Below are 263,188 nucleotides of genomic sequence, written 5' to 3'. Positions count from 1 at the left end.
AACAACAGAGTGCATTGGGATGAAAATTATGCTAGAGGCGTGCGGGGAAATTATAATTAGAAACAACGGAGTGACAGCTGAATGATATATATGTAGAACTTATTTGGCACCGTACGTAGCCAACCGCGCTAATCGGCGTGCGGGGTGCTCGGGGCATCCACTGCAGAGATAGAGCCGTGAAATCAGCTCATTGTGCAGGAGTGAGATTGTGTAATACACGCAGCTGTGGATAGAGCAAGGCTGTTGATGTTACATTTAATGTTTCGGATACTGGATGTACAAACGAGGTAGAAAAAAGGCGATAAATAACAAGACGATAACGAGATGGAAATAATATAGATTCTTAAATATCCAGCGACAGACGTATGCACGTAAGTGCTCATTAATACATACAAATTAATACATTTCAACGATATCCAATGTAGACTTGAACAAACCGTTGGAGAAAGTGCGAAACATTGTAACCGACATGACAGTAGTTTTACACGTGGCCGACATAACAAGGCGATAACCGATTGAGAGAAAGAGCGGCCTCATGCAAGGGAGACCCACACAGGATACGCAAGTTCGCTTTCAAGATCTGGTAGGGTGGAGCCGAGCACTGGTGGTGATTCAACATCATCCAACCATCACACGAGCATAACTATCGTATGCTCATCAACAATCACATACGACGACAGTGTTTATCATTGGAAGTTATTAATTACATACAATTATCCTAATTGGTGCTGGCTACGGAGCCGAGGGCTGGTGAATCGCACAAAGTTTGTGAAACTCCCTTCCCGTGGGCGACGAGGTGTCATACCCTGGCTCGCCAGAAGGAGGCAGATGAAACAGTGGACTAATAGCCATCTCATCTTCTTGGTTCTTTCGGTAAAGTCACGTAGAAGGGAAATAATAAAAGAATAAAAATAAACCAATAAAATAATAAAAATAAACCAATAAAATAATTCTCACGACGTTTCGGCCACAACGCAAGCGTCTTCAGACGCTGTCTTTCCGACAGACCTATTCTTCACCTGAGGACGACTGCTTGCGTTGTGGCCGAAACGTCGTGAGAATGATTTTATTATGTTTTATTTTTATTATTTTATTATTTCCCTTCTACGTGACTTTACCGAAAGAACCAAGAAGATGAATCCCTGCAGTCACGAAAGCTTTAAATAGAAATGTAATAGCCATCTGTTTCCATCCGCACCGGAATGAAGTGTTGCCCCCCTAATGCACGTGGGTTTTCTCCAGGTGTTCCTGTTTCCTTCCACTTGTATAACAAACAACTCATCATTCATTGTCTAACACATAACAAAAAATTAACAAACCCAATGCAGGACTGCTCCTGGAAAAGAGTAATATGACCCAGTGTGGCTTTCCTGGATAAATGTTATAAAGAACCATCATGTGATCGTCAAACTCATGTGATTATAACCATCATTTGATCATCATTTCATCATCAGACTGTGACTTGACGTTACAATTACCAATACCATCAGGTGCACGTGGCACCAGAAACTGGAAACCCCTAGGTGGAATTTGTAGCCTCTTCAACCTGGAACCACAAGCTGCCAATTGGAGCACCCACCGAATTTCGCCAGGCTTAGTGGTGAGCGTCTCTGATCCTGTGCTTTGGAAGTAAGGGTTGAAGTCATGCAGAGATTGTGGAACTCCCACACCCGCTGGGCAGCGAGGTAGTGGCCCGTAGATTACAGGAACGCAAGTGGGTTTGAGAGATGCCATCCACGAGTATTCACTGTAGGTTTTCTCCGGATTCCTTTCACATTAAAATTGACCAAATATGCCAAAGTAACATGACCCTCCTGAAAAGTTATTGAGATTCACTGAGGCTTTCTTGGATGAATTTAGAACGAACACGCATTGTCAGCGTATCGATCCTTCCTCCAATTACCCATCACGCACACTTCAAAATTCAGGCAGGCTCAACACTTCCATTACAACCCACAGCACTTCCATTGCGTTTTATTTCCTCCCACATTCCAATTGCGTTGCTAACGACGCCCGGGTCACACGACGAAGAACGTCTCTTCGGAACCAACGCAGTGAGCAATGCACCAAATTGTGCAATCCAATCAGCCAATACCCCCAACAACAACAACAAGCGCCATTCGCCAATAAGTGGCGGTGACGTCACCACGACGCTTGTGCCAGGCCATGTGCACCTTGAGGCCACGTGAAGTGTCGAACGCCCGCTGGCAGGAGGTCACGGGGCAGACCCAGTAGGTGCCACGGGTCGACTGACTGAGATGACCGAGATGACTGGCTGATGCACCACCTGTGCCCCCTACTGTGCCGACTTGCTGTGCTTTAGCCACCCGGCTAAACTTGCTGTGCTTGAGCCACCCCCAAGAACATGACATCACACACACATTACGTATCAGGTCCCTTCGGTTGCGTTTGCATCAATTGGACGTGGCGCAGCCTTCCGTATGCGCCCTGCAGAGTGTTCGCTCCATGCCGCTCAATCAGAAATGTTCAGTCATCAGAGCCGGAATAAGCCCAGTTGCGTAACCGTCCGTGTTGAACGCGACAGGATTCAGTTCAAGAACGACAGTTAATTGAATCGGGGAGGATTAAACCGGCGTTGTAACCCAGTAGCCTGCATTATATCTACGTTAGCGCCACACTCCACAAGAAGCGAATGACTTGGATAGTGTGCGTTTCTGTTTCAGCAAGAGGACTGAAATTACTCTTTTCACTCCTGTCCTTGGAGTGAAAAGAAAAACAAGCAACCCGTGGGCCATGATTTTGGGAGCCAAATTCAGACATTTACTTTTCGTATTTTTCAAATCATTTGTACAAAATCGACCACGTATATTCGTGGCACATCTAATGTTTGTAGCCCTTACATAATATCATGATAATTTAAATCACCACAGTCTATATGCAAGACCGGATTAACCCATAGGCCTATAAGGCCCTCATATATTGCAGGTCCTCCATCACACATTGAAGTAACAAGCTGAGTGACGCTTATAACGGCCAGCGAAACGCACGCAGCTAAAGCTAGGGCGGGGGAAAAAAACATTGAAGAAATGAGTGTAGTAAGCGATTTATGTCTGATTAATGTAGAGTGAGTCAAATACATGTTAATTTTGCATAAGCAAATATTTAAATGTTAAATGACTTCATCATTTTTTTGCGATATGTAATGCATACTTAAGAGGTCCTTCCATCATTCTAACCTTAGGCCCCCTCATAGCCTCAACCCGGCCCTGTCTATATGTATAAGGTACAGACAGTCTTTCAAGAGTACCAGTTTATACTATTCTTTGGGTCTTTCGGTAAAGCCACGTAGATAGAAAAATATTTTTTTTAATCGCGACGTTTCGATCGCAACACAAGCAATCGTCATCAGGTGAAAACATAGCGGAAGAGAGCTGCGGAGGCAGGAATAAAAATGAGTTTATACTCTTCGAAACTATTTGAGATGAAGACGTTCCCACCGACACCCCAGTCTATGCTATTCCATGGAGAACAAAAGCGATTTCGCCGGTGACCCAATCCAGACCGTCGACCCGGGGAACCCCTCGAGAAATCCGGGATCAGCCGCGTGCGCGACTCGAGCCCCGGACCCGAACTCTCGCTCACTCACAGCGGCGGGGAGGGCTCTGGACGGAGAGCGGCGTTCTTCATCACAAGGTCCGCGAGCCACCGGTGACCCCTGGGGTGGCCTTGAGTGTGGCGCCTGACGTGCGGCTCCCGACAATAGACAACGCGTGGAAACAACCCCCATCACATCATTTCAGTTTTTTCAGTTTTCAGTTTCATTTCTTTGGAATAACCCTGTGAGCCATTCGGCTCTTGATTCGGGCGCAACCGCAACAAACAATAAAATTACATTTTAAATTGACTGTACGCAAATTGAAACATCCCCTACAAAAACAATACAATCTTCTAGAAAAAGCACCGTTTGTTTATGCTGCGTACAAAAAATGTGCAATTTTTTTTCTTCCCATTTTGATGTTAGATCACAATAACAATCATCATACAATATAGATTCAAATTTTAAGTATAACTCTATACTACATCAAAAAAATCGGGCTAAACTAAACCCAACAGTGCTTTTAGAATGTGTGACGGCATCTCACACTGATGCTGTCGTATCGGCGGCAGTGACCCCCCGCCGCTTGTGAAAATAAGTGAAGTAACATTGGAGTTGACCATGATGCATGCAATGCCATGGGAGTCGCCCTCCCCCACGCTGCTATCCAACTTATCCTCTCTTCGCAGCCTGCGCCTGGACCCCTCCCGCACAGCGACACCGCCTCCACACTCGACAGCGACGCCGCGTGTCTCGGACTCTCCCCACTTATTTTACCCCCCCCCATCCGACGAACTCTCCGCTCTTTGAATCGCCACGCAAATGGATTTTTACCCTTTTGGGATTGGCCTCCCGGATCGAGGGAAAAGGGCGTCTGTAATAACAATCGACTCGATCGATGTAGCAAGAGCCACATGCCCCGCCCGCTGCCCCTGCAACGTCAAATAACCCAGCGTGTCACCGGATCCATCCTGGATGCCTCCTCCTGCGGGGTCCCTCCCGGTTCATTTGACGCGTCTGTCTCATTCGGTGAAGGCTATTGGACGCATCTGTGTTATATATAACGGGGCTGATGAGCTGCGAATGCTTTGGGCCGCAGGGAGCGACGTGACACCCGTGTTATGCGGGGTCCCCGTGTGGGCTTCTCTATCTTTCTCCAACCCTCCCGCATTCACATCGCCACCTCTGTCCGTCGCTCTACGAATCCTCGCTCCGTCGCTGGGTAGAGATTCAGGGACGCCAGGGAGAGGCTTCTTCAAGACCTGTGAACTCACCACCAACACCACCAACTAGAACAGCAACCCACACAACAACAATCACCAACAACATTCTCAAGTTCCAGCGTGGAACAAGCCTCCAACCCACCACCCTTATAACCACCACCAGCAACAACCACCACAACACCAACAGCCAACGATCATATTCTATTCTTTGGGTCTTTCGGTAAAGCCACGTAGATCATCGTCAACAACAGCATTCTTCATTTCTACCGAACAAGCCTCCATCAAACCACGACCACAACAAATACCTCATTCACACCACCACCAACAATAACGAAACAACGACCACACAATTCTGCAATTCCCAGCGTGGAGAACGCGCGCACCCACCGCGCCACCATGAACCTCTCCGAGGCGCTGTTCCCGAACCCGTTTGTCGGGACCTCGGGTCCAGACGACAACGGGACCGCGTCGGCCTCCGCGAACCGCACCCGCTTCAGCCCGTGCCACAACTTCTCCATCCCCACCGAGGTGTTCCTCGCGCTCGGCATCGTGAGCCTCGTCGAGAACGCGCTCGTCATCGCGGCCATCGCGCGCAACCGCAACATGCACTCGCCCATGTACTGCTTCATCTGCAGCCTGGCCGTGGCCGACCTCCTCGTGTGCCTCTCCAACGCGTGGGAGACAATCGCCATCGCGCTCGTGCACGGCCGCCACGTGCACATCCCCGCGCGCATCCTGCAGCACGTGGACAACGTCTTCGACTCGTTCATCTGCATCTCGGTGGTGGCCTCCATGTGCAACCTGCTCGCCATCGCCGTCGACCGCTACGTGACCATCTTCTACGCGCTGCAGTACCACTCGATCGTGACGATGCGACGCGCCGCCGTGGTCATCGCGTGCGTGTGGGCGGCGTGCGTCGTGAGCGGCACGCTCTTCATCACCTACTGGGACCACCGGACGGTCATCGTGTGTCTCATCGCGCTCTTCGTCACCATGCTCGTGCTCATGGCGTCGCTCTACGCTCACATGTTCGCGCTGGCGCGCTCGCACGCCCAGCGCATCTCCGCCCAGCCGCGCAGCTCCCGGCAAGGACAACAGAACGGCGCCGCCAGCCTCAAAGGCGCCGTGACGCTCAGCATCCTGCTCGGAGTGTTCGTCTTCTGCTGGGCGCCCTTCTTCCTGCACCTCACCTTCATCATCAGCTGTCCCGCCAACCCCTACTGCTGCGCGTACATCGCCTACTTCCCGCTCTACCTGCTGCTCATCATGATCAACTCCGTCATCGACCCGCTCATCTACGCCTTCCGGAGTCCCGAGTTGAGAGTCATCATCCGCGACACGCTGCGTAAATGCGGCCGTGGCCGCGGCCGCGGCGCCAATGGCACCAGGGGCTCCAGCTGCTGCTGCGTCCAAGTCCGCTGAGGGCGCGACCCGGGCGCGAACCCCACATTTGGTCCGCCTACGGGATGTAAGCTGAGTGAACTTACCCCGGGCATGGCAGTGGTGTTGGCGGCGGCGGCGGCGCGAACTTCGCGAGCCAGCGCCGTGGAGCCAAGGGGCTGGTGGATTACATGAAGAGATTTGGGCTCCGAGGTGGACGGCAGATGGCGGTACAGCATGTGTGGTTCGTGAACCCGTTTGTGCGGACCTTTGGGTGTTATCCCCTCGCATGCGAGGTGGGTTTTCTTGGGGTACTCCGGTTTATTCCTACGTGAAGCAAACCCACCCTTTATTTACAAAGTGGTCAAAAATCTCATGAAGCAGGCCCTCTTTAAAGCATACTGAGCCTCGGCCAGGCTTTGTTCGATAAATGTTGTAGTTATTGTGTGTGGAACCGGCTCATGCACGTGGAAACAGATCGGGGCTGGGAGGCAATTCCGATCTCTTTCCCTTCAAGTTTGGGACACGAGATAAAAGATCATCATTCCTCAATCATGGGCTTCTATTGCTAATGGCCCCAACCACTTTCGAGTTCCACGCACCTGGTCCAGTCATCGCCATCCTCTTCAACCCCCCCATTATACAGGGGATGATCATCATCAATCATTTTTAATTCGGATATATAAATGTATTATGAGGCAAAACGCCCCCAACGCGTTCTAGAACATTGTTAGGCAGAGGTGGGGAAATTCCACGGTCTTTTGGCGGGTCCAAGTCTGTCCGTGTTAACGTTACAATGATAAGACGTGTTTTGCATCTACACGTGTAAATTATTTCGGTAAAGTCACGTAGATGAAAATAAAAAGTAACTAAATTAAATCACGACATTTCGGAGGCAACACAAGCTTCCGTCATCAGGTGGGACAACCACAGCAAACAAAAAGAACAGAATGACTGTAGCAAACAAAAATAACTGAATTACTGTAGCAAAATAACCTATAATTACTGTAGCAAAAAACCCAGAATTACTGTAGTTTGCTGTGGTTGTCCCACCTGATGATGGAAGCTTGTGTTGCCTCCGAAACGTCGTGAGTTAATTTAGTTATTTTTTTGTATTTTCACCTACGTGACTTTACCGAAAGAACCAAAGAGTATGGATCATTGCAGTCACGTAAATTTCAAATCTAGAACATGTAAATTCGTTCGCATTTTTGTCACCGGGCGCAGGTGAACAGACCTCGTGTTATGTTGCATGCAGAGTCAAAAAAATGTTTTGAAAGGATACTCGTGTTTTGCTGTTTATACAAATTCTGTTTACAAAACGTCGCGCAACTTCACGATGAGAACGATGTCAACCCTTTCGTGAATATATTGCTGGACAAAGGCCTCCCTGTACCGTGTCACTCTTGGGGAGTATTTGACCATACTTCACCAACGCTGGCCAGTGCGGGTAAGCGGTGGCCCAGGAGCAGATCTGAAATCAATCGCCACTGATTTTGGCCCTCGGGAGGAATGGACTTCAAGTGGCAGTTTTCATAACGCAGTGCGCGGCTGACACAGGACATTATATAAATTGTATTGAGTCTGAACATGGTAACGAATATAATTCGCATTAAATATAAACGAGATACGGATCTAGAAATGTACGTAGGTATATACACACACATATTGCTCAAGGCTTGTTACCATCAAATCGCATCCTAATAGGAATCTGCGTGACCTCTCCACGTTATCCAATCAGCCGGTGCGGGTGGTCAGCTTAATAAAACTACAGCCGGGATTGATCGAAATTAAATTTTGATGGTGTCAAAATCGCTTCAACTTAAATTTGACCCATGTATTTTAAAATAATTTAGGTATTTTTTTTACTTGCGTGAAATTTCGTCTAATCATTGGATGAAAACTCAAGAGGCCAGGATGAATTTTGATTTAAAGCTTTCGTGACTGCAGGGATTAATATTCTTGGTTCTGTCGGTAAAGTCACGTAGAAGGGAAATAATAAAATAATAAAAATATAAAACAATAAAATTATTACGACGTTTCGACTGCAACACAAGCAATCATCATCAGGTGTGAAATCAAATTTTTTTAAATTTTCTTGCTGTTGATTTCACACCTGATGATGATTGCTTGTGTTGCAGTCGACACGTCGTAAGAATTGTATTGTTTTATATTTTTATTATTTTATTATTTCCCTTCTACGTGACTTTACCGAAAGAACCAAGAATATGAAGGTCAGGATGAGTCCCATGTTTGCACAAGTCACCTGGGTTCACCAAAGCGACAATAGTCGAAACAAACAAAACCAATACATTAACAATCAAACAAATATAATCGAGGGAAATAGTAATAGCCTTATAAATAAATTCAGCAGCTGTAATAAATACATTTCAATATCTAAATCAGCACAACCTCCCGAAAAATCTCGTGACTTGTGCGACCACCCAAACTCGAATTCCCTTCCCTCTTTCTCCCCGTCCTCATTTCTCCCGACTCATTTGCTCCCGTTTCTCCAATACTTTCCCACCCGTTGCCCCTTTATTTCTCATTCTCTTCTCTTCCATTTACAGCTCCTTTTTCCTTTGACTCTAGTTACCCCTGACCGCGGTATGTCACGGGAAGAAAAAAAACCGTTGATTGTAAAATAGAATTTGATTGCACTAAATGGATAAAACAAACTTCTAAATATTCAACACCAATTGTAAGTGATACCCATTGCAATGAGCAGTCGACACAAAGGCAGAGGAGCATTGTTCCCTTTTCTGAACGCAGAACAACAAACTCGCACGCAGCCTTGCGTGCGGTCATTCCCAATCCCCCAATGGACGATCGCCTCCCTGTACCATGGGAGTCTATTCTCCAAACTTAGCCACGCTGGTCAGTGCAGGTTGAAGGACCCGCGGACTGGTTCTGACAGCACTTGCCACTGATGTTAGCCGTGCCGATTAATTGCCAATTGTCACGAGTCAACAATCGGTTATTTACTATTTCGTCAGTGCAGGTGAGGTGGAGGAGCAGGACGGATTCTGGCAGCACTTGCCACTGATGTTAGCCGTGCCGATTAATTGCCAATTGTCTAGACTCAACAATGGATTATTTAATATTTCTGCCTTGATCTCGTTCGTTCGATTCGCCCACAACTGTAACATCGTAACTTAATTTGCATACATAGTTAATAATCACGATTTGATCCATGCATGCAGGCAAGTCGTTAGCGCATGCAATAATGGAATACAATCAAAGATTAGGGGCGAATATAAAAATGTTGTACATAACACGGTGTGCGGGGGTGGAGGTGGGAGCTCTGGCCCGTACAGCTACCGGCTGCAATTAATCCGTGACGGTGTGAAACAGTTTAAAATGTTAATCAACGTTCGATGTAGATATTACTATATATGTATAAAGCATGTATTCCGAGGTCGTTAACTTAAATGCCATATTAACGCTGTAAGCCCGTTCGTGTTGATATACGAGACACAGTCCGTTTAAATAACAGCTTCTACACACGACCCTCTCCCCTTACGGGGGTTCACTCTTCCTCCCGTTCCGCATCTTTATCGCCCCCCCCCCCAGCTGTAGCCCTCTGTTGTGCGTGGCTGCTGAAATTGAGGGCAGCAGTACAGGGACTCCTCTTACGAACGAGTTCGGTTCCAGAGGTCTGTTCGTAAGTCGATTAATTTGCAAGTCCAACTTTACGGCATGTACACGAAACACCGGAAATGGCTTTAAACGTTGTATAATCTCATGTCGATGTAGATGCCGCTGGTTCTTCATGTTCTGCAGATGTAGATGCCACCACCGCCATCTGTTGCTCGAACTTACGACTCTCGGTCCGAAAAGGCGACTGGACACACGGACATGTTTGTTCGTATCTCTAAAAGTTCCTAAGTAGAATGTTCGTAAGTAGAGGAGCGCCTTGTTTGGTTAAACATATTGCACACAATTTTCTCTGCTAGAATGCAGCACCTGTCGATGTCTGTATATGCTGCATGTAAAACAAAAAGTGTGCATATAGTACACCGTTGTTTATTCTCCTCTGCTGCCGAACTCTCTCCAGACGTCCGTGCTGTCTACTCCCTTGAGCAAGTAAATGCGAAAAACCTTCCTGCCATATTCTCCAATGAACACATTCCTGCGGAGGGAGCTGGTAGGAACGTTTGGTTGCTCGGTCAATGGCCAGGGTCAACGGCGACGTGGTGTATTCCGCAAATATGGTCGACTGTGAGGGCGGGCACAAGCCGGCGTGAGTAGGTTAAACGTTGAGTTTTATAAGGGCACCACGGGGTGACCAGCCCCTCCCCACCCAGCCCCACCCCCCACCTAGCCCCTCCCCACCCCTCCCACCCCCCACCCAGCCCCACCATCCCCACCCAGACCTCCCCACCATCCCCACCCTCCGCTCTCCACCCAGCCCCACCCCTCCCATTTTTGGATGCACGACGGACGGACACAATAATCCCCTGTGGGCTGGTGGAACCATGTGCTTCCTACAAGTATAACTGAGCGTTTCTTCTATAAACACGGTTATCTCTGCGCGGCGTCTGGAAGTGCGGTCGCATCTCCACGTAATGCTCTTTAAATCCACATTATATCGTATCATGCACAACTGTTTTATCGGCTTACTACTTACCTCAAGCTCACGTGTTTACCGTCCGTATAACACAGCATTTGTATATGTGCTGCACAGTGTTAAGAAATGTTATGTATAAAATAAAAGCAAGGCATAACATCAACGTGTGGTTATTTATTACGAATCTGCAATGCATGCTCCCCTTCCAAGTCATGCATTTTCATGTTTAAAAAATAACCCGTAAAAATGTGGTTTCGACTCTGCAAAAAAACGAACGCAGTCAAACTAATAAAAAATGACAACACACATTTAAAATTGATTTTAAATAACCCTGAGATTTTACGAAGCACCAAAATATATCAGGAGTTACTCTCAGCAGTTACGCACTGCGACGTGTTTTCCAAAAACTGGATTGTAGAAGCAAATGCGTCAACATAAATGGAGAAATCCGTCACCATTTTACATTTGCTGATGTGGTCATTGCAGTATAAGACACCGTGGAAACGAATTACACAACAAATGATTAGTTGGGCGACATGGGACTTACGACGTCACGTACAGCAAGTTTACGAAACATTCACATATCTGTTGGAGGTTCTCGTTTAAGATTTCCGTATAATCAGTCTCCCGTTTAGGAATGCGTTATTACAAAAGGGTGGCAACACAAGAGGTCGCGCGACACCACGCACCAACGACCCATCTACGCACTAATGAGCCATCCAAACAAGATTTAAAAGCACAGAGCTCCAATGGCTTCCTAATATCAGAAGGAAGAGCATACGGCGGCCGTCTGAAACGCGTTTCCGATATTATGAAGCCACTGGGGTGATGCACTTTGAAATCTCGATTGAAAACCAATTTCTTTAGAACTGCTTTTTGCATTTAGTCGTTGTATTTTCCCCGGCAACTCCGAGTGGCACGGTTGGCTACGTACTGTGGGAGAAACGTTCAACATACATCCGTACATAGAGCCAAGATATCACAAACTACTCATTGGCAGTCAGATAAAACGACAGCCACCACAACCTCCACATCTGTCATGAGCACCCCCCCCCCACCACGCAACCCAACCTGTCACCAATTAACATATCTGTCGGAGGTTCTTGTATCCCGATCTTTATTGTCGGTTATCAACTTTGGAATCAAGAGATTATTTTTCCAGCAAGGTAGTGAATGAACGTGACTCATTTCGTCAGTGTTTTAATACAGGTCTGCATTCAAATCTGGACTGATCTGTGAATAAAAGGGTATATACATACATTTTCAAGTGTTTCTTTCAGCTATAAGTTACTGTGTACGTGTATACATCCATGTCAATCCACTGCTGCATCAGGGCATCCCCACAGTGTGTCAATGGGGTCATTTGGCCAGACTTCACACCACACGGCCCCACAGTCCTATGACAACCGGTTTGTGCATGGAATGTGCAACCATTCAAGCATGATCCAGGCTCAAAACCAGCTGAGCTTCTGAGATCAGACACATTCAAGGGGGATTTGGTCATTCCTATATTTACAAGACCTCTTATGGACTGACTAGTCCCAAACAGTAGTTGTGTGGAATATCCACAAATGGCTTAAGACTGCCAAAAGAGTACTGCATCTCCCAAAGCCTAAAAAAGAGTGTGCAATCGAACAATATGGATGGACATACCGTGGCCCACATAACAGGGTGTTTCTGTGGGACCTAAACAGTGAATATTTTACTCCCGAAGGGCGAAAATTTAATGGCGTTGAAAGCAAACTTTATTTCCACGCTTTGCAGAAAAATCAGTCACAGTCTGAACTGCTATGAACTTTACTGCATTTTTGGATTGTTGCAGAATTGTGCAGCGATGCTGTGGTGCCATTTTCATAAGCTGCATAGGGGAGAAAATAGTAATAATGGGGGCTTTCCAGGAAAATATGGACACCCCACTCGTGAATGAACCCAATATTTCAAGAGCACACTGATAATTAAGCTTCTGTGAAGTCTTCTTAAGAGCAATTCATGACATTTAAAACAAAACAAAATCAAATGCACATTAACGCGTGTACGACAAAGCATCTAGAGTTTATTTACAGCCAGACTGCACTGTTTTCGTGTCCATTACCAGAAACAGTACAACGTGAAGGTTCATGTAAAAAGGTCACAATCTTCTGTAAGAAAAAAAAACGAAAATCGTACATAAACATCACCAGCTCACTTTAAAATACGTATAAAACACGACTGCTGGAGTTGTATAAAACATAAAAACATCGTCCACGCCTCGAAATTAACTGTAATAAAAAGAACAGCCACTGTAAAAATTATAGACAGCTTGGAAAGAAAAAACATCAGAGAACAAACTGCTTGGCTTATGAAAGGGGGTACATTTAAGGGCGAGGTTCACGGAAATGTATGCGGATTGGGCACAGGATCGCAGCGTGTGGACAATGCCACGATACTTGTGTACAAGTGGTGGTGGTGGCGAGTGGCAGCAACACCAAAGCAAAGACGCTTCAGTGACAAGATAAATCCGCACAAGTAGTTTTTTTCTTTTACCGTCGCCAGACCTGGAAATTATTTTAAAGTCAATTATTGGGCAGCAGGGGCTGGGAGGTCATATTTGCAACATTTTATGGACGACTTCAAACACAGAAACCGTAATGAAGGACATGGGGCAGTGCACTCACTTTGTAATTTTAAACCTTTAACAGGTGCAGATGGTTCACAAATCCTATCCCGTGATTAATGTTTCCAATAGATGAAGCTCCGTGGTGTGGATGTGGGCTTTGGAGAGTTTTTACTGCCAAAGCATTTCCACTCCTGAGGTTACAGACACCAAAGAAAATTCCAGCACCTGCCATGTATGATTTTCAAAACTAAATGCATCTACGTGGATCATTAACATTTCCTTACCCAATGCATTTTATAGCACAAAAACATTTGCAGGACACAGCACCTCAGTTGTAGATGAAGTTGAACCTGTAAATAAAGATAACACAATCAGTGGATACTTTTTGTTATCCATATGTTACGGATAATTAAAAACTTTGAGTGAAAATAAAGCATTCAGTTTTAACAATGGTTATTTTTCATATCCTGTACATGTGTAATGACAATACAGCCTGCATGCAGTGTGAGTGGACTAGTGGCCACGGGAGGTAATGACAGTTGTGAGTGCGAAGGGACTGGTGGCTACGGGAATGATCGAGAAGGGGGGCGTGGCCTCGGTTGGTAAAAATTAACCCGTAAAAACAAAGTTTTTCACTATAAATCCTTTATATGCGTGGCGGCTAGAGTTCTCTCGTCCGCTGGCTTGAGATGGCTGCCACCTATGGGTCAGATGATTGCCTGCCACCATTAAGCAATTGGTAATTAAATATAATTTATTTTTTCCTAAAAAGTGTAAAATTTTGGAAAAATTTTTCACGAAAATAAATTGTCACGCACAACGAGTCTGTGTGCAAAATGTCAGCTCGATTGGATCACGGGAAGTGGGTTAAAAAACGACCGAAAGATTTGCACGGTCGTAAGCGCGCAAGCAAGCAAGCGAACTTAATATAAAGGATTTAATAAAAGGGAGATGCGCGGAAGACTCGGGGCTGTCGCAGTGGGGGGTCTCCGCCTGATGTCAAGTGAACGTGCCTTCAATAAAGTGCCATCTCAAGAGAAGTGTGTCAAGTCGTCATTACACCTGTAGAGCCCTTTTGCCAATATACTTTCTAGGCGAGGGCCTCTCCGCACCATGTGGGTTGTGAGGTTTATTCTGAGGATACTTGACCGTGTTCTCGTCTGTGTGGGTTGAAGGCAGGTAGCATAGCAGCACAGCACAACAATGGATTTTGCTGTTTTGTACTCTGGTGCTCAGCACATGGCCCAGCCCCATCAAATTCCACCCAATATGAATTCATAACAAATTTATATTTCAAACCTGCTGAGTAGCTGAGGGAGACTTGAGATGATGGGTCCGTAACCGGGCGCATTGTCGTAAAGTTCAAACAGGGGTGCAGCAACCAGCTTGTAGTTCTTGGGGACGGCGAACAGAGCTTCAGAGGTCGAACACAACACACGCAACGTCTGGTCAGCGCTGGAGGGACAACAGACAAGGCCTGGCGTGGTGTCGGCCACGCAACCACACCTCGGTAACAACCGCACCCGAGTACAAACCGCTCACCTTTCTCCGATAACTGTACGAGGAACAGTTTCTTGTGCTCCTTCGGCTTGGTGATGTGCGCAGGTATGTATGGGTACTGCACACAAACGCACGCAGAGAGCAAGAATTTAGCATCGCCTTGATTCTCGTTGATCAAAATCCCAATATACCCCTGCTAGGCTGTTCGATAAAGTGCTTTAAAGCGAGCACCTATGAAGGTTAGGCACACGAGGGGGTGGGGTTTGACCAGGCACCGTGCCCCGCCACGTTTGTCTCCCCAGTGCTTATATATTTACATTCTGCACCAGGAACCCATGAGGACGAGTCAGCCCAGGGGAGGCCCAGGAATGGTTCAGATATCGCTCACCACTGATAATAGGTGTGACCGGGATTGGAATCCAACAGATTTGAAGTGGAGTGTACTAACCACTATACACCATCGCTCCCCACATGACTGCAATAATTACCACCACCAAATGATAATTGCCCATTAGAGCATGAAAACAACACTGACTTTTGACATTAAAGTAGTGTCATTAATGTGGGTTTTTAAGCATTATAGACCATCGAGTGAAAAAATATGTATTATTCGTGTGCAGCACATACTAAAATCCCTTATAAATGGCTGCCTCTGGGCAATCACATAAGACGCGCCATGCGGTTTGAATATTGAACTGGATTCGACTGACGATTTCATGACTTTTTGAATGGATAACAGACTCTGAAAACAATAATCATCAATCCACTGATAAACGAATTACAACGCTGCTTAGAAGCGGGTGTTGGAACATTTTAACAATTAAACGGGCTGTGCGTTCTCACCTGTGCCTGCTCAAAGTTTGGCCTCCACCAGTTGCTGATGCAGTCCTCAATCACCCAGTCCTGCTGCACCCCATCTTGCCGGCCGAGGATCTGTCAAGCGCATGCAGCGGACATCAAGTCATGCCTAACTTACCTGTAGTAATACCTTGCCGAACGTGGGGGTTGCATTCCTGGAAAATGCAATGTTGGCAAAACTGCGTTCTGAAATAATATACTTTGTCTAGATTTGAAGTTATATACTTTATGGGGAAAAAGGGTGGCATTCCTGGGTCCATAAAAATCACCCCCTACCTTTGCTGAACAAATTCTACATTATTTATTATTGTACAAAGGGATGCAGTCGCTCTCCATTTCTTGTGTGTGTATACACACTCTTTATTTTTCAATTTCACCTCAACACAAAACTCCCGTCTACATTACTCTTTGCCCGACTCCGAATTGACAGCCCCGACCCTCGCCCCTAACACTGCATCTCCAAACATCACTCCCCATTCGTCCATATCTTCATGAACCAATAAACGCCCGAGTTTGGCGTAATGGGTGTGTTCGGTCTGTGTACATCACGTTCACTTGAATGTTAATGATATGCCATCTAGGTGTCCGTACGAGTTGATGGCTAGATGCATGTGGTAATTTGTGAACTTTTGCGTTGTGCGTGAGCGTGTTGAGTATGTGCTACATTATCACACGCAAAAAATATATATATACATGGTAAATAAATCGTTCTCAGTGAAATTATTCACACCACTGTACCTTCCAAAAAATGCAGCACTCTCACCTCTTGCAAGCCTATCTAACTGCACTTTTTGCACTAAAGTGATCACCTTCCTCCGCTTTCTCTCACTCGAATCACCACCACTCAACTTACACTTAGGGGCCATCATTAAAAAGGAAGACCACATGAGAGTGTTGAGGAGGGAAAGTGGGGACGAGATATTCATCCGCATCATCTACTGTAAAAGCAGACCACGTGCTACTTGTCAAAGTGGACATGAGAATCTAAGCAGCGTCAAACCGCGCATAGCTTATGGTACTGACGGTAAACGCGCGATTCAAGGCATTCAATAGATAACAGGAAGTCGGTCAAAGGTAGTGGAGAAGACAATGGTGTTGAGCCTGGAATTGAATATGGGGAGGTAGTTGGCCGTGCAGGCATTGCAATGGCTGCATCCTCTGGTCTTACGTCATGGGTAGGAACCAGAGGTCGCAAACGGGTTTTGATTCCTTACCCGTACCCGGCCGCGCCAGGGTCGCAAATGAATACCCGTACCCGGCCGGGTACAGGTACCCATTCCTACCTACCCGTACCCTACCCGAAATGAGTGACAAACAGCTACTCACCAGTGACTCACGGCCTACCCGTACCCGTACCCAGCCGCACCAGGGTCGCAAACGGCTACCCGTACCCGTACCCGGCCGGGTACGGGTAGCCGGGTACCGGTTGCGACCTCTGGTAGGAACCCACCTCAGCCAGCAACCGCTTCAGCCCCTCCACTTCGTCCTCCCCTGGGTTCAGCTCACCGCCAGGCCTATGACACACACACACAACACCAGTCCCGTATTGGTCAATTCCCGTCTCACTTCTTCGGGATCATGATACATTATTTTGGGGGGTTTTTCCTGAACGTTTATTCAAATTTTAAGGTCTGCATCATATCATGAGATGACATAACCATTCGGAACTCCTGCAGACTAGTCCATCACCCAGTTCATGTACGTGCACGACCCTCACAGTTTGAAGAAGGTGGTGCCAAGCTGCAGCAGCAGCACGTGCGGCAGGCGGTGCTCGTGCACGATGAGAACGCCCTCCACCGAGCGCCGCATGCCGATGCGGTCAAACTCTTCACGCATGCGCTGGAAGCGAGCCGCCACCGAGCTGTCCTTCTCGTACAGCGGCTCCTTGGTGCCGAACGTGTAGTTAGTGAGTGGGTACCTGGGCACGCGCCGCACACAGCCAACGCCAGAGATCAAGACCTGTCTCTGACGTTAGGCACTTGGAAGATTTGGTGCCTGATGTACAGCCTCATTTGTCAATTCACTGCTGGATCATGGGTGTCTCCTTGGCGTGCGGGTCAATGGGGTTATTCGCACATGCATATGTATACTCAGAATCATACACTGGGTTGGTTTTTACTTTTTTTTACAAATAAGTTTTATTATTGGTATTATATGTTTTGCAGGCGAAACCAATAACGGAGGACCCGGGGGTATAAAACCCACGAATAACCCGGGATAACAGTTGAAGGTCCACCGATGTCGGGCTCATCAACCCACTTGCTTCACTGCCATCTGCGGGCCACCTTGCAGCCCAGTGGATTTGGGAGTTTCACAAGATCTGCGTGATCCACATACCCTTGTCTCCAAAGTGTGGGAAAACAGTTGGGCACGACCACGGCTATCTCCAAAATCCATTAAGACCAGAAATTTACTTTTCAAGGGAGTCGAAGCATAAAGGAACGTGTATAATACATAAGCCCCCAAAAAAAACTATATTTGAAAAAGTAACGTTTTACAGTTGTTAGGCATTCATAGAGTATTTCCTTACAGAAGGTGATCAGGGAAATTGTACACAAGGACTGAGAATAGATCCATATATTGTGACATCTTGGATACACATTGAGGCAACATTGCACTTGTGATATAGACTATCTTTGTTATGATCACTGGAAGCTTACACGTATTCACAAGGTCAATGACACTATAATTGTATGTGTGTAGGGGACTGTACAGGGAATTGATCAAATAAACACGTTGTAAGAACTGGTGGCGGATGAAAAACAACACGTTGAGAACATTAAGGACACGTGACACACGCGGGGCAAGGTTCACTGTCCAATTAAGGGTTGGGCTGAGAAAGTAGAAAAAGGAGGACGAGGCATTTGGTCGAGGCGCTGGCTGTGGACGATGACGACGGTGAAGAAGTGGGGCTGACAACATCTTGGACGAGTTTGACCTTCAACTACGAAAATAAAGATTTACCCTTTTTATAAAATGGACGTCTCCAAAGAGTTTCTTTACACTGGTGGCAGCGGTGAGATACTGTCTACGGCATCACGAAGAAGGACCCGAAAAGGAGTTAAAATGGAAGAGAAGACACCATCCCTACGCACCCCGGGTCCACGAGACCCGGACACAAGAGCCGAACTCCGCTGGCGGCCACGTTCCCCAAAGAGACGGAGAACCTGCTGCGAACCAGGGGGCCCGAGATGCCACAGCTGGAGAGCTTACTGGACAGCTGGAGTCAAATTGATGAAAAGCTGGACCGCCTTACATCGTTAATGGAATGGCTGCTGGCGATGATCATCGAAGATCACAGCGTGGCGAGCCGGGGCCAATCAGCCTGCGCGCCTGGAGGTTTCGGCTGCATTGCTCGAGCCACTGCCTTCAGAGAAGACACAAGCCATCGCTGCACCGCCCGAGCCACTGCCACGGCTACTCACTACTAAGCCAACCTGTGGCCCGACGGAGAGGATACGAAGACTGGGACCCCTTAAGGAATTCCCCGCCAGCAGAGGCGACTGGACAGCCTTCGTGAAATGCTTCGAAGCGGCGGCGAGAATCATTGGATGGAACGAAGTGGAGGCACTCCTAGCGCTACCCATGGTGCTCAACGACAGAGCGCCGACAGCCTTCTACACCATCCCAGAGACCCAATGCGAAACACTACAGCACGCATACGAGAATATGGCAGAGATCTTCGGGCACATGAGGAAGCAGGAGCGCCGACCCAGATGGCGGCGCAGGTGACGGAGACGTGGGAGAGCGGAGGAGCTTGAGAATCAACAGAGCCACTGGGGACAACAACAGCCATCACCAGCCCCAACATAGCCGGCGATCTACAAGCAATCTTGGGAGAAATGGTGGCAGCCATCCGCGAGCTCGCCAACCCAAGACGCGATCGACAGCAGCGGTGACCATGGCAGATCAGCGGAAGGACCCGGGAGCGACCGGAGATCAATTGCTATCGTTGCGGGAAACCGGGCCACATCACAAGAGGATGCTCGGGTCAAGTCGACCCGGCAAAAGGAAGCCATCTCTGACCACCAATGCGGAACTTCACAAGAAAAAATTAGGGCAAGTCGCGGCACAACGGGCAGCCGGCCAGACCATGCACACACCTCATCGTCAAACCCCCATCACCATCACCACCTGCATACCACTCCATCCCGGCGACCCGATGCGACAAGGCAGGACAAAATTGGACAACTAAAAAGTTTTTTTTCATTTATTTATTTTTTACTACGTGACTTTACCTAAAAAACCAAAGAGTATGAATCCTTGCAGTCACAAAAACTTCAAATCTAGAACTAAAAATAAGTGGACAACTAGCGAGGCGGGTTGTAGCGGCAGTCACAGGGACATCAGTGCGAGCAGGGGCAGTAAGGGGAATGCCCTTACGGCAGGGGTGGGGAACGTCCGGCCCGCGTGCCGTACAAGGCCCGCGAAATCATTTGGTGTGGCCCTGCCAAGGCAACCGCAGGCGGGACTCGAAATTAAATAAATCTAGGAGCAAACCTGGAAAGCAGTTGCGAGTAGTAACATCATCAATACCAGCTGACATCACACGCCTCGCCAAAGAGAAGCAGTTCAAGCCATCACATTAGGGGTGAGTTCATTAAATGTTTGACCAAATATAACAGGCAAATTTTTAAGTTGATAATTTTGTATGGCCCGCGAATGATGTTATAAATATCCAAATGGCCCTTGGCAGAAAAAAGGTTCCCCACCCCTGCCTTAAGGTGTTGGTGGACACGGGGGCATCAGTCACCATCATATCCGCGCTCGTGTTTGACATGCCACCTACGAAGAGACGTCACCGAGAACACAGCAAATTTATCGCGGCAAACGACAGGAGCTTGGGAATATTCGGCAAAGTTGAAATGGAAATCAGATTAAGTGAACTGCATATAGCAGGGCCGTTATTAGTCTCCTCCTCGTTAGCAGTGCCCTGTTTATTGGGAACCGATTATCTAGGTCTGTTACCTATTCAAATCCTAACGGACCAGGGCTGTAGTATCCCAAGGAAGTGGCCTTGGGAAATCAGGGAGACAGCACTTCTCCCCTGTGATATTTCATGGTTAAGCGGTGACTGTCCAACGCTGTTACGGTTAAACAGGATATAAACGTTGTGAGTCCCCTAGTATTAAAAGAGATTATTATAGCCGGGAAAGCTATTTTTTTCACCGGGGGAAGGGAGGTAGGGGACTGTTCAGGGGAATTTATCATATAAAAACACATTGTAAGAACTGGTGGCGGGTCAGATAAAAAAAACACGTTGAGATAATTCAGGACATGTGACACACGCGGGGCGATGTGCAGTCTCCAATGACGGGTGGGGCCGAGAATCTTTGTAAAGGAGGACGAGGCATTGGGTCGGGGCACTGGTTGTGGACGACGGTGAAGAATTGGGGCTGATTACAATCGCGACGAGTTCGACCTTAAACTACGAAAATAAATTACCCACCTTTTTTTAAAATAAAAATGCACGTCTCCAAGGAGTTTCTCTACATACGTATACTAGTTATAATTGTGTTGTTTTCAACGCAAGAGTCTGCACTCAAAAGGCCATCCGCCCTTATGACAGCTAAACAAATCATTTGATGCTGCAACGTTTGCAGCGGTGCACACACATTTGTCAATACCACTGCCTTAAAATAACAACATATATAACAAGACAATGGTCATTCATCTTCCTGCGATCACTGGAGACTCGTGAAGTGTGGCCACTGCAGGCGTGCACGCGTTCACCGTGTCTCTACACGAGAAAACGTGTTGCAAATATAAAACTCGCTGCTTGTGGTCCTCGTCAATGCCTCACGTCCACCACCACCACCGCTGCTGTGTGTGGAGTCGACCACTTGGCAGGCGGACCCGCCTGAAAGTGCGGCCCGGTTTGCCTTACACTTTGGTGACCATCGCAAGGCTCTCTACGCTCGTTCAGCGCGTCCGCTGTGGCACTATTAGCGTGCAGTAGAGGCACAATAGATGGGGGCTGTGTGCCGTGGTGATGTGACGACGACGACGACGGTGCGTGCGTCTGTGCGCGTGTGGCGGGGTCTCTTCAGCACTCACAGGTTGATGATTCTGTCCAGCGTCACGGAGCGCGAGTCCAAGTACTTCTGACCGTGCTGGCTCGTGGTGCGCGGCCACCCGGCCTGAGAGCGCAGCGGCACGTAGCTCATTGTCGCCGCAAAGGGTCGCCGACGGCTACAATGTTACAGGCGCGTAAATCGCCACGCAGGAGGAGGGAGCGCTGGACAATAGCGGCAAATGCGGGGCCCACAGAAGCCTTCGCTAGGCCAAGACAAGGAAACTGGCGCGCGGCGCATTGTGGGAACCGACCCCCTCCAACCCCCCCCCCTACCCCCCATCCCCCCCCTACCCCCATTCCCCCCCCTACCCCCCCCTACCCCCCCTACCCCCCATTTCCCCCCCACCCCATAACCTCACCACGCCCCCCTACTTCCACCCCGCCCACCTACCCCCACCCCACCCCAAACCGCCACCCCCCTCCAACCGCTACCCCCACCCCGCCCCCTCCCCTACGACTACGGAAGCTCGGCTGAGGCGGCCGATTGGGGAAAAACGCGTTTCATTATTAGGGGAGCCATCGGTACGCTCTGCAAAGCGGTGGTTCTTCACCTTTACTCAATAGTTTTTATTATTATTATGTTAAACACATTGGGTTTGGTGAAACTGGGTAGTTGTTACTCACGTGCCCGTGCTTAATTTGTGTTTCGATTATTTATCTCCTAAAACAAACTCCGCCAATGTCTCGCTACCCCCAGGGGTGAAGAAGACCCACTGCTCTCTACAGCACTGCGTGTCGAACTTCTTTCGCACCGTACGTAGCCAACCGCGCTACTAATCGGAGGTGCGATGGAACTTGATGCGATGTTCAAACTGCATGGGCATGGCGGTCGGCACGGCATGACACCGCACGTCGGCTTTCGCGAACAATTGTATCCAGAATGGAGGTGTTTTAATGTACATTGATTACCATATGAATACCCCAACATTATCCATTGTAATTTATATGCATTCATTAACCCCTACTCTTAGGTTTTTTTCCGGTAAAGTCACGTAGGTAAAAATAAAAATAAATAAATGAAAATGTTTTTTTTGCTATTGTCAAAGAAAAATAAATAAAATGTTTATAATTTTTATTATTTTTTTGTTTTTTTACCTACGTGACTTTACCGAAAAAACCTAAGAGTATGAATCCTTGCAGTCACGAAAGCTTCAAATCTAGAATCAAATCTAGAATTCATTAACCCCCCCCAACCCCGCCTTCGCATAGGAGGATTTATTCTAGATTTGAAGCTTTCGTGACTGCATGTATTCATACTCTTTGATTTTTTCGGTAAAGCCACTTAGGTAAAAAATAAAATAAATGAAAACAACTAAATTAAATCACAAATTAAATAATTAAAATAAAAATGAGAACAACTAAATTTAATCACGACGTTTTGGAAGCAACACAAGCCTCCGTCTTCTGGTGGAACCGTTACAGCCAAAATCACTGTAGTAATTTAGTTGTTTTCATTTATTTTATTTTTACCTACGTGACTTTACCGAAAAAACAAAGAATAGGAGGATTTATCTCAAGCCCCCCCCCCCCCCAATATACTGTATATTAAAATTACGGCCTTGATTTATCCACAAATCTGGCTGTCGCCTGATGATGAAGGTTGTAATTAATGGCGAAACGTCGGACTCAAATTGTAATTGTGGGTTTACTCTTCAACACAGCCATGTGCTATACTAGTGTAGCGTCTAGATTTGAAGCTTTCGTGACTGCAAGGATTCATACTCTTAGGTTTTTTCGGTAAAGTCACGTAGGTAAAAAGAAAAAAGAAAAATAATAGAAATAAAAAATCACGACGTTTCGGAGGCAACACAAGCTTCCTTCATCAGGTGTAAAAAGGCCTTGATTTATTATTTTATTTATATTATTTCTATTATTTTTATTATTATTTTACCTACGTGACTTTACCGAAAAAACCTAAGAGTAGTGTAGCGTCAATGATTCGGAGACGAGGTTTGTCGGAGGTACCTTCTTTTATTTAGAACAGGGGTCCTCAAACTTTTTTAACAGGGGGCCAGTTCACTGTCCCTCAGACCGTTGGAGGGCTGGACTATAGTTAAAAAAAACTATGAACAAATTCCTATGCACACTGCATATATCTTATTTTGAAGTGAAGAAACAAAACGGGAACAAATACAATATTTAAAATGAAGAACAAGTAAAGTTAAATCAACAAACTTACCAGTATTTCAATGGGAACTATGGGCCTGCAATTTGGCTAATGAGATGGTCAATGTCCAGTTCCATATTTGTCACTGCTAGTCGTAACAAGTGATGCAAGTGTGCATCCGTTAGTCTAGATCTGGTTGGAGATTTCAAATGTTTCATTCTGGAAAAAGTCTGTTCACAGACATAAGTGCTGCCAAAGATGGTTGCCATTTTGAGTGCATGGTTCCTGAGATGAGGATATGTCTCAGAGGGGAGAGATGCATATCAATTATGAAGGCTGCTTGACTTGAATGCGTCTTTCAGAGAGTCACAATTCTGCAGTTCAGCCAGTTCCATTTGGTAAATTGTATCCACATTTTCAATGTCAATAGAAAATGGGTTACGGAAAAGCTGTATGTCCTGTGCATGGAGATGAAGCTCTTTAAATCCAAATTGGAACTCCTTTTGCAATTTTTCCAGTGAATCCACACATGTTTTGTTTGGGAATGCAACCAATGGTTTTTCCGCTAACAGATTTTGAGTTGTGGGGAGATGGCAGAAGTTTTCCTCCTTCACTTGTTTGATGAGGAGGCCTAATTTTACTTCAAATGCTTTGACATGTGATTGCATATCACAGATGAGCTTGCCCTTTCCTTGAAGTTGCACATTGAAACTGTTGAGTAGCTCTGTTACATCTGTCAGAAAGGCAAGGTGTCATTTCCATTCTGCATCATTGAGCTCTGGTACTTCTTTGTTTTTTTAAAGCAGAAAAGCTGTAATCTGTGGAAGTAAGTCATAGAAACATTTCAAAACTCTCCCTCGACTCAGCCAACGGACTTCTGTGTGATACAGAACATCTTCATAGTCAACATTTAGCTCAGACAGAAATTCCTGAAATTGTCTGTGGTTTAGTGCATGAGCTCTAATGAAGTTAACACAAGATACCACACATTTCATAACAGAGTCCCACTTCAGTGATTTACTACACAGCGCTTGTTGGTGGATGAGGCAGTGTATGGCTATTGGATGAGAATGGTTGTTTGGTTAATGCGAGCAATTACTCCTTTCTTAGACCCCACCATGCTAGGAGCACCATCAGTTGTCACACTGGCTAGTTTAGCCGAGTTCAGCTCCAAACCATTCATAGTTTGGCAAACCTTTTCATAGATATCCTCTATGCCCGTGCTGCATATATAGTACTAATAACATTCCTGCATTTCCCATAAATATGCTAAATTCCTCTGGATATGCAAATTCTTTTGTCAAGGCGCTCTTTCCCCCGTTTCCAACCCAGCTTATATATGCTTCAAGCTCGTGTGCTGTTTCATTCAGACGCTGTCTCCCCAACAGACCTGGTTTTCACCTGAGGACGGCTGCTTGCGTTGTGGCCGAAACGTCGTGAGAATTATTTTATTATGTTTTACTTTTATTATTTTATTACTTCCCTTCTATGTGACTTTACCAAAAGAACCAAGAAGATGAATCCCTGCAGTCACGAAAGCTTTAAATCGAAAGATATCCTCTTCTGTAGTTGTTCCTTTGATGCTTTGCAGTGCAGCAAGCTCTTCTGTGACTTTGAAATAGTCATTCGTCCCACGAATAAAAATTAGAAGTTGTGCAGAATCACGAACATCATTGCTTTCGTCGAGTGCCAAGGAAAAATAGGAAAGTTTTTTTGTGGAGTTTTGCAAATGCTGATGCAAATTGTCTCCCATTTCTTCAATCCTCCGTGTAATTGTAGGTCCTGAAAGACTCACTGTACTAAATAAATCGGCCTTCTCTGGACACATCTCTTTGGCAACAGAAAGAAGGCATTCTTTAACAAATTCTCCCTCCACGAATGGTCTGCCAGTGCACGCTATTAGCTTGGCAACTTGAAAACTTGCTCGTAGTGATTAAATATTTAGCTGCTTCTGCTTCACAAAAGTATTTTGCTGAGTTGTTAATGTATTTTTCAGTTTTAATATTTTATCTTTTCTCACTTCTCCGACCAAACAATCATATTTATCTTTATGTTGAGTTTCATAGTGTCGACGTAAATTGTATTATTTGAACACAGACACTATATTCTGGCATATCAGACACACAGCTCTTTCCTTGTACTGCATGAAAAAGTAATCATAAGTCCACTGTTCTTTGAATATCCTACACTCCGAGTCAATTTTTTTTCTTTCTTGACATCATTGTTTCCTAGGGAGTCAAAATTGCTATTAATAAAATACCAATATATACACAGCGCTACAAAAACAATATACCAGCAATAACTTTGCCCACACAGAGACATACAGACTGCACTGCCCATCAATGCAGTCTGATTGGGGGGAACTCCGCCCCCTCTCCCTCTTCCACCAATGACCGTCCTTCTCATGTAGAAAAAAAGTAACAGACAGGCAGCGGCGGCAAAAACACCCGGCGGGCCGGATAAATGTCCTCGGCGGGCCGCATGTGGCCCGCGGGCCGTAGTTTGAGGACCCCTGATCTAGAACAATCACGGTCTCGCCAGCACACTCTGTTTCATTGCTTTTATGGCTTTATTTTGGTGGTTTCAAAAACATTTTTTGGTTTGGCCATGTTTGTTGTAGTACGGAGTAAGACTGATGGCCTTAATCTAAGTTGTCTTGTGGTTGTTGTTGTTTGACTTGCATCCCACTGGGATTTTTGCGCACAGCGTTGGTGTACGGTGCTTTTTCTGCAATATTTTGCTGTCTTTTCCTGGATTTTATGTTTGCACTTAGTCACATATTCACTTTAAGATGTTTTCTTGTTCATGTTTTTGTTTATTGCGGTTGTACCCGATTCAAGAGCCGAATGGCTCACAGGGCTACACCAAATAAATGAACTTGAATAATCTCTACAGTCGTTTAGCCTGTACACAACACGAGCCGTCTAACACTGACAGCGCTGACCGAGACAGCCAACAACTCTCTGGGCGAAGACGGCGGCGGCGACGAGACGATAGAGACGACGAGACGACAGAGACGACGAGACGAATCCAATCCCAGAAACCGGCAGCCTCGAGCTCCTGCCCTCGGCTCCTTTTATGCTCCCAGCGCGGCCTGGCCCCGCCCTGACCACGCCTCCCTTCTCGAACCCACGCGCAGGTTCGGGGGCTTCCAGACGGGCTCCTCCGTGACCCTTGCCCCAGTTCCTCCGCCCTGCCAACACACACCGTGCTCACACGCCCTCAACGGCGTGTGCGCTGTCTGTCCACCAGTTACTACTGCTGTCCACCAGCCGGCGCTATTAAACTACACTAGGAACGAATTGGCATGTTCCGTTTACGTGACAAGCCTTACTAATTGGCTGTGTCGGGTGGTGGCGGGTTTTAACGATATATTTATATTTACGCGAACCCAAAAACGTCTTTTATACATTTTCAAAGCATATGTGTGTGCATTTTTTTCCACAAGTACGTATACTTAATGCAGATGTCATGCCTTGTAAAAGGTGTCAATTTGGTATTTTAACATCTTAACACCTGTATTCTTACCCATTTCTTTTTTCATCTTCAATGAATCTGATTGTTTTATGTGGTCAAGAAGGGTCATTGCCCGACACGTTTCCCGTTACGTTTTCATTCTAAAGCCAGTGTTCTTCACGAAAGTGTTGATGTTTGTGTACGTGCATCATTGCCAACGCAGGAGCGTCATCAAATCATTCATCAATCTAAGTTGATGAATTTAGTCGGGCATAATAACGGGGTGGCAACCCAGGAATCGGATGCATTCGAGAACGACCACCAAGGAGATGGAGCGATTAAATGTGTTCGTGTGCAGGTGTTCGATGGATTTTCCTCATCTCAGGATTGAGAAATGGCAATGGCCTGGGAAGGCCTTCATCCAGCAGTGGATTGTTCATGACTGGTGATTATAATGCAATGGATCCCGCAGTGGAGCATGAATTTCCCAGTTGAATGGCGTGGCGTGGCTCGGAATGGTGATGTTGGTGAAGGGGCAGAGTAAGACAGGAAGGGTTTCACGTTGATTTTGTCTAAGCAGGGGAGAACAAGAGACCAGTTCGAGTCTCATTCGCAAGAGTGGCTCGGATCACCAAAAAGACTAAAGTGAAATAAATTATCTTCTTGGTTCTTTCGGTAAAGTCACGTAGAAGGGAAGTAATCAAATAATAAAAATAAAACATAATAAAATAATTCTCACGACGTTTCGGCCACAGAGTCTGTCGCCTCGACGGACCTGGTTTTCACCTGAGGACGGCTGCTTGCGTTGTGGCCGAAACGTCGTGAGAATAATTTTATTATGTTTTATTTTTATTATTGTATTACTTCCCTTCTACGTGACTTTACCGAAAGAACCAAGAAGATGAATCCCTGCAGTCACGAAAGCTTTAAATCAAAATGAAATAAATTAACAGCAATGAAGCGAATAGAAATCAGAGGAAAGGCAACGGTGTGGCGTTATAATGCTAAAATATTGCAAACATAGATTACATCAGGGGTGTCCAAACTTTTTGCAAAGAGGGCCAAATTTGAATAAGTGAAGATGCCCGGGGGCCAATAGTTCTTTCCGACATTTTTACCACGAAAGTTACGTGAAAACACACCGTTATAAAACAATTATCATTGTCACAATTACCTTTATTTTTCAAATGACAATGTAACCAAATATAAGCCACTCAGGCAGACGTGAACAACTCTAAATACACAATTCTGACTTTCATTCAGTCAGATGACATTGAACAAACTGTATAGAATACCTTAAATTTCCATGAGTTAAATGAATTTGCCTCATGAACATTTTAAACAGGAGTTATAAGTAATGCAAAGTGGTCTGTTATCATTAAACTTTAAAACAAGTGAATTTTGTCTTTTACAAGATCTTTCAGAAAGCAAGAGTTTGTGTCACATCTACAGGTACATAACATCAACAGTTATAACTAAATCTTATTCAAGAGTTTAATAAAAACAAGTGCCATAAGTCCAAGTGCATTAGTGTGCTTTAGGCTTTTCACTGTTAATAGTGACAGATGTTACCGTTCAAAACACTCAATTTCAGATTGATCAAGGAACAGATAACTTGCTGACACTAATGAGAAGGGTGATACTGAGATCTAGATTTCAGTAAAGAGACCAGTCCAGGCTTGAGGGCAGTGGTTGAGATGCATAAAATGCCACGCAATTTGGAGTCACTCATCCTTGACCTAAATCGGTTCTTATTTAAGTTCATGACTGAGAATGTTTGCTCACACAAATATGTAGAGCCGAATATCAGCATTTTCTTAGCAAATGACCGCATTTCGGGAAACCTGCTTTTTGTCCAGCTGCCGGTAAAAGTCAACAAGGGAACACTGCTGGTGTTTCCCGCAGCACTCATCGTCAAACTGGAGCTCAATGAGCTCCAGATGCAGCTGTAGAGGAGCATCATCAGGGTCCACGGAGATGGGAGAAGAGAAAAGCAACATGTCCTTTTCAATAACTGCAAAGTCCCGAAAGCGTTTGTTAAATTCCACAGAAAGAGATGCGATAGCTGTTGCATAACTCTTCATTTGCGCACCGATGTTGTCCTGTGAGAAACTGTCAATGACCTCTTTTAAAGCTGGGAAGTGCGCGGTGCTGGGCTCTGTTTGGGACAAGTGTCTTTGGAAAAGTTGCAGTTTGGTTCCAAAGGCCTTGGTGTGAGCATATAGCTGGCTCACCACTGCATCTTTCCCTTGAAGATTAACATTCAGCGCATTCAGCCAGAGAGCATTAGAATGGTGCTGCCACCGTGTGGCAGAAAGAGGAATAACATCTTTAAAGTTTAATGATTTATTCTGACAGAGCTAGCGAGCCATAAATAACACATTATAAGACCGAAGCTGCGGGCCGTATGAACTCTGACCGCGGGCCGTAATTGGCCGCGGGCCGGTCTTTGGACATGCCTGGATTACATGTTCAATAATGCATTTCCTGTAGCATGAATTGGGGCGGCCAAATTGTACGATTAAGTTAAGACACGTTGACCAAATATATATGGCGACTATTGAACGATTATGTAAACCGACAAGTATACACGACCCCTTAATACTGGTAGGAACCTCCTGGTTACACCAGCCCACAGGGGATTGTGTCCGTCCATCCTGCATCCAAAAATGGGAGGGGTGGGGCTGGGTGGCGAGGGGAGGGGCTGGTGGGGCTGGGTGGGAAGGGGCTGGTCACCCCGTGGTGCCCTTATAAAACTCAACGTTCGACCTACTCACACCGGCTTGTGCCCGCCCTCAGTCGGGCATATTTGCGGAATACCCCACGCTGCCGTTGACCCTGGCCATTGACCAAGCAACCCAACGTTCCTACCAGCTCCCTCCGCAGGAATGTGCTCTTCCCCCTCAACCACCACTTATCGTTCCGTGTTCAAATTCTCATACGGCTATCACTCATTAACCCAATTCATCAATATTTACTGTCATCAGTTTCGCTTTTACGGAATTCACGCTTTACAGATTTGCCCCCATTACTCAACTTTCATTCATCTCCATTACATTCATATGTACCGTTAATTCTTTGTAACGGTTAATGTGCTGTACAAATCCCTTTTAGACAAGATCATAAAGGATCGACAGTTCAGCATCAAATCGTGATTTATAAGAGTACCCAGACATTTTTTAAACTATGGAATTTAGCGTGGTTAAAGCATTAACAAAGGGTTTGTAGGATCCACATGGTTTTTATTTTAGGTGCAAACGCACTTTGTTGAGCTTGGCAGGCTGCTTGCAGATATCAACCTGGCAGTTCACGAGCATCGGAGAGTTCAAGCCGGACGCCACTAACGAGATACTAGGTAAAAAGCTAAAGTCGGTCGCTTGCGTAAATTGTATCGAGCGCAGAAATAAAGCAATCCCGCAAGGTTGATGGGTTGTGTAAGATCGCATGACAATCTCATCTATTTTACCATTGTTAGCCCACTCACGTAAACTACTGTTCATCCTTAATGACAGCAATATAACATTAATAGAAATCAGACAATAGCTTAAAAGCCATCTTGGCTCAAGTATTCATTAAGAGATCTTTATCGACCCATCTCTCGTCGCATCAAATGGGTTTCTAGATTGACAAAGCACCAACAGAATCAATAACCGAGAAGCAAAAAAAATTCTGGCACAACCTGCTTCCCAAAAGCGGTAAACTCCCTTCACACCGCGACGCAGCAATACCAGTCACAGCGCTGTCCATTACCTCCCAAACAGCTGCGCATGCGACGGAACTTACTAGATTGGTAATCGAAGCGTCGAATAACTCGCGATGCACCTCAACATTACATCAGCTCGCTAACTCGTCCTGATGACCTTATTTCAACAAGCTTGTCTTGTAGTCGAGTTGCTCCGGTATTGAATGTTGGGTTACGGGCAAGACACGTTGTTGATAATGGTCGTGACAAACGGCAGATGGTTGGGCAGGGGAAAAGCACAAATGGGTATGCCCAGATTGAATGCATAGGCTCTTGGTCTGTAGATTGAAAGCTGGGTTTGGCAGGGGGGGGAATTCATCTCTTGGGGCAGGAGTTCAGCATGTCGCCCATTGTCCAACTTGGCATACATGTAGGTGCCCCCCCCCCCGCTTCATGTGTGCAAGTGATATGCAACAATTTGACAGCAACCACAAGCAAAGAAATGAATTAAAATGTAAAAGTTTTATTTACTTTCAAATGTGCAAAAACACACGTTTATGCATAATTACCACCGACTGACAATTTAGAAAACCCATCAGGAATTTACAATACACAATGAAACGATGTCAACATCTCGAACATATTTTCTTCCTGGAGCAAACTTGACCACGTGCTTTCTGCAACAACAAATCACAAGCATTATTACAGCTGCTTCAGCTGTTCGACCCTATACAATGGTCGGTTATATCACGAATTCGGACTTCGTCAGAAAGTAACCAGTCAGTCATGGTTCATCAGACTGGGGCGGTATATACCTCATCATACAAAGCTCCAAACATCTAAAACGAAACAAAGATTGAGCATCAAGTACAATGAGTTCACTCACTATTGTATAAGAACTTGGGTGTAGGAAGCGAGACTTCAGTTTCAATGCAGTCATGCCTCCTCCTGGACTTGTTGAATCCTGTAGAAAGAAGCCAGTGTTTAAACAAGCATGTTAACGGAAGCCTCAAGCTCATAACAGCAGGGTGCATGTCTGTACATGCAATGCCAAGTGGAGGGTATTCAGCCGAGTGACACAAGCATCAGCTGCCCCCAAACTGATTTTGTCATGCACCATTGATGCACTTTTAGAATGTCAAAAACTTTGATCAGCACTTCGTGGTCTACTTTTTAACTTGCCCTCAATAGAGAATGTTATACCACATGCCACACTACAAATGCTGAATTGAAAACAGATATTTCTCATGAAATTAAATCACGGGAGGAATTGTCTTTTCATCCAGATCAAACTTGTACATCACCAAAGAGGCTAAGAGTCCTTAATTAAAGACAAAATTACCGCGTGGAGCAAAGATGTTTTCTAACACAAATCCTATGTTTTGGGCACTTAAAATCAGTGCAGGCAATAGGATTGACTCCCCCTCAGACTGTTCAAAGAACGAGTGTCCTCTTGTAGGGTTGCCGGCTGCAGTGGGTTCACCTTTTCAGGTTCTGCAGCCAGTGCAACCCCTCCGCTAAGAGAGTTCATCATATGGGGAAGGTTAATCCCAAATGCGCCACACAACAGACTAATAATTAATGCATATATGAAGTGTAATACGACTGCTTACCGTGCACGCATCTCCATTGCTTTGCACCTCAAATTAGAAGTCTGAAAAAGATAATATTACAATTATGGAAATGAGCATATTAAATCTCCACTGCCATGTAAGCTGCTGACAGCACATTTTTTTCAGAATAGCGACGATTTTATTTTCAGAGTCCATGGGACTCAAAAAATGCGTAGAGTTTCATCCTCAAAACATGCTGGAGTAGCACGATGCATTACCAGGTTTAATACCCAGTTCGCACCTCCATACAAAGCAACATGCAAAACACTAAAGTCCGACAACAAAGGTCAACTTAAAATTTCAGTCTCTCAATGCAAAAATCCATGCCTCTAAATCAGCCGTTGTTAATAATCTGCTATTGTATTTACCCTTTCATTTCAAGTGCTCCGTCCATCTTCAACTGCTTGCAAGCGCATGGATTCTGCAAAATGACACGCTTATTAGCCTATCTGCATTCAAAAACATAAGAGCAATGGGGACACTTGTGGGCCATGTTTGATCAGTTTTGGTGACTCTGTTAATTTTTTGAAACATCAGAAATCAGAAAAGGAACAATCATCATTTCAAACAAAGCCAGAAATAACAAATATTATTTGCAGTGTTTCGTGTAATATACCTTCAAGGAACTCCATCCAATTCAGATTTTCTCAACTCCTGAAACACCAAAAGGCAATGTTGGTTAGATTTGCCAGTCAGGGTGCAAATCAGGCGATTCGTAGCCACTTTAATCCATGGCATTGCGAATTATCAGTGTGGAAAAAAAATGCTTGTGCACGCACATGAATCTGTGTCAGAACTCCGACATGAACGTCTCATCATATATATTCAGTCGAACGAGACTTCACTTTGGTCATCATCAACAGACGAGTGAGTGAACTTAAACCTCTCCGCATCACACTATGCCTCACCTCCGTTAGGTAGGGGACAGCACGAGCATGGCACCTCATGAAGGGAGGCAAGGCAGCAACCTGGAATATATTCAGAAGGAAAAGTCAGTTTAGAGTTGAATTAAACGAACAGGTGCAATGTAATTTAAACTCCACTCAGGCCAATGCGTTGGAACACGGGTGATGTTTGTTTTCATTACTGTCAAAGTGAGCTAGTTTGAGTCATCATTGTGGAGGCAGGACTTCAAGCAGTGATTTACCAAATTTTTACTCACCATGGCCATCAGCAGTGGGGGCTCTTCTGTTCGACAAATCGAAGGGACCTGCAATGGTAGAACATCGTACTTGGATATAGCATCATGCCACAGCAAAATTAAACTTGATACATTGTGAGCACGTATTGTAATCTTAGTCTTAAGTGTATTTATCCGACTTCAAATCAGGGCAGTCAAATATTACTCAACGGTGAAGAGGTCAGATAAGTGTCTCATCACTACGGATCAGGCATATGCTTGTCTAATGTATGAATCATCATTCATCTTCACCACCTCACAATGGATAATTTTAATAGGCACCTAACTTAACGCCCCCCCTGGTGGCGATATTATTTGCCACGAGGTAAATTGAAAAAAAATCCCCTGAACATTAACAGTGCCTCTAGTGGCAGCAAGGGTCATGCGCAGCAGATGCACACTGCAACAAAGTTAAATGCACGAAGAAAAAGATTAATGTATAATATAATCAGCTTCTACACGCTTACAAATTGAAAATAATTACGTACCTTCATTCGCCAGGCGCAACGTGAAGTTCGCGAGGTTGCCGTGCAGCCTGTGTGACAAAGGCACCAAAGGTTAGAGTGAACAACTCCCCATCATGAACGTGCAAAAATGGCACGTAGAGTGTTGCTCAGCAAAATCCTAGTCGTCTTCATGCGGATCAGGAAGAGAGAGTTCATTTATCTCATCACAGCAACAGTCACCATGCGATCAATATCCAGTTAAAATATTTAGTCAACACTAATTACCCAAAGAACATTCAAGAGGCGACGAGGTGTAGAGGCCTGTGTTTGAAGGACCGTTGCCTAATATTTAAGGCAGCGGAATACGTTTTTGATAACTGTGCACCACTGCCAATGCAGAAGCACACAAATAAGTTGGAGCGCATTGATCAACACGGTAGCCATACGTTGTTTAACCGAGGCAAATGAATAAAGCAGGATGAACCCCCATATCTCACCTGGAGCCAAGGAGTCTCTGTTCGTCTCATAGTGGCGTCCATCACCCGGGTTAGCCCTGCGGAATTCGAAAGAACCTCCTGTTAAACAGCAAATACTTATAATGGGGCCCATGTCAATCCATGGCGCCTCATCTCCAGATCAAGCTTAGATTTCATTGTTAAGAAATTGTTACATTAACTTTCTGAACGCATTTCCCACCGGAATATGGATGGGTTACCCAGATATACTCTTGTACATTTATTTTACCTAGGTGCCCAACTAACAGTTACACGTTACATTATTTCAGCAACCTTCAAGGGCACCCTGTATATATACACACGCCTCCAAGTGAAAGTGGAATATCAAACAGACTTGTGGTCGCCAATGTAGGCAAGCACAGCCTCCATTACTAAAGGGAACGTAAAGGTTCCGTGACCGGATTTGCCCTCGTTCTCTCATCAGTCACGTTTCATCCACACAATAGTTCGGAACAGGTCTGTGGATATCATCACGCGAGAGGGGCCCCCCAGCGGTCGAGTGGAACATGAATCTTGAGACAAGACATTTTAATTAAGCGTGCGTGCACTACAGGGATGGCAAATTGGCCACGTTTTTCCTTCTTTCAATAACAGTGCGCTAATGGCCATACAACCTATACTCGGAATCATAGGAAGTTACTACACAAGGCGGCTACAATGTTCCTTTGCATGAAACAACATGTACCTCTATTTAAACAGCTCCGTGTTGTGCTCTCCATTCCCAGCGCAGTTCTCCACGACAGATTTAACTTTGCCGATCGACACGTTCGGGCTTAAAATGATGGTCTCCAACCTCAAGTCCCTCTTCGTAAATTTTCTGCAGCGCCGAACGTGCAGCGTTTAATTCTGGGATAAAGTCTGCGGCGAACATGGAAAGGGGCATGCATGACGCAGAGCTTTGCATAGAGCACATTTCCTGTCCCGAATGCCTTCTAGCACTCCCGTAACGTTCGACTCGCTACTAGCCTTTTCCCTTCAATAGTAAACTCGCCATGTTGACCCACTACCTGGAAACACTAAGAGCTAACATGAATATTTCATGCAAAGGGACCGTGGCTACCCTCCTGTAGTCTAGGCTCATCGGCAAATAAAGCGACACGAATTCTGGCTAGCAGCCTTCAAGATTGGCATTTGGGCTACTTGGCATATAGCCATAATCTAAGTGCACACTAAATGCATATATGGGAGACATTGGATGGTAATGCAATGAAAAGCGTGCAGTGTTAAGGCTTCATCAAAAGATTTAGCTAGCCAATGTAATAGAGGTTGCAACTCTATAAACGATTGCAAATCGACTCCGAATGAATCGGGACACATCTAATGATCTCAAAACATGCAATTCACGGCCGCATTGATGCGAATTAACAAGTTAAAAAAATGTCCTTTCCGCAAAATTAGCACGAGATTAAAAATGCACGCGTGGGTTTTTTTTCCCCCCATCCGAGATTGGACTTTATTCCACGCGCACTTATATAATTACACATTCTATTGCCAAATCAACATAGTTGGAAAACAGCACGTAATGGCGATCGCAGCTAGACCTCCACCATAAAGCGAAACCCTCCCCCATCCTACCACCGAGGTATTCACTTTTATTTCACAAGCCACGTGGCCATCACATGCCATCTCGGCGAAGTGGCCCATCATTTGGGCGCTTATAGCACCAACAAAATCAATGCACGTTCCTAAACGTGGCAGGGAAAACCAGAGGGCCCAGAAAAAAATCCACGCGACTATGGGAACAAAGGAGATGTATAAACTCCAAATGTACAAGTCAGGGGTCAGGATAAAACTACCGACCTGTCTACCAGGAGAGGAATATAACAGCGCTTTAATAAATGACCATGGGAATTGCTAACCTTACGTAAAGAAACGTCATGTTATAAACAAGTCTATGCAGTAATCGAATCAAACTCTAAGTCAAATGAGACCTGGCGCCACTAGGCCGCGCTTGCCTACAGCGTGGCCGGTTCCGAACGGCCTTTTAATTCAAAGGCGGCTTCTTAACACGGTCAACGCTATCGGTACGCAAGGGTAGCAACCAATTGCTACTTAAACCAGTGGCAATTAAAACAATTATGTTTTAATCGCAATTCTAAAACGACTGGAGCAGAGAAAAAATCCCCACACAAACCTCTCGAGGTGAGACGCGGCTGGCAAGAGAGAGAGCAGTGGCTCCGCGCACGGTATTTATAGGCAGGGTGAGTGGTGTCGTCATCAAAATCGCGGCATCCGATTGGACGGCGCCTGTGGCTCGCGGCCGATTCGAATCCGTGGGGCGGAATCGAGTCACAATATAAGTCGCCGATTCCATGTGTCGGAATCGATAATTGTATCAAATCGTAGGGGTCATGTTATGATTATAGGTTCGTATGAACGCGTGGTGTGTTATGTGAGCGGTCTGCAGAAACGTTAAAACCGCGATAGATGCTGTACGCACCGGTGTGGCAGAAATAATCGATTTAGGAATCGACTAGGGTTGAAGTCTCTGCGGTTGAATCGTCGAGTGCGGTTCATAGTTTTTTGATGTTGTTGCTGCATTGGCAGTGATGTACAAACACACGACAAACTCAACGCATTCGCCAATACCAGTGGCCTGAATGGGAACATATACTTTATTACAACAGGCGACGTTTCGGGCAAGGGCCCTTTTTCATCGTACACGTGGTACATTTTTTTGGGGTAATGGCCTATTAATGCAGCGTTATTGACGAATGGCCTTGTCACAGCGCACGTGCTATGAAGAAGTGTTATTGCCCGAAACGTCGTCAATTTTTTCCTCTTTTAATGCAGCGTTATTGACGATTGTGTGAATTATCCGTTACAATATAGGCAATAGAGCAGCAGGTGACCATCTACCACCTGGTGGCGTGGATGGTAATTACAGATATCTCAAACTCGCAATTAAAGGATGTACTTGTGCACAAATTATGTAACCAGCCCTGTTGTCCATCTATCACGAGATGCGGGACCCCACACGCTGTGTGGGTCGTGAGTTATTTGACCATACTTCATCACACTGACCAGTGCACTGCCGTAGAATTCCCACAACGGAGCCCTGATTGTTCATGCTACATAGGAATGCTTATCTTGAAATCCAACGAAGTGGATAATATAATTTGGTCAGTCATATTAAAACATTGCTTAAAATCAGAATGCTCTGTATACTTTTTAACCACAAGCCCAAAATGCCAACAGATAGCAACACAGCACTATCAAAGTTGTGATAAGAATTACATTTCTTCAATTGAGTTAATACTTTTGGTGATTTTCGAAAAGTTTTTTGGTTTGGCCATGTTTGTTGTAGTACAGAGTTAGACTGATGGACTTAATCTAAGTTGTCTTGTGGTTGTTGTTTGACTTGCATCCCACTGGGATTTTTGCAGTGTTGGTGTACGGTGCTTTTTCTGCAATATTTTTCTGTCTTTTCTTGGATTTTGTTTGCATATAGTCACTTTAAGATGTTTTCTTGTTCATGTTTTTGTTTTTTGTTTGTTGGGGTTGCACCCGATTCAAGAGCCGAATGGCTCACAGGGCTACACCTAATAAATGAACTTTAACTATGAACTTGGGTTTTTCGGTAAAGTCACGTAGGTAAAAAATTATAGAAATGAAAACAACTAAATAAAATCACAAATTAAAGAAATAAAAAATTACAACTAAATAAAATCACGTTTTGGAAGCAACACAAGCCTCTGTCTTCTGGTGGAACAGCCACAGCAAAATGTCTTCAGGTTCCACCTAAAAAGGCTTGTGTTGCTTCCAAAACGTCGTGATTTAATTTAGTTCTCATTTTTTTAATTTAATTTGTGATTTAATTTAGTTTTCATTTCTATTATTTTTTACCTACGTGATTTTACCTAAAAAACCAAAGAGTATGGATCCTTGCAGTCACGAAAACTTCAAATCTAGAATGAGTTATTAATATGCAACACCTTCTTGGTTCTTTCGGTAAAGTCACATAGAAGGGAAATAATAAAAATAAAACATTATAATTTTATTATGTTTTATTTTATTACTTTATTATTTCCCTTCTATGTGACTTTACCGAAAGAACCAAGAAGATGAATCCCTGCAGTCACGAAAGCTTTACATCGAAATATGCAACACGTTTAAGGAACTCTATACGAAAGCGTGATACTTGCTAAACACTGTTAAGCTGCTGTGCCTCTTGCAAACCACTAGGTAATTTCACAATGCCGTTTAGTTTTCAAAAACTGACTACATCACGAATATGCATAATATAAATCTCATAACATATGGCTGCTGATGTATTTGTATAAATTTACAATATTGTTCGAGACTACATTTGGAATTTGTATAATCACCAAACATTAGCTACCCATAGTACTGTACTTAAGTACATCACTCGGTTAAAATAGCTTAAAGGGTAAAAAGTTATCCCCTTTTGAAGTTTTTATAGTAGAAAAAACTGTGCATGTGTTCATTAAACCAAAAAATGTGGAGTTAAATCGACAATAGTGTTTATTTCTGTAGACAAAAACGGCTAGTCAGCCATTTATGTCGATCGGTGGAGTAACACATAAATCAGAGCACTTGTCACATTAAGCTTACAAAATACTGTGAAGTTACCATTTGATGTGTATGACAGCAGCATTCAATGTACACTAAATCAAATTGTGTGAAAATCGTCACTTTCTTAAACAGAGCTAATAAATACATTTTACTTCAGCTAAGAAAAGGAATTACTGTATTCAAGTATAAAATTCTTTATTTAATTTACGAGCGTACCATACAAATGCAAGGGATGAACACTGCCTGGTTACGTTAGTAATGAATAATTAGTAGTGATAAGGTGAGGCCTGAGTGGCCGCAAGGGTGACGTGGTAACCGATGTGTGTGATGGGGTGGCAACACCGATGGGAATGATCGCAGATTCACATGTAAACAAGGTAGCGTTAGCTATGCTATATCACATTCCATTTCAAACACTGCCATCGTTAATGTATATTGCCAGCCAAGCAGTTGCTGCTATGGTGTGTGGGTTCGGCGTTGTCTTATTCTGTCTGCTTCTTTAAGAGTTGTCCTGCTTGGGGAAGAGGGGACCCGTTAAACCTGGAAGAAGAAAAATACCTGTTAAACCGAGCTTTATAAATTGTGGTATTCTATAAACAAGCACATTATTTCACATGTTTTTTGTAAATGAACAATGGTTCGGAGTGGCAATGTACACACATATTTGCAGGACACTTTGATATTATAAATGCACCATATATTTTTTGAAACAAATATAAACTCACGACAATTTGTTTTTCTTTTTAATGTTCATAATAATGATAATGTCCTTTACGTCTCCAGACCGCTTTTCAGGATCTTGCAATGGATAAAAAATATATATTTGAATGTAATGTAGCATTCTATGTAGGGTATAACATAACCAGATGGCTAAGCAGATGCAGCATCAGCTTAAAGGGTGGCCATCAGGTGAGTTGATGTTCGTCAATTTTCATCGGACTTATGGACTCTTGCGATTATATATATTTATTTCACCGACTCATCATCACACGTTGTATGACATCGTTTGAAATGATTGCTGCTGACGCGAAACTACATTCACTTGAGAACCTGTCCGAGTGGACATTTATATGTTATGGGTTGGGCGGGAACAACACAGCATACGGTGTCCACTGATAATAAAAACAGTAATTGTGTGTAATTACCAGTTTGCATAACAATTGTGTTGTGGGTGGGTCTGCATAACGGTCCTGTGTAAAAGGGCACATGTGTAACTGCAGTAACACCTTTGTTTTGTTCTGCACGGGCAGGTAGAGTTTAAACTCTGCCGGGAGCTCGTCTTCTGAGTAGAGGCGGTCCGAGAAGTAGACTCTTCGAACGCGGCAGTTGGCGTGAATCTTCCCAGACACAAAAACAACCGCAAACTTAGTACAACGATAGGACAAACTCACGTGATATTTGCCGTACAAAGGCGACTGAAATAAATGTATGTATTTTTTGTTGTTTATAAAAATTGTTATTACTGGACACTGTGGAATCAACAAAGGTAACAATGCACCCCTATACACCCATCCACCCTTCCTTAGCCTCCCTACCTAGCAATTTGATTAATTTCATGGTCATAATTCGACTAAAGAATTGATTGTTTTTTAAATCATATTTTTCTTGTATAAGTTATATTTTCTGTCTTGCACATTTTGTCTTATATTTTGGATTTGTTACATTATACTAAGAGTAGAATTTGTATTCATTTTAATAGATTCTTCCATGCATAATTTGACACATGAGTGTAAGAATTGGTTTTAATCGTTGAATCAATTAACCATTACACACCCTCTCAGCTGCTACACACCTATGAGCGGTAATATTCACAATGAAAGGCATGATTCTCGGGGATGATTTTCCCATGCAGTGCAGCTTTCCACTGTGAACGTGGTGGAGGGGGTTGTCGGGGGGAAGGGGTACCTGCACGCGCAGAGTCTCGATGTAGTTGGTCCCGTACGCTCTGCGTGTGAAGTCCGAGAGGTTGAACTGAATCTGGTTCCAGCCATCGTCGAGGCGCATGGGCATGGTGCAGATGAAGGGCTTCACGCGCGTTGTGCTCTGGTAGTTGCTGGCTCGGAATCGCCGGCGCACGTTTTTGTCGTCCAGAACCTGTCCCAGGTGAGAGGTCAATTGCGACGATTGGAGGGAATTATTTTGTAATTGTGATGATAAACATTTAATAAATTACATTTTAGAAAAATACAATTTGTTAATATATGAACACTTGAATATTAATTTTCAACATAACAGCAAAAAAATAATTATTTTGTAATTGAGTGTTTTTAAATTACCTGCACTTCGAAGGTGAAATACTTCTTTAGATTCTTGATGATCATAACTAGAAAGGGAAGCTTAATGCCCAGGGTTTTTTTCGGATCAGCAGGGCATGTGATGTACGTGGTACTGCAGTCAGACAAAGGCATGACATGTATATCACTACATAAAGAAAGCCACACACACACCTCCGATTATCACGGTTGGCTACGTATGGTGCAAAAGAAGTTCAACATACTGTACTGAAAAATAAAACAGAACACACTTCACTTTAATCTTAGGCACTATATCAAAAATAATGCCTTTTTGGTCAGAGAGGGTTTACTGAGTACATTTTTCAGGAGGAGTCTATATTGAGATGTTGGTCAATTTCAGAAACGAATGTTTAGCTTTGTGGGGGAGGAAACTGAAGCGCCCCAAAAAAAGACTCTCTCGCATACGAGGGTGATAACATAAGGGAAATAACACAAACATCCACACAGTATAACTTGAGTGTTATACTGTACAATATCCTGCCCACCCCATGTGTGTGGTCCTTAGTTAATCATGTACCTTTACAACGGTCCTGAGACTATTCACTGAACGTTTTATGAAGATAAATTCAGCTCAATTTTCCTTGACATCTTTTTTACCATTTATGTACAACCAAATCAGCTATCAACCAGTGTCCCCAGAAAAACCTATATTATGGACAACCAATGTACACAAGTGTGTAATATTTCATCTCTCAGTTCTTGTAAAATGCATTGCAACCCTTTGTTTTTAGTAAAGTGAAATGCAGCAGTTATTTCGTTTAAAATGTAAATATGATGAGGTAGTATTCAGATGAAATTGCTGTGATCCTGGGTTCAAATCCAGGCAACCGCCTGTAATTAAACTCGGTTTTGAAGTGCAGTGAGTTTATGGTCGTAGCCAGGCAACCAACAACACAAAAAATGACAAAAAAAAACATTTCATTAAATGTGTTTCTTTACATTTGGCTAATAATAATCCCTTGAGAATTTAAAATATATATTTTGACTTGTCATTTGAAAAACATTGCTTTCTATGTCAGGGTGGGAAGGATAGTGCCGCCCTCTACTGTGTACACCAGAAGTTACTTGCAAGGATCATTTGCCGTAGTTTTATGACATCTGACTGTGGCCCATTCTCTAAGACAGAGGATGTTAATGCTCTGCGATGCATCCAAATAGAATCTTCATTTCATGAGAGGGTGCTGATAGCACAGTCGAAATAAAATTGGGGGAAAAAACCCAATTATTGGTATTTTTAAATCCTTTATATTAAGTTCACTTGCTTGCTTGCGCGCTTACGACCGTGCAAATCTTTCAGTCGTTTTTTTACCCACTTCCCGTGATCCAATCGAGCTGACATTTTGCACACAGACTCGTTGTGCGTGACAATGAATTTTCGTGAATTTTTTTTCCAAAATGTTACACTTTTTAGGGAAAAAAAATTATATGTAATTACCAATTGCTTAATGGTGGAAAGCAATCATCTGACCCATAGGTGGCAGCCATCTCAAGCCAGAGGACGAGAGGACTCTAGCCACCACGCATATAAAGAATTTATAGTGAAAAACTTTGTTTTTACGGGTTAATTTTTTCTTTATCTGCACTGGTGATTGTTACCTGACGTTGGTTCCCTCCACCTCCAGCACCAGGGACTGGATGTCGTTGTCTGTGATTCGCTTGATGTGCCCGTTCCGCACCTGCTCGCACGTACACACCAATCACCATCACAGCCAACACCGTCATTAATTGCACCGTGCTTTTCTTTCACAAAGGGCCTGAGAACCCAGCTGACCTGCCAGAATTGAGCTGCACAGCGCATTTTTTTTATCTACAGCAAAAGACGAAAACTGAAGTCACGTCTTCTGCTATTAAAAAAAAGTTTGTAATTAGCTTTTTAAATAATAGTTGTTTATTAAAGTAACGATTGGAAAACTGATTGCACAGCAAAAAATATCACACCTTCATGAGAAAAACTTATCCAGCTTAAGGTCAGTAGCTGGTTGCATTAAATCCCTGAAAGGCAATTTTCCATGAGTGTAGGTGCAATTATTAAAAAGGAAAACCACTTTAAGGTGCTTTATGCAATCAGCAACGACGTGTATTTACTAATCCTTATTTTGAGGCAATTTAGGAGGCATGCCGATTGCATAATCCCACTTCTATGGTCTCCAACTTCACCAATTTGCGTTGACCAAAGTGGTGAAGTATGGTCAAATAACCCCCCAGGAAGCAGACAGCATGGGAGACAGCATCATCCAGCAATGGACTGACAAAATATCTGTATATGAATAGGCAACATACATAATGTGTATTTGTGCAAAAGGAGTAATTTCTACAGTACAGGACTCCTAATTACAAATCAATAATTCTCATAAACCTCACAGATACAGTGATTATGAGGCCTTATGGAAAACCAAGGACCACTGCCATAATCATGATTTGGGAAACAACAATTCAACGTATACAGGGGCAGTGCTGGAAATTAAAGCCGCATAACATTTCACGCCCCCCCTTGTCTGTGTTTTCTCCTCGCACCTGCAACGTAAATTGTTCTTACACTGCAGTAGTGCCACAATCTAATCACGTTACAATCTCAACACGCACAGAATCCCAAGCATGACACTTTTGATACGTTGCATCCCTTAGCAACGACAGCTGCTGCTATTGAGATTGCCATTATTAAGAGCAACCCACGTGGAAGGCAGCAGAGGCAACGGGACGACATTGAAAAGAAGAAGGGAGTGATGGAGGAGGAATGACAAACACCAGCAACAGATGGGAATGCAGAACCACGCCGCATATCCGATGATCGCATATCCGATGATCGCATATCCGACTCGCATGGTGCGGTGCAGTGTAGGCGAGCATGTGTAGGTTTGATGAGAAGTTGTCCTTTATATGATCGACAACAGTGGAGAACTGTAAGTAATCGTGTAGAGAAGAATAAATAATTGTTATGATGCTGATGATGATGTTTCTCACCTTCTTGTCCCATATCTGAAGGGGCTTGCTGCCGATGCTGTACAGGATGGACAGGAATCCGCTCTGGAAGGTGTTTTTAAACATCGTCGCTCGAATGCTGTAACTGCAAGCTGCTTATTCGCGATAGTTATAATTTAAGAACGTTTTGTTTTTAATGTTTTAAACAAAATATGACTTCAAGTGACTTGAAAGACGCCGCTCGATGTCTCCTCGCTGCCACTGCCGCGGGCCGCGTTCGGCCTCCTCTGCGTGGAGCCCCGAGGTCCCCGTCACCCCTAGCAACCAAGATCCCTCCGCGCGGCCTCCGCAACGGACAACCCCCAAAGCCGCACGGATTATTTTAATCGCCCGCTCGCCTTTTGCCAAACGAAGCTTGCCCCGGAGGTCTCGCCCCACCGCACGCGATGCAACGGTGGCGTTAAACCCGCCCGTCGGATTAAACACAGCCGTGAGCCTGGGAACTTGGGCGCGCTCACTCGCGTCTTGCTGCTGCTGCTACTACTACTGCTGCTACTACTACTGCTGCTACTGCTGCCGCTGCGGAGGTTTCTGCACGCGGAGAGGCCGAGCGGTGGGGAGGGGTGGTGAAGCGGCCGCCCCCGCGTGTGTTTACCCCCTCGGGCTCGCGCGCGTTGCCATGGCGAGGGCTGGACGGCGCGATCTCATTGGTCGAAGACTCGCCCCTCCCCCCCACTGCCGTTGCCCTAATAAGGCGAGGCGGTGGGAGGAGCCGTGGGATTTGGCGCCAAAAGAGGGCAGGAGGGCGACCCGCACGTGTTGTGGAAACGCGGGAAAGCGACGTGGTCGCCAGGCGCAGTGCAACACGTGGATACCTGGCAGAGTGGGGAGGAGGAGGAGGCACTTGAGATTGTGTTTATGAGCGCTGTGGTAACAGCCCCCCCACCACTTACCCCTCTGGACAAAGACACGAAGCTTGTATTCAGGTTTCCATTGGGACTGTCTGAATTGAAATAATGGGGCCGTTACACACAATATTGCTGATACGTCACTGGTTGTGTTTGTTTAATTTATGGGTTGAGTAGATTGTTTCCTTCAATGTCTACTCGTAATAAAAACAATAATTAAGTCGTGGAAATTAGATTCAGATATTTCAAAGTAATTATAAATGACACTTCTGATTTATTGAAATACGAGTCATAAAGTACTGTAGCAAATTATAAAAACAGCTTTGCATTGTATGTTGAACTTCTTTTGCACCCTACGTTGCCAACCGTGATAATTGGAGGTGCACAACTTATATCTCGGTTGCATTGTCCGGTTTGTCGCCCTATTATCACTTCTCTGTAAAGTCATCTGTATCATTTCGTTTGTACCAATTTGTTCTGTATTGCTATGGCCATTCATCTAAATCAAGTATGTTTACCTTCTTGATTTAAAGCTTTCGTGACTGCAGGAACCCATACTCTTTGGTTCTTTCGGTAAAGTCACGTAGGTAGAAAAATAAATGAAATAAAACAAAAAATAATATATCACGTTTCGATCGCAACACAAGCGGATAAAACAATCCATCGAAACGTGGCGATAGATTATTTTTTGTTTGATTTTATTTATTTTTCTACCTATGTGACTTCACCGAAAGAACCAAAGAGTATGTTTACGTTTTCAAGCATTTAATATCGACTCTTACACCCAGTATTCGATATCTCATATAAGCATAAAGGCATAATTTAATTTTTTTGCACGTTACTGTTGAATCATCCGTATATTGCGCAACATCCTGTGTTAAACACTGCGGCTTCGTCGACCTTGTTTTGCAACACAGTTAACACGCAAACCATTTCATTCTACTCGAGGCACAATTTCCTCCCCATCTCGCCCCCTTTGTCGAGAAACTACACTTTTGCAGACCATTTCCATAACTAGGGCGATATAGACGGATAACAAGGGAGTGTCATTTACCCTGATAAAGGCAGATTAATCACAGGTTCTCTTATCGTTACAGCCCGTCTCAGGCAACACACACACACACACAAAAAGACAACCCGTATTGAACAAGTCCTTTGCGTTACCATGACCCCCGTCCACCCAATCAAAGCACACCGCAGCCGATGCAACAGCAACACATTTCAAAATCGGGTTCGAACATTTTGTCACAAGTCGCAGACCCGAACACATTATACTCTTTAACTTCCACTTCGACTTAAACGACGGCGTATTCGTGTTACACGCAGAGCATTATCGCACGCAACATTTGCGGTCAATTGCCGGCAGCACGCATAAAGCCAGTGCCATACTCCGTTATCGCCGTTCCAGTGAACTTTTCAAAATGTATACATTGTACTTCTTGTTCTAAGTGTACAGTATTCGTATCGCAGGGGTGTTCCTTGCAATAAACGTAGACAAATGGCGATCTTAAATAAAACTGAAATGAAGGCTCACTGTGACTGGTAAGGGATAACTGGTCAACCGTAGGTACGCAGAAACATGTTTTATTGTGAAATGTGGGTTTCAAACATTGGACAAAAATGTTATCCGGGTAAAATGGCCTAAAAAAATCAACTACGCGTGAAAGAAAACCCACCATGCTCGAAATTAGACAAAAAAAATAAGGAATTGCGTTGGCAGTGATGTGCAGGCACCACACAAAACGTACCACATTCGTTATTAACACTGCCCTATAACAGGCTAACGTGTCGGGCAACAGCCCTTCTTCAGAGAAGAGGGCAAAGCGAATGACTTAGTTAATTTCCTACCCACTCGCTGATTACCCAGCACAGCAAAACACAAAACATCTCTTTAGAAATTTCAATCCTTTGATCCGTGCAACACCGCAAGTTGCCAGGACGCACGGTGGCCGCGCATTTGAAATGCAGCAACGGCTATGGCAACGCGACACCCAACGAGCGCACAATGGGGGGGGCAAAGCTTTATCACGTTTATTAAAGAACAGCGTTTACACCCCGGACCGTCTCCTCTCGTCAAACATCCACGCACACACACGCACACAGTCGCTGTTAAGGCGCATCCTGCACGGGGGGAGGAGGGGAGGGGGACACAGACAGCACCAGTGGGCACATTGCAGGGCGGCGTCAACATTCAAATCAAGTCAGACCATCGCAACAGTTGTTATTACTACTGCAACTAAGAATTTCTTCTCTTCTTTTTTCAGTATTACAAAATGTGTGTACTGTATTGTAAGCAGCCACTGCGACGAACGTGGGCGCACCGCCGACCATTCTCTGCGGCCGTGCGGCTATAGACTTCCCATTTAAAAAAAAAATACTGAATTAACAGGATTCGAGTGGAGGCCCCATTTCGATGTCTTCAAGGTCCTGGTTATTTATCAAGATATCAGGAGCCGCCCCCTCTTCCCACCCCCCTCCTAAACAAAAAACACTAAAACGCGTGCATGTTCAACGACAAAACCTATCATGAGGACTCGTGGGCCAGACGGTTTGCGGTGGTCAGCACTGGGTAAGAGACGTTTGGCAATTCTCGTGACCCAAGCACCTTGTGTTCGTCAATAAATGTCATCCATTGTACCGTTTGGGTGCCTCTGTCCTGAAAATGTTCGGTGTCAACTGGTGGCGAACTTGGGGGCAACTTAACTATCGGGTTATGCCTGCATGGGCCGTTCTTTGGGAGCAACACATAAGCAAGCCGAACTGAACAGGCATGTCTGAGCACCAGGTTGGCCGAAGGCTGCCTCTGCACTCCACCACTGTCACCCACAGTTTGACCATCAAAATGGCAGACGCTTCACGCATAGCAGGGCCCAAGGTGAAGTTGGTGGCAAGAAAAGCTCCCATCAACTAAACGCTGCAAACACCGCTGCCTTGCACGCTGCAACGCATTAGTATTGGGGGGGGGGGGGGGAGGTGTTTAATAGCGCGGTCACGCACAGACCACTCACGGACGTGTCGTTATGTTGGTGCCACTGGCCGCTAAACATGAGCGCTGACCACCAACCTGGTGGGCAGCGACGCCACGCACCCACACCCAACAGAAAATAGAAGTGGTAAAAGGACTGTTGCATTTTCGGTACGGAACTCGAGATACAATACGCACCGTGTACTTTTACACTATTTGGTCAGAATTGCTTAGTCGCGGTCACATGTGCAAATCACACAAGCGCTGTTTTTACCAGGGTTCTCTCTTTTTAATGTGGTTCTTAAACATTTGGCGATCCCCTCCGGTCAATGCACGGGCGACAGGGAAATTCGAGGCGATGTTTGCAGCAGCAGCAGAACGTGAACGGCACAGATTCAAAAATAACAGTACTGTAATTTATATAAAAAAGATAATCGAAATGTGACCGCTGGCCACTCCGATATTCCACACCCTGCCAGCCAGTGGAAGCAAACGGTGTACGCGACCACTACTCAACAGCACAAACGCATTTTCAGCCAAAGACCGGCAAGGTAACACACACACACAGCAGAGGGCCAGGCCTATTTTCAGCAGATGCTTCCATAAACAGTTTGACAAGTTGATTGATCCCCGTTTCTTTATAATTCATTCTCGTTATTTAGTTTTCACCAAGTAGGCTGTTGTTGCAATAACCCATCCACAAAACTATGTGAACAGGTCATACTATGGCTATGGCGGTCTGCCCAAAGGTAGACCTTGATGCGTTTTAAGTTATTTTTTTACTGGCATTAAACCTTTCCAATACATAAACAGCACAGCACAGATCACAACGGGGGGGCCTTTTCTTCCCACGACAATCTAATTTCCACATTGATCAAGGTCCATTTCAGCCTGCTGCACATCGAGTAAGAGCGAATGAAGGCGTCTTTCAAAGGGACATTGGCTTGCATGTCCGCTTGTACAATTGTCCATGTAACAAAATAAAAATAATCCAAAACAATAAATAAACATCAGCGTTCGCAGGTTTCCAGCAGTTGGGAGGATATTCCATTCCATATTGAATTATTCATGTACACAACATAATTAGAAAAAATGATTTCCTTTAATGAAAATATTAGGTTTCACCCTTTTAAAAATTAAGCAATGTTCTCAACGCATTATTTCCACAAGTTGGACGAATTGATATCCACATTTTTCAAGTGCTCTTTCTGAGTATGATATCTATTAAATTCTGGAGTAAGGCTATTGCTAAGCACAATTAACCGTAAAATTAGTACATAAGCATTTAAAAACTGGTTTAAGTTGACATCATAATAGCCCAAAGGCCAATATCAAAATAAATTATCACCTCAGCACTTGCACAGCCTAGCATGTTCTTTGCTTTTGCGAAATCAATCGCCATTAATTTCTCATGATGCCTTTTGCACAGGAATGCAAACCTTCATTTCCGTACCCTATGTCATTACCATACACATCCTGTGGACTGCAGTACTGCTATTTTTACAAAGCCATGAAAAACGGAAATGTTAAGCACCAAAATGCAGAAAACTTTTTTTCTTATTGTAGTCACAAAAGATGCTACATGAATGCATACTTTTTCCTTGAAAACATGGGATAAAATAAATTTGGGGGAAAGAAAAAGGCCCCTAAATAAGGGATTTCAAACACTGGAAAAAAACAACCTCACTGCCTTTAAACACGTGCTTTAGTAAAGAACTCCTTCCCGCCTTATGCATGTTTGAATAACCTTGGGCTCCTCTCAAAGAATAGTCAGGAATCATTTGGTGAACATGGAAAGGGTACAAAATTGTACAGCTCCACCTTTATGTCCAAATGGCAACGCTGGATGCAGGTCAAATCTACAGAAAACTGCCCAACCTTGATTAGATGCCTTTTCAGCCGATACTGAACATGTGAACATCAGCAGTCCCTCCACAAAAGTCCGTCTGCAATAACATATTTGTGTTGTACCCGTGAGGTCTTGTACGAATGTTTAGTATATATTGCAGTATATTAATAAAAAAAATAAGAAAAAAATTTAACAATAATAATTAAACAAGACCCTTAGAAAATTCTAAACCTTTGTACGGCCTGTGCATCACGACAAACTGTAAATCGGATTTCCAACCAAACCTGAGGAAGCCAGCTCACCCGTTCCGGACAACGCCAAAACCTGACCCATCCCCCGCTTGCTTAATGACATTAGTGGCAGGTTGGGAGATTTCTGTTTTACAGTGGCTGCCCCAACCGATTGCTCGGTCTCGGCCGCACACACGTGTGGCCACAGCGGCCCATCGCGACATCCACGGGGCCACACGGCACCCCCCCAGGGGCTACTGCTGTGACCCGCCGACCGCTGCTGCCGTTTGCAGGGGAGGGGTGGCGGGAGCCCCGGCGGGGGACAGCATGGCCCCCCCTGACGTCAGGCTCCCACGTGGTGAGCTCAGGCCTGCTGGAGAAAGAGATGTATGAGGGGGGAGGAAGTGACTAAAGGGCATGGCAGAGACAGCATTACAAACTGCCCAAAATATGCCTGATCTCACAGTATAAGTTGAGTCTGGACAGTGCTTGGATGGAGGGCCATGCTCACCAGTTGTCATAGGCACCTGTGAGGCTACAGGTGGGACAGTAGAGGGGAGTGAACCAAAATCCATTGCTATCTTGTATTTCTTTGCTCCACACCTTCACCAACCCACACTGACCAGAGAAATATGGACAAATAACCCCCACGACCTGCACAATATGGGAAGGCCATTGCAGTCAGTGGACAAAGGGCTGTGAATGTCTGTTAACAGTGCTGATTTAGAGGCCCTCTGATCACTCAATTTCAGCACTCTTCCGCTGTGTTTTTTCTGTGTCCTTCCCCCCAATATTATCCCGATTGTATTATTGGTGTTATTTTATTCGGAATGGCCCGAGGAAGTCTATATCACGTAACTATTTCCGAGATGCCTTTAAGTGACCTCTGATCAACACACTTGGGGGGCAGAACTTTCCCACCCACCCTGCTTCAAGGTAATGCTGTCCAGCGACATTCCTGATGCTATTACAAATATTGTAGCTGGAATTAATCAAAATTCAGTGAATTTTTTGTTGTTGCCGAGTTCATCACACTAAACTTAACCTGGTACAATAACAGCGGCTGCCTGGATTCGAATACAGGACCTCAGCAAGTGCAAGCTCAGCGCTCTGACTTCTGCCCCACACGGCCACCTCCATTTACACTATTTCTATTAAACTATCAATTCAACTATACGTGATGTGCACCAGTGGGCCATCACATGCTTTATACACATTCTGCCACAAGTATTGCATAAACAATTACTAATGCAACACTTATTTGCTTGGCCAAAATTTATTGAAAACACTCTCCCTTTGAACCTTATGGGCAGGTCCCCGGGGGCCCCATAAGCCCCCGGCTCTCGCGTAAACTGCGTTGCGACGTCATTTTATGTCTGTTGAAGGCGAACGATACGGCAATCTATTCCTCTCGACGAGCTCTACACGATGCGCTAATAAAAGTTGTTTCTTCTGCGCATTCGTCCTCGCTGCGCTTGGACATGACAACAGAATGATCCACGCCAGGTGGGTCACGGTGTTTATGTGCGCGGTGGGACGGAGTCGCTAAATTACGATTTTGACTGGTTTATTTGGGACCCCGGGGTCCCGCCATAAGGTGAATTTATCGCAACACTGCACTGCTGTGTATAAATGCGATATATTGAAAATGTTACACTACGGGTTACAAAACAAGCAAGTCTGCAAATATCATTCAGTATCTATCCTGTGTACACTGTGGTAGCCAACATTGAACTGCATATTCAATATCTTTATACCGTATTAAACAGATACAAACCATTTACCACTAAGTTATTGACCAAAATAGGCATTTCAAATCATGCTGTCACTCTCTCGTACATTTTTCTGGCTAAAATAAGAAAATGTCACCCACGACTTGACAACAATGGCAATGATTTGCTAAGTCACGGAGCGATACAGACCTGGGGTGGAGCTTGGGGTCGTGGAGTTGCCAAACAAACCACTCATCGAGCCCTTCCTGCCATGCTCCTTCACCACGGGGTCTGCCAAACACAACACAAACCATTCAAACGACCGCAACTTCACCTTCAAATACATATCAATGATTTGTTTATGCATTATGCTGAATCATTAAAATATGATAAACATCAAATATTTTTTTAGGCAAAATTACGAGGGTCAGACTGAAAATGTCCATGATGTTTAACATGCTCTCAGTGTGAAAATAGTGTTAAATGGTAAAAAAAATCGGTAACCGTGGAAGGAAATTTGTTTCACGTAGAACATGGTTAATATTTTATTATTCCAAGTATGCCTGTGTATGGTCACATCACTTTATTTTCAACACACTTTACAAGCTCTGAATGCCAAGGTCCCAAAGACTAATGAGTAAGTATTATTTGCCACATTGGTGTAATAATATAACAGGCATGCATCATATCAGAGGGACATTAGGAGAAGCAGCAAGATGCATCACACCGTGTGTGTGTGTATATATAAACAACTTGGCAAGGGCAATATGCACGCTGCGCTGGCACCGTGTCAGACGTACAGAAGTATGGATGCTCCATGGCCTCGCGTGGCGTGAGCCGGGTCTGATGGTCGTATCGCAGCAGCTTGTCCAGAAAGTCGAGCGCCTCGGGGCTCACTAGGTGCTGGTTCTCGCTGTGCACAAATCTCTCCCAGCGTTTACGCGAATGCCTGTGGGCACATTGCAACACAAATCAGTTGGCTCGCGTTTGTGTGGTTCACAAGCTGCAAGTGAATCTTTCAGCATCAGTGGTGGGGAACATTTTCTTGATGACCATAAATTACTTTCAAATACCTTTTGTAGGCCAAACATTACATACGTAGCGTTATCCAATAAGAGTTCACCTTTACAGGGTGATTGATGTACTAAAATTACAAATGATTTTGCCTGGTCTAGCCAATTAATGTGGCCAAGATTCTTGCGGTGCTCCAAAACTATCGTTTGCAAGCTATTTCGAAGTGGTAGGCCTCGTGTGGAAAATGGTGGCATGAAATAAAGTAATGGGCTGATTGCAGTTTGTGGGCCATAGATTCCTCACTCCCTTTAGTTGTGAACACACCATAAAATTCCCATAAGAAATGCAGCACAAACCATGCAATGACTATTGTTTCACAAGCCTAGTTGCTAATGAAGGTTTGGTTGATAAAGAAACCGTAACTTAACTACAGCTGAAATGAAGACCTGTGGAACCCACCTGCCCAGTATGTCATTGAAGCGTGGATCAAGATCGATATTGTACTTGTCGATGTATGTGTAGAGCTCTTCTGTGCCCAGCACGCGTGCGATACGCACGAGCTGTAGACATAAACATACATTCACAAAGAGTTCCACTGATGTTTTCAACACACACTTGAGGTGTATAAAACACGTGCAGTGAGGAAGTGTCCAATTTAAAGCTCTTACCTGGTCGTAGTTGTCGTGCCCATGAAAGAATGGCTCCTTGCGGAAGATCATGCTTGCCAGCATGCATCCAAGACTCCACATGTCAAGGCTGTAGTCGTACATCTGACATCACAAAATCAACATTTTAATATCATGGCCTCGCCAATAGCCCTTCTGGGAAAAAAGTTTGACTATGAATGGTGCAAAAGAAGTTCACCATACATACAAAGGCCAAACTGGTAAGTAGCAACATAATTTGCTCATGACAAAATTACACAGAATGCACCTGATCTCATTACAATATCATAATCTAAGTGGTGTGGAGCCAGGACAGTGGTTGGATCGGCGGAGCTACATGATGAACATCAGAGGGCAGTGCCGCACAATCCATTGTTGCACTCTACTTTGATGCTCCTCACCAATACCAACCGCACTGAACATCTTTAAGTATGGTCAAATAACCCCTACAACCCGCACGGCATGGAGGTTTTCATCCAGTAGTGGATTGACATAAGTGCTGTATGTGTACAATGTTATTTGCAGGAAAGTAGTTTGCCTATAAGAACTTATCCCACTTGCCCAATATCCACCAACCTGATAGTCAACCAGCAGCTCGGGGCCTTTGAAGTATCGGGATGCCACTCTTACATTGTACTCTTGCCCAGGGTGGTAAAACTCAGCCAGGCCCCAGTCTATTAGCCGAAGCTGTAGAAAGACATCGGACGTACAGCACATCAGCATGGCTAAGCTGCATTTGCACAAGGCTGTAATAAAAGCTGTAGTGTAAAGACCCACAAATAATTGAGTTGACAGATGTCTATGAAACATAAGAATAAAGACAACTCTCATTAGGGGCCTTAGTACCAAGAGCTGAGAACCTAAGCCTTGTAGCAGGAGTGAAAATAGCACATGAATGTTAGCTGTGAGCAGTACATTAATAAGTAGTTGATCAGCATTCTAACCATCTGCAAAACGAATGCGTTGTTACCTTCCGGTTCTCGTGATCAATCATGACGTTGTGCGGTTTTACATCCCGGTGCATTATGCCCATGCTGTGACAGAAGTCGAGGGCCTTCGGAAAAATGGCAGCAGCAGAATACACATCAGACTTTCTCAAGCACAAAATAATTTTATCACAAAACTATAGGTCAAGTGAGACGTTTCAACACTGCAAATTGCATCATAAAAGAGCCTGCACTTTGAAAACTGAACTATGGTCTTTCCCCCTGACATCATATCCAAAGGTACACAGCTTTTTAAACTGTAAAAATCTACTGTCTCTTCCATAACTGTATTACATCATGCAGAGCATTGTGGATGGGAGATGTTGACAGTTGCACCTCAAGTATTCTTGCCAAGTTCTGTCAGCTCATGAAATACGAATGAAATTACAACTGGACTACACACATTACAAGTATAAGTCAAAGAGAATGTATTCATATTCAGATGCAGGCATTTGTATGCCTTCAGTCTAGTGCTAAGCAACACAAGATAAGGTGTGGGATAGATGGATGGCATTAGTGCCTCACCTTCAGGATTTCATACATGTAGAAGCGAATGTCCTGATCTGTTAGCGTCTGGTAGAGTTGCTGTAACAAAAGAAAAATGTGGCCATGGAGGAGGAAAAACCTTTCAACAGTTTTATGGACATTTTGTACAATGAAATACTTAATATGCAAGCCAGGCTTTTTAAGCCTAAAAAAATTATCAAGTTGAACAGTGTACAGAAATTAATAGCTTACATAATTGTGTATATAGTGAGAACATGCAAAAGCAACAACTGTACACTACACAAAAAAGCTACAAAAAAACAGGTTGCCAAGCTAAATGAGCATGTGGGAGGTAAATGCATTACCTTGTAGTCTGTGTTGTTAACGTATTCAAATACCAGGGCCGGTGTCCGGGACTACAGAACAACACACCACATGCCCATCAGACCATGGCAGCAGGGTAAACAAAGCAATGCAAACTTTCCATGCCATACCATTTCAACTACACAACAAAAAAATGTTAGCTTAATTATTAGCCAAAGCATGATTACATTATTTGTTTCACTTGTGTCCTTTTAAATGTTGAAAGGTTCTCGTAACTGAACAAAAATGTATTGATTTACAAGGTTTCCTGAAGGTCCTTCTGAGTGATGGGGAAAAAAATAGCCTCACAGGAAAAACCCACAGACATCACCTCTGCTAAATATCAGGGTGGATATTCAAATAATTGTATTGCTTAAATTGACGACCATCCTTCTCCTTGCAGCACCATTTGAAGCAAACGATTGGGTTTTCGCCCTCAAGGACACCCTGCAGGCGCTTCTATGCATATTGCTCAGTGTGCCCTGCATCATTGAGTGAAGGCAGCAGTCCTGCTCTGTGCAACAGCGGTCGTACGATTTAACACACACCACGGGGTCCTTGACGATGTCCAGTAGAGTAATTATGTTGGGACCTCCGCGCAAGTTCTGCAAGATCTTGATTTCTCGCTTTATCTTCTTCTTTTTGACTGGCTGCGCACACAAGGGGATTTGCATCAGCCACTGCCAACACTAAAATAGCACGAACATCCAACACCGAAGCTTCAGCGAGCAAGTGTGACTGCAAGCAGTAATGCTTACCCACCTTGAGAATTTTTACCACGACCTTCTCGTTGTTGGTGATGTTTATGGCCTCGAACACCTCACTGTACTTGCCCCGACCCAGCTTCCTCACCAGCTGATAGTCGTCCTGGTTCCTGGAAAGTGTGAACAAAGCTATATTCACAATTCAAGCATGCACCAACATATGGTTTCAACCGCACCACCACACTGAGAAGCACAATGCACTGCACCGTCGTTTCCCAATCGAGCCCTCCCACACTACATGAACCAGGGCATTGTTTATTTATGCCGTACTCCCATACTCAAGGACAGTGGTTCACAGTGTGTCACATGCTCCTGGGATTTTGGACCAATGGTAATTTGACTATAAAGCCAGGAGTCATAAAACAAGGAAATGCTTGACTGTGTGACAGCTATTTGCTTTTAAGCAATAAGGAACTATGGAGCAAAAAAACTCAACACCCGCCTACTGGACTAATGGAGCTACAACAGCCTGGTTTCAAAACAAGTTACTAACGATCTGCATGGTTCTCGCCAACGTCTAGCCTGAGACACAAGCCTAAAATCTAGACAAAAGACAAGCAGCCATAAGGCACGCCACAAAAGGCCGGTCAAGCAGACAGTGGGTGGGTCGAGATAGGGGGATTGTTCTGTTATATGGTAATTTGCTAGTAACAAAAGCAACATGTCAGTGTGCCTGAACAAGAAAGTTAACATTATCATCAATTGCACACACATATACATCAGAAATGTGAACAATGACGAGCAAGATTAGACGCCGATGATTGTGTGCGCGCTTCTTACCCCCACTCTACGACGTGCGCCTCATAGTCCCAGTAGTCTCTCGCTCGGTGCGAGTTTGCCTCCGCGTACAACTTGGGTCGGCTAGCCACGGGGCCCGACATGGCGACCACAAGCGGCGGCACCCTGTCCGTGCCTCAGGGGAACGTGGCTGAGGGACGAGAGAGAGACAGAGACGGGAAAGCCCGTGAGCGAGAGTGACGGTGGAATGAGGAAGAGCTGCTGGCACAGTGTGCTTTGCGCGACTAAGTAGCCCGTGCTTGGGGTGGGGATATTAATGCCGATTGTATGGGGCTCCTTTCATCCTGGAGGGTCGTACTTAAAAGAAGCTTGCCTCACACGTTCCCGGGATCTGATTACGGGGAGCGATGGGATGCCCGCGTGATCTGGGTCTGACCAGGTATTGGTGATATGTTAAATTGGGGACTGGCCAGGTAGCTGCGTGGGGTAATAATACCTGATGCAAGGTTCACGTTGGGTTTTATAATCAGGACGGGTGTAAGGGTCGGGTCAGATACAGGACATAGGTCGAGTATAGACGGACACATAGCTTAATTACAATCGCCAGGCTGGTTACGTGGAACTTACTTATGCAAGGACTGCTTGTATAATAAAGGACAAGCCCAGTACAAAGGCCAGTCCGGGAGTAGGGGCCCACGACAAGGTACGGTTGGATACAGGGATACGGATATTCGAACTCTTTAGAGGATGCGGTGAACAATTATGCCCTGCGATTGGATTCAACCACGGATAAAAAGAGACGTGGCACAGGATAAACGGCCCTGCTACTGGGTATAGCGACCCAGCTTAGAGTATAGCGATTTGGTAAAATAATCTGTTGTAGAGTACAACAGGCCGTACCCACAGAATCCAGATACGAGATAGAATGTGCTATAAGAACCGGCTGTAAGATATACAGCCCCGCTATGGGAAACAGGACCACGCTAGCGCTATTGTGGTACAGTCATACTAAGACTTTACTTTCAGGGGGGGTCCATGCTGATAATGGATCATTTGGATGTTCAGGCCAAACAGGGCCCTGCCGTCAGGATGTACCGGGCCCTGCTAGGGGGCTTAAGGCCCCCCCAAAACACACAACGCCATTAGGGGGTAGAAGGCCTTACTAGGCGGTATAGGACCCGGTCAGGGTAATGGGACCTCGCTATTTAATACAGGATTCTTCCAGGGGATACAGAAACCCGCTGGGGGGTATAGGGCACATTTAAGAGGCAGAGCCCCCTCCGCTAGGGGGTACAGCACCCCTAGAGGACCCAGCTAGGGGGGTATAGACCCCGATTAGGGGGCACAGGAGCCTCAAAAGGACGCTGCTCTCAGGGCCCGGCTCGGGCCGGCACACGTGACCGCTAGGCCGAGGCCTCGTGCTCGCCTGACGGGGAGGTCTCAAACCTCGCCGCGCCCGCGTTTCACGGAGGAGGGCGCCTCGAACCGCGGCGAATTCGCGACACACGACAGCAACAAAAAACCGAGCGGAGGCGAAACCGTCGCGATTCTTTTCTTTCTCCATCGAGTATTATTTCATTCGTTTTAAAAAAAAAGTGGAATGGGGGGTTAAAGAAGCAGCCGCTTACGGTCGCGACGCGCGGCCTCGCTTGCGCTGCCCGGGCCGCCGTGGAGCCGCAATATGGCGGCCGCTCCCTCCCCGAGCCCCTCCCCTCGACTCCCCCAACAGCCCCTCCCCTTCCCTGTTAGCCCCTCCCCTTTCCCATTAGCTCCTCCCACTTTCCCACTAGCCCCTCCCCCTTTCCCACGGCCCCTCCCCTTTTCCCACTAGCCCCTCCCCCTTTTCCACTAGCTCCTCCCACTTTCCCACGGCCCCTCCCCCTTTCCCACTAGCCCCTCCCCCTTTCCCACGGCCCCTCCCCCTTTCCCACGGCCCCTCCCCTCCAACTACTCTCCCTTTCCCTTAACCACCCCCCCCTCCTCCCCTCTTCCTCAACTCACGGCCCCTCCCCCTTTCCCCCCCACCCCCCGTCGGCCCCTCCCCTCCGCTCGAGCCCGGTCACGTGACCGCGCGCGCCGATCGCGGGAAAGCGCGCGCGCGCGCGTGCGCGTCAGTGGGGGAGGGGAGGGGGGGGCAGTGGGGGCGGGAGAATCGATGTGTTCATAGATTACAAGCGACTAAATAATCGATTAAATTGATTGCAATCGATATTTCATCGATCAATTAAATCGCGAGGAAATAATTAAATACAGATTCATCTGAATCGATTCATACACGTTGCTCGCATGGTGTGCTCAACAATCGATATTTCATCGATTATCGCTCGCATGCTGCGCTCAACAATCGATATTTAATCGATTATTGAGCGCACCATGCGAGCAACGTGTATGAATCGATTCAGATGAATCTGTATTGAATGATTTCCTCGCGATGTAATTGATTGTGGCGTTCGACTCGCGATATTCTCGACAATTGATTTTGTTTCGATTTGAAGCTTTCGTGACTGCAGGAATCCATAACTCTTTGGTTCTTTCGGTAAATTCTAGATTTGATTCATATTCTTAGGTTTTATTGGTAAAGTCACGTAGGTAAAAAATAAAAATTAATAGAAGTAAAATAAAACAAAATAAAAAATCACGACGTTTCGGAGGTTTGTGTTGCTTCCGAAACGTCGTGATTTTTTATTTTGTTTCATTTTACTTTTATTAATTTAAATTTTTTACCTACGTGACTTTACCGAAAAAACCTAAGAATATCTTTCGGTAAAGTCACGTCGGTAGAAATTATTTTGTTTCTACACAGTGCTGAGTGTAGCGGCCTCTAGTGGCTGTAGGGAGTCACGCGAACGCATTTTACGAAAAGCATACGTTTTGAAAATTCTAGATTTGAAGCTTTCGTGACTGCAAGTATTTATACTCTTAGGTTTTTTCGGTAATGTCACGTAGGTAAAAAATAAAAAATAATAACAAATAATAGAAATAATAATAGAAATCAAATAATAAATGGTGATTTATTATTTTATTTCTATTATTTTTTCTATTATTTATATTATTTATTTTTATTATTTATTTTTCCCTACGTGACTTTACCGAAAAAATCTAAGAGTACGTTTTGAAAATAAGTAACATTTTAAATAAATTCAAAGCACGCTTTCATGATATGTACCGTACTAATAATGTGTTGTATACTAACCCTTCTTCCAAAATTGAGATTAATAATATTTGATGATATTTTTATATATTATCTTTTTACTTGTTTTTTTAATGAATGAAACACACCAAAGCGCAGCAAACTGCAAAACACCAGGTGTTGTTAAGTAATGAACTGGAGGAGGGCTAGGATGGCAGAATTTGCAACCTTGCTTCAAGGAAAGATAAGGCCTGATGAACGGGCACATGTCACCCGTGCAGGCGGCAGAGACAGTGGGAGTGTCAGCCAGACATAGTTAAGGCAAAAAGCCCAACCATCCTGCATGGTTTTAAAGTAACGTCAAAATTCGAAATTCAACAACAGAGTAGGCTAAATTATCGATCCTCGCGCTCGCTCAAATTGGAGACCAGGCTGCGAGCTACATCAATGAACCATTGCCCATTTGCTAATCCAATACTGAATGTTAATATTACTGAAGTCAAAACGAATTCTATGACCTCAGCACATGGGCAAATAATAGGGCAGTGTCGACTCAAAGGCAATGGAAGAAAACAGAGGCGCCTTTGTCTAAATCACAACCACAGAAAGCCAGGAATCATCACTGATTGTGTGTTAGGGATTCCGAGCTAGTTGGAACACGTGCACACAGGGGGGAGGTAGAAGTACGCCTTGTCCTCCTGCAGCTGAGGGAGCAAAGATAAACCCAAAAAGGCCAGGGAATTAAATTAAGTGGGTCAGCTCAAGGCTGTGTGCACAGGGGAGGGAGCTGATTTAAACAACCCTGCACGTCTGAACGTGAGGGGGCCCTTGACCTGAAATTATGCAGACCCAGCTGAACAACAACGGCGAGCAGAGATAGGGTGGGGCAAAGACTGCGGGGCTATGGAATGCAACTTCGTGTCAGTAAAGCCCTGACAAACAAGTTAAGTTAAAGACATCAAAATACATAATATCGTACATAACATCAATGTTAACGCTATTCACCGTAAACTATATTCCGCTTATATAACCATGCAGACACCAAGGAATACGAATTCCTAGGATCAAGAAACTTACCCCTTAACCTAAGATATCGGAAATAAATTAATAATAATAAGCATATGCATGAAAAGACAAAAGTAAAACTTATGGAAAAGCCAGGATAACGGGATGAATCACCACTAGGTCGAATATAAATACATAATAAAAAAAACGATGTTAAACCCAGGGTCGGAGAGAAAGGGAGATCCCGGCCGTCTTTGTATCCCCGCAGCGCGGGATAGGAGTGTGTATACGCTCGGGGAAACACCTCCACTTGAGTCAAGCACCACGATGGGAAACGACAGACCTTAGGTTACATACAGAATCATAACTGTGAAATAGTAAGGGACAAATGTTAACTTAAAACTTTTTAACCATTTCTTTGTGCGCCGGGTCGGAGAGAGTGTTGCCCCTCCCTCCAGGTTGTGCAACACGAACAAAGACGCCTATGAGACGATTTGTAACGTCTGTGTTTTGGGTTCATGAAGAAGGCCAGACAAGAGATAATATTGCACCCAGACAGAGAGACGACTTCGAGGCAATTTGTAACATCTGATTGTTTGCTCGTGGGTTTTATGGAGGGAGTGTGACAACGGAATATACCGTGAGTGATGCACACAAGGACATACGGACGTACGGACACACACATGGACACACCTGCCTACGGACAGATCCTGACACAGCAAAAATCGAAAGAAGCCCCGCCTTGTGGGCGGGATCCAGGGGGATTTTTCGGCATAAAGGAAAGGATCCTGAGCATTGGAAACTAGTGCGACCAGCGGGTCGGCTCACGTGGGGAGTGCGACCAGCGGGTCGACTCAGGAGCGAGGGCGACCAGCGGGTCGACCCAGGAGCGAGTGCGACCAGCGGGTCGACTCAGGAGCGAGCTCGACCGGGAGGGTCGGCTCAGGAGCGAGTGCGACCAGCGGGTCGACTCAGGAGCGAGCTCGACCGGGAGGGTCGGCTCAGGAGCGAGCTGCGACCAGCGGGTCGGCTCGACTCATCTTCAGCTCGTCTGGGACTCAGCCGAGTTCGATCGGCTTACCAAAGCCGGCTCTCGGGGCTCGACTCAAGCGGCTCCCCATCTCCTCTGCAGGCGGGCAAGACCCGCTTGACAGCTCAACTCGGCCTGCGTGGGTCAACCTCTGCCGAGTCGGAGGTCTCTGCTGCCGCCGGAGTGGTGAGGGTCGCGGTTTGGCGACGAGGCTCCGTGCACACGACGACCCAACACTGCACGCTGCGAGCGAGTTGTGGGCGCCACCTACCGACCGGGTTCCGAACTGCGACAGCGTATCAACGGGCATCCGAACCAGTTCACCACGGTGACAGGGGAGCGACTGATACGTATGACGCGCACCGCCCCCTCACCACACGACCACCAGGCGTCTGTTTGACATAAAGAATCGACTCCGAACACTGACTATTCAAGACAACTCTTACCACTCAAACACACTCGAACCCATAAGCCATCCGTGGCTGGGAAGGCATCACAACGAGACCGAGTGATGGCCATCCGTCGTTTATAAGAGTATTCGTAATTTTTATCTTTAATATTTAGTGGGCTGTACTCTTAATCGCATAAATTCCCAACAGATCCATCAATACGAACTGATTCTTGGCACCTCCTTCCGCCGAGCCACGCTCACGTGGGGAGTGGTGGCCCACCGGATCCTTATCAGGTGATCTGGTCCCCAATTAGTAAACTTGGTATAAAATAACGATCTTCGGAAAAGGAGCACCGTCGCAGGCCCTTACTCCGAGCCGTTCTGTTGTCAGATAACCTGCCGATGTATCTGTTGAGATTGGTGCCTTTAAGAATAATAACTGTTTTTGATTGTGTTTTTTTTTATCGCCGTATAATCTTTCAAGTATCTTTCAGTCATAATCGCCGCACGTACTCGCATCCTCTACAGAATATTCAACTGTCCCGTGACCCAAGGTGCTAACAACGTGATAAGGGTTGCTTATGATCAATAAGGAGTGCGGTACTGCGTGAACAATGTTGAGTATGATCACTCATTAACGTTAAGGTTTTCTTAGCATAGTATTTGCATATTTTAACGACCCTCTCTCTCACTAACAACCATCGCGTTATGCGGGATCCATGTGCCGTTGTCAAAGTGAAATCAAGCAATCGTTGATGATACTGTATTGATGCCGTGTTGACGTTCCGGGATTGAGAGTTCGCATACTATATCATAGTTAAGGTTGAATTAGTAATAAATTGATCAATACAGAAGTGGTTGTGTGATTCTTTCCTGAAATCTATGCATAAGATCTGCTTCTGCGTTGAGATCTGAACTTGGTGACCTTAATAAACACACTAATACATACTCAGTAAATGTTAAAGCGATAACGGGGTGAACCGGGGACCTAAAATATAACCACGAATACACACTCTGGGAATGTTAAAGCGAGAATGAGACGAACCTAGACAACGATGCCGAGTTAATCTAAGTTAATCTTGCATACTTACACCACACCTGCATAACTGCATACGATTAATTGCCTTATTCCGATCGATAACCCACCCTCATCACCGAGGCGGGGTCTGGTTATCATAACGACTTGCATTATCATAATTACACCCACTCGCATAATTAATACGATTACCTCTCGAATTGGCATAATTAAAATGTGCGTAATTACATAAATTAACATATTTCCGGATAATTACACATTTGGCCAAATTTCATTTAATTATTATTATTTTCACTGAATATTCATAACCCACATATACAACATAATAATTTCACCCACGCACGCATACAACATAACAAATTTTGATAACCAACATATACAACATAATGGGTGGCGTCGTCCGGGATCTCTCGCAGACAGTTTATGCATGAATTCAGGAACGAATCACTGTTGTGTTAATCAAAAAGTTGTGAACTAACGTTGCCTTGTGATTGTAAACGGGGGTATACAAACAAAACGCGCTCTGAAGGGAAATACCAGAGTAGCAGAGTATAACAAAGACAGCTGGGCTGAGATTATTTGCTCGAGTTGAACTGACGCATCCTGTGATACAATTGTTTATATGTGCTCTGAAGGGGAATTTTAGAGTAACTCACGACGCACATGAGATGTTAGAATTAAGATACACTCTTAAGTCTATTAACCACACTACATAATAGAGATGGCACAGGATCCACAACATTCTGAGTTTGACACACCAACGCATAACACTGATACAGAGTGGACCTCTGAGGAGGAGATGGAATCTATGGAAAAACAATATCGGGAATTTGTGTTAAAACGTACTGGACGGACTGCTAGCCAGCAGACGGAGCAGAGAGATATATGGGAGGGGAGCCATACAGAAGATGTTAAGGCCCATAGAAGGAAACTACTTAAGGACGTGATGAAATGTGGCAAAGCCAAACGTGACGTAAAAATTGCAGAAATAGCGAGGGTAGACTCGTATCTCCTCGCACAGACAGACAGAGAAAGATTATGGAGTGAGGAAAAATTTGAAAGGGAGAGACAAGAGAAACTGTCCTTAATGGTGCAGGTAGAGCGTCTGCACGCCCTCGTGAGAGAGAAAGAATCCGCACTAAATGCACCAGTGAAACACCCAGACGTTGATACACAGAACACATACGGGAGTAACAATTTACCACACTCCGAGCCACGTGGACGTAGCCCAGGGCCAGATCTCACAATGAGTATGGCTACTATGCAAAGCAATTTTGATAAAGTAACACCCTCGCAAATCGAGGAGAGAGAAGAGGAAATAATAATACAAACGGGAAAACATGAGGCCGACCACCCCAACGTTAGAGAGAGACAAATAATTAACCCTAAGTCATCAGGATACACTGCAATGATAGAGCGGAAAAGGGCGGAGCTGGTGCAAGACGGGAAACATGACATAAACAGCACACCAGGCAGACGCACGCTACGCAAGTATGGCCGACATGATGCAGATGACAAAGACAGCTCACCAGAGAAACGCACCTCGCACAAACACGACCAACACGACACGGGTAACAGGAGCTCACCAGAGAGACGCACATCACACAAGCATGAGCCTTGGGATAAGCAGAAATCACCGAGCCAAGTTGACCCACGTAACAGGTGCAAAGGCACTACAAAAGTTATGTTAAGCAGAGCCACCGTGATGGTGACGGCTCATCTGACACTGACTCCTCTGACGATGACCAACACGACATGGGTAACAGAGAGAGCTCACCAGAGGGACGCATGACATGTAAAAGTCACCCACGCAAAACCACCCGCACCACAGATGACAGAGACAGGAATCCCGATAACCATGAAGCACGAGACAAACATAAATACAACACCTCACCTAGCAGGCACCACACACGTAGTAGGCAGCATGAAGGTCAAGGACAAAAACACTCACCACATAGACACCGCTCAAGGAGATCACGCACACCAACCCACAAGCACGAATCACAAGACCCACATAAGGAAAACAAGAGACACAAGCAACGGGACAGATACGAATCCTCGGACAGAGGGAGATCACGACACAGACACGGGACACATGACAACAGTGATAGTGGAGACAAGGGTAGCTCAAGGGAGCACTCCTCAGGAACCGACACCACTGATGACGAACAACACACTTTTAACAGTAAGACACTAAAACTAATGGACAAAGCACTCGTGAGAATTCCCTATTTCGATCCACATAACAAGAACAGGGATATACACACTCACATAGCTACAGTAGAACAGGAGGCTAAGATCCGGGGTCTGGGTAAATCAGCAGAAAAGGCATGTTTATTATCAAGGAGCGTACATGAACCCGCCAGACCATGGGTAGCCTCCCTGCCAAATAGGGTGAAGAGTGACTTTAAACAATTGAGCCGAGCAGTAGTTAAGAGATTTGGGGAATACTCCACACTATCCGAAGGATTGAACGCGGCAAAGTTGATGACCCAGCGTGTAGACGAAGACCCACGAGATTATCTCCTACGCCTTAAGAAAGCATATTACGCAGGGGACGTGGACAATGCCCAGGGAGATAAGACAGTCTTAAAAGTGATGTTCTTCCAATCATTGAGACCTGAAATAGTGAGAATAGTAGGAATGATGTTGGACCCCGAGACTGCCTCCCTACGCCAGATTGAAAGCAAGGCCCACACGGCCTGGGTGAACGGACGGAAAACCACTGGCATAGCCAAAACCCACATCGTCACCAGAGATAAAGAATGCCTCGATCTGGAGGGAAGCGAATCTCCAAGGAATAATATTAGCGCCACACGGGGTGGACATGAATTCCCCCAGGAGAGGGCGCCTAACCCAATAGAATCAACACCCGTCCACAACACGCTGAATAACGTTCCACGTGGGGGGAGGAACGAGGCCAGAGGAACCTGGCACCCACAGCCGCCACCACCATGGAATGCAGAAGAGGGCGGAGGCTGGAATATTGGAGGAGGAAGAGCGAGTGACGGGCCATACCTACCCCGCGGAGGCCGACGCCCACCAAACCAGTTACCATATCGTCCCCCACTGCCGCCTCCACTAGCAATAGAGCATAGACCACCGTTAGCTAACAGGAATCGATATGCTCACCACATTAGGATGGAAAAAGAGCTCCTAGGGAGTATGAAGACTCCCATGCAAGTAGCGAAGGGAAGAATACCAACTATACCCACACAGGAGGAGGACACACCCAGCGCAAAGGTAGCCCAAGTGAACGTAGGGAAGACAAGAAGCCTCGAAGCAATCACCGAAGTGGTACCAGAGGGAAAAGGGTACCATCTGGGGGAATTGATTCCCGTAGGACCAGTCGGACGAGTCCACGTGGAAGTAATACTGCAAGACACCCTGACCAGCCAGGGCCTTTGTGATACTGGAGCAGAAATATCCATGATATCCAGAGAATTATTTGACGAACTCCAGACTGCCCTCCAGAGGAAGAATGAAACACTACAAATGATGCCAAGTAAACTTACCTACTCAGGATGTGAAGGGACCCACATGCGACCATTGGGCAAAGTTATGACGAAGTTGACGTTCAACAAAATCAACATGAACCATCCCCTATATGTCGTACGGAACCCCGAAAAAGAGCTGATCATTGAGATAGAACTACTGAATCGCCTGAAACCCATTATGAACCTTGAATCCCGACAAATTTGGGCACAGTCAATGCCGGAGCAACAAAGGGACTCAGAAGATGAAGACGTTATGAGAGACTCCACGGGAATCCAAGTGATAACACAAAAGCTCGACGACCTATCAACGACAATCAGGAACGAAGACGAGCTCCCAGCAGGAATTCGAATCACTCAGCTAATGACTAACAGACTGAGAGAAGACCGAAAGGAAGCCGACTTAGAGTCAGTATCACCAAATGACCGTCCCCTCATGGAGTATATACCGCCCCCTGGAGGCCAAACCGACGAACTGCAAACTGATGAAGGAGAACACAAGGGCAAGAGCGTATTACCCTCGGATGAAGCCAAGGCAACTCAACCGATAGTAACGCAAAAGGAACTTTCAACCGAGCCGCCCGAAACCACGAAGGCCTTGGACCCAGACCCAGGACAAGGAGTCTCCCTAATAGAAGAACAAATCGAACAACAAATTGAAGCAGCAGACGCCCTCGAGAACGACACTCAACGAAATGAGCTTCGTCAACTGCTCCACAAATACCACTTCCTGTTCTCAGAAGACCCCTATGATTGCGGCAAAACCGGCCTACACGTGGTATCTATTCCCACACTGGAAGGAGCGCCAGCGGTATATGTGAAACAATACAAGATTCCACTGGCTGCCTACGAATCAATCCAAGAAACCTTGGAGAACCTACTCAAGAAGAATATAATTCGAGAATGCAACTCAACCTACAACTCACCGATTTGGCCTGTATTGAAACCCACAGGCAAGTGGCGACTCACCATCGACTATAGGCAACTCAACAAAACGGTTCCCCTATCTCGATGGCCAATGGCAGAAATCGACCAGAATCTCAACCAAATAAAAGGCGCAAAAATTCTCACCACCATGGATCTATCAAATGGCTTCTGGACCATGCCCGTGAAAGAAGCGGATCAATACAAGTTGGCATTTACATTCAATGGAATACAGTATACTTGGAACCGATGTCCATTTGGATACTCAAATTCACCTGCGGACTTTAACATATTCCTACACAAGGCAATGGACGACGCAAAAGAGCGAGGTACCATCGTCTATGTCGACGATATACTGGTCAAGGACTCCTCATGGGAAGAACACCTCGAGAGCCTCCAGCATACCCTCGAGCAGTTAAAGGAAGCAGGCGCAAAGATTTCAATACAAAAAGGACAGTGGGCACGCAAAAGGGTGGACTACCTCGGGCTCCAGGTCGGCACTGAGGGAATGTTACCCCAAACCAAAAGACTTGAAGCCCTCCTCGCACTCAAATCGCCCACCACAGTCACGACCCTTCGGAGCTTCTTAGGGATTTGCAACTACCTTCGACAGTTCGTGGACGACTACGCAGGAATCGTTCGACCCTTAGTCAAACTACTGCAAAAAGACGAACCATGGGAGTGGGGACAGGAACAGGAAGCCGCAGAAAAAGAATTAAAACGACAGATCACAGAGGCATCCTGCCTAGCATACCCAGAGAAAGGGAAAGAATACTACCTGGAGACCGCATACTCAGATCATAGTATCAGCTCGGTACTGTACCAGAGACAGGAAGCAGAGAAACGAGTTATTGCCTATGCCAGCAAAGCCCTCCGGGGAGTGGAGATGAAGTTCTCCGAGTGTGAGAAGGCGATATTTGGAAACATCTGGGCCATACAACATTTTCGGAACTTGTTGAACGGAGAGAAGATCATCCTGGAAACGAATCATGAATCCTTGGCATACCTCAACAGTAAGAAGATTCGAGAGGGCCGCGTAACCAGCAGCCGAATAGCCAGCTGGGCACTGACACTCCAAGGCCTACCAATCACAGTGAAATACGCAAAAAACAAGAAAAGTCCAATGGCCCAAGGTCTTGCCGATTTACATGATTGTACCTTTGACAGCATAGAAGCAGAGGACGGAAAGATACCTCCGGAGGACAACAGGTACCTGCCCTTCAGGAAGGAGACATGTGCCGACCTACCAGTGGTATACATCGATGGATGCTCCAAGATGAAGGAGAACAAGCTTCACGCTGGGTCAGGAGTCATTTGGGAAACTGGCCCACTCACAGGGATTCAAGAGGGATTTCAGCTGGGACCAAAGTCAAACCAGTATGCAGAGTTGGTCGGGGTACACATCGCTGTCCAAATGGCATCCGATAACCAAATACGGACCATGGTGGTGTGCACTGATTCCAACTACGTACAGCACAGCTTCCTGCACCACCTACCCATATGGAAAAAAAACGAGATGAAGAACCATAGGAATAAACCAATTCACCATCGAGAACTATTCGAGGCCATAGATAAGATGGTTCAGAACAAGGATATGAAGATATTTTGGAAGAAAGTCAAAGGGCACTCCAAGATACCTGGTCAAGAGAAAACTGGGAACGACCAAGCAGATGCCATAGCGAAAGTGGGAAGCCTGGAAGGCACCCCGTGGAAGCTAGAAGACCAAACCGACAGAGACGGACAACAAGAGTCGACGAACCAAGACATCGCCGTGATAAGACTGGTCACAAGAAGTGGGAAGAACCCGGCAGAAGCTGGAACCAGAGCCCAATTGAACAGTGCCCAGCCTTCCGAAGACCTGATCAGAATGCAACAAGAGGACGAAACACTAAAGACACTCGCCGATCATATCCAAGATCCAGCAGGAAAACCAATCACTACTGACAACTTGAATGACAACAAAGAGCTCGAGATCATGCATAGCCAAATCAAAAGGTTCTCAATGCGAAAAGGGCTACTGGTATACACAAACGAAAAAGACGGTCGACCTAGATGGGTAGTCCCCTCTCAATATCGAGAAATAATGTTACAACACGCCCACAATGAACCGTGCAGCGGCCACCGATGCGAGGTGAATACGGGACAGATGCTGCGACAGGTGGCCTACTGGCCAAAAATGGGGGAAGACATACACAAACATGTGTCCAACTGTCTCGTGTGTTGGAATGGCAGCCCTCCTGCTCACGCTCCTGCTAACGTACCTTGCCAAGCTAGAAGGGAGCCAAGAGCTGATCAAGCCCAGGAACAGGGATAGAGCCAAGGCCTGATGATGCCACCCAAGAATAACCGTAGAAACTATCTTTTTAACGATATCTCCTATAACACGTAGTCAATAGAATAATTTTTCCCTCCCTTATCGTTTTACCTTCCTTTAGAATATTTTTTTTCTTTTTCTTTTTTCCTCTCTCTTGTCGCATATAACCATGTTAAGTTGTGACACGTACGCGCGCGTTGTAAGGAATAGCAGCAAAACTTGAGGACAATCGATGGTTCATGATGGAAGAAGGGTATACATTTTTTTTAAAAAATAACCCGTGGCCATTTGACCACTGGTCATTTTTAAAAGGGCGGAATGTTGTATACTAACCCTTCTTCCAAAATTGAGATTAATAATATTTGATGATATTTTTATATATTATCTTTTTACTTGTTTTTTTAATGAATGAAACACACCAAAGCGCAGCAAACTGCAAAACACCAGGTGTTGTTAAGTAATGAACTGGAGGAGGGCTAGGATGGCAGAATTTGCAACCTTGCTTCAAGGAAAGATAAGGCCTGATGAACGGGCACATGTCACCCGTGCAGGCGGCAGAGACAGTGGGAGTGTCAGCCAGACATAGTTAAGGCAAAAAGCCCAACCATCCTGCATGGTTTTAAAGTAACGTCAAAATTCGAAATTCAACAACAGAGTAGGCTAAATTATCGATCCTCGCGCTCGCTCAAATTGGAGACCAGGCTGCGAGCTACATCAATGAACCATTGCCCATTTGCTAATCCAATACTGAATGTTAATATTACTGAAGTCAAAACGAATTCTATGACCTCAGCACATGGGCAAATAATAGGGCAGTGTCGACTCAAAGGCAATGGAAGAAAACAGAGGCGCCTTTGTCTAAATCACAACCACAGAAAGCCAGGAATCATCACTGATTGTGTGTTAGGGATTCCGAGCTAGTTGGAACACGTGCACACAGGGGGGAGGTAGAAGTACGCCTTGTCCTCCTGCAGCTGAGGGAGCAAAGATAAACCCAAAAAGGCCAGGGAATTAAATTAAGTGGGTCAGCTCAAGGCTGTGTGCACAGGGGAGGGAGCTGATTTAAACAACCCTGCACGTCTGAACGTGAGGGGGCCCTTGACCTGAAATTATGCAGACCCAGCTGAACAACAACGGCGAGCAGAGATAGGGTGGGGCAAAGACTGCGGGGCTATGGAATGCAACTTCGTGTCAGTAAAGCCCTGACAAACAAGTTAAGTTAAAGACATCAAAATACATAATATCGTACATAACATCAATGTTAACGCTATTCACCGTAAACTATATTCCGCTTATATAACCATGCAGACACCAAGGAATACGAATTCCTAGGATCAAGAAACTTACCCCTTAACCTAAGATATCGGAAATAAATTAATAATAATAAGCATATGCATGAAAAGACAAAAGTAAAACTTATGGAAAAGCCAGGATAACGGGATGAATCACCACTAGGTCGAATATAAATACATAATAAAAAAAACGATGTTAAACCCAGGGTCGGAGAGAAAGGGAGATCCCGGCCGTCTTTGTATCCCCGCAGCGCGGGATAGGAGTGTGTATACGCTCGGGGAAACACCTCCACTTGAGTCAAGCACCACGATGGGAAACGACAGACCTTAGGTTACATACAGAATCATAACTGTGAAATAGTAAGGGACAAATGTTAACTTAAAACTTTTTAACCATTTCTTTGTGCGCCGGGTCGGAGAGAGTGTTGCCCCTCCCTCCAGGTTGTGCAACACGAACAAAGACGCCTATGAGACGATTTGTAACGTCTGTGTTTTGGGTTCATGAAGAAGGCCAGACAAGAGATAATATTGCACCCAGACAGAGAGACGACTTCGAGGCAATTTGTAACATCTGATTGTTTGCTCGTGGGTTTTATGGAGGGAGTGTGACAACGGAATATACCGTGAGTGATGCACACAAGGACATACGGATGTACGGACACACACATGGACACACCTGCCTACGGACAGATCCTGACACAGCAAAAATCGAAAGAAGCCCCGCCTTGTGGGCGGGATCCAGGGGGATTTTTCGGCATAAAGGAAAGGATCCTGAGCATTGGAAACTAGTGCGACCAGCGGGTCGGCTCACGTGGGGAGTGCGACCAGCGGGTCGACTCAGGAGCGAGGGCGACCAGCGGGTCGACCCAGGAGCGAGTGCGACCAGCGGGTCGACTCAGGAGCGAGCTCGACCGGGAGGGTCGGCTCAGGAGCGAGTGCGACCAGCGGGTCGACTCAGGAGCGAGCTCGACCGGGAGGGTCGGCTCAGGAGCGAGCTGCGACCAGCGGGTCGGCTCGACTCATCTTCAGCTCGTCTGGGACTCAGCCGAGTTCGATCGGCTTACCAAAGCCGGCTCTCGGGGCTCGACTCAAGCGGCTCCCCATCTCCTCTGCAGGCGGGCAAGACCCGCTTGACAGCTCAACTCGGCCTGCGTGGGTCAACCTCTGCCGAGTCGGAGGTCTCTGCTGCCGCCGGAGTGGTGAGGGTCGCGGTTTGGCGACGAGGCTCCGTGCACACGACGACCCAACACTGCACGCTGCGAGCGAGTTGTGGGCGCCACCTACCGACCGGGTTCCGAACTGCGACAGCGTATCAACGGGCATCCGAACCAGTTCACCACGGTGACAGGGGAGCGACTGATACGTATGACGCGCACCGCCCCCTCACCACACGACCACCAGGCGTCTGTTTGACATTAAGAATCGACTCCGAACACTGACTATTCAAGACAACTCTTACCACTCAAACACACTCGAACCCATAAGCCATCCGTGGCTGGGAAGGCATCACAACGAGACCGAGTGATGGCCATCCGTCGTTTATAAGAGTATTCGTAATTTTTATCTTTAATATTTAGTGGGCTGTACTCTTAATCGCATAAATTCCCAACAGATCCATCAATACGAACTGATTCTTGGCACCTCCTTCCGCCGAGCCACGCTCACGTGGGGAGTGGTGGCCCACCGGATCCTTATCAGGTGATCTGGTCCCCAATTAGTAAACTTGGTATAAAATAACGATCTTCGGAAAAGGAGCACCGTCGCAGGCCCTTACTCCGAGCCGTTCTGTTGTCAGATAACCTGCCGATGTATCTGTTGAGATTGGTGCCTTTAAGAATAATAACTGTTTTTGATTGTGTTTTTTTTTATCGCCGTATAATCTTTCAAGTATCTTTCAGTCATAATCGCCGCACGTACTCGCATCCTCTACAGAATATTCAACTGTCCCGTGACCCAAGGTGCTAACAACGTGATAAGGGTTGCTTATGATCAATAAGGAGTGCGGTACTGCGTGAACAATGTTGAGTATGATCACTCATTAACGTTAAGGTTTTCTTAGCATAGTATTTGCATATTTTAACGACCCTCTCTCTCACTAACAACCATCGCGTTATGCGGGATCCATGTGCCGTTGTCAAAGTGAAATCAGACAATCGTTGATGATACTGTATTGATGCCGTGTTGACGTTCCGGGATTGAGAGTTCGCATACTATATCATAGTTAAGGTTGAATTAGTAATAAATTGATCAATACAGAAGTGGTTGTGTGATTCTTTCCTGAAATCTATGCATAAGATCTGCTTCTGCGTTGAGATCTGAACTTGGTGACCTTAATAAACACACTAATACATACTCAGTAAATGTTAAAGCGATAACGGGGTGAACCGGGGACCTAAAATATAACCACGAATACACACTCTGGGAATGTTAAAGTGAGAATGAGACGAACCTAGACAACGATGCCGAGTTAATCTAAGTTAATCTTGCATACTTACACCACACTTGCATAACTGCATACGATTAATTGCCTTATTCCGATCGATAACCCACCCTCATCACCGAGGCGGGGTCTGGTTATCATAACGACTTGCATTATCATAATTACACCCACTCGCATAATTAATACGATTACCTCTCGAATTGGCATAATTAAAATGTGCGTAATTACATAAATTAACATATTTCCGGATAATTACACATTTGGCCAAATTTCATTTAATTATTATTATTTTCACTGAATATTCATAACCCACATATACAACATAATAATTTCACCCACGCACGCATACAACATAACAAATTTTGATAACCAACATATACAACAAATGGCAGAACTCCACGACTCCAGGAAGTGGCCCCGAGGCTTGCCATAACGTAATGAACCGTGGACAATTAGACCCAAGCCGAAACAAAATATAAAAAAAGATTGTTTATAAATATATATTAAAATTTTTAATGATAAAATATAGTATTGTCATCAGTATGACATAAGTATACCAAGTTTGCAGTCGATACCACATTGGGAAGTTGGTTAAAATTAAGTTACAAATTTTGAGGATACAACAACAGTGAGTTAAATGAAAGCGTGTAAAAAAAATCGATGTTTACACGCTTGATATAATCGACATTAATCGATAATTGTATGAATCAGTACACCCGGACTGAGCAATATGCGAATTCTTTAACCAGACCTATTTGCCCAGCCTAAGCAGGAGTTGAGCACGGATAGTGCTTAAATCGCCAAAAAGCACGCATATAATCACGCGTTCTAAGGCTGCTGAGAAGCTGCATTGCAATAATAATCATTAACAATTGTAAGCCGTATTTCATCCGTAGATCCCAAACAGTTGTACCGTAGTATGTTACCATGTCCCCCCCCCCCTCACCCAGCAGTGATATTGGCAAAGAGCTGCCTTATTAGCACCGAAACATAGATTATATTTTTGGATTTCAAGCTTTCGTGACTGCAGGGATTAATATTCTTGGTTCTTTCGGTAAAGTCACGTAGAAGGGAAATAATTAAATATTTTTTTTTTATAAAACTAACAAATTGAAAAATAAATTGAGAATTTTTATTGTTTTATATATATTGTATTATTTTATTATTTCCCTTCTACGTGACTTTACCGAAAGAACCAAGAATATAGATTATATTGTTTCATCTTCTTGGTTCTTTCGGTAAAGTCACGTAGAATGGAAATAATAAAATAATAAAAATAAAACATAATAAAATAATTCTCACGATGTTTCGGCCAGAACGCAAGCAGCCGTCCTCAGGTGAAGAACAGGTCTGTCGATAAGACAGAGTCTGAATGACACGTCCTGGGCTTGGAGCGTCTATTTAAGCTGGGAGGGAGGAGGAAGAGCGCCTTGACAAAATAATTTGCATATCAAGAGGAATTTTAGCATATTTATGGGAAATGCAGATATGCGACTAGTACTACTTGTGAAATGCAACGGTCCTTCTGCAGAGCACAGAGGGGTTCAGTTTGACGAATTATAGTTGAAAATCGGCCGGGCAGTGGCAATTATCCACGGAGTCTATAAATCGGCCCTGTGGATGCAGCGATGGTTGGTGTATCACACATCGATGTTGTGAAACTCCCTTCCCGTAAGGCGTAAGAGAAGGAGCTTTATCCTGGCTCACCAGCAGAAGGCAGTAGAGCAAGTGGACTAATCTGTTTACATCTGTACGGGGATAGAGTGTTGCCCCCTCGCGCAAATGGGTTTCTCAAGCTCCGCCGGTTTCCTCCCGCTTGTATAAATACTGATCATTAATTGGCTGAAAAACATTTAACAAAAGAACCCAATGTCGCATGACCCTCATGACAAAAGGTCATACAACTCAATGTAGCTTCTCTGAATTAATACGTAAAGAAAGCAAAGCTATTGTGTGTATGCAGTATGTGTTTTACAGTGGAAGACTGTTAAAATTGCGAATCTCGAAACACTGATTCCTTTGGGGAGCTTAGTTGCACATATATGGAGTTTAAGAATCGACTTTTATTTGAAACATTGTTGCATAGGTACACCCCAACTAAATAATAACGACGCCAGTGATGGCAGTATTTCCATTTTTTAACCAGGGGGGTGCTCGTTGGGAAAAGCTGAGCTCTTTTGCAATAGAAGTCAAAGTCTCCCTAATCTCATTTCTGTTGGCAGCCCTGAGAAATCTGTACATTTCACATTTCCATGGCTGGTAACAGTCTATCCATAGGACCACCTCTTTTGACTTCCCACAATGTGGACATTAGGGTATGTACCCAGTAAACATGCAACGTTGGGGAAATGTTGGTATTGTGGTTGGAACCGTTGGACTAATGTTGGCCCAACGTTCCATGTTTACTGGAAAGTAACTACTGTATTAGGCATGAGACGGTTCACCATGAATTTGATGATTAGGGGTAGTGATTTTCTGTGAGTTGATTATACTTTTTCATGTCTACCGACTTGTTGGTATGTTTTTAGATTATTGTTTTTTTTTCTGCTTAATTTGGACAATTTTCTTCGTGTCGTTAGCCTACGTAACGAACAACTCGTTTTTCTTTTTACAGCCATTTGTTAATTAACTGCTGTTGTGAATGTCTGTTGATCATCGGGGTTGTTTGAGAATACTTCAACCACACTAGTTCGTGCGTATAAAAGGGAGGCAGCAAGACAGATTAACATATAACTCGCCACTTATGTTAGCAGCGGCACTTATGATTCCACGCATCTCCAAATAGCACGGTGACGACGTACGGTGCGAAAGAAGTTCAACATACACACGGCAGAGAAATTAACCCAGGTAACCAGGTTCATAGTGTAGTACAAGTAAAAACTGTACAGATTTAATATTTAATTAATCGAATTAAACGGGGTGTTCTTTTAGTTGTGGTTGTCGATGTACAGGTGGCAAATACACCTACTTTGTCACATCATAACGTTCTATTTAAACGTAAGACAACGTTTAAGGTCCTTTTCTCAAACTCCGAGAGAGGAAGGAGGAAACTTTAGCAATGTGGTGCCTCAGTCCATCAACATTCAAAATAAACACTCGGTTTTGCAAACTGTTTCCTTAAACTGTGTCATAATCTGCCGTTCTCATGTATGCTGTCAAATAGGGGCATTCACCCGGAACTTCATCGGCGGCTCTTCAGTAATGACTGGTCGTTTGGTGTTTACGTTTCCAGTAGAATCTCGATTATCCACGTGCGGTTTAGGGGCCGTCCATAAATGACGTCACGCACCTAGGGGGGGGGGGGTCAGACATTTGTGACGATGTGTGACGAGGGGGGGGGGGGGTTGAGAAATGTGACGTCACATCAAAATGCGCAACATTAAATAAATATAGACAACACGTTCTACTTAATTAAATAGACTTTTTAATAAATGTTTTCTCCTACAACATCAGAGTGCAGCGCCACATTAAATACGCACTACAATGACAATAGTTTAAAGCGATTTGAAGCATGTTTTATTTTTGGGGGGGAGGGGGGGGGTGTCCGAGCTTTGTGACGTCATATTTGAGCCGAATGGCTCACAGGGCTGTACCAAATAAATGAAAAAAAATTAACCCGTAAAAACAAAGTTTTTCACTATAAATCCTTTATATGCGTGGCAGCGGTTTTATTTTATTATTAATTTCTGTTTTTCTTGAGTAAGAGTTTCATTTTTATCACCTTGGTATTTTAAATTAAATATAAGGAAAGTCGTATATAAGGACATTGGTCTTTGAAACGGGCGGCTAGAGTCCTCTCGTCCTCTGGCTTGAGATGGCTGCCACCTATGGGTCAGATGATTGCCTGCCACCATTAAGCAATTGGTAATTAAATATAATTTATTTTTTCCTAAAAAGTGTAAAATTTTGGATTTTTTTCACGAAAATAAATTGTCACGCACAACGAGTATGTGTGCAAAATATCAGCTCGATTGGATCACGGGAAGCGGGTTAAAAAACGACCGAAAGATTTGCACGGTCGTAAGCGCGCAAGCAAGCAAGCAAGTGAACTTAATATAAAGGATTTTTAAAAACTGAAACGGAATTGGCCAAACATGGTGCAAGGACACTCCTGAAGTCTTGACTCCAGGATGCTATCTCAATTCTGCGTGGCGCCAAGAGGTGGCGCTGCGGTACCGTATACGGCCGGAAAAGTTTACAAACCCCCAATCAACAAGCGAGAGAGAAATTACGACTTGCCGAGACGAGGCATGAAAGAACACAAGGTGCCGTCCATAAATGACGTCACGCGATTTTGGACGATTTTTGACCCCCCCCCTCGTCCCACGGCGTCACAAAGAGTCAGCTCCCCCCCCTCAAATATGACGTCACAAAGCTCTGCCCTCCCCCCAAAAAATAAAACATGCTTCAAATCGCTTTAAACTATTGTCAGTGTGGTGCGTGTTTAATGTGGCGCTGCACTCTGATGTTGTAGGAGAAAACATTTATTAAAAATTATTTTTAATTAAGTAGAACGTGTTGTTTATATTTATTTAAAGTTGCGCATTTTGATGTGACGTCACATTTCTCAACCCCCCCCCCTCGTCACACATCGTCACAAATATCTTACCCCCCCCCCCCCCAGTTGCGTGACGTCATTTATGGACGGCCCCCAAGTCACAATTACGATACATATTCGTGATACGGGATACACTAATTTTTGGACCAAAACCGAGTAATCAGTCATCATTATCCGTGACCTATCGACTGCTGGACGAAGGATTCCCAAGTGATCGCCGTCTCTCCAACGTCTCGCGATGCAAACGTCCGTGCCTGCCCCTTTGACACGCGATCTGATCTCATCGCTCCATCTCTGCGGTGGATGCCCTCCCGAGCGCGTTTCCCTCCTTTTGATTCCACTCCGTCTCTAGCCTCGACCACCGGGGACGTGTCCCGTCTCAAGTCCACTTTTCTTAACAGCCAGTGCATGTTGCAATATTTGTTCGAATACAATAAAAATAACCTATAGTGGTGATGAACTTACATTTGTTTTAGTTATCATGCCCTGCACATTTGTTGAGTAGATGGCAATTTTTCACATTTGGTGACACCTCATTAGCAGTCTCACCAAATGTGCTATGAAGAAGGGCCATTGCTCGAAACGTCGCATCGGATATAACTTTCTTGTAAAGTTATTGACAAATATGTAAAAAAATAAATTCCTCCTTAGACAATTACAGGCGGCGAAGTAAAAAGTGGTTTATGACTGCAAACTGCGTGTTATGGCCCATATACAGGGCTCCCCCATGCGAGGCGCTATACGTATTCACCCACACACCTGTGTATATGGAATATATAAGGCAACGAGGGCAGAGGTCGGGCTCACAGATACGAGAGCGACACAGAGGCGAGAGCCACTCCAAGGGGATGGAGTCGCGGAGGTCACTGAAGGAGCCGTGGAGCATCGTCAGAGGCAGGCTTCAATCCATCCTCATCCCGACGGCCAACATTCAAGAGATACAGGTGACCTCCGGTGCATTAATTGAGTTGTATATTACGCAATTACGGAACAATGATATGTGTATATGCAGGTAGTCCTCTACTTACGATGGAGATGCGTTACGACGACCCCATCGTAAGTCAAAAATATCGTGAGTCGAAGATGGCCTAGCCTACCCAGGAGTCTTAACGAATGGTGATAATTTATCAAAACAGAGCAATTTGCAGTAGCGTACTGTATAAACTATATATTGTATGTATTTATTACTTACAATACTGTATTGCACAGTAAAATGAAAAGTAAAAAAAACAAGGTAAATTCTTAGCCTACCTATATGAACTGCAATTTAATAGAACATTTTTTTCAGGAAACAATCCTATCTGCTATATAAAAAAAAACTTTTAACATGCATCGAACGTATCGTATCGTGGTAACCCTAAAATGAAATCGCTAAAGCTACGTATCATACACGCATCGAATGTATCGTTCGCTGCTGCGTTTGCTTGCCGCGCGAAATTTAAAATATTTTACAGTTTTGTCGTATCGCTATAGTAGAGGACTGGAGCGGTGGGTCGCGCGTGCGGTGGTTAGCGCACTGCCCAACACATTCAGCGATCTCGAGTTTGCTTCCAAGCCACCAGTAACATCGATGGCGAGTTTTACGAGAACCGGTCTTTAGGCACTCCTCTGCATCGAACCGCACTGTTCCTGAGTGGTGAAGTATGGCCAAAACAACTTCCGTGCCCGACAACAGGCTGTACGTACATTTGGTTTAATACGTAGGCTTTCGCGACCAATATTATTCATAATCAACTTTTTTGGGCTAGATCGCGTACTCAAAAATTGTAAAAAAAATTGGCAATGTTGTGGTTTCACGCTTCAACACACCGGTGGGCTAAAGCAGTGAACTATTTGTCTTTTGTCAGCGTGACACTTTTTTTGCTGATTGGCCGTGTCGGGTGGTGGAGGGTTACGACACATTTATAAGTAACGCGATATAACCCAAAAACGTTGATTATGTATGTACATTGTTAGTGTTACGCATTTACACATGCCAATACAATTACTATACTACATCACTACATTTGCAGTAGGAATGTGTTTTTTTCTCTCTCGTTGCATCTGAAACTTTTGACAAAATCCTCTGACGAGAAGGAACTTTCGTCACAACGTGCACTGTTCGCTGTGTGTACTGGACTTCATGTAAGCAAGATTCATTATTCGTATTTGCAGCGCGTTGTCAATCCACTGCTGGATGAAGGCCGCTTTCCCCTGTACAGGTCGTGGGAGGTTTGTTTAGACCGCACTTCACCATCGCTGGTCAGTGCCGTGATGGTGTGTACATACGTATGTTGAACTTCCTTCACACCGTACCTAACCAACCGTGCTAACTGCACAAAAAGCAGCTCTAAATAAATTCGTTTTCAACCTAGTTTTAAAAGTCCAGAGCTCCACGTGGCTTCCTAATATCGGAATGAAGAGCGTTCCAGACGGCCGCAGAAGCGCATCTACAAACGTGCGATGCATTTGACCGTCTTGACATTTTTTAAGTGCTCAAAAGACAGACATTCACGGCGTGTCCCCGTCGTTCAAGAAGTTTACAGGAAGCGATATAAACTTTCGGGGCCATTCTACAAGGCGTGCACACTGATCACTGCGAGAGTTTCACAGGGACGTATACGCAATAGGCGTAGGCGGGCGAGGGTCGGTGTCGATGTGTCCATGCAACCAACTGATTCCGCTTCGCTGCCTTCTGCTGCCCAAACAATAAGCACCGCGAAATAATTCATGTGGCCTGCACTACCACTTAATTAGCTGCACACATTACGAGCACCCTTCGGAGCGGAGGGTGGCTGGCTGGTTACTCACGGTGCATGAGAACTGAGCGGAGACCCCCCGTGTACCCAGGGCAGAGAAAGACGATCCCACGCAGAGGCACATTTCATTATTTCCTGGCCACACATTAACCCATCGCCTGCCAAACGCGTTACCCTGGCTGGGCTATAACCGCATGGCTTGTATGTGCCCACCACACACAACTGACTGTCTATGCACTTCGGTGGGGTTCGATTCCCGACAGCGTTTTTGTTTCCGTTTGGTTTGGAAACACGTGTAGTACGACAATTGTAAACATCAGAAGTTTTAGAAGTTAATTGTAATTTATTACAAGGGACACGGTTGTTACGAGTGTGTGGAGAGGGAAGCAATGCGCGGGATACAGCAACAACAACAACATCAGCAGCAGCAACAGCAACAAGCAGAGTTGACACCCGAAGAGGTGAGTGTGGTCGCGTGGCAATGTTTAGAGGGGAGCGGTGGCGCAGTGGTTGGCGCACTGCGTTACGTAGCAGCGGATTGACAAAAGGGACTGTAATAAGGTAACATCACCATCAGCCGTGATCTATCCGCTGCGTGTGTTGCCAACACGCTCAGTCGAGGCAACGCGCTGATGGCTACAACAACACAGCGGCTAAAAACAACTCTGCCGAGTTCCAGTAATTCAAATCGATTTGAGTCTGAGCACTGAGCGGCGTGGTGAAGTATGGTCAAACATCTCCCACGGCCGATACGGCGTGCAAGGGGGTCTTCATGCAGCAGCGGATTAATTGACAAAGGGTCGTCCAGCACTCGTAACGATTCACATTCCTGGCGACGTTACATTATTTAGTCTCGGATTAAATGTCTTCCATTGTATCTCGTTTTTTCTGTCACGTTCAATATAGCTTTGACCTCGTTACATAGCAGCTCAACCTATCTATCAAATACACACATTTTCTTACGAACGAGATTCGATTCACCATGAGCCTAAATAGGGTACCGTTTACGAAACGATGAATCGATGTTTTGTTACACCTCCCAGTATAAAAGCACGTACAGTAAATAGTTTAATAGTTGTGTTTAATATCTCCTGCGTCTGAAGATGATGATTATAGGAGGGATTGCATCTGATAACGCGTGCAGGATGTTTAACTTTAAACTATTATACTGTACTCTATAAGTGTAGGGCGTAATTCACTTTACGTATTCACCCATAAAAGCCCCACCGATCTCTCTCGAGACTCTTTTTCAGGAGGGTCCTTTTAGATTTGGGATGTTTGGCGTCGTGTGGGAAGAAACCAAGCCACGTACTGCCTGCCTTCTCTGGTCTATTCCAAGCCTCATGCCTACGACACCTGGCAAGCATTGGTGGTGGTCACCCATCCAAACACTAACCAGGCTCAACTTTTGCTTGGCTCACGAGATCGGACGCGATTGGGCTTGTTGAGGGTAATTTGGTATTTTGCCAATTACTCGTACTGTAGGGCCATTATAAGTAGCCCTTAGCGGGCTTATATTGGCACTGCACTCGACTTCACCGATCTGAGATTCCACATTTGGCCTTTGCCGTCCCTTAAGTGTCCATCCCCCACGTGTGTCTAGAGCAGGGGTCTGCAACCAAAATAACAAGAGCCATTTTTGGAGGGAATTCGGTAAAAAAGAGAGAGACAAAACTGTATTTCAAGAGCCGCAATCCACGTGGATACGAGACGATGGTCCCGAATCAATGACGTCACGAAGCAGCAGTCCTTAAAGAGCCACATGCGGCTCCGGAGCCGCTGGTTGCCGACCCCTGCCCATGGTGAACTGGACTCCCAAGGTGAACTGGACTCCCATGGTGAACTGGAATTCCATGGTGAACTGGATTTACACGTGGAACTGGACTTCCATGGTGAATTGGACTCCCATGGTGAACTGGAATTCTATGGTGAACTAGACTCCCATGGTGAACTGGAATTCCATGGTGAACTGGATTTACACGTGGAACTGGAATTCCATGGTGAACTAGACTCCCATGGTGAACTGGAATTCCATGGTGAACTGGACTCCCATGGTGAACTGGAATTCCATGGTGAATTGTACTCACATGGTGAACTGGACTCCCATGGTGAACTGGACTCCCATGGTGAACTGGACTCACACGTAGAACTGGACTTCCATGGTGAACTGTAAACACATGGTGAACTGGACTCCCATGGTGAACTGGACTTCCAGTGGTCAGGAGTCAGCAACCAAAATAACAAGCAGGGCCATTTTTGTTATAATTTCAAGAGCCCGCACTCTGCAGTCCTTAAAGAGCCGCATGCGGCTCCTGAGCCGCAGGGTGCCGACCCCTCGTCTCCTTCGTCTCGAGCGTGAGAGCTCGGGGTGAATTCAGCGCTCGTCACAACTCCACGTAATGGGATGTAGATTGTAAGCTCACCGAGCGAGGGGCCCTGAATAGATAATTAGCTTTCCACGGGAGCTTCAAACGCATGTTTGCCGAAGAGCCATCGTGTCCAACCGGATCCCTGACTGAAGTGGAGCTTGAGAACGGGCGAACATCAGCCCTTCAGTGACAGCTGTGTAGCCTATAAGCAATGTGTGTTTTTTGGTGGGGGGTGGGGGGGTCAGTATCGTAGTGTGGTTGGCATGGGCCCCTCGTACAAGGCTTGAAATGAGCCCCCCCCCCCTGTCAAATCTCTCGCCCCCTCTCTTCGTAGCCCAGTGCCTTGGCCCCTGAGGCTCTGGCCCGTGGGACCCGGTGCAGTTGTACCGCCTGCACACTCGCTATCTTCCACGCCACTGTTTTGCAGATATGCGCGCTGTATAAATGTCCATGACATTTCAATATGTACTTTCCTTCCATGCATTTGAAATGTGGAATTTTTGTTTCTAAATTAAACACTCCAAAGAAATTGGTAATGGATGTCTAAATGTACACGAGACACTGTTCCTTGGTAATTTCTATATTTACAGTAATTACGTTTCCTCCAGTAGTATTTCATCGGAATGTATTCCTCCCCTCCTAATCAATATTTGCTTAAATCATTAATTGTTGGGGGTGGGGGGTGGGTAGGGGGTCGGTGGAGTCCAGGGGAATCCACGTGGCTAAACCCTGTGTGAGTAAGAGTTGCGTTCGTGCAGCACGGTCGTTGTTATCGTTGCTGCATGAGGCTCTGGACCTGGGATCACCACCAATATTGGGATTCTAACTGAGCCGTCGATGCTGCATGGCATGGCTTGGCAACAGGGCTTGGTCGGCTACAGGGTTTCAACGGACGCAGAAGTGTGGGTGAGTAGATGCTCGATAACATTACTTGCCCCAACAGTCTGTGAAGGTTGTTGGGGCACATCACCCCCATCGTGTCCCGTTCCAGCCTTAATAGGTGCTCGCTAACAACACTTGTCCCGACAGTCTGTTAAGGCTATACGGGGATTTGTTGAGAAATGGAGCGATATAGATGCTGCTTGATCCGCCTCTCGTACTTCATATTTCCATCGTCATGATGATGATCATCATTATCAATCGTCTAGGTCTCTAGGAGGACTGAATCGCCCGGAATGCGTTCGGTCTCGACAGATCTCGGAAGCTAAGCCAGGGTTTGAACCTCGATAAGTGCCTCGGATTATATGAGCGCTGCAACGCAAGTGTTTAAAAGACTTCTGCGGAGATATACCTCGTCGGCAGCGGGCAGCCTCGGCGAAATAACATTGCCAAGCAGCGCCAACCTCCGACATTCCACCCACCGACCGGCGTCGTGAAGTATGATCGAGGAAGCCACCGCGACCCGCGCGGCGTGGGAGGAAGGCCCCCTTTTATCGAGCGGTTGGATTCCACCTCTCAATTTCTGTACGGTCAACGTCCGTGTGCTGTGCGTCTCTCTCTCTCTCTCGTTAACGTCCGTGCCTATTGTCCGCTCTGTCTTTGTCTTGACGCGCGCGTTACTTTGATGCACGAGCGCTGTCATTTGTAAGCGAGGAATTAATAAATATTAATTTTGATGTTTTACCTACGTGACTTTACCGAAAAAACCTAAGAATATGAATCCTTGCAGTCACGAAAGCTTCAAATCTAGAAGAAGCGAGGACTTTTAGCCGCCCACGTGAGCAGACCACGCACGCCCTGTCACTCAAGATGCTTATTAATGAATACTAATCAATGTGCGCTGCACTGCACGCAGTTCTTTACACTGCAGCTGTATTCGTGTTAACTTGTATTTTGAGTCCGCTACCATGGGCATGTGTACACAGCACTACATATATGCGACGTTGTGAGCAGTGCAGCAACATCTATACGGCCAAGTAGTTGCACTGCACTTCTATGCTCCGACGCCCACATTATCTCCCATCTTCACCAACCCGTCACTGACCAGTGCGGTCATTAAGCACAGTACGTGTCAAATAACGCCCCACGACACTCGCAGGCGTGGGGAGGAGGTTCCATCATCCAGCAGTGGATTGCCAAGAGGTTTGTGCACACGTGGTATGCGTGGGGTGCACGGTGTGTTAATGTCCATTCCTCGACGTGCGTGGGATGTCCCCCGCTCTGTGCCCTTTCGTTGATTGTCTCTGCTGGATTCTTGGAAAGGCGAGCCAAGTCGTCGAGCTGAGCGCGGAGCGATCCATTGATTCGATGATTCTGGGAGAGAAAGATAGAGAGGGCGAGGGGAGAGGATGCAGAGGGGAGGGGGGGCAAAGGCGAATTCTTTGCCTGCCTGGTCACGACGTTTCGATTGCAACACAAGCAATCAGCATCACCTGATGCTGATTGCTTGTGTTGCAATCGAAACGTCTTATTTTTATAATTTTATTATTTCCCTTCTACGTGACTTTAACGACAGAACCAAGAATATGCTTGCAACTTATTACCCGTGGCAGACGACGGGGCGGAGAGTCGAGTCAATGATGTGCCGCATGGAAAAAAGAGAAAGGAATGGGAGAGGGAAGAGGGAAGAGAAAGAATGGTGCGCAAGAGGAAAAGGATGGACAAAGAACGGAGAAAAGGAAGTAAAAAGTTCAGGAAAGATGAGGCTCGGGAGGAAGAGGCTACGTCAGGCCCGAGCGGCTGCACGAAGCAGCGGCTGTTTTCGTAAATTACACTTCAGGAGCTATCAATCCTGCATTAATATGTTTTGCTAGGTGCTGTAACTTGAGTAGGCAGTGGGTATGTATTGGGAGCGGTAGTGTAGCGGTTAGCGCTACGCTGCGCTATGAACCTGGTGACCCGGGTTCGATTCCCGCTCACGGCCAACACCCAGTGACGATTATCTAAATCGGTCCTGGGCCTCCCCTAGGTCGACTCAGCCTGAAATTAGTACCTGATGCGGTGTGTAAACATAGCCACTGGGGAGACAAAGGCGGTCGTGCGTGGTGCTAGCCACCCACCCCCTCGTGTACCGTTCCGGCCTTCATAGGTGCTCGCTAACAGCACTTGCCCCTACAATCTGTTAAGGCTATACGGGGGAATCTTTGTCTTTGTATGTGGGAGCGGGAGTGCAGCGGTTGGCGCGCTGCTCTACGATCCCGGCAACCCGAGTTCGATTCCCACTCACGGCCAACACCAGTGACGATCATCTGAACCGGTCCTGGACCACCCCTACATCGTAATATCTGAACCAATTATGCATCTCCCCTATGTTGACTCCACCTCAAATGAGTACCTGGTATGGTGAGAAAAATATCGTCGCTTGGGAGACAAAGGCGGTCTCGGACGTGGTGCTGGCCACCCACCTCCTTGTATACCGTGCTGGTGGTCTTCATAGGTGCTCGCTAACAGCACTTCCCCCAAAAAGCTTGTTTAGGCTAGACGGGGGGGATCTTTGACTAGTCGTGTGTATGTAGTGTGTAAATGTCAGCACTAGAAAGATAAAGGCGACTGGGTGCGGTGTTGGCCACATGACCTCCCTCGTGCAACGTGTCCACCTTAATAGGTGCTCACAAACAAACAGTGCAGTCTATCAGTGCTACACAGGGAGATCTTTGTCGTTTTTCTCCCTCGTGTGTGTCCACGTGTGTGTATGTGTGTGTCGATGTGTGTGCGTCGTGTGCTAACAGCACTTGCCCCAACAGCCTGCGTCGGCTACACGGAGATCTCTGTCTTTGTACGAGTGTGGCACGATTGGCCCTTTTAAATAGCTGAGCAGAAGTCGTTTTCATTAGCATTTGTTCCGTCTCCCTGTCTCCTTGACTACAGACGCTGAGGCTGTGGGTCGGGGGTGCCACGTGAAGGGACAACACATACGAACTTTCAAAGCTTTATACCACGCTGCAACAGTTTTTCAGTTTTCATTTCATTCAGTTTTCATTTATCTGGTATAGCCCTGTGAGCCATTCGGCTCTTGAATCGGGTGTAACCGCAACAAACAAAAAACATGAACAAGAAAACATCTTAAAGTGACTATGCGCAAACAGAAAACAACTGCCTTGATTCGCCACAAAGTGGCTGTGACGTCCCTGCCGCGATTGTGCCAGGCTAAGTGCACTTCGAGGCCATGTGACGTGTCGGAGCCTTGCTGGTAGGAGGAGGTTACAGGACAGACCCAGGTTTTATGGCTTAAGTGACCAGGATAGCTGGCACTAACTGCTCCTTCCTCGTCCAAATTGATAGGTTCTGCGTCTACGGTGTGCCCTCGGTATTCGCGAGGGATACGTTCCAGAGACGCTAGTGAATAGCACATTTCGCGGATAATGATATTGGTCTACGAGAAACCTATCTTTGAGGAATGACCTTAAATAAATACATAAATAAGCTATTAATTACTGTGCATGAAAAATATCATAATAACACGAACAAAATGTGGTTATAATAAACAGCCCACGCCATGGATGTCATGGCGTGGGATGCGCGCGTATCGTACACGAATTTAGTCAACGTCTGCAGATGCCTCTAAAGTTGCGCGAAGTTCTCTTATTTCATCACTTAATCTCATCACTTTATCTTATAACTTTATCTCATCGCTTTATCTCATCGCTTTATCTTATCACTTTATTTCTCTCTCTCTCTCTCTCGAGATGCAGTCATGTAGAGTTCCAGAAACGATTCGCGGAGAGTCAAAATCGTGGATAGCAAATTGGTGAACAAGGAGGGAATGCTGCACTCAATGAACTCTGTCGCACTGCACGAGAAGTTCCACGCTGATGATGAATATGTAGCCGATGAACCACAACTTATCTTCTTGAGTTTTTTGTTGTCCTTCCCCCGCACCCCCGATTAGCATGGTAGGCTACTTCCAGTGCGAAAGAAGTTCAACATACATACATATTGCCAGGCATCCTACGCGAACAAGACACTTATCGATTCCTCCCACATTTGTATTTGAATCAATATTATTTAAAATGAAGTTTATAGTTATTTTATAATTTAGAAGCTAGAATACAACACATGCGGACTAACACCATTACCCTCGAAAGCACATTGGATTAAAATGGGATGCCTGTGTGTAATGTTAGTGTGTGCGTGTATGTTTTTGTGTGTGTGAGTGACAGTATGTGGAGCGGTTGGCGTGCCACGCTACGAAACCGAGTTGGATTCCCGCTCACGGCAAACACCAGTGACGATTATTTTAACCGGTCCTCCCCTAGGTCGACTTAGCCTCATATGAGTACCCGGTGCGGTGTGTAAACATCGCCACTGGGTAAACAAAGGCGGTCGGGCGTGGGGCTTGCCACCCACCCTCTCGTGTACCGTGCCAGCCTTCATAGGTGCTCGCTAACAGCACTTGCCCCGACAGCCCATAAGGTTACAATAGGATGCCTGTATGTAATGTTGCTGTGTACGTGTATGCTTCTGTGTGTGAGAGAGAATGTATGTTGGTGATTAAGTGTGTTGGTGTGTGTGTGCTGTATTGGAATGTGCATGTTTTGATTTCCGTGTGTGAGTGTTTTTGGAGTTTGTTGGTATGTGAGTCGAGTATGTTGGAATGTGAGGGTGTTGGAGTAGATTGGTATGTGATTGCATTGGTGTCTGTCGTGGTGGGGAGTGGTGATGCAGTGGTTAGGGCGCTAACCACAGCGGAGTTCGATTACCGCTCACGACAAATTAGTTCCTGGGCCTTACCTTGGTCGACTCAACCTTAGATGAATATTCTGGTGAGGTGTGTAGATATCAGCACTAGATAATAAAGGCGGCCGAGCGTGGTGTTTGCCATGCCACCCTTTTGTGCCGGCCTTCATAGGCGTGAACAACATTTCCCCTAGGTCTGTTAAAGCCTTTATGTGGGTCTTTGCCTTGTGTTGGTGTGTGTGCTCACACACCCTATTTGTGACCGCCTGTGGTCAGCTCCAGGGTGCTGATTATACCGGTGCCGAGTAATTAACGGCCTTTCTTGTGTTTATCCATGCGCTTTGCATCTTTACTGGCAACATTGGTCAATTAGTGGTAATTGTTGGGCCCTCATATCCACGTGCAAAGGTGAAGGCTGCCTTCTGTGCGTGTGTGTTAGTTGTGTGGGTAACGGTAGTGTAGCGGTTAGCGCGCTGCACTACGAACCCGGCGACTGGAGTTCGATTCCCGCTCGAGGCCAACACCAGTGGCGAATATTTTCACCGGTCCTGGGCCTCTCCTAGGTAGACTCAGCCTTTAAATGAGTATCTGGTGCAGTGTGTAAACATCGCCACTGGTGCTCGCCACCCACCCTCTCGTGTTCCGTGCCGGCTTTCATAGGTGTTCGCTAACAGTACTTGCCCCAACAGTCTGTTAAGGCTATACGGGGGTATCTTTGTCTTTCTTGTGAGTGCAGATGCACCGCCTTCACACCAAGCAGCTATGCCACTGCCACCACATGCGAAACACATAATGGATTCCTCCCGTCTAAATACAGATTCTAATTTTGCCCACCAAACATCCCAAAAGCAGACATCCCACGAAAATGAGTTTTGAGACTCGGCGGGTCTTTCCCGGTAAATGAATGTTCTCGAAGCCATGAGGTTCACCATATGACCGTGTGATGTGGGTGTGTGTCCATCTCCAGCGTCGTCGCTATCGAGCGTGCAGGCTGTCCAACTGCACCGGAGCTCAAATCCTAGGCTTCAGACTACAAGTGGGGGGAGGGGGGGGAGAGAAATCAGAAACACGGGGACTCCGTTTCATTCCTTGCACCAGGGGCCATTCCAATGACGTTGCACCACTGACCTGGCTTGACTCCTTTCCACCGTCAGTGTTGTCAGTGACCAACATCAGAGGCATTGGAGGCACCAGACGGCGAGTGGAAACTCCACATTACTGGTGCCGATCCGATTGTGTTGCGCAACAGAAATGTTGGCTTGCCACGGAACAAAGACGGTCACTGCATCACGCGCACTTTCAGATGCGCTTCTGCGGCCGTCTGGAACGCTCTTTCTTCCGATATTAGGAAGCCACTGGATTTGTGCACTTTCAAATCAAGATTGAAAACTCTTTTCTTTAGAACTGCTTTTTCCGTTTAGTTTGTTGTCCTTTTCCCGCAACTCTGATTAGCACGGTTAGCTACGCACGTTGCAAAAGAAGTTCAACATACATACATAGTTGTGTTTTGGTCAACAGTGGCACAGCCCCCGTAACGTTTGTGTGGCGTGGCGGCGTGTCCTGTTGTGTACATAGCCATTTACCGGTGATTGGCATACTGAGGTTAAGGGGAGCGGTGTGGCATGCAATAACAGATGGGGAAAGACCGCGCGGCATTAGCCGTTAAAACTCACAGCCGAGCAACAGGGATTATGCCAACTTAAAACTTCCACCTGCTGCGCTCGCAACATCCTCGGGAGTAGATAGCACGATAGATGTGAAGCTATAAGTGTAGAGCGAGAACAACACAAATGTTGAATGGCAAATTGAAATTCAGTCGATGTACTTTGTGAAAAATATAATTGCTCCTGCAAACTATTTGAAGCTGGTGAGGAGGTGAGTGTGGATTCTGGGTGGTGCGCTGTTGTGGGACCGGTGGTCATGATCAAGAGCCGGAGCAACAAGGGCGAGAAATGGAGAGAGAGTGTGCTTAAGGTGATGCAGGTGAGTCTCGCGGAAATAAATAAAAAACACTCGCCATAGAGATCGGCCGTGTCGTCCTCTAGGGATGTCATGATTGATCGATTTGTCAGTTAGCATCGATTCTTGAAGCTCGTGGTATGTGCAGCGTATTGCGTGTGTAAGGATTGTTGTGTTTAAATTTAGAGTGCGTTGTATTGAATGAGTTCACGTGACCACTGCAGCCACTAAACGCCGATACATTAAATGCAGTATATATTTTAAAGTTATATATTTATTGAATTTTGTAAAATATAACCCTCCACCACCCGACAGGGTGAATCAAGTCAAGTTGTCAGTTGGGTAAATGTGACCATTGATTTGGTTTTGCAGAGAATCGGAGGAATGTTGAAAAGCAAGCTTCACAATTGTCAACATTTGTAATTTATTGGCTCTGTTGGGTGGTGGAGGGTTTTAGTGAGAAATGTACGTTATGCCTTAAACTAAAATATTACTTTTTATTTTACCGGGTAAGGCCCACTGAGCTGTATAGCTCTTTTTCAGAAGTGACCTGGCCACAAATGAGAACTCAGCGAAGTGGCTTATCACGTGAAAATGAATAGTAGCAGCCAAATACTCTAAACGCACATGGATTCTAAATGTGGAAAGAAAAAACCGGCTACAGGGAGAGTGACATGCAAACTCCAAATATACAGCAGGCGTCAGGGTTGGGTTCGAACCCATGACCTCCTGCATACCAGGCAAGGGAGATAACATCTCACCACCGCAGCACGCCTCTCGTATTTGTCGTAGAAGCTGAGGTTTTAACAACAATCTAATCATGATCTTGAATCACAAATGTTCATTGTATGACATGAGAGTGCATCGTTACGCCACTGGCATCCTACCACTGGGTTGCTTTGGTGCCTGTTCATGCATTTTTGGTCTTTCCCATTAATAATACACCGGACAAAAATGTCAAAGCATTGGCCTGTCTTGCGGATGCCTTATGTTTAATGACGATTGCATAACAGCCTTTAGAGTTACCTTTTTTTAAATGAACCGACTGTCATCATGGCCGAGCATGACTGGGCTTGCAGTGTGCAAAGTAAACGAAACAGACTCTCGCAAATACCTAGCGCAACGGCGGCGTAGTGTGCTGTGGCACTTTTAGGACCCGTGTTGTGTATACACCCACACCCACGGTCACACAGAAACAACTACGTACAAAGCTCCCCCATATAGCGTTTTAACAGACTGCCCGGGTAAGTGCCTGGCAGTAAGCGACTATGATGACTGGCACGGGAGAGGGGGGGGGGCAACATCACTGGCACGGCACGCACACATGCACACGTCTCCATGAATATAAGAAAAAATACAAAGATTGCCTGTAAAGTTTATGTTAGACTGCTGGGAAAGGTGCTGTTAGCGAGCGCTCAATACGGTCAACATGACCAGGACCGTGCCCGACCGTCTTTGTCTCCCCAGTAGCAATGTATACACATCACACCAGGTCCATACTTTTTGGTTTTTTTCGGTAAAGTCACGTAGGTAAAAAACTAAATTAAATAAAAAGAATGAAGTTTTTAAATAAATAAATTAAGCTTTTTCCCTACGTGAGTTTACCGAAAAAAACAAAAAGTATGGATCCTTGCAGTCACGAAAATTTCAAATCTAGAATCACACCAGGTACTCATTTAAGTTTGAGTCAACCTAAAAAAGATATAGAATTGGTTCAGATATCACTCACCACTCATGTTAGCTGAGTCTGGGAATTGAACTCAGGTCGCCGGGTTAGTAGAGCAGTTTGCTAAGCACTCCGCCACAACTCGTTGAACACCAACACGCACGTTCGCACACTCATACATAACACGCATATGCATGCAGAGTTGTACATGCATACACGTACTACAATAACCACCATTCGCCACTAAGTTCAAATGGTAGTGTTGGGTGGTGAGCGGGAATGGAACCCGGGTCGCCAAGTTCGGCTCTTGATTTGGGTTCAACCGCAACAAACAATAAAATTACAAGATACACCTAACATTCATTGTACACAAATCTAAACATCACATTACGTAAACAATAACATCCTACAGAAAAAGCACAACCCGTCCATGCTGCGTACAAAACCGCTTCCCGCAAAGACATATACACACGCACTGACATGGCAATGCACATATTACCACACATTAGCACACATAAATACAAAGACAAAGATCTCCCTAAATAGCCTAAACAGACTGTTGGGAAAAGTGCGCGGTGCCGTCCTTCGCCGAAGGTGCTCACAATCATGCACACAGCCACACACACGATGTGTTTATTCCCGAGCCAGATGCAACACATTCCTGCGGAGGGAGCTGGTAGGAACGTTGGGTTGCTCGGTCAATGGCCAGGGTCAACGGCGGCGTGGTGTATTCCGCAAATATGCCCGACTGTGAGGGCGGGCACAAGCCGGCGTGAGTAGGTTAAACGTTGAGTTTTATAAGGGCACCGCGGGGTGACCAGCCCCTCCCCACCCAGCCCCACCCCTCCCTCCCAGCCCCACCTAGCCCCACCCTCCCCACCCAGCCCCTCCCCACCCTCCCCTCCCCACCCAGCCCCACCCTCCCCACCCAGCCCCTCCCCACCCTCCCCTCCCCACCCAGCCCCTGCCTGCACGACGGACGGACACAATAATCCCCTGTGGGCTGGTGGAACCAGTGGGTTCCTACCAGTATAAAGCGATCCCTTGCCGAGTGTGGCGGCTCCGTCCGTGAGCTGCGACAGCGTTTACGGGCAACCTGCGCGCACGTGCACTAGCACTTGGGGGCCGCCCATAAATGACGTCACGCGATTTTGGACGATTTTGACCCCCCCTCCTCGTCACACGGCGTCACAAAAAGTCAGACCCCCCCCTCAAATATGACGTCACAAAGCTCTGCCCCCCCCTCCCCCCAAAAAACATATTTCCATTTTGAAAATAAAACATGCTTCACATCGCTTTAAACTATTGTCATTGTAGCGCGTATTTAAAGTGGCGCTGCACTCTGATGTTGTAGGAGTGTTGCTATAATAATTAGTGTTGTTATAACAATTAGTGTTGTTATAACAATTTGATATTTATTTAAAGTTGCGCATTTTGATGTGACGTCACATTTCTCAACCCCCCGCCTCGTCACACATCGTCACAAATGTCTGACCCCCCCCCCCCTAGGTGCGTGACGTCATTTATGGACGGCCCCTTGTGAATTCATCTGCCCCCCCCCCCCCCCCCGAGCGAGGTAGGGCAACGGGGGTGGTAAAGATGCTCATGGTGACAACAGTCGGCACTTCGGTTTGAAAGGGACGGTGGCGTCGCTCGCTTGCAGTGACAGCCAGTGCCGGATTATCCTCGTGGCACAAGTAGCTACATATGTAGTAGCTACATATGTAGCTGCTACATATGTAGCTGCTACATATGTAGCTGCTACATATGTAGCTGCTACATATGTAGCTACGAGCCTCGCACTTTCAAGGGCCCCGCGCTAAATGCTTTCAAGCAATCAATTCCGGTTCAGTGATTCTGCACTTGCTCTATTACTATAGTACTATACCGCCTTCAACTTTTATGAACGACTGGGTGTTTAAGGTGAGCGATTTGTCGTATTATCTGGCTGTATAGCAAATGAAAAAATACGATTACTTGACTATGCAAGTAAAAAATGTATGTGTTTTAATATTTGTGTTTTTTATTTCAATTTAGGGCCCCTTTATAACATATGCTACAGGCCCCGCACTAGCTTAATCCGGCACTGGTGACAGCATAATGAATTATCCCCCCCTGCCTGCCACACGCATATCTGTAGAGGAACGTGTGTACTTGCTCAACACATACGGCTTGTCGTGCTTAAGTCTTCTCTTAGTTTTTTTTTCACGCAACATCTCAATTTGTGATGCTATTGCTCAACCCAGAAAAAACCTCGCTTTTCTCAGAGGGATATTTTTTTGGAGAATGTTATGTCAGTCCTGTTTGGTTTAGTTTGTTTTGGGCTTTTGAATAGAAACCGCAGTGCCCGGAGAAACCCACGCTGAACAATGTAGAACGCTCAAACTTCTGTATATGTCAGTTTAACACATAGTAGGCTTTCGCGACCAATATCCATAATGGAGGGGATTTCTGTTGGATTATATAGTATTAATGTAAATGTGTTGTTAAACCCACCACCACCCAACACAGCCAGTTAGTAAGGTTGTATTTGAGCGACTTACTTGGCCGTGCAGATTTTGTCACGGTTGTACATAGTGGCATGTGGCTGACCACTGAGAATGAAATGTGGCACTGGAGTTACTCCCTCTTACCAAGTATGATTAAATAGTTCACATTGCACACATTAATTTCCTCCCTCAGTGGGGTGCGCTCCCAGAATATATTGTTTTCAATTTTTTTTGTTATTGACCGCTTAGATAATCATTATGCATGTTAAATAAATAAGTAGCCATCCCTATATGATTTCAACAAGGTCTCCCACTATATACCACACACACAATAGCTCTGCCTGCTTATCAGCAGCTATCATTTTTGTCAATTTCTCTACCCTCTCTCTCTGCTCTGAAGAAGGGCCATTTCCTGAAACATCAGTCCACTCTACATTGTTATGTTATCAGGCAGCCCTGTGTTAATATCACTGCTGAACGGAAACCTCTTCACACCCTGTCGGTCATACTGCACCATGCTGCTCAATGCGGATCAGTGAAGGAGGGTGCAAAGACCGTTTCAGACACCACTCACCACTGATGTTAGCCATGGCTGGGAATCATACTCCTTCTAGATTTCAATAATACTCTTGTCTCCGGGTTCACAGCCCGGTATGGTAACCACTCCGCCAACAAACCACCCCCGAACCCACACTTTACCTCACCAAAAACAATCATCAATACGCACACACAAAAACATACACGGCACAAACATGCGTGTTTGCGTGGCATACATGCCGTTTGCGCACACTCGCGCGCACACACATGCACGCGTGTTGCTTTCAAAGACGCCTACGGAGCGGCGGGGTGCAGACGTTGTTTTGTGAGTGACCGCCGACCGTGCAGTTGTTAATAATCGGGGCAGCGGGGCGGTTAAGACTCCCTTTGACAGGGGCCACGTCGCGCTCCCTGAGTATACAGCCGCTGTTTGCGCCCGTTGAGCGTCCAGAGGGCTGGACGTCACCGCCGCCCCCCTTTGCGTCTCCTCGCCGTTGGACGAACGAGCCGGCGTGCAAAGCGGAGATCGGTGGGGATTGGCGGCGTTGGGGCGCGGGGTGTCAGGACGGCTCTCGAAAGGGACCGGTCTGCTCGCCGGTCACCGGCTTGAGACGCGCTGTCCGAGACGGGAGACGGCTGCGGTACGAGTGAGCGCGATGCCGAATGTAAGTTGCTGCGTTTGGAGCGGTGATCGAGAGAGTTCGTAAATGTGACTGGGACATTTTTGCCTATCGGTGAGGTTCATTTTTGAATGTATTTTGCTATGAGGGTGGATATCTCAAGAAGTAGACACAACTGTGGATGTATGAATGAGTAGGCAGAGAGTGCTGATTTTGGAATGGTGTGTCGTGTTGTAAGCATTGAACTTTGACCTTCTAGTTTAAGTTCTGCTGCCTCTCCAACAGAAAAAAAATCACTCCAATGTCTGGGTGATCGGCCCGGGGCTGAATACACAGTGAGGCAGAAAGAGACTTCCTGTAGCGGTGAGGAAAATTATAATTTGAGACGATCTGTAGAGGTTTTATAACCATGTATTTTTTTTCTTCCAAAGTTAAATATCCAATTGTGCTTTCACATCGTGCCATTAGATCAAATTCCCATTTGGAACTCTCACAGAGCACTATGGATAGGCATGTTGAACTTCTTTCATACCGTACGTAGCCAACCGTGCTAATCGGAGGTGAGGGGTAGGAGCAGTGCATCATTCTGTGTGATCGAGATCTGTCAGAATAAGATATCAAAGAACTGCTTCTGAGATCACTTGAAGTGATCTTTCATCGACAAATTAGGGTTGTGCGCTTTGCCACACATCTTACTATAGAAATGTATCACGTGGCATTCACGACAAATGTATCGGGTTCTTTTCTTCTTCTTCTTCTCAGAATTGTAATTTAGTCACATTAATTGAAAAAACCACATTGTGACCGGGCCGAGACCATTAACCCAGTTTAATCACAGGTTGTCACTGCCTAGATTCAAGCTTAGGAGCTCAGCGGTGCTGGCTGAGTACCCGGACCCGTGAGCCACGCAGACACCTCCTGTAATAATGTTGTATTTTATGAGACCGTTGCGTTTATCGGATCTAGCCCAGAAGGAAAGTGGATTCATTTTTTCGCACCTCGTTTTGCACGAGTGCCAGGTTGTCACATTACAGCTAAATTAACCGCCACAGCCCCGCGGGGTATTTGGCGGCCAGTGGTAGTGTGGCTGCTGCGGTTGTGGCAGCGCGGCTGCACGCACCGGTGATCAGGGACGGTGCTCACGGGGCCAGGAATCCCACACGGAAGGTTTTGTGACATTCCATGGACTACGTGATATCGTGAGTTGATGTCCGCGTGCGTTTGTGTAAATTTGCCTTTAATTTGTGTTACACGCGATGCAAATACCAACGTGGTTTAAGTCTACATGCCCCGAACAATGTCCTTTTGCTTAAATGGTGCCAGGTCTATGGATCGTTCTGCCTGATCGTATCAGGGCATCGACAAGTTTGAAACCAATTCAAGAACACACTGAAGGCCAACTTCTTTCAGAGCATTCCTTATGAACAATGGCGTGTGCATTGTATAAGGACACAGATGGATACAGATTGTTTACTTCGTTGTATTTTGTTTGAATGGGTTTTTATTTCCGCATAGTAAGTGTAGTTTGTTGTGTTTATAGATCCCTGGGCATTTGGTTCATTTTGTATGCGCTTCGATATGTAACACCGTATGAACTAAAAAAATCAACGCATTCGTCAACAATTCGTGTGGCTTTCAAATAAAAATGTAATTCATCGGTGACGTTGTGGGCAATGACCTTCTGCAGATGAGCCATTACCTGAAAATTACATATATATATATTTATTCTTTTAAGGCCACAGTGTTGTTGACTAATGTGTTGAGATGTTTTTGTTTGTTAATTGTGCGTGTGCACCACTGCCAACGCAGCAGCATCGCCAAATAATTTCTTTACATTCAAAATATTAAACGTTAATGACAATAATGCACGATAATAAATCCTACATGCGTAACGTGTGTACGAATACAGGCAACTGCATATCATTTCACTGGGGTAGCATCTATTCGTGTAAACGGTTTCTGTGAGCTGAACACACCGATTAGCACCTCCGATTAAAACGGTTGGCTACATACGGTGCGAAAGACGTTTAACATACATATACATAAGAATAGGCTATACCCTTTCTGGCAATAAAACAGGCGTTAAGAAATTCCATATAGATACCTATTTCAAGGCATCAGGTCTGCTTGGCTGTCTCTGGTGTAGTCCAATCAGTTTCAAAGACAATACATTTATTATCAGAGCATGTTTGTTTGCAAGTTTTGCCACAAGTACGTGTGGTTAATGCAGACTCGATGCCTTGCAAACGGTATCTGTTTAATGTTTGAATATCTTAACGCCTGTATTATTGCTCAGAAGGCTAAAGCCTCTTCTTACTTTTTTACAATTTTCATACTGGCAATAAGGCCCCATAGATAATACATATACATACATATAAGTATACACTTCAATTTATGCAATCGCCTGTAACATCATCACCATCATGAATGGTCCGTATCCCATAAATCATCCGCTGGCTTGTGTTTACCGGCCATCGCTAGGTTTCCGCAAAGAAGCAATCTCGCTGTGCAAACACGCGGTGCCTCTGCGTGTGTGGGACGTGGGAGCGTGCCAAGCAAAGGGAAGGGGGTCGGTGTGTTTGGGGGGTTGGGGGGACTGAGAAGTGTGGGGGGGGGGGGAGAGAAGTGGCAGTGGCTACAGTTTCTAGGTGCTCAGGTGGTGTCAGGGTCGGCAACCTTTCAAAGAAGAATAAGGCAATTTTTATTCTTGTTTTTTTGTCTTTGACCAAAATAGTTGGAGAGCCGCCATCAATGCGCAGAGCTCCTTGTACACAAACACAGCAGGTATACAGCAGACGGACAAACAAATTCTGACTTAAATACACAAAAGAGGTGATGGAATAAACCGCGTCTATTTAGTTACCCACCCCCCTCCTTCGTTATTATTTTACAATACAGTTTGACTGTTGTACATTTTGTCGTCACCAAGCCATTCCAGAGTGACCCATTCACTGCCACATTTAATAACTTATCTTTACGTTAAATTACGTTTAATATTTAAGTTTTTTTATATTAAAAAAGGCTGCCCGCAAGGGGGCAGCCAAAGAGTCACGAGGGGGCAGCCAAAGAACCACAAGGGGGCAGCCAAAGAGTCACGAGGGGGCAGCCAAAGAGTCACGAGGGGGAAGCCAAAGAGTCACGAGGGGGCAGCCAAAGAGCCACAAGGGGGCAGCCAAAGAGTCACAAGGGGGCAGCCAAAGAGTCACGAGGGGGCAGCCAAAGAGTCACAAGGGAGCAGCCAAAGAGTCACGAGGGGGAAGCCAAAGAGCTACAAGGGGGCAGCCAAAGAGTCACGAGGGGGAAGCCAAAGAGTCACGAGGGGGCAGCCAAAGAGTCACGAGGGGGAAGCCAAAGAGTCACAAGGGGGCAGCCAAAGAGCCACGAGGGGGAAGCCAAAGAGTCACGAGGGGGAAGCCAAAGAGTCACGAGGGGGCAGCCAAAGAGTCACGAGGGGGAAGCCAAAGAGTCACGAGGGGGCAGCCAAATAGTCACGAGGGGGAAGCCAAAGAGCCACAAGGGGGAAGCCAAAGAGTCACGAGGGGGAAGCCAAAGAGTCACGAGGGGGAAGCCAAAGAGCCACAAGGGGGCAGCCAAAGAGTCACGAGGGGGAAGCCAAAGAGTCACGAGGGGGAAGCCAAAGAGCCACAAGGGGGCAGCCAAAGAGCCACGAGGGGGAAGCCAAAGAGCCACAAGGGGGAAGCCAAAGAGTCACGAGGGGGAAGCCAAAGAGTCACGAGGGGGCAGCCAAAGAGTCACGAGGGGGAAGCCAAAGAGCCACAAGGGGGGAGCCAAAGAGTCACGAGGGGGAAGCCAAAGAGCCACAAGGGGGCAGCCAAAGAGTCACGAGGGGGAAGCCAAAGAGTCACGAGGGGGAAGCCAAAGAGCCACAAGGGGGCAGCCAAAGAGCCACGAGGGGGAAGCCAAAGAGCCACAAGGGGGCAGCCAAAGAGCCACAAGGGGGCAGCCAAAGAGCCACAAGGGGGCAGCCAAAGAGTCACGAGGGGGAAGCCAAAGAGCCACAAGGGGGCAGCCAAAGAGTCACGAGGGGGAAGCCAAAGAGCCACAAGGGGGCAGCCAAAGAGTCACGAGGGGGAAGCCAAAGAGTCACGAGGGGGCAGCCAAAGAGTCACGAGGGGGCAGCCAAAGAGCCACAAGGGGGCAGCCAAAGAGTCACGAGGGGGCAGCCAAAGAGTCACGAGGGGGAAGCCAAAGAGCCACAAGGGGGCAGCCAAAGAGTCACGAGGGGGAAGCCAAAGAGCCGCCATGCGACTCCGAAGCCTCAGGTTTCCGACCCCGTTGCCCCAGCGGGACAGGGGTCACAGAGGTCAGGGCAGTGGAGGCGCGTGAGCGCTGTCCCTATACAGCGGCGTGGCGAACTGTTGGCATGGCTCCCCTTTGGGACAGCTTGTGGGGCTGGGGAAGAGTTTTATATTCACCGGGCGATCAGATCTCAATTCTAGATTTGAAGTTTTCGTGACTGCAAGAATACATCACCTACGTGACTTTACCGAAAGAACCAAAGATCAGATCTCAAGATTAGTTTATGTCAAAGTCATCATCGCCATAAAAACTCGACATGTTCATCAGTGCCACTGTGGCGTTAAAGAAAGCGTATATCAACCGCGACGTTTTTGGAAATTACCACTATTTCATAGCGCACATGGCTATTTTATATTTTTTTCTTTTAGAGCCACGGTGTTATTGATGGAACGTGTTGAGTGTTTTTGTTATTTATGCTTGTACACCACTGCCAATGCAGGGACACCAAATAATGTGTATGATCATCATTATGATCATCATGATCGAACATACCGAGCAAATGTATTAGTTTTGTGTGAGGAAGTACTGCTGATTCCTAGTGACAGTCATCATCGCCACCTCCCGCGTTCTATCATCGCGATTATAGCATTGGCACCAGTTTGGAAACGTGATGGAATTTTTGACGCGCTAAAACAAACAGGAATGTCGAGCCAATATTGCTGGGGCGACGTTTCAATAGCATCTGGCCGTGAGATCAATGTTAGGTTTCGATTTCTTAGCCCTGGACTGGGAGGATACTGCACGAGCAATTGTGGTGCTCGTTAAGCGGTAGCGATTGCTCGTGGCGTTCATTTTGTACGTGGAGAGACATACGAGGGAGGCGTTGCGATCTGCTAATCTGTGTTGTTGCTTATATTCTCCACAACGACGCTGACGCTTTGTTAGTTTGTGTCTCGTGTAATTGGGTCTCCCTCGTGCGCGCGGGCGGCACGTTTCTTCAATTCTCACGTCACGCGCACACATACACAGGCACGCACACACACGCACGCACACGCACACACACACGCACGCACACACACACAGGCACGCACGCACGCACACATACACACACGCGCGCTCGCTCGACAAACATTTGCGTCATCGGCAAACGGACGCTTAAGACGACGACGACGACTTAAACATCCATCCTCGTTTTCAACCGTGTGTTTCTGGAGGTGCACACGCATGCTCAGACTTGAGTTGAGCAATAAAGAAGGAAAACAATCTGCGCAATAAAGGAACCGCGGCGGCTTCCTTTGCACCCAGGAGTGTTTCGGCTCTCGCTGGTAACCGAGCGGTCGCGCGCCAGGGTGTGTCAGCTTTGTTTGGCTGACTCAGTGTTGTATGGCACGTGTTGCCACGAGAGCCCGGGCTTCTCCCGGCACCGTGTGCGGCGTTGATCAGCACAGGCCACCTCCACCGACACCACCACCCATGACCACCACTGCAATCACTCGCCGCTGCTGCTGCTGACATAACCACATATGCCGCCACTTCCACTTATCACCACCACCACTACCATCGTCGTTACCGCTGCCACCACCACCATTGTGATCAATGCCGTCACCCCCGCCACCGTCGTGACCATTACCATGAACAACACCACCACATGACCACCACCACTACCACTACCATCGTCGTTACCGCTGCCACCACCACAATGCTGTCACCCCCGCCACCGTCGTGACCATTACCATGAACAACACCACCACATGACCACCACCACTACCACTGCCATCGTCGTTACCGCTGCCACTACCACAATGCCGTCACCCCCGCCACCGTCGTGACCATTACCATGAACAACACCACCACATGACCACCACCACTACCACTACCATCGTCGTTACCGCTGCCACCAACACAATGCTGTCACCCCCGCCACCGTCGTGACCATTACCATGAACAACACCACCACATGACCACCACCACTACCACTGCCATCGTCGTTACCGCTGCCACTACCACAATGCCGTCACCCCCGCCACCGTCGTGACCATTACCATGAACAACACCACCACATGACCACCACCACTACCACTACCATCGTCGTTACCGCTGCCACCAACACAATGCTGTCACCCCCGCCACCGTCGTGACCATTACCATGAACAACACCACCACATGACCACCACCACTACCACTACCATCGTCGTTACCGCTGCCACCACCACAATGCTGTCACCCCCGCCACCGTCGTGACCATTACCATGAACAACACCACCACATGACCACCACCACTACCACTGCCATCGCCACCGCTACCAACTCTGCCATCGTCAATACCGCTGCTACCCCTCGCCACCACTGACACAGCCAACACCACTGCCGCCGTCTCCTCCACTGTTGTCACCGCCTCAAACACTGCAACTGCCACTATCACTGCCACCACCACTTGCACTCTTATCATCATTTCTACTGCTACTATCACTGCTAATACTGCCACAAATCATTACCACCAACACAGCCACCACTCACTACCACCACCGTAACCATCACTCACAACCACCACCATTTTGACTGCCACGTTCATTGTGACCACTGCCATTGCCACCACTTATCAAGTGACAGAGGCAGCCACCACCACCATGTCACCACTGCTACCCCCATGTGTCATTGCGGCAGGAGCTTCTCCCCGTTTCAAATGATTTACAGCCTGAGCCACCGCGTCTTTAATTTTTTATAGTAGGTCATTGCCGCTGCCCATTAGCAGGGCACACACAATGGGAAGGTGTGAACAGGTGTGGTCAGTGGCTGTCAGAGGCAGTAACTCGATCCGTCAGAGACGACATCTCTTCTTGCTTTCGCCCCTCGCCAGAGGGCAGCACAGCCTTGGCATATGGAGGAGCAGGTGAACAGGGCGGGAGGTGGGATGGTCAATTGCCACTGCGTTGTAAGTGCTGTGGCTCAAAGAGGGTGTAAAACTGGTGGTACAGCGGGCAAAAATTGGTCAGAGGGCCCAATTTCATTCATTGCACCAGTGTGCCACTGTGGCGAGATGTTAACTACCTCGCCTGGTATACAGGAGGTTATGGAGTTCGATCCTGACCCAGACGCCTGCTGTATATTTGGAGTTTCGCCCTTTAATCGCGTGGATTTTTCTCCGAGTCCTACGGGTTTTCCCTCCACATTTAGAAACATACGCAACTTTGTTGAGCTATCATTTGTGGCAAGGTCGCTTCTGAAAAAGAGCTGTAGAGCTGAGTGGGCCTTACCTGGAAAAATAAAAAAAATAGTTACGTCTTTAGTTTAACCATGCTATGCCAGTAGTGGACTTTTAAAATATTTATTAAAACAGACCATAATTAAATTCCCCCCACTTTGAAGTTGTCTCACCTGGCCATGGGGGAATCACTTTGTGATCAGGGTTAGGCAATGTACATTCGAAAATTGGAGATTCTTGACTGGAGCACTTGCTTTTTTATGCACGAATATAAAAAGTATAAACTTTTTTTTCAGAATAACATATTTAAATGTGTTATCAGTATAACTGTGCACCACACCCTGCCTCAGAGAACTTCCCCCCGAAGATGATGTCACAAAACGACTTCTTAAGTCACTTTAACAGACCTCTACTTCCACATTAGGGGACACCTTTTGTGTACCCTGCAAAGGCAACTTAATCTCGTGTCAATAAAACTGCGGGGTTTTGTTTTAATTCCGAGAGCCGGAATATGCTGTTTGACTCGGCCAAAACATCGACTCCTTCCTCTTGCTCGGGACACCGGATGATTCACCAGCCGCTGGAACGCCGATTCAAACCTCGTTTCTTCGCTGGACTGTTGAGTGCCATGATGAACCCCCTCTGAGCAACCCGGCACACCCTCGAAGTGGGAGGAGGTTCTTGAACGACCGTGGCAGTCGCTGACCTGCAAGTGACCCCCTCCCCTCCTGGCTTGCTAAAAACATTCAGTGAACCATTTCTGGCCCAGATAACTCAACATTGCCACCGCCGCTGCCGCCCACACAAATTCGCCCTTGCGTGTCGATGTGGTGGTGCAGTTCGTGGTGTAATACTGGTAGGAACCTCCTGGTTACACCAGCCCACAGGGGATTATTGTGTCCGTCCGTCGTGCAGGGAGGGGCTGGCTGGGGAGGGGAGGGTGGGGAGGGGCTGGGTGGGGAGGGTGGGGCTGGGTGAGGAGGGGAGGGTGGGGAGGGGCTGGGTGGGGAGGGTGGTGGAGGGGCTTGGTGGGGAGGGTGGGGCTGGGTGGGGAGGGGCTGGTCACCCCGTGTTGCCCTTATAAAACTCAACGTTTAACCTACTCACAGTCGGGCATATTTTCGGAATACACCACGCCGCCGTTGACCCTGGCCATTGACCGAGCAACCCAACGTTCCTACCAGCTCCCTCCGCAGGAATGTGTTTAAAGTTTTCCCCATTCTGTTTGTGTCATAAAGAGTCGCTGTTCAACCGGCACAATATTCAGACAGACAGAGAGAGAGCGCCACACCGTGGATTGCTGTTTGTTTGTCAGACGCGGACAAACACACGGAATCAACTTGGCGGCAGGATTCAAATCAAAACTGCGGCTGGATTATATCCTGCTAACTTCATCTGTTTGAAGTAACCGTCGAGATGATGTACATTTCTCGGTTGATCACCTCAAACGCAGCACTTTGCCACAGTACCGAAATAATAGTTATTTTTTTAAAATGCGTCGCTAATTTCTGAACGGCATATTCCCCATTTAGCCGGCTTCGTTGAAGCTCCTATTGATTGAAACTAGCAAACCCCTTCCCCCCTACCACAACACCTTTCTTAGCACAATGACAACCTACAAGACAAAACACTCGTTAAATCGTGCCCGTTTCCATCACGACGGGAGTGTGCGCGTGTGTGTGCGTGTGTGCGCGCGTGTGCGCGCGTGTGTGCGCGTGTGTGCGCGTGTGTGTGTGCGCGCGTGTGTGCGCGTGTGTGTGTGCGCGCGTGTGGGTGCGCGTGTGTGTGTGCGCGCGTGTGTGTGTGCGAGTGTGTGTGCGTGCGTGTGTGTGTGCGCGTGTGTGTGCGCGTGTGTGTGTGCGCGCGTGTGTGTGCGCGAGTGTGTGTGCGTGCGTGTGTGTGTGCGCGCGTATGTGCGCGTGTGTGTGTGCGCGAGTGTGTGTGCGTGCGTGTGTGTGTGCGCGTGTGTGTGCGCGTTGCTGCGTTGATGCCTTCGCTGCTTGCGAAAGGAGCCGGCTCCCCGCACGAGCGTTATCAGCGCTGCAGCTGAGCCTCCTGTTGACGCACGCCCTGGCTCTGACCTTGCTAAGCTGCATCACGAGACGTACGCGCTCGCTCGCGTGTGTGTGTACGTGCGTGTGTGTGTACGTGTGTGTGTACGTGCCGTGGGGAGCGGTAGTGTAGCGGTTAGCGCGCTGCGCTATGAACCCGGCGACCACAGTTCGATTCCCGTTCACGGCCCACACCGGTGACAATTATCAGAACCGGTGCTGGGCCTCCCCTAGGTCGATTCAGCCTCAAATTAGTACCCTAGTGCGATGTGTAAACTTCGCCACTAGGGAGACAAAGGCGGTCGGGCGTGGTGTTGGCCCCTCACCCCTTCGTGTGCTGTTACGGCCTTCATAGGTGCTCGCTAAAAGCACTTGCCCCAACAGTTTGTTAAGGCTATACGGGGGATCTTTGTTTGTACGTTGAGCTCCTTTTGTCGCACCGTACGTAGCCAACCGTCCTCATCGGAGATGCGGGAATGTGGTCGCGTTAAGGCACTTAGAGTTGAGGGCGCAGCCCTGAAATTCTTTACTCGTGCCACTGCTGGCAGAAGGGGATCCACAGGAGAGCCTTACTAGATAGCTTTTGGTCTACTCTTCCACACTGGACAGTCATCTTGTGGGTGGGGGGGCGGTGGCGGGATTTAAGAAACTTGCACTATTGTCGCATTGAATCGAACTGACATGACAATGAATTAATTCAAAGTGTTTTGTAATGTACACGAGATAGTTGGTCCTCTGCTCTTCTTAGCACGTATGACGGAATGGCCCGCAGAGGAGATATCGGAGAACAACTTCTGAGTTCCTTTAAAGTGACCTCTGATCCACACCCTAAGTGCTGCTGCACATTTCCTCTGCCTCTCCCACTGTAGAATGTTTTCCACGTGGTAGTCAATGGCAAAATCCTTAATTCTCAGAGATGTCAAAACTCAGCGAAAAACAGAACTTCAACATTACAGCTTTTTGGGTTTTTCATAATTGTAATTTGGGTTATATCGCTTCTATACAAAGACAAATTGTATTGTACACCCTCCTCGTATGTATGTGTGTATGTATGTTTGAACTTCTTTCGCACCGTACATTTCCAACCGCACCCCTCACCTCCTCCACCCGACACAGCCAAACAAATCAAGTTGTAACTTGAACAAAACTTGCCCGTTATTGATCGTTTTCAAGAAAACCATTTGCCTTGAAGACAATCCCCTTCAGCATTTCACGATTGCCTTATGACGAGCCGAGTGTTTGGATGTCATCGTATCAAACAACCCGGAGCCACACAGCACACAACCGCCAACACCGACGCAGTGGTGCGTTCCGTGCAGCGTTCAAAACCACTTGGCTACATTTTGTCTTAGCCCCAACGCAACAACGGGGCAACCGTACCCCCCCGCCTCCTCGTCATCTTCGTGGTGTAGCCGTGCCTCCGGGCGACCACACACAGATGGGAGATGGAGCGCGTGGCCCCTTACACCGCCGAGTGCCACGGTTCGTTCTTTGCGCGGACAAAGCGGGGCAAGGCGACGGGGGTAGCCCACCCGTCACCCCTGCCGCTGCGGGGCTTTGTGTCCGGGAGGTTGGTGGAGTTGTCCAAAGGATGGAATTTATTGCCGATTGGCGGGGGTGCGGGGTAGCTGTGGGGGGTGGTGGTGGTGGTGAGTGGGGGTGGTGTTGGAAGGCGGTGGAGGAGGAAGAGGAGGAGGAGGGTGCGAGAGCGGCGCTGGGCGTGCGACATTCGCTGGGTCACGCGAACGTGCGCTCCGAGAAACCCGTCACGGCGCAGCAGCCGCGTTCTTCGGACAGCGACGACGGCTTCGACGGAAAAAAGCGACGGCAAAATTATTTTCAGTTTGACGTCAAAGTTATTTCGGCCGGGCGGTCCTCCGCGAATCTCTGCGGGGAAAGCCGTCGCTAACACAGCGCGATTATAAGCGGTACATTTATTCGCGAAGTGAAAAATTATTTGGGGTTGTCAGCCCTGAGCTGGGGTGGTTTGGGGTGGGGAGGTGCCTTTTGCTGAGCTGCGAGTCACAAAGAGAAGGGGGGGGGGGGGTGAGCGGAATTGCGAGCGCGAGGCGACCGTGAGCGGTGACGATTCCTGTGAGTCGTAGCTCGAGGGGGGCCATGGCACTGGTGGAGCTGGGCCGTCGCCGTGGGAGAGGAGAGAGCATGCAGACGGTCATTCCCAACAGCCAGATCACGGCCTACAAAGTAGGGATGCACCCCCCTCCCCTTCCCAGGCGGACAGCGTTGGATGTCTTTGGGTCGTGTCGCGGTGTGTTTTTGTTGCTGTTTTGTTGTTTGCCATGAAGTATTGTGTACTCTTAGGTGATTGTGTTTTCATAGTGGCCAGGTTTTTGGGTCACCCGTTGAGACAATTCTCCAGTTAAAGGCTGAACTGATATACCAGCTGCTGAGGTTTTCTTGAGTTGGTCAGTGGTCTGTGAGGTTTCACATTTGTGTCTGATGCATGACGTGTTTTGCATTTACCGTGCAAGTACTGCATTGTCGTTTATGCAACCAACTGCCCTGTGTTTGTGTTGGCGGATTGACATCTCCATGTATCCGTGTAAAGACATTTCTTAAAGAGACATTTGCACAAATAGCCTGGCTCAGCGGCGGTGGTTTGCCGGTTGCACAAAGCACCCTAAATAATCTACCTTCGGCTTCACTTGAACCATTTTAAATGGCCGGTAGAGTGAATTCCACTCAGGATGTTTTGGGCCACCGACCCCAGGAATGTAGCTGCTCATCTGATGCCTGCCTCACTGGCGTCTATGAATCTAGAATGACTGCTCTGATATCAGCATACCTTTCTAGATTTGAAGCTTTTGTGACTGCAAGGATTCATACTCCCAGGTTTTTCGGTGAAGTCACGTAGGTAAAAAATTAAAATTAAAATTAATAAAAGTAAAATAAAATAAAAATCGCGACGTTTCGGAGGCAACGGTTCCACCTGAAGACGGAGGCTTGTGTTGCCTCCGAAACATCGTGATTTTTATTTTATTTTTATTTTACTTTTATTAATTTTTATTTTTATTTTTTACCTACGTGACTTTACCGAACAAACTTGGGAGTATCAGCATACCTGTCAACCCATACGGTTTACCTGTATTCTTGTACAGGGAAATTGAGTTTTCAGGTCCATACACCGTACAGCCGTTTCAATACGGGCAAATTTTTTTTTATATTTGTTTGTGTTTCTCCCTTGTGATGTGACTTTGTAGAATGAATGTTGAGCTTTATAAGGGTACGGGGTGACCAACAAGGTCTGAATTGGCCTGTAATAAGGTGGGGCACTGGTACGGGCTTGACAGGTTTGTATCAGAAACTGTCTCTAGGGATGTAGCGTCAAGCAACATTTGAAGTATCTAGCCTGTGGATATATATCTAGGTAATAAAACACTGATCAGCATCTCCCATGAAAAAAAGTTGAACTGCTGGTCTCAATGGACTTTCATCGTACTTCAGTATAATTTGCAGCAGTGCAGTAATGTATTGCTGAATGAAGGCCTACTGTGTCAATTGTAGGACTTGTTTGACCATACTTCACCACGCGGGTAGATTGATGAATGGGGGGAGGCCCGGGGCTGGTTTAGAGTATGAAAAGTAGACAGTCATTCTAGAATTGAAGTTTTCGTGACTGCAAGGATCCATACTCTTTGGTTCTTTCGGTAAAGTCACGTAGGTGAAAAAAATAAGAATAAAAATGAAAAATAGAAATAACTAAATTAAATCACGACGTTTCGGAAGCAACACAAGCTTCCATCATCAGGTGGGACAACCACTACAGTAATTTTGTTTCTTGCTGTGGTTGTCCCACCTGATGACGGAAGCTTGTGTTGCTTCCGAAACGTCGTGATTTAATTTAGTTATTTCTATTTTTCATTTTTATTCTTATTTTTTATTCATATTTTTTCACCTACGTGACTTTACCGAAAGAACCAAAGAGTATAGACGGTCATTAATGTACATTGTGTGTTGTAACTTTCTGACCCGCTGCTACTACACATCTGGGGAAAAATAGCTTCATAGCTCATCGGATTTCTCCAGGATAAATACAGATTCTGCACGGTGATGTTGTGCAATATACAACACTATTATAATGCATTCTTCTTCAGTGAATCACATTAATCCACAGGAAATGAATGGATGAATGGTTCCTGAGACTCTTGCATTCCGCCCGCTCTTCAGGTGCAGGATTATGAGGGCCACTCAGAAACGTTTTCTGAGCGAGATGCTAAAAAAGCGAACGCTGCCCTAATGGAAGGCTCACTTCAAAGCCCCATCTCAGTGAGGCCAATCCCGCGTGTCAAGGAACACGGTGACCACCGCGGAGTTGTCGGCTTCTGCATCGACAAGTCAATACAAAATATTGGGTATCGTGACGTACGCGCATTCAACACGAATAATATGTTTAGAAATTCAAACGGTGTCCTGCGTACAGGAGCATCTGAAGACGCTGTGCGAGGCAACCACTCAAACGCAAACTGCATGAAACGTAAAAAATAAACCCCAACGAAAATAAACTAAAATGCGAGTAGGGCAGATTGAGCAGCGGTGTGACGTGCCACCCATACACCGTCTCACCGGCTGTAGCCTCCGCGCTATCAGAATCAGACTAGGACTTTGTTAATTCCTCTGGCAAGGCCCCATTGAGTTAAGCAGCTCTGTTACAAGGACGACCACAACCCAAGACTGTCGGCAGTGGCGGCGGTGCAGAATCAGATTATTTATTTATACTGGAGGAATCCGATGAGCTATGAAGCTCTTTTTCACAAATGTCCAGTAGGGGTGGGTAAGAATGTTACAACACCAAACAAGCAGATCATTGCGGGGTGCAGGGAACCTGCGAACTGACAAGGAGCAAAACACAACAGCACTTCCCCCCCCCCCCTACAGCTATATAATCCCTCGTCACAGCCATATCTTAGGCATAATTCAGCGATTGTTTTTTTACCTTGTTTGTCCCCACCTGAGGACGGACGCTTGTGTTGTGCCCGAAACGTCGTGAATTAATTTAGTTGTTTTCATTTTATTTTATTTTTACACCTACTTGACTTTACCGACAAAACCAAAGAGTATGGATCCTTGCAGTCACGAAAACTTCAAATCTAGAATGATTTACACACAACCCACGCCAGAACTCACCGCAAACAGGATCAATAATAATCCTTGTCACAGACTTGCAAGGAAATAATCCATGTGCACAGCCTCATACATAATGGAGCTTGGTCGTAGCGTTCGTAGCAATAGTGGCAGAGGTGATCCTGCAGCGTGGCTTTAACACACGTGATAAATGTGCTGCGACGTTTACTAAGCGTGTGAAGTGCTGTAGTGGCAAAGAGGAATGGGATGTAAGTGGAATTGTGGTTCAATTGACGAGAGTGTCCTGATATTAATGATGCCATTGTAAGAATATTTTAGTAATTGCCCTGTCTTCCAGTGCGTTGCTCCGAATACTACACGTGTATGTCACAAACACAAGGAGAGAGGACATTCCCATTGTACTAAACTAAAAATAAACTTTTTATTTTATTTTGGCATTGAAAGACCGACTGAGCTGAATACGGTAGCTCTTTTTCACAAGTGACCTGGCCACAAATGATAGCCCAACAAAGTGGCCTATCATATGGACATTCATATCAGCCAAATACTCGAACCCAAGGGTCGCCAACCTGTAGCTCCAGAGCTGCATGCGGCTCTTTAAGGACTATTTCGTGACATTATTTATTGAGGACCGTCTCATTCACGTGCATTGCGGCTCTTGAAATATAGTGTTTAAAAACCGACTTTGAAAAAAAAATTACAGCTCTTTTTATTTCGCTTGCCGACCCCTGCTCTCAACGCACGGTTCTCCGCTGACCAGGTCCTATTGAGATCACGTGTCCTGATAAACCCTCACCCTGCAACGGGGACATTGACTGGGAATTTGCATCCACGACAAGAAGCCGAACGTGCTGAAGAGCCGCGAGTGCCTCCGGATTGCTCCGTCGTTCGGCGCTGGTTCGGCACACTTGAGTGCCTAAACACCGGAGCATTGCCTTTCTCAAGGCACCGCCCGGCAATCCACTCACACTCGCTGCGCGTAATCGACCCCCCCCACCCCACCATCAGCCCCGCTCTCCGCTGGCGCCTTCGCACGTGAAGCCCTCGTTTTCGCAAACAAGAACCCCGAGGATTTTGGGCGTCTTGTTTGAACGATTGAAATGCTCACGTTTATTTAATTGCCACTCCGGTCACTGCGCAGGCAGCGGTCTGAGTAGTGGTCACTGCTACCGATACTGACATAGAGGCCAGTGTGTGCATACTCTTTGGTTTTTTTAGGTAAAGTCACGTAGGTGAAAATAAAATAGAATTAAAATAAAACAACTAAATTAAATCACGACGTTTCTGAAGCAACACAAGCATCCATCAAAATTACTGTCTCTAAATAGCTCTCTTCATACGCAACAGTAATTTTGCTGGAGCAGTCACACCTGATGGCGGATGCTTGTGTTGCTTCCGAAACGTCGTGATTTAATTTAGTTGTTTTATTTTTTATTTTGTTTTCACCTACGTGACTTTACCGAGAAAACCAAAGAGTATGGATCCTTGCAGTCACGAAAACTTAAAATCCAGTGTGTGCATGTTGTGTGCGCGCGCGAGATGTGTGTTCAACGTGTGAATTACTGGTGTACCGGGTGTGTGGGCGATGTGTGCCAATGCCACAAAAGATACATTAGCAATCCACAGTGTCTGGAATTATTTAATTTGCAAGAGACATTATTGTTGTTGTTATTAATCATACTGCGAGTTTATTTATAGTTGCGTGAGACTGAAATAATTGAATATATATTGTGACATTTTTTGTGCCCTCGGTGACCGTGCTGAGACCATTTAACTCTGTACACTTGAGAACCCAATTAAAACTCGGGTTCTTAGCAGCGCCGGCTCGGTGGCACTCCACGACACGGTTCATTGTGATCTGCGTAAAACTCTCAGCCGCATCGCTTGGCCCATGGTTCCTTGCGCTGGTGGCAGTGAGCTCGGGAGCCTTTGCCTGATCTTGATACTGCACACTGGGCATGCATACACCCGTCCTTTTGCCAATTTTTTTGTCTGCCCATCAATCCACCTGTCTGTCCATCCATCCATTCATTCGTCCGCCCATCTGTATGTCCATATGTATGTTGTCGGACAGTTTCATGATCTGACGCGTGTTGTGACGGGAGAGAAAGCGGCCGGTGAGCTGCTGCCGAGCGTTTGTCGATAACAAAAGCCGCCCGTGCCGCCCCAGTGAAAAGACCACGCAGCTCGGGGTGATTTGTTTCACCCTGGAACGCAGCCACGACGGCTACGGCAGTGACGTGGCAATGCTTTACGGCTGCCCGGTCCGAACGCCAAGTTTTCACTGTTGAATTTGAAATGTGTGCCCAGGCCTGGCTCAATGTATGTTGTACTTCTTTCGCACTATACATAGCCAGCCATGCTAATCAGTGGTGATGGTTGTGTTCTTGTCCTGGCTGTAAATTGTTTCGTGTTTGCCTCCGTGCGGTTGTTTATGTTCGCGTGTCACCGTGCGTAGTCTTCTTCCGATGTCGATTTATGGGTGTGCATGCATCCGTGCGGGGTCTGTGTGTGAGTCTGCTTGTGGGTAAATGATGGGGCGGCGAACCCGACGACCTGAGTTCGATGCCCGCCAATGGCTAACATGAGTGAAGATACTTGAATCAGTACTGGGCCTCCCCCTCAGTCGATTCAGCCTTAAATGAACGCCTACATAACTGCCCGCCAACAGAACCCGCCCCAACAGCCCGTGTAGGCTACATGGGCTGATCCCTGCCTTTGCGTGCGCAGCAAAAGCTAAAGGAGGAGCGCGATGCCAAGCGGGCGCAGATGGACGGGCGGCACGAGCACGTGCTCGCCGTGGTCGCCTCCTGCCTGGGCCTCGAGTGCTCGGACGTCGAGGAGGCCGTGCTGGACGGCACTCAGGTGAGACGGCGCCGTGCAGCCCGACGGGGCGAAGCGGGAAACGCGTGGCGAGCGACGACGCGTCGGCGGCGCCGTTTATATAAAACGAGCTCCGTAGCTCAGGGAGGATGCTGCCCCCGCGGCGCGATCGCTCGCTCGGCATGGGGCTGTGCGGACGAGCCGTGAGTGCACGCCGAGGTCATGCCGGGCGTGCGCGCACCCGGCAGTCGGGTCAGTGCAAATGAATATCGGTTCCCTCCCCACGTATTTGTTTTGCGTCGGGATGTGTGGCCAATTGCAATACAGAGGGTTTAGGAAGTGGGAAGACACCAGAGTACCCGGGCGACCAGCCCTGTACTTAATTGACCGTTGACCCTCGTAAGCGCCGTCGATACTGCGCGGTTCATGCTGCTGATCATCGTAGCGGGGGGTCGACGGAAATCAACCAATCAATTTCAAACTCTCAACGCGCCGCAATTGAGCGAAAGCCGAGACGGGAGCGTGGATGGCAGTGAACCAGACTGCACGTGAGGGGCGCTGGATATAATAATTGTTTTTTAATATGTGTGTGTGTGGGCTTAAAAACGTCGATCATCGTGGTTGACCGAACGTCAGCAGGCAGCGCTGCTCCTGACCATCGAGGCCGCCGATGAGAAGCTCCATTCTGCCGACTTCAGCCGAGTTTGGTTTTACACTCAGCAGGTCCCTTCCTTGGCGAGCGTAGATTGCATGGTGGTGGTGGTGAATGTGGGAGGATGACGTCGCTCGGGGAAGTTGTTGGTTGGCCGGTTGTCTGGTGGCCCTTTTTGTTGACAACCGTCGTGTCGGAGATTAGCTCAAAAGCACGAACAAGTGACCAACTAAAACTTAAAAAAAAAAATATTTTACCAGATAAGTTCCATTGAACCTTATAGCTCTTTTTCAAATGCGACCTGGCCACAAATGAAAGCTCAACAAAGTGGTGAGTACCATTTGACTGTTGTCATCGCCCGGCCCCCTCTGTGCAGATCGACAGGATGGAGCGGTTCTTTGTGAGCGGGGGGACCCCCCACCTCATGTTCTTCTACCAGGATGCGGAGCACGGGGACGCAGGTGAGGCCGGGCGGCGCGAGTGTGAGCAGTGGGATAGTGGTGAGTGATCATTCGGGGGTGCGTGTGTATGTGATAGCGGAATTCGGTAAATATGTTGGTAAGAATGGTGAGTAACAGGGAGGACGCTGTGTAATGAATGGCATAGGGTGTGCGCAATGGTGAGGATGAGTGTGTTAATGGAATTTGGGATCATGTTGGTTGTGAGGATGGTGAGCATGTTGGTAAGGATAGTGAGCATATTGTAGACGATGGTGTTAATGATGACGAACATTTTTGAGGATCAATGAGCAGGATTGGTGAGTGGGTGGGTCAGGATGGTGGTGATTTTTGTGATGAGTGTGATCGTACGTTGGCGGTGGAGGCCGGTGAGTATATTCCTGGTGAGGATGGCGAGTATCTGGCAGGGCAGCGAATCTGTCGGTGAGCGTGGCGAGCGACGATCGTGGCGGTGAGCGGCGCTCTCGCCCCCGTGTCTCGCCAGTGCCGAGCTCGCTGACGGCCGCGCTGTCTGCGCGTGCGCGGAGGCCGCGCGTCTTCGTGACGGACGGCGTGGACTGCGCGCTGCACGGGGCGTGCGTCGCCTTCGTGCGCCCTCACCCCGACCGAGCCATAACCGTCGACAACGTGCACAAGGTGCCCCACGCCCGGCGCCGGTGGTGCGAGCAGCGGCGGCTTAGTAGTTAACGCACTGCGCTACGATCCTCTGCGCGGTGTAATGAGTCCCAGCTTCTCGCTGGGAGTACGTGTGCGTGTGTAAGTGCACATTCCTCTGTGTGTGTGGGGAGCGGTGCTCTCTAACAGCGCTTGCCCCTGCAGTCTGTTATGTCTATATGGGGGATCTTTGTCGTGTCTTTGTCTTGTGGGGAGCGTTATTGCAATGGTTAGCGTGTTGCGCTACAAACCCCGGTGAGCCGAGTTCAATTCCCGCTCACGACCAATAACAGTGGCATATATCTGAACCAGTCCTGGGCTTCCCTTAGATCGACTCAGCCTTGAATGAGTACCTGGTGTAGTGTGTTGGCCTGCATAGCTGTTCGCTAACAACACTTGCTCCAACTCTCTGTCAAGGCTATACGGGGGGTCTTTGTCTCTGGTGGTGATGGTGGTGGTGTTGGCGGTAGCCTCCTCCTGTCCCTCTAACCCCGTGGGCTTCCTTGCCCCCCTACGACACTAACCCACCGGCCGCCACCGGTCGCGCCGTCGCCCAGGAGGTGAGCGTGAGCGTGCTGGACGTCGGTGACGCCGGGCTGCTCGGCGCCCTGGAGGAGCTGCTCACGCAAGTTTTCCTGCCGGCATTGCGGAGCCAGGGGCAAGCACCGGCCCAGGGGCAAGGGCATGGCCAAGGGCAGGGCCAGAATGAGCCCGACGGCATTCACGTGGCCGCCGCTCGGCTGAAGCTCGCCGGCGCCTTGGACAACTTCGTGGGGGTGCTCTCCGGAGCCCAGGCCAGCCTGGCAGAGAAGGTGACTTGACGCACGTGATGCATGCGCGTGGGGGGGGATGATGAGGAACTCGTCCTGCCCGCACCCGGAAATTTAATGGGGCCACTGTTTGATTGCGGAACTGATGGTTTGTGGCAGCCGACTGTGATTAAAGTGGGTGCTGCGACTTGACCGTCTCAGTCTGGTGACCCATTACCTCACATATCACGTAAAAAAACATCATAATTTGCTTCATTTCCGGCTCTGAGAATAAAAAATACCGTGTGAGGAACAATGTTTAAAGACCCAACTATCTGGGTTTTTGGCCATGGCTAACATCAATTCTGAGGAGTGATTTCTAAACCGGTCCTGATCCTCCCCTAGGTCGACTCAGCCATTAACCGAGTACCTGGTGGTGTGTGTAAACTTCGCCACTAGGGAGACAAAGGCGGCCGGGCGTGGTGCTGGCCACCATAAGTGTACACTCGCAGCACTTGCCCCGACAGCCTGTCCAGGCTAGACGGGGGATCTTTATCCCTCTCCGTCTCCCCGCCGCCGCCGCCGCCAGGTGGTGCTGAAGCCGTGCTCCACGTACGACCTGCGTGGCGTGAGCAGCCCCGGCGACTTCGCGGCGGTGGCGAGCAGCAGCGAGAGCCTGGAGCGGGTAGAGGCGTGCGTGCGCGTGTGGCTCAAGCAGATCGAGCAGGTGAAGTCGCCGGTGCCCCCCCCCGCCCCCCCACAGCTCCCAAGATCCCCCCCCTCCCCCCGCGACCACTAGGTGTGTGGGACCGTTACTATTACTGTTAACAAATATTAATCTAAAACTATTTTTATTTTACCAGGTAAGGCCCACTGAGCTACGTAGTTGGTTTTTCAGAAGCGACCTGTCCATAAGTGGCTTATTGCGTGGAAATGTATAGCAGCCACATACTCTAAACGCACGTTGATTTATAAATATCGAGGTAAACAACCGGAGGACCCAGAGCAAAAACCATGCGACCCATGGGTAGAGAGACATGCATACTCCAAATGTACAGCTGTCAGGGTCCCACACCCTCCTGCGTACCAGGCGAGGTAGTTAACATCTCGCCACCGTGCTGAGGTCGATCTCAAATGGAAAGGTAACGCATGCTCTGTGATTGTTTGCTCGCACAACCGGTCGCACGAGGGCCCCCTCTATAGGGGTAGCTCTGGAGAGCTCCACTTGGCAGTGTTCACACTTTACCCCACCACGCGCGACTTGTCGATCGACTGACTGTGGCGCCCATTCATGCTGCTGGGTGCAGAAAGGCGGTGGGTTGCAGGCGGTGGCATGGAGATTGAACAATCTCACACCGCTGTTTCAATTGTTGTGCCTGCTGGGAGACTGAACCGGCGACCTCATTCCAGTGCGCGGGAAGCACAGAAGCATCCATTTACGCAGATACGAAAATGAAAACATTCTTTGGCACGTGTCGTGATGGGTACTGCAAGATCCGACCATGTCCAGTCCAGTGCTTGCCGAGCTGCATTGGCTTCTGGTTGCCGAACGAACACATTTTTAGGTCGCACTCATTACACACAAAGTGCTTGCTATAAATGAACCACAACACTTTGCTGATCTCGTCAAGGAGCATAAACCATCACGCGAACTCCGGGCATCCTCGCAGCGGATTTTGGCGAACTATTGAACGAAAAAGGTCACTGCATCACGCACTTTCAAATGCGCTTCTGCGGCCGTCTGGAACGCTCTTTCTTCCGATATTAGGAAGCGACTGGAGAAATGCACTTTAAAATGTAGATTGTAAACTAATTTCTTGAACTGCTTTTTGTGTTTAGTTTGTTGTCTTTCCCCCGCACCTCCAATTAGTACGGTTGGCTACGTACAGTGCGAAATAAGTTCAGCATACATACAAAGACAAAGATTCCCCGTATAGCCTTAACAGACTGTTGGGGAAAGTGCTGTTAGGAAGCACCTATGAAGGCTGGCACGGCACATGTGGGGGTAGGTGGCCATCACCACGCCCGGCCGCCTTTGTCTCCTCAGTGGAGATGTTTACACATCACACAAGGTACTCATTTGAGGCTGAGTGGACCTAGGGGAGGCCCAGGACCAATAAAAAAAATCGTCACTTGTGTTGGCCGTGAGCGGGAATTGAACTCGGTCACCAGGTTCATCACAGCTTGCTAACCGTTGCACTACCGCTCGCCAAAACTTACATACAGATGCACACGCGCGTGGCTTTGAGAGAATCGCTCAACGACCCCCTGTCCCCCCGTGCCTGCCCGCCGCGCCCCGTCCTCCCGGCCCCGCAGGTCCTGGCAGAGAGTGACCAGATGCGCCGCGAGGCGGACGACGTGGGGCCCCGTGCTGAGCTGGAGCACTGGAAGAAGCGCACGGCACGCTTTGGCTTCCTCCTGGAGCAGCTCAAGGGGGACGAGGTGCGCTCCGTCCTCGGGGTCCTCACCGCCGCCAAGGCCAAGTTGCTCAAGGTGAGGCGTCGTCTCTCATCGCTGGGGGGCAGGGGGCACACGGGGGAAGGGGTCAGGGGTCAGCTGTCGCGTTTTGGCACAACCTGTCACGACGAGGATTAAGGGTATTGTAGCTGGCTTGGTCGTTCAGTAGTCTCCTCTACAGTTGGCACAGTAGGGGGGCACAGCTGGTGCATATTGCCAGTCATTTCAGTCAGTCAACCCATGGCAGCTGGGTCTGTCCGGTGACCCTTTGTCAACGACACTTTGACACTTCACAGGGCCTGAAAGTGCACCTGGCCTGGCATGGGGGCCATGGCAATGTCACCGCCACCATGGCGGCTATTACTGTTGTTGTTGTTGGGGGTTCAGTGGGACTCATAATGGCCAAGTCAGTGCGCTGAGCTGATGTAAATGATATATGTTCCCTTATAGGAACCATTATACCCGATGGGGCACTCAATTGGTCCATTAAATGTTTATTTCATTTTTTATTTGGCATAAATGTGCTGTTTACGTGAATATGTCTGCCCTGTACATCATCTTGAGATGTTTATGTTTTCATGTAGTATTAACATATCCATTATTATTGTCACTTATTATTTAACTGGTTTGAATTGATGCTCTCAATCTGACAGCGCAATTGAGAACCCGGTTTGATCACAGGCGGGGCTGTCAAACCAGGAATCGATCCCCAGGATCTCAGCGATTGTTGCTCCGGTGCTGTGACCTCTGAAAGCACGTGGCCATGTCGTTCTGCGGTGGTGACTTTTGTTGCAGACGTGGCGAGCGCTTGACGCCCGGATCACGGACACGGCCAACGAGGCGAAGGATAACGTGAAGTACCTGTACAGCCTGGAGAAGTTCTGCGATCCTCTCTACAACAGTGACCCGGTCCGCGCGTGTGTGTATACACGCGTACGTGTGTGTGTGTGGGGGGAGCGGTAGTGTAGCGGTTAGCATACTGCGCTATGAACCTGGCGACCCGGTTCGATTCCAGCTCATGGCCAACACCAGTGACGATTATTTGAACCGACCCTGGGCCTCCACTCGGAGAGACAAAGACCGCCAGGCGTGGTGCTGCCCGCTCACCCCCTCGTATGCCGTGCCACTCACTAACAACACTTGCCCCAACAGCCTGTTAAGACTATATGGGGGATCTTTGTCTTTGTGTGCGTGCTGACACTCTTTGCTCCAAGCACTCAGTAGTAGCAGCAGCAGCACGTTAGCACTTAAGGCGCTCATTTGAAATGCACTACGTCATTATTATCATTGTGGTTGTGAACGTGATCGCCATCACCGTTGTAATCGACATCACCGTTATAATCAGCAGCAGACGTGCTGTCAAAATCATCACCATCACCATTGCCAATGTCATCAGTAGGATCAGCAGCAGCAACAGCAAAAACAGCAGTAACCAGTAGCAGCAACATCACTGCTGCCAATACCACCTTTATCGTCATTGTCATAATTTTGTATCGTTTGCTCCAGGGCTTGTGTGTCGTGCACTGTGTGTGACATGGTGTGTGTGGTGTGGTTCATGTGGTGTGGTTCGTGTCTTGTGCTGCATATCCTGCGGTGTGTATGCTGTTTGAGGTGCATGTGTGGTGTGGTGTGGTGCATGTGGTGTGATGCGTGCGATATGGTGCGGTGTGTGTGGTGCGGTGTGTGTGGTGCGGTGTGCGTGGTGTGGTGCGGTGCGTGTGGTATGCAGGTGAGCATGGTGGACGCCATTCCAGGCCTCATGAACGCCATCCGCATGATGCACAGCATCTCGCGCCACTACAACACGTCCGAGAAGATGACCTCGCTCTTCGTGAAGGTGCCGTGCAATTCTGATTTCGTTACCAAACCCAAGACATGCACCTCTTATTTTATTTAGTGGATACACACACCTCGGCGGTATGCCCCGGGCTACCTGATATGAGTTTGAGACTCTCGTCGCATCTCAACAGTACAATGTGCACTCATATGCCGGCATCTAAATGCGACCGCATGGTAAGACGCTGTAAAGAGAGGGGCGTATTTATTTTATCGAGAGAGGCAGCCGGTCGTAGAGGCACAAAAAGGAAGGCCTTGAGTCTCGACTTGAACAGGGGCAGGGGGTCGACAGCACAGAGGGCTGGAGGAACAGAGTTCCAGACTTTATGATAATGATGCTGCGCGTGTGGAATGAGACGTTGCGGGGAATTGTATCTCTGGGAAACTCCTGTCATGACGTCCGCCGCTCCCAGGTGACCAATCAGATGCTGACGGCGTGCAAGGCGTACATGAGCAACGACGGCACGGCGTCCGTGTGGGAGCAGCCGCAGGAGGCCGTGATCAAGAAGATCGAGGCCTGCGTGCGTCTCAACCAGGTCCGCTTGCAGCCGCCCCTCCCTCCAGGCCCCCAAAGCGCGAGCCTCTCATCTATTTATTTATTTACTGGCGTCATATAAATGTTTGTGAGTTTCATTGGCCGGTTGATAAACTATACATTTCGATTTAAAGCTTTCGTGACTGCAGGGATTCATCTTCTTGGTTCTTTTGGTAAAGTCACGTAGAATGGAAATAATAAAATAATAGAAATAAAACATAATAAAATAATTCTCACGACGTTTCGGCCACAACGCAAGCAGCCGTCCTCAGGTGAAGAACAAGTCTGTCAGAAAGACAGCGTCTGAACGTCGTGAGAATTATTTTATGTTTTATTTTTATTATATGATTATTTCCATTCTACGTGACTTTACCGAAAGAACCAAGAAGATGAAACTATACATTGTTGTCGTATTGTTCTGACAGGGCCCAATAGTATCTGGCAGCTCAGCATCATTTGTTTATCAAGTTGACGAGGCCCAAGAGGTCGAAGACAGTTCAGAGTATGCTTGCTTAAACAAAGGCTGTTGGACAATATTGGTCTGGAAAGTTAGTATGTTAATAGGCTGAGAAATATCGAATTTTATGTGAACAGACAAATGGGTGTCTTTGTTAAATATTAAAAGCGGTGCAGTTATAAAATAAACAGCAGGGAGTGAGGAATTTGAGTATTGATCGTGGTAGACACTTCAAATAACCTCTCCCGATGCCCCCCCCCCCCCATTTTCCCCATCGCTCCTGTGCCCCCACCCCGTGCTCCCCCCACCCTCCGTACCCCCCCAGGAGTACCAGCAGTGCTTCCACCGCACCAAGAAGCGGCTGGAGGAGACGCCAGGCGAGCGCCCGTTCGACCTGAGCGAGATGTACATCTTCGGCAAGTTCGACGCGTTCCAGCGGCGGCTCACCAAGCTCGCGGCCTTCTACAGCACGGCCGACGCGTACGCCTGCCTGCAGCACTCGCGCATCGAGGGGCTGCAGCCGCTGGCCGCCACGTGCCAGGTTAGGGTTTCCCACCGCGTCCGAGCTGTGAAAAACCCAGGAAGATATCGTGGGGAGAAGATTATCTCTCGATATCGGAAAGGGGGGGGGAGTTATAGAACTACAAGTAGTGGTATTGTCGTAGTAAAACACGTTGAAGCGTGGGGCCAACTTAACACAAGTGTTGTGTGTCTAACTAACTACACGGAGACAGCTTCTGGAGGCAACAACAGTCAATGGACACCAACTGTAACACGAAGGGGTACGGCCCCTTCAACCCGATAGCCTAAGGGAGGTACAGCCTCCCTTCTAGTGTGTCCTACACACCCCGGGCTACGCTACACACAGGTCCCTTGCCACGGCCGCTAAGGGATGCGAGACCGACCCGACCCAGCCAGGGTACGGGTCCCACCACCGGTCCGCTACAACCCGGCTCTGGCAAGAGCCTCGGTTGAGGGTGCCAGGGTGCTGGTCCAGTCGTCAGGTCTTCGGACGTCTGCAGGCTTGAGTTGGCGAACACTGCCGGACCCGTTCAGAGGGCCGGCTTTTATCCCCAGGCCGGGCTTATCCATCCCCTCATCACCCCCTCTCCAGAACCTTCCAGAAATGTCTGGGAGGTTCAGGAAAGGTCTTAAAGGGTCTTAAATCTCAAAGGGTTTTAAAATCGGCCTGTGGCCACTATCCCCCCCAGCCCCCAGCCCTTGGGAGTCTGGGGTGTCAACCTCCGGTCACGGGCCACCCAGGTCGGGGGGGGGGGGGTTACCTTTGGTCAACCCCCACACACCTCGTTCTCTCTCTCGGCTGCCCCCTGTCGGCCCTGTAGCGTGGTAGCAGGTAAAGCGACGGACAGCGCCTTGGTATGGCGCAACACAGGCTTTCATGACCAATATTATCCATAATATAAGTTTTTGTTGGGTTAGATCACGTAAATGTAAATGACATATACATTTAATGACACATTTTATATTTACGCGATCTAACCCAAAAAAAACCTCTTATGTGGGGCCAACGTTGGCATTTAGTTGAAACCGTTGCGCCAACTTTGGCCCAACGTTCCATTTCTCCTGCTGTCTTGCGTCTCTTCTCAAACAATGTTTGAACTATTTCATTTGCATTTCTTTGCATATTTTACACGCGTAAAAATGTACAATTTATTCAAAATCAATGAACGATGACGGACTCGGACAACGACAAAGAGAGGAGTGCTCTTGTGCTGCAGACGATCGTGACGGACTTCACGAAGAAGCCCTACAGCGTGCTGGATCACAGGAGGGTCGACTTCGATGAGGACTACGATGAATTCTGCGCGCAGATCAGCGATCTCCATGTGAGCTCGGAGAGAGCAGCGTCGCTTCGTTTGGGAGCCACCCGCAATCGCTCCTTTTTTACTCTTTAATGTATACCTACGCAAGTTTAACCGTGACCCAACGTTCTTAGCAATTAATTGTAATTGTGGAGGGTGAGGAGGCCGAAATTAATTTGCAGAGGGCTGAAATGTGTTTCAATTCAATTGTTTTGAAGAACGTTATTTTTTAAAAATATATTTTGGAAAATGTATGTTAAAAAACGAGAGAGCGCATGGTTTCCACGAGCAGTGCATGTGGTATGGTGGTCGAGCACACCTGGGTCTGTCCCATGACCACCAGCCAGTGATCCTTTGACATTTCACATGGCCTCGTAAAACTCTATATAAAAAAAAAATACTTTACCAGGTAAGGCCCGCTGAGCTACATAGCTCTTTTTCCAGAAGCGACCTGGCCACAAATGGTCGCTCATAACATTTTAGAAGCTGGCTCTTGTTCAGCACATAAACATTTTAAATGACGGTCTATTTGCTCCCTTCTCACGGCCAGGCCCAGATTCGTCAATTCATGGACAGCTCCTTCGAGAAGATCAACAGCACGGAGAGGGCCCTGGTCCTGCTGCAGAAGTTTGAGAAGTAAAGCCTCATGCCTCGACAGATTGCATCACAAGATCTTATCACGACAGTCGATGTTCGTCACGCACCGTGGCTATCACCACCGACTCGCAGTCGGAAGGATCTCCCTTCCCATCCGGCCACTCTCTTCCCTCCCCGGCTCTCCACCTTTCCTACTGGTTCAGAGTGGCGTAGCTGCGGAGTGTGCAGGCGGTCCAACTGCACCAGGGCCCATGGGCTGGAGGTGACCAGGTGCTGGGCTACACAGAGAGGGGAAAATTGACAGCCCCCCCCTTCCTCCCCATGCCATTCCTTGTACCAGATTCCATGCCAAAATTGTTTCGTCCCCCTCTGTCCATCTTCCCCCTTGGTCCCTGGTTCCCCCCTCCTCTCTCTGTCGAGCCCCACTCCTTTCTCCCATTCTCCTCTCTGTTCCTGACTCAACTCCTTCTGCCTCTCCTCTCTTTCCCCAGAATTCCCCCATCTTTCCATCAACATCACTTTTTTTTTATCCCGTGTCTCCCAATGAGTACATTTCAAAATCATTACTCAGCGATTACAGACTACACGTAATACTTCAAAACAATATGGAATAGCCAATATCTACGTCAAACGAAAACAAACAAAACCAAAGTGCCCCACTGTGCTCGAGTCTACTCTCCTAGATCTCACCCTCGACCGTTTCCTTCTCCCCCTGACCCTTCCCACTTTCTCCCTCCACCGCCCGCCCCCCCGCCCCGCTGCCTCACACGCGTCCATCCCGCCCCCCGTTCTCCACCGCTAGGCTGGGCATCCCGGACCTGGGCGTGGAGGAGAAGTACCAGCAGGCGGTGCAGGGCTTCGCGCGGGAGATCGAGGCCGTGTCGCGGGCGTACGCGCGCCAGAAGCAGGACCCGCCGCTGGCTCGCGACGCGCCGCCCGTGTCGGGCCGCGTGGCGTGGGCGCGCCAGCTCGTGCGCCGCCTGCAGGCGCCCATGGAGCTGCTGCAGCGCTGCCCGCGCGCCCTCGAGTCGCCCGATGGGCGCCGCTGCGTGCGAAACTACAACCGCGTGGCGCGCGTGCTGCTCGAGTACGAGATGCTCTACCACAGGGCCTGGCTGCGGCAGGTAGCGAGCGAGCGAGCGAACGAGTGGGAGTGGCGGCGGTGGCGTCGGCTGCCTCCCGGTGGCCGCGTTCACCCCAGTGAAATGCCGTAAACCCTCTCTATCTGGCGAGGGTTACGTTCTTGAAAGCGCTCGCGAATGCAGCATTCGCGAATGCAGAAACCTTGTTCCAACGGATAAAAATGGGGCTACGTTCTTGGTACGAGTGAACATGGGGGGCGAGGGTGGTAAATGTTTAATAACAATGACTACCATGGAGGTGGTGTTGATGGTGAGGAATATCAGGAGGATGACTCCTCGGGAGATGCAAGGTGTTTGATAACAGCGCACAGTTGTCGCCAATAGGGAATCAATATGCATTTAGTAACTCGCGAATACGTGAAACTCGTGAATCCAGAACACGCGCACAGCGACGGTCTGCTGTGTTCACCCCTGCCTTGTGTTGCAACCCGACTACCCGTGTTCTCTCTGTCCACTTTGCTTTATCCACCCCGTCCTTTGGCCCTGTCCTCACACCGTACAATCAGCCGTGTTGGGGGCCATGGCGTGGCCTGGCTGTGGCGCAGAGGTTCGCGGTTCGAATCCACGTGTCGCAGTAAGAATCAGACCACCGTGATTGTTACTGCAGTGCATATTTAACCGTGATACTACTACGCGCCGTCGACTTCGCAGTGGACATTAAAGATCCCCCGACATTTCGTGACAGCATCATCATCATCATCACGATCCATGGGCAGATTGCCCGTAGGTGTCCACTGCACATTTGGTCATTCGTTTCCACTTTCCTCTGTCTTGTGCCAGTGTGACTCAAGTCGTGGTCGCATCTTTCTGGCACCAATCGCTTATGTGACAGCATCAGGGTACAAATTTGCCACTTTTGAAAACGACACCACCAATGGCTCAATTGGGATGGTACAACACAGCAGCCATCATTACCCCCCCCCCCCCCCCCTCCTCGTCTACTGGCAGCAGACGAATGCCTCCCCAGGTCACTCTGCAAATGACACCTCATCCTGGTCTCTTGAGTTCTCGCTTGAGTTACACAAAAGCAACTTGTTTACCCCTCCTGCTGTGCGTTGTCCACCCTGCCTCTCCTCCGTGCTTGAGTGGAGCGCGGCACGGTGTGGGCGCTTGGCGGCAGCACACCGTGCGTTCGTGCGTCGCTGCGCCTTCACGTGTTGCCGCACTGCGTGCGCGCGCGTGTCACCGTTCATTCGCACGTGACCGTGCGCGCGCTCCGAACGCGGTGACCCCGAGTTAGATTCTCGCTTACGGCCATCACCGGTGACGATTATCTGAACCGGTTTCTGGGCCTCCCCTAGGCCGACTCAGACTCAATAGAGTACCTCGTGTGGTTTGTATACATCTCCACTCGGGAGACAAAGGCGGGCCGGGCGTGGCGCTGGCCACATCAACCCCTCGTGTGCCGTGCCAGCCTTCATAGGTGCTCGGTAACAGCACTTGCCCCAACAGTCTGTTAAGGCTATTAGTGTATTTTTGTCTTTGTGCGAGTGTGTAAGACTGTGTGAGTCTGTGTGTGACTATCTACGTGTGTGTGTGTGCGCGAGACTGTGCTTACCGCGTCGCCACGCACATTCACGCGCATGTCCTCCCCCGCGTCTCCTTCAGGCGGAGGGCGTCCGTGGGGGCCTGCAGGCGTCGCTGCTCGTACGGCACGAGGACGACGACGGCGCCCACGGCGACCTCTTTGTGAACCTCGACCCCCAGGTGCCGGCGCTGTTGCGCGAGGCCGAGCGGATGTCGCGCATGGGCCTCGAGGTGCCTCCCGTGGCGCAGGCGCTGCGGCTCAAGCACCCGCATCTTCGTCGCGTCTACGGACAGCTGCAGGTGCGACCACGTCACGGCGGGATCCTGTAAGAGCCAAGCGAGGTTCAGCCTGGTTCGTTCGTGGCCCGGCGCCATGTGTTGTAGGTGTGGAGCTCCGTGGTGGCTTGGAGCACAGCAAAGTGTCAGTGGATTTTATTCGTGTGGAGGTTTGAGTGCAATGTCCTCGTATGCGTGGGTTGATTTCCTCCCAAACGTGAAACATTGGGATGCTGTGTGGCCAGGAGATCGTAGTGCCGAGTGTCACCCCCCCGTATAATGCAGGGTGGCTTTTCTTCCAGTTCTCCAGTTGCGTCCCTCAAGAAGCCACGCACTTGCCAATCGAATCGGTTCCTCGTTCCAGCACAGGAGCTTCCCGATGAGAGCGGCTAGGTGCAAATCTCTCGCCGCCACGCGTCCCAGTTGAGCCTCCCAGAAGTGTTGGTACAGCTTCACGCCCGCGGTCAGTTTCCTCTGCATGACGGCGCTCGACGATGCCCCCTCGCCCCTGCGCCCGCCGCAGGTGTTGGTGGCGGAGCACGCGCGCGTGCGCGGGAAGATCAGCGCCACCTACAGGAAGCTGCTGGAGCCGCACCTGGCGCGCGTCAACGAGGCGCTGCAGCCCGGCCTCACGACGCTCACCTGGACGTCGCTCAACGTCCACTCCTACGTGGAGGCAGCGCTCGCGGCCCTTGGTGAGACTCGTCGGAGGGCAGAGGCGTAGCTAGGGGGGGTGCAGGGGGGTACATATGTCCCCGGGCACCAAGGTAAAGCGGCGCCAAAATTAGGCTTACAACGTTACATTATAACTTATTGCGGCGGGCGCGGCAGCCTGAAACTACTGCACAAATCTACAGCTCAACCTAAAAGTTTATATATCCCGCCACACACAGCCTACATGTCATGTAATTACATTTTAGCATGTGATTAAACGGGAGGGGGGGGCGCCAATTTTATAGTTTGTCCCCGTGCGCAAAATATCCTAGCTACGCCACTGTCGGAGGGACCCCCGGTTAGCGACCGATGCCTGGACCCGTTGAGTTCATCGATGTCCGCTGGGATGAAGCGACTGCTGCCTGGTTTCATGAAGATCTCGGATTGAGCTGTCATTACTTCCTCAAAGACGAATCAAGTTGTATCTATGGGACCCTTTTTTCCCGATATCAAGATGATGAAAAAATTATAGGCTTTACCCTTGCCGGAAATAATACAGGAGGTGTTTCGATGTTCAAACACAAAATAGACACCGATTGTAAGGCATCATCAAGTCTGCTGCATTAACCACACATGCTTGTGAAAAAACACGTGAACAAACATGGTTTGATAATGCATACATTGTCCTTGGAACTGATTGGCCTACACCAGAGACAGCCTTCTTTATGGCCCGATCTCACAACCGGTGTTAAGACAAGAGAGCGCCAAAAAGCGAACAGCATAAAGACAATGTAAACATCAAATGTACGTGTGTTGAACAACCGTGGTAATCTGAGGTGCGGGAGAGGGACAACGAAGCATTTCAGCAGTTCTCTCAACTAATCAAGCGGTTGCCATGAAGCTGTCACCACCACCAACCACTTCTCGAAACCAAAACTAAAGACTAAACTATTTATATTTTATCAGGTGTAAGGCCCACTGAGCTACGTAGCTCTTTTTCAGAAGTGACCTGGCCACAAGTGATAGCTCAACAAAGTGGCTTATCACGTGGGATTTTATAGCAGCCAAATACTCTAAACGCTTGGTGATGTTGATTCTAAACGTGGAGGGAAAAACCGGAGGACCCGGAGGAAAATCCACGCGACCGCGGAGAGAGACAGAGATATGCAAACTCCAAATATACAGGCGTCAGGGTCGGAATCGAACCGACAACCTCCTGTATACCAGGCGAGGTAGCTAACATCTCATCGGGCTCAATCGAGCGACGCTGACCGCCGTCCTCTCTCGCGCGTCACGGCCTCCCCCCCTCACCCCGTTCTCCGCCCGCTCCCGTTCCCCCCACCCTCCAGGCGAGCTGGAGCTCCTGCTGGACCGAGCCAACGACCTCATCGAGTTCCGCATCGAGGCCGTGCTGCGCGAGATGAGCGCAACTCCGTTGTGCTCGCTGCCCACCGGCGAGCCCTGGAGCTGCGACGAGTTCCTGCGCTCCGTGCAGGTGCGGACTTCACTAGCGGTGGTCGCTGCCGAGGCGGTGAACCGGGGGAGAGCCCTCGTGTAGCCTGTTCTTATAGACTTCGTCACCGCTGATGTTAGCCCGGGCCGGGAATTGGAACTCCCTCTAGGATCATAGTGCGGTGTGCTAACCACTGTGCCATCGCTTCGCCTGCATGTGTACAAGTACGTATACATGTGCATGGCTATGACCACATCTATAATAATGCGCCCGATCTGATCATATCTCTGAAGCCACTTAGGAATGAGCCTGGATAGCGCTTCGATAGGCGATCACTACTCTTAAAACGGATGTTATAGGCTGCTGTGGAGGTAGCCACTTTGTCGGCAGATGGCAGTGCGTCAAAACGTGTTGTTGTACTGTACTATTCTACAACGTATACGCACGGCCACTTTCACTGAGCTGCACTCGCCAGCAGCGTGGTGATGAATGGAGGGCCTCATCCAGCAGTGCGTTGGCGAAATTGCTGTATCCGTACGACGCGTGCGTGCGCGCGTGTACGTGCTGCGCTGTGTCCAGGACTTGTGCGCCAAGGGGTCTCAGACGTTGCAGAGTCGCAGTGCCCAGGTGGAGGAGGCTGCTAACGAGCTCATCAACCTGTTCGTGGACACGGAGCCGTCCGACCGCGACGGGGAACTGCCCGGAGATGGAGGGGACACCCAGCCCGGCACGACCATTATTTCTTTACTCGCTCTTGAGTCGACGCGCAGACCCACGCGGCACGATCACCGCAGCGGACGCTGAGTGGCAAGACAGTAAAACTTCTTGAAGCCTGACCCATTGGCGGTCAGGTCAGATTCTACGGCAGACTACAAATACATATGATGCATTGATATGCTAACTGTAAGGCTGCATTGACAGTGGTGCAAAAGCACGAATGCTAAATATTCAACACATTTTTCAACAACACTGTGGCCTTAAAAGGATAAATATATAACTGGCGACGTGGCCATTTCTGGCATACACGGAAGTCTGGCTTCACTGAGCCTGGCTTGGAGGAGTTTTACTGAATTTGGCGGGGCCTGAACTTGCTGTTCAGCACCGTGGTGCCATACAGGGAGTGAAATGCGTGCAGTGATGTCTCAAGCGCCCGAGCTTTTAATTATGTTCTTTGGGTCTTTTGGTAAAGTCACGTAGATAGATCACCTGATGACGATTGCTTGTGTTGCGATCAAAACGTCGTGATATTGTTATTATTTTATTATTTTATTATTTTATTTTATCTATCTACGTGGCTTTACCGAAAGACCCAAAGAATATGAATTCCTGCAGTCACGAAAGCTTTAAGTCAACTTTTAATGATGCTCTTGGTTTCATGTCTTGAGACAAAGTGTCCATTCAGATCCCTCACACAGCAGTGCAAGCCTCTGTTTTAGAGAACAGCGCTCTGCTGGGCAAAGCTTCCCTTGTGCCGTGTCGGTTACATGACTCTATTTACGGTAACTTCCGTATGGTTACATTATACAGTGTGTACTATTATTTTCATTAAGTCGAATTATCCTGCTGGAAATCAAGAATTGAGACTGTTGAATTGCTCCCCAAGGAGGCCCAGTTCAAACAACAATCGCCACTGGCGTTAACCATGGCCGGGATTTCAAGCCCAGAATTGTTGTTGTGTTCGTTGCGCAGAGGACCGCTGCGCTACTTTCCCGGTGCGCTAACCTCCCCGTCTGGCACGTGCGCGACCCCGACTTGACCCCCACCCCTCGCAGGTGAGAGCCGTAGCGAGAGCCGGCGGGCGCCGAGCCGGGCGTCCTCCACCGTGGCGGCGACACCGCGCGGGACGGCGGCGGCGGCGGCGACGTCGTCGGCGCGCTCGCCCTCGCTGAAGCGGCGCCAGCGGCGGCGGGAGGCGCAGGCGGAGGCGCTGCGCGAGGACGCCCAGGAGCTCCTGGGCCTGTACAGCGCCCGCAACTCGGAGGCGCTGCTGCGGGCCACGCGCAGCACGCTGGAGGCCGTGCGCCGGCGCATCCACTCCTCGGCCGCGCTCAGCTTCATGGGTGCGGGCTGAGCGCGGTCGTACTTGTGTCGGAGCGGCGGTGGCGGCGGCTGTGTGAAGCCGACTGGATGTGTTTCCTTCAGCGATTGTTTATTTGTGCTCGTAATGTCGGTTGAGTAATTCGGGAGTGTTATTGAAGTGCCGCGACGTTTTGTTTCGTTATTAGTAATTGCTCAGTTGTGATCGTCATTGATTGCTGTTGGGAACCGTAATTACAAGTGGTACGAGATGTATGAGCGGTTATGACGATAATGACTGCAGTGCCAACGGTGCTTACAGTGATGCATTAGTGACATTGGGATTGATGACAGCGCCTATTATGGCAATGATGAGAACTATGGTGATGATGAAGATGATGACAAAAGTGATGATAAAAATGGTGGTGATTACGATGGAAATTATGACTGTCGCGATGATGACGATAGCCATTATTGACAAGGCTGATTGATGACAGTATGAATGATGATGATGACGATCGTGAAAAATGCTTATAAGGATGCTGTTAACATCGTTAACAATGACCATCATAATACTGGCAATATCCAGGACGATGACAATGATGATGATTATGATGATGAACCTATCTACGTGACTTTACCGAAAGACCCAAAGAAAACGATAATAACATAATGACGACGACGACAACAACAACGATAAATAACACCCCCATTACCACTGGCGGTGCCACTCAGAGAGCGATGGGGGCGGCAAGACGCGGGCGCCTCCACGGCCGTTCCTGCGCACGGAGGCGACGCTGGACATCCCCACGGTGGCCGTGCAGCCGGCGCTCGAGCAAGTGCAGCAGTTCATGAACCGCGCGTCGGAGAGCGTGCTGGCCGTGAGCCGCGGTGTGGCGCGCTGGAGCAAGGAGCGCATGTCCAAGGTGCGGCCCTTCCCCCATCCTCCCCCCAACTCTCTCTCAAGTCCCAACAATGGAGTGCATCATGGAAACAGGGAAATCATTTACACGTCATATTATATAATAATAATGAATATAATAATGCTATAACTATGATAATTGTTTTTTAACCCTTCTATCTGGCAACTAAACAAGGAGTCATGTTTGCATAGACCACAATACCTGCAGTCATAATGCAAACCAAAAACATAACTCTGATAATGTATGCACTGTTTTTTGTTTGCATTATGACTGCAGGTATTGTGGTCAATGCAAACATGACTCCTTGTAAAAAAAGGTGTCAGTTTTGTTGCCAGATAGAAGGGTAAAAAACCAATTATCATATTTTTTACTGGCAAATGACGTTCCAATGGTGAATGCTATAACTATTTATGGTCTTTCGTAATCTACCTCTGAAAAAGCCCTGCTCGCACCATGTCAATAGTGGGAGTTGTTTGACCATACTTCACCATGCTAGTCAGTGCGGGGTGATCGCATCAAGGAGCATAAACCATCATGTGAATTCCGGTCATCCTCGCAGGAGTGGCGTTTGGCTAGCCATCGAACAAAGATTGTCACTACATCGTGCGCTTTCAGATGCGCTTTTGCGGCCGCTTGGAATGCTCTCCCTTCCGATATTAGGAAGCCACTGGAGCGATGCACTTTTAAATCATCTACGTTGAAAACTCATTTATTTAGAAAAGCTTTTTGTGTTCAGTTTATTTTTTCCTTCCCCTGTACCTCCGATTAGCACGGTTGGCTATGTATGGTGTGAAAGAAGTTCAAGATACATACAAGCGGGATCTTATGGCTGCCTCCGTAATTGCTCGCTTCTGACAAGGGCCATGGCTGGGAGTCGTTGTGGCCGCTGGATCCACAGTTGTGCCACTGCTCCACTCACGGATTGATCCGTCATTATCAACCTGCTCACTGTGCTCCACCATGCAGTAGGTCACGTCGTTGGCCCCGCGGAAGGGCCACTCGACTTTAAACGGTGGCTCCATCTCTGGCTCCCGTTCGCTCCGGGGCGATAGTAGGCACGCGTTGCCGCCACCGTGCTTGGCCCCGAAGCTCAGGGGTTGGCGCGGTCAGGCGTAGGCCTGTGGCCAGCGGATTCTGTGAGACTACGGGGGTCTCGTCTTGTGTCCCCCAGGCCAAGATGGCAGAGAAGAAGCTGGCGGAGTTGAGGAGGAGCAGTGTGAGCAGCGACATCACGGACATCTCCGAAGTGGCCTCGCGGGGAAACCAAAGTGAGCCATGCCGCACTGAGCACGTTTCTCTCGACTTCCAATGGAGCGCTCGTGCTTTCTTGAGTTCTGTTTAAAAAAAAAAATCTCTCCTCCTCCTCGGTCGGCACAGACGGCAGTGTCAGTGACGTTGGGGGAGCTGCCGCCGCCTCCAAAGCACGCAACTATTACAAGCTGGTGGCAGAAAACAAGGAGATTGTGAAGCTGGTGTCTGTGCTCGGGACGGCCATCACCTCCACCAAGAAGGTGCAGCGCCGGAAGGGGACAGGTGGCTCACGGGGTTCACAATGGGCATGCCACGGTGGCGAGATGTAAACTCCCTCGCCTGGTACACAGGAGGTTCTGGGTTCGATTCTGACCCTGACCTTTGTATATTTGGAGTTTGTACGTTCTGCGCGTGGTCTCGTGGATTTTTCTCCGGGTCCTCCAGTTTTTCCCTCCACATTTAGAATCCACATGTGTTTAGAGTATTTGATTGCTATACATTTCCACATATGTCACTTCGTTGTGCTATCATTTGTGGCCAGGTCGCTTCTGAAAAAGAGCTACTTAGCTCGGTGGGCCTTACCTGGTAAAATAACAAAAATTGTTCAGAGTTCATAGTAATACCAGAGACATTGCGTTGGTGCCACAAAGATCCTCGCTTCGAATCTGGGTTTCAGCCGCTTGTGATTAAACCTGGTGCTCAAGCAGAACGAGTTTTAAGATTCACTTCTTTCACCAACGACTGCACACAAAAAAACATTACATTGAGGTTTGCAATGCATTTGGCAAAATTCCTCCTCTGTGAATTCAAATATATAGAATCGACTCCCTGCGCCTGTTCAAGTTCAGGCGACTCTTGCAAGTAAAGTCACTGTTACACAGACCACTCTTTCAAATAAGAATAATGAGAATAACCCAAAAATCTCTATTATGGATGAGAATATCCCTGGTCCTCTGGAGTTCTCATCTGGTTGAACAAAATAAACTTGAAGTCCAGGCACTAAGCCTTAATTTTTTCGATCTGCCTATGACTGACTGCTACTTTCTACCAAAATGAATGCCCTCTGTTTTTGTAGAGTCACATTTACTCAGTGTATTAGAGACGCAGTTATGTTTCGGTGGATATTAATAACAATTGTATTATGTTTGAATCTATGAATCGATGCATCTTTGATGCCTAATGATTTTATAAAACCACGTGGTAAATGCGAGTGTCGCGCCTTTTCCACGCGTACCTCCGCCGCCCTCTGCGGCTCTTTCCCCACCACCCCGTTTCACCCGTGCCGGGCACCGCCGCACTGCAGGACGTGCAGACGGCGCTGGAGCGATTCAGCAGCTACCACCACATCTGGCAGCGCGGCCGCGAGGAGGTCATCGGGGCCTTCGTCAAGGGCAGCCCCCTGTTGTCCGAGTTCGAGGCCCAGATCCTCTTCTACCGGGGTCTCGAGGATCAGATCATCAGCGAGCCCGAGTTCCTGTGCGTGGGCGCCTTGGCGGTCTATACTGGTAGGGCGCGGCGGGTTGGCTTGTCGAGTGAATGAAACGTTGGAACACTGCGTCCGGGGCGGCAGCGGTGCACAAGCACAATACATAGACACGAAAATGTCACGTTTGTCGTCAACACCGCCCGATAACAGAAAAGTTGTGACCTTTGTGATGAGCTGGGCTTGGCGGTTTGGCAATGCACGCCTGCAATCCAGAGCTTGATGGATCACGTGCAATATTGTGAAACTCTCAAATTCGCTGATCTGCGTGGTGGCCAGCTGTCAGTACGGCAAGTGGGAGGAAGCCATTCGTATGGGGCTATGAGTCTATTCCACTCGTGTGAGTGGGCTCTCACCAGGCACGCCCGTTTCCTCCCACATGAAGCCAAACGTGGCAAATGATGATGAAAAATGAATAACTGCCTTTAGCTAATTGCTACTACCCAGGTGTCTCTCTCGTCCGGTTAAATAGAGGACGGATAAATGGACGAATAATGTCCTCGAGATAAATCTCTTTTCTGCTCAATGTCACACGGCCGCTAGATTCCATACTGCCGCCCCGCCTCTCTCTCGCCCCTCCCCTCTCAGCCAACCTGAAGCTGTCGCTGACGGCCGAGACGAAGGCGTGGATGGTCGACTTTGGACGCCACTGCAACCTCAAGTACCGCTCGGAGATGGAGGCCATCTTCTCGTTCATCGAGGAGACGAGCAAGAAGCTGAGCCGTCCCATCCGCGACCTGGACGACATCCGCATCGCAATGGCGGCGCTCAAGGAGGTCCGCGAGCAGCAGATCTCCATCGACTTCCAAGTGGGGCCCATCGAGGTGAGGCGGGACTCCCTTCGTGAGCGACACGGCTGTCTCAATTCAAAAAACCTTCCCGACTCAACTCTTTTTCCCCGTCGTGCGCGTACCGCCCTGTCGGCCTTCCAACTGTTGCTTTCTTGTTTGTAACGTTTCCTGCTTGGCTTTGCTTTCTCTCACTGTCCTGTTTTTTTTTTAATAAAAATAACTATATGTAATAGGCGACAGTGGCCCTTTTTCTGAGTGCATAACTAGAGAGGTCAGAGATGCATTGTGGATGATGAGAACTGAAGACTGCACTTTACACCATGGGGCCTGATGAGAATTAAAAACACATTTTTTGATGAGCAGTTTTTAAACTGCCATAGAATTACTTACCTATTGGAAGCTATTGAATAACAGACAAACTCTTCAATATTAAAAAAACTATTACTGACAAAACTAATTTACGTGAAAAATTTAATTATAAAATGTTCACACGGAGATCGATATCACATATATTTGTGCGAGTCATTCGGACGCCATGTTGCCTGGTTTCTGTGCTTTCCTTTTATTTGTCGTTGTTGATAACATGAAAAAAATAATTATCCTTCCATTGCACGCACGGGCAGACGGTTTTAATTTTTCACATCTGCCCGACCTCCCCGTGGTTGGTGGTGGCGGCGAGCAGGAGTCGTACGCGATGCTCACCAAGTACGGCCTCGCCGTGGCCAAGGAGGAGGTGGAGAAGGTGGACGCGCTGCGCTACAGCTGGGAGAAGATGCTGAGCCGGGCGGTCGAGGTGCAGTCGGAACTCATCGCCATCCAGCCGGAGTTCCGCAAGGAGCTCATCACCAACGTGGGCACCTTCGTCGTTGACTGCAGCGACTTCTACCACGACTACGAGACGGTCGGTCCGGGGGAGGGGTTGGGGGTGGTGGGGGGGTGGGTGGACTGCACAGAGGCGATCCAGTCCAGATTTAAAAAAGATATCTCAATTGGCATATTTGTTCAGCCTATGACCAGATATATCTGGAATTGCGCCGATTTAGTCACATCTCAGGAGGCAAGCGGGGTTGGGCCTTGATAATACTTGGATTGACGAACACTGTGCGCCAACAGGTTGTCTTGAAGTGCTGTGGGCCTATGTGGTGAGCAGCAGAGGGCAGTGCAGAAAACCTATTTTTTAAATCCTTTATATTAAGTTCGCTTGCTTGCTTGCTTGCGTGCTTGCTTGCTTGCTTGCTTACGACCGTGTAAATCTTTCGGTCGTTTTTTAACCCACTTCCCATGATCCAATCGAGTTGACATTTTCCACACAGACTCGTTGTGCGTGACAATTAATTTTTTTCCAAAATTTTACACTATAGGACAAAAATATTATATTTAATTACCAATTGTTTAATACTGCAGACAATCATCTGACCCATAGGTGGCAGCCATCTCAAGCCAGAGGACGAGAGGACTCTAGCCACCACGCATATAAAGGATTTAGAGTGAAAAACTTTGTTTTTACGGGTTATACTTATTATATGTTTATACTGTACTTATGTGTTCCCACGTCTATGCTCCCCACCTGCACTGGCCCGCACTGATCCCGGCGTGCTTGAGCGCGGTCAAACACACCCCGCGATGCGCACCGTGCGGGGAGGCCCTCATCCGGCAGTGGATAGACAACGCGCTGCAAATACGAATAATGAATCTTGCACGGGTGTTGGGTTGCGGTGGGAGTCGGTGTGTTGGTTGGTGCTTCACTTGCGTGCCGATGACTCCTTGACTGCGTTTCTCCAGGAAGGGCCCATGGTCCCTGGAGTTGCTCCGCAAGATGCAAGCGACAGGCTGATCATCTTCCAGGTGAGATATCCTCAACATGAGATAAAAGGGGTGAACACTTTCCATATGAGCTAGCTCACCTTTCTCTGCATATTCGTAGCCTTGGGCGATTGTGTAGCCTTGGGCGATTGTTGTGGCATGTGAATGACACAAATGCTGAAATAATAAACAAGGAATAAGCCCAAATGCTGCGTAAAAATATGATGGCACCAGACCACGCAAAATCCTCCGGTCAAAGTTCGATTTATTCGAAAATAAAATGCACGGTGATGAAAACTGTGTTATACTTACTTTTTGGCGCAAAGAAACATGGAGAGATGTGTGCTTGAATTACACTGAGAGACAGACACAGGAGCAGATAGGCTGCGAGCATATGCAGGTAAAAACATCGTGACTATCATGAAAAGTACGTGGGCTTGGACATGGCACTGTGATAGAAGGGGTGATGGTCCAGACTAACTATGGAGATGGGAACTGCCTGCGAGGGTGTGCACTGGAGATGCAGTGAGGCAATCGGCCGATGCGCAGGCGCTATATAAATCGATACATCGCAAATCGCGATAGATGGTTACGGCTTTCGGAGGCCTTCATTTAGTGTTCCGTGGCCAAAGATGATTATTTATGATGATGACGAATTTAATACAAAAAAATCTGGTAACCCTTTCAGAACCGCTTCGACAACCTCTTCCGAAAGTTCCAGACGTACAGCGACGGTGAGGAGCTCTTTGGGCTTCCCGTTACACAGCACCCGCATCTCGCCGAGATCCGGCGCCAGCTGACGCTGCTGCAGAAGCTGTACGTCCTGTACAACAGCGTCATCGACACCGTCAGCGGCTACTACGACATCCTGTGGTCTGACATTAACATCGAGAAGATCAACAACGAGCTCCTGGACTTCCAGAACAAGTGCGCGTGCGGTGGCTTTTGCCGTGTCAGGCACCTGTGTGTACTGCTACTGTTGATGTCTGCGCCGTTGATATCTGGTGCGTGAATTGGTGAAAAGGTTGAAAGCTTGTCAGGTGGCCAGATGGTTCAGGGATATGACATTTTGTCAAGAGCCCTGCACCGCCAGAGTCCAGCTGTTAGCCGCCTGTCATTAAACTGGGTTCTGAAAAAAGTCTTCATCTGATGTTCATCCAGCTGGTATGATAGATGTTTTTAATTAAGCTAAATTTAAGTGATGAACCCAATTCAATATGATGATTGTGTGCAAGTAATTGGTAACCAGGTTGATACCATCAACTTCACTACGGTTGAGAATCCGGTTTAATTACAAGTTGATGCCTGGATTCAAACTCAGGATGTCAGCACAACACTGACCTCTCAACTACCTGGCCACTTCAAAATGATAAGAAAAAAATATATTATTGCACAGCTAAATATTCTGCTTGTATTCCATCTATGGGTCAGGGTCTCTCATCGCCACTGTTGCACATTTCATCACCACCTTTGCCAAAGGCAGATCTAGAAACGTCCCAAAGGTAGGCAGTTCTGAAATTTCATGGTTTTTAAATAGGACCCTATATTAACTAAAAAGAATACGTTCAATACATTTTCTCTCGTAAATACCGATGAAATGCCATTTTTGGGGGATCTCGGGGGGGGGGGGAGGGGGGGCGTTGATTGCCCCATCACCCGGTGGATAAAAGACAAAAACAAAACTCTGGGTCGGGATACGCGCCGCCCAGGTGCCGCAAGCTGCCGCGGGCGCTGAAGGAGTGGCAGGCGTACCTGGACCTGAAGAAGAGGATCGACGACTTCAGCGAGAGCTGCCCCCTGCTGGAGCTCATGTCCAACAGGGCGATGATGGCGCGCCACTGGAAGCGCATCGCCGACACCACGGGCCACGCGCTCGAGGTGGAGAACGAGGCCTTCAAGTTGCGCCACATCATGGAGGCTCCGCTTCTCAAGCACAAGGAGGAGATCGAGGTGAGGGTTGAGGCGCGTGAGTGAGTGAGTGTGTGTGCGCGGTGGCGTAGCGGCTGGTGCACCGCACTACGAACCCGGCGATTCGGGTTTGTTTCCCGCTCACGGTCGACACCAGTGGCGATTATCTGAACCGGTCTTGGGCCTCCCCTAGGTCGACTCAGCCTCAAATGAGTACCTGGTGTGGTGTGTAAACATCACCCCTCGTGTGCTGTGCCGGCCTTCATAGGTGCTCGCTAAAATAAGTTGCTCCTACAGTCTGTTAAGGCTTTGAGTGGACTTGCCGAAGACAGGTAATAGCAGTGCCAAGATCCGTCTGTATGGAGAAGGCTCGTGAAGGACGCTACTAGGCAGTTGGGGCAGTCACTTTCCAATAACAGTGTAGGGCAGCGGAGTGACGCTCACAACAACGAGCAGAGCACCGGGCAGCTAAAATACAGCAAGTTGGTACAGCACAGGTGGTGCATCTGCCAGTCATCTCGGTCACTCAACCCATGGAACCTGGGTCTGTCCAGTGTCCTCCTGTCAGCGAGCCTTCAACACTTCATGTGGTGTCGGAGATCACCTGACCTGGCACAAGCGCCGTGGTGATGTCACCCTCACTTAGTGGTGAATGACGGCTGTTGTTGTGTCCTTAATAGTATAGTGGTTAGCGAACTGCGCTATGAAGCTGACAGCCTGAGTATTATTTCCGCTTTATGGGCAACATTGGTGAGCAATCTCTGAACCGATCCTGGGCCTCCCCTCGGTCGATTCTTCCTTAACTGACTCCCTGATGTGGTGCATGTAAACAGCACCGCTGGGGAGACACAAGCGCTCTGCTGTCCCCATAACAGGACATCTGCATCAGCGCGGTGAAGGAGCGTGACATCGAGTTCAAGCTGAAGCAGGTGGTGGCCGAGTGGGATGGAAAAACTTTCACATTCGGCAACTTCAAGACGCGCGGGGAGCTGCTACTGCGCGGTGACAACACGACCGAGATCATCGCCACGATGGAGGACAGCCTCATGGTGCTCGGCTCGCTCATGAGCAACCGGTGAGGGTGACCTGAAATTAACCAAAAAAATACACTTTTCATTTTACCAGGTAAGGCCCACTGAGCTCATATAGCTCTTTTTCAGAAGCGACATGGCCACAAATGATAGCTCAACCTAGTGGGTTACCATCATGTGGAAATTTATAGCAGCCAAATACTCTAAATGCATGTTTCTAGATGTGGTGGGAAAAACCGGAGTGCCCGGTAGAGAACATGCAAACTGCAAATATACAGGCGTCAGGGTTGAGATCGATCCCACGACCTCCTGTATACCAGGCGAGGTAGTCAACATCTCGCCACCGTGGCGCCCACGGTGGCGTAGCTTCTCGCAGTTGCCGCCGTATGACTCTACAAAAAAACGACGCACCAGGAGAGATTGAGGATGTCCCGTTCCTCGTGCTGGCGCCCGGGCGGCCGTGCGCGCAGGCAGGAGAGCGTCCTCAAGGTCATGTTTATTTTGTTTAAGCAGGTGATAATTGAAGAGACCAGGATAAGTGTTATTTGCAGGAGTGACCTGGGTCATTAGTAGGGTGGATGATGATTGCCTGTAGATGGACGATGATTGCTTTGTGTTTAGTCCCCATTGTGTAATTTGTAGGTATTTTTCGAATTTGTCACTTTGGACCCTGACGCCTGAGCACAACGACTTACTCTTGCAACTGACATCAAGGAATCTTTGATGCGTACTCTGAAGCATACGGTTTGTGCATTTTTATCTGTTTAGGATCAACAAAAATGTTATTTTATCTTCGACTAATTCACTCAGAATTGTGCCCGAACTCGTCGGATCTCGGAAGCTAAGCAGTGCAGAGGCCTGGATAGTTGCTTTGAAGGACGACCACCAGCGTCATCATTGTCGTGTGACCTCTGAACGAATACCTTACGGGGGGGGCACACTCGCTGCACCACAGCGACTGACGGCACAGAGCGAGTTTGCTGAGAGGGTAAAACCACATTAGCTGTATGTATGTTGATGAACTGTGAATAACCCAACTAATAATAGACGTCAATTGTAATTTATGTGACTACATTAACCCCCAAATTAAATCACAAATTAAATGTAGTTGTTTTCATTTTTATTATTTTTCACCCACGTGACTTTACCGAAAAAACCAAAGAGTATGGATCCTTGCAGTCACGAAAACTTAAAATCTAGAATTAATACATGAACCCCCCTCTGGTCTTCACGCCTCCTCTTATTTAAGACTAAAAAATGAGATTTTCTGCACATTTCTGGCTGTTGCCTGATGAGGCTGGTTGTAATTACTCGAATTATAAATTTTGTGGGTTTACTCTCCAACACACCAGCGTGCTGAACTAGCAAATAATTGGCATGTTTTGTTTATGTAACAAAACATACTAATTGGCTGTGTCGGGTGGTGGCGGGTTTAGCGACACATTTATATTTACGCGATCTAACCCCAAAATACCTCTGTTATGCACACTTGCTGGCCTACCGTGCGACGTAGTTGCGATCTCTGACAACAACCAGCAACACCAGCACGATGTGCATGTGTCACGGTGTGCAGCTACAACGCCCCGTTCAAGAGCCAGATCCAGAAGTGGGTGAGCAACTTGTCAAACACGACGGACATTATCGAGAACTGGATGACCGTGCAGAATCTGTGGGTCTACCTGGAGGCCGTGTTCGTGGGCGGGGACATCGCTAAGCAGCTGCCAAAGGTACCCCCCCCCCCCCACTCTCACCCCCCCACTCCCACCCCTGTCCGCCCCTGCCTCCCTACCCCACCGAGTTCGCTGACACGGAGCCGCAGAGGAGGTGATGGCCGAATGAGGAGCGTGTGCCTGCACAGGCTACTTTGAAATTGGCAGAATTGGCGCGAGAGCGAACAAAGATTTGCAATGGGTCCTGAGAATGGCCAGGGGTTGTGGGGCGAGTGGTTTATAATTTCATGTACATTCCAACACTAGCGATTTTATGCGTCGGATCATCAATGTGAGAATCAATTATTAACAAAGCATGCAAGTGGTAATGCAAACCATTTAATAACCTTACATTGAGGATAACGATGCAAAATTGATTCATTATTGGATCGAATCCCTACCCTGAATCATGACAATCCATCGAAGGGTGAATCGTTACGTGGATATCGAATGTGCGTTTTGGGACCTGAGACGCGGGAATTTCCGTTTTCGATTGCGCACCGAGCTTGGATCAGGATCGGCGTCGTCGTCCCCCCCCCTCCCCCCCCCCGCTTCATCATCCGCAGGAGGCAAAGCGCTTCTCCAACATCGACAAGTCGTGGGTGAAGATCATGACCCGAGCGCACGAGATGAACAACGTGGTGCAGTGCTGCGTCGGGGACGAGACCATGGGGCAGCTGCTGCCCCACCTTCTGGAGCAGCTGGAGCTCTGCCAGAAGTCGCTCACCGGGTGAGGGTGTGTGGCCTGCAGCAGCAGGCAGCAGCAGGCAGCAGCAGCAGGCAGCAGGCAGCAGCAGGCAGCAGCAGCAGGCAGCATCAGCAGGCAGCAGCAGCATCAGGCAGCAGCAGCAGCAGCAGGCAGCAGCAGGCAGCAGCAGCAGCAGGTAGCAGCAGCAGGCAGCAGCAGCAGGCAGCAGCAGGTAGCAGCAGCAGGCAGCAGCAGGCAGCATCAGCAGGCAGCAGCAGGCAGCAGCAGCAGGCAGCAGGGACTCACACCGAGGCCTCCTGCAGTGGGACCTTAGGACCTCCTCTCTTATAGTCTGCGTTAGGTCTTGTTTGCTGAGACTTACTGCATTATGAGATTGCAGCATTGGCAGTAGTGTATGTTTGCTGAGACTTACTGCGCTATGGCATCCGTTGCTCTGACGCCGCCCTATGCTAAGGTGTTATTATTCTCCCGCTTTGCTACGGAGAGTGAGTTTATTCACGTTAACATTAAAACCAACATTTTTCATTCAAGGAGTTGGAATATAGACAAATTAAATCTGATGGCTTTTTTGCAGTAATTGTATGTATATTGAGCTTCTTTCGCACCGTATATGTAGCTAACCACGCTTATCAGAGGTGACCAGGCTGGGACAATCAACTCAATACACTTCACTTGAGTCCCCGGTTTAATGACAGGAGGCTGCCTGGATTCTAACAGAGGAAGTCAGCAGTGCCAGCTCAGTGCTCCGACCCCAAAGCCACCTGGCCACCTCTTTACAGCATCCATCCTTCCAAGCCACGTGGGCCTTCTCACCTAGGGCCCCCTTTATGTCCCCTATGCAAAGGTACCTGGAGAAGAAGCGGCTGCTGTTCCCACGCTTCTTCTTCGTGTCGGACCCGGCGCTGCTCGAGATCCTGGGCCAGGCCTCCGACTCGCACACCATCCAGGCGCATCTCCTCAACGTCTTCGACAACATCAAGACCGTGGAGTTCCATGAGAAGGTGCGCTCCTCTGTCTTTGTTGTATCTGTCGTTGTTGTTAAGAGTTCAATTGCATGATGGTGATGGCAGTGGTGGTAGTGGCAGTGATATTGGTGGTGATGGTGGTGGCTGAGGGTGGTGGTGTTAATGGTAGTGGTGGTGGCAGCAGCAGCAGTAGAAGTGGTAGTGGTGGAGAAGGTGGTAGTAGTGGTGGTAGTGGTGGCAGCAGTGGTAGAGCCAGTGGTAGCAGTGGCGGTGTTTGTGGTCAACGGGATTGTGTTGGTGGCCGTGTCTGCAGCAGTATGGCAGATGCAGTGGTGTAGTGGTGGATACGATGATAGAAGTGATGGTTGCTGTGGTAGCAGCGGTGGTGGTGATTGTGACTTAGTATTGATAGTGATGGTGGAAGCAGTGGTGGTTATGGCAGTGGCATGGGTGGTAATTATAATATTGCAGCATTGGCAGTAGTGTATATATTTTGAACTTATTTCGCACCGAACATAGCCAACCGTGCTAATCAGATGTGCGAGGCAAGTACAAAAAGCAGTGCTAAAGAAATACGTTTTCAATATATATTTAGAAGTGCATAGCTCCAGTGGGGGCGCGATGCGGTGACCATCTTCGTTCGATGGCCGGAGTTTGCGTGGATGGTTTATGCTCCTTGGCGGCGGCGGCGGCGTTAACGCCACGGGGATTGACTCCGACCCAGGTGTACGACCGGATCCTGGCGGTGTGCTCGCGCGAGGGCGAGACCGTCCAGCTGGATAAGCCTGTGATGGCCGACGGCAATGTGGAGGTGTGGCTCAACGCGCTGCTCAAGGAGTCGCAGCAGTCGCTGCACGGGGTCATTCGCTCGGCCGCCCTGGCCGTGCAGGACTCGGCCTTCTCCCTCATCGAGTTCCTCGACTCCTACCCCGCGCAGGTGCGTGCAGGGACGGCCACAGGTTCCCAGTGTCTTGTAAAAAAAAAATCGTATGCCCTGGAGTATTCTGATTAATTTGTGAATAAAACAGGCCCGTTAAAACTTGACTTAAAGCTTTCGTGACTGCAGGAATTCATACTCTTTGGGTCTTTCGGTAAAGTCACGTAGATAGAAGAAAAAAAAAATCACGACGTTTCGATCGTAACACAAGCAATCGTCTTCAGTTGAAAAAATACAGCAGGCGGACTACTGAGGCTGGAAGAAATATAGCGAGAGAACTACTGCAGCCCCAGGTTATATAGGTTTGAGATGGGTACAACCCAAGGGTAAGTGGGCCGGGCTAGAGATGGAATTTGCAAGTAAATGTAAGATCGCAGAGCTAGCTATACCTCTTTATTGGGGCTCTCTTTTGTGTAAAGCCCCGGGGGCAAATTGCCCCTTTTGCCCCTCCCCCACCCCGATTTTGGACAGTCTCGGATCCTGGGCAGTGGGGCGCCTGTCTCTAGAAAGTCCAGGTTCGTTTCCCTCTAAGTAGATGACATGGGGAGCTCCTGAGTTGAGGTGTTTGTCCAGTAATTGTGAAACTTGTCCTTATTGAGGGCAAAACGGCAATTGAAATACTTTTGGCTGCAGACCACACAATAATATACAACTTGATTTTATCCAATAATAGCATTAAAATGTATGGGTCCAAGAAGCCTTTGTCGTGACAGAAGTGACTGAAGCTTGCCAAAGTTATAAATGTAGTGTTACAAGCTCCAAGTGATATGCCAGTGCTCACCACTCTCGGCCATCCTGAGCCAGCGATGAAAATTCCACATTCCTATAGCCGGGGACAAGTCGATCCATAAGCACAACCCTCTGCTGGGCGTTGTGCCGCTGGGCCAGGTGGGGCTGCTGGGCATCCAGCTGCTGTGGACGCGCGACTCGGAGGAGGCGCTCGCCAACGCTCGCTACAACCGCAAGGCGATGCCGCAGACAAACCAGGCCTTCCTGGTGCTGCTCAACCGCCTCATCTCCATGACGACGCAGGACCTGTCGGCCGTGGAGCGCATCAAGTACGAGACGCTCATCACGATCCACGTGCACCAGCGCGACATCTTCGACGACCTGGTGAGTGGTGGGCGTTGCGGCGTGCGGCTTGGTGTGGCGCCGGGATCTTCCGGCCTTCCAGCAGTGCCCTGTCTGAGCGCAAGGCACGGTTTGCGTGGGTGACTGTAAAAGACAAAAATAATAATAATCATCATATTTATTGATTAGGATTTGCATTCATTGAACTCTTAAGTTCCTCTACGTATACGTATTTCATATTACATTGAAATTGGCTTTCGGTTAGACTTAGATCTCTAGATTGTTTTACGTGTATTTTTCAATGAAGCCCCAGTTTCTGTGTCCCGGCTTGTGCTGCGCTGTTGCCCCTTTCTCCGGCCTCCCTCGTGAGTTCCCCCCCTGCCTTCCACACCCACTCTTCTACCTCTCAGTAGTTTTTCATTTTTGTAGCGCATCTCGCGATTCCAATTGCTTTTAGTAGCTTGATAAATAATATTAATTTAAAAAAATGTTGCGATGCACCCCCAGTCAGTTGAGCTCAGTTCAGTGAGTTTATATCGGGTGAAGCTCTTTTGTAATGGCAACCCGGCCATAATGGCTGATTCGGTAGCAATCGCCATCACGATGGCGCCCCACTTGTGGTTTTTTGGGTTTTAAGACGCGGCGTTTGTACGGATCTCCTCCCCCTCATTGCCCCCCCTGCCCCCCCCCCCCCCCCACCACCGCGCAGTGCCGCATGCACATCAAGAGCCCGACGGACTTCGAGTGGCTCAAGCAGTGCCGCTTCTACTTCAAGGAGGACGTGGACAAGCTGATCGTGTGGATCACGGACGTCAGCTTCATCTACCAGAACGAGTTCCTGGGCTGCACCGACCGCCTGGTCATCACGCCGCTCACCGACCGGTAAACGCTTGCGCACGTGAGATAGAAAGAGAGGGAGGGGCGAGTTTACAGAAGTGTTACGCGGGTGAGAGCGAGTGCAAGACGATTGTGCGTGGGTGTGTGAAAGTAAGTGTTTGTGCGCGCGAAGTAATGTGAGTGTGTGATTTAGCGGGCGGTGTATCTGTCTTGGCCAGTTGACCTGTAGCACCTGGGTGCTGCTCCGTTGCCTCCAGTCAGCGGGGCCTTTGACATGTTACGTAGCCTCGGGGTGCACCTGGCCTGGCACAAGCACTGTGGTGAAGTCTCCACCACTTAGTAGTGAATGGCCGCTGTTGTGCGTTACGGCGCTTGGGGGGGTGTGATTGAGTGTAATGGTCATAGGCGTATGTGAATGATCGAGTGTCAGCGCATGAAGGTGGATGTGTACGTGATAGTGTTACATCTGTAAGTAGTCGTGGCTTCTATCATGCTTGAGTATTGAGCTCGTGTATGGTGAGACTAGTCCTAAAAGAAATCTGTCTCTGGTGTAGACCAATCAGTTTCAAGGACAATGCATATTTTAATTATCAGAGCATGTTTTATTTGCATGTTCACCACAAGTACGTGTTTTTAATGCAGACATGATTCCTTGCAAAAGGTTTCTATTTGGTATTTTAACATCTTAAAACCTTTTTTATTGCCAGAAAGGGTATAACCTATTCTTATTTTTTCACATCCGTTCACTCATCGCCATTGACGATGATGGTGACCATCGCCAGCTGCTACATCACGCTGGCGCAAGCGCTTGGCATGAGCATGGGCGGGGCGCCCGCGGGGCCGGCCGGAACCGGCAAGACGGAGACCACCAAGGACATGGGCCGCTGCCTGGGCAAGTACGTGGTCGTCTTCAACTGCTCCGACCAGATGGACTTCCGAGGGCTCGGGAGAATCTTTAAAGGTGGGTGCCGCACTGTCACGCGTAGCGCACGAGGCTGATCGGGAGTGTCCTTTTGATCCGCGCGTTTGTTCTCACGGCGTCACTCCTGGCTGCCCTTAGAGGTCCCCGCAATTATACGGTGCAACAGAGATGTGGGTTTGCAAGGGGCCGTCCATAAATGACGTCATGCACCTGGGGGGGGTCAGACATTTGTGACGATGTGTGACGAGGGGGGGGGGGTTGAGAAATGTGACGTTACATCAAAATGCGCAACTTTAATAAATATAGAATTGCTATAACATTGCTATACTTAATTAAATAGACTTTTTAATAAATGTTTTCTGCTACAACATCAGAGTGCAGCGCCACATTAAATACGCACTACAATGACAATAGTTTAAAGCGATTAGAAGCATGTTTTTTTTTTGGGGGGGGGGGGGGGCAGAGCTTTGTGTCGTCATATTTGAGGGGGGTCTGACTTTTTGTGACGCCGTGTGACGAAGGGGGGGGGGGGGGGTCGCTCAAAAATCGTAAAAAATCGCGTGACGTCATTTATGGATGGCCCCCAAGACGATTGTGAGTGGGTGAGTCCCACCAACGGATTGAATCGCAAACAGGGCAAATCATTTACTTGTCTTGTTATATAATAATATAATAAATATAATGATGCAATAATTATTTATGGCCTTCTGAAAAAGCCTGCTCACACAATGTCAATAGTGGGGGTTGTTTGACCGTACTTCACCATGCTAGTCAGTGTGGGGTGATCTCATCAAGGTGATTAAACCATCACCACGCGAACTCCAGTCATCCTCGCAGCAAAGATGGTCACTGCATTGCGTGCTGTCAAATGCGCTTCCGCAGCTGTCTTGGAATGCTCTTTCTTCCAATATTAGGAAGGCACTGGAGCTATGCACTTTTAAATATATTTGTGTTTAGTCTGTTGTCCTTCCCCCGCACCTCCTATTAGCATGGTTGGCTACATATGGTGTGAAAGAAGTTCAACATACATATGTAGGGGTGTCAGGGGAAGGATTCCCACCAATAGGTGGGTTAGTGGGAGGGGTGATCGAGGAGATATAAGGAGAGAACGGGCGGGAAGAAGGGGCCTTTGGCGGGAACGATATTGGGACGGCTGGGGACAGGTGTGGATGGAAGAAAAGGAATAAAGGACGAGACCCCTGCAATCTGGTGTCGGCTCCCCCTTTACACATACATACATACAGCCAACTGACGAGAAACTTTGACAAGATCAAGGCTACCAATATCTTAGGGGACAGCGAGGGAAGGTACTGATTGATGGAAATGGGAAGAATGTTTTTCTCGGAGGAAGTGTTATATTGAGAATGGAGAGAAGGGCAGAAGGGGCAGCGCTTGACGTGGGGCATCTCCCTCCTGACCCCTGACCCCTGGCATGCATTGCCTTCCCCCCCTAACCCTAGGCCTAGCTCAGTCGGGCTCGTGGGGCTGCTTCGACGAGTTCAACCGCATCGACCTTCCCGTGCTGTCGGTGGCCGCGCAGCAGATCGCCATCGTGCTCACCTGCAAGAAGGAGCGGCGCAGCCAGTTCACCTTCACGGACGGCGACCTCGTGGAGATGAACCCCGAGTTCGGCATCTTCCTCACCATGGTGGGCGGCCGCGCTCCGCGCACGGTTCGGCCATCGGTGGCTCTGCTCGGCGGAATTCAGTAGTGGGGAATCCGAGAGCGGTGACAGGTCGAAGCCATCATAGCGTTCTGCTGCGTGTGTGTCACGTGTCCTCGGCGTGAAGTCTTAGGGTTGTTCACGCCTGAATTGTGAATTTTAACGAGGGACGTCCGAAACTCCAGCAATGCTGAGGAATAAAATCTGTGTGTTTGATACTGCAAAGTTGAAGAGGACATTCTGTGTGTGGAGGAGAGCAGAGTGAGATGGGATGGGAGGGTCGAAGAGAGCGAGAAGACGGGGTGTAGTGTGGAATGTGAGGTAATAGGTTGACAGGGGTGAGACCGTGGAGAATCTTCAATGCTGAGTGTGTAAATGAGTACAGTCAAGATCCCATGAGCCACTGGAACAACACACTGCGAGCCAATCACTTTGCTCGACTCACACGTGTCCCTGCGTGTGCCCACGTTTTATTCCAATTTTTTCGCTCTGCCGCGTCCTCCCACAGAACCCGGGCTACGCCGGGCGGCAGGAGCTGCCCGAGAACCTGAAGATCAACTTCCGCTCGGTGGCCATGATGGTGCCCGACCGGCAGATCATCATCCGAGTGAAGCTGGCCAGCTGCGGCTTCCTCGACAACATCGTGCTCGCGCGCAAGTTCTACACGCTCTACAAGCTGTGCGAGGAGCAGCTCTCCAAGCAGGCGAGTGTCGCCAAGCTCGCCCGAGCATCGCTCTGCACCACTGTTCATCATTGCAAGGCCCGCGTGTCATTGGCGGCCCCTGGTGGTCTTTAGTGAGGCCTCTGAGAATACACAACATGTGAAAACATCCCCCAGTCATCGTGCTGTCAAACCCAACAATGGTTTCAAGTGTGTGGCGGGCTTCACACAAAATAACCTGAGATTTTACAAGCAAATGTGGAATGTTGGGTCAGCGTTAGTCCGACGGTTCCAACCATGTGCCATTGTTGGCCCAACATGTTTACTGGGTTTATGTTATTCTTGAGGTTTTGTATGTATGCACGTTGCACTTTTGTGGCACCGTACGTAGCCAACCGCGCTAATCGGAGGTGCGGGGTGTACAGCTTGAAAACATGGTTTGCAATAATGCTTCTACCAATGCAGTGCATAGCGATGTTTGAGTCTCTAATACTGCTGGATCCAAACACACAAATCTCTCTCTTTTACAGCTCCATCTAAAATATCCTGCTCTCTCTAATTCATTCACTCAGCGATTCTGTTATAATCTGGCTGCTTACGGCAAAGCCATCGGCAAAGTGCACACTTCCAACACTGCCCAACGTGAGCAACAGAGCCGTAGCCAGCGCTTCCTGGCTTAACGTGAAACTCGCCACCGTCATGGTGAACGTTTCCCAATGAGAGACACCACGTTTTGTTTGTTCGTCCGTTTGTTCGTTTCTCGATCCGCTTTTCCTGGTGAGGGTCGCGGCAGCAGCATGTAGTGTAGGGGAGTCCAGACCACCCTTTCTCTGGCGATGGACTCTAGCTCTTCCTGGGGAATTCCCAGGCGTTCCCAGGCCAGCCGGGTGACATAGTCCCGCCAGCGTGTCCTGGACCGGCCCCAGGGTCTTCATGTTTTGTATTAGATCTTATAAGAGAGTGTCAATGATGAAAATGTCAATTTGCCACCTCTGCTAACTCACAGGTGCACTATGACTTTGGGCTGAGGAACATCCTGTCCGTGCTGCGGACGCTGGGCGCCTCGAAGCGATCGAATCCCCAGGACACGGAGTCGACCATCGTCATGCGTGTGCTGCGCGACATGAACCTATCCAAGCTGGTGAGCTCCCCCTTCCTCCCATGTTCGCTCGCCCGTCCATCCATGTGTTCATCCGTTCGTTTGGGGTGCCACGGTGGTGACGAGATGTTATCTCTCTCGCCTGGTGCGCAGGAGGTCTTGGGTTCCACCCCGACCCTGACGATGTCTGCTGTATTTTTGAAGTTTGTGTGTTCTCTCTCTCCTCGTGATCGCGTGAATTTTTTCTCCAGGTCCCTCGGTTTTGCCCTCCACATTTATAAACATTAGTTTACATTATTTAGATATGACCATAAATGCCCACGTGATGACATGAGCCACTTTGATGAGCTATCATACGTGGCCAGCTCGCCCCGTAAAAAGAGCTCAGTGGGCTTTACTTGTTAAATAAAATAATACATTGAAAAATAGTCATGTGTCCATGTAGTTCAAGCAGAATTCATAACAGGGAAAGCTCCAGGTGGATGGTTGCGGAGATGAGAGGCGGCTATCCACGGTCGGCGCCCTCGATAACAAAAATTCACTGTTGAGCCTTCTTGTACGAGGTTAAGTCATTTTCTTTTTACGAGGTAGAGTAATCTTAACCTTAAAGATTACTCAACCTCGCACAAGAACGCTTGACGGTGAATTGTTGTTATCAGCAGGGCCGACCGACCTTCCGTGCCTCTAATCTCGGCACCTATCCACTTGGAGTTCTTGTACAAGGTTAAGTAATGCGTAAGGCCTCACGTGCTGTCCCTGCGTTCCCCCTCGTGTGGACCATCAAGGGGCATGAGGGATCCGGTTCCCCCACGTTCCCCTCGGTGGGCCACCAATCAGCGATGCACGAGACCGAAACAATTATTTTAGGCCGCTTGCTGTGAATGCAGAGAAACAAGGCGAATCTGTTAACAGCATCGAGCGTTTAACAAATCTTCGCGCCTGACAATTGAAATTGCCCGGGCATGGGACGGTGTGCAGATTGACGAGGATGAGCCGTTGTTCCTGAGTCTCATTGATGACCTCTTCCCGGGGATCGCTCTCGACAAGGCCGGATACCCTCAGCTGGAGGCCGCCATCAACCGCCAGGTGAGTAGCGCTCCTGTGCTGGCCACCAGTGTCAAGATTTAAAACGAATTTCTAACTGCTTTTGTTGTTAGTTTGTTGTCCAACCCCCGCACCTCCGATGAGCAAGGTTGGCTGTGTACGATGCGAAAGAAGTTCAACATTCATTCATACACCATCACCGTCGCTGGTAGGCTGAAGTAGGCCTAGAGACAGGACAGTAGAGTAGCCATTGCCATACTGGATGTGGGATGCCAAGTATGGAAATATTTTCTGGGTCGCCCGAACTTTGACAGACATGGCTGCAACTAAGCCCTGGTCTCACAGAAAGACCCAAGGACTTACGGAGACACAGTGACTTATTGAGGCTCACAATCACACAAATGCTTGCTGGTAAACTGGACAGACTCAGCTGAAATGAATCCCTTGGTTCATGGGACCTCCTTTGCCAGTACCAAAATATACTAATAGGGTTTTTCCCATTTTTTCTGGCAACAAAACTGACACCTATTGCAAGGAATCATGCTTACATTAACCACAATACTTGCAGTCAAATGCAAACAAAAAACAATACTCTGATAATGTATGCATTGTCTTTGAAACTGATTGGTCCACACCAGAGACAGCTTTCTTTATATGAGACTAGGCTCTAAAGAAAGCTGTCTCTGGTGTGGACCAATCAGGTTGTCACACCGACCTCCCCAGTGCAGGCGTCTCAACTGCTGATCTACTGTGAAGGGGCGCCACATTGGCAGGAAGTTAACTATCTCGCCTGGTATGCAGGAGGTCGTGGGTTCGATCCAAACCCTGACACCTGCTGTATATTTATAGCTCAGTGGGCCTTTCCTGGTAAAATAAAAAATAGTTTAGTTTTAATCTAGATTTGAAGCTTTCATAACTGCAGGAATTCGTACTCTTTGGTTCTTTCGGTAAAGTCATGTAGGTAGAAATAACGTCGTGATTTACTTTATTTTATTTCTAACTACGTGCCTTTACCGAAACAACCAAAGAATTTTAGTTTACTGGTCCTTGGGCCAGCGGCTGAACCAATCCATGGTGCAGCCGGAGATGAGCGCGGGGAAGCGCAGGGCGCGCGTGCGGAAGCGCTCGCCGACTGGCGAGAAGCAGAGCACCACGCGCAGGTTGAGGCGCACGCGCGTCATGAAGAACACGTGCAGGTTCTCCTGCTAGTAACAGCTTAATCCGTGGCGCCGGGTGCAGGTGGAGCAGGCCGGGCTCGTGATCCACGCACCCTGGAAGCTCAAGGTGATCCAGCTGTACGAGACGCAGTGTGTGCGCCACGGCATGATGGCGCTGGGGCCGAGCGGCGCCGGGAAGACGACGTGCATCCACACGCTCATGAGGGCCATGACCGGTGCGGCACGCGGGCTCGGGGCGCGGGCGGTGGTCGTGTCGGGTGGAGGAGTGGTTTACGACGCACATTTCATTTTTTGTGTTTAGTTTGTTGTCCTTCCAACCCACTCAGCACCTGCGATTAGCACGGTTCGCTATGTACAGGTGCGAAAGAAGTTAATCACTTACGTACATACAGTTACGCGATTTGACCCAAAAGTCAATGATCAATAGTAACGTTGGTCACAAAAGGCTCACGCATGAGCCCATACCCTGTCAACCATAACCCTCACTATAGCCCTGAACATTGCCCGAATAATAAACCGCCAAGCAGAAATTGAAGATAACATATTTTTAATCCGATGAGCTCCAAAGCTCTCTTTCACAGATGCCCAGTAGGGGAGGGACAGGAAGTTACAACAAAAAAACTAAACAAAAATTATAGTGCAAAGTATAGGAAAGGTAGGCAGATCACTAAAAAGAATGATTCGTCCGCTCTAACCAGAGCACAGGCAATCCAGATAAAGTAGTGAAACGCTAAATCACAGAGACTTTTAATGAGCCCCCAAATGTCTGACGCCACAATATTTTATCGCGCGCTAAACTCGGTGCTCCTCGTGCCGTGTCATCCCGCGTCCGGCTTCATGCCACGAACAGAGTGCGGGTCTCCGCACCGCGAGATGCGCATGAACCCCAAGGCCATCACGGCGCCACAGATGTTCGGGCGCCTGGACGTGGCCACCAACGACTGGACGGACGGCATCTTCTCCACGCTCTGGAGGAAGACGACCCGCGCCAAGAAAGGTGCGGCCCCGGGGCGCGCGCCGGGGGTCGGAGGTCGCGTCGAGACCTATCGGCAGAGTCCTCTTGGCAAACCGAAGCGACAGATGCGTAAATTCACGCCGCCGTCGGTTCAGTTTCAACGTCCCAACAACGTCCAACCACTGAAATGCCTCTCAGAAGTTCATTATCACCAATACAAGAGTGAACTGGGGGAGCATAGGAGCAGTTGTTAATTTTCGCGATTAGGTTTAGGATATTGTTCATATTTGTAAATAAAGATAATTTTTAAAATTTCAGTTGCTGAACACAAGCCGAAGCATCCGTATTGCTATGCGGCCGTCAGCGACGTGGTGAAGGATGCGTCACATGACCCGCACAACTTGTGTGGCGTGGGGAGGCCGTCACCCAAGAGTGGATTGACAAAAGGGATGAACATGTATGTGCAGAAGAACTTCAGAAAAGGGATGTGCTGGGTGGGAGTATCACTGCCAGCGACAGCAAATACTGACAATCCTACAGGAGATAAGGGCATAACCCTTTTTTTTTTTATTTGGCTAGGTTAGGACATTGACGCTCCCAATCCTCGCCCTCCCCCCGCCCCTCCCCCACGCCCCTTCACAGGCGAGCACATCTGGATCGTGCTGGACGGGCCCGTCGACGCCATCTGGATCGAGAATCTCAACTCGGTGCTTGACGACAACAAGACGCTGACTCTGGCCAACGGGGACCGCATCCCCATGGCGCCCAACTGCAAGGTGGTGTTCGAGCCGCACAACATCGACAATGCGTCGCCCGCCACCGTCTCGCGCAACGGCATGGTGTTCATGAGCTCCTCCGTGCTCGACTGGAGCCCAATCCTGGAGGTGGGTGGTGATGGTTGTTGTGGTGGTGGTGGTGGAGCGGTTAGTGCGCTGCGATACAAACCCTGCGACCCGGGTTTGATTCTCGCCAACGGCTAACTCCAGTGACGATTATCTGAACCGATCCTGAGCCTCCCCTAGGTTGACTCAGTCTCAAATGAGTACCTGGTGCGGTGTGTAAACATCGCCGCTGGGGAGACAAAGGCGGCCAGGCGTGGTGCTGGCCACCCACCCCTTCGCGTGCCGTGCCGGCCTTCATAGGTGCTCATTAACAGCACTTGCCCCAACAGTCTGCTAAGGCTATACAGGGAATCTTTGGTGGTGGTGGTCGTTCCACGGGAATGGGTTTGGGCAGCGGTGTGGCGTGGTTGGCACGGGCCCTGGGTGTGAGCAATGATATGGGGCCCCTGTCCGATTCCCCCCTCTGCGAATCTCAGTCCCTGGGACCTTCCTGCCCGTTTTCAGTTGCACCACCTGCACACGGGATAGCTGCACAACTGATGATGATAGGAGGTGGTTAATGACAATTGGATCATGAGGTAGGGGGATATATGGTAACAGGTCGAATGTACGTTATCAAGTGGCCATTTGTCAGCATGCTGCTGCTGCTTGCACGGCAGCTTACCCTCGCCCACGCTCTGCCGCTGTTTGCCCGGCGCATTCGCCCATTCATTTGGCATCCCGCTTGCGCCGCACAGGGCTGGCTCAAGCAGCGCTCGCCGCAGGAGAGGGAGACGCTGCGGAGCCTGTACGCGAAGTCTTTCCTGGAGCTGTACCGCTATGCGGCACACTCACTCTCCTTCAAGATGGACACCCTGGAGGCCTTCGTCATCGGGCAGAGCCTCAACATGCTGCAGGGCCTCATCCCCAGCAAGGTGACTTGGCAGGCAACACACCTCGTGTGCGCGATCCCTCCTACTACTACAACAACAACGACAGCCGCCATTTGCCACTGAGTGGCGGTGACATCATCATGGCACCTGTGGCAGGCCAGGTGCACTTTGAGGCCACATGAAGTGTTGAAGGCTCGCCGATAGGTCACGGAACAGACCCAGCAGGTGCGCTGGGTTGACTGAGATGAATGGCAGATGCCCCAGCTGTATCCCCAACTGTGCCAACTTGCTGTATTTTAGCCATGAGCGTCACTCCTCTGCCCTCTGTTGTTGTTGGAGGGCGACTGCCTCCAACAGCCCAGTAGCAGCGTCCTTCACGAGCCTCCTCTACAGAGACCGATCTTGACACCGCTGGTACCAGTCTTCAGCAAGTCGACTCAGTTCCACATCCACCCGAACCGCATCAGCTCCATCTCTTCTGCAGCCCGTGTCGTGCCTGTTTAGCCCCCTCTATCCAGCCAAACAGAAGCTCCTCCTACGCACGCACACACTGATCGCACTGAGCTTCCACCGTTCGTGTCGTCCAAGCAGGATCACGGAGGAGAGGTAACGCCTGAGCACCTGGGCCGGCTCTATGTGTTTGCGCTCATGTGGAGCGTCTGCGCGTACCTGGAGCTCGATGACCGGCGCCGCATGGAGCTGTGGCTGCGCTCGCACGAGACCATGCGGCTCGACCTGCCGGCGGTGTCACCGAACGGAGAGGACTCCATGTTCGACTACATGGTCGGCGCCGACGGTGAGCGCCGGCACGAGGGGGCGTTTTGTCCGCACCTTGACGGTTCGAGCGACTTCGTTAAAGTTCAAGACCAACAGCGGCGGCTGCAGCTGCAGCAGAATTGGTAGCAAGGAACGAGTGGGTTGGTGTCAGTGGCAGCGTGCAGGCGGCGCAACTGTCCCGGTGCGGTTGCTCTTGCCTGCAGCCTCGAGAGCTATGTCGCCCATGGGTGTGAAAAACAGAATCAGAATATGTATTTATACTGAAGGAATTCGATGAGCTATAAGTATAACCCGTAAAAACAAAGTTTTTCACTATAAATCCTTTATATGCGTGGCGGCTAGAGTCCTCTCGTCCTCTGGCTTGAGATGGCTGCCACCTATGGGTCAGATGATTGTCTGCCAGTATTAAGCAATTGGTAATTAAATATTTAATTTGTTTTCCCTAAACAGTGTAAAATTTTGGGAAAAAAATTTCACGAACATTAATTGTCTCACACAACGAGTCTGTGTGCAAAATGTCAGCTCGATTGGATCACGGGAAGTGGGTTAAAAAACGACCGAAAGATTTGCACGGTCGTAAGCAAGCACACAAGCAAGCAAGCGAAATTAATATAAAGGATTTAAAAAGAGCTCTTTTTTCACAGATGTCCAAAAACAACATTGGCATTTATGAAGCAACTACGTGCAGCTGCATTGCCAGCAATTGCGCGGCACGCGAGGTTCGGCGCGGGCAACGGTTGACGCGGCGGTGCGTCGTGGGAAACGGGGCGAGCCGGTGTTGCGAGCGGCGTTCCGCAGGTGACGCGCGGTGTGGGGCAACCTCCCCCCTCCCCCACCCCCTCCCCGTGGCGGTGCGCGGCGCAGGGCAGTGGGTGCACTGGAGCTCGCGCGTGGAGGAGTACGCCTACCCCGGCGACCACACGCCCGAGTACAACTCCATCCTGGTGCCCAACGTGGACAACGTGCGCACGGACTTCCTCATCCATAACATCGCCAAGCAGGGCAAGGCGAGTGCCGGACAGCACCCACTTGACTGCCCCCCCCCCCTCCCCACCTCTCTCACCGTGTGCTGTGAGGAAGGGCCATTGCTTAAAACGTCACCTCTTGTGTTATTGACGAATCTGTTGAGATTACATTTTTTGGTCACAGTTTCCCTGTACATGAATGGTGGCTCCTGTCTCCAGGTTGTGGAGGATACAAATGCCACCTTAGTATTCCAGTCCGACGTGGCATCTGCAGGTGGATTAATGGGAGGGCTGAAATGCAAGGCAATTGTGTGATGATTGATGGTGATGACGATTCACCAGTATTTCTTGTCAAGTCTCAGATTTACTTTATTCATTTTAAGTTTGCAGTGATCCTTCCTCCCTCTCCTCTCTCATCTCACTTCCCTCTATGGCATGTTGTCTCCGCCTCAACAATAAAGTCCTCCTTCTTACAACGTTCGCAGTCAACCTACGTTCCATGGAAGGTCATCGCCCTTAACCTTATAACACCACAGTCTATTGTAAAGCTTTTGAGCGAGAACTAAGGGAGGAGGATGGTTGAGGTGGCTCCTCTTAGCTTTCCTCAACGATTTTTTAAAGGGTGACATCAATTTAACATCACACCTAGTTCCCCGGTCAATCCGCACACATGCCTCATCCGATCCTGGAAACCCCTCACAATGGTGGTTTGTAGCCTCCTCAACCGGAAGCTGCGAGCTCACGACGATGTTGACTGGGAGAGCTCACTGTGTCTGTAACGTCTTGACGTGTTCGCGTGTGCAGAGCGTGCTGCTCATGGGCGAGCAGGGCACGGCCAAGACGGTGATGCTCAAAGGATACTTGAGCAAGTACGACCCAGAGACGCACCTGGCCAAGAATCTCAACTTCTCATCGGCCACGACCCCGCTCATGTTCCAGGTGCGTTACCCATGCAGCTCCTCCCAGCACACCAACAACAGCAGCTGCCGTTCACCTCTAAGTGGCAGTGACATCACCACAGGGCTTGTGCCACGCCAGGCGCACTTTGAGGCCACGTGAAGTTTCATAGGCTCGCTGACAGGAGGTCACGGGACAAACATAGGTACCATGGGTTGACTGGCTGAGACGACTGGCAGATGCATCGCCTGTGGCCCCAGCACATAATGGGTGCCCACACAAACTTCCCCTTTTACCCCTCTCTGAAAGAGGTGTTTCTTTTTTTATCATAAAAATGTAACCAATGTTTTTAGCAACATGGGATGAAGTATGAGATACTGGGATATTGTCAAACTTGGCCTTGGAGGAACGGTGTCGACTCTGCAAACAACTTCGGGAGGTAGCAGAAAGAAGAAGGCCATGAGCAAAGTGTGGCCGTATCCGCGGTATTGGCCGTGATTACTCCCTCGTCGTGAAATTGCAGTTACATCGCCATTGCAATGTGTGGACATAAATGGGAGTTTTAAAGAGGGTTTTCACACGATCGTGGCTGTCACACGGCAGTTCTTTTAAAATTCGATGCCGCGAAACTGCGTAGCTGCTTGTGTCTCATTCTCCCATCTTGCCTTTGTCTCCTCCCCCCTCTTCATCGTCGCGCAGCGTACCATCGAGAGCTACGTCGACAAGAAAATGGGCACGACGTACGGACCGCCGGCCGGGAAGAAGCTGACCGTCTTCATCGACGACATCAACATGCCCATCATTAACGAGTGGGGAGACCAGGTGAGGCACGGAGCTCATTCGTTTGACTTTCCTTTGTCGGTTCGCAGACCATTGTCAATCCACTGATGGATAAAAGCCTCCCCACGTGGAGTCATTTACAGGGGCTTGTTTTGACCTCCGATTGACACAGTTGGCTACGTACGGTGCAAAAGAAGTTCAACGTACATACATACATACATGGACATATTTTACCACTCTGGTCAGTCTGGAATGGTGATGTCGGTAGTAAGCGAGGAGCGGTTCAGATGTCACTTGCCACTGATGTCAGCCATGGCAGGGAATTGAACTAAGGTCATCAGGGTCAAGGCACATTACGTGAACCGCTGTACCACCACTCCACCCCATGTCATGAGACAAATAATCCATTCACAAATATTGCGAAGCAGTGATAACGACAGTTACGTATCTACGCTGGAAACCTAATATTTTGATATTTTTAAGGAGGGTCCTGCATTGTATGCTTTAACGAGTGTTCATGCGTGTGGGAGGCTCAGCCCTGGACAAGCCTGGCAACCTCTTGAGTTTATCTATGAACTCCATCAATGATGCACGACAGAACGACGCGCTTGACAGCGCCTTGTCATTCCGGCGACCTGGTCGTGCCATCGGTAACGCGAGCATCTTAGGGGAGCGGCACAGCTCGGATGCCTGATGGGCGAGCGATTCCAAACGGGGCTTGCAGGTCACCAACGAGATTGTGCGGCAGCTGATGGAGCAGGGAGGTTTCTACAACCTCGAGAAGCCGGGCGAGTTCACCAACATCGTGGACGTGCAGTTTGTGGCGGCTATGATCCACCCAGGGGGCGGCCGCAACGACATCCCGCAGCGGCTCAAGCGGCAGCTGTCCATCTTCAACTGCACGCTGCCCTCCAACGCCTCCATCGACAAGATCTTTGGTATGCATGTACACGTTATGTTTAACTATTTTTTGCACCGTACGTAGCCAACCGTGCGGCTCTTTTGGTGAGCGGCTCTTGGGTCCCCTCACTTGTTCATGCTTCCAGTTTGGACCAGTCTAGGAATCTGTTCCCCTGCCACGCTTACCCAGCCAACTCTAGTTTCATTAAATTACTCAATTGGGATGACACATCGCAATCATCGCCCCCCACCCCCCCCCCCTCTCTTTTGTGAAAACTTGGCAGGACTCTCCTGAAAAAGAGTCATGAGACAGAATGAACGTTTCCTGGGTAAAACAAAAACATCTCGAGGTAATGTTTTGGTTTCAGTTGATTTGGTGGCCAAATCTGGTGGATAGGTCATGAGTGGCAACATTCTGTGTAGCTGTTTAAGGTGGTAGAATTTAATAAGGGTTACATGAAGAATGGCCAATTCAGAGGTGGCTAAATCAAGAGTGGCCAAATCAGCGGTGGCCAAATCATAAGAGGCCCAATGAAGATTGACAAAATCACGAGTTGGCCAAATAAAAAAGTGTCCAAATTAGTGGTGGCCAAATCGAGAGTGGCTAAGTCAAAAAGTGGCCAAATGAATAATTGGCCAGATCAATAGTGGCCAAATGAAGTGTGGCCAAATCAGTTGTGACCAAATTAGTGGTGCCCAAATAGGAAGTGGACAAATTAGTGGTGCCCATATCAAAAAGTGGCCATATCAGTAGGGGCCAGATCAAGAGTAGCCTAATTAGAGGTGGCCAAAGCATAAGTAGCCAAATGAAGAGCGGCCAATTCAGAGGCGACTAAATCATGAGTGACCAAATCAGTGGTGGCCAAATCAAGAGTGGCCAAATCAAAAAGTGCCAAAATCAATGGTGGCCAAATCATTAGTGGCCAAATATGTGGTGGCCAAATGGTGAGTGACCAAAAAAAGAGCGACCAAATCAGTGGTGGTTAAATCATGAGTGGTGAAATGAAGAGTGGCCAAATCAAAAGTGGTCAAATTATGTGGCCAAATCAAGAGTGGCCAAGTCAGGGATGGCCAAATTAGGGTTGTCCAAATGAAAGTTTGCCAAATATACACAGCTTGTCAGAAACGTGTTTACTTGTTTATACTGGAACCCATTTATACTCTTAGGTTTTTTCGGTAAAGTACGTAGGTAAAAATAAATAATAAATAATAAAAATTATATAACTAATAATAGAAATAAAATAATAAATCACGACGTTTTGGGCGCAACACAAGAGTCCGTCATCAGGTGGGACAACCACAGCAAGAAACAATTGCTGAAGTGGGCATCAGCATAGCTTCAAATCTAGAATGGAACCCATTTGCCAATCTACCACCAATTCACCCTGTGCAGCGGGCAGTGCATTGCCTGCCATCAACTCACACTGACAAAGTGTGGTGAAATATGGCCTGGGGATCATTGGGGGAGGCTATCCTGCATAAAGGATGACCACAAGTGAAAACCAACAAAGTGATACAATTAACAACATTTTTGCAAACGGTGTGCGACATTGCGCATTTTATTTGCGAAACCTGGCTTTGTCTCAGCTGGAAGCCCAGCCCTGGGATTCAAACCTAAACATTGAGCCATTCTGATTCAGTGTCGCCCATCCTGCCCCCTCTGACCCCCTGGCGCTTGACGATGATAATGATGACTGAGCGTCGCTGCCTGCCGCCACCGCCGACGCAGGTGTGATCGGCACGGGGCACTACAGCGCAGCGCGCGGCTTCGCAGAGGGCGTGCGCGCCCTGGCGGCCCAGCTCGTGCCGGCCACACGCCGCCTCTGGCAGCTCACCAAGATCAAGATGCTGCCGACGCCGGCCAAGTTCCACTACGTGTTCAACCTGCGCGACCTCTCGCGCATCTGGCAGGGCCTGCTCAACACCACAGCCGATGTCGTGTCCTCGCCGGAGGTGATTCCAGGCTTGCGGCTCTCCCCGCTTCTTTACGCACTTTTTAGCTATTGTTCCATTTTGTTTGTCAATGTCCATGCGTGTGATCCATACGTTAAAGCATGTCATGCACACCATATACATATGTTTATGTTTTTTGTGTGTGACAAGGTTGTGTCACTGTTTAGTTATATATGTATGTATGTTGAATTTCTTTCGCACCGTACATAGCCAACCGTGCTAATCGCCTCTTTGTTTCATCAATTCCATCCCGATATGCCTTCAATAACTGCGCAGAGTATGTGTATACATCTGCGTTTCCCAATTATTTCCCTCAAATAATGATTTTATTTTAATGATCACAATTGGAATAATAATATTATTTATTATCTTCCTACGCTTGTTTACCCAGGAAAGCCCCACTAAGTCTCATGACTCTTTCAGGAGGGTCCTCCCATATTTTTGTAGTAGAGAGGCCATGATTGCCACGAAAATTCCAACGAAATAACGATTTTGTAAGTAAAGAGAGTACCGCAGTTGACCTTTGCCCCGCGACCCGGCCTGCCCCCCCGACCGTCCGCAGCTGCTGCTGCGTCTCTTCAAGCACGAGTGTGAGCGGGTCATCGCCGACCGCTTCACATGCGCCGAAGACACCGACTGGTTCGAGGAGCGGCTGGCAGCCGTGGCCAGCGAGGAGCTGGGCGCAGCGGCGGGGGAGGCCCTGGCGGTGGGGGAGAGGGCCTTTTTCGTGGATTTCCTCCGCGACGCCCCGGAGGCCACGGGTACGTGCGTGGCGGGGCCTGACAAGCTCAGATTTGTTTGTTCTTTTCCTTCACTTTATTTGGCTAATTATAGCTCCGAGCAAGTTAAGAAAGATTGGCCGAGCGATCATGGTGCACCGCGGGGCCCGGGTGACACCAGCGGTGGTGAAGAGCACGGGGTCACAGGTCGCGTAACCCGGAAGCAGAGACAGGGCCTCCACACTCGGGTGACATCTGCTCCGGTTCATGTCGCTCTGAACAAACGAAACTGAATTACTTCGGCGTGTCCCACAGGCGATGAGCCAGAGGATGCCGACTTCGACATGCCCAAGATCTACGAGCCGATCGCCTCGTACGACGAGCTGCGCGACCGCCTCAACTTCTTCCTGCAGCAGTACAACGAGAGCGTGCGTGGAGCCCGCATGGACCTCGTGTTCTTCACAGACGCCATGCTGCACCTGGTCAAGGTGCGGTGGTGGGCCACGGACGCGTGTGTCCGCGTGTCTGTACACGGACGTGTGTGTACGCGTCCGTGTGTCTGTACACGGATGTGTTCGTACGCGCACGCACACGCAGGCGCGCATCCACTACGGTAGAAGTGGCCGGGCCGGATCAGGGGAGTGAATGGCAGGATGAGAGAAACGAGCTGGCGCTGATTTCTGAGGTCCGTGGTTTCGGTCGCTCATGGCTGAATTGCATTCGCAAGTGAATTAAGTTGCTGGTCTCAGCCCAGTCACAGATAAATGCACAAAGAAACATCGTTCAAAATGTTGGTTACTGCTTGATCAATCACGTCACGTCTGTGTGGCCACCCCACTCTGAATACTACCTTTCTTCTCATTCATATATATTTGAGCTCTTAATCAGCTCAAGCCTCCCGTTAATTACTTGACTTCCGTGTGGCCACCCCCAGACTGCTTATTTTAGTTTATTCCAGTACTGGGTGTTACCAATTTTAGTTTGATGACATTCGATGGGAACTCTTTGCAGGACATATCGTGTGGATAAAGAGGCCAATAGAAGCGACTTTCAAAAGTATCTTTGTGACTTCATCTCTCACGCATGGTGGTGCACTGCTCGCTGTGGTAGCTCAGAAGTTGCTATGTGACATCGGCTTCCGGTCTGCAAACCACACATAATGTAACATGCTATATAACACACCGAGAGCATCGTACACAGAGGGTACGTATCCCCCCGCACCGCCATCCGCCCTGCAGATCTCCCGCGTGATCCGGACACCACGTGGGAACGCGCTGCTTGTCGGCGTGGGCGGCTCGGGCAAGCAGAGCCTGGCACGCCTCGCTTCCTACATCGCCGGCTACAAAACCTTCCAGATCACCCTGTCCAGGTCACCCCCCCCCCCCACGTGCACACGGTACCGCTGCATAAGCTCTCGCGGTAGTGCTGCAAGGCTCAAAGTGCACCTAGCCTGGCACAAGCGTCGTGGTGACGTCACCGCCACTTAGTGGCGAATGGCGGCTGTTGTTGGTGTAGGGCTCTCCGACGATATGTCATTGGGCTGTGCCTAGTGTCGTCCGGCACGATGCCCAACATTCAGTTCGATTTGACATTCAGCACTTTGCAAGCTGGTGAAGGCAGGCAGCTCAGATGTGCCAGCGCAGAAGTGCAGTGCGACAAAGGATTTTGCTGCACCGCTCTCTGCTGACTGCCCTGCAACACAGGTCCACGGCCGTCTGGTGCACACAGTGGTCACTCATCCAAGCACTATGCAGGCTCAGCTCTGCTTAGCTTCCGAGATCTGATGAGATCTGTTGAACTGGGCCCTGCAATTACCGCCGGGAAATTACCCCTTTAATCATCTCCGCAGCATACATTTTTTTTTCTCTCCTTCAAACGAGATTGCTCGCGCGGCAATTACTGCAATGATTTGCATAAACAATTCATATCCTGTGCAATGAGAACAATTTTATCTACATATCTATTAAACTAATGCTGTTATACCATTATGGTTATTTTTCATCAATATCCCAGACTTGATTGCTTCCACATAAAATGTTCTCGCAAATTAGCGTTTTAAATGTGCAATCCCTGGGAGACACGCTTTGCTTACCGATGTTGGCCCCATGAGTTTCTGTTCTTCTCTGCTGAGCCCTATTTATTTGCCTTTGGTGCCCTTGTGCTTACTATGATGCCATCAGATGACCCCATGAGGCTCCTTGCCATTCACTTATACAGCCTCCGAGGCTTCAATGATACCCTGCACCATTCTTGTTAGGTTCCCTGTATTTACCCAAATCATTCTTGTGATTTTTTTTATTTTTAGGATGCCTTTGGCCATACCTGTGAGTCCCTCTCCCGTATTCACCCCATGGTGCCGTGCGCCATTCGTGTCGGGTCCCCCGTTATTGACTCGTATTACCCATGTGACTTCACCCATGCTGCAACTGTGCCTTCCCGTAATCTCCTTGTCTGCCCCTACCCCTGTCAGTGGGCACCACGATGGCGAGATGTTAACTACCTCGCCTAGTATACAGGAGGTCGTAGGTTCGATTCTGACCCTGACGCCTGCTGTATATTTGGAGTTTATGTGTCTCTCCCCCTTTGGCCGCGTGGCTTTTTCTCAGGGTCCTCCGGTGTTTCCCTCCACATTTAGAATCCACGTGCATTTAGAGTATTTGGCTGCTATAAATTTCCACTTGATAAGCCACTTCGTTGAGCTATCATTTGTGGCCAGGTCACTTCTGAAAAAGAGCTATATAGCTCAGTGGGCTCTACCTGGTAAAATAAACAATAGTTCAGTTTAGTCTCAGTCCATGCTTCTTGGGGTCCCTCATGGTCATGGCTCCGCACCCTAAAGTCTGGGTCTCTCCACTGACGGTTCCATGCATCTCCGGCACTTCTCCACATCGCTGCACACCGACTCTGACCCCGCCGTACTAACCCCCGTGGTGACCCCGGCGAGCAGGTCCTACAACACGTCCAACCTTCTGGAGGACCTGAAGGTGCTGTACCGTGTGGCGGGGCAGCAGGGCAAGGGCATCACCTTCCTCTTCACGGACAACGAGATCAAGGACGAGGCATTCCTGGAGTATATGAACAACGTGCTCTCCTCTGGGGAGGTGAGGCCAGGGATGGGGCAGAACAACGTGTTGATTCGTCTACTCATGATTTAAAATTTGCCTGTTTTAGGATTTGCTCATGATAAACAATATACAGGGACTCCTCTACTTATGAACAAGTTAGGTTCCGGAGGTCTGTTGGTAAGTCAATTTGTTCGTCGGTCAAACTTTACTCCTGTCGATTCCAAACATGTTGTATGGCATGTATACTAAACACAGGGCTTTAAGAGTTGTATAATATCCTGTAGATGTAGATGCCACTGGTTTTTCACATTCTGCCGATGTAGATGCCACCACTGCTATTTTTTGTGCGGCGGTTGAACTTACGACTCTCGGTCCGAACAGGGAACTGAACATACGGACAGGTTTATTCGTATCTCTGAAAGTTCGTAAGTAGAATGTACATAAGTAGAGGAGTCCCTGTATTATGCTTGTATGTATGTTGAACTTCTTTGGCACCGTACATAGCCAACCGTGCTAATCGGAGGTGCACCTATACACGTACAGTAATATACATCTGTAGGTGCTGTGGTTAGTTCCAATCGCAATTTGGGATCAGCACAGCCCATCCTACAGAATGGATACAATTTGTATAATTTCGTAGAAAGTTAACAGTGGTCAATTGGGAACCTGGTTCAATCACAGGAGGCTACATCCCAGATTCGAACCCAGGTTCTTAGCGGTGTTGGCTCAGTGAGCTCACCGCTAAGCCGACTGGCTATCCAGTTGCTCATATTGGAGTAGTTATTGGGTGTGTGGGTGATGCAACTGCTTTGGAGCCCTCAAGGCCTGAAGGTCATAGGCGGTAGGCTTTCAAAAAGCTACTAATTAATTTCTTGCATCAGGGCCCATACCAACCACGCTACATCGAGTTCCACTCTTTCTTAAATGACTTCACAAACTCACTTATAACATACGCATCTCTTCCCCTCTACCTCGACCTCTCCCTGCCCCCTCTCCCCCTCCACCACAAACTCCCTCCACCACCGCCACCACCACCACAGGTGTCGAACCTGTTCGCTCGTGACGAAATGGACGAGATCCTGAGCGAGCTGGTGCCGGTGATGAAGAAGCAGCACCCGCGGCGGCCGCCCACGCAGGAGAACCTGCACGAGTTCTTCATGACGCGCGTGCGCCTGAACCTGCACGTGGTGCTCTGCTTCTCGCCCGTCGGCGAGCGCTTCCGCACGCGCGCCCTGCGCTTCCCCGCGCTCATCTCCGGCTGCACCATGGATTGGTTCAGCCGCTGGCCCAAGGACGCGCTCGTGGCTGGTAAACTTAAACCAAAAACGAAACAAATGTTTTATTTTACCAGGAAAGGCCCACTGAGCTATAAAGCTCTTTTTCAGAAGTGACTTGGCCACAAATCATGTCTCAACGAAGTGGCGTATCATCGTGTGGAAATTTATAGCAGCCAAATACTTCAAATGCATGTTTCTGAATGTGGAGAGAAAAGCCGGAGGAAACGGAGAAAAATCAACGCGAGCATGAGGAGAGGCATGCAAACTCCAAATATACAGTCATCAGGGTCAGGATCGAACCCACAACCTCCTGTATACCAGGCAAGGTGGTTAACATCTCGCCACCGTGGCACCCCTGATGGAGTGGGACGCCGGCGCTGGGTGGCAGTTGCCATGGTTTTTGTTTGTTGGGTTTTGGCCGCACCGCGTTGGGTCAAATTGAGGTGTGCGACGATTCACCCACCCCTTCCCAAGTGACCTGAGAGGTTTGGCGAATTGTCACGATTTTGAGCATTGTGATTCAATACGAGAGCCGATTCAAAGGTTGCGGGTGCAAGTACTAGTTTTTTGCCAACTCAAATCAACATCCTCTAGTGGGTCAGTAATATGAGTGCCATTTTATGGAAATGTAAACATGAACCCCCTTAATAATTTATATAATATAATGACACATTTATATTTATGTGATTTAACCCAAAAAAACTCTATTATAGATAATATTGGTTGCGAAAGCCTACTGCATGTTAAAATGAACACCCTTGCTGTACTGCCACCTCTTAACCACCTGGCAGCGCAGCAAGGTGGTAAGTTTCAGAATTGTATCCACCATCCCTTACCTCCAAAGAGAATGGATCATAGGCATGCACAGCCACAGTACCCAACTCGATACTCATGCTAGACCGTCGGACAAGTGGATGAGCAGACGAGTCATCCTCCGTGCGTTGCACATTGCCCTCCAGTGTCGGAGCACTTCCTGTCGTCGTACACCATGGACTGCACGGTGGAGGTGAAGCAGGAGGTCGTGGCCTGCATGGGCTCCTTCCAGGACGGCGTTGCCGAGAAATGCACCGACTACTTTCAACGGTAGGGCCAGGGAAAACACACAGAGCACCGGCAATTTATAATGCACACGATATTTCACAGATATAAGTGGTGCAATGCTGCTGCTGTACCTGAGCACAAACCTTGTGCAATGACCTGGAATCATTTCGATTTAAAGCTTTCGTGACTGCAGGGATTCATCTTCTTTGTTCTTTCGGTAAAGTCACGTAGAATGGAAATAATAAAAAATAAAAAATAAATTGTTATTATTTGATTATTTCCATTCTATGTGACTTTACCGAAAGAACCAAGAAGATGACCTGGAATCAGTTACCGGCAGATGTTCTAGAGTCTGAAACAGTTTTACAACAGACTGAAAGCAGTGTTGATCTAAAGGGCTCACGCTGTGTGATCAGCTCGGCACATTCGTGATGGACTAGACTGATAAGAGTGCACGATAACAAATGCTAAAACATACTATGGCGTCAAATTGGAGGGTAAATTACTCAAAGACCTGACAGACAGGGACACGGTTAAACATAACCTCTGACCCGACCTCTTCGTCTCTCTCCTCTCTCCCCGATCCGTCGCGCCGGGCAATTGCAGCTTCCGCCGCTCCACCCACGTGACGCCCAAGTCGTACCTGTCCTTCGTGCAGGGATACAAGACTGTGTACAAGGAGAAACACACGGAGGTGCAGACGTTAGCGAACAGGTAAGCCCCCCCCCCCCCGAGCCCCCCCCCCCTGAGCCCCCCACCATTTAGTGAACCTTCCCTCTAGGCACGTGGAGTCTTGACTCTGACTCCCGTGGGATTCCTGCTTCAGGTTTATTCAGAGCTAAAAACTAGTACAGCACCGACTGCAGTTTGTCAGTAAGTTTTAGAGTTTGGGAGATGAGGTTGTGTGTTGTGCATGCACATACACGCGTGTGGGTATTGTATGCGCTTGTGTAGCGCGGTGCAGCAGTGGTTAGTTCATTGCGCTTCAAACCCGGTGATCTGAGTTCAACTTCCGGTCACACAACTAATTTCAGTGACCAGTGATATCCAACCCTGTCGTGGGCCTTCCCTAGGTTGACTCAGTCTTAAATGACTACCTGCTGCAGTATTTTAAACATCAGAACAGGGGAGACAAAGTCGGCTGGGTGAGTTGCTGGCCACACTGCTGCTTTGTGCACCGTGCACGCCTTCGTAGGTGCTCGCTAACAGCACTTGCTCCAAAAGCCTATGGAGTTCTCCACGAGGGATTTTTGTCTATGTGTCTGTGTGTCTGTGTGATCTACACGTGGGGTGACAGGATGCAAATGGGGCTGCAGAAGCTGAAGGAGGCCTCGGAGTCGGTAGCCGGGCTTAGTGTGGAGCTGGAGATGAAAGAAAAGGAGCTGCAGGTGGCCAATGAGAAGGCTGACAAGGTACGTCGCTGACACGGCGCCGCTACGCGTCACTACGGCATAATGGCAAACCACAGGGCCATATGGGTAAACAAGGGGAGGGGTCGCATAGGGGCAGTTCAAGGCATTTTGAGAAATACTAAAAGAGAAGAGAGGACAGCACTTGCCCCAAGACGTTCAGGCATTTTGGGAAAACCAAAAAAAAACACTTTTCCCCAATTTTTCCTGATTGAGCCATCATCATCATGTCCCGAGACAAAGTATTCGTTCAGAACTCTCGCAGAGCGGTGCGACCCTTTGCTGTTGGTCGTGCAGGTGCTGAAGGAGGTGACAGTGAAGGCGCAGGCGGCGGAGAAGGTGAAGATGGAGGTGCAGAAGGTGAAGGAGACCGCCGAGCGGATCGTGGACAGCATCTCGGTGGACAAGGCCGTGGCCGAGAAGAAGCTGGTGGCTGCCAAACCGGCGCTGGAGGAGGCTGAGGCAGCACTGCAGGTGCACGCCAGTGGTTTAGATTTGTAGAAACAACATTTCCCCCCAAAATGTATCCCAATTGTGCCATGTCATGAGATGGAGAATCCAACCGTTCGTATTAGAGAAGGGCCCACGCAAGCGGATTTCAGAGAGCTACTTCTGAGACACATTCATGTGACCACTGGCTCACACAGTAAGGGCACCGATTTCCTACCCTGCCAACTGCAGTGTAATGTTTGTCACATTACAGTCAAACTGATATTTTACATTCTCAAAGCTGGAATGCAGCCAAACCAAGTGCAGAGCCAAATTTTACGTTACAGATTTTTTGTTATAAATTCAATACATAGGCTTTCACGACCAATATTATTCATAATAAAGGTTTTTTTGGGTTCGATCGCGTATATATAAATGTGTCGTTCACCAACCACCACCCGACACAGCCAATTAGTAAGGTTTGTCTTTTAAGCAAAACGTGCCAATTATTGACTACTTCAGCACACCGGTGTGTTGGAGAGTAAACCCATTACATTTACAATTTGAGTACGACATTTATGCACTTCCTGGTGACCAGGCTGAGAAAATTAATTCACTCCATTCGATTTGAGAACTCGGTTTAATTATAAGCGGCTGCCTGGATTTCAACCGAGGATCTCATTGGTGCCAGCTCTGACCTGAGCTCCCTGACTTCAAGTCACGTTCATCACCGCTGTACAACTTCCTCCTATCTCCTTGCCTCCCTCCCTCTCTCCTTACCCCCGTTGTGCCGTCAAAGACGATCAAGCAGTCGGACATCGCGACGGTGCGCACCCTGGGCCGTCCGCCGCACCTCATCATGCGCATCATGGACTGCGTGCTGCTGCTGTTCCAGCGGCGTGTCAACCCCGTGCGCATGGACCCCGAGCGCGGCTGCGTGACGCCGTCCTGGCAGGAGTCGCTCAAGCTCATGACGGCCGGCAACTTCCTCGGGTCGCTCAAGGTGTGGGGGCCGTCTGGGGAGGAGGAAGCATTTGGGGGGGGAGCCAGTGTGGGTTCTTTAATATGGGACCTCGCAACATGAGAAGTCCTCTCTCTCCCCAGAGAGACCTAACACAGGAGAGATTCTCACCTAGAGGGGTTCCTCTCACAGAGAGACCTCATTCAGGGAAATCCACCCCGCGGGGGGGAAGCTCCGCCTAAGGAGACCTCAACCAGGGAAACCTCGCCAAGGGAGGGTCCCACTCAGCGGGGAATCTTCATGAGAGAAATCTCTTTCAAAGCGGGTTGCGGTATCTCAGCGCGTACTCGAACAGCGCAGCTCTAAGTTTAAGGATTTCTCGAAACCCTCACGGATCAGAGGCGCTAATCTGAGCTGCCCATCCCCCCCCCTCCCACCTCTTGCAACAGCAATTCCCTAAGGACACAATCACGGAGGAGGTGGTGGAGCTGCTGCATCCGTACTTTGACATGCCCGACTACAACATTGACACGGCGCGCAAGGTGTGCGGCAACGTGGCGGGCCTGTGCTCCTGGACCAAGGCCATGTCCTATTTCTTCGGCATCAATAAGGAAGTGCTGCCCCTCAAGGTGAGCATCCAACCCCCCACGGGGAGACCTGCAGCTTCCTATAAACTGTTCCGCTGCTGGACGGGCGTGTGTTTTCCCCACACCCACCTGAGGTGTTGATCGCCGGCTGCATTCGGCCTTCTTGACAATGCTGCTGCCTCCATCGTATTATGGGTACCAATCATTATCATTAGCCGTGATCAATCAACTGCTGGTTGAAGGTCTCCCCAAGCCGTCATTCTCACGGTCCCACAATGTGAGAATATGTAGGCTACACGGAGGACTCTTGTTTTGGTGTTTGTGGGAAGCGGTGGAGCAGTGATTCACGCACTGTACAACGAACCCGATGAACTGACTGAGTTTCCCCGGGCATGATTAAGTGATATCTAAACCTGCCATGGGCCTTCCTTAGGTCACACTGAGCCATAAAATTATTACTTAACGCGCTTCTGTGTGAACATCGGCCCGGTGGGTAGTGGTGTATAATCATGAGGCGTTGTCTGTTCCGTTCGCAGTCCAACCTGGTGGTGCAGCAAGGCCGCCTCAACATCGCGATGGGTGACCTCCAGAGCGCTCAAGCCGAGCTGGATGCCAAGCAGGCCGAGTTGGATCTGGTGCAGGCCGGATACGAGAAGGCCCTGCGCGAGAAGCAGGTGGGGCACGGTTCCCAGAAGTTGATCTTAAGCCAGGGGTGGGGGAACCCATGGAACCACGCGCCGGATACAGCCCCAGGACGGGACTTCATGTGGGCTGAGGCCACATGAGTCCTCCCACTTCAAATTGGCCCACACATAAAAAAATAAAATTTCGCCATAAGTATCCTAGCCACACTAATTAGGTACTAGAGTGGATTATTTTTGACCTGGAAACAATGTGTTTCAGTAAAGGTGAGCCCTAATTATGTTTGCATTTTCATTGGATGAGGCTATGTTGTATGTTAATGTGTGGTTCCTATTTGTCCCACAGTCAGGAAAAGTTCCCCTCTTTGGTCTTAATCTCTGACCTTTGGTGCTAACCCACTCTGACTGACCTCCCCTGCTATAATCTGCTGTCTATACAGGCTTCAGTGGTCAGGGTGGAATCATCAGCCTGGTTGCCACGTGTAAAGAAAGGAGATGTCACCAGAGTAGTGGACTGAACTTCTCTACCTGGAGCTCATATGCTTTGGTTTTCTAACTTTCACATTCCAAACATTCATCCCAATACAGCACTCCTTTGTGAAAAGGAGTCTTGAGACTGAGCAAGGCTTTTCCTTGTTAGACAGAGGACGTTGGTACGAATATTGTAAACGCTGACGAACATTACCTGCCCGCGCAGGAGCTGATGGACGATGCGGAGCGGTGCCGGCGCAAGATGCAGACGGCGTCAGGGCTGATCAGCGGCCTGGCCGGGGAGAAGGAGCGCTGGACCAACATGAGCAAGGAGTTTGCAGCACAGATAAAGAGGCTCGTGGGTGAGACGGGGCCGTGGTGTGGTAGCTGATAGTTGCTCGCTAACAGCACTTTCTTTGGTTCGACCAAGTAAAAATAAGGGAGGCAAACGCATTACCATAGTTTCAAACAATACACAGACACGTGGAAAAAGCACCAAGCCTTTGTGTATCATGCAAGAACCATCAGCAGCTCCCGAAGAAGTGCATTGTGGTCCCCTTGTCTTAAGTCGCCATCAAAATAAATTTTAGCAAATATGACCGACTTGACAGGCAGCTGTGATACGGAGATGGGCAACTGTAGACTGGTTTCATCATCTTTAGGACTCATTAGTATAGTATCGTTACCAATTGTCATCATTAGTGCCTTTGCACTCCCACGTGGAAGGAGCAAGAGAAGCAGAGGCCGTCCACACCAGCAGCGGACTGACAGCGTGAAGGAGGAGGACTCACGGGAGGCAAGCGTAGGTCCGCAGGAAGCCGTCTCCCTGACCAGAGAAATGGAGGAGTGGAATACAATTTCAGCCGCATCACCTCTACATAACAAAAAGGCTCAGTCCCTTTTACATGCACCTATACATCATCCGCACCTAGTTTACACAACAAAGGCTCATTCCTAACAGCGTGCTTCAGCCGCACCGAACCTCACAAAAATAATATTCAGGGCCTACCTTGGCTCCTCCCACCCTCAACCAGTATATATACAAATACTGTTTCTTGGAATTTCTCTCACTTGATACAGCTATCGTGCTGTGACGGTTCCACCTGAAGACGGAAGCTTGTGTTGCCTCCGAAACGTCGTGATTTTTATTTTATTTTTATTTTACTTTTATTAATTAAAATTTTTTACCTACGTGACTTTACCGAAAAAACCTAAGAATATGAATCCTTGCAGTCACAAAAGCTTCAAATCTAGAAATGGAATACAATTGTCCAGGGCTCAACATCAGCCGCCATTTGACGAACAATGGAGGAGAAGAGAGGGCAGCACTTGCCCCAGGAGTTCAACCAGGTTAAATGGGGGATCTTTGTGTTTGTGGACTATAAGGGAGTAGCTATTGCATCCTGGTGAATAACATTTGCACGGGTGTTTGTATGTGGGGAGCGGCGGTGTAGCAGTTAGCGCGCTGCGCTATGAACCTGGCGACCCGGGTTCGATTCCTGCTCACGGCCAACACCAGTGACGATTATCTGAACTTGTCCTGGGCCTTCCCTAGGTCGACTCAGCCTCATATGAGTACCCGGTGCAGTGTGTAAACATCGCCACTGGGGAAACAAAGGCGGTCGGGCGTGGGGCTGGCCACCCACCCTCTCATGTGCCCTGCCAGCCTTCATAGGTGCTCGCTAACAGTCTGTTAAAGCTATTGTGGTGCCACAACGACGGGGCCGCTCTGCCGAACCAGGGAGCCGCCCGGCTTCCCCCACCGCACTGCCCCCCATCACCCGCCCCACATAAGCACACACCCGCACGCATTCCCCCCCCCCCATAGAGCTGGAAGGGAAGGTCACCTGATCGACCGGTTTTTATCCGAGAGACCCTTATCGGGATTAATTCTCACGGTTTCCGGCGATCAGGGAATTGGATGACCCCCCCCCCCCGTGCTACGTGGCACCGCGGCGCCGCGGCCGGCCTTAATATGGTGTGGTCGCGGCGTGGGGCATTTGGCCACCGCGGTTGAGGCGCATTTTCCCCCCACACACACTCCCACGGGTCGACGGGGCAAGCAGGGGAGGCACGGGACAGCATGAATAGCGGGGTCACAGGGGCTGTTGCGCATAGTCATGGGGGGTTGGGATAATTGCGCTGGAGCGCGCAGGCCCCATTGTTAGGAAGGGTAAGGGAGTAATTAGGATGTACGCCGCCAACGTCGCTCACTGATTAGCATATCAACAGCGCCCGGGGAACCGCCGTGCACGGGCTTGGGGTGCACGAGCCCATTGTTCAGCGCAGCATCCCCTTTGAGGTAGGGAGGATAAATAGAGGAGCGGAGAGGGGAAATCGCCCCTTCTCTCCAGGCCAGCGGACCAGCAGGAGTTCCAGCCAGCGACCCGGACGTCCGTGCGACGCATCGAGGTACGCTGTTAGCGCAGAGAGCAGCGAACCTCCGCGGGCACCAAACAGTAAGTGGGGAGGTGAAGTAGGGTAGCGTAAGCCGATAAATAGGGAATAGGTACAGGTTAGGGTGGAATAGGCCAGCCTCGTCGACTCACTGATTCAACATCAATTCGCAGGTAACATATAATAAATCATTAATAGCGAAGCGTGGTCTCGCGTGATCTTGTCGTGCAGTGTGAGCGTGTGGGTGCGCGTGTGTACGCAGGGATCCTGTAGTGCTGCGGCTCGCCTCGGGGGAGCGCTGCGCAGAGCGGTGCGAGAGTGGGTGTCGTGTGTGCTCACTCCGTGTGTGATACAGGTGCGCGATCGTAACTTGAGTAGTCCGTGTGGAGTTGGAGTGCACGAAGCGGTGTGTGTGTGCGTACGTTCGTTACGTGTCGGATACGGATGCGCATTGGGAACGTGCCGCACAGGGCTATACTGCGAGCACGGCGTTTGATTCATGATGCTGTGCGCACGTATGCTCGCAGCGTGGGAGTGCGGCGCGAGGCTGTAACAGTACGGGCGTCGCGTTCGAATGCCGGCGAAACCGTAGCGGGTAATAGGGAGGTGGGGTAACATAAACACAATAGGGGATGCAGGCGGGCGGGACCCCGGGGGCCAACGGCCCCCACACTATACAGGGTGTCTTTGACTTTGTGTGTATAGATACTCTGCCTTAAATGTTAGCTGGTACCGAGTGTAAACATCAGCACTGGGGAAACAAAGGCAGAGAGATATGGTGCTTGCTACATCACCCCTTTGTGTGCTTTCATAGCACATGCCCCAGCAGTCCAGATAGCCTGCACATGTGCGCTCAACACTGGGTGATTTGATAATTGGTTCTTTACCCTTCTATCTGGCAACAAAACTGACACCTTTTTGCAAGGAGTCATGTTTGCATAGACTGGGTGATTTGCTGATAGCCGGTGTGTGTCGGTACGTGCGCATTTCTACCTGGCACCAGGGGATGTGCTCATGGCCACGGCGTTCCTGTCCTACGCCGGCCCCTTCAACCAGGAGTTCCGGAACCTTCTGCTGGGCGAGTGGCAGCGCGAGCTGAAGGTGACGACACACGACCCATGGCGATCCAACGGCGCTTTGCACAATACAACAACGAGCGTTAGCACACACTGCCGGCACTGCCCGGGCTACGTATTAATCGAGTCTGTCTGGGTCAGTGACACGGAAAATAGCTCCACATCCAGTATATGCAGGGCTTCCCAGAGGTTCCTAGAAGCCCAGATCAGAGTTCCACATCGGAACCCCTTATTCCACCATCTTCAGATTCACTGTGGGGCCTTCTTTTGTGTGAGGCCCAGGGGAATCTTCCCTGTTGCCCCCCCCCCACTCCCACCTCTGGGTGGCCCCTGAGTAAACCTGTCACTACGGCTGTGGCTATTAGTGACGTGCCACCTACTCCAATCTACCAGCGACACAGAAATTAATTCCTCAACCAGCACAAAACATCCAGTATTTCAATATGGCTACTAATCACACAACCCCGGTCTACTGGCGACCTGGAAAATCTTGAATGGGAAATTTTAAGCTCTGGGCATGGCGATATAAATGCCTAAGCCTAAGTTCGATCCTGTCCCTGACGCCTGTATATTTGGAATATGCATGTTCTCCCCGTGGTCTCATGGATTTTTCTCCGGGTCCTCCGGTTTTCGTTCCAAATGTAGAAACATGCGTTTAGAATATTTCGCTATGATAAATTTCCACATGATAAACCACTTTGTTGAGCTATCATTTGTGGCCGGTCACTTCTGAAAAACAGATATTTTGCTCAGTGGGCCTTACCTGGTCAGTGTAGTAATTTTTAAGCCACCTCTCTAGGGTTAAAATGTTCACAATTGCCCTAACGGCTCCATCATCCCCGCGGTACCCGAAGGTGCGGCGCATCCCCTTCACGGCGGAGCTGGTGCTGAGCGAGCTGCTCAGCGACAGCCCCACGGTTAGCGAATGGGGGCTGCAGGGCCTGCCCGGCGACGAGCTGTCCGTGCAGAATGGCATCATCGTCACCAAGGCGGCGCGGTACCCGCTGCTCATCGACCCCCAGACGCAGGGAAAAACCTGGATCAGGAACAAGGAGAAGATGAACGACCTCCAGGTACAGGAGGGCTGCGCGTGGCCGGTGGCGTGCTGTGGTTCCGGTTCAGGTTAGGCAGTTGGCACAGGGTTGTCACCTGATGGCGATCTTGTGATAACTGGCTTGAAAAATCTGTAAGTGTTCTCAGGATATTACATCAGTTGTATAACAACACACCATCTTCTTGGTTCTTTCGGTAAAGTCACGTAGAAGGAAAGTAATAAAATAATAAAAATAAAACATAATAAAACAATTCTCACGACGTTTCGGCCACAACGCAAGCAGCCGTCCTCAGGTGAAAACCAGGTCCGTCGAGGCGACAGAGTCTGAATGAAACAGCACACGGGCTTGGAGCATATATATAAGCTGGGCGCATTGACAAAGGAATTTGCATATCAACAGGAATTTAGCATATTTATGGGAAATGCAGGAATGTGATTAGTACTGCATATGCGTGTGCATTATGCAGGATTAACAGCATCAAAGGGAGCTGCAGTTACTGCTGCTGCAGAAGTTGCTGCTGCTGCAGTTTCTGCTGCTGCTGCAGTTGCTGCTGCTGCTGCTGCAGTTGCTGCCGCTGCTGCACTTACTGCTGCTGCTGCTGCACTTGCTACTGCTGCTGCAGTTGCTGCCTTATCCATTTTAATATAACACTATGTATTATTCTACCCACCCTAATGTGTATCATACTGCTATATGTTTACTGTACAATTACGACACCATACATTACTCTGCACACTGCACCATGCCAGTGAGTGGAACGCAGTCTGAAAGTCACCGTTAACGTGAACACAATCAGTTAAGATCCGAAATGGTTTATTACGTCCTTCCAATGATTGCTAAGCCAGAATCCATCTTCTCGGTTGAAATTGTCTCTGTGTTTGTATATGTGGATCGCCTCATGAACGAATCTCTCATGATAGCCAGATGGCTTGCAGAGAACCTCTGTCTTGGAGAAGTCAATGTCATGTGAGCCCACTGAATTGTAACAGTGATCTGCCACGGCTGAGGTGTTTGTCCTACCGTGTTTCAGGTCTGCCTTATGTTCACGGATGCGGTCCGAGACATGTCGTTTGGTTTCTCCAATGTAACTGCTACCACAGAGGCAACTTAGTTTGTAGACGCCAGGGTACTGTATGTCTGGAACCACATCTTTTACAGACGGGACCAGATCACGGATTTTATGTACTGTGTTGAATCGGACCTGGATCTTGTGTTTAATCAGGATTTTGGAGATCTTTTTTGTGACCCCAGCAATGTAGGGTAAGGTGATGGTCTTGAAAGGCTCCTCAACAGGATCCTTCTTGATGGTTGGAGTGATGGCTTTGCGGATTGTGTAGTCGGAGTAACCATTAGCCTTAAGAGCTTGGCGTACGTGTTTGAGTTCACTGGAAATGTGTTCATGGTCGGAGATGCATTGGGCTCTATGATATAGAGTCTTGATGAGGGAATTCTTCTGGGATGGATGGTGGTGGGAATCCGGTTTTAGATAAGCATCCGTGTGGGTGGCTTTCCTGTAGACAGAGTGGCTCATTGAACCATCAGGTCTCCTTTTGATTAGGACATCCAAAAAGGGGTAGCTTGCCATCATTTTCGACTTCCATGGTGAATCTGATGGCTGGGTGTATGGAATTGATGTGGTCGAGAAATTGGTCTAGAGCAGGCCGGCCATGTGGCCAGATGACAAAAGTGTCGTCTACGTACCTCTTCCATAAGGTCGGGCGTAGAGTGGCAGTCTGGATGGCGTCCGTCTCAAATTTCTCCATGAAGATGTTGGCCACAACCGGAGATAGGGGGGAGCCCATTGGGGTGCCCTCAATTTGCTTGTAGAAGGTTCCATTCCAGGTGAAGTATGTATTGGTTAAGCAGTGTCTTACCAGCGGGGGTACCCCAGCATTCAGTCCTTGATGAACCAAGTCTTCAATGATTGCGATGGTGTCAGGCACAGGCACCTTGGTGAACAAGGAAACCACATCAAAACTGACAAGCAGGTCGTCTGGGGACAGGGCAATCCCCTTGATTGTCGATACCAGGTCAGTAGAGTTTAGTACTGCAGAGGTGGTTTTTCCAGTGAAAGGCCGTAGGATTTCGGACAAAAAACGAGCCAGTTTGTAAGTGGGGGAGTTGATAGTAGAGACAATGGGACGAAGAGGTGTATCTTCTTTATGTATCTTTGGCAAGCCGTACAATCTTGGTGGCCTGGCTGCAGAAGGTTTCAACGAGAACTGTTTGGTCTGATCAATTAATGCGGTTGAAGCAGAAATGATGTTGTTGGTTTTGGAGACGAGGCTGTTGGTGGGGTTTCTTTTTATTTTTGTATAGCTGCCATCGTTGAGTAGTTCTTGAATTTTGTTGTTGTATTCTATTTTGTCCATGATGACAGTGGCATTGCCTTTGTCGGCTGAGAGGATGACAATGTCATCCCTCGTTTTTAATTGAGCTAATTCAAAACGCTCATCTTTGCTGATGTTGCTAGCTGGCATCTTAGCGTTTTTGAGGGTTACAGAGATTTCAGATCTTGCTACGTCTGCAGCGATGTGACTCAAGCCCTTGAGAGCTACATCTACTCGAGCAATTATATCATTAACTGGTATGTGTCTAGGTGTGACTGCAAAGTTTAGTCCTTTAGCTAAAACGGATTTCAAACCTTCAGAAATAGGACTGTTACTGCGATTAATTACGACTTTGTTAACATCTAGCTTTTCAATGTGTGGGTCCGGTTTCTTGTTTGAGAGGCGGTTGAATTTGGAAATCAAGTTGTCCTTACATTTAGTCGACATAGCGGCAGCTGAAGAGGCAGTCATTTTTTCCACATGTTCCCAATCCGATGTGGACATTGTTACACTCAAAGATAAGTGTGATTTGTAGAGTGTCTTGTCTAACTGATCTAGTTCGGTGCGCGTAAGTCTGATTTTCTCTGAGATAAGAGCTAAACTAGTTCTAGACAGAATTCGTTTCGCATTAGAAGAAGTTACAGCAGCAGATGTTAGTGTAAATGCGTTTGGTATTACCTTAGAGTCGCGGCATCTCTTCAGAAAGGTGAGAGACTCGATTAGCTGAGCCTTCTTATCCCGGAGCTTGTTGAAGGATCTCAAAGTTATGTGGAAACCCTCCCCGTAGAGGCGGTTAAATTTCGATTTAAAGCTTTCGTGACTGCAGGGATTCATCTTCTTGGTTCTTTCGGTAAAGTCACGTAGAAGGGAAGTAATAAAATAATAAAAATAAAACATAATAAAACAATTCTCACGACGTTTCGGCCACAACGCAAGCAGCCGTCCTCAGGTGAAAACCAGGTCCGTCGAGGCGACAGAGTCTGAATGAAACAGCACACGGGCTTGGATCATATATATAAGCTGGGCGCATTGACAAAGGAATTTGCATATCAAAAGGAATTTAGCATATTTATGGGAAATGCAGGAATGTGATTAGTACTGCATATGCATGTGCATTATGCAGGATTAACAGCATCAAAGGGAGCTGCAATTACTGCTGCTGCAGCAGTTGCTGCTGCTGCTGCAGTTTCTGCTGCTGCTGCAGTTGCTGCTGCTGCTGCAGTTGCTGCCTTATCCATTTTAATATAACACTATGTATTATTCTACCCACCCTAATGTGTATCATACTGCTATATGTTTACTGTACAATTACGACACCATACATTACTCTGCACACTGCACCATGCCAGTGAGTGGAACGCGGTCTGAAAGTCACCGTTAACGTGAACACAATCAGTTAAGATCCGAAATGGTTTATTACGTCCTTCCAATGATTGCTAAGCCAGAATCCATCTTCTCGGTTGAAATTGTCTCTGTGTTTGTATATGTGGATCGCCTCATGAACGAATCTCTCATGATAGCCAGATGGCTTGCAGAGAACCTCTGTCTTGGATAAGTCAATGTCATGTGAGCCCACTGAATTGTAACAGTGATCTGCCACGGCTGAGGTGTTTGTCCTACCGTGTTTCAGGTCTGCCTTATGTTCACGGATGCGGTCCGAGACATGTCGTTTGGTTTCTCCAATGTAACTGCTACCACAGAGGAAACTTAGTTTGTAGACGCCAGGGTACTGTATGTCTGGAACCACATCTTTTACAGACGGGACCAGATCACGGATTTTATGTACTGTGTTGAATCGGACCTGTATCTTGTGTTGTGGCCGAAACGTCGTGAGAATTGTTTTATTATGTTTTATTTTTATTATTTTATTACTTCCCTTCTACGTGACTTTACCGAAAGAACCAAGAAGATGAATCCCTGCAGTCACGAAAGCTTTAAATCGAAAAACAACACACCACTCAAGTCAACAGATTTACATTTAGTTCTCCCCGCATCTGGCACGGTGAATTATTTTTATTCCTATTTTTTCCCCCACGTTTTTTTTCCCTCGCTATTTTTTATCTCGATTATGCCAACGGCTGTCACGTTTCGAGACGAAGCCACCAGATGGGAGGAGGGGGGGCAACCCTAGCGGCACCAAAAGTGACGGCCGGGATCACCACAGGGTTCGTATACCAGCACTCATGCGGGGCCGCTCGTTGCGGACGTCCGTTTTGCACGTTGCCTGGCAGGTGACGTCCTTGAACCACAAGTACTTCCGCACGCACCTGGAGGACAGCCTGTCGCTGGGCCGCCCGCTGCTCATCGAGGACGTGGGCGAGGAGCTGGACCCGGCGCTCGATAATGTCCTCGAGAAAAACTTCATCAAGATCGGTTCCACCTTCAAGGTGCGACTCACGTGTGTCCTCTATGCTCACTGAAAAGGCAGTATAAATAATTTAAAAAAATTGAGTAGGTGGCCGGGTGGCTCAGAGATCAGGGCACCGAGCTTGGCACTGCTCTGAGATCTTGGGTTCACATCCAGGCAGCCAAAGAGTGTAGAGAAATAACGGTTTCAGTCCAGTTAACAAGGAATGTGCTAAATTCCAGGTTTGGATATTACAAATAACAGTTTGACTTTTATGCAGCCAACATTTATTCTTGGTGGCAGAGCGGGTGGGTTGCAGAACTTAGAGAAAATGGAGGCAAAAGTATGCTGAAGGTGCGGATGTAGACCACACAGGAGAGAATGTCCCCATAGGCAATGAGAAGAAAAGAGCTTCCCAGAACCCTCGATCTCTGTTTGCAGATGAGATCGTGAGTTTCAATGAGGACACTCACCTGCTCAAATAAAAATAAAAAAGTCGTCGTAATAATTGGGACGAGCACGTCACGTGACATGTGGGCGAGAAGTGGGAGAGTGAGACGAGCACGGGGGGCTGTGTCGATGCTGCAGGTGAAGGTGGGCGACAAGGAGGTGGACGTGATGCCCGGGTTCCGCCTCTACATCACCAGCAAGCTGCCGAACCCGGCCTACACGCCGGAGGTCAGCGCGCGCACCTCCATCATCGACTTCACCGTCACCATGAAGGGGCTGGAGGAGCAGCTGCTGGGCAGGGTCATCCTCACCGAGAAGAAGGTTCGGAGACACCGGTGGAAACCAACGACGGTTCCTCCGCATATTTGTTCTTGAATATATATATATACGAGGGTCGCCTGAGAAAGTAATGCCCCCACTTTTTTTTGTCTCGGCCAAAATGTATTGAAAAAAAGTGGAAACCTACCCATAGAATTAGCAGATGTATGTGTGTGTATATTGAACTAGCAGATGTATGTGTGTATGTTGAACTTATTTCACACCGTACGTAGTCAAGCACACTAATCGAAAGTATTAGTTACATGCGCATAACTTTTCTACATGAATGGCCGCACACCGCACCTGGCCTGGATGGCAAACCATCGCAAATGAAGGCTCGCTATCCAGGCCACGCGATGAGCCAGCGCCAACAATTTCCCGAGCTCTGCCGTCCTCCATATACTGCCGTTGCGCAGGAGCTGGAGAAGGAGCGCACGGAGCTGCTGGAGGACGTGACGTCGAACAAGCGGCGCATGCAGGAGCTGGAAGACAGCCTCCTGCACCGGCTGAGCAGCACACAAGGCTCACTGGTGGATGACGAGAGCCTGCTGGGCGTGCTCGCCTCCACCAAGCGCACGGCCGAGGAGGTGACGCAGAAGCTCGCCACGGCCGCCGACACCGAGCAGCAGATCAACACGGCGCGCGAGGAGTACCGGCCTGGTAGGACGCCGCTCAGACTGGGATGCAGCCGCTCGCCTGTCTCACACAAGACAGATGCTGATGCCGCTGTCGTTTTGTGTATAATGCCAATTCGAATATGTGTGTTTACAGCATCTAATGTATATTGATAAAAGTGGGGTTTTTTTTTACGCATTTGAATCTTGGTTTTCGTTGTTAAGTTCAGCTTTCAAAAAGCACTCCTAACCACTTTCATCTGCTTCTTTATTTAATATTTTTTATTGCAGTCTACCTTCAGCAACTGCCCTAGTTATACACAATCTGCTGTGCATTATAGGTTTGTCCCTCTGACAGATATCTACAGATTCCAGATTTGAAGTTTTTGTGACTGCAAGGATCCATACTCTTTGGTTCTTTCAGTAAAGTCACGTAGGTGAAAATAAAATAAAAAATAAAATAAATATAAAAATAACTAACATGTCCAGATGTTTAGAGAACTTGTTGTACGTAACTTTTGCTTTCATCTCATCTTTATCTTGAGGCCAACTTTGCAGCCTTCTGTATTCTCTTCTTGCCGATGGTGGCACTAGATTTAAGAGCCAAATGCCAATGTCAAGGTGTGCTGGCCATGAAAAGTTTTCAGGAAAGTGTTTGTGGAGTTTTTCTATTCCTCTGTTGAAGGAGCACAGACAACAGTGGACGACTATGTGGTCCACGTGGGCCTTTTTAATTCAGTTCTTATAACATTTCCAGAAGTGTATTCCCATTGAAGGCTATCACAGTACCAACGTGAACGTTGAATAAAATAGCTAAAAGTCTGAATGGTTGACCAAATGCGTTGGGGCTGCTATTAATGTACACGTTTGTTCCCCCCTCTTCCCCTGTGAGCAGTAGCGACACGGGGCAGCATCTTGTACTTCCTGATCGTGGAGATGAGTCTGGTGAACGTCATGTACCAGACCTCCCTGCGCCAGTTCCTCGGCCTCTTCGACATTGGCTTGGCCAGGTACCCGCTGGGAGCCACCACGTGACCACATGGGATTTTGTAGGAAGATGCAGCCCGGGAGGTGGCCGGGTGGCTCAGGGGTCAGAGCATTAAGCTGGCATCGCTGCCATCGCTGGATTCGAATCCATGTAGTTGCAGACATCACCAATGTCTGCACAAAATAACATTATCCATACGAAGTTTGGTTCTGCTCTTAATTTTTCGAAATTCCACCTCTGAGAATTAAAAACAACAGTTTGTCTTGTGATCAATATGTATCTCTCTAGCAGGGATAGGTAGAAAGGTGTTGCCCCCTACTGTGTGGACGTGAGATCATTTCCAAAGATCTCAGAAGTAGCTTCGTGATATCTACTTCCATTGCACATTCTGTAACATGAAAGGTTGCACTGCTCTGTGAGAGATCCAACATTACTAATTGCCCCCACGATATGAAACAAATAGCATAATTGTGATAGAAGTAGGCAAAAGAGACAAATATTTGATAATAAAGATTGGAGGCTGTCATGTGTCTTGGTGAGCTGTGCGTGCGTAGAATCAAAAACCTGACCCACCCACGCCTAACCGTTGTCACGTAACCTCTGCTGTCTGCAGGTCGGCCAAGAGCCCCATCACCAGCAAGCGCATCAGCAACATCATTGAGTTCATGACCTTCGAGGTGTTCAAGTACGCGGTGCGTGGCCTCTACGAGGAGCACAAGTTCCTGTTCGCGCTGCTGCTGGCGCTGAAGATCGACATGCAGGCGCGGCGCGTGAAGCACGAGGAATTCCTCACGCTCATCAAAGGTGGGCACCGTCTCCTGCCGCGGCAGTGCCAACGAGCGCAGGGGGTTCAGTCATAATAGAGGGTTTTTTGGGTTAGATCGTGTAAATGCAAATGTGTCGTTAACCCACCATTACGCGACACAGCGAATTAGTAAGGTTTGTCACGTAAACAAAACGTGCCAATTAGTTACTACTTCAGCACACCAATTTGTTGGAGAGTAAACCCACATCATTTACAATTTGAGTACGACGTTTCTCTGGTAATTACTACCAGCTTCATCAGTCGATTTTAGTTGGGAAGCCTACATGTTACGCTGTAGGGGTTCATATTAATGTTTACCAATGAAGGTTGGAAGCGTTTATGTATTAGCTTCATCCGTCCATCCATCTAAAAGAGGGGACCACGATAAGTCTAGTAAAGATGATCTGCTATGGATTAACCCATCGTATGAAGTTGCGTTGCTATGAGAGACTTTCCTGATTGAAAACTGAAAATAATCCCTGGGTTTACTGAAATAATAATTAAAAAAGTTTCTTTACGATCACTCAGAGGAAACATAGATTTTAATATTTTGGCTGACTGACCTGCATGAAGAAATATTCAGTACTTCCCTCAGTAGTTCCTGGTTTAAGCTTCTTTCTGCTATAGCTGAACGTTCCACAGAATTCTCGTTTCTTGAGGTGCGCCATGAGAGGCCGTTTTGACTGCTGTTGTAGGCGGCGCGTCGCTCGACCTCAAGACCTGCCCTCCCAAGCCCGCAAAGTGGATCCTGGACCTGACGTGGCTGAACCTGGTGGAGCTCAGCAAGCTGCGGCAGTTTTCGGACATCCTCAACCAGGTGCTGACGCACTCAACCCAGCGGTGGTGTCATACCGGGTCGTCCCGCGCGTTGTCCAGCGCGTTTGTCCGACATTCCCCTCCATCTTTGCTCGAAGCTTCTTCAGCATGTGACGAAAGTTTTGAACGTCGTGCCAAACAACACGCGGCACAACCCAACATCACATCGGAGAGAGACACAGCGCGACTGTGAACACGTAAAGAGTAGCATTACTCATATCGCTCTGTTGGTGGGCCAACGTCACATGCCCATTACAGGGCTTCCGTTTACAATAGAGGGATTTTATAGGGGTCACGACTACCCACCCTTGACCAAACCACGCAGAAAGCGACCGGTCTCATTAGATCTCGGAATCTTATCAGGTTTGAGCCTGGACCACAATGCGCATCAGGTTGTTGTAACCTGCTATTGGGTTACGTGGTGAGCAGCAGACCTGAACTCAGCCAGGAATACCCGTTAATGGCTAGCGACACTTGGGAAAAGCCTTAAGCATCTGGGCAACAGCTAGGAATGCCTGCACATAGCCAGGGGCAGCGCAGCTGTGACCCATCGCGGTGGTGCCTCGCAGATCACGCGCAACGAGAAGCAGTGGAAGAGCTGGTTCGACAAGGAGGCGCCCGAGGAGGAGCCCGTCCCCAACGGCTTTGACCAGGCGCTCGACTGCTTCCGCCGCCTGCTGCTCATCCGCTGCTGGTGCCCCGACCGCACCATCGCCCAGGTGCGCCGTGGCCTCCGGAGCTGGTGCGAGTTTGGGCCTGTCGCCGTCGCCCCAAAATGTTTCAGTTGAGGGGATTTTTTGGCCAGGTTCGGCGTGCCGCTGAATGTTTAGTTTTTTTGTGCTCGATTCTTTTTTTTTTGGGCTGAAAAATGTGCCAATTATGCAACGCACACAACTATGCGGTTTGTCAATTGAAATAAATGTTTGTGCTCGTGGTACCTACATCACATATTTTGTGTGCGTGTGTGATATTTGATTGTTTATAATTTGTGCAAATTCATATGCCAATTATAGGCCGTTACATATAGGCTATTATGAGTGAACAAAGGTGTACAAATTAGGCAGGACATATAATTAGGCAGGACATATAAGAGTACACGAGGTTGCAAAAACAAGAAAAACATGTTTTTAATAATCTAATCGTAACCCCACATGGTGACAATTCATGGAATATCTAAAGAGTTTAATCTCGACATACCTCATGCGGATGTCTGCTATCGCCCGCCAACAATTTGGCCAACTGCCACAGCAATGTATTTCGATAATTTTGTCAGCATGTGAAAGTGGCTGTTTGTCATCACTTTCAGTTTGCGGTGTAAAAGTGTGCTGGATGTTAGCAATTGATGTCTTCCCTCTCTCGCTCTCGCTCACTCTCCCCAGGCACGCAAGTACATCACGGAGACGATGGGTGAAAGCTTCGCGGAGGGCGTCATCCTGGATCTGGAGCGCACCTGGGAGGAGTCGGACCCGCGCACACCGCTCATCTGCTTCCTGTCCATGGGCTCGGACCCCACGGACTCCATCATTGCGCTGGGCAAGCGGCTGCGCCTCGAGACACGATACGTGTCCATGGGCCAGGGCCAGGAGGTCCACGCCCGCAAGCTGCTGCAGCTCACCATGGCCAACGTAAGGGGAGACGTCCTGCTCGCCGGGCGCACCTGGGGACACTTGGGGGGCAACTGGGCACAGTTAGGATCACCTGGGAACAGCTAGGATCACCTGGACACTGCTAGGATCACCTAAGGTCATCTGGACACACCTGCGCACACCTAGAAACACCTGCTATAATAGGGGAGAAGATTTCAAATGCATAATCTATTGTTATGGTTTCTTAAAGTAATAGATTTACTTACTGACATGTTTGCGGTCACGTGGGCAGGAGCAGGTAATAATTGAACCGGCACACGTAAGCTAATCCTAAGCCCAGATAATCCGTCTACTGATAATTGAGAGTTGTCTGTATATAGCAGAGCCCTTGCTTGCCTGCGTGAGTGACTGGCACACAAGCACAATGTGTTCGTGTCCTACGCATCTGCGTCCGTGCAGGGCGGCTGGGCACTGCTACAGAACTGCCACCTGGGTCTGGGCTTCCTGCCGGAGCTCATGGACACGCTGACGGAGGCGGAGGGCGTGCACGAGACGTTCCGCCTGTGGATGACCACCGAGGCGCATCCGCTCTTCCCCATCACCCTGCTGCAGATGTCCATCAAGTTCACCAACGAGCCCCCGCAGGGCCTACGCGCCGGGCTCAAGAGGACATACGCCGGTACAGCCCACGGGACACGTGGCTTGGCCTGCTCTCAGCGGATGCAGTCTTCTTCTGTGTGTCTGTCTATCCGCATGTCTGTCTATCCATCAGTATGTTTGTGTCTCTCTGTCCCTGTTTGTCTTTCTGTACGTGTGCACGTGTCTTTTCCACTGTCCATTTGTCAGTCTGTGTATCTGTATGCCTGTCAATGTGATTATAATGTATACCTGACCACGTGTTCGTCTCTGTGTGTGCAGATTTTAATTTAATTCCCGAATGCAGGGGAATTAAAAATTACATGCACGTTAAAATGCTAATTTTATGACCAGTCTGTTCCCGTACGGTCTCCGGACCTATGGCTCACGTGCGTACATATTTGCTCATCTCTGTGCGTACACGTGTGCCTGCACGTGTGTGTGCGGGTGTGCGCACATGACGTAACAGCCATCAGCCAGGAACAGCTGGAGGTCAGCAACATGGTGCAGTGGCGGCCCATGCTGTACGCCGTCGCGTTCCTGCACTCATGCGTCCAGGAGCGGCGCAAGTACGGCCCCCTGGGTTGGAACATCCCCTACGAGTTCAACCAGGCCGACTTCAACGCTACTGTGCAGTTCGTGCAGAACCACCTGGATGACATGGACATCAAGAAGGTGGGTGCCAGCGCTGCCCCCCACCCATCCAGAGGTAGCTCTCTGATATCTGCTTACTTGGGCTAGATATCTGAATGGAGACTTTAACTAATTTCTTTAGACACTTAATTTCTTTAGAACTGCTTTTTGTGTTTAGTTTGTTGTCCTTCCCCTCACCACCGATTAGCACGGTTGGCTATGTATGGTGTTAAAAAAGTTCAATATCCATACATACGTTGCAGGAGATGACACTGATAGATGGGCTATCCAACTGATTTAAGTATCACTCACTCTGGCGATTATCGGATCGATTCCTCTACAAATTAAATATCACGAAAAAAGTTGAGAAAGTCTGACTTCTGTTCCCGCGTGCACCTCTGGATGAAAGGTGAATTGATGGGACTGGGTGACTTCATCGGTATCACTGAGCGATGTCATGCCAAGCATGGCTTATTAGTGAGTTTCCCACCTTCAGAAGGCAGTACATCAGGGTGGCCACTGTTTTTGACAGGGCCTGAGCCCACAAAACAAGTGGTCGATTGCAATTTTTAGTCGACTACATCATGGGACCTTTCTTGCCAGTATCAAAATATAAGAATAGGTTTTACCCTTTTTGGCAATAAAACAGTTGTGTTAAGATGATAAAACACCAAACAGAAACCTTTTGCAAGGAATCATGTCTGCATCAACCACACATACATGTAATCAAACATCCTCCGATAATGTTTTGCCACAAGTCCGTGTGCTTAATGCAAACATCTTAACACCTGTTTTACTGCCAGAATGGGTAAAACCTATTCTTATATTTAGTTGACAAATCAACCGAATCGACCCATCGTTCCAGCTCTACGAGTGACCATCGCCTAACCCACGCTGGGGGGGTGGGGGGGTGTCGTTCCCACCAGGGCGTTTCGTGGACCACGGTGCGCTACATGATCGGCGAGATCCAGTACGGCGGGCGGGTGACGGACGACTACGACAAGCGGCTCCTCAACACCTTCACCCAAGTGTGGTTCAGCGAGAACATGTTCTTGCCCACGTTCTCCTTCCACAAGGATTACACCATCCCGCGCTGCACCACCGTCGACCAGTACCTGCAGCACATACAGGTGCCCTGGGGGGTGCGGGGGGCAGGGGTGGGCCCGGAAGTCTAATTCGCTAGTGTTTCATCATCTTCATAATCATCATTATCATTACCATCATAATCATAATTATGATCGATTGTATTTATAATGTGCGGTTCGCAACAAAGGTGTTTACAATGTACAGCTTCCGGAAATATTTGTACACATTTACGTGATATGTGCTTTTTGAGAGAGTACTATTTTTGTAAGCCCGTAAAGAAAATGACTGCACGATTTCTAAAATGTATATTGTGTATGCAAATCAAGAGTAATAGGGACAAGCATTTCTGTGTTGTGGAGTGTGTGGAAAATTGCACACATTAGTGTGTGGATTCAAAAAGGTAATTTGAAGGAATCTTGGAAGTAGTTATCTCCTTCCATGGGCCATTCTCCTAACAGTCGTGGAAAAAGACAAAAATGAAAATCCCACTGCGTTGGTTTTCGTGTTTTTGCCGGGCTGTTCTCCAATGTATTTTCGGACTGTGCCGCATATCCTGCTGATCGTCTTCACGAACTCGACGCGTATAGTTTGGAGAGCTATAACGAAAACGTGGTCGCGCTTCGCTCCGACTCTCCCACGGCAGAGCCTTCCGGCGGCCACCACCCCGGAGGTGCTGGGCCTGCACGCGAACGGCGACATCACGTACCAGACGACGGTGGCACGTGACGTGCTCGACACAGCGCTGGGAATCCAGCCCAAGGACAGCGCGGCGGGCGGCGGCGAGACGCGCGAGAGCATCGTCTACGCCAAGGCGCAGGAGATGTTGGAGAAGCTGCCCCAGGACTACATCCCGTACGAGGTATGCTCCGGCGGTGGTCGGATGGCCATTGCTCTTCTTGTTCGAGTGAGGACGATGCGGACTCGGGGTTTTAAGGGATTCGGCGCAGTAATGCGCACGCGTGTGGGTTTGTGGTGGAGTAATTGGAATGTTTCTGAAGTAAACAATTTAAATGATAAAACTACGTAAACTATTTTTTTTATGTTCTCAGGTAAGGCCCACTGAGCTATACAGCTTTTCCTCGGAAGTGACCTAGCCACAAATGATAGCTCAACAAAGTGGCTTATCATGTGGAAATGTATCGCGGCCAAATACTCTAAAGGTATGTTTGTAAATGTGGAGGGAAAAACCGGAGGACCTGGAGTAAAATCCACGCAACCATGGGGAGAACACGCAAACTCCAAATATACAGCAGGCATCAGGTCAGGATCAAACCCACGACCTTCTGTATACCAGGGGAGGTAGTTAACATCTCGCCACCGTGAAGTGGCTCCATCATCAGTGCTTTCTCTACTTGACAGGTGCACGCAGCCGATGTAATTTGCCAGGAGAACTGGACTGATGCAGCTGAACAAATAGCGAGAAGGGGCCCTGGCAAAGCGCCAAGAGTCGCGTTAGGTGTAGGGCCAGTAACAGGGCCAGTCTAGGCTAGAACAATGGCCAATTGGCTGTTTGACTAGTTGGTAAGAGTTAGGGCTTGCATTTGGTTGGCTCGTCTGATTGACCCCCAAACTGAACGTACTTTCTTTACATTGCAATATTTTGGCATTGCAGTTAATGCAAACGTTTATATTGGTGTTTACAGTGCAATACTCACATATCTATTGTTGTATGGGTGCTGCCAAAGATTAAAAAAAAACTTTTACAATGAAAAGGTGATTTCTTGTTTTCTATGGATCACCTTTGTGCGTATTATCTTGCTTCCATTCTCTACACACTTTTCTGTCGGATCAGAATTGGTTCATCAAAAGCACATTTGTAATTTGTAAAACAAAGTGATGGCGAGTGACCTCCTGACCTCCTGACCTCCGCCCTCCTGCTCCTCTCCTTGCGAAGGTGCGGGAGCAGCTGCAGAAGATGGGGGCGCTGCAGCCCATGAACATCTTCCTCCGGCAGGAGGTGGAGCGCATGCAGCGCGTCATCTCCCTCGTGCGCTCCACGCTAAACGATCTGCGCCTTGCCATCGAGGGAACCATCATCATGAGCGAGGGCCTCCGCGACGCGCTCGACTGCATGTACGACGCGCGCATCCCCGCACGCTGGCGCAAGGTACGCACGCAGCGGGGGTGGTGGGGGCCGCCTCGGGGTTCGAGCGCTCTGGTGTCCGTTCGTCGTTGCTGCCGTTGCTGCCAGCGTTGTCGTGATCACCGGCGGCATTGTCACAGTCATTGTCATCACCAATGTTTTCGTTATTACCATGACCACCACCACCACCGTAATCATTGCCTTTGTTGCAACTGTCAATACCAACAGCTCTTTTCATTTCAGCTGTAATCATAACAAAGACAAAGATCCCCGTATAGCCTTAAGACTGTTGGGGCAAGTGCTGTTAGCGAGCACCTGTTAGCGAGTCATTGTAACAACAGTCACCATCATCAACACTATTGTTCCGTCCATCAACAATGTGATGATTAGGCACAGCCATAGCGATGCGGTGCCAATCCAGGCAGACCGAGCTAAAATTAGTCTCTGGGTGGTGAACTTCTCCCTTCCCTTCCCTCTGGTTTGCGCGGAATCATGTCTGAATGTGGGCGAGCGACCGAGTGATGTGAGAGCTACGCGCGCCAAGTGCTGCCTGTGCCCATGTGTGTGTTGTGTGTGTGCGGGACGGCAGGCCTCCTGGGTGTCGAGCACGCTGGGCTTCTGGTTCACGGAGCTGCTGGAGCGCGATCGCCAGTTCCGCTCGTGGTGCTTCCAGGGCCGGCCCAGCTGCTTCTGGATGACGGGATTCTTCAACCCGCAGGGCTTCCTCACCGCCATGCGACAGGTGACCCCGGCGAGCAAGAGTTTTGATTCATTTTTTTTGGGGGGGGTGGGGGGGGGGAGTTTATGAGGAGCTTTAAGGAGAGTGCCGGGGTTTGCTGTAATTTGCAATGCTGACACTGTGAAAGTTGTTGAGTTAAGATTATTAGTTATATTTTGCTAAAGCATGAGGAACACCTAGATTTTCTTTTAATTATGTACGCATTGTAAATAAAATATGTTACTTATAGATAAGTTGTTTGAATCTTTATTTAAATTTTATTATGTTATCCAGTGGCACCGGGTGGTTGCGATCAGGATGAGCGGTTGGGTAACTGCAGTCTTCGTGACCCTCATGGCGCAGCATTCCATGAAGCACGTCGACAAGATACCCAGCCTGACCGTGCGCGTGTTTTGCATGCGACGCCGACTCACCCAGGAGGTGACGCGTGCGCACAAGGGCTGGGCGCTGGATAGTGTGGTGCTGCAGAACGACGTGACGCGCTGGCTTCGCGAGGACGTGACGCGCTCGCCCGACGAGGGCGTCTACGTCCACGGCCTCTTCCTTGAGGGCGCCGCCTGGGACCGGCGCAACGGCCGCTTGGCCGAGGCGCGGCCCAAGGCGCTGTCTGAGCCCATGCCGGTCGTGCATATCTACGCGGCCAACAACCCCGGTGAGAGCTGCAGCTGTGCGATGAGCGGGGCGAAGCGTCGGAGGGGGGGGGCGTGCGCTCGCGTGTGGTCCGTCAACGTGCAAAATTGCCATGTGGAAATATTCTATGGGTGGACTGAAATTATTTTATAGGGGTGTGAAAACATATTTGTTCTGTTAGGTTGTCACTAACAGAGCACATAGTCGACCGAGACATAAAAAGAGGTAGTCAGTCATAGGCGGTGGGAAGGTTTTGTGCCTGGACTCGCCACAACAGATTTCTGGTGGAGGGGAGTTTCAGATTTTTGCGGCAGTAGAGAAGAATGCATGACCTCCCATTGAGCAGAGGTTGCCTGGCGACTTCCATAGACAGGCTTCATTGCCGGAGTAGAGGGTGAACGGAGGGCAGTAGAGTGGGAGTAAAGGAGAGCAGTAGGCAGGAGCAAGTTTTATAGGATCGTGCGGTTTATCAGTGCAGTGTTTAAATTGATCTGGGATTTGATTGGGAGCCAGCAGATGAATCAGTGTTGGGGTGATGTGGTCACATTTTTGGGTTCGGGTTAGAAGTCCTGCAATGACCTTCGCATCGATGATGGTCTCATGGTCTCGATCCCCTGTTCCCTCTCGCCGAGCAGCTGGGTCTAAGGACACGCAGCTCTACTCCTGCCCCATCTACAAGAAGCCGGTGCGCACCGACCTGAACTACATCGCCGACGTGGACCTCCGCACGGCGCAGCCGCCTGAACACTGGATCCTGCGCGGGGTGGCCCTGCTCTGTGACGTCAAATAACGGCCGTGCTGCCCTGAGTAGGGGGGGGCAAGGTGGAGTGCGTTTGGAGGGAGGGGGCGGGGGGCCAGTCACAGCTGAGGGAGGCTCTTCCATCGCCAGCTCAAGAACGACTCGTCTATGCGTGTTGTTGGCGGGGGTGGCGGGAGCTCGTTGGTGCTGTGCGATGGGAGGTCGTGAGGTTTTGAGAAGGAGATTTATTTTACGGGGTTGCGCCAGCCTGCCGTAAGGCTTTTTTTTTAACCTTATTTATATTTAATATAACAATAAACACTGGAATAATTGTGTTGACATTATTGAAAAATTATCCAATAATAAGTGAGTGAATACACAAAGGGTGGTTGGGAATATAAATATTTATGATCACGAATTGGGGCAGCAAACGTTTTTGTATTTAACCAATAAAGCATTTCCACTGCAACAAAGGATATTGTAATTCATGATCGCAATGGTGAGGTATTTTAGACTCATAATTACTATTATGGCCTTGCTTTTCTACCATCTGGATTTATAAAGCATTTAAATGCAGCTGCAGATAAAACAAAATTAAACATTTAAACCTTCTAATTCATTCAATAAAAAGTCAGGTGTACCATAATCTTGTCATCAGCAATAAATTAATATCTGTCTCTAATTATATGCCCGGCTCTCAATATCCAGGAACACCTGCATGAGCACGTTGAATTTGATCATTCTCAGTCTTTTTTTGATGGGCTTGTGATTCCTATTTATTCTGCGATGTTTACATCTGGCAGAGCTTGAGCCCCCCGCGCTCTTTTAATCGCAAGGGCTGAATCGCCACCACGAATGCCAGGTTTCCACGACCACTTGGAAGGGTGTCAATTTGATTCGTCAAGAAGGGCTAACGGACTTGGGCCGGGTTTCCATGGCAACCTCTACCAGGCCAAGAGGGCTAACAGCACCCAGTCTTGCGAGCTCATAGTTCTAAAAAGAGAGCCATCCACTGTCACCTGGACCGACCTTCTGAGCAAGTTGCGACATCTTGACACGGTCAATGGGATGTGATGGTCAGTGGCGGCGTCAATGGCATAGTTCACCTAGTTCACCTTTTAGGCTGTGTTTTTGCAACAAAAACTGTTTACAATAGTAATGTTTTCTTGGGATTGGTTGGCTTAACCCAAGCCTACGTTAAATGTTTTAAGATCGCGTCTCTCTGACAACTGATGGTATGGAGGAGAGCCCAGAGAGCCTTGTGGATCAAGAAGTGTGGGGACACAGATTCCGATCCGTGCTGTTAATCCTAGAAGCTAAATGGGTCGTCCTGGGCCATCGGGTGCACTTACCAATGGCGGTGGAAACGTAGTGCAAGTTGGTCCCATGGTGAGACGGGACACTGTAAGATCCCTGTTTAATTCATAGGGCAAACATTTTTTATGAATAATCATCTCTTGTCATGAGAGCAGGTGTTAAATTTGAGTCTTCTAAGTCACAAAAAAAACAGTTGACTGTCAATTTTTATGTAAATGTAACTGTCATTATATATGTGTTTGTTGTGAATCCTCATTTGACTTTACTGTGCTGTCTATTCCAAAGACCAAATGCATAGTTATAAAATGTTTTGATTTTTTAAATGTTTTTTTCTTAATTGTTGTAAGTAAAAATATCCATGAGCCGCAAGCATGTCACTTGCAAATCGCTTTACAAAGAGCCACACAGACACAACTCTGTCAAATGCCCCAGTTACCCTTCGCTTAGTCTGGGGGGTCGCTCATTCTCCTCTGTTGCCTTCATAATACAGAACTTTGTTTACCATGCAACATAGTTGCAACTGATGCAAATAAGTGGACGTTAGTGGAAAACAGGTTAAATATTAGTTCACGAAGATAAGGAGAATACGGAATGTAGGTCAAAGAGACGAGTGGCAAGTCGGGGGGTAGCTTACATGCACGTCCACTCATATAACCACAGCTGTCAGCGTGCCAGACTTCACTCAATTGGTCACCACTGAATTTGCTGCCACTAAATACGCCACACCTGATTGGCTCCCCATAAATGGCCCACCAATTAATTGGCCGCTACTGGCTTGACCACCCCTGGTTCGGTTACCACTTCCGGAATTGTTCACCGCTAAATTGGCCACGCTTTATTTGGCCACCGCGAATTTGGTCACCCCTAATCTGGCCATCACTGGCTTGGCGACCCTGGATCCGGTGGTCACCCCTGACTTAGCCACTCATTTGGCCACCGATTATCTTTACTCTGGGTTCACAAATGACAACACACCCCTGCCTTCAATTAGCGCCCTGTGCCATGCAGAAAACGCGCGTGTAGTGTACCATGATAATTGTTGTAACAGCCCTCCAAATGTTTTTCGTTTTACATCTAAGCGACTTTATGCGTGAAGTAATGTGTATTTGCAGTGACGAGTCTCTTGTGTGCAATCAGCCTGGTTATTTTTATTTCCCTGAAATTTAATAAAGTATTTAAAGAAGGATGTGACATGTCTCGTTCGTATGCACGTTTGCACTATATCGGATTATTTTTGTTTCAAATGACCGTTGGGATCTACTTATTTCATGATCTATCTGAGATTAATGAAATGCGTAGTTTAACACTCATCAGTAGGTCACCAGTGCTTGCCATATGCGTTAAATGGTTCCTGCCATTAGGATTGTGGAATTTCTACCGCTGATTCAGGACTACGAACCGTCTAACACTCGGAAAAGGTGGGAGACACGTCGATCTTACTTTGACATCAACCTGGATCTAAGCGTTCCTGACACCTGGTCTAAGCATGACTGCCCCCCAAAAATATTCTGAGGAGCCGAAGTAGATTGTCGAGCAACAGCCCGTGGACTGTCAAAGCTCAGCTCTCAGTGACCCCGAGCCTTCACTTTGGCACTTAGAAGCCAACAAATGGAGCAAGTAGCGGAACAGCCAAGAGGGAGTTGTTGTGGGCCTTGTCTGTCTGGTACCTGCGACTCATTATGTATCTGTATAAGTCTGTCTGCCTACATCTATGTACATGCTGGTCCAGATGCCTTGTGCCCCCCCCCCCCCCAATTAATTGACCCAGAACATTGTTTCCTTTTGCATATGAATTTCTGCTTAAAAGAAACCTTACTTTCAAAATATAAAGTTTTAGATAATTAAATGGAGGGTCACAAGATGTCTAGGACCACCCTGTAAATGTAATTCTCCTTTTCTCTGTTTATATTTATATCTGCCTCTCCCCGTGTGTACATCTGCTGTCTCCATGCCTGTCAACAACCCCTTATCAGTGCCCCCTACCTTATTACAGACCAATTCAGACCTTATTGGTCACCCCCGTGCCCTTAGAAATCTCAACGTTCATCCTACAAAGTCCCATCATCACAAGCAAATAGAGAACAGGTTTTTTGTTACACTATTGAAACGGCTGTACGCCGAATGGACCTTCAAACTCAATTTCCCCTCTTACAAGAATACGGGGAATAAACAGTACGGGTTTGACAGCTGTGTGTCTCTGTCTCTCTATCGTTGTAGTACGGAGTTAGACTGATGGCCTTAATCTAAGTTGTCTTATGGTTGTTGTTGTTTGACTTGCATCCCACTGGGATTTTTGCACACAGCGTTGGTGTACGGTGCTTTTTCTGCAATATTTTGCTGTCTTCTCATGGATTTTCTGTTTGCACTTAGTCACATATTCACTTTAAGATGTTTTCTTGTTCATGTGTTTTGTTTGTTGCGGTTGCACCCGATTCAAGAGCCGAATGGCTCAAAGGGCTGAACCTAATACATGAAACTGAATCTGCCCGGCATCCCGAATCGATCCAGTTGGGAATCGATCACCGCACGCAAAACGATTAACTTGAGGGGCGGGAGAATCGAATCGCGTGACGTCACACCCAACCACAATCCCTTGCGCGGCAAGTCGAGTTGACGAGCCCAGGCAAGGCCCCAAAGCAACGCTCGCGGTGTTGACAGCGGTAACTTTGTAATTTGAGATTTTTATTGCAATTAAATGTATTAACGATTACATCCCGTACGAGTTAATTGTGACTTTATTTCATTGATATTGTCCGCAGTTGCGCAGAACTATGTAAATGTATATCATAACATCAAGGCCTGGTCGCTTTGAGAGCATTGGCCAGGCTTATTATTATCATGAATAATGTGATCCTGTCAATAAGTAGGCCGTTAATTGTATAACGTTAACAATCTCATTGTATTATCAATTCCATACTTAAAGTTTAAATATTGCGAGTGCAAATGTTGGGGTCGGTACACTCGATCATCTTTAAATGGCCGATAAAATTGCTACCATATTAAATTTCGATTTAAAGCTTTCGTGACTGCAGGGATTCATCTTCTTGGTTCTTTCGGTAAAGTCACGTAGAAGGGAAATAATAAAATAATTAAAATAAAACAAAATACAATTCTCACGACGTTTCGGCCACAACGCAAGCAGCCGTCCTCAGGTGAAGAACATGTCTGTCTTTCCGACAGACCTTATGTTGTATTTTTATTATTTTATTATTTCCCTTCTACGTGACTTTACCGAAAGAACCAAGAAGATGCTACCATATTGTGAGAAGTTAGCAGCGGTTGTCCTACGGAGAGACTTTGCTATTCGCTTTACTACAAGTGCGGAATGTCCCCAAGAGAGATGAGCAAAGCCTCAAGAGTTTGTCGGATAGATTTAACCGGACAAACCGTTCTACAAACTCAATTTAAACGGGCGTAAATCGTCAATATGTTGATGTGCGGATCTCCCTTACACTTGTGTTCTTAACTCATTTTCAGAGGAGAGCCACTTGCGCCAATAAGACATCAAGTTTTTAGTTTTTTTTTGGTAAAGTCACGTAGGTAAAAATTAAAATAAATAATATAAATAATAATATAACTAAATAAAAACCTTTTACTTCTATTATTATTTCTATTACTTATTTTTACCTAAAAAAAAACCTAAGAATATGAATCCTTGCAGTCACGAAAGCTTCAAATCTAGAATTAAGACATCAAGTGTTAGGGGCCGCCACACATTGAAAACCATTGACAGCACGATGATGATGGGGGTGGGGGTGTTTCCACGTGTTGTGTATTGTCAGGGGTCGCACTAAAGGCCACCAGGGGCCGCTAGTGGCCCGTTGGCGATGAAATGAACAACACTGCCTGCCTTTGAGTGTGTTTGAAACCTCGAGTCGTCTAATGAAAATCGATGTGTCATGGAAAAAGTGACTGCGCATTAAAAGCAATCGCGTAACATTTGTAAAACATTTGTAAAATGTTACATGCACAACGCGCAGATATTGTCAATGTACTCATTGCTCGCTTGTCTCGAATCAATTTTGTGTTCTAGGTCTATAACTGAGCACAATGGATCGGCGCAGCAAGAAGTCAAGTGGGGATGCTTCCCGGCGAACAGGTGCGCAGGTCACACCTGTCAAACATACGGCCAAAGGAATGTGGAATTAACACATTTCGTGAAGCCATATTACATAGTAACAACAATATCCGATTTGGTATAGAATCGCAGGTTAATTCAAAATAACGTCTCCAAAGCATGGACTTTGTAGCATATAGGAATGTGGAATTTCCACTATTTTTAACAGACTGCAGCAATTGCTCATTTGAGCATGGAGACACTGTAGTAATAGGGTTTTACCTTTTCATCTGGTACAAAAACTGACACATTTATACAAGGGGTCATGTTTGCAATAACCACAACAAGCAGTCAAAATGCAAACAAAAAGAAACAACTCTGATAATAATAATGATATGCACTGTCCTTGAAGTTGATTGGTCCACACCCGAGACAGCTTTTCTTAGAGCCTAGTCTCCATTGGTGTTGGACCAGATGACGCCAAAAGGCGTACAACTCAAAAACAGCGCACTATCAATACTCTGATAGCACACTATCAATACTCTGATAGTGCACTGTTTTTTGAGTTGTACGCCTTTTGGCGTGATCTGGTCCAACACCAATGGAGACTAGGCTCTAAGAAAAGCTGTCTTGGGTGTGGACCCATCAACTTCAAGGACAGTGCATATCATTATTTTGTTTCTTTTTATTTGCATTTTGACTACTTGTGTTGTGGTTATTGCAAACATGATCCCTTGTATAAAGGTGTCAGTTTTTGTACCAGATGAAAGGGTAAAAACCTATTACTATATTTTGCTACTGGTAAAGAAGGTCCCATAGTGTAACATGGAGACACTGTTTTAAAATGCAATTTAAGTGTAGTTTCAGTATGTATTCACAGCCCTTGTCAATCCACTGCTGGATGAAGGCCTCCTCATGCATGTGGGAGTTTGACCGTCCTTCACCATGCTGGTCAGTGCAGGTTGGTGAAAGAGTGGGGGCTGTGACCAGTTCAGATATTACTCGGTGGTCATGTGGTTCTTAGCATGCAATACTCCCAACCACTCCTGTTTCCTCGTGAAGATGATGTCTTTACTTACATACTTATGTTCTATCCACGTTTTCGCGAAATGTGTTTTTACAGATAAAACAAGCCCCATGGAATGTAATGACAGTGCCACTACAGAAGTAAATGGGTAAGAACGACGTTGCTCCCCTGTTCTTCAGATTCATGGCAGTACATATATGCATGTCAGATATATTTCAATACAAGCTGAACATTTGTGCCCATGTCAAAATTCACATTTATTGTTTGTTCGTTTCTTAGGATTGCCACTGCAGAGGATCAAGTTAAGCCAAAGAGCGACGTTGTTCAAGGTGTGTAGCTTGCATCCTTCAGTATTTGTACAAGAACAGCTCTTTTTTTTGCCTCGGTCACCCTGTGTGGTTTTCATGCTGCTTGTCTGCACTCTTAGTATGTTAAATGCTATTTTACTTATTTGTGTCTGTTCCTGTTTTAGACCCAGATATTCCTTTAAAAAAATATTTGATATGAAAAATATGATGGTGGTAATATCCAGGAAAGCGCACAGCATACACGGCGGGGCTGGTGCTGGTGCGCAGACCGCCGGCCATGAAGTGCGTCGCAGTACGGCCGGGGCTGGCGCCCCCCGCCTCTGACAGCAGTGGCAGCGAGTCGGACTCCAGCTCGGACAGCGATGAGGAGCTTGGCTGCACGGGGTGGATGCTGCCTACGTCCGTTACCAACGCACCATCCACAGGATAAATGGGCACTCCTGCTCGGACACTGCGTCTCTCCCCTGTGCTTCGTCTCTTGAGAGATTTCGCTAACTGACGCAAGCTTTTGTTGTGCTGTAGGCTCGGCTGAAGGATTTGCGGAAAATTTTACCCCAGTCACATGCACAGTTAACTCTCGGTTGTCCATGGGTTATCGATTAATTGTGCTCATTCGTGCTTTTTACATGCACGCTGGTTTGATTATGAGTAGATCCTTGTCGAGGGTCGGTTACTCGGTGCCCAAATGACCGCAAAAATGTCCCCAAGTAAACATTTATAATACAGTAAAAGCAGATGACACGTTGAATGTCTTCATCCCCAGTCTACATACGTAAACAATGTTTTCATTTCCTATTTTTTGCAATATCTGTGCATACTTTCCCTCCATTACTCCAGATAATTGAGTTGACTGCAGTGGCACTAACATGTGAAAATGAGTTCATGCTTTTATTGTGTTATTTGTAATCTACATATAAACATTTGACATTTCTTTTTGGTAATGCTTGTTATGTTTAATTTCATTTATGAATTTCTATTTTATGTAGTTCAATATACAAATGTTTCACTACATGCTGTTTATTACACAGCCATGTAATAAATTTGAAGTGATATTTGTACTTGAACATAGGATTGTAGTATTTAAATTGTTTGTAAGCATGCTGCAGTCATGTATACGTAGGTCTGCTGTAATTCTTTGTCTTTTTCTGCTATTTGAGGAGTTAAATACTTTCTTTACATTAAGATCACCTCTACCACACCTTATGATGTGTATTATATTTAAATTAAAACTAAAATAAGTCGTGTTTTTCATGAGCCTTCATGGTTTTTGAAGATGCTTGGGTAGTGTTTAGTGATGCAAATTGTAAAAGCTCAGCCTCTTATTATGTTTTTGATGTCCTGTTGCCAACTCAACTTACCGGCCTTGTATTTCCAATTCCATGTTCCATGGCCAAACAAAAGCTAACTGGGGGGGGGGGGGGTTCCTTGTGAGTACAAGCCAACAAGCCATGGCTCTATAAAGGATGTGGCTCACAAAGCAAAACTTGGAAGTTGGCTTTAAACCAAATGTCTTAATGGGGGCACATTTTTCAACACGACAATTTCGACAACTGGAACTTAATTCGCACCCGAATATCACCCCTTCTGTAGATTTGTCCTTGGGTTGGATTGACATTTGAGCCATGTAAATAACTCCATCCTGATCTGTGCCGACTTAGGATTGAGGGCATTTCAGACTTACGATGTGCTCCAACTTTTGATGACTATATTCCCAGCCACTCTATGCGCTCATTCCAAAGTTGATTCAATGCTGGCTTTGTACTCGGGTTATATCACGTAATCATGTTATGTACAGTCTTGGTCAACTGTTGTCGGTGAAGGGACAGCCAGGACCGGTTCAAATAAAAGCTGCCGATGTTAACCGTGACCACAAAGTCGAGTTCAAGTCATTTGGTTGAAAGCGGTACACAGTTTCACAGTTACCAATCCCCTATCTCCGTTAAAATACAAATATCGTCGATTCGCGACACAACTTTAATGAAAACTGAAAATAATTCGCATAGTTGTGGAGAATATAAAATAGATACGCCGACGATACGTCTCCCTCGTATCGATTACACATCAAGATTGTTCATTTGTTCGACGGCTGATCCCGTTGAGCCAGTTTCCCAGATACAGTATTTTACAATGGAGATCCGTGGTGCGTGAGCACAGTAACAACAAGACATCGATATTGCAGATGAGTATGGGATCCTTAAGTAATATTGCACAACGAACAAACGAGGTATTTAAACCAGCCTACAGAGTTTTCTTGTATCGAATCAATGCTGCTGAAATGATTAACAGCCGGAAGGGAATGAATTGTGTAAAGAATACAATGCATTTAACACGTAGGTTTTCGCTCATATCTTTATGTTGTAAAGATTTTGTTTTATCTGGGCCTATTGTTTCGCATTCGTGAAGCGTGCGATGCGCGTAAACAACGTTGATATATGAACTGGGGTTTGGGGATCCATCGGTTTTCGGGTCACGGTTGAGGCCACCTGCCAAGACAACCTGGTCCCCCAGATCGCCCGACCTGCATGGCCATGCCCGGGGGTCAGGGGCCGCATTGATGAGCTTCGTGCCTTCACCTGTGCACGCTTTCGCTAACGAACGGCGCCTGCACTTGCTGGACCTGCTGCTGCTGATGAGCTCACGATGTGAGAGAAGACTTGGGGCTGCGGGTGGGGAACTTGGGTATTTAACCAGGGGCAGACTGCGCCGCCGGTAGGTAGTGGTCTGTGTTCGACGCAGGAGCCGGGGAAGTTGGGGTGAGTGACGCCAAGTCTTACCCGCTCTGGAGGTTCGATCCCAACCCTGAACCCTGTGGCAGCGTGTATGATTCTCTGGGTCCTCCGGTTTCTTTTCTCATTTTTTAAAAATCATTGTGTATTAGGTTGCTATATTTCTATATTGTAAGCCACTTCGTTGAGCAATCATTTGGTGTCCCGGGTTGCTTTTGAAAACGAGCTATATAGCTCAGTGGGCCTGACCTGGTAAAATGTTAAATCGTTTAGTTTACTATATATTTCGCAGTTGTAATGTATAAGCTATGTATTTTCGAGGTGTACCGGCGTGTTGTTTGTGCTGGGAGAAACTTGTTTAAAACGTCTGTTTTCACTGCTTCGTTTTAATAATTATTCACGTGTGTTGTGTTTCCGACCGTCAAATACACCGTTTTGTAAGTCGTGCCAATAATCTTGAGCAGTGATGTTGCTGCTTTCGTGTTCACGCACCACGGATCTCCTTTGTAAAATAGCGGAGCAAACTTTGTAAACGGCATCATCCGTGTAACAAATCAAATCAACTCACTCTCTGAAGAAGCTCCATGCAGCACGTGGCATATGCATACGCCACGTCGGTCATGCAACGTGCGCTTCAATCCAAAATCGCATCGGATAGAAGCCACCCTCCGCTGTGATTGTTCTCCTGCCTGCGCTCTTTATCAGAGAGATCAGATCGCTAATTACTATTTGTGCTTTTACTCTTTTACCAAGTAAAGCCCACTGAGCTATATCGCTTTTTTTCAGAAGCGACCTGGGCACAAAGAAGCGATTTATGTGGAAATGTATAGCAGCCAAATACTGTACTCTTAAACGCATGTTTCTAAATGTGGAGGGGAAAACCCCAGGACCGGGATAAAAATCCACGCTACCATATACAGGGGTCAGGGTCGGGGTCGAACCCACGACTTCCTGCATACCAGGCGAGGCAGTTCACATCTCGCCACCGCGGCGTCCAATGTGGGTGTCCTCCCACAATTTATGCCAGCAACACACCAGAGTTAATCGGTTGGCTGGTGCAGCTACTCCCACACTTTACCCCACCGCACGCCACCCGCCAGTCGACGAACTGCGGTGTTGCCACTCTCCATTGCGGGCGGACAGGGTCAAATTTTAAAAAGGTGGTCGGTGATTTCAGAAATGTTCCTCTCGTTTCAACTGCCCTTGGCGGGAGATCGAACCAGTGGACAACCCTCCGCACTTCGAGTCGTGTGCTAAACCATTTACACCATCCGCGTTCTACCAGGCGAGGTAGATGGCACCTCGCCACCGCGGTGCCCCATGATTAAGCGGGCACCGCAGATAACTGGGTTCAAATGCAGGCAGCTACGCTCGTGGTGGGTCACGCAGATTTGTGAAACGACCAAACCCGCTGGGCTGTGAGGGGACCAGAGGAAGGCAGCACAGCAAATTGGTGTGCTCGTTAATCGGTCTGCGCATCGTGGAGTTTCTTTTGCTCCAACACAAGACCAAACGCTCAATTGAAAAGGATTGCCATGTCTGGCATTGCAGGGCCCTCCGGAAAAATGTTGCAAAAATGCATTGCCAACGTGCCCGATCTCGTCAGACGTGTGATTTGATAGGTAAGCACTTTATGTAATAGTAGCTATCGGGCGTGGGTAGTAAAAAAAAAGTGTAGTATGTTTGTATGCTCCTGCGTCTGTGCTGCTCCTTTACTGACCTGCATGGTAAAGTATGGAGGTCTTAATCCAGCAGTGGATTGACAAAAGGCCTGTACACGTGTAGTGTCCTCTTTCCTCCCGTCGTGTGTGTGCGTGTGGTGTGCGGTGCACACACTCAGTCGGAGACGAGGTAGTTGCAGGAGGCACCGCCTCTTTCTTTATTAGCTTGTTCATACCAACTCCCGCCTCCTCTCTCCCGACCATGCTGCCGTACAGCCCGGCCTAGACACAACCCTGAACACTTTGCACCGACGGCGTCGACCAAGGCGGCCAACCACTGTCCGGCCACGCAATGATCGTGCGAAGGCGGCAGCGGCAAAGGCGAGGACAGCGACGATGAGACGAGTCCACTTCCAGAGTCGGCAGCCCAGAGCTCCTGCTCTCCGCTGCTTTTATTCTACTCGGCGCGGCCTGGCTCCGCCCTGGCCGCACCTCCCTTCTCAAACCCACCAGAGGGTTCCAGGGGCCCCCCCACCAGGTCTACCGTGACCCTTGCTCCAGTTCCTCCCCCCTGCCGGCATACCCGTGTATATGCTGTCCACCGCATTTGCTGCTGCTGGACAGCAGTTGGCGCTGTGTCACTACACACGTATTAACCATTTGACCCAATGGTTGAGTCCAGCGTTTGGTGCAGGGGGAATTAATCCATGATAGTTGATGGGCGCACATGTACTGGTGTTATCCAATTCCAGTGCAGTATAGCGGTCAACCTGGATCGCTGTTTAACCCTGGTTAAATTGTCTGGACATGGGTTGTAAGGGAAACCGCTCCAGTGTATGAATGTGATCACACAAATGCTGCAGTGTAATGAACATGTTAATCTGGGCATTTTCTCCCCCTCAGTTGCCATTTCTGGAGAAAGATCACCGCCTTTCGAATGGATACCAGCAACGCTGCTACTTGAATGTTGCACAAGCATTGAAGGGTTCTCCACACTTACTTTTCAAAAGTTAAACCGCATTACTGCCATACCAGTCAATTGGATAAGATATTTGTTTTATTTCAAACATTAAAAAAATGTATCAACGCGTGCCACAGATGAGGGTGGTATAAGATGACTTTGTCTGGTATTACATATCAGAGCTGTAAAACCTAAGGCGCCAATTCCTTATACTTGACTTTTTTTAGCACCAGGTTTTTAACCCTGTGCCCTGCTGAGGGCAAAGCCATTAAAAGGCAAATTTAACACGAGAGCCAAAAACCAATATGTTCTGAACTTTTTCGCAATTGTTCAATTATAAACTATGATCCTAAGACAATGGCAAAATGTGTAGCCCAATCAGTCTCAAAGATTGGCATCCCTTAGAGCATGTTTGTTTTCATATTTTGCCACAAGTATGTGTGGTGAATGCAGATTTCATGGCTTCTATTTGGTGTTTGAATGCCTTAACTTGTTTATTGCCAGAAAGGCTAAAGCCTATAATTTGTTTTATTTTTGATACTGGCAAAAGGTTCCAAGATACAAAAGGCTGGTTTGGACAAATGCTCCAGTGTGCTTGGCAAGCCACATGTCCTAACCACACAAATTTACAAAGTGAACATTGGAAATGCACAACCAACACAAAAGCCTTACAACTGTTGGCCAAAACGCCTAACCTCCTTCACCAATGCCATATATAAAAATTGCCAAGCCACCGGAGCACGTCTAACGTGGCAGAGGTCTTCGTGCAGTGGTCGCTCCCCAGTTGAAACAGCTTCATGCAGACACGAGCCTCCTGGTTGGACTTCACGCTCTGTAGGCTCGGCAGAGCAAATACTACAGCGATGATCTACCCATTTCCCCCTATATTCGAGAACACACGATCACATGTGTAGTGACACAGCGCCGACTGCTGTCCAGCGGCGGCAACTGCGGTGGACAGTTAGCACACACGCCGACGACCCATTTACACGGTGTGTGTGCCGGCAGGGCGGAGGAACTGGTGCACGGGTCATGGAAGACCTCATCGGAAGGCCCCTGGAATCTTCTAGTGGGTTCGAGAAGGGAGGTGCGGCCAGCGTGGAGCCAGGCCGCGCCGAGTAGAATAAAAGCAGCCGAGAGCAAGAGCCCTGGGCTGCCAGTTCTGGGAGTGGACTCTTCTTGTCGTTGCTGTCGTCTTCGCCGCCTTCGTCGCTGCCGCCTTCGCCCGATCATTGCGTGGCCGGACAGTAGTTGGCCGTCCCGGTCGGTGCAACGCAGTCAGGGTTGTGTCTCGGCCAGGCGATCCTGTGAGTGTGAACGGCCGGAGTGGTGTAACGGAATAAAAGAGAAGGTGCCTCCTGCAACTACCTCGTCTCCGACTGTGCTACACACACACCGACAGACCACTACACATGTACTACAGCCATGAACAGTAAAAGTTAACTTTTCAAAGCAAACGTGTGCGGTAGTGCCATTCTAGAAATTGACTACGTGGCGTGGCCAGAAGATGGCAGCGGTGCCACTCTGCGTGATGTGTACTCCATATAAAGTTTACTGTACCTCAGATTTTTTTTCTAAAATGCCCAATGCCGCTTTAAAAAGCGGAAGCGTTCCTAGATACAAAAAAGTGTTTTGTTATTTACAACCCTTTGGCAATCCCCTTCACCCGGCGGCAGCCATTTGTGATTGCGGGTTTAGTTGGGAGTTGGCCCAGGACCAGGTTAAGTTAACACTCGCCGCTGTTTGTAGCCGTGGCCGGGAATGGAACTTGAGCCACCAGGATCGTAGCGCAGGGCACCAACTCCGGCACAAATTCGCCGTTATAATTTGCCTCACCCTTCGTTAACAGCCCCGGTCTCAAACTAGCTTGTGGCATAAATTTCACACGCATATGGCAGAGGCAAGTAAATCCACTGATCCACCTGATAAAATGTGCAAAAATGTTATAAATAACAATTAGACTATCCTTAACGTACGAACCGTTCGTAAGTCGACCTGTTCGTAAGTCGGGCACAATTCACTTTAAATGTCCATACGATCGGTGTACGGTTCAAAAAGGGAAACCTTGTTCAACTCCTAAGTAACATTGTACATTTGCATATAAATCATGCGATTACTATATCGTAAATATAAAAATTAAGCAACGTAAAAGAGAAAAGCGTTTTATTTTCGCTTGCCTCGAGTCCTGATGCTGCCTTGTTCGTCGGAAGGGGAGTAATGAGTCCCCACACCAACGATTCCCCCGTATAGCCATAAGACTTGAGGCCAAGTGCTGTTAAGCGAGCAACTATGAAGGCCGGCACAGCATACCAGGTGGGTGACCAGGACCATGCCCGCCCGGCCACCTTTGGCGACACACCAGGTACTCATTTGAGGCCGAGTCGACCTATAGGAGGCCCAGGACCCATTCAGATAATCAATGGTGTTGGTCGTGAGCGGAAATCGAACTCGTTCTTAACGAGCGGATGTTTGCAAGTCGGGAGTTCATACGTCGGGGACTGCCTTACGTGCTTAGGAATTCATAGCTCACCTACGCCAGGTAAACGCCAGGACACACGTACAGAGGTGTAAATGTCGTGCCCTTGTATTCTCCGCCGCGTGAAACCTGTGGGGGAAAGGGAGCAGCTGGGGATTTAGCACACAAACACTGCGGTCTGCACAAAGCCAACGCACGATCAACCCAACAACGTTGACGCGACATGTACACCTCGGCATCAGTCACAATTCCATTATTTTCTTGCGCAAGGCAGTAAATACGTTCGGAAGCCAAATGCCAATACGGATGTCTGCCAGCCGCGACGAGAGTGCTTCACGAATGAAGAGTATGTGGTAGTTTTACTGGTAGGAACCCACTGGTTCCACCAGCACACAGGGGATTATTGTGTCCGTCCGTCCGTCGTGCAGGGAGGCTGGGTGGGGAGGGAGGGGCTGGGTGGGGAGGGTTGGGAAGGGGCTGGGTTGGGAGGGGCTGCTGGGTGGGGAGGGGCTGGGTGGGGAGGGTGGGGAGGGTGGGGCTGGGTGGGGGGTGGGAGGGTGGGGCTGGGTGGGGAGGGGCTGGTCACCCCGTGGTGCCCTTATAAAACTCAACGTTTAACCTACTCACGCCGGCTTGTGCCCGCCCTCACAGTCGGGCATATTTGCGGAATACACCACGCCGCCGTTGACCCTGGCCATTGATCAAGCAACCCAACGTTCCTACCAGCTCCCTCCGCAGGAATGTGTTGCCTTTCCTCCGTTGAAGGAACCCAGGACAAAAGCGGGTTACACACACGCACCACACACGCGCACCACACACGCGAACCACACACGCGCACCACACACACGCACCACACGCACACGCACCACACACGCGCACCACACACACGCACCACACACACGCACCACACGCACACGCACCACACACACGCACCACACACGCGCACCACACACGCGAACCACACACGCGCACCACACACGCGCACCACACACACGCACCACACGCACCACACACGCGCACCACACACACGCACCACACGCACACGCACCACACACGCGCACCACACACGCGCACCACATACGCACCACACACGCTCACCACACACGCGCACCACACACGCGCACCACGCACACGCACCACACGCACACGCACCACACACACGCACCACACACACGCACCACATACGCACCACACACGCGCACCACACACGCGAACCACACACGCGCACCACACACACGCACCACACACGCGCACCACACGCGCACCACACACACGCACCACACACGCGCACCACACACGCACCACACACACGCACCACACACGCACCACACACACGCACCACACACGCACCACACACACGCACCACACACGCACCACACACGCGCACCACACACGCACCACACACGCGCACCACACACGCACCACACACACGCACCACACACGCGCACCACACACGCGCACCACACACACGCACCACACACACGCACCACACACATGCCCCACACACACGCACCATACTACCGAGATAAATGTTTGTCACACGCCAGTTACTCGAATGAAATCTCAGATGTTGAATTGAGCCAATTGGAAATTACCTCTCAATTTTAATGTTTGTTTTGTGACGTGATTTCGGACAAAGCTGAGCCCAATCAACCTGCAACACTTTTTAAACGCATTACGGTACTCGCATATTTAGTTACAATACACTCGCATAATTACATGCACATTATACAAGTCAAGATAACTGCGTAATTAAGGGTTGAAAATCTGAAATGCCCCTTAAACCGCTCCGCAAAGCTCATCGGAAAACTTATAATAAGTAGTCAGTTAAATGCGAACCAGGTCAAAATTTCGAAACGCACGATGCCCTTTGGCACGACAAATAAATGTAAAACCTAATTAGCGCCTGGCGCTAATTATTACATATTCGCTCCAATTTACAATATCCAGGCGCGGGGCGCGTGCTCCGTTTCTAAATCATACAGTCGGTAGGTATTTCCTTTGGGAGGATGGTGTGTGTGTGGGGGGCGAGAGAGAGGGGGGGGGGAGGATGGTGATAAGAGTTATACACCGTCGATTCTCAACGGGCTTCCCACGAACGAGTGTTAGTATATTGGCCAATGACTCCCGCAGAGCAAACGCAACCCTCTGCGTTGAGCATCATAACCAAAAACCTGTGCTCGCCGCCAGTGAGAGCGCCGATTCAATCATCGACATTTGATCGAGCACCGCCGTTCATCTCAACTTTGCAAATCTCTTCTTTTTTTTTGTTTGAGAAACGGCGGTGTCATAATAATGGAGAGCATCTTGATGCATTAAGCAAGACCGAGATGCATTACGCACACCCTTTTAGAATTTTTATGAACGTCGTTTTTCTTTGTGGGGATATGAGCTACCCCGGAGGCCAACATATATCATTTATGAAAAATAAGAATAGGTTTTACCCTTTCTGGAAATACAACAGGTGTTAGGATGTGCAAACATCAAATAGATAGAAATATAAGAATAATCCGTTTTGGGACCTCCTTTGCCAGTACCAAAATATGAGAATAGGTTTCCCCTGTTCTCTGGCAACAAAACAATAATCTCAACAAAACAAAACAATAAACAATAATTCTCAATAACCTGTTTCAAAGACAATGCATATATTATCAGAGCATGTTTGTTTGTTGCATGTTCAACACAAGTATGTGTGGTTAATGCAGATTTGATTCCTTACAAAAGGTTTCTATTTGGTGTTTGAACATCATAACACCAATTGTATTGCCAGAAAAGGTAAAACCTATTCTTATTTTTCATACTTTGATATTGGCAAAAAGGGTCCTATGATATATATCACGATGTACAAACTCAATTCAGCCAGTTTTCTTTCTTTACAGATGCTTTACATAAGAGTTTTTTTTGGGTTACATCGCGTAAATATAAATGTGTCGTTAAACCCGCCACCAACCGACACAGCCCATCAGTAAGGTGTGTCACGTAAAAAACACATGGCAATTCGTTTCTAGTACAGCACACCAGTGTGTTGGAGATTAAATCTGCAACATTTACAATCTGAGTACGACGTTTCGCCAGTAATTACAATTAGCATCATCAGGTGATAGACAGATTTGTGGATAAATCCTCCTGTTTCGTTCTTAAATAGAGGGATAGATGTGATGTCGTCACTTGTGAGCCTCTCACGTGAAGCGGATACTTTTATTAAATCCAGAAAATTGAAGAAACTCCGAATCAAGTGGATGAAACTGATGTCTTTGCTGGCGTTCTTCAAAAGATGCATAGATTCAAAGGTAATACCACACGCAGTTAAAGTAACTCATCACATTAAGTCACTTATGGATATTTCTCGCGAAAGCCTACGTGTTAAAGATTATTTACACCAACATTTGTTTTGATTTACTATTTTAAAACATACATGTTCCCAATTTTCCAACGTCGTTATATCTGAATATCTGCTCCTGAGGGATTACACCATTCATGTTAATTAATTTGCACGTATGCGGCAGACAGGTCAGATTGGAAATTTAGATGCACTCAAAACCCTCCCGCGAAGAACGGCCATTGCTTGAAAAGTAACCGATTATATATTTGTTTGTAAGGCAGTATTATTGAACAATATGTTGACTTTGTTTTGTTGTGCACCGCTGGCAAAGGAGCATCACCAAATGATTTGCAAACAAATATATCCATCCTGTATCCCGACCTCCCCTCTGTGAGTTATGTGCACCTTAAGACTGTTGGGAAATTTCAGAATGACGATGACTAAAATCTCTTTGCTGTACTCCAAACATTTGACTTTTTTAAATAATGGGGCTGGCGTGTCCCAAATAGTTATGCGGATGTTTGCATGCTCTGTCATCTTCAAATGGCTCCGACAATTCCCCAATGTCAACAACATTCTCAGCAGGTCACCCGTGCAATTGTCTCAGCTTCCGAAGATTGAAAGGATTTGTCTCCAGCTCCCCAGGGTTGCAAAGGCTACGGATGCCAACATCACCAACCTGCCGCCGTGTTGGTCTTATCTCAACTCATGGCCACTAGCCACAGCATTGCGATTGTGAACATGCAACCATCGCTATGGCCTTCACAGTAAACCACTGTCGTCTGTGCTTCTTTAACGGAGGAAGAGCAAAACTACAATAACTCTCTCCCCAAAGCCATCTTGGAGCTCGCAGACCTCCAACATTGGCAATGAGATCATGAAAGCACTGCTGCCATACGCAATAATATAATTAGAAGGGCAATTTAAGTCGGCAGGAGGCAGTCAGTACTAACCAGTGTTCGATTGGTCGCTGGAGACGGATGGCAGCAAATCTGGTGCCTGTACGGAGAGGAAATCGCAGGCCAATTTTACCCGGATAAACTTCCCGTTTTCCTTTAAAAAAATAACGAAGCATTTGTCTAATGAATAATTTAAATAATTTCACGAATGTTGCTATCGGGCTCACCTCGTTAAACGAACGACCCACTTGGGTCTCCCGTAAAACAGTGCAGCACTTTGTGTTGGAAAACCCATGGAAATGAATATCAGAGCTATCCGAGATCCCTTCGAGTGGACCTGTCTTCTACACAGTAAGAGGCAGCACTTCCCACCATTGGGAGTAAAAAAAACTCAACACGTCTGTCAATAACACTGTGGTCTTAAAAGGAAAAAAGAGATATAGCTGACGTTTTGGACAATGGTACTACTTCATAGCACACAGGAAATGGCCCATTTCCCAAAACGTTGCCTTTTGCATATTTTTCCTTAAGGCAATGTTCTTGACAAATATGTTGAGTGTTTTATTTTGCTTTTGCGCCACTGCCAACGCAGTATCACGAAATAATGTGTTTACTGGGATTAAAGTGTGCCGCATGACAAATCGATGTTTAATCCTTGCAGCTGAAATTTAGCCAAATTACGTGCAGAACGAAATTCAATGGATTTGTGTGTGTGTGTGTGCAGCAATGGGATACCAGGCTAGTTTAAGCACAGGTGGCTGAAACCTGGTTTTGAATCCAGTGGCACTCTGACCTCTGAGCCACTCATTCACCTCCACAATACCAAACTTTTACGAAAGCGTCATAACCCGTAAAAGTGAAAGAAAAAAAACACACGATGACAAAACTTAACAGTTGTACGAGTTTTATATAAACATATAAAATGCATTAGGTAAAACAATATCCTTACGTAGTAATTAGTAATACATTGACCTAATCTGGTTAAGTACATTTCGCTCAAAGATATACCGTATACATTTTCAAAGAGTACATTAACCCAAATAGCAGTAAAGTGAGAGCGGCACCAACGGTGTGTAGACGTTTAATACTCAAACCGCATAATTAATGTACTCCGACAACGTGTTAGCATCTTTGCAGGTAAGCAGATCGCATTCTTCCATTATAATACCATAGTATAATCCATACGAATGTTAGCTTGAGACTAGTTCCTCTCCCCCTCCCACAAGCAGTTCACCAACCCCAACTCTAGAGTGACATGGGTGTAATGTTCTGGAGAGCATACTGGGTAGAGCTGGGAGGCCAAATGTTTAGTGCAAAATGTAAAATTGTCCACGTTGGCTAACATCCGCGTGTCCTCCACGGGGATGGTGCCACATGTGCGGTGCCAGAGGGTGCGTGCGGGTGCGGGATGTAAACGTGGACCCAAGCACGCCGCGACGTGGGACTGAATTAGCAGCTTGGGCTGCGTGAGATTGTTTTCTAGCAAAAATAATTTGAGCAAAAAAAAATCTTCCCTGCCATGATGATGTAAATATAGCACGGTACGATGCTTTTTTGCAACAACAAAAAATGTTAATGATTTTTTTTATCCATCCTTTGCTTCCCCCCCCCTTTAGCGTTGATTTTTCACATTTGCATTGTTTAATTATGTGTGAAAGACAGCTTAAAACCCAGAGCGAGCCGTTGATTTCATCAATCACTGTGTGCGCACAATACGTCTCGGTGAAAGCACGCCGCGGTTTCTGACGCGACACCCAGAATGGTTGACGTGGAACAAAATCTCGTGTGCCACCCCACATGTAAGATGAAGTTTAGGGGCTGGTCATGTTCGGCGGCTGGAAGTCCATCTGATGGAAGTACTGCTCCACCTGATGAGGAATCTCTTCCATCACCTGCTCCAGAAATTTTTCCACTGGATCCTGCATCCACAGCCACAACGAGTACACGACACACAATACACAGCGATAGTGGTCAGCTGGCGCTATAACAATAACACCGATCGTATTGCTATCAATTCCTGGGAAAGCAGGGAATGAGGGTTATCACCTGATGTCATGGAAAGAGAAATATCTCACAATACCAGAGGAGGGGCGAATTGCATGTGAATGCATTGTATTGAGTGTTGTATTAAACTAAACAATTATATTTTATTTTACCAGGTTATACAGCTCTTTTTTCAGAAGCGACCTGGCCACAAATGATAGCTCAACGAAATTAATCAAGTGGAAATTTATCGCAGCCAAATACTCGAAACGCATGTTTCTAAATGTGGAGGGAAAATCGGAGGACCCGGTGAAAAATCCACACGACCACGGGGAGAATGGGCAAACTCCAAGTATACCAGCGTCAGGGTTGAGATTGAACCCACGACCTCCTGCCTACCAGGAAAGTTAACACAATTGACAAAAACTGAGACTTATAGTATCTTGGGAAGGTTACTGAAATTCCAGCACAGCTAGCTCAGAAAGAGCATGCCATGGGAAAACCAGGATGGAGATGAAAACCCTAGTGGGCACCATGATTTTTCACGCGGGGGCGTACCCTGGCAAAGTCGAGGTACGGCACGAACTGCACGATGTCACGGAAGGCGTTCTCCCCCGATGGGGCCGTCAGGATGGTGTCGTCACTGTCCAGCTCCACGAGGTCCCTGAAGTCGTTGCTGCCCACGCCCACGAGGACGATGGAGAGCGGCAGCTTTGAGGCCTGCACGATGGCCTCCCGTGTGGCCGGCATGTCCTTCACCTCGCCGTCCGTGATGATGAAGAGGATGTGATACTCCTGTGGAGGGTGGAGAAAGTAGCATGCAGGATAGCGGGCGGCGGTAGATCAATCCACTTGCTTTAGCGTTACCTCCTGGACACCTCACTCTCTAGCAGGTTTTGGAGTTTTTTTTACAAATTTGTCTGATTCACCAACTCATCGCTGCCACCGCATTGCTCAAAATTTACTATGGAAGTAGAATTGGCACTGTTGTCTTTGGCAGTCCGTGGGTAGGGAACTGACTTATCAGTGGCATAGCTATCCAGTGCAACTGCAATAGGGAGGTACAACTGCAGTGGGCTGGAGGGGCCCAGGCACGGGGCTATATAAAGAATTGGGAAATTGGACACAGAGTACCCCATGTTCATTCCTCGCACCGTAGCCCATTGCCAGCCGCACTTCGCCAGTGTCACTCACGTGAGCCATTTTACTCTGAAACTTGATTCTTTTAGCGGCGGTGGCAACGCGGTTGATGACCGGGGCAAGGTTAGCTGGCTCGGAGAGTTTCACCTTCGTCAGGCAAGACTTGTACGCTTTGATCAGCGCTTGCACACCTGCAAAGAGGACAACCGCACACGGCAAACATCACGGACAAATTATCAGGCAACGCGCCCAGCATTTTAATTTCTCACTGCGACGTTGCAGAGGAGAGGTTTGGTCTGTCAGTATGATTTCTAAAGACCCCCAGTAACAGCTTGTCAAAGACAAAGCAAAATAAAAAAAAATACGGCTACAATTACCATCAACATGGAGGTTGTGGTGATTGTGGCGTTTTAAATCACACTGCTGCCCAACTTTTGACATCTCAACGCGGAGGACAGGAGTTCGTAATACATCTTCATAAATAACTACAAATTTGGAGTGAATTCCATAGCGTATAATTGTATACCAATGAATATTTTAGACATTGTGTTATTTAGGCACTTACGTGTACTTAAGCGATGATCAAAATGACTTACCGTCGCAATTTGGGTTATTAGCGTTCAATGTTAACGGGAAATCTTGCGACACCTGCAACACAACAAAACACAGACTGATAGAAGAACCAATTGTAAGTGACAATACTCAAATAAATATGCACGGTGCATCTCTGATCGTACAATTGCATAGCATGCACTCTTCTTGCAGCATTTTGTGATGACATGGCACAAGATCTCAGTGTCTTACCTTCTCCTCGGATGGCAGCTGTGCCCCAAATCCATAAGCTGGAAACTGCTTGTCTCTGATTAGATAAAAGACAACACAGGAATTTGTACATCACACGCAGAAAGCTGTATTGTTTCCACAGTCTGCTCAGTCTCAAAATCAACATGCTATTTATATGACGACTACTTTTTTTGCATCATATCACTAAAAGTTTTGGCATATATATGTTCCTGGCAAAAACTCTCAAAAAATTAACGATGAAATGCACCGCTGGCAGATTTCCTGGGACTGTGTGCACATTTGACTGCAGGGAGAAGGAGAGAAAAAAATTGAAAATGTCGGTGGGAAAAATTTGCGCATTGCTCCGCTTGCACGCCGGAGATCTCCGTTGGCCATCTGGTGTACGCACGCGTCATAATACTGCAGGGTCCCACCCACGGCTCGGATGACCATCAGGTACTGGTTGGCGTCGTTGAACCCCGTGTGGTGCAAGGAGTCCAGTTGCGACGGTGGCTTGTTGGAGGCCGTGAAGTCGATCGCCATCTGGGAGGCGGAGCACAGAGAGGGCACGCGACCCGTGTGGGAACTGCGGTCACAACGGTGCAGCCTTGAGGTCACTGATCTGACGCTTTGTTGCTGAATCTTCATGGTTTGCGCCTCTCGCGGTTGCAGGGGTTACATGAACTCAACTACGTACAATGCATATTAATCGACAACATGTATATGCTATTTCACTAGTTATTTGACTGTTTTTAATTTATTTTAACAGGTAAGGCCAACTGAGCGATATAACTTCTTTTCAGAAGCGACCTGGCCACAAATGATAGCTCAACGAAGTGGCTTATCACGTGGAAATGTTTAGCAGCCAACTACTCTAAACGCATGTTTCAAAATGTGGAGGGAAGAACCGAAGGACCCGGAGAAAAATCCACTTGACCACGGGGAGAGAGAGAGAATACAAACTCCAAATATACAGCAGGCGTCAGGGTCGGAATCAAACCTACGACCTCCTGTATACCAGGCGAGGTAGTTAACATATCGCGACCGTGGCACCTTAAGGATTTATATGAAATTATAAATTAATGCCAATTTTCACCCTTTACGATATCTTGTTTTTGGTTTTGGGGCACTTGCCATCTCGTTAATAGAGCTACTCTGGATATGGAACTCGGGACACGAGCTGTTAGGGCACTCGTTAAGGGATGCGTCGAATAGCGAAATTACCAAGCGGCAAAAAACATTATCGCAGATGAATCAACGATGTAATGCTGATTAGTCGAGCATTAAATAACAGGACCTGTATTAGTGGCGCATTGCATGCTTGGGTTTCATAATGCGGTGTACAAGGGCCTGACTCGCGGTGTCTACCTTATACAACATTGAGAAAATTAATCACAAAAATAAATTAGAAACTCGGATAATTTATATATATTGTATATGGGATATAACGCTGAACGTAATGATGCATTGATTCATAGATTAACACCGTAATATATGTGTAAAATCGTACGTTTGAGAATTCATCATTTTCAGTTTGTATATATTGTAATGAAATCACATAACCACTGCAGCCACGAAGGTTACCTATGTTCATTAATTTTCAATGAATCTATTCTTCATTCGAATCGCAACCCCATATCATGACAAGTCGTCATTATAATGCCTTACATATATATCATTACACTGTGTATCAAATATATATTTTTGTTCCTGGGTAGTAAGTGTTATTTCCTAATTTCTTATGCCTCAAAAGTACAGAAAATGGATATTATTCCCCACAAACTTTGCTTTTGTGACCAGTACATTGATATTTTGAAATGTACCTATTTAAATGAGAAAAATGGGCGAATGTGTCTTTTCGTTCACATTAAGTAAAAAAAGACAACATCGGAATAAAAATTCACATGTATTAATACTAAAGTAATACAAAAATTACTATTGGAGATGCACAATGTGTTCTTGGGAATTAAATATTTCTAAATTCATAGCCGATTTAATTTTGGCTCTTAGTGCTTCCCCTCTCTGCGGGTCATGCCATTCCTCACGAATACAAGTTTCAACAACAACAACAATTTCAATGTATGCAGCATCTAAATTACAATAGCATGTCTAGATGCTTTACAAACAACCTGCATCAAGGTAAAAGGGAGTGGGGCTGGCTGGGGAGAGGCAACGTCAAGGAAACGTTTGGCGAGAGAGGAGAGCGAGGGAGCAAACGTCACGGCACATCTCGGCACAAAGCGACCAAAGTTAATACCTGAGTGGGCTTTGCCTGGTAGGATGGGGATGGTTTATTTGTATTTGTATGTTTTTGGGTGATTTGTTTACCTTTCTTGTACTTTTCGCTCCTATTATTTTTATTATTGTTTGTTGTTGTAACGTCTTTGCCCGTCCCTACTGGACATCTGTGAAAAAGAGCTTCATAGCTCATCAGATTCCTCCAGTATAACTACATATTCTGATTCTGAATCAGGGCTCAGCATCAACAACGGCGAGCCCCAGGGATGGCCGAGGCAGTCAGGGAAACAGCGACAATTCCCAGCGCGTCCTCAGGTTTGTGCCGGAACCCATTCAACAAATGAAGGTTCGGGACCTTAACCAACAAATTCAACAACGCACGATCCATGGTTCAACACACGTACGGGTAGGGCAGGTGCATCGTCAATACGTCTGGGAGCTTACGCTGAATTGCAGCTTGCAGCCTCCGCGGATGTAGTCCAGAAAGGTGTACTGTCTGCAAATCTGCAATCAGGAGACAAAATATGCACTTTGCCAGTCTGTTTAGTTTTCGGGGTTGTGGCGTTTCACACGGCGAGGTCTCCTGCTGCTTTCTCAGACTGCCCAACCCGGGTTTTTGCTTTGCTTTTATGTTGACAATTTTTTTTATAGTAGTTTGTGTGCAATGTTTGCATTTGTATGATTGCCATGTACAGCAGTATGAGGTGCTCCTTGATATTAAATTCCATACAAGTTCAGAGTTAGCTGCGGAGGTTCAACTTGAAAACAACTTGAAAACACAACAGAGTGGGTATTGCCGAGCGTAATTATTGAAGGGGATTCTGGATCACAGCGATGAAATATAAAAGGGGAACAAGATCAGTACAGCAACCCCGTAATATTCGTGGGGGGTTTCTCATCAGGCTTTGTGTACAGTATTCGCGACAAATTTATGGGAGTGCTATTTCAAATTGTATTTTAAATATTCGCAGCCAGAGCGAGCGACCGCCCGGCAAGAGGCCGTGAGGCGTGGGAGCGACGCGGGTCGTGGGAGCGCAACGCCGCTCTCCCTCCCGGGCCGCCTCTGTCTGCTGCACCGTTTACGTGCGAGCGCTTTCTTTTACACATTTTTGGAATTATTTACTACGGTATATGATATCAATATATTTATTTAATCATTGAAATTGCAATATTAAATGTTTTTGTTCATGAATAATAATGCTTTAATTTTATACATCATCATTCACGCTAATAGCATCCCATAACGCTGTACATTAATTATATAAGGACCAAATTCCATATACAGCCACCACCAAGCAAAGAAAACCCCTACTACCAAGCGACATCTAAAATGACTAAACAATTAAGAAATGCCACCAAAACAAAAAGCACAATCGACAAAAAGTTATCACAACAAATAAATGATTCCATTCTTAAACGAAAGTCAAATAACACAATACCACTATACAATAAATATATACATACGGTTTCTATGTTTATGTTTAAAAGTAATCTGTTTACTTCCCTTAACGCTATTTTCCCCATGAGCTTTGAGTATTAATATTCACGCCGTTCTCCAGGAATGTATCCCCTGTAAATATGAAGGGTTTACTGTATGGGGAGCGATAGAAAAACTTCATTTTCATAATGAAAAGCGACATACAACTGTGCCTTGCACGGCGTGAGTTACGCATTAGAAATATGGCCATTAACAAAAGAAATTCAACAAAAAACTGAACAGTGTGCAAGGAAGCGTGCGGAGATGCGTGTCTGGAATTAAACTAACGGAAAGAAAGAGGAACGCTGGCATTCGGGGAAAAGGAGAAATTAGATAACTGTTAAGAAAGTGGGCTTGGGTGGGGACACATCACTGGATGAGGGTAAAGGCTGGTGATGAAATAGCAGCCAAAGTACAAAACACACCCGATGTAACTACCGCCATGGAGATGTAGCGATGAGATTACTTCATGTGCAGAAGTGAGATGGGAGGGAGGGAGGGATGGCGACGATGGCGTGGGGAGACACTCATCCAGCAGTAGATAAACAATTGGTGCTGTTGCTGCTGATTCTGATCATGCATTGTATCATTAATATTTTAAGAAATGCATTATTTCTGCTGTACTTTGCGGCGACATCACATACCGTACAGAGCACGACCACAAGTTGGCCCGAGTTCTTGTAGTTCGAGTTCTTTACGTTTCCAGGCAAGACAAGATCAAACATGACCTGCACGCAGCCAGAGGTCATGTCGCGTGTTACGTTTACTCCCAGCAGTACAGGGTGAAGGTGCACAGCGTCGCCACTTTGCCTGCGCGCCACTCGACTCGTTCGTTGTGTGCGCCGTCAGTGGCACCGCTCGGCTCGGCTTCTGAAGTTTAAAAACAACCAGAGCCGTGCCGGGCTGGCTCGGCATGGCACGGCACGGCACGGCTCGGCCCAGTGTGGTTTTGAACAGGGGGAAATGAAGTATACAGGTCTTACCGTGTTGTTCAGCTTGGCTTGGTTGAGTTGCATGACGGTGACAACGCACTCCCCGATGGGATTGGATCGCCCATTCCGGTTCCAGTCGGCGCACACGACCTGCGAGCGCGAGGCAGGATGAAGTGTGGGTTACGGTCGCCTCTCTCCGTTTTTCACTGGTGGGTACAGAATTGTGAATTTGGCGAATGATAAAAAGCACGGTCGTATCCTCTTTGTAAAGCCACCTCTGGACGAGGGCCTTCCTGCACCGTGCGAGCCATCGTGGCTGCTAGGCTATACTTCGCCACACTGGACAGTGTGGGTGGGTGAAGGCAGGGAGCATAAATGTGGGAGCATATAAGTGCGGTACAATAATTCGGCACTGATCTCTCCTGACAAATATGTAGTCCCGTGGTCTTTAAGATCTATTCGAAAAGAGATGAATTGTAAAATACATTGAATGGAACAAAAAAGCACGTCAAATGTTTTGTAAAGCAAATGCAACTGGGATCCAATATTTAATTGACATGATAGGGATTCCTTCCCATCACTGTTATAAGCATGACGCTACTGTAAAAAAAATGCACAATGCTGTTAGAAACTATTCCGCCTTGTAGTACGGCACGATATTGCACTTTCACGAGTCTAAAAACAAGGCAATTTTGATTCAAGTGTATTGAGCTATTTTTCTTACTTCTTCACGGAAACCGAGTGAAAGCTTGTTGCCTTTGGAGGCAACCGAAGAGTGAACGGTTCCGTCAGCTTCAGAAATTGGCCCGAAAATTCGCATGGCCATTGAGGCACAGTTGGGCTGGAGCGATGGTGCAGTGGTTAGCGCAATGCATTTATGAACTCGGTGACTCTGAGATAAATTTGCGACCACAGCTAACAACAGCGGTGGAGCGACATCCAAACTGATCTTGCCCTACCTCCTTCACCAACCCGTACCAACCAGCAGGGCGAAATGCAGTCAAACAATCCTCATGCACGGTTGGTTACGTACGGCGTGAAAGAAGTTCAACATTCATACATTAATGTACAATATGGCGTGAGGGGGCCTATATCCAGCAGTAGATTGACAAAGCGCTGTCAGTGATTGTTATTTTTACCATTTATACGTATGCATGTTGAACGTCATTCACACCGTACGTAGGCAACTGCGCTGATCGGAGGTGCGGGGGACAACAAAATTTAACGCAAAAAGCAGTTCCAAATAAACGAGTTTTCAATCTGTATTTGGGAACACAGTGGGCGGCAGTGACACCGACGCTCCCCCACCTCAAACATTTGGCCGCAGGGGGGCACACTGAATACAAGTTGCTGTTCTGTCACCTCGATCAACAGTCTTCACCTCCTCGGCTACTTGACACAAGCCCTCAGGTCTAACACTGCCCTCTGCAATAATTATCGACCCTGCAGTGAGAGCTCTTTTTATATAAGACCGGTCATACCCAGCGATGGGGGGTGTTATAACACACGTTAAACAAGTGTTGGACAACACTTAAACATCACGGAATTGGGCTCTAGTTCTCGCCCACTATATATTTTAGGAAAGACTGCGACACCGCCCGTAACTTAATTGGCCGTAAGATCTTGCAATGAGGAGCTGAGCCTTCAGCAGGTGAATCTTAAGTTCTTTCCAGACCTCCCCACCCACTCTCCGACATTATGGGGCGACCAGGAATCATTGCCAAACACCAGAAATTTCTTGTAAACTAACGAAAGTCTGCCCACCATCCGTCCGCCAGGGAGGCGAGACGAAATGACCACATGTCTCTTTGGGCATTGCTGCAGTCAATGCGCGCTGCCCTTGGGCACCTCAGGTTGTGAACGAACGGTCCTCTTGGGCCCAAACATCGTTGCTACACGCCATTAAAAGTGGCAAATGAACAAACAAACAAGCCAAAAACGAATCGACGGTTCTTTAAACACGGGGAGTGGTGCGGAAGGAATAAGCACATTGATGCTCCCTGGCGGGTATTAATGGCAGCCAAGACCCCGCGGAGGGCAGTTCGCTTTAGAGTCATTAATTATATCCGCAAGCACATGCATCAGTCCCTGTGTAGCCGCATATATGTTATTATTCAGCCGAAAAGCTCTCCATCTCTGTGGCTGGCTTTTTTTTAATGCACTGACACGCCATTAATATCCACTCGGGGTTAAATTGTATTTCGTTACTGATAAATGCTCAAAAGAATTTCGCTCGGGTCTATAATGCAGAATTTTGATGTTATATTTTGAAAGGCACGAACTTTTTTTGTTATCAGGGCTGCCACTGGTGTTGAAAATGGCTGTTGGTGGCTTCTATTTCCCTGGTTGTGTATGCGCATGTGTGAAGCGGGCGTGCGGTGGTTATCGCACTGCGCTACGAACCCAGCTCCAACTATTTTCATTCCTGGCCATGGCTAACATCCATGGTAAATATCCGAACTGGTCCTGGCTCTCACCTGGGTCAACTCAGGCTTGTATGTATGTTGAACTTCTTTCGCGCAATACGTAGCCAACCGTGCTAATCGAAGGCGCGAATGAGCACCCGGTGCGGTGTGTAAACATCAGCACTGGGTAGACAGAGGTAGCCGGGAGTGGAGCTAACCGCACAGCTCCCTTTGATGAGCTCACTAACAGCACTTGCCACACGGTCTACTTAAAGGCTACGTGGGGGATCTGAACACGGCACACAACAATGGTATCGCAGGCACAAGTGCTCAGAACTCGTGCTCCTTTTGTCCACTTAATTGATGGAAAGCAGATACCGCCGCTGGTGCTGTAGGGGAGCGCGTGGCGGTTTAAGTTCAACATACGTACGTGTGTGTTGAACTTCTTTCGCACCGTACGTGGCCAACCGTGCTAATCGGAGGTGCAGAGGGTTATGGTGCGTGAGGGTAGGTGGCGGGAGGCGTTTGCGCTGTGCGGTGGTGGGATTTGCAAGGTCGTAACCGGGACTGCGGGAGACACGGCACCTTTATGGGCTTGGCGATGTTCCCGTCGCACAGAGACTGCAGGTTCAAGACGATGTTCTTCCATCGAGGATTGAGGGTGTTTTTGTGGACCTGAGGAATGCAACAACGTGGAACAGCAGAGTGTTAAACATTTCCCTTTGTCCACTGAACAAAAACAAACACAGATGCCCCAGTTTACTGCAATATGGATAAAAAAATATGAAAATAGGAGTGGCCTAAATCTACCTAGCTTGAAATGTAATTTCAAGAAAACAACTCATAAAGGGTTATTTAGGTGAACATTTACATGTCTTCTAATCTATATTGGAACAAAAACTATTCCTGATGCAGAAAGGAGCAGAGGAATGTATGTACTGTAACATCATGTTCATATATTAGGTATATATCATGATACTCCTCCGCACCTCCGATTAGCACGGTTGGCTTTGTACGGTGCGAATGAAGTTCAACATGCATACATAGATACGTGCTAATTCATGGATCCTTGTGCACAGCATTACATGTAACAGAAAACAAATGTGTTCTTGGGCAGCTCACGAGACGTAACAATTGTTCAGTATGAACTTTAGACAACAGTCGTCTTGGCTCCCCACTGTGAGAAACAAAGCCTTAAACCCCCGCCCCCCCCCCCCGACTTCTGAAGAAGACGCATCCATCGCGCTGGTTATTGATGAACAACAAAGCAAGGCGAGCAATGCGAGACGGTGATCCGATACAAACTTCTGGGGGCAGTGGGGGGGGGGGGCTGAGCATTTACGCGTATTAATTATTCATCCCTTGCCAAAAGGAAACACAGTGCGATTAACCCCCTCGATCACATTACCGCGGCCCAACAAAACACGCAAGGTGATGTCGGAGCAAGGCGTGAAAATAGCAAAAACGTTCAGGGAACGATGGCTCTGGTTACGCTTGGGCTGAGTGTAGCTGCTGCTCAGCCTTCGCAGTACAAGCGGCTTTAGAAGCGCCTGTGACTGATCTTGATTTGATAACGGGCACGCATTGGTGGTGGCGGAACAATGGGATTTGATCGGAGGGATGTTTTTGCATCGCAAGACTGCGAGAGACGGTGAGGGTTTGGGGAGACCTTAATCCAGCAGTGGATAGATTGTGGGTTTTCTGTTACACATTTAACGATTTTTCTATAGTTATTGAACCCAGGTATCCATTGAAAATATATCCTTCAGGGTATCATTCCCAACTTGACCATCATCTATGATATTCGTCAGGTTTATTAGAAATACATAAATAAATAAATGCTTGTCAATATCTCCTTTACCAACAATAGGGCATATGAGCAAAGTGACTTGATTCATTAATGCCGGGAAGGATGCAAGCAAGTCTCATTGGGCCGTTATCTGGTCACAAGTAAAGGTCTACCACTACCCTGCCTACGAAAATCAGCTTGCAGAGCCACACCAAGACCCGGCATTGAAAATAAATACGAAAAGGAATGGGCCTTACAAAATCCATCACGTTTAATTTCGTTTTCTTGGTTCAAACAACATTCACGGTCACCGGCAGTGACTTTATGGTTTTTGTTTAGAGCAGGGGTCCCCGACCCCCGGGCCACGGACCGGTACCGGTCTGTGGCCTGTTAGGAACCGGGCTGCACAGCAGCAGGAGGTGAGAGCGGTGAGTCCACGCGTGGCCCGCCCCATTAATTTATTATTGACCACTTCCATCCGCGCCTCTTTCCCGCACTGCGCACTTGTCTCAGTCAGTTTTGGTAAGCACACAAGCTGCTAACCCCTAGTAGCCAAAATGAGTACAAAACAAACGTCGCTCGAGAGCTTCTTTGAAAAGGGGGAAAGACCCAATGATGAACCCCTCCCCGGTCCGTGAAAAAATTGTCTTCCACAAAACCGGTCCCTGGTGCCAAAAAGGTTGGGGACCGCTGGTTTAATGGACAGCGTGTCGCCACGCGATTATAACTTCACTCAACAGCAATGAACATCACACACCCCCCCACTGCCCGTCGGTATTTGCAGAGGTGAGCGGGACGTGATTGTACTGCCCAGAATTTCACACCGAGGCGGCACAAGCCATGTTTGCACGGACATAATTTCAGCCGGGTCTATCCAGCTCGGGGTGGCCTTGAAACATATTCTCACCTGGGGACACCCACACCGACTGTTCCTCTAGCGATGGCTGTGGCTGCGAGTCAACAAATTGCTTTTTACGGTCTAACAGCGACCATGGAAAATATTTTTACGTAAAATTAAGCCCCTGCTCTTTGCCTCTTAATAATAATTATCGCCCGGCGTAAGAAGGCTAAACGAACACTCGAACTGTAAATGTTGTGGGTTTACGCTCCAACACATCGGTGTGCTGAACTAGTAACTAATTGGCATGTTTTGTTTACGTGACAAACTTTACCAATTGGCTGCATCGGGTGGTGGCGGGTTGAACGACACATTTATATTTAAGCGATCTAACCCCCCAAAAAAACTCTATCATGGATAAATTAACACTTTTGGTGGAACCATTCACTTCGCCCCACCCCCTCCTAAAAAGCGAGTTGATGAAAGGTCACGATTCAGGGTCACAATGTGGTTAAAGAACCGCTTCTTTTTGGTTTGTGGCGCTTGTGACTTGGCCTAAGCAGAATGAACCAAAACTAAAGGACATAAGGTAAGAAGGAACCTGGATTATTCGAACATCAACACAAACGCATTGCTTTTAAAAAACCTAATACACAACAGCGTTGTAGACACTCAAGAAAAATGCAACCCAAACACAAACTGCCCTATCTCGTAGGGATGCACTTATGCTGTGTGACATGCACTGAAAGAAATGCAAAGCTTCATGACTGAAAAAAAGCTCAACTTTAAAGTGACTTTCAGGGGCACAATAGTATATTCACTGTAGCTATTTATTAAACAATTCAGCAGTCGCACTGAATCAGCATCAAAAGAGTGCACTTTAATCAAGCTTCCAAACTCGTGTCGAACACCCTGGGACACACAGTCAAGGTCGCGTAGCTACAAGGTAAGACCAGCTGCTTGTCTTTTTTGCGTTTCACCTGCCTTTAATGAACACTCAAAGGTAACGGCAGCGCATTCATCGCTGCTCCCGAGCGCTCGATGAAATATATCCCAGTGGTTACCACTAACAGGGCGCGCGTGCATGCGTGGAGAGGTGGAATTCCACGCAGGCAACCCACGGAGGGCCAGCACAACGTCTTTTAGAAAGACGTGAGAAGAATAGTGCAGTGACCTTGAGGAACCCCAAATATATTATCAGGAGGCGGGGAATGGCGATAAGGTCAGCGGCGGTCCCTCGTGGCCTTGATGAGCCCACAAGAGTGAACGGCCCGGTGCATTAACGGGGTGGGAGGGGGGGTGAAAAGAGGCACTTTGTTTTTTTGTAAATAAGCTTGGCAGCGTGTACATTGGGAACGATGCGCTTGGGACGCGATCTAACATGCAGCGATGTGCTTGAGAGCAGCGCTGGTGGGGGAGGAAGGATAAATAAAAAATCAGGATTCGGGGCCACGCTGCTCAATCTTTGCCATCGATTGTCAACAGCGATGAATTCCGCGCAGTTTCACGTTGGCGAATGAAGTTTCAGTTGCCCACATCTGGACAAATCTGCTTCTTTTCGATGGGGGCAACTAAAATAAACTTTCGGATCACAGACAGGTCACATGACTACCCAAGGTAGTGTCCTGTGCTGACCAATTAATGATTGTCCATCAAACATACTCTTCAACATATTTCCTGTTTTCGCTGGCCGGACACAACTCCGTAACGTTGCTCATTGTAAATGTGTTGCCTGTGACAATCGCGAGTGATGATTGCCCGAGTGACTCTTGGCCTCGAGGTGTGTGTGCTTGTGGGGTCGGGAGGGCCGGTCCACATTAAGATAATCAACTCTTGGCCTTGCAAACCACTCACCTCTGTTCGATATACCAACTTCCACTTCCCAATGGACGTTTGCTTGTACAGCTCCAAAAAAGGGTCCGACTTTCCAAACCAGTCCTGAAAATAGCAAGGAGGTGATTCAGCAGGTACGACACAATAAATCCGAGCTGGAATGTCGCTCATATACACAGTCTGTTCTCCTATAATGCGGTAATTGCATTCCTGATGAACACTGCATTATTGAAAAATTTGCGTTATAACAAAAAAATATAATATAGGGTAAAGCACAGTCCGCGATAATGCGTGAGATGCGTATGTAGGCTGAGCAAATACCGAGGCACGTGGGTAGCATCTAGAATCATCCAGTAGCATCTCGCCGTGGATGATGCTATGCTGAGGCATGACGTAGTTCAGTTCACTCAATCGCGTCATAGCCAATTCGCATCTGCTTTACAGAAACGTGTTCCCTAATACATTCATCCCGTTATATATCCAATTCGCGTTATGACAACGACTGTACGTATAATGCAGGCATTCTATTACTTTAAGCATGCAGAGGTGTATGCTTCTTTGGAAACTTATGAGATTTTGTTCCAACTGATCCGCACGTCACAGCACACATATTACTGTGTTACTTTTTATCCAGCCCCTGCTCTCTAGAAATACTCCAACCCACCCTCGTCTGCCCTTCCAATCTGCTTTGTCTGCCTCTTCATTCTATCATTTTGACCCCGGCCAGCTTTCAATAACCAACCTCTGACAGATCAGAGAACATGCACAAGTTAGAGGCATCATATTAACTGTGAAAGAAAGGGGCCTTGGTAAGAAGACGTCACCAGAAGGAACGCCGGTATAGATTCGACGTTTTCGTGACTGCAGCGATCCATACTCTTTGGTTCTTTCGGTAAAGTCACGTAGGTATAAAATAAAATAAATTCAATCACGACGTTTCGATCGCAACACAAGCGACCGTCATCAAGTGGAACAGATACAGCAGTTCTCCTGCTGTAAAAGTATGAATGCCAGTGGTCCGGACCAAAGATGAATTTGCAGCCAAAGGAGAGAACACCCCAGCGAGCAGTCCACGGTGGAGATGAGAGTGATGGGAATCAACCTGGCGTGAATGAACTACGTGGAGTTTTGCTTCGCAGAACCGTGACAGATGGTGACGGAATGGGGAGGCCTTCATCCAGCAGTAGATGCATCACAGATGATGATGATGATGTTGAGGAATTATACCGACAAGCCAAATAACGTGATGCTACTCCGAACCCTTGGCAGACGGGATTTACCTGATGATATATCTCTGCGCATCATTTCATTTTCACGCGTGCCTTTACCTAGAAGAGATCTCAAAGATTGTGCTCCCATCTCGGTGCCTGGCACAAATTGGCACGGCGACGGAAAGTGAGCAGAGCTCAGAGAAGGAGAGTGGCGTTGGTCGCTTCGATGATGGCACGACCCTCGGGTGTAGCGACCTACCTTCTTGTCCAGAGATTTCCCCTCCAGTTGCAAGGTGATGAATTGACAGTCGGAGATTAACTGAGCCGAGAGCTGCAAACAGAGGGCAGAAGAACCCATCATTGCTCATGCTGCTGTAGCACCATAAGTTAGTGCCAGACAGACACTGTATCTTCCAAATACTGAGAAATTTAGGTGTGGGGTTTTCCTATTTACACATTTTTTACAAAACCCCATTATATCACGAACATCACATTAGTCACATTCACAGCATGTAATGTTATTTTTGAGCACTCAAAGATTCACATCGTATTGAAACACACGTCGTATGTAGTATTAAGGTGTAAAATAACTTAACACTTGAAAAATATAGTTACTTACGAACCCGGCGACCCGAGTTCGATTCCCGCTCACACTCAACATCAGTGACAATTATCTGAAACAGTTCTGGGCCATCCCTATATCGACTCAGCCTCAATGAGTATCTTGGTGTGATGTGTAAACATCGTCACTGGGGAGACAAAGGTGACCGGGTGTGGTGCTAGCCACCCACCCCCTTGTGCGCCATGTCTGCCTTCATAGGTGCTAACTTAAAATTTTGATTGAAAACTTTCGTGACTGCAGGAATTCATATTCTTTGGTTCTTTCGGTAAAGTCATGTAGATATAAAAAAAAGATAAAAATAAAGTGAATAAAAATATCACGACGTTTCGATAACAACACACAAGCATCGTCATCAGGCAAAGGAGTTAGCCTTGGTAGGATGGCTCCTTCCTTGGTAGAAGCCATCTGAGGATCCAATCAAAACCATCACCCTGCCATACACAGCAGGGGTAACCAAAAATATTTCCAAAATCATGAACAAACACAAGATCCAGGTCCGATTGAACACAGTGCATAAAATTCGTGATCTGATCCCATCTGTGAAGGACAAAACTCCTGACATGCAATATCCCTGTGTCTACAAACTAAGCTCTATCTGCGGTAGCAATTTCATTGGGGAAACTAAGCGACATGTCTCGGACTGTGTTCGCGAACATAAGGCAGATTTGAAACACGGTAGGACCAATACTTCTGCCGTGGCTGAGCATTATTTTAATGCGGCTGGCTCACACGAAATTGATTTCTCTAAGAGGATGGTATTTTGCAAGCCTATTGGCTATCAACAAAGATTCGTTCATAAAGGCATCCATATACAGGTAGTCCTCTACTTACGATGGAGATGCATTACGACGACCCCATCGTAAGTAAAAATATCGTAAGTCGAAGATGGCCTAGCCTACCCAGGAGTCTTAAAGAATGGTGATAATTTAGCAAAACAGAGCAATTTACAGTAGCGTACTGTATAAACTATATACTGTATGTATTTATTAATTACAAGACTGTATTGCACAGTAAAATGTAAAGTAAAAAAACAAGGTCAATTCTTAGCCTACCTATATGAACTGCAATTTAATAGAAAGTTTTTTCAGGAAACAATCCTATCTGCATCACACAAGGCGGGAGATGCGTACATCCCGGCAGCGTCCCAACGTGCAGCATCGTACCTCGTACACTGCTGCGTATGCCTGCCGCGCGAAATTTAAAATATTTTACAATTTTGTCGTATCGCTATCGCCCATCGTAAAATCGAAATATTGTAAGTCGGACCATCGTAACTCGGGGACTATCTGTATACAGACACAGAGACAATTTCAACCGAGAGGAAGATTATAGACTCAGCAACCATTGGAAAGATGACATCAACCACTTTGGGTCATGACTTGACTTGTGTTTTCTTGTCAATCAACCTCCACTGTCATCAGTGTGGGGTGTGGAGTGGGGTGCAGGGATTTCTTGGCGGCCCTTTGCTGCACTGGCATTGCTGCTGCATTGGCATTGTTGCTGCATTGGCATTGTTGCTGCATTGGCATTGCTGCTGCATTGGCATTGCTGCACCGCCCATGCTCCTGGTGCTGCTGATACACTTGGGCTACGTCCATCCCTAGACCTTCATAAACAATTTGCCTTTAGAAGCTAACTCATTTGCCTGATGACGGCCGCTTGTGTTGTGATCGAAACGTCGTGATATTTTTATTCACTTTATTTTCATTTTATTTTTTCTATCTACGTGACTTTACCGAAAGAACCAAAGAACAGGTGCTAACTTCACCTGCCCAAACAGTCCATTAAGGCTATACGGGGGACCTTTGTCTTTGTCTCTCACCAAAATATTACCCGTACTGTTGGGTGTGCCAATCTGCATCAGGTTCAGCGTGAGGTTTTTCTTGTGAATGATCTGTGGGATTTAAAAGAGAAGTGAGATATTAAAGAAAAAAACATAAATAGGTTATGTAATGTATAAGTCTAAAATCTTGATGAAAATATTCGTCATTTATAATAAAGTGCCCTGGAGGGGGTGCATAGCAAGCTGACACTCTATAATTAAGACCAAATATGATTATTTTATGATTGTCACATTGTAATGATGTGACTTTAGGGATTACACGAGCAGGATAATAACTACGTTTTCAAATTAAGCATGCACACACACACGTGGTGGAATAGTAGTGCAGTCAGTGGTTAACATACTACGCTATGAATTCAGCGATTTGAGTTTGACTCCCAACCCCGCATTACATCAACGGTGAGTGATAACTGAACCGGTCCAGGACACAGCTTGTTCACCAACCAGCATTGTCATGCAATGTTGAAGTCTCATCTGAAACGGTCGTGACTGACACAGAATGGTGAGGCCTTCGTCCAGTTTAACGCGCAGTAAGCTTTCACGACCAATATTATACGTTGGATCATGTAAATTTGTCGTTGAACCCGCCACCATCCAACGCAGAAAATTGTCACGGTTTGTCACGTAAACAAAAACATGCCAATTAGTTACTGGTTCAGCACACCGGTGTGTTGGAGAGTAAACCCACAACATTTACAAATCGAGTAGGACGTTAAACCCGTAATAACAACTAGCCTCATCTGGCGACATCCAGAATTGTGGAGAATCCCTCCTGTTTCGCTCTTAAATAGAGGTGGTGGTAAATGTGATGTCACTGTGAGCCAAACAGGTGCGAAGACCAGGGGAGGGTTAATGTCGTCATATAAATTACAATGGATATCTAACACATTCCTGCGGAGGGAGCTGCTAGGAACGTTGGGTTGCTAGGTCAATGGCCAGGGTCAACGGCGGCGTGGTGTACTCCGCAAATATGCCCGACTGTGAGGGCAGGCACAAGCCGGCGTGAGTAGGTTAAACGTTGAGTTTTATAAGGGCACCACGGGGTGACCAGCCCCTCCCCACCCAGCCCCACCCCTCCCACCCCCCACTCAGCCCCACCCTCCCCACCCAGCCCCTCCCCACCCTCCCCACCCAGCCCCTCCCCACCCTCCCCTCCCCACCCAGCCCCTCCCTCCCCACCCAGCCCCTCCCTGCACGACGGACACAATAATCCCCTGTGGGCTGGTGTAACCAGGAGGTTCCTACCAGTATTAGTGGTTGAATTATTCACAGTGAATTAACATACATAATGTGCACATGTATGCACATTATGTATGTACATTACGTATGTACATTACGTATGTACATTCTGCAGTTTTTTTTGGTCCTAAAAATCGAAAGACCTATTATTGGCTGCTCACAGTTAATCACCGTCGATGTATGGTGACCTGGAAAGGCACGCAGTTAGACTGCATTACTTGATAATACGCTTCCAAGCAGCACCAAGCCTGTTGCTATCAGAACGGTTGCATTTTTTTCTCTCTCAATTTCAATAGTCTTGGCCAGTCATAACTAGTAGTGACTAGTTTAAAAATAATAGCAATATCTTCCAGTCCTTGTCAATCCACTGACAAAGAACTGGAAGTTATTGCTATTATTTTTTAATTCGCACACAGTGGGTATGAATTACGTCAACTTTAATTACCAATGAATGCTTCGTCGAAGCGGATTTGCAAAATAATTAATCAACTTTGGCCTGGTATGAATGCCTTTTGATTTGGATAATTGGATTGAAGAAAAATAAGAGAATGTTAATTAAAACGCATCGTTGAGATCAGCGGCCCTGCTTGCCCACATACCTCCTTCAGGGTGGCCTTCGTCTCCCCGACAACATTTTTCTTGCCGCTAATAACCAAGAACTTTAATCTCTGCTCCTTAGAGGCATCATAATCCAAGTCCATTTTGTTGGCAAAATGTGGATTCAGGTCTTTGTTGATTGTCTCTGTTCTGAAAATCTGAGCACACACAACAGGGCAGTTTTAGGATTTAAAACGATAATCTATTTTTATTTTCACAGGTAATACCCACGGAGCTGTATAGATCTTTTTTAGAAGCGACCTGGCAAATCACAAATGTAAGCTCAACAAAGTGGCTATTATCATGTGGAAATTTATAGCAACAAATAACTCCGCATCACCTTATTTTGCCCCAAAGCTGTTCAAATTATTATAATATAGCAACATAGCGTACAATAATATACGGTGAACATGGATAGGCATAGTGGTAGTGCCTTACACCGATCATCCCCCTACTGACCCATGCTGGCCGAGCAAGTGTGACCTCGAAAGTATCGAGTGAGAAATTAAGCTCTGGCTGCAGGGCCGTCCATAGAGGGGGCGCGGGGGCCGGGGCCAACCCCACCGTGTCGTCGAAGTACAGGGCCCCCAAAAGCGCGGGGCCCGGGGCAGTCGCCCCGATTCGCCGTACTCCCTAGGGACGGCTCTGCCTGGCTGTGCTGCGTTGCCCCACCAGTAACACCGGTGTCAAGTACCTCGTTCCATCGGTCAACTTTATCATCATACTCTTGCACGATGACGTAGGAGCTGGCGTCGTTAAACCAGCTGCTCGATTTGACGAGGTCGGTGCAGCTGATGGATACCTCCAGGTGTCTGCTCTGCGGCACATCTGGAGGCAGAGCCTCAGCCATCCTCCCTGGGGATCTGCAATGGATAGAACACACAGACACAACGGTGTCCCCCCAGTAGCCTGTATCGTGATCAGTATGCCATGGTCAATACGTTGCTGGATTAAGTCACCCGACCACATCCCAAGCCGACACTACTTGTCACAATCCAGCAAAATAAATCATTTTTTGAACAAGCCTGAATCTGATGATGAGACCGAGAAGGGCGAAATCTGTCCAAATTTTGATTGCTTAAACAAATGCTGCTGGATAAAATTTGTGATTATTAGGTCGACGGCTGTTCTGGCCGGAACCACGCTGGGCCATCCTCGTCTCCCCAGTGCTCATGTTTTCCACACCGCACCAGGAACAAGGCTGAATCGACCTCGGGTATTCACAGGACAAGTACTAGTCCTGCTACCACTCTCCACTGAATTACCGGGGCCGAGAATTTGACACAGGTCACCGGGTTCACAGTGCATTACAAGGCGGTCCAATATGTCTTGTGACCCCCAATTAATCGACTCCTAACTTTTTCCTTAGAATATATATTTTTGAAACCTCACTTTAAAAAATATTAAGCTTTAGAGAATTCAATGGGGGTCACGAGGCATTTGGACCATCCTGTACAGTGATACTGTCCACCAGTGATCTTCACTCATTTTCAGACTGGGGTCACTTTCGCAGATAAAACATCATCAGTGTGTGTGAGGGGCCGCCACACATTTGAAACCATTGTTGGGTTTGACAGCAGCACGATAGGGGGTGTTGTCACGTGTTGTGTATTGTCGGATGCCGCACGTTAGAGGCCGCACAAAAGGCCACTAGGAGCCACCAGTGGCCCGCGGGCCTTGCAAAGAAGAACGCTGTTGTTGCCCTCACTACTGCGCCATCCAATCGAGAGAACACACACACTGTTCTTGATAAGCATGCAGTCAGCTAGCCTTAATTACAGACAGCAGAGTATCAAAGACAATGCCAAGACATTGCCTTACAAGGAAATGTACAGCCTCTCTCTACGGAGTAGCCTCTATTTTGACCCGCCCCTCCCGACTGGACATCTGTAAAAAAAAAGCTTCATAGCTCATCGAGTTTTTCCAGTCTAAATCAATATTCTGATTTTGAGTATGCCATATGTTTGTCCAGGGAAGTATGATGGAGTCTAAGGACTCTTTATTTCAGGAAGGCCCTACATTGTGATGTTTTTTCTTTTTCCAATTCAAATATTGAGTGTTTGGCATATGGAAGGAAATTGGTTTAATTCGAGATTTGAAGCTTTCGTGACTGCAAGGATTCATACTCTTTGGTTTTTTTTTATGTGACTTTACCGAAATTGGTTTACCCAGATAAAACCCAAGAATGCAAGAGGCTAACACCCAGCAAATTAGTTGGTTATACTGTACTGCTGAGTTGGCAGTGGTGCACAAGCACAAATAGCAAAGAACTCAACACGTGTCAATAACACTGTGGCCTTAAAGGAAATTACCTACTATAATCACCCAGAAATGTCTGTCCGTCCTGCGCGTGACGTCACTCCACATGAGGCCCACCCCCCTCATTAATATTCATGTACACGTGGAAATTTACACTAACGCACAAGGTCGCGCACTCCACATGCCGCACCCCTCCCCTCATTAATAATCATTAGCGGGTGACGTCACTCCACATGCCGCACCCCTCCACAATAACCATGAGGGGGTGACGTCACTCCACATGCCGCACCCCTCCACAATAACTATTAGCGGGTGACGTCACTCCACATGGGGCAACCCCCCCCCTCATTAATAATCATGAGCTTGAACAATTTTTCTATTGAATATTTCAGATTTACTGCAATATACACCCGTCCTTGGACGGGCCAAAAAGTTAGTATAAATATAATAGGTGAGGTTTTGGGCAATGGTCCTTCTTCATACCACAGTGGCCAGAAAGATCGAGTGGATAAGAGTTGAAGCCTGCACTTTGTACCTGATTATTACATTTTTAAAAGTTTCGTTATGAAGTTCTTAAATTTACAAATGAACAGTTACCTATTAAAATAGAATAGCTGTGCACAGGTGGATTTAAGGAACCCGTAGCTGTACCTCCATCTCCTTGTATTACCCAGGCAGCCTCCCATACACATGCTAACCCGGCTTGACGCTTAGCTTTCGAGATCCAGCAGCTTCAGAGTGAGGTGCTAGCACAGTGCACAAGGGCAGTGATGAGTTCCAAACCTGTGGTTCGCAGACCGCCGATGAGTGATCTACAAGCCCGTGGGAAGTTGTCTGCAGAATTGTTTCAGTTCCAACTTTTTTTTTTAATCACAAAACAGCAGATTTCCCACTGCCAATTGCACAACTCTTTACCGTATTAAAAGGGAAACTATACAAAAAGAAAGGTTTATGGCTTTTAAATAAAAACTTTACGGAGCTCTTAGAGTAGGTTAAATCCTGTCCTGAAAATACTATTGGTGTACGTAAGGGGCCGTCCATAAATGACGTCACGCACCTAGGGGGGGGTCAGATTTTTGTGACAATGTGTGACGAGGGGGGGGGGGTTTAGAGAAATGTGACGTCACATCAAAATGCGCAACTTTTAATGAACATAGAATTGCTATAACAACACTAATTGTTATAACAACACTCCTACAAAATCAGAGTGCAGCGCCACATTAAATACACACGACAATGACAATCGTTTAAAGCGATTTGAAGCATGTTTTATTTTCCAAATGGAAATATGGTTTTTGGGGGGGGGAGGGGGCAAAGCGTTGTGACGTCATATTTGAGGGGGGGGGTTGACTTCTTATGACGCCGTGTGACGAGAGGTGGGGGGGGTCAAAAATCGTCCAAGATCGCGCGACGTCATTTATGGACGGCCCCTAAGGTAGTTGGCGGGTCCGTGGGTCCAGAACTGTTGGGAGCCACTGGACCCGGGACTCGGGAGGTCAACTCCCTCCTTGGGGGTCGACTGGCAACACGTCAGCACTAAGCAGCATTTGTATCGCAGCGTTTAACAGGCCTAACTGCTGGTGAGACTCAGAGAGTCATAACACGTCTCGAATTTGCCTGCAGAAACAAGTACTGACTGCTATCATTTTCATTGGTTGCAAAGGCGCATTGCCTGACAGACTATGGCAATGTGATTTAAAAAATATATATTATGTTTACATGGCGAGTGGGACTTCACCGTTCACCTGACCTGCCCCTCCTGGATATCCGGAGAGACCATCACTGAGCCGTCTTCATCCCAAAGGTCCTCTAAAACAAATCTAACAATTGCCTAAAGGACCACTTAGTTCCTCTCTCTCCCGTAGCCTCAAAAGTGCCTCCTGATTCCTCCTTTAAAAAAATCCTAAAACTTTGTTTGGTAAAAGAAGTCTTGCTGCTCCACGTTTCTTAAACACTGTTGCCGCTCATCTGCAGTCTTTGTTCAATCCCCTCATCACTCCCCCTCTTTACTTCCCTCTTAGGCCAGGTGTCCCTTGCTCCCGCATGTTTGCGCTTGATTCGTTTGTTAATTGTGCAATAATCCTTAAGGGCCCTGCAATATCGATGGGTTTCCGTGTTTGTTTTTGTCGCCGCTGTGCTCACGGCACCGCGGACCTCCCGTGTAAAATCGCCAGCGAACTGGCAAAAGCGGACCCCCATCCGTGTGACACATCAAACAAACAAACTGAAACTCACCTTCTTGTTTCGGGGCACCGACGTCGCAGCTCTCTGGCGTGCGACTCTGCTGATGATGCAGGAGCGCGCGGAGGAGACGTGGGAGTCCCAGGTAAAAAGTGGCTCCTTCTCGACCTGTGTGGTCTGTCTTCTGTGACGGCGGGCGTGAGCACGAGGAAGTGGACGCACCGGTGCCTCACCCACACGCACAACTCTTGTCAGTAGTGTCAACAAGACATATTTGAAGGCGAAAAATAAAGCACCAACCTTTATGACTCATCGATGAAAAAACATTCCTTGGGTCTTTCATGTATTTCCCCGGTACGTGGTTGGGTCTGTTAGGTTTGCAGGGTGGATGCTTGACAATAGCATCATGAACAGGTATGTATAATTTCCATATCCTCATGACGACTCCCTCTAACCCTGTCCACAAAATGCAAATTCAGTGTCAGAATCTCGAGTTCTCAGCCGCTGGTGCCAATTTGACAAAGACAACATTGTTAAAGGAAAAAAAACATTAAAAAAAACAAGTGCGGTTATGTTAATATACGCAATACAAGCACCCATGTATTGACACAACACACTCGAAACACTTTACGTGCGTTGAATTTCTTTGCGCACCGTACGTAGCCAACCGTGCTAATCGGAGGTGATGGGATAAGTACAGCAAACTGAACACGAAAACAGTTCTTACATTGCGTTCACATAATACTGGTAGGAACCTCCTCGTTACACCAGCCCACAGGAGATTATTGTGTCCGTCCGTCCGTCGTGCAGGGAGGGGCTGGGTGGGGAGTGTTGTATATGTTGGGTTAAGAAAATTTGTTATGTTGTATGCGTGCGTGGGTGAAATTATTATGTTGTATATGTGGGTTATGAATATTCAGTGAAAATAATAATAATTAAATGAAATTTGGCCAAATGTGTAATTATCCGGAAATATGTTAATTTATGTAATTATGCACATTTTAATTATGCCAATTCGAGAGGTAATCGTATTAATTATGCGAGTGGGTGTAATTATGATAATGCAAGTCGTTATGATAACCAGACCCCGCCTCGGTGACGAGGGTGGGTTATCGATCGGAATAAGGCAATTAATCGTATGCGGTTATGCAGGTGTGGTGTAAGTATGCAAGATTAACTTAGATTAACTCGGCATCGTTGTCTAGGTTCGTCTCATTCTCGCTTTAACATTCCCAGAGTGGGTATTCGTGGTTATATTTAGGTCCCCGGTTCACCCCGTTATCGCTTTAACATTTACTGAGTATGTATTAGTGTGTTTATTAAGGTCACCAAGTTCAAATCTCAACGCAGAAGCAGATCTTATGCATAGATTTCAGGAAAGAATCACACAACCACTTCTGTATTGATCAATTTATTACTAATTCAACCTTAACTATGATATAGTATGCGAACTCTCAATCCCGGAACGTCAATACGGCATCAATACAGTATCATCAACGATTGTCTGATTTCACTTTGACAACGGCACATGGATCCCGCATAACGCGATGGTTGTTAGTGAGAGAGAGAGTCGTTAAAACATGCAAATACTATGCTAAGAAAACCTTAACGTTAATGAATGATTATACTCAATATTGTTCACGCAGTACCGCACTCCTTATTGATCATACGCAACCCTTATCACGTTGTTAACACCTTGGGTCACGGAACAGTTGAATATTCTGTAGAGGATGCGAGTACGTGCGGCGATTATGACTGAAAGATACTTGAAAGATTATACGGCGATAAAAAAAAAATTACAATCAAAAACAGTTATTATTCTTAAAGGCACCAATCTCAACAGATACATCGGCAGGTTATCTGACAACAGAACGGCTCGGAGTAAGGGCCTGCGACGGTGCTCCTTTTCCGAAGCTCGTTATCTTATACCAAGTTTACTAATTGGGGACCAGATCACCTGATAAGGGTCCGGTGGGCCACCACTCCCCACGTGAGCGTGGCTCGGCGGAAGGAGGTGCCAAGAATCAGTTCGTATTGATGGATCTGTTGGGAATTTATGCGATTAAGAGTACATCCCACTAAATATTAAAGATAAAAATTAAGAATACTCTTATAAACGACGGAGGGCCATCACTCGGTCTCGTTGTGATGCTTTCCAGCCACGGATGGCTTATGGGTTCGAGTGTTTTTGAGTGGTAAGAGTTGTCTTGAATAGTCAGTGTTCGGAGTCGATTCTTTAGGTCAAACAGACGCCTGGTGGTCGTGTGGTGAGGGGGCGGTGCGCGTCATACGTATCAGTCGATCCCGTGGCGAATTGGTTCGGATGGCTGTTGATACGCTGTCGCAGTTCGGAACCCGGTCGGTAGGTGGCGCCCACAACTCGCTCGTAGCGTGCAGCTCTGGGTTGTCGCCGATCCGCGATGCTCACCACTCCGGTGGCAGCAGAGACCCCCGATTCGGCAGAGGTTGACGAGCTGAAGATGAGTCGAGCCGACCCGCTGGTCGCAGCTCGCTCCTGAGTCGACCCTCCCGGTCGAGCTCGCTCCTGGGTCGACCCGCTGGTCGCCCTCGCTCCTGAGTCGACCCTCTGGTCGCACTCCTGAGTGGACCCGCTGGTCGCACTCCTGAGTGGACCCACTCTGGTCGCACTCGTTCCTGAGTCGACCCTCCCGTCGCACTGGTTTCCAATGCTCAGGATCCTTTACTTTATGCCGAAAAATCCCCCTGGATCCCGCCCACAAGGCGGGACTTCTTTCGATTTTTTTTTGTGTCAGGATCTGTCCGTAGGCAGGTGTGTCCATGTGTGTGTCCGTACGTCCGTGTGTCCTTGTGTGCATCACTGACGGTATATTCCGTTGTCACACTCCCTCCATAAAACCCACGAGCAAACAATCAGATGTTACAAATTGCCTCGAGGTCGTCTCTCTGTCTGGGCGCAACATTATCTCCTGTCTGGCCTTCCCCATGAACCCAAAACACAGACGTCACAAATGTCTCATAGGCGTCTTTGTTCGCACCACCTGGAGGGAGGGGCAACGCTCTCTCCGACCCGGCGCACAAAGAAATGGCCAAAAGTTTTAAGTTAACATTTGTCCCTTACTATTTCACAGCCATGATTCCGCATGTAACCCAAGGTCTGTCGTTTCCCATCGTGGTGCCCGACCCAAGTGGAGGCGTCTCCCCGAGCGTACACACACTCCCATCCCGCGCTGCGGGGATACAAAGACGGCCGGGATCTCCCTTTCTCTCCGACCCTGGGTTTAACATCGTTTTTTTATTATGTATTTATATTCGACCTGGTGGTGATTCATCCCGTTATCCTGGCTTTTCATAAGTTTTACTTTTGTCTTTTCATGCATATGCTTCGGGTCGAGTTGTATAGAAAGCATTAAAGTATGGAAATAACATTTCATATTGACTTAATGATGGTGATGGTTCAGTAGGCGTACTTGTGACCTGGTTTAATTGGAGTGGGTGTGAATATCAAACTTTAGCCTACCCTGTTGTTAAATTCCGACTTTAACGTTACTTTAATAGCAATACAGAATAATTGAGCTTTTTGTCTTAACTAGGCGAACGCGAACTTCTGGTGACCCCCGCAGCCGTGTTATTTAGCTGGGTCTGCCCGCCTTGAGAGATATACAACACTTTTTTTAAATCAGCTCTCCCCTGTCCCTCCAACCTTCTGCTCTGGGAATGTTATTCTTAATTTCAGGTCCAAGGCCTCTTTGGGTTTATCTTTGTTTCCTCAGCTGCAGGAGAACAAGGCGTGCTTCTACCTCCCTTTCTGTGTGCACGTGTTCTAATTAGCTCGGAATCCCTAAACACACAATCAGTGATGATTCCTGGCTTTCTGTGGTTGTGACTTAGACAAAGGCGCCTCTGCTTCCTTTCACTGCCTTTGCCTTGAAGCAAGGTTGCAAATTCTGTCATCCTAGCCCTCCTCTCGTTCATTACTTAACAACACCTGGTGTTTTGCAGTTTGGTGCGCTTTGGTGTGTTTCACTCATTAAAAAAAACAAGTAAAAAGATAATATATAAAAATCATCAAATATTATTAATCTCAATTATGGAAGAAGGGTTAGGATACAACATTCCGCCCTTTTAAAAATGACCAGTGGTCAAATGGCCACGGGTTATTTTTAAAAAAATGTATACCCTTCTTCCATCATGAACCATCGATTGTCCTCAAGTTTTGCTGCTATTCCTTACAACGCGCGCGTACGTGTCACAACTTAACAGGTTATATGTGACAAGAGAGAGGAAAAAAAAAATTCTAAAGGAAGGTAAGACGATAAGGGAGGGAAAAATTATTCTATTGACTACGTGTTATAGGAGATATCGTTAAAAAGATAGTTTCTACGGTTATTCTTGGGTGGCATCATCAGGCCTTGGCTCTATCCCTGTTCCTGGGCTCGAATGGTAGGTGGCTTGTGCCTGCGATTAGTCTTTTAAGTTCGGCATTCATTTTGGCCACACGGTATGTTAAGGTTAGAATAGCCAGGACTAGTATGATCATCCCTGTTGCCCCTGTGATTCCCATCCCCATCTGTTGATTTCGCTGATATCCAGCCACTTCGGTCGCCCAAGTAAGATCTGTTATGTTAATCTCTGATTCGCTGAGGGATAATTTCACCATATGGAATTCTTTACTGTTCAACAAGTTGGACAGAGTGCTGCTTATCTCAAACTTGTGGCCTCGGAATGTGTCTACTATTTCTACCTCCGCTTGGTGTAGGCTTTTGTCTAGGTTATATAATACCTTGTCCCCTATGCGTACGAATGTTCCTCTTGGTATCGTGACCAGTGCGACGTGGCTTGGAATCGGAACTTCCATGGTTATGGAGTGTTGATCGGTGGAAACAATTGCCGTGTCTAGAGGAGTGCTAATCAACCACTGGGCATTAGCTATCATGGCCACTGTTCCGGTTCTTTCTTTGGGTTTACTTAGCTTAAACTTGCAAGTTTCCTTGGAGCTTAGGTTTGACAGACCACACATTAGTTCTGCTGTATTGGTCAGAAATGGTTCCCCTGGGCAGAGCCAGTGAACCTCTTTCATTATTTGACACAGGTTTAGGTCAGGCACCAGGTACTTAAGGGGGCCTTCTTCCTGGTAGGCCACCACTAAGGGAGTTTCCATCTTGGAGTAAATGTCGTTATTCCATGTACCCACGTTCAATACTGTCCGCAATCGAAATACATTTCCGGGTTTGACCAGGGGTAAGTTTAGCAAAAATGCCAGCTGTCTAGTTTGGGGGTCCACATGTATGGGTGTGGCTGTACCCATGTTGAAGGCAATTTGTACTTGAGTTGGACTGATTGTTTCCGGGGATGCTGCTTGTAGCACATCTTTTATCAGTGTTGGAGTTACCAGATATGACGGAATTTGTCCTTGTATAAGATCACTGACGCTGCCGCTGATGCTACGCAACAAGTCTTGGATCACCCACTGAATTGGCTCTCGAATACTCTCTTCTTCGTATAGACCTCGGATTGCAGAACTCAATTCTTGGAATGTTAAGTTAATCATGATAGAATGTAGGTTTACGAGAACCACGGTGTCTCGGAGGGTGGATCCCATTTCGACCAGATTCTTTTGTTGGTGTTGTATTTGCTGATGGATCTGATGCATATCGAGCTGTAAATTCTCGATACCTTGCGTGAGGTGTCCAATCTTTACGGCGTTGGATATGGATACTCCTAGTGTGATTAAGGAGCTAAAACCGGATAGTATTCCAAAGACCCCTCCCAGGCCGATAGACCTCTTGGAACGTGTTAGGTTGACAGTGGTGGGGGGAAGTATCATGGTTCTTTGTAATTGCTTCAGGATCGTTCCGATATTCTGTTCACTATATCCTAGGAAGTCATAATACCATATTCGGGTTGCTTGGGTGGCTTGGGGTGGTAACTTCCCGAAGTGCTTCTTTACCACCAAGGCAGGTTCCAAGGAGACATAGACTTGTTGGGTTACTATTTTCGTTTCGGTTACTAGGAAGCTGGAGGAGTCTCTCAGCATCACCCCGGATTCTGGTCCTGGCTTGATCAGCTCTTGGCTCCCTTCTAGCTTGACAAGGTACGTTAGCAGGAGCGTGAGCAGGAGGGCTGCCATTCCCTGGAAAACATGTTACATATTATTGTAGTGTGATAAGCCCATTAGTTTAGTCCCCCCCCTTTTCCACCTTTATTCCTCATCTCGCTCCACCAGCACAGGGTACGGTTTGATTTGGTTGATGTGCACCCACTTGTATTGCTGCTCTCTTCCTGTCTTTGTGATTTTTAGCTGATATACGACTGGGGACATTTTGTCAACAACCTCGTGTGGTCCTGTCCAGGAAGGCAGGAATTTCCTGCACTTCTGTTTCCTTTTCTCGTAATTGAGGTACCACACCTGGTCTCCTAGCTGGTATTCTGCGTGGCTGGCTTTTTGGTCATAGTATGCTTTGCTCCCCTGAGCCTCTACTTGCAACTGGTCCCTGACCATAGCGAATGTGCTCTGTAGGTGACTATTGAGTCCCGTCAGGTATTCAGTTGGCGTCATTGCCGTCGGGGTCTCGTCCTCCGCTGGGACATATAACAGGTGTACTGGGAGGGTCATTAGCCTCCCTGTCATGATCTCGAAGGGTGTCCTGCCTGTAGCTCGGTTGGGTGTGGCTCGCATGGCCATCAAGACTAGGGGTAGTTTCGTATCCCAGTCGCGGCCCGTGGTAGACACATATTTCTTTAGGAGGCTCACGATGGTCCTGTTGGCTCTTTCCACCTGTCCTGAGGATTGTGGATGGTATGCGACATGTAATTGTCTTTTTACTCCCAACATCTTCCACACTTCTGTGATGACCTCGGCTGTGAAGTGGCTTCCTTTGTCTGAATCGATCGTTGACGGTAGGCCCCATCTACTGAATATTTGGTTAATCAGTAGTATAGCGGTTGTTTCCGCGGTGTTGTTGGGTGCTGGTAAACACTCTGTCCATTTAGAGAATGCACAGGTCACAGTTAGCATGTACTTGTTCCCTTTGGTTGATCGGTTGACAGGTCCTATCCAGTCGATTTGTAGGTTGGACCAAGGATAATCTGCTCCCCTCCTCTGTAGGGGTGCCCTATGCTGTGAGGTCGTTGGCTGGTACTTACAACACACGAGACAGTTGGACACATGTTTGTGTATGTCTTCCCCCATTTTTGGCCAGTAGGCCACCTGTCGCAGCATCTGTCCCGTATTCACCTCGCATCGGTGGCCGCTGCACGGTTCATTGTGGGCGTGTTGTAACATTATTTCTCGATATTGAGAGGGGACTACCCATCTAGGTCGACCGTCTTTTTCGTTTGTGTATACCAGTAGCCCTTTTCGCATTGAGAACCTTTTGATTTGGCTATGCATGATCTCGAGCTCTTTGTTGTCATTCAAGTTGTCAGTAGTGATTGGTTTTCCTGCTGGATCTTGGATATGATCGGCGAGTGTCTTTAGTGTTTCGTTCTCTTGTTGCATTCTGATCAGGTCTTCGGATGGCTGGGCACTGTTCAATTGGGCTCTGGTTCCAGCTTCTGCCGGGTTCTTCCCACTTCTTGTGACCAGTCTTATCACGGCGATGTCTTGGTTCGTCGACTCTTGTTGTCCGTCTCTGTCGGTTTGGTCTTCTAGCTTCCACGGGGTGCCTTCCAGGCTTCCCACTTTTGCTATAGCATCTGCTTGGTCGTTCCCAGTTTTCTCTTGACCAGGTATCTTGGAGTGTCCTTTGACTTTCTTCCAAAATATCTTCATATCCTTGTTCTGAACCATCTTATCTATGGCCTCGAATAGTTCTCGATGGCGAATTGGTTTATTCCTATGGTTCTTCATCTCGTTTTTTTTCCATATGGGTAGGTGGTGCAGGAAGCTGTGCTGTACGTAGTTGGAATCAGTGCACACCACCATGGTCCGTATTTGGTTATCGGATGCCATCTGGACAGCGATGTGTACCCCGACCAACTCTGCATACTGGTTTGACTTTGGTCCCAGCTGAAATCCCTCTTGAATCCCTGCGAGTGGGCCATTTTCCCAAATGACTCCTGACCCAGCGTGAAGCTTGTTCTCCTTCATCTTGGAGCATCCATCGATGTATACCACTGGTAGGTCGGCGCATGTCTCCTTCCTGAAGGGCAGGTACCTGTTGTCCTCCGGAGGTATCTTTTCGTCCTCTGCTTCTATGCTGTCAAAGGTACAATCATGTAAATCGGCAAGACCTTGGGCCATTGGACTTTTCTTGTTTTTTGCATATTTCACTGTGATTGGTAGGCCTTGGAGTGTCAGTGCCCAGCTGGCTATTCGGCTGCTGGTTACGCGGCCCTCTCGAATCTTCTTACTGTTGAGGTATGCCAAGGATTCATGATTCGTTTCCAGGATGATCTTCTCTCCGTTCAACAAGTTCCGAAAATGTTGTATGGCCCAGATGTTTCCAAATATCGCCTTCTCACACTCGGAGAACTTCATCTCCACTCCCCGGAGGGCTTTGCTGGCATAGGCAATAACTCGTTTCTCTGCTTCCTGTCTCTGGTACAGTACCGAGCTGATACTATGATCTGAGTATGCGGTCTCCAGGTAGTATTCTTTCCCTTTCTCTGGGTATGCTAGGCAGGATGCCTCTGTGATCTGTCGTTTTAATTCTTTTTCTGCGGCTTCCTGTTCCTGTCCCCACTCCCATGGTTCGTCTTTTTGCAGTAGTTTGACTAAGGGTCGAACGATTCCTGCGTAGTCGTCCACGAACTGTCGAAGGTAGTTGCAAATCCCTAAGAAGCTCCGAAGGGTCGTGACTGTGGTGGGCGATTTGAGTGCGAGGAGGGCTTCAAGTCTTTTGGTCTGGGGTAACATTCCCTCAGTGCCGACCTGGAGCCCGAGGTAGTCCACCCTTTTGCGTGCCCACTGTCCTTTTTGTATTGAAATCTTTGCGCCTGCTTCCTTTAACTGCTCGAGGGTATGCTGGAGGCTCTCGAGGTGTTCTTCCCATGAGGAGTCCTTGACTAGTATGTCGTCGACGTAGATGATGGTGCCTCGCTCTTTTGCGTCGCCCATCGCCTTGTGGAGGAATATGTTGAAGTCTGCAGGTGAGTTCGAGTATCCGAACGGGCAGCGATTCCAGGTATACTGTATTCCGTCGAAGGTGAAGGCCAACTTGTATTGATCGGTTTCTTTTACTGGCATGGTCCAGAAGCCATTTGCTAGGTCCATTGTGGTGAGTACCTTTGCGCCTTTTATTTGGTTGAGACCGTGGTCGATTTCTGCCATTGGCCATCGAGATAGGGGAACTGTTTTATTGAGTTGTCGGTAGTCGATCGTGAGTCTCCATTTTCCCGTGGGTTTTAGTACTGGCCAAATGGGTGAGTTGTAGGTCGAGTTGCATTCCCGGATTATGTTCTTTTTGAGTAGGTTCTCTAGGGTTTCTTGGATCGATTCATAGGCGGCCAGTGGAATCTTGTATTGCTTCACGTATACCGCTGGTGCTCCCTCCAGTGTGGGAATGGATACCACATGTAGGTCGGTTTTGCCACAATCATAGGAGTCTTTGGAGAACAGGGAGTTGTATTTTTGGAGCAGTTGTCGTAGCTCGTCTCGTTGAGTGTCGCTCTCTAGGGCGTCTGCTGCTTCAATTTGTTGTTCTATTTGTTCTTCTATTGTAAGGACTCCTTTCTCTTGGTTTGGATCTAGGGCCTTCGTGGTTTCGGGCGGCTCGGTTGAAAGTTCCTTTTGCGTTACTATCGGTTGAGTTGCCTTGGCTTCATCCGAGGGTAATACGCTCTTGCCCTTGTGTTCTCCTTCATCAGTTTGCAGTTCGTCGGTTTGGCCTCCAGGGGGCGGTATATACTCCATGAGGGGACGGTCATTTGGTGATACTGACTCTAAGTCGGCTTCCTTTCGGTCTTCTCTCAGTCTGTTAGTCATTAGCTGAGTGATTCGAATTCCTGCTGGGAGCTCGTCTTCGTTCCTGATTGTCGTTGATAGGTCGTCGAGCTCTTGTGTTATCACTTGGATTCCCGTGGAGTCTCTCATAACGTCTTCATCTTCTGAGTCCCTTTGTTGCTCCGGCATTGACTGTGCCCAAATTTGTCGGGATTCAAGGTTCATAATGGGTTTCAGGCGATTCAGTAGTTCGATCCCAATAATCAGTTCTTTTCCTGGGTATTGTACGACATATAGGGGATGGTTCATGTTGATTTTGTTGAACGTCAACTTCGTCATAACTTTGCCCAATGGTCGCATGTGGGTCCCTTCACATCCTGAGTAGGTAAGTTTACTTGGCATCATTTGTAGTGTTTCATTCTTCCTCTGGAGGGCAGTCTGGAGTTCGTCAAATAATTCTCTGGATATCATGGATATTTCTGCTCCAGTATCACAAAGGCCCTGGCTGGTCAGGGTGTCTTGCAGTATTACTTCCACGTGGACTCGTCCGACTGGTCCTACGGGAATCAATTCCCCCAGATGGTACCCTTTTCCCTCTGGTACCACTTCGGTGATTGCTTCGAGGCTTCTTGTCTTCCCTACGTTCACTTGGGCTACCTTTGCGCTGGGTGTGTCCTCCTCCTGTGTGGGTATAGTTGGTATTCTTCCCTTCGCTACTTGCATGGGAGTCTTCATACTCCCTAGGAGCTCTTTTTCCATCCTAATGTGGTGAGCATATCGATTCCTGTTAGCTAACGGTGGTCTATGCTCTATTGTTAGTGGAGGCGGCAGTGGGGAACGATATGGTAACTGGTTTGGTGGGCGTCGGCCTCCGCGGGGTAGGTATGGCCCGTCACTCGCTCTTCCTCCTCCATAATTCCAGCCTCCGCCCTCTTCTGCATTCCATGGTGGTGGCGGTTGTGGGTGCCAGGTTCCTCTGGCCTCGTTCCTCCCCCCACGTGGAACGTTATTCAGCGTGTTGTGGACGGGTGTTGATTCTATTGGGTTAGGCGCCCTCTCCTGGGGGAATTCATGTTCACCCCGTGTGGCGCTAATATTATTCCTTGGAGATTCGCTTCCCTCCAGATCGAGGCATTCTTTATCTCTGGTGACGATGTGGGTTTTGGCTATGCCAGTGGTTTTCCGTCCGTTCACCCAGGCCGTGTGGGCCTTGCTTTCAATCTGGCGTAGGGAGGCAGTCTCGGGGTCCAACATCATTCCTACTATTCTCACTATTTCAGGTCTCAATGATTGGAAGAACATCACTTTTAAGACTGTCTTATCTCCCTGGGCATTGTCCACGTCCCCTGCGTAATATGCTTTCTTAAGGCGTAGGAGATAATCTCGTGGGTCTTCGTCTACACGCTGGGTCATCAACTTTGCCGCGTTCAATCCTTCGGATAGTGTGGAGTATTCCCCAAATCTCTTAACTACTGCTCGGCTCAATTGTTTAAAGTCACTCTTCACCCTATTTGGCAGGGAGGCTACCCATGGTCTGGCGGGTTCATGTAGGCTCCTTGATAATAAACATGCCTTTTCTGCTGATTTACCCAGACCCCGGATCTTAGCCTCCTGTTCCACTGTAGCTATGTGAGTGTGTATATCCCTGTTCTTGTTATGTGGATCGAAATAGGGAATTCTCACGAGTGCTTTGTCCATTAGTTTTAGTGTCTTACTGTTAAAAGTGTGTTGTTCGTCATCAGTGGTGTCGGTTCCTGAAGAGTGCTCCCTTGAGCTACCCTTGTCTCCACTATCACTGTTGTCATGTGTCCCGTGTCGGTGTCGTGATCTCCCTCTGTCCGAGGATTCGTATCTGTACCGTTGCTTGTGTCTCTTGTTTTCTTTATGTGGGTCTTGTGATTCGTGCTTGTGGGTTGGTGTGCGTGATCTCCTTGAGCAGTGTCTATGTGGTGAGTGTTTTTGTCCTTGACCTTCATGCTGCCTACTACGTGTGTGGTGCCTGCTAGGTGAGGTGTTGTATCTATGTTTGTCTCGTGCTTCATGGTTATCGGGATTCCTGTCTCTGTCATCTGTGGTGCGGGTGGTTTTGCGTGGGTGATTTTTACATGTCATGCGTCCCTCTGGTGAGCTCTCTCTGTTACCCATGTCGTGTTGGTCATCGTCAGAGGAGTCAGTGTCAGATGAGCCGTCACCATCACGGTGGCTCTGCTTAACATAATTTTTGTAGTGCCTTTTGCACCTGTTACGTGGGTCAACTTGGCTCGGTGATTTCTGCTTATTCCATGGCTCATGCTTGTGTGATGTGCGTCTCTCTGGTGAGCTCCTGTTACCCGTATCGTGTTGGTCGTGTTTGTGCGAGGTGCGTTTCTCTGGTGAGCTGTCTCTGTCATCTGCGGTGCGGGTGGTTTTGCGTGGGTGATTTTTACATGTCATGCGTCCCTCTGGTGAGCTCTCTCTGTTACCCATGTCGTGTTGGTCATCGTCAGAGGAGTCAGTGTCAGATGAGCCGTCACCATCACGGTGGCTCTGCTTAACATAACTTTTGTAGTGCCTTTTGCACCTGTTACGTGGGTCCACTTGGCTCGGTGATTTCTGCTTATCCCATGGCTCATGCTTGTGTGATGTGCGTCTCTCTGGTGAGCTCCTGTTACGTGTGTCGTGTTGGTCGTGTTTGTGCGAGGTGCGTTTCTCTGGTGAGCTGTCTCTGTCATCTGCATCATGTCGGTCATACTTGCGTAGCGTGCGTCTGCCTGGTGTGCTGTTTATGTCATGTTTCCCGTCTTGCACCAGCTCCGCCCTTTCCCGCTCTATCATTACAGTGTATCCTGATGACTTAGGGTTAATTATTTGTCTCTCTCTAACGTTGGGGTGGTCGGCCTCATGTTTTCCCGTTTGTATTATTATTTCCTCTTCTCTCTCCTCGATTTGCGAGGGTGTTACTTTATCAAAATTGCTTTGCATAGTAGCCATACTCATTGTGGGATCTGGCCCTGGGCTACGTCCACATGGCTCGGAGTGTGGTAAATTGTTACTCCCGTATGTGTTCTGTGTATCAACGTCTGGGTGTTTCACTGGTGCATTTAGTGCGGATTCTTTCTCTCTAACGAGGGCGTGCAGACGCTCTACCTGCACCATTAAGGACAGTTTCTCTTGTCTCTCCCTTTCAAATTTTTCCTCATTCCATAATCTTTCTCTGTCTGTCTGTGCGAGGAGATACGAGTCTACCCTCGCTATTTCTGCAATTTTTACGTCACGTTTGGCTTTGCCACATTTCATCACGTCCTTAAGTAGTTTCCTTCTATGGGCCTTAACATCTTCTGTATGGCTCCCCTCCCATATATCTCTCTGCTCCGTCTGCTGGCTAGCAGTCCGTCCAGTACGTTTTAACACAAATTCCCGATATTGTTTTTCCATAGATTCCATCTCCTCCTCAGAGGTCCACTCTGTATCAGTGTTATGCGTTGGTGTGTCAACCTCAGAATGTTGTGGATCCTGTGCCATCTCTATTATGTAGTGTGGTTAATAGACTTAAGAGTGTATCTTAATTCTAACATCTCATGTGCGTCGTGAGTTACTCTAGAATTCCCCTTCAGAGCACATATAAACAATTGTATCACAGGATGCGTCAGTTCAACTCGAGCAAATAATCTCAGCCCAGCTGTCTTTGTTATACTCTGCTACTCTGGTATTTCCCTTCAGAGCGCGTTTTGTTTGTATACCCCCGTTTACAATCACCAGGCAACGTTAGTTCACAACACTTTGATTAACACATCAGTGATTCGTTCCTGAATTCATGCACAAACTGTCTGCGAGAGATCCCGGACGAGCCCCCATTATGTTGTATATGTTGGGTTAAGAAAATTTGTTATGTTGTATGCGTGCGTGGGTGAAATTATTATGTTGTATATGTGGGTTATGAATATTCAGTGAAAATAATAATAATTAAATGAAATTTGGCCAAATGTGTAATTATCCGGAAATATGTTAATTTATGTAATTATGCACATTTTAATTATGCCAATTCGAGAGGTAATCGTATTAATTATGCGAGTGGGTGTAATTATGATAATGCAAGTCGTTATGATAACCAGACCCCGCCTCGGTGACGAGGGTGGGTTATCGATCGGAATAAGGCAATTAATCGTATGCGGTTATGCAGGTGTGGTGTAAGTATGCAAGATTAACTTAGATTAACTCGGCATCGTTGTCTAGGTTCGTCTCATTCTCGCTTTAACATTCCCAGAGTGGGTATTCGTGGTTATATTTAGGTCCCCGGTTCACCCCGTTATCGCTTTAACATTTACTGAGTATGTATTAGTGTGTTTATTAAGGTCACCAAGTTCAAATCTCAACGCAGAAGCAGATCTTATGCATAGATTTCAGGAAAGAATCACACAACCACTTCTGTATTGATCAATTTATTACTAATTCAACCTTAACTATGATATAGTATGCGAACTCTCAATCCCGGAACGTCAATACGGCATCAATACAGTATCATCAACGATTGTCTGATTTCACTTTGACAACGGCACATGGATCCCGCATAACGCGATGGTTGTTAGTGAGAGAGAGAGTCGTTAAAACATGCAAATACTATGCTAAGAAAACCTTAACGTTAATGAATGATTATACTCAATATTGTTCACGCAGTACCGCACTCCTTATTGATCATACGCAACCCTTATCACGTTGTTAACACCTTGGGTCACGGAACAGTTGAATATTCTGCAGAGGATGCGAGTACGTGCGGCGATTATGACTGAAAGATACTTGAAAGATTATACGGCGATAAAAAAAAAATTACAATCAAAAACAGTTATTATTCTTAAAGGCACCAATCTCAACAGATACATCGGCAGGTTATCTGACAACAGAACGGCTCGGAGTAAGGGCCTGCGACGGTGCTCCTTTTCCGAAGCTCGTTATCTTATACCAAGTTTACTAATTGGGGACCAGATCACCTGATAAGGGTCCGGTGGGCCACCACTCCCCACGTGAGCGTGGCTCGGCGGAAGGAGGTGCCAAGAATCAGTTCGTATTGATGGATCTGTTGGGAATTTATGCGATTAAGAGTACATCCCACTAAATATTAAAGATAAAAATTAAGAATACTCTTATAAACGACGGAGGGCCATCACTCGGTCTCGTTGTGATGCTTTCCAGCCACGGATGGCTTATGGGTTCGAGTGTTTTTGAGTGGTAAGAGTTGTCTTGAATAGTCAGTGTTCGGAGTCGATTCTTTAGGTCAAACAGACGCCTGGTGGTCGTGTGGTGAGGGGGCGGTGCGCGTCATACGTATCAGTCGATCCCGTGGCGAATTGGTTCGGATGGCTGTTTATACGCTGTCGCAGTTCGGAACCCGGTCGGTAGGTGGCGCCCACAACTCGCTCGTAGCGTGCAGCTCTGGGTTGTCGCCGATCCGCGATGCTCACCACTCCGGTGGCAGCAGAGACCCCCGATTCGGCAGAGGTTGACGAGCTGAAGATGAGTCGAGCCGACCCGCTGGTCGCAGCTCGCTCCTGAGTCGACCCTCCCGGTCGAGCTCGCTCCTGCGTCGACCCGCTGGTCGCCCTCGCTCCTGAGTCGACCCTCTGGTCGCACTCCTGAGTGGACCCGCTGGTCGCACTCCTGAGTGGACCCACTCTGGTCGCACTCGTTCCTGAGTCGACCCTCCCGTCGCACTGGTTTCCAATGCTCAGGATCCTTTACTTTATGCCGAAAAATCCCCCTGGATCCCGCCCACAAGGCGGGACTTCTTTCGATTTTTTTTTGTGTCAGGATCTGTCCGTAGGCCGGTGTGTCCATGTGTGTGTCCGTACGTCCGTGTGTCCTTGTGTGCATCACTGACGGTATATTCCGTTGTCACACTCCCTCCATAAAACCCACGAGCAAACAATCAGATGTTACAAATTGCCTCGAGGTCGTCTCTCTGTCTGGGCGCAACATTATCTCCTGTCTGGCCTTCCCCATGAACCCAAAACACAGACGTCACAAATGTCTCATAGGCGTCTTTGTTCGCACCACCTGGAGGGAGGGGCAACGCTCTCTCCGACCCGGCGCACAAAGAAATGGCCAAAAGTTTTAAGTTAACATTTGTCCCTTACTATTTCACAGCCATGATTCCGCATGTAACCCAAGGTCTGTCGTTTCCCATCGTGGTGCCCGACCCAAGTGGAGGCGTCTCCCCGAGCGTACACACACTCCCATCCCGCGCTGCGGGGATACAAAGACGGCCGGGATCTCCCTTTCTCTCCGACCCTGGGTTTAACATCGTTTTTTTATTATGTATTTATATTCGACCTGGTGGTGATTCATCCCGTTATCCTGGCTTTTCATAAGTTTTACTTTTGTCTTTTCATGCATATGCTTCGGGTCGAGTTGTATAGAAAGCATTAAAGTATGGAAATAACATTTCATATTGACTTAATGATGGTGATGGTTCAGTAGGCGTACTTGTGACCTGGTTTAATTGGAGTGGGTGTGAATATCAAACTTTAGCCTACCCTGTTGTTAAATTCCGACTTTAACGTTACTTTAATAGCAATACAGAATAATTGAGCTTTTTGTCTTAACTAGGCGAACGCGAACTTCTGGTGACCCCCGCAGCCGTGTTATTTAGCTGGGTCTGCCCGCCTTGAGAGATATACAACACTTTTTTTAAATCAGCTCTCCCCTGTCCCTCCAACCTTCTGCTCTGGGAATGTTATTCTTAATTTCAGGTCCAAGGCCTCTTTGGGTTTATCTTTGTTTCCTCAGCTGCAGGAGAACAAGGCGTGCTTCTACCTCCCTTTCTGTGTGCACGTGTTCTAATTAGCTCGGAATCCCTAAACACACAATCAGTGATGATTCCTGGCTTTCTGTGGTTGTGACTTAGACAAAGGCGCCTCTGCTTCCTTTCACTGCCTTTGCCTTGAAGCAAGGTTGCAAATTCTGTCATCCTAGCCCTCCTCTCGTTCATTACTTAACAACACCTGGTGTTTTGCAGTTTGGTGCGCTTTGGTGTGTTTCACTCATTAAAAAAAACAAGTAAAAAGATAATATATAAAAATCATCAAATATTATTAATCTCAATTATGGAAGAAGGGTTAGGATACAACAGGAGGGAGGGGCTGGGTGGGGAGGGGAGGGTGGGGAGGGGCTGGGTGGGGAGGGTGTGACTGGGTGGGGAGGGGAGGGTGGGGAGGGGCTGGGTGGGGAGGGTGGGGAGGGGCTGGGTGGGGAGGGGCTGGATGGGGAGGGGCTGGGTGGGGAGGGGCTGGGTGGAGAGGGGAGGGTGGGGAGGGGCTGGGTGGGGAGGGGCTGGGTGGGGAGGGTGGGGAGAGGCTGGGTGGGGAGGGTCGGGCTGGGTGAGGGGTGGGAGAGGTGGGGCTGGGTGGGGAGGGGCTGGTCACCCCGTGGTGCCCTTATAAAACTAAACGTTTAACCTACTCACGCCGGCTTGTGCCCGCCCTCACAGTCGGGAATATTTGCGGAATACACCACGCCGCCGTTGACCCTGCAGGCCATTGACCGAGCAACCCAACGTTCCTACCAGCTCCCTCCGCAGGAATGTGTTTATGTTCTTATGCTAATAGTCTACAATCTTGTCATCGCTCATGATGTATATTGGGCAAATATGACTGAGAGGTGGACGCCATTGCATATGCGTGCACTTTCACCTGCTTTATTTAACAAACTTGGATTTTGCGACCAATGTTATGATTAAATAAAAACAAACTGGCACGTTCACATGATAATTATTTGGGGGCTACACGCGACACACATCGGCATTGTTCTCACGTGATTTGACCCCCCCCCTCCCCAAAAAAAAAGATGAATCTTAGCTTTATTTTACAACAATCGCGATTCGTTACGAAGTGGCGCCGACGTCACCAACGCCAGACGAGGTGCACCTTGAGGCCACGTGACGTGTGGAAGGCTCTCTGCTGACAGCTGACGGGACAGACCCAGCTGATACGGCTTGACAGATGCAACCATCGGTGCTCTCCGCTTGCCAACGAACCGCATTGTCGCCGCCCGGCATAAATCAGCATCAATATTTCGTTAATTAAGGGCGGACATGAAACGCACGTGAGTGTTAATAATAGATCTATTGCGTTCTTTTGACCACGAGTGAACAACAACCAGAAATGAGGGACACGCTTTAAGATCACGTTTGTCTGATGTAGCTATTTTTTGCGCTCTCAAAGCTGTACCCCAGCATCCTGCACCGGGGAGACCGAAGCATTCACAGGTTTTTTGATCGGACGTGGGAGAAACCTTTACGAAGGAACATATTTCGCTTCAGGGGTCCACATAAAAAGCCAGCACCATTTAGGTGCTGAGCCCAAGTCCAGGTTTCAGACACCACCACAATAAAAAACTAGATTATCAAGTGTAGCAAGTTTATGGTCTCAGATAGGTCATTCATGTCTTTACAGAAATCACGTCACGTGAGATTTTCTTTCTACTTAAATTTGGTTAAATTCCTACTGTCAGGCGATTTTTTGTTTGTTATTTATGTCGGTAGGATGTATGCTTAGTGCCCTCTGGCATGTGGACCATACGCCACTTGAAGTAACTTACTGATCCGTCCATACTGGACATCTGTGAAAAAGTGCTTTATAGCTCATCGGATTTCTCCTCCAGTCTCGATAAAGATTCTGATTCTGAAGGGGTCACTGAAGGAACTCCCCTGACGAGCTCTTCTCGAGCACATGAACACTTTATCACATGACACCTACAGCACAGTTGGAACACAATACTGTACAGAGAGTACACATAAAATAGTAAATACATGTCCTAGTTTTGTGCAGGATAACATTTTTATAAAATATGCATATTTGTTGTTATTCATAAATAATTCATTACTCAAATAAACAGCATTGATTTGAGCACCAAACCAAATTGGATACTTTGTTGGTTTCAAAATCCCTCCTCGGTGCCCTCCCAGCACACGTAGGGCTTTGATTGCTTTGCCGACAGTTGTGTCGTCATGTTGTTTGGAGATAAGGCGATTACAACTATCGCCAGTTTGGTCAGGGCATACCTTGCAATGTCATAACGTGTCATGCTTTCGTAACGCATATATATGTCACGTAGAGGTTAGACATTGTTAGAGTGAGTAGAATGTGGAGCGAGGTGGGAAACAAACCTTTCCAAACCAGTTGCTATGTATGCCGTGTCTTGACACTGAAGTTTATTTCATTCCACTCGGGCTTGGGGCTATATTGTAGGTTGCCTGTCTTGTCGGTCTTGTCTAGATTTGTTTAAAAAAACATCTTTCACATTACGCGTCATCAACAGAACACTGTACACTTGCCAATAAAACATAAAATACCATCAACCACAAAGTTAAGTGCCCTAACAAGATGCAATGATAATCAGCATCATAATTAGCCACTGTCTCGCAACTGCTGGATGAAAAAACATCCCTCCTTGCCATCGCCATGCCTTACGCTCCACTGCTGCTTTCATCCATCTCACTCCTGTGCATAAACTGATCTCAATGGCTCCATCTCCACGGTGGCCGTATTCTGCTCCTGTGGCTACCAAGTCCGTCACCAGTCTCGTCCATCATCCTCCTCCCATCTCAAGGGTGGTCCAGATGTCTTGTGACCCCCATTTAATTCTCTAAAACTTCAGTTTAACACGTAGGCTTTCGCGACCAATGTTATTCATAATCAACGTTTTTGGGTTTAGATCGCATTATTTATAAATGTGTCGTAACCCTCCACCACCCGACACGGCCAATCAGTAAAAATGTGTCACGTTGACAAAGACAAATAGTTCACTGATTTAGCCCACCGGTGTGTTGAAGCCAAATTGTAAATGTTGTGGCTTCAACACACCGGTGGGCTAAAGCAGTGAACTATTTGTCTTTGTCAACGTGACACATTTTTACTGATTGGCTCTCTAAAACTTAATATATATTTTCAGTGAGGTTTATTTCGAACGGAAACGAATATGCAAAGGAAAATATGTTAGGGGCCAATTAATTTGGGAGGGGCGGGGGGTCACAAGACATCTGGCCCACCCCGTAGAAATGTTTTCTACCCAACCCCTGTTGTTACCTTTTATAATTATCAGTCCATATACTCTCTCTGATTTGAGCTTCTTCCCTAACCCATGGCATTCCTTTCTCTCTCACTGTATATCCGCTGTGTGTTCAAGCATGCAATCTGCACACATTTTTGTGTTGCGAAATGTTCAGCCCTTGGCTCAATTTCCATTGTCGGTGTCCATGCTTTTGATCCATGACGGTACAGCTATAATTAAGGAAAGCCTCGCCGACTCTCTCAAGACTTGTATTTAATGAAGGGTTTATTTCAGTAATGGGTGTTTTTGCTTTCGGTTTGAAGTGCAGCCAGAGTATCAATAAGCAAGAGGATAACACTGATACTCTTTGGTTCTTTCGGTAATGTCACGTAGGTATACAATAAAATAAATTAAATCACGACATTTCGGGCGCAACACAAGCAACTGTCATCAGGTGGAACAGATACAGCAGGAGAACTACTGACGTAGGAGAAAGAGCTGCTGCTGCAACGAGAGTTTATATCGGATTTTGGTGGGCTCAACCCAATGGTAAGTGGGAGGTGCTAGAGAAGGAATTTGTACGTAAATGTAAATGTGAGCGATTAGCATGTAAATGTGAGAAGGTCTCCAGCCACCGGAGATGGTGGGAATCCTGTGCCTGGGCTGCCACACAGATATTTAGCCTGGTGATGTACTCACAGAGTCGGAAATAACAGCTGAAACAGGCAGGTAGGATGGAAACATCAAACAGCTGTCTCGGGTGTGGACCAATCAACTTCAAGGACAGTGCACATTATCAGAGTTATGTTCTTTTGTTTGTATTATGACTGCAGGTATTGCGGTCTATGCAAACATGACTCCTTGCAAAAAGGTGTCAGTTTTGTTGCCAGATAGAAGGGTAAAGAACCAATTATCATATTTTTACTGGCAAATGAGGTCCCCATAGTGCAATAACGTCCTTCCAATGATTGCTCAGTTTGTGTCCATCTTCCCAGTTGAAGTTGTGTCTGTGTTTATATATAACACTTCGTGAGATCCGTACAGACGGGTTCACGAATCCACTTACGGGACTGCCATCACCTGTGTTGTATTGCATTATATTTCTAAGTTTACTAGGTGTGTTTTCTCTTTCGTTTGTACCTAATGATGATTGCTTGTGTTGCAATCGAAACGTCGTATGCTATTATTTAATTTATGTTCTTTCTACGTGACTTTACTGAAAGAACCAAAGAGTAATTCCTGCAGACACGAAAGCTCCAAATCAAGTTTGTTTAAGGGTACTTTATAAATTATTATTACAAATGAGTGCCACTTTGTATGGAACTTCAACTGCGGTTGCCCTGTAGATAGAATCCTCCCCACCCCACACCATCGGATTGTGACATTTCAACTGCCGTCTCAGCTCTGTAAACAGAAGGGCTCCACAAGCGATTGAACGTGAAACATGTTAAACCCTCTTGTAAGTGCGATACAGTACTGGACATGGGGGAGCAGCAGTGGTTTGTGCAAACTCGCGTCCAAAGTTCGATTTCCCGCCATGGCCAACATCAGTGGCGAGTTTTATCTGAACCGGTTCCTGGGCCACCATCTTCACCAACCAACACTGGCCAGCGGGTGAAGGGGCCGTCCATAAATGACGTCACGCACCTAGGGGGGGGGGGGGGGTCAGACATTTGTGACGATCTGTGACGAGGGGGGGGGGGGGTCAAAAATCGTCCAAAATCGCGTGACGTCATTTATGGACGGCCCCGAAGAGGCCTTCATATCCAGTAGTGGATTGACAAAGTGCGATAAAACAGTTCTGCAAATAGGTCTCACTTTAAAAAAAACTAATTTGAGTAATGAGATGCTCTAATTTTATGCAAACTTTACTGAAGACTTTGTGCTGTACGCATTGTGCTGTGCGTAAAAACTCGAGCTACCGCCTAAAATGTTGAACCTTTATTTTACCTTGTGGCAATGTCACATTCAGGGAGTTTCTTTTACAAACACCCTTACGCACGTAAGTGCAAAATAATTCGCCTAAAGCGGTTGGGGAAACTCTACAGTGATGGGATCTACCATACCAAGCCCGTCATCACATTGCCTTTAAGGGGCCGTCCATAAATGACGTCACGCACCTAGGGGGCGGGGGGTCAGACATTTGTGACGATGTGTGACGAGAGGGGGGTTTGAGAAATGTGACGTCACATCAAAATGCGCAACTTTAATAAATATAGAATTGCTATAACATTGCTATACTTAATTAAATAGACTTTTTAATTAATGTTTTCTCCTACAACATCAGAGTGCAGCGCCACATTGAATACGGACTACAATGACAATAGTTTAAAGCGATTTGAAGCATGTTTTTTTTTTGGGGGGGGGGAGAGCTTTGTGACGTCATATTTAAGGGGGGGTCTGACTTTTTGTGACGCCGTGTGACGAAGGGGGGAGGTCAAAAATCGTCCAAAATCGCGTGACGTCATTTATGGACGGCCTCTTATTCATTATTGTTACGCTTGTGTATGCAGAAGAGCCCTCAACGAAGTCTCATGATTCGTTGTAAGGAGGGTCCTGCCAAGACGTTGCAGTCGGGGTGATGACTGCGATGTACAGTGAGGGAAAAAAAGTATTTGATCCCCTGCTGATTTTGTACGTTTGCCCACTGACAAAGAAATGATCAGTCTATAAGTTTAATGGTAGGTTTATTTGAACAGTGAGAGACAGAATAACAACAACAAAATCAGAAAAAACGCATGTCAAAAATGTTATAAATTGATTTGCATTTTAATGAGGGAAATAAGTATTTGACCCCTCTCCAAAACATGACTTAGTACTTGGTGGCAAACCCCTTGTTAGCAATCACAGAGGTCAGACGTTTCTTGTAGTTGGCCACCAGGTTTGCACACATCTCAGGAGGGATTTTGCCCCACTCCTCTTTGCATATCTTCTCCAAGTCATTAAGGTTTCGAGGCTGACGTTTGGCAACTCGAACCTTCAGCTCCCTCCACAGATGTTCAATGGGATTAAGGTCTGGAGACTGGCTAGGCCACTCCAGGAACATAATTTGCTTCTTCTTGAGCCATTCCTTTGCTGCCTTGGCCGTGTGTTATGGGTCATTGTCATGCTGGAATACCCATCCACGACTCATTTTCAATGCCCTGGCTGAGGGAAGGAGGTTCTCACCCAATATTTGACGGTACATGGCCCCGTCCATCGTCCCTTTGATACGGTGAAGTTGTCCTGTCCCCTTAGCAGAAAAACACCCCCAAAGCATAACGTTTCCACCTCCATGTTTGACGGTGGGGATGGTGTTCTTGGGGTCATAGGCAGCATTCCTCTTCCTCCAAACACGGCGAGTTGAGTTGATGCCAAAGAGCTCCATTTTGGTCTCATTTGACCACAACACTTTCACCCAGTTGTCCTCTGAATCATTTAGATGTTCATTGACAAACTTCAAACGGGCATGTATATGTGCTTTCTTGAGCAGGGAGACCTTGCGGGCGCTGCAGGATTTCAGTCCTTCACGGCGTAGTGAGTTACCAACTGTTTTCTTGGGGACTATGGTCCCAGCTGCCTTGAGATCATTGACAAGAACCTCCCGTGTAGTTCTGGGCTGATTCCTCACCGTTCTCATGATCACCTCAACTCCACGAGGTGAGATCTTGCATGGAGCCCCAGGCCGAGGGAGATTGACAGTTCTTTTGTGTTTCTTCCATTTGCGAATAATCGCTCCAACTGTTGTTACCTTCTCACCAAGGTGCTTGGCGATGGTCTTGTAGCCCATTCCAGCCTTGTGTAGATCTACAATCTTGTCTCTGACATCCTTGGAGAGCTCTTTGGTCTTGGCCATGGTGGAAAGTTTGGAATCTGATTGATTGCTTTTGTGAACAGGTGTTTTTTCAAGAGTGTCCTCCTAATCTCAGCTCGTTACCTGTATAAAAGACACCTGGGAGCCAGAAATCTTTCTGATTGAGAGGGGGTCAAATACTTATTTCCCTCTTAAAATGCAAATGAATTTATAAAATTTTTGACATGCGTTTTTCTGGATTTTGTTATTGTTATTCTCTCTCACTGTTCAAATAAACCTACCATTAAAATTATAGACTGATCATTTCTTTGTCAGTGGGCAAACGTACAAAATCAGCAGGGGATCAAATACTTTTTTCCCTCACTGTATGTTATAATTGAGTAAATCTCTGTTCAAATTTCCAATTTGGATGACACCGGCACACAATGGCCCACTCTTGCGAATTACGTCACGGAATCTTTATGGGTCCACCGTGAAACAGGCGGCGCGGTGTGGTAAATACACCCGCAGTGATAATCAATTAGGGCGACCGCTTGATTCAAACGGTGAACTTCTCTGCAAAAGAAAGCGGTGCACGCACTACGACTGGGTCATGTGAATATCGTGTCATCCTGCTCAACATTGACCAACTATCTACGTTCAAAGCAGAAGCTGACGCGGATAGATGTATGCATTGGCTACGCTCGTTCCTCTGCCTCCTGGACTTACGATTAAAAGCAGGGTTTGTTTGTGTACTTGCCAAGGATCAAACCGCTTGGGAGAGATATTTTAAGAGGTTTTCTTGTTCGGCACTCAGAAGCGCAGCTTGGAACGATAAGGCCCTTGAATAAGTAGATTTGCGAGACCACATTATTGCTGATGTTGTATTTACAGCCCTGGAACAATTATACCCAGCCTTAATGTGTTTTGCACTTATTTCACGCTGTACATAGCCAACCGTGCTAATCTGAGATGCGGGGGAAGGAAAATAAACGAAACACAAAACGCAATTCTAGAATTAGTTTTCAAATAG

The 263,188-nt window shown here is 47.7% G+C and overlaps 6 protein-coding genes, 2 long non-coding RNA genes and 1 other non-coding gene across 13 annotated transcripts; 3 read left to right on the top strand and 6 right to left on the bottom strand.

The window, feature by feature from the left end:
- Positions 1 to 4,661: 4,661 nt before the first annotated feature.
- Positions 4,662 to 6,935, top strand: LOC133340336 (melanocortin receptor 5-like). Its single transcript, XM_061548479.1, has one exon. The coding sequence runs from the start codon at positions 5,176 to 5,178 to the stop codon at positions 6,199 to 6,201; it is 1,026 nt and encodes a 341-aa protein (XP_061404463.1). The 5' UTR covers positions 4,662 to 5,175; the 3' UTR covers positions 6,202 to 6,935.
- Positions 6,936 to 12,762: 5,827 nt separating this feature from the next.
- NUDT21 (nudix hydrolase 21) lies at positions 12,763 to 22,015 on the bottom strand. 2 transcript variants are annotated; one of them, XM_061548184.1, is made up of 8 exons: positions 21,741 to 22,015; positions 17,401 to 17,601; positions 17,134 to 17,197; positions 15,669 to 15,758; positions 14,868 to 14,943; positions 14,625 to 14,739; positions 13,610 to 13,675; positions 12,763 to 12,867 (listed from the first exon to the last, which is right to left on the bottom strand). In XM_061548184.1, exons 1-7 carry the CDS (start codon positions 21,848 to 21,850, stop codon positions 13,654 to 13,656), a joined length of 678 nt encoding a protein of 225 aa, XP_061404168.1. In that variant the 5' UTR covers positions 21,851 to 22,015; the 3' UTR covers positions 12,763 to 12,867; positions 13,610 to 13,653. The 2 variants fall into 2 exon arrangements, with proteins under 2 accessions (XP_061404168.1, XP_061404162.1); XM_061548178.1 differs by having other exon boundaries at positions 12,763 to 13,675; positions 21,741 to 22,013.
- A 9,496-nt stretch (positions 22,016 to 31,511) lies between these two features.
- On the bottom strand, positions 31,512 to 36,917 carry LOC133340105 (uncharacterized). Of its 3 annotated transcripts, none has more exons than XR_009754834.1 (10): positions 36,893 to 36,917; positions 35,444 to 35,616; positions 34,741 to 34,796; positions 34,286 to 34,332; positions 33,780 to 33,827; positions 33,526 to 33,585; positions 33,234 to 33,271; positions 32,986 to 33,038; positions 32,618 to 32,658; positions 31,512 to 31,968 (listed from the first exon to the last, which is right to left on the bottom strand). It is a non-coding gene; the product is annotated as an uncharacterized LOC133340105 (long non-coding RNA). The 3 variants fall into 3 exon arrangements; XR_009754837.1 differs by lacking the exon at positions 36,893 to 36,917 and having other exon boundaries at positions 31,512 to 31,681; positions 31,891 to 31,968; positions 35,444 to 36,883; XR_009754839.1 differs by lacking the exon at positions 35,444 to 35,616 and having other exon boundaries at positions 36,893 to 36,913.
- LOC133340508 (small nucleolar RNA SNORD31) lies at positions 31,764 to 31,833 on the bottom strand. The gene has a single exon (XR_009754908.1). It is a non-coding gene; the product is annotated as a small nucleolar RNA SNORD31 (small nucleolar RNA).
- Positions 36,918 to 39,225: 2,308 nt separating the features above from the next.
- LOC133340096 (cilia- and flagella-associated protein 20) lies at positions 39,226 to 45,157 on the bottom strand. Its single transcript, XM_061548163.1, has 6 exons — positions 44,550 to 45,157; positions 43,185 to 43,264; positions 41,571 to 41,682; positions 41,200 to 41,388; positions 40,521 to 40,631; positions 39,226 to 39,834 (listed from the first exon to the last, which is right to left on the bottom strand). The coding sequence occupies exons 1-6, from the start codon at positions 44,631 to 44,633 to the stop codon at positions 39,829 to 39,831; spliced, it is 582 nt and encodes a 193-aa protein (XP_061404147.1). The 5' UTR covers positions 44,634 to 45,157; the 3' UTR covers positions 39,226 to 39,828.
- A 2,274-nt stretch (positions 45,158 to 47,431) lies between these two features.
- On the bottom strand, positions 47,432 to 58,899 carry LOC133340078 (casein kinase II subunit alpha-like). Of its 2 annotated transcripts, none has more exons than XM_061548147.1 (13): positions 58,816 to 58,899; positions 57,230 to 57,377; positions 56,448 to 56,559; positions 56,234 to 56,335; positions 55,688 to 55,738; positions 55,362 to 55,421; positions 54,821 to 54,904; positions 54,427 to 54,537; positions 53,854 to 53,955; positions 53,645 to 53,745; positions 52,972 to 53,120; positions 52,382 to 52,462; positions 47,432 to 50,832 (listed from the first exon to the last, which is right to left on the bottom strand). In XM_061548147.1, the coding sequence occupies exons 2-13, from the start codon at positions 57,328 to 57,330 to the stop codon at positions 50,714 to 50,716; spliced, it is 1,173 nt and encodes a 390-aa protein (XP_061404131.1). In that variant the 5' UTR covers positions 57,331 to 57,377; positions 58,816 to 58,899; the 3' UTR covers positions 47,432 to 50,713. The 2 variants fall into 2 exon arrangements, with proteins under 2 accessions (XP_061404131.1, XP_061404138.1); XM_061548154.1 differs by having other exon boundaries at positions 47,432 to 50,829.
- Positions 58,900 to 79,622: 20,723 nt separating this feature from the next.
- Positions 79,623 to 196,875, top strand: DNAH5 (dynein axonemal heavy chain 5). The gene is made up of 81 exons (XM_061548140.1): positions 79,623 to 79,745; positions 114,142 to 114,276; positions 115,263 to 115,347; positions 115,829 to 115,980; positions 116,556 to 116,810; positions 117,337 to 117,474; positions 119,064 to 119,240; positions 120,000 to 120,113; positions 120,934 to 121,041; positions 121,454 to 121,576; positions 122,358 to 122,573; positions 123,772 to 123,879; positions 124,406 to 124,491; positions 125,255 to 125,576; positions 127,203 to 127,421; positions 127,921 to 128,092; positions 129,401 to 129,546; positions 130,084 to 130,231; positions 131,277 to 131,564; positions 132,256 to 132,446; positions 133,615 to 133,711; positions 133,821 to 133,954; positions 134,998 to 135,199; positions 135,766 to 136,001; positions 136,651 to 136,869; positions 137,751 to 137,813; positions 138,460 to 138,698; positions 139,481 to 139,721; positions 140,555 to 140,754; positions 142,284 to 142,437; positions 142,986 to 143,149; positions 143,973 to 144,129; positions 144,818 to 145,030; positions 145,919 to 146,143; positions 146,811 to 146,983; positions 147,721 to 147,899; positions 149,321 to 149,508; positions 150,032 to 150,226; positions 151,191 to 151,325; positions 152,262 to 152,369; positions 153,567 to 153,720; positions 154,356 to 154,502; positions 155,103 to 155,344; positions 156,040 to 156,216; positions 156,766 to 156,970; positions 157,816 to 157,958; positions 158,721 to 158,855; positions 159,513 to 159,635; positions 160,318 to 160,531; positions 162,223 to 162,446; positions 163,009 to 163,207; positions 163,481 to 163,653; positions 164,404 to 164,534; positions 166,113 to 166,266; positions 167,271 to 167,538; positions 168,467 to 168,590; positions 169,155 to 169,262; positions 169,846 to 169,960; positions 170,255 to 170,431; positions 171,186 to 171,389; positions 171,797 to 171,976; positions 172,471 to 172,608; positions 173,273 to 173,408; positions 176,447 to 176,544; positions 177,374 to 177,592; positions 182,136 to 182,291; positions 182,840 to 183,022; positions 183,436 to 183,679; positions 184,529 to 184,643; positions 185,235 to 185,425; positions 186,122 to 186,243; positions 186,812 to 186,961; positions 187,622 to 187,867; positions 188,288 to 188,507; positions 188,934 to 189,139; positions 190,024 to 190,227; positions 190,827 to 191,042; positions 192,078 to 192,290; positions 192,856 to 193,008; positions 193,423 to 193,657; positions 194,271 to 196,875. Exons 1-81 carry the CDS (start codon positions 79,650 to 79,652, stop codon positions 194,423 to 194,425), a joined length of 13,998 nt encoding a protein of 4,665 aa, XP_061404124.1. The 5' UTR covers positions 79,623 to 79,649; the 3' UTR covers positions 194,426 to 196,875.
- Positions 196,876 to 198,231: 1,356 nt separating this feature from the next.
- On the top strand, positions 198,232 to 202,950 carry LOC133340061 (uncharacterized). The gene is made up of 5 exons (XR_009754820.1): positions 198,232 to 198,351; positions 199,725 to 199,790; positions 200,872 to 200,923; positions 201,055 to 201,104; positions 201,308 to 202,950. It is a non-coding gene; the product is annotated as an uncharacterized LOC133340061 (long non-coding RNA).
- An 11,065-nt stretch (positions 202,951 to 214,015) lies between these two features.
- On the bottom strand, positions 214,016 to 238,874 carry CPNE6 (copine 6). The gene is given in 18 exon segments (XM_061548134.1): positions 214,016 to 215,047; positions 215,670 to 215,906; positions 216,306 to 216,442; positions 216,848 to 216,899; positions 217,056 to 217,110; positions 217,444 to 217,577; positions 219,717 to 219,776; positions 221,394 to 221,477; positions 221,733 to 221,831; positions 224,672 to 224,761; positions 228,568 to 228,651; positions 230,017 to 230,088; positions 232,202 to 232,273; positions 234,061 to 234,216; positions 234,753 to 234,921; positions 238,553 to 238,660; positions 238,662 to 238,738; positions 238,740 to 238,874. Coding segments are annotated over 18 exon segments (1,896 nt in total). The 5' UTR covers positions 238,842 to 238,874; the 3' UTR covers positions 214,016 to 214,939.
- Between the last annotated feature and the right edge of the window lie 24,314 nt (positions 238,875 to 263,188).

Source organism: Lethenteron reissneri, chromosome 9 (genome assembly GCF_015708825.2).
Source record: "Lethenteron reissneri isolate LAM-NWPU_2019-01 chromosome 9, ASM1570882v1, whole genome shotgun sequence".
In the NCBI taxonomy this organism is placed as follows: domain Eukaryota; kingdom Metazoa; phylum Chordata; class Hyperoartia; order Petromyzontiformes; family Petromyzontidae; genus Lethenteron; species Lethenteron reissneri.
This window is presented reverse-complemented; position numbering and strand designations above follow the sequence as displayed.

What these genes read in the sequence shown, in the direction of transcription:
- NUDT21 (XM_061548184.1), bottom strand. Translation starts at nt 21,850, where the DNA reads ATGAGCTACGTGCCGCTGCGCTCTCAGGCCGGGTGGCCGCGCACCACG. An exon ending in CTGGACAGAATCATCAACCT is followed by an intron (nt 17,602 to 21,740) that starts GTGAGTGCTGAA and finishes GCGCGTGCCCAG; the next exon opens with GTACCCACTCACTAACTACA. An exon ending in GGCACCACCTTCTTCAAACT is followed by an intron (nt 17,198 to 17,400) that starts GTGAGGGTCGTG and finishes TGTGTGTCATAG; the next exon opens with GCCTGGCGGTGAGCTGAACC.
- LOC133340336 (XM_061548479.1), top strand. Translation starts at nt 5,176, where the DNA reads ATGAACCTCTCCGAGGCGCTGTTCCCGAACCCGTTTGTCGGGACCTCG.
- DNAH5 (XM_061548140.1), top strand. Translation starts at nt 79,650, where the DNA reads ATGGAGTCGCGGAGGTCACTGAAGGAGCCGTGGAGCATCGTCAGAGGC. An exon ending in CCAAGGCCAAGTTGCTCAAG is followed by an intron (nt 119,241 to 119,999) that starts GTGAGGCGTCGT and finishes CTTTTGTTGCAG; the next exon opens with ACGTGGCGAGCGCTTGACGC. An exon ending in AGATCGGTTCCACCTTCAAG is followed by an intron (nt 182,292 to 182,839) that starts GTGCGACTCACG and finishes TCGATGCTGCAG; the next exon opens with GTGAAGGTGGGCGACAAGGA.
- LOC133340096 (XM_061548163.1), bottom strand. Translation starts at nt 44,633, where the DNA reads ATGTTTAAAAACACCTTCCAGAGCGGATTCCTGTCCATCCTGTACAGC. An exon ending in GTGGAGGGAACCAACGTCAG is followed by an intron (nt 41,683 to 43,184) that starts GTAACAATCACC and finishes GTCTGACTGCAG; the next exon opens with TACCACGTACATCACATGCC. An exon ending in TCGAGACTCTGCGCGTGCAG is followed by an intron (nt 40,632 to 41,199) that starts GTACCCCTTCCC and finishes GTGTCTGGGAAG; the next exon opens with ATTCACGCCAACTGCCGCGT.
- LOC133340078 (XM_061548147.1), bottom strand. Translation starts at nt 57,330, where the DNA reads ATGTCGGGCCCCGTGGCTAGCCGACCCAAGTTGTACGCGGAGGCAAAC. An exon ending in TTGATCACGAGAACCGGAAG is followed by an intron (nt 54,538 to 54,820) that starts GTAACAACGCAT and finishes GTCTTTCTACAG; the next exon opens with CTTCGGCTAATAGACTGGGG. An exon ending in GACCCCAAGCTCCACCCCAG is followed by an intron (nt 50,833 to 52,381) that starts GTCTGTATCGCT and finishes CTCTTTCTCCAG; the next exon opens with CAGGCCTGAGCTCACCACGT.